Source organism: Macaca nemestrina, chromosome 3 (genome assembly GCF_043159975.1).
Source record: "Macaca nemestrina isolate mMacNem1 chromosome 3, mMacNem.hap1, whole genome shotgun sequence".
Classification (NCBI taxonomy): Eukaryota; Metazoa; Chordata; class Mammalia; order Primates; family Cercopithecidae; genus Macaca; species Macaca nemestrina.
In genome coordinates this window covers 6,418,496-6,693,877 of record NC_092127.1, presented here as the reverse complement: position 1 = coordinate 6,693,877, position 275,382 = coordinate 6,418,496, and the positions used below count along the sequence as shown (strand labels likewise).

The following is a 275,382-nucleotide window of genomic DNA, read 5'->3' as shown; positions in this document are numbered from 1 at the left end:
AGAACCCCGAAAGAGAACATTATGAAAGTCTGGAAGGGTCACACCATTGAAAATGCCATCATCGTTAGGGACAAAGCCATGAAAGCCACCAAGCCCACAACAAGAAATTCCTGCTGAAGAAAACTATGTCCAGATGTTGTGGATGACTTCACAGAATTTACAACAGAGCCAATCAAGGAAATCAAGAAAGAGACTGTGGATATGGAAAGAAAAAAAAAGCTAGAGAGTAAAGGGTTGCAAGATATGCATCTTGGAAAAACAAGATACACACACACACACACACAAATGTGTTTTGGTTTTATTGTTTGTTTGTTTGGTTTTTTGAGATGGAGTCTCACTCTGTCACCCAGGCTGGAGTGCAGTGGCACAGCACGATCTTGGCTCACTGCAACCTTTGCCTCCCAGGTTCAAGCAATGCTCCTGCCTTAGCCTCCAGAGTTGAGATTACAGGCATGCACCACGACGCCCAGCTAATTTTTTTGTATTTTTCATAGAGATGGTGTTTCACCATGTTGGCCAGGCTGGTCTCAAACTCCTGACCTCAAGCAACTCTCCTGCCTTGCCCTTGCAAAGTGGTGGGATTACAAGCATGAGCCACTGCACCTGGCCATAAACACATTTCATATTAATATAAATGGCATATTTTTATTAAAAATAACTATATTTTTAAAACAAGAAAATCAGCAAGAAAGGTGGCATTGTTTTATCTGCAAATCTCTTTAGTGTCTCACTTAACAAAAGGTGGCCCACTTTGGCCTCTCCAAAAGAAGTTTTAAGACACAGGAGAAATTCAGGAGTGAATAGACACCACACTAGAGGAATTAACAGACAACAATGATGGAGGTGAGTGCTTCCGAACCAGCGCCAGACAGCGAGGCAGTGCCAGAAAACAAATTGACGGCCGGGCGCGGTGGCTCACGCCTGTAATCCCAGCACTTTGGGAGGCCGAGGCGGGCGGATCACAAGGTCAGGAGATCGAGACCACGGTGAAACCCCGTCTCTACTAAAAATACAAAAAATTAGCCGGGCGCGGTGGCGGGCGCCTGTAGTCCCAGCTACTCAGGAGGCTGAGGCAGGAGAATGGCGTGAACCCAGGAGGCGGAGCTTGCAGTGAGCCGAGATCGCGCCACTGCACTCCAGCCTGGGCGACAGAGCGAGACTCCGTCTCAAAAAAACAAACAAAACAAAAAAAAAAAAAAAAAAGAAAGAAAACAAATTGACATTAGATTATCTGGCAGAAGGGTTTTGATTATTCAAGACTGCTTTTGACTTCTTTTACAACATAGACCCTTCTATGATATAGGCAATGAAACTAAAACACACGGTGGAAAAATGATTGGTATCATATGCAAATATTTTTAGAGAAATGAAAGAGCAAAAATGTCAGGCAGAAGTTACAACATATTTCCATAAAGTTACACCTAGCGTTCCTGCCTCTCCTGCCTCCTCTTCCACCTCCTCCACCTCTTCCATATCTGCCAACCCTGAGGCAGCAAGACCAACCCCTCCTCTTCCTTCCTCTCAGCCTACGCAATGTAAAAATGACAACAATGAAGACCTTTATGGTGATCAACTTCCACTTAAAGACTAGTAAATATATTATCTTTCAGGTTTAATTAATGTCAATACATAACAGTTATACATATTTATGGGGTACATGTGATATTTTAAAACAAGCAAACAATGTGTAGTAATCAAATCAGGGTAACTAGAATACCTAAAACCTCAAATATTTATCATTTCTTTGTATTAGAAACATAATTCCACTCTTTTTGTCATTTTGAAATATATAATAAATTATTATTAACTATAGTCACCCTATTGTGCTCCCAAGTACTAGGTCTTATTCCTTCTATCTAACTATATTTTTGTATCCATTAATTATTCCCTTTATCTGTCCACCCTTCCCCTCCCTACCAACTACCCTTCCTAGCTTCTGGTAACCATCATTCTCCTCTCTGCTTTCATGAGTTTACTTTCGCTTCCAAACTCCGACATATAAGTAAGAACTTGAGATGTTTGTTTTCTGTGCCTCACTTTTTTTTCACTTGACATTGGTTCCTCTAACTCCATCCATGTTGTTGCAAATGACAGGATTTCATTCTTTTTTGTGACTGAATAATATTCCATTGTGTATATACACCACATTTTCTTTATCCATTCATCCATTAATGGGCACTTAGGCCGATTCCACGTCTTGTCTATTGTGAATAGTGCTGCAATAAACCTGGGAGTACACATATCTCTTCGACGTACTGATCTCCTTTCTTTTGAATATATACCTATCAGTGAGATTGCTAGATCACATGGTCGTTCTATGTTTAGTTTTTTGAGGACCCTCCATACTGTTCTCTGTAGTGGCTGTACTAATTTACACTCCAACCAACAGTGTACAAGTGTTTCCCTCTCTCCACATCCTCTCCAGCATTTATTATTGCCTGTCTTTTGAATAAAAGCTATTTTAACTGGGGTGAGTTACTACCTTATTGTAGTTTTGATTTGCATTTCTCTGATGATTAGCGATATTAGACATTTTTTCATATACCTGTTGGCCTTTTGTATGTCTTCCTTTGAGAAATGTCTAGTCAGATTGATTGCCCATTCTTAACTGGATTACTTGGGGTTTTCCTCCTATAGAGTTGTTTTAGCTTTTTAAATATTCTGGTTAAGAATCCTTTGTCAAGTGTATGGATTCCCTCAAAAGCATCAGCTTTCCCAGAGTGCTCTACAAATGCTATCATTCTCTATGTGTGTCAAGGTGTTCAGAAGGTTGGGAAACTGCCCCATGGTGAGGTGTTAACTCTGATGCACCTCACAGAATCTTAATGGATTTAGGTTTAGGCTTTTGAAAATAAAATCTTGTTTTCTCCTTTTTTTTTTTTGTTCCGCCATGTCACATCCCACCTTTGAAACAATGAGTCAAGCTTGCCACTTGTTCAAAAAAGAAAACTAGAAAGAAAAAAAGGACATAGAGTAGTATCTCTAAAACCATTCCTAAAGTGTGGTCCACGGACCCCCTAAGAGTCTGGAGACTCCTGGAAGGGGTCTGTGAAGTCAAAACTCTTTTCATAATAATATTAAGATGTCATTTGCTCCTTTCACCCTCATTCTTTCCTGAGAGGACAGTGCAATTTTCCAGACACTACATGATGTATTATGATGTAATACATTTACTGTTGACATTCATGTGATAATCCAGCTGCTTTTTGTTAAGTGAGACACTAAAGAGATTTGCAGAGAAAACAATACCACCTTTCTCGCTGATTTTCTTCTTTTAAAAATATAGTTATTTTTAATAAAAATATGCTGTTTATATTAACATGAAATGTGTTTATGGCCAGGTGCAGTGGCTCATGCTTGTAATCCCACCACTTTGGAAGGGCAAGGCAGGAGAGTCTCTTAAGGCCAGGAGTTCGAGACCAGCCTTGGCAACATAGCAAGACCCCCATTTCTACAAAAAAATGTTTTTTAAAAATTAGCCAGGAGGAACAGGAAAACTAAACACGGCAGGTTCTCACTCATAAGTGGGAGTTAACCAATGAGGATACATGGACACAGGGAGGGGAACATCACACATCATGGCCTGTCAGGGGATGCGGGGCAAGGGGAGGGAGAGCATTAGGACAAATACCTAATGCATGCGGAGCTTAAAACCCAGATGACGGGTTGATGGGCAGCAAACCACCATGGCACATGTATACCTATGTAACAAACCTGCACGTTCTGCACGTGTATCCCAGAACTTAAAGTAAAATAATAAATACATAAATGAATAAGAATCCCTCGTCAGGCTGGGTGTGGTGGCTCATGCCTGTAATCCTGGCACTTTGGGAGGCCAAGGAGGGCAGACCACGAGGTCAAGAGATCAAGCCAACATGGTGACATGGTGGCCAACAAGGTGAAACCCTGTCTCTACTAAAAATACAAAAAATTAGCTGGGCGTGGTGGCGCGTGCCTGTAGTCCCAGCTACTTGGGAGGCTGAGGCAGAAGGATTGCTTGAACCTGGGAGGCGGAGGTTGCAGTGAGCTGAGATCATGCCATTGCACTCCAGCCTGGTGACAGAGCGAGACTCCGTCTCAAAAAAAAAAAAAAATAGTGTGTTATATTCAGGATTTTTGCCAAATGGGCAGATCATGGCTGTACTTGTGACCAGTTGGGGCCAAGGACAGTGCGGGGCTGAGAAACGGGTAACTGTTGGATGATGAATATGTTAATTTTTTCCATCCTAGTAACTATTTCACTATATATGTATTTTATGGGTTTTGTTGTTTTGAGACAGAATCCCACTCTGTTGCCTAGGTTGGAGTGCCGACACACAATCTCAGCTCACTGCAAGCTCTACCTCCTGGGTTCGAGGGATTCTCATGCCTCAGCCTGCCGAGTAGCTGGAACTACAGGTGCGCACCACCATGCCCAGCTTATTTTTGTATTTTTTGTAGAGATAGGGTTTCACCATGGCTGATCTCCAACTCCTGGCCCCAAGCGATCCTCCCATGTTGGCCTCCCAAAGTGCTGGGATTACAGGCGTGAGCCACTGTGCCTGGCCTATATATGTATTTTATAACATCATGTTGTATACCTTAAGCATACACAATAAGAAAAAAAAATTTTAGATAGAAGTGTCAGGGTAGCTGTGTGGAAAAATCACCATAGCAAATGTGATGGGATCCCCCTTCCAGTTTCCCACACTCAGTAAAGCAGCCCTGTGCAGACAGAGCTGCTCCTCTGTGCTTTTCACTATTGCTTTGGGCGAGAGAATAGCTATACATGTAGAATTTAGCCATGTATAGTTGTAAAGCCAGCAGGTGTAACCGTGACCAGAGAGAAGGAAAGCTGTGGCAGTTGTCCCAGAGCCACTCCTGGTACCTCCTCCCTCGCTCCCTGCAGAAGTCACCGCTCGCCTGACTTTTGTGGTAGTAATTTGTTTGCTCTTTATCTCCTCCATGCGTGCACTCTAAACAACAGAGAATCACTTTGTCTATTTATGAACTTTTTAAGGAACTTTAAATAAAACCATGATGATTATATCGCTTTGTGATTTGTTTTCTCCTTGGCGTTGGTTCATCCTGGTTGTGAGTAGCTTAATTCATTCATTAGGGTTGCTATATAATAATCGCTCTATGACTATACTATGATTGATTGATTGATTCTATTGTTGCTCTGCCATATTTTATGACAATAACCTCCTCCAAATCCTCTGTATTTACCACTGTGCCTCCCATCCTTTGCACCCCAGGGGTGAACATCTAGCTCTTTACATACTTTGGACATAATATATTGCTTTTGTCTTTGGCACTCAAGAGAATCTACAGTTGTTTATACTTTTCTTGAAATTCTTGGAATGCCAAGAGTTGCTTGATTCGTGATAAATAATATTCTTAAAGTCATTTTTTTTCACCTTCAATCACAGCATTTATCTCAGATAAGACCCACAGTGAGCGGTCAGCAACTTCTTGTGTATGATAATACTGAAGATGCCTGGCTGGTCACCAGAAACACTTCAAAGCAGAGGTTTTTTTGTTTGTTTTGTTTTGTTTTGATTTTGGAGACAGTTTCACTCTTGTTGCTGAGGCTGGAGTGCAATGGTGCGATCTCAGCTCACCGCAACCTCCACCTCCCGAGTTCAAGCCATTCTCCTGCCTCAGCCTCCCGAGTAGCTGGGACTACAGGCATGTGCTACCACGCCCGGCTAATTTTGTATTTTTAGTAGAGACGGGATTTCTCCATGTTGGTCAGGCTGGTCTCTAACTCCTGACCTCAGGTGATCCTCCCACCTCACCTCCCAAAGTGCTGGGATTACAGGTGTGAGCCACCGCACCCTGCCAGCCCACATTTTCTTAATTACTATTTTTTCTTTTTTTTTTTTTTGAGATGGGGTCTCATTCTGACGCCCAGGCTGGAGTGAAGTGGCACGATCTCGGCTCACTGCAGCCTCCACCTCCTGAATTCAAGCAATCCTCCCTCCTCAGCCCCTTGAGCAGTCGGGACCACAGGTGTGTGCCACCATGCCGGGCTAATTTTTGTAATTTTTGTAGAGATAGGGTTTCGCCATGTTGCCCAGGCTGGCCTCAAACTCTTGGCCTCAAGCAATCGGCCCGCCTCAGTCTCCCAAAGTGCTGGGATTGCAAGGGTGAGCCAGTGCGCCCTGCTCACATTTTATCTATCCATCCCTTGATGCTTGGGATGCTTCCACATTTTGGCTACTGTGAACAATGCTGCTATGAACCTTGGTGTACAGATATCTCTTCGAATATCTGCTTTCATTTCTTTTGGATTATATACCCAGAAGTTTAATTGTTGGATCATATGGTAGTTCTATTTTTAATTTTTTGAGGAACTGCCATGTTTTCTACAGTAGCCACACTATTTTACATTCCCATTAACAGGCACAAGGATTTCAATCTCTCCACATATTTGCCAACACTTGTTATTAGCTGTTTGTTGTTTTTTAATAGTGGCCAACCAAATGGATGTGATGTGTATCTCACTGTGGTTTTCATTCACATTTTCTTTTTTCTTTCTTTCTTTTTTGGAGATGAGGTTTTGCTATGTTGCCCAGGCTGGAGTGCAGTAGCTATTCACAGGAGCAATCATAGTGCACTGCAATCTCAAGCTCTGGGCCTCAAGGGATCCTCCTGCCTCAGTCTCCTGAGTAGCTGGGAGTACAGGCTCATGGCAGCATGCCCAGCTTTGATTTGCATTTCCTTAATGATTACTGATGTTGAGCATCTTTTTGTGTGCTTATTGGTGGTTTATATATTTTCTTTGGGGAAATGTCGATTCACTCATTTTTAAAACTGGTTGTTGGCTTTTTGTTGCTGTGTTTTCATTCTTTATATATTCTGGATATGAACCCCTTATCAGACATATGATTTGTAAATAATTCTTCCATCCCATAGGTTGCCTTTTCACTTTGTTACCTATGTCCTTTGATGCACAGAAGTTTTAAATGTTTGATGTAGTTCACCTAGCTAATTTTTGTTTTGTTGTCTGTGCTTTTAGTGTTAATACAAAAACTCATTGCCAAATCCAATGTCATGGAGCTTTTCTCCTATGTTTTATTCTAGGAATTTTATAGTTTTAGGTCTTTTACTTCAGTTTTGAGTTAATTTTTATATACAGTGTAAAGTAAGGGTTCATTTTTTTTTCTTTTTTTGTCATGTCACTATCCAATTTTTCCAATACTATTTGTTGAAGAGATTCTCTTTTCCCCTGGTATTGGCACCTTGTTGAAAAACATCTGACCATATATGGGATGGTTTATTTCTGAGTTCTCTATTCTATTCCATTGGCCTACATGTGTGTCTTTTTACCAGTACCACACTGTTTTGATTATGATAGTTTTGTAGTAGGTTTTGAAATTAGGATGTTTGAGACCTCCAACTTTGTTCTTCTTTTTCACCATTGTTTTGGCTGTTTGGAGGTCCTAAAGATTCTATATGAATTTGAGGGCTATAAGAATGTGACCTGCTTCTTTTTCTCAAATTAAGCTTGTGAGTTTCTCCCAAGTTGCACATTGTGGTAGTTCATTTATTTCCAGAGTCCTATTTATCCAGTCTACTCCTGTTGAACATTTGGGACCTTTCCATTGGGGCTACTAAGAACAGTGCTGCTATATACACCCCTACATATATTTTCTGGCATGATTGTGTAACAGTTTCTCAAGGGTATATCCGTAAGAGTAGAATTTGTATGTTTATCTGCAACTCTATAGAATAATCCCTGACTATTTTCCAAATGGTTACCTGTTTATGGCATGTAAGATTCCATTGCTCCACCTTTTTATGTATTCACCTGCTATGGTTTAAGTGTTCCCTCCAAAGCTCACCTTGAAGTTTAATTGCCATTGTAACAGTGTTGGGAGCTAGAACCTTTAAGAATTGATTAGGTCACAAGGGTGGGGAATGGATTAATGCCATTATCATGGAAGTGGGTTAGTTATGGTGGGAGTTCAGCCCCTTTTCTCCTTGCCTCATATGCTCACTTGCCCTTCTTCCCTTCTGCCATCCTACAATGCATCTGGAAGTCCATCACCAGACATGACCCCTTGAACTTGGACATTCTAGCCTCCAAAACCATGAGACAAATAAATCTCTTTTCTTTAAAAATTACCCAATCTGTGGTATTCTGTTATAGCAGCAGAAAACAGACTAAGGCATCACCAAATTTTGTTTTTATCACAGTAAAAAATATTAGAAGCAACCCAAATAGCTATCAATGTGCAGTTAGCTAAATAAATTATTACAGAGCCATACAGTAGAATAATTTACAGCCATTAAAAGTGACAAGAACAGCTCACCTTTATTATCTAGGCACCAGGCTCTGTTCTAAGTGCTTTCCATATATCATCTAGTTTGACTCTCACAAAGACTCCATGAGGTAAATGTTTATTATTCTGCCCATGTTACAGGTGAAGAAACTGAAACACAAAGACATTAAATTACTTCCTCGGGTGGGGTGTAGTGGCACACGCCTGTAATCTCAGCACTTTGGGAGGCCAAGCGGAGTGTATCATGAGGTCAGGAGTTCGAGACAAGCCTGGCTAGCATGGTGAAGCCCCGTCTCTATTAAAAATACAAAAAATTAGCCAGGCATGGTGGTGCATGCCTGCAGTCCCAGCTACTCGGGAGGCTGAGTCAGGAAAATTGCTTGAACCCAGGAGGCAGAGGCTGCAGTGAGCCAAAATCCCGCCATTGCACTCCAGCCTGGGCGACAGAGCAAGACTCAATCTAAAAAAAAAAAAAAAAAAAAAAAAAAACTTCCTCAATTTCACATAGCTGATAAATAGAACAGCCAGGATTAAAACCAAGCCAAGCTGATTCTGTAGCTATTATTAAATGGTCCAAAATAAAATTTAGAAATGAAATAAAAGTAATCAAGAAAACTAGACAAATCCTGTTAGTCTTAAAGCTATCTAACCTTCATATGAAATTTTGTGATTTTCTTTTTTTTTTTTTTTTTTTTTTTTTTTGAGACGGAGTCTCGCTCTGTCACCCAGGCTGGAGTGCAGTGGCCGGATCTCAGCTCACTGCAAGCTCCGCCTCCCGGGTTCACGCCATTCTCCTGCCTCAGCCTCCGGAGTAGCTGGGACTACAGGCGCCTGCCACCTCGCCCGGCTAAGTTTTTGTATTTTTAGTAGAGACGGGGTTTCACTGTGTTAGCCAGGATGGTCTCGATCTCCTGACCTCGTGATCCGCCCGTCTCGGCCTCCCAAAGTGCTGGGATTACAGGCTTGAGCCACCGCGCCCGGCCGTGATTTTCTTTAGACTGGATTTCAGAAAAAGAAATACAGAATTTTTCCCATGGTCACTCTTCTGAGGCCTAGTCAAAAGGGCTAGGTCATTAGAAGAGCTACTAAAAGTTGAAATATTGCCAGAAATATCTTTATTTCTCATACATGACACATGGCTATTCAAAATCCATTTTGCTTGCAGAATACTCAAAATATATTTATGTATTTTCAATCAACTCCAGGATCTGAGTAGTTTTTAGAATTGTAAAGAGTCAGTTCCTATTTTAGAATGTCTCTCTCTGCCAATGTTCACTCCTCTCACCGTATCACCTCTTCCCCTCAGCTGATAGCCTCACGTCCTGTTTCATACAGACAGGCAGTAATTACCATGTGAAGCCCACCCAAACTTTCTGTCACCAAAGCCAGAAGCCACCCAGATCTGAGGCCAAGCCCTTCTTCTTCCCCTAGAGGGAGTGTCCCTCCTGATAGTGTCCTCCCATGAGCCCTTGACCCCATCTCTGCACGCTGTCTCAGGAAGCTCAGTGCACCAATTATCCCCTGTACTCCTCCTTCTCAATTTGGCCTTTCCCAGAATTATATAATCATGCTCTGGTGGCTCCCACCTTAGCAAACAAACAAGTAAACACAAGCACAAGTATCCAAACAACAAACCAGACATCTGGTCAAGATGGTGCAACGAATTTATGTTTTAAAGCACTCCTCTTCTTAAAACTTAGTCATGAGAGATAAAATATAAAAATAGAAACCAGACTCAAAAAGAAAACAGAACAAAAATCTATATCTCTTTGCACTGGAAAAAGAACAGAACTGCAGAGCAAGGCCAGATGGGCTCCAGCTCCAGAGGAGAACAGTGTGGTTGGGATTGATTCCTGTGTGATAAAGGGGTGAAGCGAGGCTCAATAACAAGGCCAGGACCTGGGGTGGAGCTTCCCTAGTATGTGAAAAGACCTGGCCTTGTGATCTTGCTCTGCCATTTGTCTTGTGATATTTTATTGCCTTTTGAAGCCTGTGATCTCTGTGACCCACTCCCTATTCGTACCCCTTTCCCCTTTTGAAATCCCTAATAAAACCTTGCTGGTTTTGCAGCTCAGAGGGCATCATGGAACCTGTGATGTCACTCCCAGAAGCCCAGCTGTAAAATTTCTCTCTTTGTACTCTTTCTTTCACAGACCGGCCGACACTTAGGGAAAATAGAAAAGAACCTACGTTGAAATATTGGGGGCTGGTTCCCCTGATAAGGGATTACATTTGACATGAGATTTGAGCAGGGACACAAATCCAAACCATATCAGTTAGGCATGGTGTCATGCACCTGTAGTTACAGCTACTTGGGAGGCTGGGGGAGGAGGTTGAGACAGCAGTGATCCATGATTACGCCACTGCATTCCAGCCTGGGCAACATCGTGAGACTCTGTCTCAAAAATAAACAAAAACAAACAAAGAAACAAAAGAAACAGGCCTTCCTCAGAGTGCTTGCAGTGCCCAGCCACCAGCTGGGAGGAGCCTGGGGGAGACATGTGGTAATGGAGATCAGATTGCAGCCACTGGGGCTGTCAGTCATTCCTGCTCCCTGCAGTGAGAGATCTCAAAGGTGCATTTTCATGGTCATTACATCAGACCCCTTGAATATGGAATTCCCAGGTGCATACTGTAAAGCAACTGTTTTTATGTTTTTTGGGGTTTTTTTGAGATGGAGTCTCACTCTGTCACCCAGGCTGGAGTGCAGTGGCATGATCTCGGCTCACTGCAACCTCTGTCTTCTAGGTTCAAGTGATTCTCATGCCTCAATCTCCTGAGTAGCTGAGATTACAGGAGCCCACCATCACACCTGGTTAATTTTTGTATTTTTAGTAGAGACAGGGTTTCATCATGTTGGCCAGGCTGATCTCAAACTCCTGACCTCAAGTAATCCGCCTGCCTCAGCCTCCCAAATTGCTGGGATTACAGGTGTGAGCCACCATGCCCAACTTGTTTTTACATATTAAGAAATAAAGACTATCTTGAAAAATATCTTTGGGAGCCAAGCACTGTGGCTCATGCCTGTAATCCCACCACTTTAGGAGACTGAGGGGAGAGGATTGCTTGAGGCCAGAAGTTTGAGACCAGCCTGGACAACATAACAAGACTCTGTCTCTACAAAAATAAATAAATAAATAAATAAATAAATAAATAAATAAATAAATAAAATTAGCCAGGTACAGTGGCATGTGCCTATAGTCCAGGCTACTTGGGACGCTGAGGTGGGAGGATTGCTTGAGCTCAGGAGGCCGAGGATGCAGTAAACTATGATCTCACCACTGCCTTCCAGTCTGGGCAGCAGAGCAAGACCCTGTCTCAAAAAAGAAAAAAGAAAAGAAAAGAAAATGTCTTTGGGGAATCAGGAACTATAAAATTACACTAACAAACAAATAGAACTTCCAAAAAACAAACAACTCTGTAACTAAAATTAAGTACTCAAATATAGTTTAACAGCAGGCTAGACAGAACTAAAGAGAAAATTGGTGAACTGGATGTTGGTCAGAAGAAATTACATAGAATGTAGCACAAAGGACAAAAAATACAGAAAAGAGGTTAAAAAACATAGACAATAAAATAAGAAGATCTAATATAATTTAGTAAGTGTCCTAAAAAGAGAGTAGAGAAAAATAACTAAAAGATAATATTTGAGATGATAACTAATAACTTACAGGAAAGACAAATCCACAGATTTAAGAAACTCATCAAATCCTAAGAAGGGGAGAAAATCTACATCTAGATACATGCAGTGGAACTAAAACAAAACAAAACAAACAAAAACACTAAATAATACAATTATTTTAAAGATGCAAAGACAAATTTTCAAAGCAGCCAGAGGGGGAAAAACCTAATTACCTTAGAGGGAGTTAAAACAGTCAGACTAAGTGTGATCTAATTCTTTAACAGTCACAGTGGAAACTGGAAGACAAAGAATGACATTTTCAATGTGCTAAGAGAAAACAATTATCAACTTAGTATTATTTCAGGAAGGAAACAAATAAAGACATTTTCAGACAAAGAAGACAAAGAGTTTATGACCAGCAGAACCTCGCTAAAGGGAATTCTAAAGGGCGTATTTTAAAAAAAGAAAAATGATCCCATACAAAGAACCAGAAATGATGAAGGAATGAAGAACACAGGAAGCTCTAAATGTGTCGATAAATCTAATGAACATTGACTGTATAAAACAAAAATAATGATGTCTCTGGGAATTAAAAAATAAATGACAAATGTAATTAGTTTAATCTCTATGGAGGGAAATTTAGCATGACTGTACCTATCAAAATTACAAATGTACATATCCTTTGATTTAGCAATTCCACAAAGAATTGTAGGAATTTATTTGAAGGTTGAGCATTTCTTATAGTAATTAGTCTTCACAATTGTTTTGATTGCAAGCAAGGATACTTCAGATATGTGGGCACTTACTGGAACCAACGAAATTCTTAAGTTGTATAATTCTGCCAAATTCTTTGATAATTCCTGGTTCAATCTGTGTTTACCCCCACTAAATTTATGACTACTTCTGTTTCTAAATGCTTTACAATTGAATCACAATTTAAATGTAATGAGAAGATCATATTTAAAACTCCATGATAAATTATTCTATAAAGTAACACTTTTTTCCTATTACAAACAAAATAGCCTCTAATTTATCTGTTTCTCAACTGCAGAAAATTGTCATGTTGAAGTGGACTGCATTTCGAAAGCTTTTAAGCTGCTCGTGTGAACTCTGAATAAATTTTCCCTAAAAACCATTTTATTAAAAATGATTGTATTCACAAATAATCTTAAGAAAGTTGATTTAACCCACAATGAGTTGAAATGGTCCACACTTGTGATGAAAAATAGTAAAAAGCAACATTTATTATTTCCAGAAAATTAAAAATGGATAAGAACAAGAATAAATATTTTTGTTCAATGTCAGTGCCTCAGGAAAAGTGGGTAAAAGCAATGTAGACACACAATTAGATGAGAAGACAAGAGTCTTCTGTAGAACTCGGGGCCCTTTTTGAGGACTTTACGGGTTCATGGAGAAATCATAAAATGTATTATTTCCCTTTTCCTTGGAAAAAAAAAAAAATCTAAGACCATAACACTTTTACTTTCAAGTTGTGATCAGTGTCATTACTGCTGCACAAACAGAACCCGAGAAAGAAGAAGGGAAATCATCTTAATCATCTTTTTTTTTTTTTTTTTTTTTTTTTGTGAGACAGAGTCTGGCTCTGTTGCCAAGCTGCAGTACATTGGTGTGAGATCTCTGCTCACTGCAGCCTCTGCCTTCCGGGTTCAAGTGATTCTCCTGCCTCAGCCTCCCAAGTAGCTGGAAATACAGGCGCACTCCACCACACCCAGCTAATTTTTGTATTTTTAGTAGAGATGGGGTTTCATCATGTTGGCCAGGATGGTCTCAATCTCTTGACCTCGTGATCCACCTGCCTTGGCCTCCCAAAGTGCTGGAATTACAGGCGTGAGCACTGCAAGCGAGAAATCATCATTTCTAAGGAAGCTCAAGCAGGGGTTGAGAGAGGCAAGGAGGAAGAGGAGGGTTTAAGAGAATATGAGTGCCAACAAAGCAACTGCATGAGACTAAATAAACTGAATTATAAATGGCAAAACACAAAGGAAAAGTAGCTAGAGACAGCTCCGTCCCCTGGGTAAGGATCACAATGCCTGGCCCTAGTGAAAGCTCAATGAAGGTTTACTGAACAGAGCAGAACTGAACTGCCCCCAAGAAAATCGTTTGGGGGTAGGCGTTAGTTACCCACGTTGACCACCAGGTGGCAGTAAGATCTCGTGACCCCTCCATTGTCCCAGGTAAAACCCGGATGGGTTAGAAGCCCATCTACCACCAGGAGATTTTTGTGGATAGATGTTCATCAGTCAAATGTTCATAATTTGGGAAGAATTTATATGACTTTTCTCAAATCAGGTGAAGGATGGCTGAAGGAATCTTACTGATGGAACTTGGGTCCCAAACTCCCTACGTATTTTAACCTGAAGTCATTATTCTTCAAAAATTACCCAAAAAACTACATTGCTACATTCTTTTTTTTTTTTTTTTTTTTTTTTTTTTTTTTTTTTTTTGAGACGGAGTCTCGCTCTGTCCCCCAGGCTGGAGTGCAGTGGCCAGATCTCAGCTCACTGCAAGCTCCGCCTCCCGGGTTCACGCCATTCTCCTGACTCAGCCTCTCGAGTAGCTGGGACTACAGGCGCCCACCACCGCGCCCGGCTAGTTTTCTGTATTTTTTAGTAGAGACGGGGTTTCACCGTGTTAGCCAGGATGGTCTCGATCTCCTGACCTCGTGATCCACCCGTCTCAGCCTCCCAAAGTGCTGGGATTACAGGCTTGAGCCACCGCGCCCGGCCTACATTGCTACATTCTGACCATTAATATCAAGTTAAAACCACATGGAATGTGTGAGCTAGCAATAATCTAGATGACCGACATTCAGAAAGAACTATTGCTACTACTACTATTGTTGCCTTTTGCCTTTTTATAGCTGTGAATTGACCTATTTCCCAAAAATATAATTAGTCCAAGTTTTATTATTCAGCCTTATTCATACATGAATATTCCTCTGAGCATTACTAAAATAAAAATCAAGTAAAACAGATTAAAAACTATATTTAATGGTCCCCAAAGAAACCCTTAAAAAAAATTCTCTCTGCCCATGCTGAAGAATGATACCAAAATAGTTTGGAAGTTTAAAGCAAATAATTAGAAAGTAAAACAAATGTTCTTAGGATATGTTGACAGAGATCTGGCTAAACCTTGAGAAGACAGGAAACTTTAACTGAGAAATACACTTCTCTCCTTTATCTAAGTGCGATTAACTACAATGCTTGCTCTGCAAGGTCGGGATCACTTTTCATGAATTCTTTCTCCCAGTGCGTCTGTAGGGTCAGGCTCCCCACTGCTGAACTCCATAGCTGACAATGGATCCACTGGTACAGTTGTTTCTTTCCTGGATGTGGAAAACCCCAAAATTGTACTCCTCACCCGGATCTCTTTTCTAACTACGCTCAGCACTCTGTCTACTGAACACTTGCAATGGTGAACCTGAGGGTCTGGAAGCCCCCAGGAGGAAAAGTGAGATTCCATTTCATTGTCATTACTGCTAAGGGTTTTCACATAAGAATTCTAACAATTTATGTAAGGATCATTAGCCTCACTGGAAATGCATTTCATTGCAACAGACTTGAGTCTTACATTCTTGACATTTTCCAAGGAGTGGCACTGGGCATTGACCGTCAAAAATGGTAGTACAGAGCCATGGTGATTGTGGAGTTTTAGAAATATGCCTAAGATACATGAGGGATGCATTCCCCCAAACCATTATCCATAGCCCTACAGAGTGATCTGGATAAGATGTGCTGAATATCCATGGAGTTTAAAATAGTATCTATTGGCTGGGGACAGTGGCTTATGTTGAGGTGGGAGGATTGCTTGAGCCCCGGAGCTCAAGTTGCAGTGAGCTATGATTGCCCCATTGCCCACTGCACTCCAGCCTGGGGGACATAATGAGAACCTGTCTCAAAAAAAAAAGGCACTTATTAAAAATCTGAATTCCCCTTTGTTTCATTCACCGTATGGGTTCTACTTTGAAGGGAAGTGTTCTAATCTACAGAGGACAAGGGTAACCTATTAATATTTGCAGAACATAAATGATTACTCTGATTACTATTTGTATGATCACCAATTTACACTGATTCTGCACTAGTCTGATACAGCAGCAGTCAGTGTAAAGTGTACTGGCTGATTTTGTGGAAGCCACAGTTTGTGCAAAATATAACCTCTCAAGCTGAAAGGATGTTTAAAAGATCATGGAAATCATGAATTCCAATGGGACAAATTTGGGGCTTTATTTGTTAAATTAGGCAACAAAGTATCAGTAAGATATTTCAAGAGGAAAATATTATTTGTAATTTAGGGGGAAAAATCACTGAAAAAATGGAGATCTGAAACCAAAGGTAGGGAAAATCATGCGGAAGAAATTGAAAAATATCAGGCAAGAGATGATGAATCCTGGGTCTGTGTAGTGGGGAATGGGAAAAGAGTGAAAAGTGAAGGAAACTGCGGGAAATGAGTTATAGGGCTTAGGGGTAAGAGGTTGATAAGAGAAGGAAACGATGGTTGATTTCATAGCAGGGGTCACTAAGGCAATGACAAAGGAATTAAGGGAGGGAGGAGAAGCAGGAGGAAAAATCTGGATGAAAAGACAATGAGTTTGGTGGGGGGTATATTATCAAGACATCCTGATGATGCCTAGCAGGCATTTGGAGAGTCGGCGTGGATTTCAGAGGAGTAAAACTAGAGCTACAGATCTGGGACTCTTGCGCATAAAGGTGGCAGTTGGATCTATGAAAATGGACCATCAGCTCATCCTCGTGAGGTAATATAGAAAGAAAACGTGTTGAAGAAGAGCCTGGGGAATGTTTACACTCAGGGGAGAGAAAGTGGCGAAGGGAGCCATGGGATGGACTGAGGGTCATCTAGAGGGATGGGGTAATCAGAAAGGTTCAAGGGCAGAGAACTCCAGGTTGGAGCCAGTTGCAAGGACAGAGCTTGCAATCGGGCAGTGTATTCATTTGCAAGGGCTGCCAAAGCAAAGTACCAAGCTATTAACACCACAGGCCAGGGGGCTTACAGAACAGAAATCTATCCTCTCACAACTCTGGAGGCTAGCAGTCCAAGATCAAGGTGTCAGCAGGGTCGGTTTCTTCCGAGGGCCTCTCTCCTTGTAGGTGGCCATCTTCTCCCCATATTTTCATGTGGCCTTTCTTCTGTGTGTCTGTGTCCTGATCTCTACTTGTAAGGACATCAATCATATTGGATTAGGGCCCACCCACATGACTTTGACGTTAATTACCTCTTTTTTTTTTTTTTTTCCAGACAGAGTCTGGCTCTGTTGCCCAGACTGGAGTGCAGTGGCACGATCTCAGCTCACTGCAACCTCCGCCCCTCTAGGTTCAAGCAATTCTCCTGTCTCAGGCTCCCAAGTAGCCAGGATTACAGGTGCCTGCCACCATGCCCAGCCAATTTTTGTATTTTTAGTAGAGACGGGGTTTTGCCATATTGGCGAGGCTGATCTTGGAACTCTTGACCTCAGGAGATCGACCTGCGTCAGCCTCTCAAGTGCTGGGATTACAGGCATGAGCCACGGCACCTGGCCAGTTTGACCTTAATTACCTCTTAAAGGCCCTAAATTCAAAAACACAGTCACTTTTTGAGGTACTGGAGATTAAGCTTTCAATATAAGAATTTGTAGGGGGAGACACAGTTCAGCCCATACCAGGCTGTAAGGTCTGGAAGTTCCCCACTGGCCAACTGAGGGATACACATTATAATGGCAATGGCGAGCCCGTCCTCAGCACATGTTACTTGCTGGGTTCCGTGGAGAGTGCTTCACAGGTATTAGCCCATTTAACATTCAAAAGCACCCTACGAAGTAGGTACTATTATCATCAGCACCTCTTTTTCCAGAGGAGGAAACAGAGGCACCAAGAGACACTTTGCCCAAAATCACAAAGATAATAAGTGGCAGAACCCATGAGCTCGGCTTCTACGCAGTGAATTTCTTTTTTTTTTTTTTTTTTTTGAGACGGAGTCTCGCTCTGTGGCCCAGGCTGGAGTGCAGTGGCACAATCTCAGCTCACTGCAAGCTCCGCCTCCTGGGTTCCAGCCATTCTCTTGCCTCAGCCTCCCGAGTAGCTGGGACTACAGGCGCTCGCCACCTCGCCTGGCTAGTTTTTTGTATTTTTCAGCAGAGACGGGGTTTCACCGTGTTAGCCAGGATGGTCTCGATCTCCTGAGCTCGTCATCCGCCCGTCTCGGCCTCCCAAAGTGCTGGGATTACAGGCTTAAGCCACTGCGCCCAGCCTACGCAGTGAATTTCATTAGCAATTTCTAGTTTGCTCCACCCTCAGCACATACCTGAGAAGTAACGATATTGCTGAATACTCAAAGGAACAGATGCGTTTCCCGTCAGCTGCCACTGACTGCAGGCTCTCTCTAAGGTATAAGGCGAATTCTGCAGGTAGGTGTGACAGCTTGAAGAGAAAGAAAAATAAACAATAACTAATAGGTGGTTAAAGTGTCTCAGATTTAAAAAGCAAAGACAGCAACCCTATTATGACTTCAAATACGTGCGTTTATTTACGTTGTGTTTCTTACGTTTGGGGTTGTGATCCTGGAAAGTACTGTAAAATGCAATGAGAAGGCCAAGTGTGGTGGTTCACCCTTGTAATCCCAACACTTTGGGAGGCCAAGGCAGGAGGATCGCTTGAGCCCAGGAGCTTGAGACAAGCCTAGGGAACATAGCCAGACCGTGTTTTGTAAAAATACAAAAATTAGCAGTGTGTGGTGGCTCGCACCTGTAGTCCCAGCTACCATGGGGGTGGAGGCTGGAGGATCCCTTGAGCACAGGAGTTCAAGGCTGCAGTGAGCTGTGATCATGCCACTGTACTCCTGGGTCTGAGTGAGACCCTGTCTCAAAAGAAAGAAAAAACAATGCAATGAGAAAATATTTAACAATGCATTTATACACTGAAAGTCTTTTTGTTTATTTTTGTTTTGTTTTGGTTTTTGGAGACGGAGTCTCTGTCACCCAGGTTGGAGTGCAGTGGCACTATCTCGGCTCACTGAAACCTCTGCCTCCCGGATTCAAGCTATTCTCCTGCCTCAGCCTCCCTAGTATCTGGGATTACAAGTGCATGCCACCACGCCTGGCCAATTTTGGTATTTTTAGTAGAGACGGGGTTTCACCATGTTGGCCAGGCTGGTCTCGAACTCCTGACCTCAGGTGATCCACCTGCCTCGGCTTCCCAAAGTGCTGGGAATACATGCGTGAGCCACCACGCCTGGTCCACTGAAAGGTTTTTTGACTTGCAATATGTAAAAGCATATTTTAAATTCTAGATTTTCTATTGTTTTGGCTTTATTGGTTTTTAACCACAGATGACTTTGTGAACTCTTTTAACTACAGGTTAGCCTTTAACATGAGAAGAGTGAGGAGACAGAAACACACACAGGTACACACAGAGATGTGCGCGCGCACACACACACACACACAACTTCAAACATGGATACATGGAAAGAAAGAAGTGAGAGGAAAAGAAATAAAAATCGGGTTACTAAAATTAAAATTCGAACAGGACCCTCTGGTGAGAATTCCTGTGAGAAGCTGGGTAGCCTGTCACTTTTATCTAAGAGAGAAGAATTCCCAGGACAATGGCACAAAAGCTGGGAAATGGCTCTAAAATGTCTCAATCTTCACTTCTCAAATCCCTCTCCAGCGTAACTGCGTGGCGCAGGAAGCCACAAAAGCCTGAATGAAACTGCCTGAGGGTGAGAGGGGCTCTTCGGAAAAGACTGAGTGAGGGAGGCCCTCTTGAGCTAGGCCAGTGTACCCCTGCACCCCACCCCTGCAGTACCTGCAGGTGGGTGTTGCTGCCGCCTTCTCTCTCCAAGCTTTGAACCATTCGTCTCTGCTCACTTCCCGTTGGGAGCATCTGATTGGCTGAGTCCAGTTCAGTAGCACATTGGTGAGAGGTGACCACGTGCTCTCAGTGCCTCCTCAGCCTCAGCGTTCACTCTGGCGGGGCTTGAGGATCCATCCCTTCAGCCCGCCACTGCACTGTGGGACCCCCTCTCTGGGCTGGCCGAGGCCGGAGCCGGCTCCCTCTGCTTGCAGGGAGGTGTGGAGGGAGAGGTGTGGGAGGGAACTGGGGCTGTGAGTGGCGCTCACGGACCAGCGTGAGTTCCAGGTGGGCGCGGGCTTGGTGGGCCCCGCACTCGGAGCCGACAGCCAGCGCCGCCACCCGGATAGTGAGGGGCTTAGCACCCGGGCCACCAGCTGCGGAGGGTGCGCAGGGTCCCTAGCACAGCCGGCCCGCCCTCACCAAGTTTGAATTCCCACAGGGCCTCAGCCACCTCCCCGTGGGGCAGGGCTCGGGACCTGCAGCCTGCCATGCCGGAGCCTCCCCCACTGCCTTGAGCTGCCCCAAGGCCCAAGCCTCCCCGACGGGCGCTGCTCCCTGCTCCGGGGCGCCAGGGTCCTTCCGCGGCCCAAGGACTGAGGAGTGCAGGTGCTGGCCAAGGGAGGCCCTGCTGTGGGATCCACTAGGCGAAGCCAGCTGGGCTCCTGAGTCGGGTGGGGACTTCATGAACTTTTATGTCTAGCTGGAGGATTGTATGTGCACTTATCAGCACTCTGTGTCTAGCTAATCTGGTGGAGATTTGGAGAACTTTTACCTCTAGCTAGAGGATTGTAAATACATCAATCAGCACTCTGTCTAGCTCAAGGTTTGTAAACACACCAATCAGCACCCTGGGTCTAGCTCAAGGTTTGTAAATGCACCAATCAGCACTCTGTATGTAGTTAATCCGGTGAGGACTTGGAGAACTTCTACGTCTAGCTAGAGGATTGTAAATGCACCAATCAGCACCCTGTCAAAACGGACCAATTAGCTCTCTGGAAAATGGACCAATCAGCAGGATGTGGGTAGGGCCAGATAAGGGAATAAAAGCAGACTGCCCCAGCCAGCAGTGGTAACGCGCTTCCGTGGTGTGGAGGCTTTGTTCTTTTGCTCTTTGCTGTAAATGTTGGTGCTGCTCACTCTTTGAGTCTGTGCCGCCTTTATGAGCCGTAACAGTCATGGCGAAGCTCTGCAGCTTCACTCCTGAAGCCAGCGAGACCACGAACCCGCCAGGAGGAATGGACAACTGGAACCAACAACTCCGGATGCACTGCCTTAAGAGCTGTGACACTTACCGAGAAGCTCTGCGGCTTCACTCCTGAAGTCAGCGAGACCACGAACCCACCAGAAGGAAGAAACTCTGAACACGTCGGGACATCAGAAGGAACAAACTGCAGACACGCCGTCTTTAAGAACGTAGCACTCACCTCGAGGGTCCTAGGCTTCATTCTTGAAGGCAGTGAGACCAAGAAACCACCAATTCCGGACACATTGGGAGCATCCGATTGGCTGGGCTAAGTTACTACCCGCATCCCCTTTCTAGTTTTCTAGCAGGAGTCATTTCCTTGCCTTCCATCAAGGCTCCGGTGACAGGCGGTACCCAAACTCTAAGTGTTGAGATGTTACTGGAAAAAGGAAGTGCATTACACATTTTAAACATGTATTTTCAGAGACAAACGTTTGAAGGAACAAGATTTATAAATTAGAAACTTTAAAAGTTTCCATTTATTTGGTAAGGTCAAACTGTTTAAAAACACACTTTATTTTTTATTTTTTTGAGACAAAATCTCACTCTTGTAGCCCAGGCTGGAGTGTAGTGGCCTGTTCTCAGCTCACTGCAACCTCCGCCTCCCGGGTTCAAGTGAGTCTCTTGCCTCACCTTCCCGAGTAGCTGGGATTACAGACGCGCGCCGCCACGCCCAGCTAATTTTTGTATTTTTAGTCGAGACGGAGTTTAACCATGTTAGCCAGGCTGGTCTCGAACTCCTGACCTCGGGTGATCCGGCCACCTCGACCTCCCAAAGTGCTGGGATTACAGGCATGAGCCACCAAGCCCGGCCAAAAGCATACTTTTTTTTTTTTTCTTTTTTTGCCATGAAAATGCAAATTTTGTGTTGGAGATAAACAGAAAGAGATGGCAAAGACAGACAAGAAGACGGAGAAGAAGCAGGAGGCGGGAAAGTGAATTAATTCTGACTGTCACCTGATGTCAGACACATTGTCTCAGTGCTCACTGCGATTCTGCCAGGTGGGCGCGTTTGCTCCTATGTAACGCATAAGAAGATGGGAACGCAAAGTAAAATGACTGTGAGGGTCACCCACCTAGTAAGCAGTGCAGCCAGGAATCCCGCAAAGATCTGTCTGACCCCAAAGCCCTGGCTTTTTCCCTAGGCTACTATAGTTTCACTCAGGGCTCCTAAGAAAAGTTGTGGAGCACACATACACTAGAAGAAATACAACCAGAAGAGAAATGAGAAAAAGGAATACAATACACACATTTATACATATCTCCAAATTTATGCCTGGGGATTTTGCTGGCTCCGTGTCATTCAAAGAAAAAGAAGTGAGAAGGGAGGGAATTCTGTAGATTCTGGAATAACAGTTAAGCTCTCTAGCCGCATCTTTCCATGTACCAGGGTTGTGGGATTCAGGGTTCCACCTATTCCTATTCTTCATAGTTCAACAGTTCTTTATACCTGCACGCGAAGGGTCCTGGTTCTGGACACTTGCAGAGACATTCAGGCAGGGGAGTTACTGATTCCCAGTGAAGCCAGGGTAGCAAAGACATTCGCACCCCAGGAAACCTTAAATGGAAGTAAAAGCTCAACTAGCCTGACAGGAGGCCGCTTCACCCCTTTGCAGCTTTGTAAGAAGAGTCTTCCAGCTTGCACCTTGGACTTTTCAAAAGAGTCCAAGAATGTCTTCTGCCAAAAGGAAAAGACCCTGTTGTATCTCTACCACATCTCTTGTCAACACTTTTTTTTTTTAATTTTTTTTTGCATTGAGTAACCAGAGCAAAACGCTGAAGTGAACTTTGTAGCTGTTTCACTAAAAAATCAAACACTGGCCAGATTGTTTAAAAGCTAACAGTGATCAGATGGCTGACTTAACTGCATGTTTGCAAACACACATGTATATTGCCTTGTGTATACTGGCCTACAAAATCATTTTAGTTGGACAATCTTTCTACGGTTCAGTCTGAATCAGTATTAGTGCTGTGGTACATTTGTCTGCCTTCATTGAGTTGAACAGAAATTCACCAAGAGGTTTGGCTAATATGTGGCTCTCGTGTATATGTCTCAGTCAAAAACATCTTAATGTGTGACTTCTCTGGGCGTGGAGCCCAAATTAATTATGGTGCTCAGTCTCTCATATTTATTTAAGTGGATGCTTTATAAATTATTATTCTGCTATTCATAATATAGACTTTAATGGATCTGTATATAAGAATGAAAAAGTATGCAGCTATGCAAATAATAATCACAATGGCAGAAAAATGGTCTTTTCATGCCTATTACAATATAAGAGCCAAAATAGGAGAATTTTCTGGCATTTGTGGCTGGTCAGAGTCCATCTGTTTCATCTGTTATTTGGCTGTCTGAATGGTTGAACTTTATTTCCTCTACATCATACTGAACTTTTAAGAACAAACAAAAAACTTTTATCTGAGGATAGTACACAGATGTGTCGTGTTACGTACTTAAATCGGCATTTATATGCACCTCGTTTTTATATCTGAAATAATTCAGTTAATGTAGTATTTATGATTATCTTTTCTAGAATTTAATCCATGACTCTCACTAGTTCACCTAACATACTACAAAATGTCTTATGCAAAACAGCCACTCAAGAATGCTGGATGTTTGAAAGACATTGTTAGTCCAAATAAACTAGAAAAGCAAGCAAAATTATTTAGAATCAGTACTAGTAAAAGATTTTTATGTGTGTTAAAATTTTTTTCATTACTCTTATTTGTACCAAAAAGTGTAATTTCATGAGGTTTGATTATATAATACAATAAAGATTATTATTACTAAATATACTCTATTTCAGAATAGTCTATATGACATATATTTCTTAACATTCATAGATTACTAGCCACTGTTGCATAAATTGAATTTTTTTTTGAGATGGAGTCTCGCTCTGTCACCCAGGCTGGAGTGCAGTGGCACCATCTCAGCTCACTGCAAACTCCGCCTCCCGGGTTCACGCCATTCTCCTGCCTCAGCCTCCCGAGTAGCTAGGACTACAGGTGCCCACAATCACTCCTGGCTGAATTTTTTGTATTTTTAGTAGAGACGGGGTTTCACCATGTTAGCCAGGATGGTCTTAATCTCCTGACCTGGTGATCAGCCCATCTCAGCCTCCCAAAGTGCTGGGATTACAGGTGTGAGCCACCATGCCCAGCTGCATAAGTTGAATTAAATCAAATTCCTATTAAGTTGGAATCATAGATCTGGAAGAAATCTCAAGATAGCAAATGGTGCAGCCTCCTCCCCTAGTAGTAGACCAACCTACCTGCTATAAAAAATAATGATTGCCTTTGCACATTTCAAGACATTGCCAGGGCCAGGTGAAGTGACTCACACCTGTAATTACAGAGCTTTGGGAGACTGAGGTGGGAGATCATTTGAGGCCAGGAATTTGAGGCAAGAGTAAGCTATGATCATGCCACTGTACTCCAGTGCAAGGGACAGAGTGAGAGCTTGTCTCAAAAACAACGACGACGACAACAACAATAAAACAAAAACAAAAAACAATATCTTTAGAAAGGGATATTTCACATCACTTGATTTCTTGTTCCAGTACAATATTTGATCTTACAGAAAAGCAGTTGTTGCCAGCCGGGCACGGTGCCTCACACCTGTAATTCCAGCACTTGGCCCAGGAGTTCAAGACCAGCTTAAGCAACATAGGGAGACCCCATCTTCTACAAAAAACTCAAAAATTAGCTGGGTGTGGTGGCACATGCCTGTAGTCCTAGCCACTGAAGAGGCTGAGATGGGAGGATCGCTTGAGTCCAGGAGGTTGAGAGTTGAGGTTGCAGTCACCTGAGATCACACCACTGCACTTCAGTGTGAGTGTCAGAGTAAGACCCTGTCAAAAAAAAAAAAAAAAAAAGCCGCTCACAGTGGCTCACGCCTATAATCCCAACACTTTGGGAGGCTGAGGCAGGTGAACAAAATGATGAAACCCTATATCTACTAAAAATACAAAAATTAGCCCGGCACGGTGGTACATACATGTAATCCCAGCTACTCTGGAGGCTGAGGCAGGAGAATCGCTTGAACCTGGGAAGCAGAGGTTGCAGTGAGCCGAGATCGTGCCACTGCACTCCAGCCTGGGTGACAGAGCAAGAGTCTGTCTCAAAAAAAAAAAAAAAAAAAAAAAATTTGTCTTCGGTCTACCTGAGCTATTTTTCTGTTAGTTAAGTCTTTACCTTGGAATATTCTGGATTTATAGAAAAGTTGTAGGATGAACCATTCACATGCACGCTTTCTCCAGTCTTCCCTAATGCTAAAATCTTACGAATCTATAGTACATTTGTCAAAGTAAGAAATTAACATTGATACATTACTGTTTACTAAATTCCACGCTATATTTGGATTTCATCAATGTCTTTTTCTGTTTTAGCATCCAATCCAAATAGCATTTAGTCATCATATCTCCTTAGTCTGCTCTGTTCTGTGACCGTTTCTTAGTCTTTCCTTGTCTTCCATGACTTGTTTTATAGAATGTTCCTCACTCTGGGTTTGTCTAATGTTTTCTGAGGATTAGGCTGGAGTTAGGGATTTGGGGGGAAGCCTGCAGCAGGATGAAATGCCTTTCTCGTCACATCATACCAGGGGTACATGCTACCAACATGACTTATCACTAGCAATATCAACCACATCACTTAGGTAGTGTTTGCCAGACTACTCCACTGTAAAGTTATTATTTTTCCCTACTCTTTTTTTTTTTTTTTTTTGAGATGGAGTTTTGCTCTTGTCACCCAGGCTGGAGTGCAGTGGGCACTATCTCGGCTCACTGCCACCTCCGCCTCCCGGATTCAAGCAGTTCTCCTGCCTCAGCGTCCCGAGTAGCTGGGATTACAGGCGCCCGCCACCATGCCCAGCTAATTTTTGTATTTTTAGTAGAGACAAGGTTTCACCATGTTGGCCAGGCTGGTCTCGAACTCCTGACCTCAGATGATCCACCTGCCTTGGCCTCCCAAAGTGCTGGGATTACAGGCATGAGCCACCGAGCCCAGCTCCTACTCTATTTTTAAAAAACAGGTCACTAACTCCAGCCCACACCCAAGAGGGAAGGGATTAGGCTTTGTTTCATGGAGGGAGAAGTATCTACATGTATCATTTAGAACTATGTGAGGAAGATTTGTCCCTTCTCCCCATTTATTTATTCAGTCATTTATCTAATGCATTTGGACTAATGTACATTTATTTTCTTTTGGGTTATAATCTGTGATGGTTATTATTGAGTGTCAACCTAATTGGACTGAAGGATGCAAAGTATTGATCCTGGGTGTGTCAGTGAGAGTGTTGCCAAAGGAGATTAACATTTGAGTCAGTGGACTAGGAGAGGCAGACCCACCCTCAATCTGGGTGGGCACCATCTAATCAACTGCCAGCACTGGGATAATAAAGCAGGCAAGAGAAGGTGGGAGGACTTGACTGGCTGAGTCTTCCACCCTTCATCTTTTTCCCATGCTGGATGCTTCCCACCCTCAAACATCAGACTCTAAGACTCTTGGACCTACACCAGTGATTTGCCAGGGGCTCTTGGGCCTTCAGCCACAGAATCAAGGCTGCACTGTTGGCTTCTCTACTTTTGAGGTACAAAAGTTATGTTCTGAATCTACCATTCACACATATGTCATTTGAGTGTTATGGCTACTCTGTTTGTATGTAACCAGCCTGCACTATTTTCTTTAAAGTTCATGGCTATTGCACTATTTTCTTTAAAGTTTCATGGCTATTGGTCCATAATTAAGCAAATGCTTCCCTAACAAAGGGAAGTAGAGGGAGAATCCTGAGCTCAAGCGATCTTCCTACTTCAGCTTCCTGAATAGCTGGGACTGTAGGTGTGCACCAACATGCCTAGCTAATTTTTTATTTTTTGTAGAGAAGAGGTCTCACTATGTTGCCCAGGCTGGTCGCAAACTCCTGGGATCCTTCCACCTCAGCCTCCCAAAGTAGTGAGATTACAGATGTGAGCCACTGCACCCAGTCTGGATAATTTATAATGAACGAATATTTGGGGAAAACCAAAATATTGTAGAATGGAAGAGAATATTCAGAGTCAATGAGGGCTGTTTTTTATACATTAAATGTATAAAACTCATTTAATCAAAGGAGTAATGTAGAACTTGCTCAAGAGAAGCTCAAGGTCATTGTTAAACACACAGACGCTCACTCCTTCCCCTGGAGAGTCTGAGGTAATAAATCTGAGCCTGGGAATAATTATTTTATTTTATTTTATTTTATTTTATTTTATAGACATGGGGTCTTGTTTTATTGCCCAAGCTGGGCTTAAACTCCTGACCTCAAGCAATCCTCCTGCCTCAGCCTCCTAAAGTGCTGGGATTACAGGTGTGAGCCACTGTGCCTGGCCATGAATCAGAATTTTATTTTTATTTATTTATTTTGAGTCAGGGTCTGTTTCTGTTGCCCATGCTGGAGTACAGTGGTACAATCACAGCTCACTGCAGCCTCAACCCCTGAGCTCAAGTGATGCTCCCACCTCAGCCTCTCAAATAGCTGGAACCACAGGTGCATGTTCCTACCCCTGGCTAATTTTTGTATTTTTTTTTTAAGAGACAGGGTATCACCCTGTTGCCCAGGCTGGACTTGAGCTCTTGGGCTCAAGTGATTCACCTTTCTCGGCCTCCCAAAGTGCTGGGATTACAGGTGTGAGCCACTGTGCCTGGCCTGAATCAAAATTTTAAACAAGAGTTCCAAGTAATGCTCATCAGGTAAATTCTGAAAAACTGATTTAATCCAGATCCTGATTAATATGAGAAAACTGAGGCCCAGAGGAAAGACATTCTACCCCTCCAGTGTTCATTAAGCATCTACTTCTATAGGGCATTATGGAAGTACAATGGGAATATATCAAAAGGTTTAGGACAATGCATTGCAGTGCATTTCTGGTGTACTGTAAGTTGGTACAATCTTTTGGGCAGACAGGAAATACGTATCAAAATATTAAACATGCTTATCCTTTGATCCAGTAATTCCAGAAGAAAATATTTCTTAGAGTTTTCATTCAGACCACTTGAATCAGAACCACCTAGGGTTCCTGCTGAGGATGTAGATTTCAATGTCTCAGATCAACTGAACTAGAATCTCTGGGAGTGGAACCTGGCATTCTGCATTTTAACAAGTTCATCAAGAAATTCTGGCCGGGTGTGGTGGCTCATCATTGTTATCTCAGCCCTTTGAGAAGTCGAGGTGGGAGAATCCCTTGAGGTCAGGAATTTGAGACAAACCTGGTCAACATAATAACACCCTGCTTTTTTTTAATAAGAAAAATTAGCCAGGCATGGTGGCACATGCTTGTAGTCCCAGCTTCTCTGGAGGCTGAGGCAGGAGGATCACTTGAGCCCAGGAGTTTGAGGATACAGTGAGCAATGATCATGTCACTGCTCTCCAGCCTGGATGATACAGTGAGACCCTGTCTCTAAAAAAAAGAAAAAGAAAAAGAAAAAGAAAAAAGAAAAAGAAACTAAAAGAGAAGCTTATGTTCACTAATTTGTAAGAAATGCTTCCCTAACAAAGGGAAGCAGAGGGAGAGTCCTGAGCTCAAGCAATCTTCCTACTTCAGCTTCCTGAATAGCTGGGACTGTAGGTGTGCACCAACATGCCTAGCTAATTTTTTATTTTTTGTAGAGAAGAGGTCTCACTATGTTGCCCAGGCTGGTCGCAAACTCCTAGGATCCTTCCACCTTGGTCTCCCAAAGTAGTGAGATTACAGATGTGAGCCACTGCACCCAGTCTGGATAACTTATAATGAATGAAAACTTATTTGGCTCATAGTTCTGGAGGCTGGAAAGTCCAAGATTGGAAGGCTGCATCTGATAAGAGCCTTCCTGCTGCATCATCACATGGCAGAATATATGGCATCACAAGGAAGCATGCACAGGAGACAGAGGGAAACTGGGCTTAAATCCCATGATAATTAACCCACCCCCACTATAACGGCATTAATTCATTCATGGAGCAGGGCCCTCATGACCTAATCACTTCTTAAAGGGCCCATCTCTTAGTACCATTGACCTGAGTTTTGGAGGGGACATTTAAACCATAGCACAGGGCAAAAAGAGCTACACAGAGGGGCAGCTGGGCATGGGGTATTAGAGCCCAAGAGGGATCTGAAAAATGTCCACAGGGATGGGGAGTAAGACAAGCAGGGTGAAGATGGTGTCCCCATAGAGGAGTATACCTTATACCTGTGTGGGGTGTCAGAGCCCCAGAAGATAAGGAGATCATGCATGTGAGAGGACAGGGGGCCCTCGTATGGGTCCTAAGAGAGGGTGCCTGGACAAGGGAGTGGCCTGCACAAGGTATGGGAGCCCACTGAGGGTAAGAGGGGGTCGGCCAGGTGTGAGGTGTGGAGGCCTGAGGGGACAAGAGGGGCCTCTCTTTGGGGAGGAGGCAGTGGCAGCTTCAGGAGATTGGCTACGTTCAGGGTGTTGACTAAATACATAAGTATTTTAAAGTTAAGGAGAGTCAGGTGTCTCACTGTTGGAGAAGGGAGTTCTGAATATGGAAAGGAAACTGTATTACTTTGTTTTCATGCTGCTGATAAAGACATACCCAAGACTGCGCAATTTACAAAAGGAAGAGGCCTATTGAACTTACAGTTCCACCTGGCTGGGGGGGCCTCACAATCATGATGAAAGGTGAAAGGCACCTCTCACATGGCAGCAGACAAAGGAAGAGAGTTTATGCAGGGAAACTCTTGTTTTTAAAGCCATCAGATCTTGTGAGACTCATTCACTATCACAAGAATGATACGGAGAAGACCTGCCCCCATAATTCAATCACCTCCCACCAGGCTCCTTCTACAACATGTGGGAATTGTGGGAATTACAGTTCAAGATAAGATTTGGGTGGGGACACAGTCAAACCACATCAGAAACAAAACTAGAATGAATGCTGAGATGTTGGATTTGAATGGAAGGAATTTGGCATGAACTTGTGGCTTTCAATAGGTAGATAGATACTATCTACCTAGACAGTGTCTAAACCCTGTCTACTAAGAGGGTGACACTCCAATAGCAATGAGTTCTCCTGGAAGCCCAGATCTAAATACCTTTTCCCACTAAGGGGAACTCGGGCCCTTGGAGAGATGACCTATTCCAGCTCTGGGAATAGGGAAATCATAAGACGGCCAGAACATCTTCTCATGTCAGAAGACAAGGAAGTGCTCGAAGAATGTGGGAGCCATGTTAAAGGACATAGGAGTCAGCTTGTGGCCAAAGGAGTTCCCACTGGCCACATCTGAGACCATTTGAGCATTATTAAACAGTGATAGTGTAGTTCTGAGGAACTGGGGAGAGAGAGGAATGCAGTTAGTATTGATAGGTATAGAGTTTCAGTTGCGGAAGATGAGAAAGTTCTGGAAATGGATGGTAACGATTGTTGTACAACAATGTGAATGTACTTAATGCCCCTGAATTGTACACTTAAAAATGGTTTAAAAATAATTTTGTTATGCATATTTTATGAGAATTTTTAAAATGATGGCAATAGATGAAAACTCACGGCAATAGATTAAAACACACGAAAAAATAATCCATGAGTCCTGCTGTGGACCAAATTGTGTGCCACAACCCTGCAATTGATATGTTGAAGCCATAACCTCCCAGTGTGGCTGTATTTGAAACAAGGAAGTAATTAAGGGTGAATGAGGTCATACCGGTGGGGCACTGATCTGATAGGATTAGTGTCCTTATGAGATGAGACACCAGAGAGCTTTCTTTTTCTCTCTGTCATGTGAAGGCACAACGAGAAGGTGGCTGTTTAAAAGCCAGGAAATGAGCCCTCACAGGAGCTAAATCTGCCAGCACCTCAGTCTTGGGCTTCCCAGTCTCCAGAACTTCAAGAACATAAATTTCTGTTGTTTAGGCCGCCCAGTCAACAGTATTTTGTTATGTCAGTCCAAGCTGAGACAAGCTCCTAATGATTTTTTTTTTTTTTTTTTTTGAGACGGAATCTCTCTCTGCCGCCCAGGCTGGGGTGCAGTGGCCGGATCTCAGCTCACTGCAAGCTCCGCCTCCCGGGTTCACGCCATTCTCCTGCCTCAGCCTCCCGAGTAGCTGGGACTACAGGCGCCGCCACCTCGCCCAGCTAGTTTTTTTGTATTTTTAAAGTAGAGACGGGGTTTCACCGTGTCAGCCAGGATGGTCTCGATCTCCTGACCTCGTGATCCGCCCGTCTCGGCCTCCCAAAGTGCTAGGATTACAGGCTTGAGCCACCGCGCCCGGCCAAGCTCCTAATGATTTTTTTGTTTTAAGACGGAATCTCACTCTGTCACCCAGGCTGGAGTCTGTGGCATGATCTCAGCTCACTGCAACCTCCACCTGCCGGGTTCAAGTGATTCTCCTGCCTCAGCCTCCCAAGTAGCTCAGATTACAGGCATGTGCCACCACATCCTGCTAATTTTTGTATTTTAGTAAAGATGGGGTTTCTCCATGTTGGCCAGGCTGGCCTCGAACTCCTGACCTCAAGTAATCCACCCACATCGGCCTCCCAAAGTGCTGGGATTATAGGCATGAGCCACCATGCCCAGTGCCTCTAATGATTGAAAAAACAGTAATAATGGCAGGAAGGGATAGGAAAAGTCTCCCCACATAAAGACGCTGGTTCATAAATGTAGAAGAAATCCTGCCGTTTTGGAGCTATCAGTGTAATAATTAATTCAAGCATGGATCTTCAATGGATGTCAAATCCAATGAGTGAAAGCTTTGATGAGGAAGAGGATATTCATAGTTTTACAGTATCATCCCCACAGACAGTTATTAATTACAGAGGGAAAAGATGCCTTTAAAATGGTGTCAGATACACCTGTCAGGTACCACTTAATGATCAAATTTAGTATCACCAATGATGAGACAAAACTGACATTATGTACTTTTTAATGTGATGAAGGGAGAAGTATACAACCTCACCATAAAGTTTTCTTAACAAAAATTTGAACCTGAATCTAATGAGGAAATACTCTAAAACCAAATTGTGGGATATTGGCCTAGATTCTATGTCATTGTCATGAAAGACTTTTTTTAAAGGAGGTGAATGATCAAGATTAAAGGAGACTAAAGAGATATGACAACCAAGCTTAATGTGATGAACTTGACCAGATCCTGTTTTATACAAACAGACAAAAAATAGGCTATAGGGGGTGTCTTGAGGCAATGGAGGAGATTTTAATATGAGCTACATATTAGCCTGTTATCATACTGCTATAAAGAATATATAGCCTGGGTAATTTATAAGGCAAAGAGGTTTAATTGGCTCATGGTTCTGCAGGCTGTATAGGAAGCATGGCTGAGGAGGCCTCAGGAAACTTATTGATTATGGTAGAAGGTGAAGGGGAGGCAGGCATGTCTTACATGGCCAGAACAGAAGAGAGAGAGAAGGGAGGGGTGCCACACACCTTTACACAACCAGATCTCATGACGACAGCTCACTCACTATCACCAGAACAGTACCCAGGGGAAACGCGCCCCCATGATTCAATCACCTCCTACCAGGCCCCAGCTCCAACACTGGGGATTACAATTCAACATCAGATACGGGCGGGGACACAAATCCAAACCATATTCAGCTATATACTAGATAATATTTACCGCATCAGTTTTAATTTCTCAGGTTTGATAATAATATCATGGTTATAGGCCAGGCACGGTGGCTCATGTTTGTAATCCCAGCACTTTGGGAGGCTGAGGTGGACAGATCACCTGAGGTTAGGAGTTTGAGACCAACCTGGCCATTACGGTGAAACCCCAACTCTACTAAAAATACAAAAATTAGCCTGGCATAGTGGCAGGCGCCTGTAATTCCAGCTACTCAGTAGGCTGAGGCAGGAGAATCGCTTGAACCCAGGAGGCAGAGGTTGCAGTGAGCCAAGATTGTGCCATTGCACTCCAGCCTGGGCAACAGAGTAAGACTCCGTCTCAAAAAATAAATAAATAAATAAATAATGATTATATAGGAGAATGGTCTTATTTTCAGGACTGAAGTATTTAGAAGTCAGGTGTCATGATGTCTATAATTTATTTGCAAATTGTTGAACAAAAAAACCTACATCTCCATAGAGAGAAATAAAAGCAACGTGGTAAAATGGCAATCTCTCCTGGTGAACCTGGAACACAGATACATAGGTACTCATTTTATTATTGTTTAAAATTTTCAGCAATTTTCACATTTTTCAAATGAAAAAGTTAGAGTCTAACTCTCTTGGATGTGTCTCGAGAAATACATAGGTCGGATTTCTTATTTTTTATTTATTTATTTAGAGACAGGTCTCACTCTGTCACCCAGGCTGGAGTGCAATGCTGTGACCTTAGCTCACAGTAACCTTGAACTCCTGGGCTCAAGCAATCCTCCAGTCTCAAGTTCCCAGATAGTTGGGACTACAGCTTGTGCCACCATATCTGGCTAATTTTTAAATTTTTTTGTAGGGACGGAGTCTTGCTTTGTTGCCCAGTCTGCTCTCAAACTCCTCATCTCAAGTGATGCTCTTGCCTTGGCCTCCCAAAGTGCTGAAGTTATAGGCGTGAGCCACCGTACCTGGCTCCCTAATTTTAAAATATCAAAATAACAGTATAGGCCAGGTATGGTGGCTCATGCTTGTAATCCCAGCACTTTGGGAGGCTGAAGTGGGCGGATCACTTGAGATGAGTTGTTCGAGACCAGCCTGGCCAACATGGTGAAAACCCGTCTCTACTAAAAATACAAAAATTAGCTGGGCCTGGTGGCATGCGCCTGTAATCTCAGCTACTTGGGAGGCTGAGGCAGGAGAATTGCTTGAACCCAGGAGGTGGAGGTTGCAGTGAGCCGAGATCGCACCACTACACTCCAGCCTGGGTGACAGAGTGAGACTCCATTTCCAAAAAAAAAAGGTTACAGTATTATACCAACAAGATTACAGATTTTTAAAGCCATAAAAACAGCACAATATATGCGAATACCAAATTACTGAATCAGTATTACAATCCAGGAGGGAATGTGCTCTTATTCACCAGTCTCCAGAACCCTGTGTGTAATACGAGCTCAGTATATGTGGAATAGGTGAGTGAGGAATTTGTTTGGTTTTGGGATTTGATGGTTTAAGTAGCTCCTAAAATAGGTAATTTGGATGTTTTATGCAAGAAGAGGTAAGGTGAACAGAAAGATACAAGTGACAAAAACTGGAATGCACAGTGTAGTTCAGGGGAGCCTGGCCCCACTTGTTCCACCCCCCTATCCCCACCCCCCACCACCAACACGGGAAGCCAGTAGAACAGCACTGGAGTTCGGAAACTGAGACTGTTAAGTAACTAGCTAGAGCATTTGTTGTGTGGGCTTATTGTGGTGCCGAATCTGTTACAGTTTTAAGAAGTTCTGGGACAGGATAACAACTTGAAGGATATAGCTTTGTTTTATAGAGTTTTCATAATTGGATCATATTTGTATATATGTCCCAAAATAATCTTGTAAGTAAATAAACAAGAGAACTCTCTTGGTCTATTTTTGCAAGAATACTCTTTAGCGCAGCATTTGCATTTATGTATGAAATGTGCTAATTACAAGTAATATTTTAAACCTATTCGTTAAAGCATGTTTCTCAGGTGTTGGGAATCTTCACACTTCAAGATAAAACTGGAGTATTTCTGTGTGTGTGTGTGTGTGTGTGAGAGAGAGAGAGAAAGAGACAGACAAAGAGAGGGGGAGAAAATGAGGAATACGTACAGAAAAGAATATACAACATACACACAGGGTTTAACAATAGCAAACAGGTAAAGAAATAGAACATTATGAGAATCACCCTCACCATATTCCTCTCCCCAGGTTCAAATCATCTCTCCCTTTATAGGTCAGCACTATCTCGACCTTTATGATAATTACTTATTTTTCTTTATACTTTTCATCCTTACATAGACATCCCTAACCAACATGGTTTGCTTTTATCGGTTTTTGTGAACTTTGTATAAATGAAATTATAGCATACAAATCTTTTCGTTTCTTGCTTTCTTTACCCAGTTGTTTGTACCAATTTGTACAAACCATTGTTTGTTGGTGAGAATTCCCAATGTTCCATGTTCTTGCCAACACTTGAAGTAAGTGTATTATTAAACTGTTTTACTTTTTGCCAATCTAGGGACTATATATGGTATCTTACTGTGGTTTTAATTTGCATTCTACTGGTAACTAATGATGTTGATTACCTTTCCATATATTTATTGACAAAATATACTTCTTTGAACATGTTTTATTACATAGATCTTCTTCTCCTCCATTTAATTGGACTATTCCACAAATCAATTTGGAAGATTATATTGTAGCTAAATTTCTTTTCTTGTTTTACTTTTTTCTTTTATTGAGATGGGATCTTGCTTTGTCGCTCAGGCTGGGGTGTAGTGGTATGATCATGGCTCACTGTAGCCTCAACCTCCCAGGCTCAGGTAATCCTACTGCCTTGGCCTCCGAAGTACCTAGTGCTACAGATGCACACCACCACACCAGCTAATTTTATTTTATCTATCTATCTATCTATTTATTTATTTATTTATTTATTGAGATGGAGTTTTGCTCTTGTTGCCCAGGCTGGAGTAGATGGCATGATCTCGACTCACTGCAACCTCCACCTCCCAGGTTCAAGTGATTCTCCTGACTCAGCCTCCCAAGTAGCTGGGATTACAGGCATGCGCCACCATGCCTAACTAATTTTGAATTTTCAGTAGAGATGGGGTTTCACCATGTTGGCCAGGCTGGTCTCGAACTCCTGACCTAAGGTGATCCACCCACTTTGGCCTCCCAAAGTGCTGAGATTATAGGCATGAGCCACCGCACCCAGCCTGTTTTCTTTTTTGTAGAGACAAGGTCTTGCCGTGTTGCCCAGGCTGGTTTCAAACTCCTGGCCTCAAGCAACCCTCCTGCCTTGGCCTCCCAAAGTGCTGGGAAAATGACAGGCATGAACCTCTGCACCTGTCCTGTAGCTAAATTTCTTAAAGCCACATTTACAGCATTAAGTCAGTATCAGAGAACCAAGAACTGAGGGGGAGAGAGGAGATGAAGTAGGGATAGAGAGATGAACTGACAAATCATAAGTAAAAATAAAAACTTAATGGAAAATTCAGAGAGATGGGAAAGAAGATGTAAAGTTGTTTCTAAAAGATAGGGATGAGGAACACAATCCTTTTTTTTTTCTTTTTTAGACAAGATCTAGCTCCATCTTCCAGGCTCGAGTGCAATCTTGGCTCACTGCAACTTCCACTTCCCGGGCTCAAGCCATCCTCCCACCTCAGCCACCTGAGTAGCTGGGACTACAGGTGTGCACCACCACACCCAGCTAATTTTTGTATTTTTAGTAGAGACGAGGTTTTACCCTCTTGCCCAGACTGGACTTGAACTCGTGAGCTCAAGTGATCCACCCACCTTGGCCTTCCAAAGTGCCGGGATTACAGGCATCAGCCACTGTGCCCGGCCCAATCCTGTCTTTTAAAGAAGATATTTTTCAGACTATAAAGTTGGAACAGGAAAAAAAAAAGATGCAAATTAAAGATGGCAAAAGGAAAACAGAACTTCATATTATTTCGTTACATAAGAAATAATGTAAGCCAGGTGCGGTGGCTCATGCTGTTATCAAAGCACTTTGGGAGGCTGAGACAGGAGGATTGCTTTAGGCAAGAAGTTCGAGACCAGCTTGGGCAACATAGTGAGATCCCCATCTCTATTTTTTATGTAATTAGAAAATAATAATAAAAGAAAAAAATCTACATGAATTAGTCACCCTAAAGCCCTACCCTACAAGAGGTGCCCTCTGAGACCTTCATATGTATAAAAACGTGGTATTTGAGCTTCTGCTTCTTTTCACTAATGAGACAGAGATTTTAAATGTTCACTTTTTTTTTTTTTGGCAACCACAAAATTTGCCCAATGTCGGTATCCTACCCACAGTAAATAAGGTAAAACAGAATCTGTTTGATGTTGCTTATTATTAAATGGGAATGACTTTTTGCCTAAGGTGATGGTGTAATCATTAACTGCAAGGGAAGTGGTTATGGTCATCGAGGATTCTGGTTTGACCCAGCACTGGGAATTTTTTTTTCTTTTTCTTTTTTTTTTTTTTGAGACAGGGTCTCACTCTGTTGCCCAGACTGGAGTGCAGTGGCGCAATCTCGGCTCACGGCAACATCCGCCTCCCAGGTTCAAGTGATTTTCCTGCCTCAGCCTCTCGAATAGCTGGGATTACAGGCACGTGCCACCACACCTGGCTAGTTTTTGTATTTTTAGTCGAGGTGGGGTTTCACTATATTGGCCAAGCTAGTCTCGAATTCCTGACCTCAAATGATCTACCCACCTCGGCCTCCCAAAGTCCTGGGATTACAAGAGTGAGCCACCGCGCCTGGTCCGCACTGGGAATTTTTAAAGATCACATGCTTTTCTTCTTAAGGACTGTCTAGACAATAAAATTTAGAATTGTGGCTTGGGGTTACCTAATCACAATAATTAGAGATACTTGTTTTAACCAGTTCGGTTGCCAAGAAAAAAATGCCACTAGTTTGATTAAGAAATAAATAATGTTCTTTTATTTAGAATTTGAAATGTGTATAATCTCTGATCTCCTTGAAGAAACAAGGGATATTAAAATATTGGAAACCAGTTCATCTTGTCCTACACAGAGCTGATTCACTAGCACAGTGAAGACGCTTTATACACTAACAACTAATTTTCACACACATAACTGAAAATGGAGACCACATTGTCAAAGAAATAAAATTATATCAAATTATGGAAGGCTGAAAATAGGATTATAGATGGCTTACTTAATTCTATTTGACTTGCACTGATGTTTCCCTCCCAAGGTTCACTCCTGTATACTCAGTTCTCTACAGACTTTTAGGTGATAGACATTCAGCCATATATTTGCAGTCCTGACCTTTGCTTCGAGCTTTAGTCCTGACCTTTAACTTTCTGCTGGGTATCTCTAATTTCTAAAGTCAACTGCATCTCACATCCCCCTTTAGACTTCCTCATTTTTTCCAGCTCTTCAACAGTCTAAAACCCTGGAATCACCTCAGATTCCTCCTTCTAGCCTATTTGCCTCTCTCTTCTTAATCTAATCAGTCGCAAATTCTTGCCAAACCATTTCTTTTCATCCCTCATTGCCTTATGTCTAATCCAGACCTTATCTGTCTCATACCTATACTATCACAACAGCCTCCTAACTGGATGGCTCCAGCCAGTCTTGGGCTCTTTCATGCTCGCTTCATCTTTGAACTTTGCACACCCGTTTCTTTTCCCAAACATGCCCCACCATGCTTGTCCATTTTAGCCTCATGTCTATGCTCATCTCTCCCCATCCTTTTTCTTTAATGATTACTTACCTCATGATACTTCTTTGATGGATCTCCTTGATAGCACTAATCCTCTATAAGAACATCCTTCCTTTACTATCTGTGTCCTTCCTTTGACAGGAAGGAAGTGTACAGGAGGCTGTGTTCTTTACATTTTATGATTGGCCCCATCTCCAGAACTGACTGGATTGTCACTCCACTGAACTTAGCCAGCCAAATGTCTTTTTGCACCTTGCTTTTTTCACTTAACATATACTGGAGATCTCTCCTTACCAGCACATATATGTTTATCTAATGCTTTTAAAATGTCTGCTAATTATGGAAAATTCATAATTTATTTAATTAGTCCCTTACTGATGGCTACTGGTGGTTTTTCTGGCTTTATTATCAAACACACTGCAGTGAATATCCTTGCATATTTTGAGCAACTTTAATGTCACAGGAAAATAATTGTACTATCATTGCTGGATTAAAGGTGTGTGTCTGTGTGTGTGTGTTTACCTATAAACACTATTTTTAAGAGCTGAGGTCTCCTTATGTTGCCCAGGCTGGAGTGCAGTGGCTATTCAAAGGCACGATTATAGTGCCTTGAACTCCTGGCAAGTGATCTTCTTGCTTCAGCCTCCTGAGCAGCTGGGACTACAGGCGTGCTTGATATATTTTATTTTTATTTTGCTTTTTTGAGATGGAGTCTTGCTCTGTTGCCCAGGCTGGAGTGCAGTGGCACGATCTCGGCTCACTGCAACCTCCACCTCCCAGGTTCAAGCCATTCACCTGCCTCAGCCTCCGAGTATCTGGGATTACAGGTGCCTGCCACCACACCTGGCTAATTTTTGTATTTTTTAGTAGAGATGGGGTTTTGCCATGTTGGCAAGGCTGGTCTCGAACCCCTGACCTCAGGTGACCCTCCCACCTCAGCCTCCCAAAGTGCTGGGATTACTGGCCTGAACCACCGCGCCCGGCCCACCTGGTAGATTTTAAATTTGTACATAATAGAATTATCTTTTAAAATAATTTTCACTGTCTACTCCCATTTTTGATATTACTAATTTTCCTGCCACTCAAGATTAGGACATTGACAGTGGGAGCTTTGCTTATTGCGGCTTATCTCCACGAATTTAGCGCTGGAGAGAAAACGTAAAGCCAGAAGAAAAGAGCATTTTGAAAGCCACAGAATAGGCTCTTCAGAGGCTAGAACACGGTTCCAGACTAGGGCAATATGGCGTCCTGGCCACCGGATTGCATCATCTTTCTTTGCCAAGGATCATCTGGAGCCCAAACCAAATCTAAATGTGTCCACCTCTAAAATGGGGATAATCTTCATGTTTCTTTTCCTTTTACAGATATAAATGCAATTTCATTGTCTTGACCATTAGGAATTCTCTGAAGGTCTGTTACTACATAAATTGTGTGAACTCCGAACAGCAGAGTTCAAACTTGATCAAAACAAAAAAGGCTAGAGAGTGGCAACTCTCCTTTCCGTCATTTTAACGGCTTTTGCATGACCAAATGTTTCCTGTGCCAATCAGTGGGGAAGCAGCAGCGAACTTGTCTCTTAATTGCTTTAGAGTTCTGTTTGTCTATTTAGCGTTTCTTTTTGAAGTCTGAAGATTTATGGAACAATAAACGTCATTTAATGCTGCGTGCTGTTTTGGATTCCTCACTGGTTTTAGAATTTGGGTAAAACTACTTAGCCGAAAGTTTAACAAATTTGAAATTACAAATACTGTAGAATAGAAAAGTTCACCTCAGTGACATAAAATTACGGCAGCAGCAAAGTTTGTTACTTTTTTCTTTTAAAGTAATAAGATGTAGACATTTTAGTATAACAAATGTTTTCAACTTGTTTGGGAAAAAATAAACTAGGAAGCAAGGTTTAAATAAGAATGGTTTGGTTTGGTTCTGAATGATGTTGTTAGTACACCACAATGCAAGCGCTGGCTATGCATTTGGGCCAATTTAGAGAAGTCCACAGCAATGCACATTCGCTCAGTAGTGTGAGAGATTATTTGTAGGTAGGTCCCATCTTTTTTACAGTATTCAAACATTCAACCTTAAGACCCCATAAGGGCGTCTCATTCCACCGAGAACTAGAGAAGCTTGACTTGTGCGATCACCTCCTTATTCATGGACTGGGGCGGAACACAGATCCGGAGGAGGGGGCTTCTCTGCACCAAGCGCAAAGCCTACCTTCCAGAAGGCTGGCTGCACAAGCGGCCGCCCTAAAGGCGGTCAAAGCGGGCGAATTCGCCGCGATGCCTTCCTTCCCTAACTCCGGCCCACTCTGGTTGCTCCTTCCCAGGTGCTCCAAGCTCTCCAGAGGTTCTGGTGATTTAAAGTTTCCGCGTCACGCCCAGACTGCGCTAAGGGCAAATATCACCCCTTTCCCCTTCTAGGACCCCTCCCGTGAAGTCTGTGCCAACCCTGAGCCTCTTCACCTTCGAGATTGGCCGCAGATACCCCGACGGAATGGCCTGGGGAGCCGAAAGCCGTCCCCAGCCCCGGACAACCACTGCCCAAGCCGCTCAGGCCAGCCTCGCACAGTAGCGCGTCTCCTTCCCGGGACTCCCTCGCCGGCCTGTGAACCCGCAGGCGGAGGCGGAGGTCGGTTCAAACCCTGCGAGAGCCCCTGCCCAGCGCCGAGTCCTGCACACGGTGGAAAGTCCTTTCGCATTAGCGGGCAGGATTAAACGACTTCACACCACGAGGTGCAAGACTGGGCTTCGGGGCCTTCCTCGGTGTTGCTATTTTAAAAGAAGCTGCTCAGTAACCCAGAAGAAGATGACGGGGGACGGTGGTGTAGACCCGGCTGGAGAGGAGTCCAGGGCCTGGGAGGCGCCCCTCAGACTGAGGGGCTGGGGACCCTGAAGCTGGACGTCCAGAACCCGCTAGCGCTGCTCCCGGCATTGTCCCGCCTGGGGCAGGCGTCCGGTCCCTCGGCAGTGCCGGCCAGCACGTAGTAGCTGCTGAATAAATAAATGCCTGTGCAACAGGGAACGTCCCGGCCCACCCGGGCCGGGTCAGGGCCTACGAAGGGCTGACGTCCGGCGCCGCCGTGGGTCCCTCCGGCGTGGCCGCCCACACCTCCTGGCCACGGCGGGGCTGCGGTGGGGGGACATCCTGGGGCGGGCGGCTGGACGGAAGGGACTGGACTTGGGGCGCGTCCACGGCCAACTGCCCCGAACTCAGTAGGGGAGGCCAGGGACCGGGAGCCTCTGGGGCCCCGCGCCTGGAGCGCCCGGACGCGAAGGGGCGGCGGGTGGCTCCGGGCGCGGCGCGGGCGACTCCGGGGCCGGACGGGAGTTCCTCCGCTTTCCGCCGCGCAGCCCGCGGTCTCCGCCGAGGTCACCAAGGGCCAGGCGCCCTGCGGAGGCCCCGCCGTCCCGGACCCACGGACGCGCTCCCGGGGCTTGGCGTTTTCCCACCACCCCGGACCGCCCTTGGGGTGCCGGAGGGGCTCGGGGCACGGCGTGGGGAGCCTTTGTGCCCTCTCCGCTTGTTGAGGTTTTTTCTCCCGAGGAGAGCTCCCCCTCCAACCCTCTCCTCTCGAAAGTTTTGTGGTTTCCCTAAAAGACGAAAGAAGTTGAGAAGGTTGCAGAGACTTTTTTGCAATCTTCCCCGTCCAGAAACACTAAAACCTCTAGGCGTTTGGCCCAGGGGAGCTATCTGGGGTCAAGGGAAGGGAGCGGGCCGCACATTCCTTCGCCCGCCTCCCTCCCACCTGGAGCCGCGGCCCCGCTGGAGCAGTGCACCCGAGCTGGTGCGGCAGCGCCGGCAGCGGCGGGGTTAAGCTCAGGAATGCGGCGGGAGGAATGCGTATGCAGATGAGGCGGGCGGGCGCATGCTAATCGCATGCAAATGAGGGGCCCGCCGCTGCCGAGGCCGCGCCGCAGCTTCCCGGATCCGAGCCCAGACGGCGGCGGCTCCGGCAGCCTGGGCGCCGCGACCCTCGGCGGCCACAGGGGGACGGGGCGGAGGAGGAGGAAGAGGCGGAGGCAGCGGCGGCGAGGGGGAGGAGGGTTCGCTCGCCGGCTCCGACGCAGACATGGTGGACTGATCCCCAGCGGGGCCGCGAACAGCGTTTCCTGAGACACCTCCCGCGCCTGGTTCCGCCGCGCCCCGCGCCCCTCAGCCCCTCGCCGGCGCCCGCGTCGCGGGTTGGCGGCCGGGCCGGGCAGCCGCGTTCCCGCCGCGTCCCGCGCCCGGTCCCTATGGAGGCGCCGTTCGCCGGTGAGGCCGCCGACCATGCCTAGGAGGGCCGGGAGCGGTCAGCTGCCGCTGCCCCGGGGCTGGGAGGAGGCCAGGGACTACGACGGCAAGGTCTTCTACATCGACCACAACACCAGGAGGACCAGCTGGATCGACCCCCGGGACAGGTGGGCGCCGGCCGCGGGGGCGCGGGCCCGTTCGGACGCGGCGGCTGTTGTCCCGGAGACCCGGCCGCGCGGGGGGCGGGGGCGGCGCCGGCCCGCGGTGGTGCCCGGAGAAGTCCCGGGAGGGGTGTGGGGCTGGCTGCTCCGGCGGGGCCGAGGAGCCGCCCGTGCCCGGGGCCCTCCGCCCACCGGCTTCCCGACGCCCCTCCGGGGACCCTGCGACACGCCCCGCCCCGAGGCAAGGCTGGAGTCGCTGCCCCGGGCCGACGCCGCACGCCAGGCTAACGGACCCGAAGGGCCACCTGAGCCCTATTAGGAACTTTCCTAGGCTTCGAGGTGCCCACGTTGAGGCTGCAGGGCACCTTCGGCCTCTGGGCGGCGGGGTGGGCTAGGGCCTCAGTGCCAGGTGGGGAACGAGCCCTCCGGGCCACCTGTGGCATCCCTCAGGCCGTCCTTGGCGCCCGAGCCTGGACTGCGAGCTCTTGGCGGGGGCGCCCAGCCTGGCCGGAGGTCCCGAGCTGGGAAGGGGCTCCCGCCCCACGCCGGGCCCTGCTAGTGGGTGTGGCTGGCTTTGCCCCTCAGAGTTTGGAAACGCGCGTTTGGGGGTTTCACTGTCTGGCGTTAGTCTTCACCTGAAAACTTGAACCGACTCCCAGATCGTGAACAGGCATATTCTGTTTGGAAGGGAGATGTAGTGAAATGAACGTTGGGTATTGAGGAACTCTGACTTGAGCTTCCCCTGGTTTGTTTTTTGTTTTTTAAATTAGTTCAGGAACTGAAAGTTCACAAATATTTCTGTATCCCATATTTCTTTTTACTCTTAAAATTTCTTAGAATTATTGTAAGAATAATAGGTATTCCTAATTATAAATTTGTAAATTATCCATTAAGGAGATATTCCTAATTGTAAATTTAAATAACGTATCACCAGCGATAACTTTGACATTTGGACTTTTGTCATTTCTGAAAATTATAACTTTTTATTGAATGTGGTGTTTGGGCTTTACAACCTTTTTAGGTGCTTCTATTTAACATTTTCCCTTTTCTCAATTTGAAGCTGAAATACCTAACTACTTTATATTCTCAGTTACTTTTGCCTTAAAAATGTTGTTTTTGAAAGCTACTAAAAAGCAATGACAAGAAAGTCATAAATAACATTATAAATGTATGGAACAATCCTTGTTCAATTATCCATGAAGCTATGGGCTTAGGTTTCCCTCCTGAAATGAGAAAAGGCACCTGTGCTGACGTTCGGTCTTGCCCAGCCTGGCTGCCTGTTGCTGGCCTGATGAAAATTGTGACAGGCATCACACCTTCCTTCACAGTCTTTCCAGACATGCTAGTTGTTGTCGTAAACTTCACGCTCCAAGCCAGTTATTTGACTTATGCCATTGCACTTTGAAACTACTTAACAGATAGTAAATGTCAGTGCTGATGGTGTGCACCCAACTGCGGCTTTTAAGGCACCTGTATAAATATTTGACTTTTACAGTTGTGTGGTAATTCTTTCTACTTTCTGATACTTGGAGTTTCAGGTTATTGAAATAGCAATAAATTCTTGAAATATTTAGGCATTCTAGGTTTTCTTCTCCTTCAGTTTACATGTTTTACTGTATTATCTCATTTGTGTTTACCAGAAAGGATTACAAGAATATGTAATGCCTGGGTAAAGTAAATAGAAAGTGGAGTGAAATTATATGACTTGGCGTATCCATATCACTACTTTTTTCACGAGTCAAGCATGTCCTTTATTTTAAACTCTTAATGTATTAGTAATTATTATGAACTATTTTCAGGAAACTGGGTAAACAATTCATTGGACGGGGACAAATAGTTTTGACTAAGATAGCTTTTTATTTTTCCAATTTTCCTTGCAACTGTTAGGTCTTAAATATTTAGAGAGATAAATTTGACGACTTACAAATATTTCTGGATCTCAGAGTTTTAAAAGATATTCTGTGAGATCAGAGTCACCATTATATACTCAGTTTAAATTTAATTATATTTTCTTTTAGGGCAATTAAGTGACTAAATCTTACTAAATAGAGTAAGAGATGATGGGAATGTATATTTGGAGTAACTATTAACTCTTGTCAGTTTTGTTACACACTTACCGAACATATGGAAAGAGAGATGTTACACAGGCCAATAGGAGTGTGTGGATTCTTCTGCAGGATCAACTTACAAATCCTGAAAGAAAAACAACTTGATATACTATGGGTCTGCAGGACTTTTGAACTATTTAAGCCATTTAATTAGAATGGTCACGATGATTTACCTTGCGTATTTTTTATGTTATTCTGTTAAGGAAAAGAATTTTGTGTTTTTGATAGTCTATCAGAATTTGTCGAATATTTCTGATTATACAGATAATTATGCCGATTTAGTAGGGGAGGCTAGGGGATTTTATAAGAACATAATTTCATTCAACAAGTAGTCATGCCAGAATGCTGAAGCATTATTCTAAAATGCTTTTAAGCTTTTGGAGGTAAATGACATCATGCAAACTTTGCTGGGATGTGATCAAAGCTTTTATTGCTCCACCTCTTACTCTTATTGACTAAGTTTACGTGAGTTTCTGAATCCCTCTAAACCTCCATTTTTCAGCTCTAAAATGAGGATAATATCATCTTCTTCATAGGGGTGTTTGTGGGCTCACCATTAGGGCCCAGCCTAATTGTATTAGTGTAGTGTTGACATTCTAGTTTAGGAACTGAGTGACCCTGGAAATAGTAGAAATGTTAGCATGGACAGTATTTACTCAGTGTGTATTGTGTGCTAGCCACTCTGCTAAGCTCTTTTACTGTGATCTCATTTCATTCTCCCATTGGTTCTATGAGGTAGGTACTATTGTCATCTTCCAGTCACAGAGGAGGAAATTGAGTCACAGAGAAGTAGCCCTTGTTAAGTGTGGAACTAGAATTTAAAGCCAGACAGCTCGACTCTACAGCATGTGTCCTTAATCGTTCCTTTAAACTGTCTGGACACTTGGGCATGTTCTCTTTGGGTGGAGTGCACGGGGGGGCAGAACCTTTTTGCCCGCTGTTTATTTTTCAGGCTGATTGACTAGGCTAATCCTGGGGAAATCTCCCTGTTTGTGATTAATTCCTTGTCCCCCTACCCTGCCTGCACGGGCCCACTCCCTGAGTGTTATTTTGTAGGTTTACCTCCTCTTTTTTTTGCTCACCATGGACACCTTTTGACCATACCAGTTGGTGTTTATGGTAGGCCATAGGTCTTGGCCAAATGGCCTGGTGCTTTTTTTTTTTTTTAATTACATTCAACAAAGTAGAAAAAGGTGGGATGGATTGGCTTCATTGCCTTTTGGAGGAGTAGGGAGCTAAAGTGGGCAGGCCTCAGAGATAGGGTGACTTGGCTTTACCAACTCCCAGTAGAATTTTGCTCATCTTCTATCCTTGGATTGAATGTTACCCAGAGATACATGACTTTGTCTAGTTGAACTGAAAGATTTCACACCATACAAAGTGACTTTCCATTAGACGCTCATCTGTGGCTTATGGCTAGGGTCAGATGTTGAGCAACCTGTACCTTCTAATTGAATAGAAATAATCTTGGGGGGTGGGAGGGTGAGAAGGGAGGAAGGGGGTGCCAGCTGGGTATATCATTGAAGTCACAGTTAACTTTTGGCTCTCCACACCGGTTTGAGGCATATGATTAGGATCTGAGGAACTCTGTATTGTCTTTTTTTTTTTTTTTTTGAGACAGAGTTTCGCTCTTGTTGTCCAAGTTGGAGAGCAGTGGCGGGATCTTGGCTTACTGCAGCTCCCGGGTTCAAGCGATTCCCCCTGCCTCAGCCTCCTGAGTAGCTAGGATTACAGGCACCTGCCACCACGCCTGGCTGATTTTTTGTATTTTTAGTAGAAATGGGATTTCACCATGTTGTCCAGGCTGGTCTCGAACTCCTGACCTCAGGTAATCTGCCCGCCTCGGCCTCCCAAAGTGCTGGAATTACAGGCATGAGCCACCGCACCCGGCCTTGTCTTTCTCTTTATTTTCTTTTTCTTTTTTTTTTTTTTTTTTGGTGCAGTGGCGCAATCTCGGGTCACCACGACCTCTGTCTCCTGAGTTCAAGTGATTCTCATGCCTCAGCCTCCCAAGTAGCTGGGATTACAGGCACTCACCACCATACCCAGCAATTTTTTTGTATTTTTAGTAGAGGCAGGGTTTCACCATGTTGGCCAGGATGGTCTCCATCTCCTGACCTTGTGATCCGCCCACCTCGGCCTGCCAAAGTGCTGGGAGTACAGCCGTGAGTCACTGCGCCCAGCCTGGCCTTGTCTTTCTTTCAAAATCTAAGTAATTTCCTTTCTCTTTTTTTTTTTTTTTTTTTTGAGACAGAGTATCTCATTGTTGCCCAGGCTGGAGTGCAGTGGCACGATGTTGGCTCTCTGCAAGCTCTGCCTCCTGGGTTGAAGTGATTCTCCTGCCTCAGTCTCCCGAGTAGGTGGGATTACAGGCACCCGCCACCACGCCCAGCTAATTTTTTGTATATTTTTTAGTAGAGGTGGAGTTTTACCATGTTGGCCAGGCTGACAAACTAAGTAATTTCTATCAACCCACTGCTAGAGTGTAAACTCCTCAAGTCTGTGTTTGCATATTACTGCTTTTTGAATCCTTTATACATGGTAGATGTTAAATAAATGTTGGTTAATTTAGTTAATGAAGACAGTTTGTTGAATTAATGAAAGAATATTAGTTGAGCTACTCTCTTATTTCCAGTTTCTTACTGTTGGGCTTTCAAAAAATAAACCCATTACCACCAACAGAGACAACTGACCTTCCAGGTAGATTTAAAATAATGAGAGAATTGAGCTGCTACATTTTGAGTAATGGTATAAATATGAGAATTACTCATAAGAGCAAAAAAAACCAAAACGAGCCTTGATAGTCTTAATCACAACTGCCATTGTCAGAGACTGCTGGAATTGTTCCTCTCCAGCAGGCTCTGAGTCTGGGTGCCAAGTGGTTACTGTGAATTACTTGAGTGATTATAGTATTTGAAGTGTCTGGAGAGGTTGTTAAAAGAGGATTAAAAAAATCACTCTAGGAAGCGCTAATTTAAACTATGCTGTCTTCCAAAAATTCCAAAAGAAATATTCTTTTTAACACAGTTTGGTATAATGCTTGCTGGAGTGAACAGTACTATAGTTGCTTAGTATATTTGAAGGACTGAGAGTTCTCTAGTGACATTAATAATCCATAGCTTGCAGTGTAATTTTGTTGGAAGACTCCGGACAGTAATTGCTTTTTAAATAAAATAAATATTTTATATATTTTTTGAGACAGAGTTCGCTCTGTTACCTAGGCTAGAGTGCAATGGCACGATCTTGGCTCACTGCAGCCTGTGCCTCCTGAGTTCAAGCGATGCTTCTGCTTCAGCCTCCTGAGTAGCTGGGATTACAGGTGCAAGCCACTCTGCACCCAGCTAATTTTGTATTTTTTAGTAGAGATGCGATGTTACCATGTTGGCCAGGCTGGTCTCGAACTCCTGACCTCAAGTTACCTGCACGCCTCAGACTTCCAAAGTGCTGGCATACTATTATCTTTAAATATGTTATTTGTTTCAAGCTGCAAATCCCTAAGCTTCATCTATGTAGTCAGCCATTGTGATATATGGCCTTCAAGCAAGTTGGTATTTAAATTTAGCCAGAGGAAGCCCAGGTGCACCAGGAAAAGCATGGAAGTTGTCTGCTGGCCCACACTGCCGGGCCCTGCATTGCCTTGTAAATGGCTCTTGCTTACTTATTTTCAGTAATTGTCTATAGGAAAATGAGGTTATCCCTTTGGAGGGGCATGGCCAGCTTCTTCTTGCCGATGTAGGAATTAGCAGGAAACAGTGTCAGCCCTAATACACTGTGAATTCCTTATGATAGGGCTTGAGTATGTGTATATGCCCTGGTTCCTATGAACTTGATTGAAATTGGTTGAACTGATCTTGTGTTAGAATTTTGGACTTGTTTCTTCATACATTTCTGAAACTCCTGTTACTGAAAAAGTGACCGTAGAATAATGTAGAAGAGGAAAGGGATTTCTTTTTTTTTTTTTTTTAGACAGGAGTTTTACTCTTATTGCCTAGGCAGGAGTACAGTGGCATGATTTCGGCTCACTGCAATCTCCGCCTCCTGGGTTCAAGCAATTCTGCTGTCTCAGCCTCCCTAGTAGCTGGGATTATAGGCTCTTGCCACCAGGCCCAGCTAGTTTTTGTGTTTTTAATAGAGACAGGGTTTCACCATGTTGGCCAGGCTGGTCTTGAACTCCTGACCTCAGGTGATCTGCCCACCTCAGCCTCCCAAAATGCTGGGATTACAGGTGTGAGCCACTGCGCCTGGCTGAGGAAAGGGATTTTTAAAGGCACGGTGTGTATATAAGTTGTGAGTTACAAATGAGTTCTCAAAATATAGGTTCACAGTGTTTTCAGTGTCTTCAGTGATTTTTCCCAATTATTTTTATTAGATAAAAAAAAATCCTCAGCATAAAATTAATCATTTTAACCATTTTGAAGACTACACCGGAGTAGTTTTTAGTATATTCATTGTTATGAAGCCATAAACAGTGTATAATTCCTGAACATTTTAATCACCCCCAAAACAAACCACCCCTTACCTATTAAGAACTTACTTCTCATTCATCTCCCATCTCTACAGCCTTTTGCAACAACTGATCTACCTTGTGTCTCTGGATTTGCCTATTCTGGACATTTTATATAAATGGAATAATAAAATTTGTATCCCTTTGTATCTGGCTTCTTTTTTTCTTAGTTTAATTCTTTCAAGGTTCATGTTATAGCATTTATTGTACTACTGTATCCTTTTTCATGACTTAATAATATTCAGTTGTGTGGATATACCATATTTTGTACTTTCATTAGCTGATGTGCATTTGGGATGTTTCTGCTCTTTGGCTATTGTGAATGATCCTGCTCTGAACATCCCTGTACCATTTTTGTATGAATGTGTGTCTTCAGTTCTCTTCAGTATATACATATCTAGAAGTGGAGTTGCTGGGTCGTATGGCAGTTCTATGTTTAATTTTTTGAGGGGACTGCTAGACTGTTTTCCACCATTTTACATTCCCACCAGCAGGGTATGAGTGTGCAAATTCCTCCACATCCTCACCAACACTTCTCTTTCTCTTTTTCTCTCCTGCTCTCCTTCTCTTCCTTTCTGTCTCTCTCTTCTCTTCTCTTTTCTTTTTTTCTTTTATTTGTTTGAGACAGAACCAGTCTCTCTTGCCCAGGCTGGAGTACCGTGGTGATCTTGGCTCACTGCAGCCTCTACCTCCAGGGTTCAACAGATCCTCCCACCTCAGCCTCCTGAGTAGCTGGGATTATAGGCGCAAGCCACCATACCTGGGTAATTTTTGTACTTTTAGTAGAGACAGGGTTGGGCTGGTCTCGAACTTTTGACCTCAAGTGATCTGCCTACCTTGGCCTCCCAAAGTGCTAGGATTACAGGTGTGAGCCACCACACCTGGCCTCACTTCTTTCTTTTTTTAAAAAAAGTTATTCTAGTGGGTGTGAGGTAGGATCTTACTGTGGTGTTCATTTTATATATTTTATATATTATATATTTCCCTCTTCATAGTGTTTTGATAGGCTTAATTTGACCCAAGCCTTCCCCCTTTATTCTAGCCTTTTATAGCTATTGCTATTCTCCCCCACCTTTTTGTTTATATACTCTCAATCTTGATCAATAAAAAGTTAGGTAAGAGAAATTAGAAGTTTTTTTCCGTCTCACATTGCTCTTCCCTTTTCCCCCTATCTGATTGCTTTGAGTGATTATTTAATACTGACATTGTAAATATACATTAATTAACAGTATTTATTGTATCAACCAGCCAGGTACCCTGGACTCTGGGAGATAAAGATGGATAAGATTTGGTCCTAGCTCAGTTTGCCTACAATCTAGTGTGCATAATCATCATTTAAAAAGTGAAAGAAAATTTTGAGTGTTATTTGTTAAATTTCCTCTATATTCCTATAATTCAGCCTAAGGGTACTTTCTTCCTAAACACTCAGAGGGAAAACAGTTGAAGGAATTAAAAGCAATATATTGGCAAAGTATGTATTAATTTTTTTCTTTATTTCAAATGTGGTATATTTTATGAGGCATTGGTATGAGTCACATAATGAATCATATGTGCAGTGTATATACATCAGCTTATTCAAAATGATTTGACATGTAAAGGCTTTTCCTTTTAGCTTGTTACATATGTGAAGAATTAAATTTATTTTTGTCCATCATTGTTTTTTAAAAAAAAGGCAGGAGCAAACCTGACAAGCGCTGCCTCCATCAGGTGATCACGGGGAACATCCAGGGCACTAAGTCCTGCTGATATACCCTTGTGGCGACAGTGGCATTTTATCTTTGTGGTCTTTCTCCCCCAAAACCATAGTAACTCCAGTCTGATCTTGAGAAAAACACCTACTAGATCCCAGTAGAGTGGCATCCTGTGAAATACCTGACCAGTACTCCTCAAAACCGTCAGGGTCCTCACAAACAAAGTCCGAGAAACCCTCATAGCCACGAGGAGCGTAAGGAGACACCAAGACTAAATGTAATGTGTCCCAGGGGTGGAGGAGTCTTGGGCTAGAGAAAGGACATTAGGTGGAAACTAAGGAAATCTGAATAAGGTATGGATTTTAGTTAAAAAATTTTTTTTTTTTTTTTTTTGAGACACAGTCTCACTCTTTCACCCAGGCTGGAGTGCAGTGGTGCGATCTTGGCTCACTGCAGCCTCAGCCTCCGGGGTTCAAGCGATTCTCCTGCCTTAGCCTCCAGAGTAGCTGGGATTACAGGCATGTGCCACCACACCCAGCTAATTTTTGTATTTTTAGGAGTTTCACCATATTGACCAGGCTGGTCTTGAACTCCTGACTTAGTGATCCACCCATCTCAGCCTCCCAAAGTGCTGGGATTGCAGGCGTGAGCCACCACGCCTGGCCGGATTATAGTTAATTTTATTAATGTTAATAGATGTACCATACTAACAGGGAAAAGTAAGTGTGGACTATATATGGCAACTCTCCATACTAATTTTGTCCTTTTTTCTATACATCTAAGACTGTTCTAGAAAAATGAAGTTTATTTTAAAAGACTTCTTAAATATAACACAAAACAAAGTGATTTTCTTTAATGGAAGTATAACCACGTTTGTTTATATGAAAATTCTGCTCTATCGGCCTCATTTTAGCCCTCCAGCTAAGAATGGGTTTTAAATCATGAAAGGTTGTAAACAAACAAACAAAAATAAAGAAGAATATGTGACAGAGACTAAATGTGGTTCACAAAGCCTGGAATGTTTACTTTGGCCCTTTACAGAAAAAGTTTGCCATTGTCTTTAAAAATTTTATAGCAATAGGCTGGGCGTGGTGGCTCACGCCTGTAATCCCAGGAGAGAGGCTGAGGCGGGCGGATCACGAGGTCAGGAGATCGAGACCATCCTGGCTAACACAGTGAAACCTCGTCTCTACTAAAAATACCAAAAATTAGCCGAGTGTGGTGGCGGTTGCCTGTAGTCCCAGCTACTCGGGAGGCTGAGGCAGGAGAATGGCGTGAACCTGGGAGGCGGGGTTTGCAGTGAGCCGAGATGGTGCCACTGCACTCCAGCCTGGGCAACAGAGCAAGACTCCGTCTCTCAAAAAAAAAATGTATAGCAATATTTTAAAAATGTTTCTATAAATATTAACCTTTTATGATAAATTGGCACATTCATTAGTGAGCATTGCACATTCTGTTATGCCAGCAGTCCCCAGCCTTTCAGGTACCAGGGACTGGTTTTGTGGATGACAATTTTTCCACAGAATGGGATAGGGGAGTTACGGGGAATGGTTTCAGGATGAAACTGTTGGATCTCAGATCATCACGCATTGGTTAGATTCTCATAGGAGCACACATCCTGGATCCCTCACATGTGCGGTTCGTTACAGGGTTTACTCTCCTATGACAATCTAATGTCACCACTGATCTGACAGGAGGCAGAGCTCAGGCGGTCATGCTTGCTCACGCCACACACTTGCCGTGCGGTGCAGTTCCTAACAGGCCAGTGTACCAGTCTGTGGCCTGGGGTTGGGAACCCCCGATTTATGCCACAAGGGATTTGGACTCTAGGTGCTGTGTGGGACAAAGGTGAGTCAGACGTGGGTACTGAATTTGAGGAGTTGTCTTGAATCTCATGTTACTTTTTTTTTTTTAAACAACGAAATGCAGCATGTTACTTAGTTTTCCAAACTGGTTCTTTGAAGTAGCTGGACCTAATGGTAGTGGAAATAGGTCTGTTACTCTTAAGGTAAGAAAGATTTCATGGGTCCCTGGTCCAATGTAGCAGCCTGTGGATTCGGAAGACCTCGTGGTTATTTTGATGGAAAGTCAAGAGACATCTTTGGGCACCTGGCTTTGCCATGGCAGGGCCTAAAGTAGAGATTGTTTTTGTGGTGTAGAGACAGCTCAACCCTCGTCACTCAATAAAGTTACCAGATACGAGACGCTGCTATATAATTCTTAAGAAGAATTGTACATAGGACGTGAGAGAAACAGGCAAAATGAGTTTTTGGAAATACCATAGTTGTTTGTTTATACTTGACTGGTAAGTATATAGTATTATGCTTTGGTAGTTAGAAATACTGACTTTCTTGTGGCATATTGATAATATTTATAAAATTACTAGTGATGATCAAGCAAAAAATTATTCCGTATATTGTCCTTACTGTGCAGAGCTGATGCCTGTCACTTTCAAGCGTGTCCTAAAGACTGCTCTGTATAACTAAATTTTTTTTTGCTTTGTCAGTAATTTTTCCTATACTGTTTGCCCTGATGTCAGTAAAGAAATCATGGTTCCAAAATGGAGCCAGCTCAGAAGTCGGGTAATCATGCACTAACAGAGTTATGTACTGGGAGCTGTTTTTTCACTGCTGTAGCTCATGAGGAATTATAGTAGTTCCAACAGAGCATTTGAGTAAAGGTGTACCTTTAATGTACTTTGGTTTCACTAGGAGTGGAGGTAGGAAATTTAATTTTAAAGAAGCATAGACATTGTGTTATGAAAATAGTCATTTTAAGTAAGTGTCCCTGGTATTTTTGTGAAAATGAGTATGTCAAGATCTGGAAGGCAAAGAGGCTTTCCTTTGGTATGAACTTTGCTCCTGCTGCATGTGCAGTGTTGTTTTCTGCTGTGGCCTGGGTTGTATTGGTCACCAGTTCTGAATGTGAACCACGGAAGTAAATGTTGAATTCTAGAGATTGGTGCTACAAACCCCTGATTAAAATTCTGACTTACTAATGGACTGTAGAATACATTACATACTTTATTAACAATTATGCATTTTGTAATTGCATAATTGGTATGAAGTGGCAGTGACAGTCAATGAAGTTAAAATGTGGTAGACAGCTTTGACTGCACAAGATTTGAAGAGCATGCATTTCATTTAGTGTGAAACTTGAATCTACTCTGCAGTTTTCCTTAGCATTATGGTTTTTAATAGAGGTACATTAGAATTCCAGTCTTTTTTTTTTTCTTTGAAACTATGACAGTGAATGAATGTGTGGAATCTACTTTGTACATAGTATCAGTGGGTTATCAGTTTTGTTGACTTACTGGTCTAGGTGTAATTTTGGACTGGTCAGTAATTCTGTCCACATCGTATGTTCTGTTCTTATCTGCTGGTTATCAGTGTTTGAGTTTGATAAAAACAGATCATTTACTTTCTGTTTTTTTTTTTTTTTTTTTTGAGACTGGGTCTGACTCTGTTGCCCAGGCTGCAGCGCAGTGGTGCAATCACGGCTCATTGCAGCCTCAGTCTCCCCGGGCTCAGGTGATCTTCCCACCTCAGCCTCCCGAGTAGCTGGGACTACAGGGCTGCGGCACCACACCTGGCTGAGTTTTTTTGTACTTTTTGTAGAGTCACGGTTTCGCCATGTTGCCCAGGCTGGTCTCCAACTCCTGGTCTTAAACATTTCTCCCATCGTGGCCTCCCAGAGTGCTGGGATTACAGGCGTGAGCCCCCATGCCCGGCCAGATCATTTACTTTCTTCCCTCTTTGCCTCCTTTCCCCCTTTTCTGCTAAATGACATAGCTAATGATATTTCTCATAGGACAGCATGACTATAAACCAGTATTTAACTTGGCAGAATGTTTATAACATCAGTGCCCTGGTTTGCTATTGTAGATCAAAAGACTACAAAACTAACTTGATGGTCTAACTCTACTTTCAGTCCTTTACCCCTAAAGGTATGCCTGTAGAATGTATGGAGATGCATTCTTGAGAGATTTCCTAATGTCTCATGTATAAGGAGCTTGTGTGTGTTTGCATCACTAATGTTTCCATAAAATTGATTCTAAGTTATTTGAGGATAGAGACCTGCTTTGTGTGTGACCCTTCATGCTCTGTGCTTAGATTGCCTGTACCCTTGGGGACACTTAACATGGTGGAGCCCTGTATCCATAGAAATGAAATGTATGCATTTGAAGGACCTTTCCTTCTTCCAGTAACCTCCATAATTTGTCCCCAGCTAACTTTACTGACTTGACCACCTAGTCATTCACTCAGTCACTCATTCGTTCATTCAATCAAATTATTCGTCACACATTTATTGGAAACACTATATGCCTAGCACATATATTTTGGGGACACAGCATTGAATGAAATAGGTAAGATCTCTGTTTTCATGGATTTTATATTCTACTTTGGGGAAGGCAAACAGATTCTAAAGATAGTAGTGAATTTGCTTTGATTAAAATAAACAGGGTGAAGTGATAATAGTGTCAGTGGGAGCTGCTTTGGGTTAGGTGGTCAGGAAAGGCCTTTCTGAGGAACTGGCATTTAGCTGAGCTATGAGGATAAGAAGGAGCCATTCATGTGAAGATCTGGGGGGAAGAGCAGTCTAGGCAGAAGAAAAGGCTAAACAGGAATACTAGCCCTGTGCTTTCCACTATGATACCTTCTAGGAGTATGTGGCTATTTAAATTTAAACTAGTTAAAATTAAGTTAGAAATTTAGTTTCACTGGGCGCAGTGGCTCATGTGTGTAATCCCAGCACTTTGGGAGGCCAAGGCGGGTGGATCACCCGAGGTCAGAAGTTCGAGTCCAGCCTGACCAACATTTAGTAGAGACGAAATCCGTCCCTACTAAAAACACAAAAATTAGCTGGGCCTGGGGTGCATACCTGTAATCTCAGCTACTTGAGAGGTTGAGGCAGTAGAATCACTTGAAGCTGGAAGGCGGAGGTTGCAGTGAGCTGAGATTGTACCACTGCAAATACAGAACATTTCCATCAGCACGGATTGGTGTAGGAGCAGAGGGAGGAGGTCTTATGAAATGAGGCAGAGTAGTATTAGGTTGGTGCAAAAGTAATTGCTTTCAATGGCAAAAACCACAATTACTTTTGCACCAACCTATAGAAAGGGGTCCTATCATGTATGCCTTGTAGACCTTCAAGATTTTAAGATTGTTTTGGGAGCTCTTAGAGAGTTTTAAGTTGAATTGAGGTAAGGTGGGGCCTGTGTGTGTGTGTGTGCGCGCGTGCATGCGTGTGCATGCAACATGATCTTACTCATTTTTGTTTGTAGAGACAGGGCCTCAGCAGGTTGCCAGGCTGGTCTCAAACTCCTGACTTTAAGCAGTCCTCCTCCTGCAGCCTCCCAGAGTGCTGGAATTTACAGGTGTGAGCCACTGTGCCTGGGCTTGCTTTTTGTTTTGTTTTATTTTTAAAGATCTTATTTTAAAAAAGAGATCACTGCTCTATGGAGAAGGAATTACTGTTTTTTTGTTTTGTTTTGTTTAGTGAGATAATCTGGGTGAGAAACAGTCAGAGCTTACACTAGAATGATGGCTTTGGCAGTGGGGAGCAGTGAGTGGATTTGTTTTTACCTAAAAAAACTATGTTTTTTTGGTAAAAGTGAAAGAACTTGCTCATGATGTGGGTACATGAGGCTTGAGGAAAAGAGAGAATAAAAGAGTTACTGTTAGGGAAAGACCGAGGGAGAATGTGGTTGGTTGGTATCCATTTGGATTGCTAATCCAAAGTTCTGTTTCCATTGTATAGGTGTGATAGAGTTTGAATATGTGTCCCCACTATTGTAATTTGTAATTCCTAATTGTTAGAGGTAGGGTCTGGTAGGAGGTAGGGTAGTGAGTGAGTTCTTGCAGTATCTGGTTGTTTAAGTGTACGACACCACCTCCCCCCACTGCCACCCTCTGTCTTGTTCCTGCTCTGGCCATGTGACGTGCCTGCTCCTCTTTTGCCTTCCACCATAATTGTAAGCTTCCTACAGCTCTTCCCAGAAGCTGAGCAGGTGACTGGGACCATGCTTTCTGTATAGCCTGCAGAAGCCATGGGTCCAATTAAACCTCTTTTCCTTATAAATTACCCCATTTCAGGTGTTTCTTTATAGCAATGCAAGAAATACAAGGTGTGAGACCCCTATGAGGACATACAAATAGAGAAATCTAGTAGACACCCAGATATAGAATCTGTTGTTCAGGAGACAGCTCAGAGCTAGAGATACTAAATTTGGTTTATACATAGGTAGTATTTGAAGTTGTGGGATGGGATGAGATTACTGGAAGAGAGGAAAAGGTGAGGTTCCAGGATTGAGCCTTGAGACATGGCAATATTTTTTGTGAAACCTTGTTTCAGCTAAGATGGTTTATTTGTTTTCACTGGAACATATCTTTTTTTTTTCTTCCAACTTTTATTTCAGGTTCACAGAGTACACACGTGGATTTGTTATGGGGGTAAATAGTGTGTTGCGGGGGTTTGGTGTACAAATTATTTCATCACCCGGCTAATAAACATAGAACCCCGTAGGTTGTTTATTTATTTTTGAGACAGAGTCTCACTCTGTTGCCTAGGCTAGAGTGCAGTGGCAAGATCTCTGCTCATTGCAACCTCTGCCTCCCAGGTTCAAGCGATTGTCATGCCTCAGCCTCCTAAGTAGCTGGGAATACAGGCGTGCTCCACCACACTCAGCTAATCCCCATACGTAGTTTTTTGATCCTCACCCTTCTCCTACCTTCTACTCTCAAAAAGACTGTGATGTCTGTTGTTCCCTTTTAGCTTCCATGTGTACTCAATGTTTAGTTCCTACTTACAAGTGAGAGCATGCGGTATTTGGTTTTCTATTCCTGTGTTAATTTGCTTAGGATAATGGCCTCCAGTTCCATCCATGTTGTTGCAGAGATCATGATTTCATTCTTTTTTATGGTGCATAGTATTCCATGGTGTATATGTATCACATTTTCTTTATCCAATCTACACTTGAAGGGCATTTAGGTTGATTCTATGTCTTTGCTATTGTGAATAGTGCTGCAGTGAACATAAATGTGCATGTGTCTTTATGATAGAATGATTTGTATTCCTGTGGGTATATACCCAGTAAAGGGATTGCTGGGTTGGATGGCAGTTCTGTTTTAAGTTCTTTGAGAAATCTCCAAACTGCTTTCCACAGTGGCTGAACTAGTTTACATTCCTACCAGCAGTGTTTAAGCATTCGCTTTCCTCTGTAACCTGGCCAGCATCTTTTGACTTTTTTCTAATAGCCATTTTGACTGGTGTGAGATGGTATCTCCTTGTGGTTTTGATTTGCATTTCTCTAATGATCAGTGATGTCGAGAATTTTTTCATATGCCTTCTTTTGAGAACTGTCTATTCATGTCCATTGCCCATTTTTTATGGGGTTGTTTTTTGCTTGTTGATTTATGTTCCTTATAGATTCTGGATATCAGACCTTTGTCAGATGCAGTTTGCATATATTTTCTCCAATTCTGTAGGTTACTCCGTTGATAGTTTCTTTTACTGTGCAGAAGCTCTTTAGTTTAATTAGGTCCCATTTGTCGGTTTTCATTTTTGTTGCAGTTGCTTTTGGCATCTTTGTCATGAAACCTTTGCCAGGGCCTGCATCCAGAATGGTATTTCCTAGGTTTTCTTCTAGGGTTTTTATAGTTTTAGGTTTTACATTTAGGTCTTTAATCCAGCTCTAGTTGATTTTTGTATATGGTATAGGAAGGGGTCCAGTTTCAGTCTTCTGCATATGGCTAGCCAGTTAACCCAGCACCTTTTATTGAATAGGGAGTGCTCTCCCCATTACTCATTTTTGTCAACTTTGTCAAAGACCAGATGGTGGTAGGTGTGTGACTTTATTTCTTGTTTCTCTGACCTGTTCCATTGGTCTATATGTCTGGTTTTGCACCATTCACTGGAGCATATCTTATACTTTTCACCACTGTGCTGAAGATGATGATGATGACAAGTACCATAAGTTATGTGAAGAGCCCTTCATTTATTTATCTCAAGCTTCATGAGGGCAGGTATTGTGTCTGTCTTGTTCACTATTGTATTCCAATGCTCAGCTTTGTCCTAGCTCTTAGTAACTATTGAATAAAAGAAATTTTGATAGTTACCATTTTTATTTCCATTTTAGGAAACTGAGACTCAAGGGGTTTAAGTGACTTGTCTAAGGGCACAAAGCTGTTAAGTGGTGGTGGAACTCAAGCGTGTCTGTTTGACTTCCAGGCTGTGCATCTAACAAGGTACTGCCTTTGATTACTGCTAGGAAGGGCTTTTGGCCTCCTCCCTGGGTTTGGAAGATATAGCCTCCTTCAGGATTTAGCTGAAGTTTCATCACTTAAAGTTTGCCTTAACAACTTAGCCACACATACATAATCTTCCAGTGCTTAATTCTTAGGCTACCTGTTTTTAGCATCTGTATTAAAACTGCATGTGTACTGTATTTTGACTCCTTGAATTAAGCTATTACTTTTTCAGAACTTACTTTTTATTTTCCCAAACTAGGTTATAGGCTCTGTTAAGTCATGCACAATATTATTTATTAATCCTGCCTTGCAGGATACCTAGTACAATGTCTTGTGGATATTAGTTGCTCAAATAAATCCTAATTTGATTCTGTCATTTCTGCCTTGTTCCAGTGTTTTCAGTTCTTTTAGAGGCTGAGATCTATATGCTGTAAATCCTCTTCATTGCTGTCCTGTCTCTGGTTCTAAAAACGGTTTGATGTTCTACCGCAGCTTCTCCCAATCTAGGCTTCTGTGGAACCATCTCCTTTTCAAATGTGCCACTTACACCACCTGCACTTCTGCATATCCCCTCCCTTTTCGAGACAAGTTGAACTGATCATGAAAGATAGAGAATTTTCAAAGTGATAAAGTGGAGTTCCAGCTCTTCCACATTCTTTTCTATAGTGCTTTTTCATTGATTTAAACCCTGATGGGTATCCGCTATAGTCCAAGAAAGCCTTGATTTTACCACAAACATGTAAATTACAAAACTTTATCTTTTTTTTTTTTTTTTTTAAACAAAGAGACAAGGTCTCGTTTCACTATGTTGCCCAGGTTGGTCTCGAGTTCTTGTGCATAAGGGATCCTCCTGTTTCAGCCTCCCAAAGTGCTGGGATTACAAGTGTGAGCCACCATGCCCAGCCCGCAGACCTTGATTGGGGACTTTTTTTTTTTGAGATGGAGTTTCACTCTGTCGCCCAGGCTGGAGTGCCAGGCTGGAGTGCAATGTTGTGATCTGGGCTCACTGCAACCACTGCTTTGCGGGTTCAAGCAATTCTCCTGCTTCTGCCTCCCAAGTAGCTGGGACTATAGGCTTGTGCCACCATGCTCGGCTAATTTTTGTATTTTTAGTAGAGACAGGGTTTCACCATGTTGGCCAGGCTGGTCTTGAACTGCTGACCTTGTGATCCACCCACCTTGGCCTCCCAAAGTGCTGGGATTACAGAAGTGAGCCACTGCGCCTGGCCGGTTATGGATATATATATTTTTTTTTTTTGAGAGGGAGTCTCGCTCTGTCGCCCAGGCTGGAGTGCAGTGGCCAGATCTCAGCTCACTGCAAGCTCCGCCTCCCGGGTTCACGCCATTCTCCTGCCTCAGCCTTCCCAGTAGCTGGGACCACAGGCGCCGCCACCTCGCCCGGCTAATTTTTTGTGTTTTTAGTAGAGACGGGGTTTCGCCGTGTTAGCCAGGATGGTCTCGATCTCCTGACCTTGTGATCCGCCCGTCTCGGCCTCCCAAAGTGCTGGGATTACAGGCTTGAGCCACCGCGCCCGGCCTTGGATATTTTTTACCTCTACTCTTATAGTCGAGCCTCAGTCTTAGAGGAAAGATAATTTCTTTCAGTCAATGGCCACGTTATAGTTTGCTTTAGACTGCTTAGATTTGGATTCAGGGTGAAGAGCCTTCATAAATAGGAAGTGATAGAAATTCAGAGGGCGTGTGGCATGTTTTTTATGTACTTATGCTGTGAAACTTACCTGGAAGTGTACAAGCAGTCACTAAACTATGGTTAAAGAGGAATCTTTTCATTTATACATTCCTTATCCCTGTTACAGGTTGCTGCACTTTGTTTTTCTGTCTTTACGGTAGCTGGAAATATATTGTATATCTGATTCTGTGTTTTCCTGCGTTTCTACATTTGACTTGGTTTGAGAGCCAAGTTTGTGAATTTTAATTAAATGCCTAGATTATGCATGTGAAAAATCTTTTGTCCTATGTTGCTATGAGCAACAATTGTTAAAATTAACTTTTTTTTCTTTTTTATGAAATGTGGACAAATATATGAATCTTAACAGATTTTTAAAAAGTCATCATTTAGCATTGTGAGTGTTCTGCCTATAAAATAAATTGTTACTATGACCATAATTATCATGGTGAAGGGAGGAATGCAGTAGAAGTGAATAATCATCAGACACATTGACAAAACATTCCTAAAATACTATTCAAATGAGGAAAGACATTATGGGGCTGCAGCCGAGTAGCCAAGCGTTGAGTCCTTTTAGCCAGTTGTCTGACCGGGTTTACTATTGTGACGAAAAAGAAGCTGTGTGTAGTGGTTTGCATAGAAGGGCCATGATTTATCTGAAATATCTCAACTTTTTTTTTTTTTTTTTTTTAAATCCTGTCTCTCATCCTCCCCTGACACCACTTTACCTCATTCTTAAAGACTCCTTTTGTCCTGAGGGTGTTTCATTGCTTTCCTCCGTACTCCAGTCTAAATTTTACTGACTCCTAGTGATTGCTTAGACTTGCTATTTGATTCTGTTGTGTGATTTTTGATTATACTCCTTTGTGCTATTTAAACTAGCAGTGTTTACCTAAATTAGTGGTGGTAGTGAAGGACACAGGTTGGCTCATTTGAATGAAAATCAAGAGCATTGCCCTGGCCCTGCCGCTGAGACAGGTTTCCATGAATTCCCTCTCCAGAAGGGCACTAGGAATTTGGCTGGACTGCGGAAGCCACTTCCCCAGTTAAAGGCATGGAGTCTGGGAACGGCTTAGTTTAAGGATATATAGTGATAATGTAATTAATTCTCCCACTGAGAATATGGGACGAAGTAAAGAGATGCCCTTTGTCCTCTTCCTGCATTCTCGCCTCTTCTTCAGCTCACTATTGAGAATGAACCCTGAAGCACTTATCCTTTACACACTTAGCAAGAAGAAACCATGACTTGCTTCTTAAGGTTTTGGAAGAACCTGCTGGGTGCCTCACTTCAAGAGGGCGTATAAAGCCCCTCCTCATACTTGCTTCTCTGTGTAACCATGCATATTGCCTATGCATGTTGGAAAACAGCGACTTTTTTTAAAAAAATAAAAGTTTTAATTTTAAAAACTTAAATTGACCTTTTTGGTTTTTGTTTTTGTTAAGATGTCAGTTTTGAAAACACAGGTATAAGTTAGGATATTAATTCCAAAAGATTTTGAATTATGGGTGGGAACTTAAAATGAGCACATAGTATATTTGAGATGGACGTTCATTTAACCTATTGACGAAAGGCTTTTATGTGTAAATCATGGAAGACCTTGTCTCTTACGCACTCCATTCCTTTTCTTCCCGTGGTTTTCAGTTCTTCTGGCAGCCTCAGCCTTTAACCCCCGAGTTCTGTACTCTGGTGCACATCCATAGTGACAGTTATATGATTGTTAAACAGTTCATTCACTTAAATGTATTTGTTGTTGGGTTTTTTAAAAAGCCACAATGGAAATGGAAATCATTTAAACAACTGGTTTCATCAAGATATCAGAAGGGATATCCTAGCTGTAGATATGAAAAATTAACCTTTACAAGTATAGAAAGGATGTTTTGCTACTTTATGATTAAGTTAATAATTTAGGAAAGCTGGTATCCTTTTTGGCCTTGTAGAGGAAAACGAGGAATCAGTTGGAAAACTAGTTATTTAAAAATTTTCAATGTGAACTGCCTGAAAGGGAGTGTATATAAATTTTATTGAAAAACACCTTTATTTATGTTAATTAAATCATGGCATATAGAATGAAATATTGTGAATTGATAACAAAGAAAGATGTATTAGTGCTCAAATACAAAGATCTCCACTATGATTATGTTTGTGTTAAAACGCATGTACACAGATTGATGCTGACATTTATGAACTGGAACCATTTTGAACAAGGCATCTTTATTAGTGGCTGCTTCTGGGGAGTAAGACTGTGGACTAGGAGAACAACTTGGAGCTTATGGAGTTACTTTTTGGTTCACTTGAAATGATTTTGTGTGTACTATACTGTTTTAGAACTTTAATTTAAATGAAAATTCCCTTTATAGAGAAGAAAATGTTCAAATATTCACATTTGTAACTGCAGAGAAAATAGAAACATTTGTTAAAATCATGATACTCCCTAAATTTCTGTTAATATTTAATATTATTTAATTTTACCTTTAATTTTGGGGAAATTCTCTTAAGTTTTGGTGTAAGTTGGATGTGACCAATGAAATACACGTATTTAATTAATGTTGGGTCTTCGCTTTGTGGCCCAGGCTGGAGTGCAGTGGTGCGATCTTGGCTGACTGCAGCCTCCTGGGCTCAGGCAGTTCTCCTGCATTGGCCTCCCAAAGTGCTAGGCTCACAGGCATGAGCCACCATGCCCAGCCAGAACACATTTTAAAAAGTAACATTGTGGCCAGGAGGGGTGGCTCACGCCTGTGATCCCAGCACTTTGAGAGGCCGGCAGATGGCTCGAGCCCAGGAGTTTGAGAACAGCCTGGGCAACATGTCGAGACCTTGTCTCTACAAAATTAGCCAGGCATGGTGGTGTGCACCTGTAGTCCAGCTACTTGGGAGGCTGAGGTGGGAGGGTCACTTGACTGTGGGAAGTCAAGGCTGCAGTAAGCTATGATGGTGATCCTGCCACTGCACTCCATCCTGGGCAACAGATAGAGACCGTCTAAAAAAAAAAGTGACATTGTGGAGGAAAATAGTTAAATTGTTGACGTGTAATTTTCTGTGATGATTGTTGTGCTAAGAGAGTTTGGGTATTCTTTATCTGAAATGCTTGGGGCCAGAAGTGTTTCAGATTTTGGATTTTTTTTTTTAAATTTTGGAATATTTGCATTATATACTTCCCAGTTGAGCATCCCTAAACCAAAAATCCAAAATTCATAATGCTCCAGTGAGCAATTTCCTTTGAGTGTTATGTCGGCTTTCAGAAGTTTCAGATTTTGGAGTATTTTGGATTTTGGATTTTCAAATTAGGGATACTCAACCTAATAGAGGTGGGTCAGAGGTGTATACATTTATAGTTTTGATAGATTGTTTCAAATTGCTCTTCATGGAGGTTGTACCAATGTATATTCCCAGTAACCCATGAATTTGTGCCTGTTCCCCACACCTTTGTCAAGCATTATATTTCAAAATAGTTTATATTTTTTACATTTAAGAGAAATGCAAATTATAACTACAATGAAATAGCATTTTTCACCTATTATGAGTGAGGTTGAATGGTTTTTCACTTATTAAGAGGCATGTTTTTTCTGTGAACTAGATTTCATATTCTTTACTCTTTATTTTTGTTGGAAAATTGCTATTTTCTTACTGATTTATACATGTTATTTATGTATTAGGCAAATAATAAAATCAGTGGGGCAAGAATGGATTATTTAATAAATAGTGCTGGTACAATAGGCCATCTATTAATATATTAAAAATAAAATTCAGATCCCTATGCCTTCCCACACACAAAAATTGTACATCGATTTATGCCTAAAATCAACAAAGAGAAACATTTTAAGCTATTAGAAAATTATAGGTGGATGGATATCTGTATTTCATAGTAGTGGACTACAGTAAAATTAAAACTCTGACGTGACAAAAGGCATACATTAAAGACAAAAGGGGAAATGTTTGCATATAATCAATAAAAAGTTAGTATCCTGAATGACTAAAGATCTGTATTTTATTTTTATTTTTATTTTTTTGTGACAGAGTCTCACTCTGTTGCCCAGGCTGGAGTGCAGGTATGATCTCAGCTCACTGCAGCCTCCACCTCCCAGACTCAATCGATTCTTGTGCCTCAGCCTCCTGAGTAGCTGGGATACAGGCATGCACCACCAACCCTGGCTAATTTTGTGTTTTTAATAGTGATGGGGTTTCACCATGTTGGCCAGGCTGGTCTTGAACTCCTGGCCTCAAGTGATTCACCCACCTCGGCCCCGCAAAGTGCTGGGATTACAGGTGTGAGCCACCGTGCCTGGCCAAGATCTGTATTTTAATAAGTAAATGAGAAAGAAGAAAATGGGGTAAAAGTAGCAACCAGTTCTCAGAAGAGAACAGAATGATCAATGAATATATGGAAAGATCTCAATTTCATTAGAGGTAATAGAAATGCAGAGTAAAACTGCAATGAAATACCATTTCATTTCCATGAAATTTACCAAAATTAATTAAGCCTAACAACATCAGGTATGGAGAGGATGTAGGGAAATGGGAACTTTCATCATTGTCAATAGGAGTGTGAGTTGATATTACTACTAAGGAAGCTGTTGGCACAATGTATGTCAGGTTAAACATTTGCATCCTGTTCAGCTCAGGATTCCATTTGTATATCCTAGAGAAACTCTTGCATGTGTGTTCAAGTAAGTTCCATTGTAGCTTAATTTGTAAAAGCAAAAAATTTTGAACAATACAAATGTCTGTCAGTGGGAGATTGTATTAAACGATTTTTATGGTTTAATTATAGAGTGCTATACAGCTGTTAAAATAAATTAACTAGAATCTTGCTACAAATACCAACATAGACAAATCTCAGTGATGGTGTTTAGAGAAACACAGCAAGTTTCAGGTGTGTGTGTGTGTGTGTGTGTGTGTGTGTTTCATGTAAAATTTAAAACCCCACAAAACTAAGGTATATAGCATTTATGGATACATACATAGGTGGTCAAGATTTTAAAACAGGAATGCTCTACCCCAGCAGCAGGAGAGTGATTGTCTCTGGGGAAGGAAGAGTGTGGGGAGGTCTATCCTGAAAGATATCTCCAGTTCTTTATTTTTTAAATCCGAAGGCAAATGTAGCATAATATCATTTCTTAAATCTTGGTGTTATAGACAAATATGTTTATTTGCCTTCATATTTTTTGACATATATTAAATATACATTTTGAATTTTCCACATGCCTTTTCACTATATATAGTTTGTGCTTTATACTATTAATATGATGAATTTTATTAATGAATTTAAATTTAAAAGGTTTCCTAATTTTGATATGAAGCTGGATTCTATTTTTTTTTTTTTTTAGGATTTTTACATTAATATTTTTGAGAGTAGTCTAGTTTTATTTTCCTCCTCTTTTGATGCCTTATTTACCAGATTTTGGTTGTAATGTTATGCTGACTTCCTAACAAAATTTGGAACTTTCATTCTTCTCCATGTTTTGGAACAATTTAAGTATCACTGGAATTAAATATGTTCCTTGCAGTTTGGTAGAATTCACATTTATAGATTATGAGATCTTGTACTTTTTCTGGGAGGGGGGTGGTTCTTGTAGATAGCCATATGGATACCCAAACAGTTACCTGTTAGTTATCTATTTGGTAGCAGATAACTGTTTCGGTATCTATATAGCTGATTTTCTCATCTTCAGGGGTCAGTTTGGTATTTACATTTCCTGGAAAAAAATCTTCGGTGTTTTCAAATTTTATTAGACAAGATAATCCTTTCATGTTCTTTTCTTTTCTACTGTAACTGCAATCGTTTTCCTGTTCTCATTTATAACTTTGTGTATTTGTGTATTTGTGCTTTTTTCTTTTTTTTTTTTTTTTTTTTCCTTTCTCTAGTTTAGGTTACCTAACTTCTCAGTTATTTGGGTATTTTTTTCTTAAAGTAACCAGCTCTTGGACTTATTGATACAAATGACTTTTTTTCTAATTCGGTACTTTATGCTTTTGTCTTTATTTTTTCCTTCTGCTTTGTTTTTCTTTTTTTCTTTTTTTTGTTTTTTGTTTTACTGAGATTACAGCCGTGAGCCACCATGCCCAGCCTGCAGATCTTTTTTTTTGAGACGGAGTCTTGCTCTGTTGCCCAGGCTGGAGTGCAGTGGCATGATCTTGGCTCACTGCAACCTCCGCCTCCCGGATTCAAGCAATTCTCCAACCTCAGCCTCCCAAGTAGCTGAGATTACAGGTACCCACCACCACGCCTGGCTAATTTTTTGTATTCTTAGTAGAGGTGGGGTTTCACCATGTTGGCCAGGCTGGTCTTGAACTCTTGACCTCGTGATCTCCTGCTATGTTGTGATTTCGTTATCTTGTACTTATCAGTTTTGAATTATTTATTCAGAGCTTATAATCTATGGTAGCTCAAACTCCTCCACAAAAACATGGAAATGATTAGACACACTACATTTTTCTGATGGAATGTGTAGCCAAAGAAATTGTCCCAAAAGCAGGAAGCATTCCCAGTTTTCACCACTGCCAGGGTGTTTGGAGGGGACCCAGGGGTATGAAGGCTGCTTGTAATGTGTGAGACTGATGTAGGGATAACGGCTGGAGTTACAGGCTTTCCTTCAGGGCTCCTTCATGCCCACAGTGCCTCAGGGATGGAAGCTGTTGTATCAAATAAGGCCTGTTTCCCGGAGTGAAGATGCAGGTGCATCCTCGGTTTTTACGGGTTCAATTTGCAAGTTAACTCAGTTCAAGGGTACCATGAAATATGCTTTCAGGTACTGTGTTCAAATTACCTGACACATATTTCTAGCTATATATAGGTGCTCCCTGACATCTGTTCTGTTTTGGTATTGTAGCTATCATTGCTTATAGCTTATAGTTATTGTAATACTTTAAGTAAATTCTTTATCATTTATAAAAATGAATGTTAAAAAATTTTCAAAAATGCTATTTGTAGCAAAAAACATGAGGACTCCTTTGCTTCAATTAAATGCTTGTTTGATTTAAGCCAGTTGTCTCTGTGTTCCGTTGTGAAAGAAAATGAAAAAGATTTAGTTTGGTATTGCATTGTGTAATACTGGGTCTAAAGTTTTATAATATTGTCTAATCTTCTTGCTCCTGCCAGCCCCCATATAACATTAAGCCCTTTGAAAACTTTTCATACTCAACTTAGTATGCTTTTTTAGGAACTGTTTTAATATCAAAGTAGAAAACTCCGTACAGTCTTTGAGTTTACTTGAGTCTGTAGGTGTTTTATTTATCTTCAGTGTTCCAGAAGAATTCATGCTCATTCCCATGTTCCTCTCTCCATGTTAGAAGGGAGAAAACATCACTTATTCCCAGCTGCACGGCACTGAAGGCCTCTAGGACTGTTTAATGAACACACACAGTTGGTGAAATGAGAAGGACTGGCCTTGTTCATGTCCACGGCTAGACTAGGGTGAGGCGAGGCATCTCACTAAGGAAAGGCCCGGGGTACAGAATTTAAGGGGGCACTTACTCTGCCATGCATGTAGATGCAAGGTCAGCATGGCATAACTCTTAGAACAAGTGCCCCTTAATGTTGTGCCTTAGGACCCTGGCTTGCCTCAGCCTGGTCCTGGCCTGGTTCAGTTCCTCCATGTGTCCACTCTTTCCTCCTTCTGCAGACTCTCTCTTAGCCTGTTTATTCTCAAAGTAACTAGGAAACCACTGTATTGTTCATTCGGGTATTGAGATAAATTTTGTCCACTGCTGACAGAACTGGGTGAGAACAAGTTATTATTATGGATTGTTTGAGAGGTAATGTCAGTGCTTCTCTCGCTGGATTGCATATTTTAAGACAGTCTTGCTACTGAGAGCTTGTTCCTAAAGCCAGTCCTCTGGGATCCTATTATGGCAGAGAAGGTTATCAGATGCAATGACATCCTGGTTCTCCACTCAGCAGGCATCGTGGGGCTTCTCAAATATCTAGTATTTGCCCCCAAATATGACTTGGGTGATAGATATGTATTCTTTCTATCCACTATTGTCATTTTTGTGGCAAATAACACTAGGGGGTTCTTAGGAATAGGACTGTTGTAGATTAAGTGGCAGCAGAGTTTCCTTAGCACTTTCCAAAACCTACATATTTTACTTTCAGGTCAAAGGATAGATTAGTTTTTACATCAAACCTAGTAGAGTGAATATGAAGAAGAAGAACTGTGATTTGGAGAGTCTTCTATGGACTATGTATGCACACACACTGGTTTATTTTATTTTATTTATTTATTTTTTTGAGACAGGGTCTTGCTCTGTCACCTAGACTGGAATCATAGCTCACTGCACCCTCTACCTCCTGGCTCAAGTGATCTTTCTGCCTCAGCCTCCTGAGTAACTGGGACTACAGGTGCAAGCCACCATGCCCAGCTATTTTTTTTTTTTTTAAGAGATAGAGTCTCACTGTGTTGCCCAGACTGGTCTCAAACTCCTGGGCTCAAGCAATCCTCCTGCCTCAGCCTCCCAAAGTGCTGGGTTTATAAGCATAAGCCACCATGCCTAGCTAGGAAAGAGACCTTTTGATGAAGAAAGGGTCAAAGTCATGAGAATTACAAATGTCACTGGAAAGCAGAATTGGTTTGCAAAGGAAAGGTGAAGAGTTTGACCTTGAGCATGTTAAATAATAAGGTAATATATTTCTGATGATTCAAATATTAAACGTATAAAATGATTCCTTAAAGAAAGCAAGAAGAAAAATAGATGAATAATCTTCAAACAGAGAAGGCCTTTCTAGGCATTTTATAAAACCCAGAAGCATAAAATACTGGGAAATTTAATAAAAATTCATGTTCATGCCACAACACAGATGGACCTCAAGGACATTATACTAAGTGAAATAAGCCAGACAGAGAAAGAAAAATATTGCATGATCTCACTTATATGTGGAATCTTTAAAAACAAAAAGTCAAATATATATATATGGAAATTGAAACAGTGGTTATCAGGGATGGGCTAGGGGCTAGCAGATGGGGAGATGTAGGTTCAAGGATACAAAGTAGAAGATATGGAGGATGGGCATGTCTAGAGACCTAACTACAACATGAGGACTACAGTTAATTGTAGTGCGTTGTATTTGGGATTTTTGCTAAATGAGTAGATTGTAGCTGCTCTTGCCCCCACCAAAAAGGGGGGATAACTATGTGAGGTGATAGATGTGTTCATATGCTTCACCATAGTGACCATTTTACTATCTATACGTTATATACCTTAAATGTATACAATTTTTTAAATTCAAAACATGAAACTATAAACACCCATAAAATCTAAATTGAAAACATATATATATATAAAAAACACATTACAAAGGGCCAACTGTCCCAATTATTTAAGAGCTTTTTACGGATTATAAGAGGCATCCAATTTAAATATAAGAGATATTTTCCAAGGAAACTATGAGAACAATCCAATCTAATAAAGAAATGTACATTATACTAAGTGAAATTAGTATAAGATCTTGGGTCTAGGAGTTCAAGACCAACCTGGGCAACATAGTGAGGCCCCTGTCTCTGGGGGGAAAAAAAAAAAAGAGGCCAGGTGCTGTGGCTCACACCTGTAATCCCAGCACTTTGGGAGGCCGAGGCGGGCGGATCACGAGGTTAGGAGTTCGAGACCAGCCTGGCCAATATGGTGAAACCCTGTCTCTACTAAAAATACAAAAATTAGCTGAGTGTGGTGGCGCTTGCATGTAGTGCCAGCTACTCAGGAGGCTGAGGCAGAAGAATTGCTTGAACTCGGGAGGCGGAGGTTGCAGTGAGCCAAGACCATACCACTGCACTGTAGCCTTGGTGACAGAGCGAGACTGTCTCAAAGAAAAAAAAGAAGAAGAAGAAAATTCACTAGGCATGGTGGTGCATGCCTGTAGTCCCAGCTGCTCAGGAGTCTGAGGTGGGGAGGATTGCTTGAGCCTAGCAAGTGGAGGTGGCAGTGAGTTGTGATTGTGCCTGCATACCAGCCTGGGCAACAGAGCAAGATCCTGTCTTAAAAAAAAATCAAAATGTCTCTTTTTGTGGCTCTTCTATAAGACATCCTCCTTGTTCTTCACCTTAATCGTTTACTTTCTACTTGTGTTTTGATTGTGTCTTCCAACCCCTTAAAAATGGGTGTTTTTCAGAATTCTGGGTAGGGGGGCCATTTATCTTGCTACTGTTGTATAATCAGGGCCAGCACAATGCTTGACACATGTGAGAAGCTGTATTTATTGAATGAATGGATGAATGTACCTCTGTTCTTGTCTTCCAACTGTTTTCAGGATTTTCCACATTGGTATTCAGAGGTTGCCTCCAAAATAATGTGTCCCAGAACGATCTCATGCAATAGATGTAGTGTATCTGAACCAAGGTATTTATAGCATTATTATGAAGAACATAGTGAAATATAGCCTTTTAGTTAGGCATACTAGTAATTGAGTGATTTATTATATAAGTACTGTATTGCCTGGTGGACATATAAAGGGAAAGGACTTAAAAGTTTTAATTGATTATTTGGCTCAACATAAGCAAAGAGTGTGACCTGATTTTTGAAAATGCTAAGGTGATTTCATATGATCAGAAGAATAAGTTTTTTTTACTTGACACTATACCTGAAATATTGCGTTTGGTTTAGGGATAGCAGTTACTTGGAGTTCGTTTACAACTAACGGCTTAATGAATGGTGAAGGGACTGGAAATTATGTCGCAAGAGGAATGATTGGTGGAAAGGTGAATACTTAGCCTGAAGAAGATAATTTTTGGGGGGGAAGGGCATCTCTTATGACTGGATGATGATGTAATTTATTGTTCAAACCAGGGCTCTTTGAGACTGAAGGTCAGCACTGTCTGTATTTATCCTGGGATGATGGGCATGGATTAGGACAGTCTTAGCAAATGGAAACATGGTTACCTACTTATCTTCAAATATTTCAAGGTCTGTCTTGTGGAAGAAAGATCAGACCTCATTTATGGGAGATTTAGGACCAGCGGACACAACTATAAGAAGACCTGCATCTTTTTCCTTAGAACAAGCCATAATCCAGTTCTTCAGTTGTTGAAGAATGGAAGGGCTGCCTTACAAAGTGGTATGTTTCTCATCACTATTGATGCCAAGAATCCGTATAGTTGTTCTAAGTCTTGATAATGTACAGGTTAGATGAATCGATTTGTACCAATCCATCAAATGTTTGAGTATTTTATTCTTTTCAGGTACGATGCAGATGTCCATGTACTTATTACATTTAGTTTAATCATTTGGATACTTCTGGCTTTTTACTAGGGAAAGTTAGAATCCATGTCTTTGATGGCTTTTGTGATAGCTCTACGTCTGCAGTCATTTGATCACTTACACCAGCTGCACGACTCGTCCATTTTATCTTACCGCACAGCTCCCTCTTTTCTGTTCAGCAGAGTGCAGGGCTGTTGTATTTTCTGTCTCTGGCTTTTTTCTTCACTTTCGGCATCTGCCCTTCTTTTGCCTGGAAATGTAAGTGTATGCTCTTATTTGGTGTAACACTCTTCTTTATTCCTATCTTTTTTTTTTTTTTTTTGAGATGGAGTCTCGCTCTGTCACCCAGGCTGGAGTGTAATGGTGCGATCTCGGCTCACTGCAAGTTCCGCCTCCCAGGTTCACGCCATTCTCCCGCCTCAGCCTCCTGAGTAGCTGGGACCACAGGCGCCGCCACCACACCCGGCTAATTTTTTTTTTTTTTTGTAGAGATGGGGTTTCACCATGTTAGCCAGGATGGTCTTGATCTCCTGACCTCATGATCCACCCGCCTTGGCCTCCCAAAGTGCTGGGATTACAGGCGTGAGCCACCGCGCCTGGCCATTCATAAGTATCTTTAAAATTAAAAAAAAAAAAAAAATTATGTGTGGCTGGGTTTTTATGTGAAACAAAAGGTGTTTATTTTGATCTTCATGGCAGAGTAGTTAAAGGGATGCAAACTTTGGATCTGTTCAGTTTGTACTGTGAGTGCTGTGGTCTTTCCTTGGCTTCCACAGGGCACTGATTATGTACTTGATTCTTTGGTAGCTTATTTAGTCCTTAACAGCAACTCTAAGAGGTAGACGTGACTATTTCCATTTTTTAAAGAGGGTTAGAAAGGTTAAATAATCTGTCTGAGGTGACCTAGCCGGGAGGTATGTAAGCTGGATGTGAGCCCAGTTTCTTCATTTGTCCACGTATTTCTTCGTTCAGCCACTGTCTGAGTGCTTGCATTGTGCCAGGCCTCATGCCAGGTCCTGTCTGCTTCTCTGGATTCGTACATAACGAGTCACCTTCTTCTTTCTCTGCAAATACTCTAGTCACATTGGGCATTGTCCTTTACCTCCTGAAAAAAGACTCAAAATGTACTATTTAAATGTTAAATCTCATCCGAAAAGTACTTTCACAGCAACATTTAGACTAGTGTTTGATCAAATATCCAAGTACTGTGTCCTAGCCAGTTTGACACATAAAGTGAACTGTCACTGCAATCAAGACAGTATGGTATTTGTGAAAGTTAGATATAGATCAGTGAAACATAATAAAAAATCCGGAGATGGACCCACACAATTATGGACATTTGATTTTCGAGAAAGCTCAAATGCTGTTTAGTGAAGAAGGGTTACTCTTTTTAACAAATGGTATTGGACATCTATATGCAGAAAACAAACCCCCATGTAAACTTCACATCTTATTTGGAAATTAACTCAAAGCTGATCATAGGTATCAATGTAAAATATAAAATTATAATTTTATAAATTTTATAATTTTATAAATTTTAGAAAATACATCAGAAAAAATCTTCATGACTTTCTATTGGGCAAAGAGTTCTTAGACATGACACTAAAGCATGATTCATGAAAGGAAAAATGGTAATTGAGACTTCGTCAAAATTAAATACTTTTGTGAATGATGCTGCTAAGAAAACGAGGTTGAGCATATTTTTGTATGTTTATAGGCCATTTGTTTCCCTTTTCTTTGAAATTCCTGGATGGGGTTTTTGTTTTTTCTTGTTTGTTCATCTTCTTATTGGTTTGTTAATGTTTTATTGATTCTTACAAGTTCCTTAAGTATTTAGGAAGCAAATCTTTGTGAGTTCTTTGTGCTGCAAATATCTTCCCCTACTTTATTGCTTGTTTTTAAACTGTCTTTGTGGAGATTTGGATGAATGGCAGTTCCAAAGTTAATATAGTCAGATTTGTCCATCTTCTTTCTCATTTGTGCTTGTGCGTTTTGTTTCTTGTGCATCCTGAGATCATGATGTCTCATACTACATTATCTTTGCCAAGCTTTAGAGATTTGCCTTTTATATTTGGGGTCTTCAGATCTCTAGGATTTGATTTGTGAGTATGGGTTATAGGTTGAGACCAATTTCATTTTTTTTTCTCCTGTATGTCTGACTTGTCGTCACAGCTCTGTGTGTGGAAAAGTCCAGCCTTTCCCACTGAGCAGCCGTGATGCCTCTTCCACACCAGTTTCTTCTAGAAATCAAGTCCCCAAGTTTGTGTGGGCCTATTTTTGTGTTGCAGTTCAGTTCCTTTAGTTCTTTTATTCATTCCTTTTGCCAATATCACGTTGTCTTCAATATTATAGTTTTATAATATTGATAACAAATCTTGATATTTGGTAGGGAAAGTCTCCCAGATTATTTATGTGAAGACAGTGATATCATTTACAAATAATGACACTCTTGTTCTTCCTTGCTTATCCTTAATCCTTTTATTTCGTTTTCCTGCCATTCAGTACTAGCTCAGACTCACAATACAGTGTTGAATTGAAGTAGTAATAATGAGCATCTTTGTCTGGTTCTAAATCCTACAGGGAGTACTTTCAATGTAAATAGATATTTTGTAGACACCCATTACCAGGTTAAGGAAGTTCCCTTCTGTTCCTAGCTTGCTAAGAGGTTTTTGTCTTTAATACACGGGTGTTGAATTTTATAAAAATATTTTCTGCTACTTTTTAGGTAATCAAATGATTTTTTTTTTCTGTGAATAGCACAAGTTTATTTATTTATTTATTTATTTTTATTTTTATTTTTTCTGAGACGGAGTCTCGCTCTGTCGCCCAGCCCAGGCTGGAGTGCAGTGGCGCGATCTCGGCTCACTGCAAGCTCCGCCTCCCGGGTTCACGCCATTCTCCTGCCTCAGCCTCCCGAGTAGCTGGGACTACAGGCGCCCACAACCGCGCCCGGCTAATTTTTTTGTAATTTTTAGTAGAGACGGGGTTTCACCGTGGTCTCGATCTCCTGACCTTGTGATCCGCCCGCCTCGGCCTCCCAAAGTGCTGGGATTACAGGCGTGAGCCACCGCGCCCGGCCCACAAGTTTATTTTAAATACATTAATTTATATTCTCACGTCAAGCCAACTTTACATTCCTGGAATTAACCAAAATTGGTCATGAGTGGTTGTTATTATTATTGCACTTGCTAGGATTTGACTTATCAATGCTTTATTATTAGCCCCCGTTCCCAAATTTAAAATGCATCCCTATTTCAGGGATATTAAGTTTTCTTTTCTTTCTTTTTCCCTTCCCTTCACTTACCCCTTCCCTTCTTTTCCCTTCCCTTTTTTCCTTTTCTTTTCCCTTCCCTTTTTTCCTTTTCTTTCTCCTTCCCTCTTCCCTCTCCTCTTTTTCCTTCCCTTTTTTTCTTTTCTTCCTTTTTTTTTTTTTTTGCAACCAGGTCTCGCTCTGTTGCCCACACTGGAGCTAGAGCACAGTGTTGTGATCCTAGCTTACTACAACCTTGAACTCCTGGGCTCAAGCCATTGTCCAGTCTCCACCTCCCAAGTGGCTGGGACTATGAGAATACCCCTTGGCCTGCCTGTTTTCTTTCTTCAAATGGCTAATGATAATTGTAGGATGCCATAGATTAAGATGTATTCTGGGTTTAGAGATTTAAAAATGTATGCCATAATGCCAGTTAAGTGTTCTGATTTTTTTTTTGTTTTATATCTATGTTCTCAGGTGAGCTTGGTTTACAATTTTATTTTCTCATGTTTTTCTTTTTCTTTTTCTTTTCGTTTTTTTTTTTGAGATGGAGACTTGCCCTGTCGCCCAGGCTGGAGTGCAATGGCACGATAACTCACTGCAACCTCTGTCTTCCAGGTTCAAACGATTCTCCTGCCTCAGCCTCCCGAGTAACTAGGATTACAGGCGCCCACTACCATGCCCAGCTAATTTTTGTATTTTTAGTAGAGACAGGGTTTCACCATGTTGGCTAGGCTGGTCTTGAACTCCTGACCTCATGATCTGCACACCTTGGCCTCCCAAAGTGCTAGGATTACAGGCGTGAGTCCCCATGCCCGACCTTCTCATGTTTTTCTTGTTAAGTTTTGGCATTAAGATTATGTACCATGATGAAATGAATTGAGAAACGTGCCCACATTTTCTAGACTCTGGAATTGTTGGTGTAATATTTATTTCTTGACTGGTTGAACAAGCCCATAAAAGCATATGGGTGTGGCATTTAACTAGTGATAGTTTCTTTATTGCTTACAAAACTATTCAGGTTTTCTATTTCTTCTTGATTCTGTTTTTTTTTTCAGTTTCATTGTTTAAAGGATTTTGTTCATTTCATCCATATGTCCAAATTTGTTAGCATAAAGTAACTCGTAATAAATTAATATATGATTAATCTATACAACATCTATTGTCTCTCTCTTGCTTTTTTTTGGCAATTCTTTTTGTTTGCTTTTGTTAGATGTTAGTTTTATTATCCTTTCAAAGAACTAAGTTTTGACACTGACATTGTTCATCTTTTTTATAGTTTGCTTTCTGTTTCATTATTTTCTGTGCCTATTATTAATATTTCTGTACTTCTACTTCGGGTTGATTTTACTGTTTCTTTTTTTGAACCTCTTAAAAGGGATGCTTAGCATCATAGATGTTGGTCTTTTTTCTTTAAAAGTTATGCTTATTAGATAATAAACCTAAGTACATTGTGTTTTACTTGAATCTCATATGTTTTTATATGTGGCGTTTTATTATTTAGTTTTACAAAGTTTGTAATTGTTCATTTTCTTTTACCCCTAACTATTTAGAAGTACCATTCTGGCTTTACAGACAACTGTTCTATATGTATGCATCAGATCACACTTGTTAATTTTATTGCTCAGGTGTTTTATCTTGTTGCCTCTTGTCTGTTTCGTCTCTCTCACTGTGAATTTTAGTTTGTGAATTTTTTCATGTAATTCTCATGATTTTTGTTTTGTATGATAATTTGATATTAGGTACTTGCAAACTGAGAACTATTACATCTTCTTGCTGAATTGTCCCTTTTATTGTTATGTAATAACCTTTATTTCTAAAATGCTTTTGCCTTAGAATCTATTGTTTCTATTATTAATATAAGTACACTAACTTTTAGTAATTTCCTTATTTTCGTTGTTTAGATGTGTCTTTTGAACATGATATATTTACATTTAAAAAAATCTAGTCTAATATGATCTTTATTTATTTATTTTTTTAATTCAAGACAGAGTCTCACTCTGTTGCCCAGGCTAGAGTGCAGTGGCGCGATCTTGGCTCACTGCAGCCTCCACCTCCTGGGTTCAAGCGATTCTCCTGCCTCAGCCTCCCAAGTAGCTGGGACTATAGGTGTATGTCACCACGCCCGGCTAATTTTTTTGTATTTTTAGTTGAGATGGGGTTTTACCATGTTGGCCAGGCTCGAACTCCTGACCTCAAGTGATCCACCCACCTCGACCTCCCAAAGTGCTGGGATTACAGGAGAGAGCCACCCCATCCGGCTGATCTTTATTTTTTAACTGGACGACTTAGTTTACGTTTATTATAATTATTACTATGTTCATATATATTTCTACTGTGTCATTTTATACTTTTTGTTTCCCCTGCCTTTTCTTCCTATTTAGTTGATTGATTAATTTTTCTCTCTACGAGCTTAGAAGTTTGCTGCTGCTTCTTCTTTTTTTTTTTTTTTTTGGTGGTTACCCTAGAAATGATGAGGTTCATATTTACCTTTTTCTGATTCTATTAATAATTGGTATCTTTATCCTCCTTTAGGACAAGTCTAGAACATTGTAGTACTTAAAGTATCCTTTCCCAACTTATATGCTACTTTTGTTCAGTATTTTAATTGTATATGTATATAGATACACATGTAGAAAGAGTACATGAGAGAGGACAAAAGAGCATTAATGTTTTATATAGTGTGTGTGTGTTTAAGTCACTTCCGTACCACTTTCTTGTTCTTCATACCTTCTTGCAACTCAAACCTACCAGCTGGGATCACCTTCTTTCCCTAATGCATACATTTTCGAGTGTCTTTTGTCAAAGATCTGCTGGTTGCACATTCAATTTTTCTTGGAAAATGTCTTCATTTCATTATCATTTTTGACAGATTTTTTGCTAAATATTGAGTTATATAGGCTGACAGTTATTTTCTCACAGTACACTGTTGATATAATTCCACTGCCTTCAGGCTTTTATTTTTGGTTTTGTAAAATCAGCTAACAGTATGTTATTCCTTTAAATGAGTTTTCTGTTCTCTTTTCTTCCCTTCCCCTTTTATTTTTTGAGACCAGGTCTCGCTCCGTTTAAAACATTTTCTTGTTATCTGTGGTGTTCCTCAGTTTCTGCTTGATGTGTGTAGGTATAGGTATAGATTGCTTTTTATTGATCCTTCTTGAGATCCACTAGACCTCTTGGATCTGTAGATAGGTGTTCTTTTTATGAATTCTGGAAAGGCTTTACACAGTATCTCTTTACATATTGCCTCTCTCCCATTCTCTCTCTTCTTTTTGGAGCTCTATTTAGAAAAATGTTACTTACTCTATGGTCTCTACCTCTTTCATATTTTTCATTTCTTTGGCTTTTGGGGCTTCCTTTTGGATAGTTACTTCAGTTGCAACTTTCAGTTCCCAAATTCTGTCTTTGATTGTGTCTAATCTGCTGTGAAACTTCTTATTTGAAGTTTTAATTTTATGTTATTTTTGGGAGATCTCATTGGTTCATTTTCATTTTCAAATCTGGTCATTCTTTATTCATTTTTAAGACTCTCCTGAAAACATAGTACATGCTCATTTTATAGTCTGTGCTTGGTAATTCTTACACAGTCATGCTTTGCTTAACGATGGGGATACGTTCTGAGAAATGTGTTATTAGGCAGTTTCATCACTGGGTGAACATCATAGAGTGAGCTTATCCAACCGCGTGTTGCCCAGGACAGCTCTGAATGCAGCCCAACACGAATTCGTAAACTATCTTAAAACATTATGAAAGTTTTTTACAAAAATTGTTAAAGCTCATCAGCTGTTGTTAGTGTATTTTATGTGTGATCCAAGATGGTTCTTCTTCCAGTGTGGCCCAGGGAAACCAAAAGATTGGACACCGCTGTCATAGAGTGTACTTATACAAACCTAGATGTTATAGCCTATTAGGGCTATACCTAAAACCTAGGCCATGTGGTAGAGCCTATTCCTCCTAGGTTACAAATCTGTACAGCATGTGATTGTACTGAATACTGTAGGAGTTGTAACACAATGGTAAGTATTGTGTATCCGCATATCTAAACGTAGAAAAAGTGCTGTATAGGGCCCTTAACATGAATGGAGCTTGCAGGATTTCCAGGAAGTTGCACTGGGTGAGTCAGTGAGTGAGTGGTGAGTGAATGTGAAGGCCTTTAACATTACTATACACTACTGTACACTTTGTAAACACTGCACACTTAGGCTGCATTACATTTATTAACAATTTTTTCTTCAATAATTAATGTTAACTTACTGTAACATTTTGACTTTAAAACTTTAAATTTTTTGAACTTTTTGACTTTTTTTAATGACACTTAGCCTAAAACACAAACACATTGTTCACCTGTTCAAAAATATTTTTTCTTTGTGTCCTTGTTCTATAAGCTTTTTTTGTTTAAAAATGTTTAATTTTTTTTATTTTTAAACTTTTTTGTTAACAGCTAAAACAAACACACACATTAGCCTAGGCCCGCATAAGGTCAGGACCATCAAGATATCCCTAGGTGATAGGCATTTCTCAGCTTCTTTATATATATATATATATTTTTTTTTTTTTTGAGACAGGGTCTCACTGTTGCCCAGGCTGGAGTGCAGTGGCATGATCTTGGCTCACTGTGACCTCGACCTCTCCAGTTCAAACAATCCTACCACTTCAGGCTCCTAAATAGCTGGGACTATGGATGTGCACCACCATACCTGATTAATTTTTGTATTTTTTGTAGGGACAAGATTTTGCCATGTTGCCCAGGCTTGTTTTGAACTCCTGGACTCAAGCAATCTGCCTGCCTTGGCCTCCCAAAATGCTGGGTTTACAGGCGTGAGCCACTGTTCCCGGCCTATAGTCATTATGCGGTACATGACTGCTTGACTTTTCGTTGTTGCTGTCTGATAATGCAGACTTGTTTCTTTTGATTCTTGTTTTTGCTACCTTTGTTTCCTGGTATGTTTAGTGATTTTTGACTGTGAGCTGAGTTACTTATTTTTAATAGAACTTTGTATGTATTAATCGTTTGAGGCCTGGCGAAAGATAGATTTTTTCAGAAAGGATTTATATTTACTTTTTCTAGGTGCTGAGGGGCTGTGCCAGTCTGGAATCACCTAAATTCCTATCTTTGCTTCGTTTTAGCCACCACACAGGGTAAAATTGGGCTGTAAAACCTATCTGGAAGTTGTATTGATTTTATGAATTCTTGGGGGAGGTAGGCTCCACCCTCCCCCTATAACCTTTGTGCCAGAGTTTCAGACAGGCTCTTTTTTTGCAGTTTCCTAGGGTTCTGGGATGGACGTGAGTATTAATTTACCATCATAAGAGCATCTAGTCTCTTTGGCATCTGAACATAATGGTAGGGTTTTGTTTAGTTTCCTCACTTTGGTCAACTCTGAGTGCGGTTGTAGATCCTAATTAAGAAAACTCATGCTTAGCTCAGGGGTTCGGGCATTGTGGTCTGCAGACCAAGTCTGGCCTGGTGTTTTCTTTTTGTAAATAAAGTTTTAATGGAACACAACAACATCCATTCTTTTATGTGTTATCTACGGCTGCTTTTGTACTTCAGTGGCAGAGTTAAGTGGTTTCAGCAGGAGACTGTATGGTCCGCAAAGCTGAACCTATTTATTGTTTGGTCCTTTATATAAAAGTTTGCTGACTCCTGCACTAACTCACTAACCTGATAGACACCCTGTCTAATTAGGGGAAAGTCTCCTTTAGGGCCCCATTTCCTTTTCTGGTTACTGCTTGCTTTCAGTTCCTGGCCTGAACATTCTTTATTTTCTTGCTAGCTCATGGACAAAGGCAAGTGTTTTTTTTTTTTTTTTTTTTTTTAAGTAACACATTTAGTTGTCTTAAGCAGGATTGTTGGTCTGGCATCTAGTCCTTCATGTGGCTGGAAATAGTCTCTACATATGTATTTTTATAACACGGCCCCAGTGATTTCTTGTCAGACTTGGGATGCACTACAGGTAACAGCTGGATAGATGAGTTTGCAGAGAATGATATCACATGTACTTTGTGCCTTGAATTCTGGTCAAACTTGCAGAAGATGTGGGAATTGGAAGAGTGGCAGTTGACTGTAGTGGAGGTTTGTATCAGTAACATACTACTGATTCTGTCTCTTAGCAGCCAAGAAATTTAGGAGGGACCAGCTGCTTTGTAACCCCAGACTGCAGGATCACAGTGGTAACTCTTCTGCTTCCTTTAATCAAGGTTCAGTTGGGAGTCAGGAGGTAGAAGCTGGAAATCCAGCCATTGTTCCCATTTGGATGGGGTCAGCAGAATGAGAATACTTCCTTGGTGATCTCATCTAGTCATAGGTTTAAATTCTACCTCTGTATGCTCAGAAATCTCCAGTTTACATTGCTGGCCTAAACTTCAGGCTCTATGATGGCCTAATTGACAGGTCTACTTTGAGGTCTGGTAGACCCCTCATCCAAAACATGTCCAAAAATGAACTCCCCATCTGTCCCCTGCATTTGGCTCTTTCTTTTCCATCTCAGTAAATGTCAACAGCGTTCCACCAGTAGATCAGGCCAAAAACCTTAAAGTCACCGCTCTGTACTTCTTTCTTTCCTCTTGCCATTTGCCAAGGTCCGTGAGCAACCACAAAGAACAGAGCCCTCTGTTGACACATGATGGATATGATAGTGTGAGTGAGAAATAAACTTTGTTGTTTGAGATCTTAAACTTGTTTGTGGTCCTAGAATAACCAGGCCTGTCCTAACTGATACAGTTTATTATTCTGTAAGCACACACACATATACATTCACCCCTGCCCCTCTACCCCCCTCATCTGCAACCACAAAATGTTAGTTCTGAGAGCAGGGAATTGTTTTCTGCTTTTGTTTTTGTTTTAAATTGAGACAGAGTCTCATTCTGTCACCCAGGCTGGAGTGCAGTGGTGTGATCTTGGCTCACTGCAACCTCCATCTCCCGGGTTCAAGCGATTCTCCTGCTTCAGCCTCCCGAGTGGGTGGGATTACAGGTGCACACCACGACGCCCCGCCAATTTTTGTATTTTTATTAGAGACAGGGTTTCACCATGTTGGTCAAACTGGTCTCAGACTTCTGACCTCAGGTGATCCGCCTGCCTCCGCCTTCCAAAGTCCTGGGATTATAGGCATGAGCCACTGCGCCCAGCCTGGGAATTTGTTTTGTTTACTGCTGCATCCCTGGTATATATAGTTGCTCAATAAATACTTGTAAATGAATGAATGAATGTGTACTGTGTTGTAGGGATTGAGAACTGTTCAGGAATGTACAGTGGGGAGGAAGATAGATGTTTAACAAATATGACTCTAAAACAGTGAGTACACTGTGAACTGTGACCTTGGTCCAACGTATATCTGAATCATGTGGGCTGCTGATTAAAAGCGGAGATTCCTGTTGTGGTGCCCTGCCCAAGACCTACTAAGTCAGGATTTCTAGATGTGGGGCCTGGAAATCTTCCTTTTCAAGCAGTTTTTGGCAATGATTCTTTCATACACAAGATTTGAGACCCCTGCTTCAAGGGGAGAGTGGTCTGGTGCTGCCAATAGATAAAGACAAAGCAGATTTGCCCTTGTGTTGTTAATGGGAAGATACTGACTCATGCGGGAGTATAAACTATTAGAACTTTTCAATACTTTAAAGACTATATTGGGTTTAACAAGTATTTTTTTACTATGTATAAAGAAGCGTTGTTTTTAATAAGCAGAATTACAGTTTTACTGCTAGATAAAATTATTAATAAGACCTTACAAGAACAGCATGGAAAAGGGAAAATACATTTTACTTTCTTGACTTGTGCCCACTCTTTACTAGTAATTTTATAGTTTTTATAATAAAAGCCACGGCCTTTACTGAATTTTCACTCTAGGCCAGACACTGAATTTAAGAGCATAGGCTCTAGAGTCAGACTGCCTGATTTCAAATTTTTACCTCTCTGCTTAATAGCTGTGTAACCTCTCTGTGCCTCAGTTTCCTGAAATGAGGGTACTAATCATGCCCACTGCATAGTATTGTTTTGGGAGTAAAATTGGATAATTGTGCTCCGAAGAAAAGTAGCACAGGGTGAGACAGATCCGTGGGCAACCACAGGGGAGTGCTGAATAGGCAGAGGAATGAGTTGAAGGATTTCAAGGCTGTTAAGGAGCGTCTGATTTCTATTCTCCATGTATCAGTCAGCTCAGGCTGCCATAACAAAATACCATTGACTGAATGGCTTAAATAACAGAAGCTGATGTTTTCCCAGTTCTGAAGTCCAAGGTCAAGGGTCAGCAGATGAGGTTTGGGTGAGGGCCCTCCTCCTGGCCTGCAGAGACTGCCTTCCTGCTGTGTCCCCACATGGCCTTTCTTACTATGTGTGTGCTTGGGAAGGGGAGAGCGTCAGTTCTCTCTCGTCTCTTTTTATAAGGACACCAATTCTATGGGATCAAAGCCCTGCTCTTATGACCTCATTTATCCTTAAATACCTCCTAAAGACGCTGTCTCCAAATATAGTCACATTGGAATTAGGCTTCAACATATACATTTGTGGGAACATAACTCAGCCCACAGCACCCTACTACCACCCCAGGAGGCAAATATGTAGCATTCTCTAAGCCTAGATGGTTTCTCTACTATCTTCTAATGAGTGTCAGTTAAAATTGTTACCAAGTGGCTAGATTCACCTTCGTATCACCAAAAGACTTATTTCAAAGTATTTGGCATTTCTTTAGGTGCTGGTGTGTTGCTAAAATAAGGTACAAACACCCTGGGAGTAGGTCTTTCTGTATACTGAGAAGTGTATCATTACGTAGATTCATAGTTCTGATATCTTTATGAATTATATGTGACAGCTTTATGTTATTTTACATTTCTAACTAAATAGATATTATCTAATAGTCATTTAACAAGTGTCTATTTGTCCTACTATATGCTAGTCACTGCTTATAGCCTTGAATACTACAGCAAAAAGCTTAGCAGAGACAAGGCTCTGCCTTCATGGCATATAGACTATAGCAGGGGACACGTGTTAGTAAGTAACAAATAAATACATAGCTCAATGTCTATGTGCTGTGAAGAAAACACAGAAAGGTATGGGAATTGTTGAGGAAAGCAGTTTGGTGGGTTGGAGTGCTCTTTTAGAAAAGTGATAGGAAAGCATGGGCATTCATCAGGGAAATATTTGAGAAAAGAACCTTTTCTGGACAGAGGGATGAAATACCAAACACAGAGGCCCCTACTTGGGATATTCTTGACAAGTAGTATAAGGGTGACACCCCTTGGTTCTGGGATTTTATTGCCTGGAAATGTTCAATATTGCTGTTATTAATGTGAATAAGGTCCAGATTTAGCTGCAATACAAATTTTTCTGTCCCAAATATGCTTTTTTGTTTGAGACTAAGTTGTTACAGGTATTAGGTCACCACACCTCCCCGTTTAAAATCAAGACAACTGTTAAATTTATGAGTCAGTTTTCAGTTTATGCACTCTAATAGAGTAATGTGTTGCTGAGTTTTCAACCCACGTACAGTACTCTTAATGGAAAGAAGGTTGACCCTGACAAAGAGAGTGTGTGTAGGTCCTTCCAAAAAGAACATTTCTTTGTAATCTTTTCATTTTCTTCTAAAGCTTCATGTCAATTTTGTATTCTTTTAGAGAATATATTTGTGTCTATTTTAATATTGGAATAATGTTTTAAATGGTGGTTTGGGGAGCTGTGCCATGTCTGTCTTGTGGATTTGAATACCCTTGCCCCGAGGCACACTCCTGGCTTGCACCAGTATGAGAAGCCCTGGACTAGAGCCATGTGGTGTATGTTCTGGCTTACATTCAGCAGCAGGCTAATGTTACCCAAGGGCATTAGGGTGTGGGCTGGGTGGTTTTACTGTTCAGTATCCTGTAAAGCAAAACACAAATGTTCAACTTCCTTCCATAAATTATATATAAAATAAAAACCACAAAAATGCTGTTTTCTTCCCAGAATGTACAATATAAAGTGAAGCATGAGAAAATCCAATCTCCTGTCAGGAATGAACAGTGAAATTCATCATCCTGTCACTGTCAGAAGAGAATCACCAGATAGAAGGTGTAGCAACAAGCATTGTCCCCACACCATGTTTATTTGGCTTTGGAATTCATGATGAGACACTCATTTTTGCAGGCTAATTTTCTTTTTAAATTATGTTTTATTGAAATAACATTAAAATTAACTTAGCAGTTTCTGCATATTTATCAATATTGGGTGTAGGTGACTCAAGCATGGCCTTGGGTCAGAAGAAAGCCAAACTCTTTGACATTTTGCCAGAAAAAAACTATCAGTGATGGCATAGTTGTGGCCCCTACACTCCTGACTTGCGCTGCAGTCATGGCATCTGCTTTCTCATAGTCCTTCTCAACAGCCTTCTCCAGGAAGTCATTACTAATTGATGAGAACTGCCTAGAGATGAAAGTCATTTGTCAGCTCTCTCCTGTTAAGTATAGATGAACCCTGTTTGGATAATTAGAAATGTGCTATAAAGTAGTGAACTCTGATGTTCATTTTTAAAGTTTCATGTGTTCTTAATAATATACCAGCATTTTTTTGGCTGGGCCTGGTGACTCATGCCTGTAATCCCAGTACTTTGGGAGGCTAAGGAGGGTGGATTGCTTGAGCTCACGAGTTCAAATCCAGCCTGGGCAATATGGCAAACCCCGTGTCTATAATAAATACGAAAATTTAGCTGGGCATGAGGTGGGAGGATTGCTTGAGCTCAGGAAGCAGAGGTTGCAGTGAGCCGAGATTGTGCCACTGCACTGCAGCCTGGGCAACAGAGACAGACCCGGTCTCACCTCCTCCCTGCAAAAAACATACACGCAAACATTTTAAGGCAAGAATTATGTTAAGTTTTACTTCTAGAATATTAAGTAAAATATATTTAAAGCTTTTACTAAAATTGAAGGTGGGATGTATTTTGACTTAAGTGATGACTTAATTTAAGTTTGGCTTGATGTTCCTAGAATCAGCTCTTTTCTAACAGAAAGGCCAAGCTACTAGTGAATATGAAATTAAGATGACGGATACCGAGAAATAAAGAAGGAAATCGTAATAAACTCTTCTGAGTATCTTCTTCAGGTATATGTATTTCAGAAGCCTGTTTAAATGGGAATAGTTGATACGTCGCTTGCACATCTTCAGAACTTCTGAATGATTTGTGTCTCCCATTTGAATTACCTAGTATTTGAAAAACAACGAAGTTAGTTTCTTTTAAATGGTGAGTTGATTTTATTAGTTTTTCATTAGTCTGAATCAGGGAGCTTTTCCTTTGCTGTTGGTTGTATCTGTGTTGAAAGGAAGTGGTTGCAGAGATAATGTAAGATTATAGTTTGGTGAAATGTGACCATTTGACTTGAATAAATAATAATTGCTTACTCTGAAACTTTAGTGTCCTATTTTGGAATTTCAATTGCAGGTTGAAAAAAATTACAGATTTAGAGACTATAGTGCTAAGAGATTAGTACTAAAATATACTATGGTGAAGAAAACTGCTTGGCATTTTATAATTGTGGAGCACTGCTAAATCATTCTTTTGAAGATTAAAATTAATATTTGAAAGTAATAATTAAGTCCATGGCTGCCAGGACTAATTGAAATTTTTGTAGCGAGAAAATATATGATCCCAAATGTCATTACTTTTTCGCAATATGTCTTACTAATAAGAGGTTCTGGGTTCAGTAGTTTTCATACTAATTGTTTATAACAGACAAGATTTGTTTAATGATGTGTATGGTATACAGAATGTTGTTCATTGTAAATACATGTTGCATTCTAATTAGAAGATAATGTTGTAAGCAAACATTATTACTTCTAACTAGGGAAAAAGTGTCATGGCAACATCTAGGGCATTCTTGAATGCACTGTGCTTTTCTTGCTTTTCTTAGTCCTTGTTAGATTTGGTTTTGTTTAGCTGTGGAAATCTGACAAAAATCACACCCTAAGGAAGCATAGCCATAGGTGAGATGCTGTGCTCGTAGAATTCCCCGTGCTGCTTTAGAGTGGTTTGATACCCTGTAGTTAGAGAGAAGGTGTTATCAGTTTAGCAGCTGCAGCTGCAACCATGGCTCGTGGTTGAGACTGTGGTTTTCATCTTGGCCCTGTGGATTATGGACTTTGTAGCCCTGTGGCAAGTTTCTTTGCCTCTCTCCCTCATAGGGTTGTTAAAGAGGTTAAATGTGTGTCATTTGTAACATTTAGAATAACAACTGCCTCATAGTAAGTGAATATAAATGGCATTTAAAAAGAAAATTCCTGGCGATATTTATTTTCAAGCTATTTGAAAATATATTTAGAATTATTTTTTCTTTTATTGTTGAAAAGATGATAGAGCAGCAGTATTAAAGAAGAGTTTAGGCTGGGCGCGGTGGCTCAAGCCTGTAATCCTAGCACTTTGGGAGGCCGAGACGGGCGGATCACGAGGTCAGGAGATGGAGACCATCCTGGCTAACACGGTGAAACCCCGTCTCTACTAAAAATACAAAAAAACTAGCCGGGCGAGGTGGCGGGCGCCTGTAGTCCCAGCTACTCGGGAGGCTGAGGCAGGAGAATGGCCTAAACCCAGGAGGCGGAGCTTACAGTGAGCTGAGATCCGGCCACTGCACTCCAGCCTGGGCGACAGAGCAAGACTCTGTCTCAAAAAAAAAAAAAAATCCATATTGTCAATATTTTAAAATAATTTTTGTTTGCTTAATACCTTGTAATTTCAATTTACCTGCATGTGTATTTTATATAACTGAAATCATAATTGTATAGCAAGCTTGCTGGGAATGGGTTGGGCATAGTGGTCACAATATAGCCACATGGGAGAGGGCAGGGCGGTCTTTCCGCAGAAAGAGAGGAGGACTGCTAAGCAGCTGGAGCAACTTCTTCAGGAAGTTGAATGCATAAGGAAGAAGAACTATTTTCCCCCTTGCAAAACTGACAGGCATAAAAACATCAGTATAGAAGCACTCCTGCATAGCAGTAATGAGACTGTAAATTGAATATTTCCAGAGCCAGTAGCAGAGAAACAGAACAGTTGTTTGATCTGAACTTAACTAAAAGGATAATCTCAGATTGATGTTTTTATGTCTCATTAAATATTCTTCTGTAACCCTAGTTTCCCGGTGTAGTTTATGGGGCATGCCTGCCTTCATCTCTTATCCTTGTTTGAGACCATTACTGTGACATCACTATCAGAGATACTGCAATTCCCTAAGTTTTGAAGTTTGTTGATTAATGTGTCTCCTTGAAGGATTTATTATGATGCATGTAGAATAGACTCTTTAGTTGGGTATCTCATATTGATGGTAGGAAGGTCTGAGTAACAGCTTTTGCTTACCCTGGCTCCACCATTGGAGAAGTTGAGGTGACTTATGTTTTGGAGGCAGTTGCAACAATTCATTGCCAGAATGGTGGTCCCAGTCCTCTCTTCCTCCAGGTCTGAGGGCTCATGCCGAGTGGGGTTCTGATGGAACTGGTGAGCATGTGTTAGTAGAGGCCAGCCGCTTGGGGTCAAACAAATTGGACCATGATTTCATTTTCATCGTTGGCTTTAGGTGTTGGTAGAACTGGACTTTGAGAGGGCACTATTTCAGAGGAAAAAAGGAAGGAGGAATATGGATCGCCAGGACCTGAAGATCAGTTTCTCTCTCTATAGCTGAGGGCAGTAGGGGGTGGACTCAATTATGGTAAACAGAACTGCTAGTTTTTTTTTGTTTTTTTTTTTTTTGAGACGGAGTCTCGCTGTGTCGCCCAGGCTGGAGTGCAGTGGCCGGATCTCAGCTCACTGCAAGCTCTGCCTCCCGGGTTTTTACGCCATTCTCCTGCCTCAGCCTCCCGAGTAGCCGGGACTACAGGCGCCTGCCACCTCGCCCGGCTAGTTTTTTTTTTGTATTTTTTAGTAGAGACGGGGTTTCACCGTGTTAGCCAGGATGGTCTCGAACTCCTGACCTCGTGATCCGCCCGTCTCGGCCTCCCAAAGTGCTGGGATTACAGGCTTGAGCCACCGCGCCCGGCCAAAACTGCTAGTTTTTTAAAACCTTTCTTATTTGACCTGTTGGAAAAGCTTTGACAATGAGATGTATGGAATTCAGAGTTTTGGGGAGTTCTTTCATGCCCTAGGTACCATAGGTTTGCAGAGTGATGGTTGGAGCTTCCTTTTCTGGGACAGGATGGGGAAGGATCACAGGAATTGAGTATCCACAGGCTGGCCTGCTTATGTGCACAGTGTACAGCCTGGGTGGACACTAAGCCCTTTAGATGTCTGTCTGTATGACAGGGTGGGGCTGGGGCTGGGGAATGTGACAATGACCACGTTGTCAGCAGGAAAAGACTCTGCCAGGAAGGGTAGAAACCAGCTGTGGTCTGAGAAATGAGCCAGTGAAGCCAAAAGTTGAATCTGCACAGCTGGGCAATTGAAGGATCCAGAGTGACCAACAGAGAAGGAGACAGGTAAGCAAGGATCAGAAAATGGGATCCTTAGTTAATCTTGGGAGAGTACTGCATAGATCCATTTTGTTTTTCTAGGTCAGTGGCTCTCCAACTTTAATGTCCTCAAGAAACACTTGGAAAGCTTGTTAAAATAGTTTCCTATACTCATCCTCAGAGATTCTGATTTATTGGGTTGAGCTGAGGCCCAAGCCGTGAATTTGCAGTTCCAACAAGCTCACAGGTGATGTCAATGCTGCTGGTCCTTGGACCACAATTCTGTGTTTACACTGTATCACAGGCAAACTTTTCTTCTCCAGTCTCAACTTTTCTGAAAAGAGAAGGAAATAGGAACTTTTGAGTTCTTGTTCTACCCCAGATGCTTTTATATATATGTATAGCATCGTTTACTCCTCACAAACATAAAAGTCATACTATCTCTATTTTCTGTGAGGCTGTGGAGGCTCAGAGAAGCTAAGTAATTTGCCCAAAGCTACACAGCTAGTCTGTGTTATGACTGGTTTTTTGAGTTAATGCCAAATCCTTATTGTAACTCTTAGATTGTTTTCTCTACAAGTCGCTGCACAACAGGGCGAAGCTTCAGGCAGCGGAGGGAGCCTTCCCTTCAGTCGTGGGTGAGAAGCACTCAGATCACTCTGTTGTTATTGTAGATTTCTACATTCACCAGCATCTACATGACAGTTATACCAAGTGAATTTCAGAGATCTGTCATTGGTAAAACCCCTTCAACTTTTTGCTTAAAAATGTCATAAAAGAGAATATTGAAAAATAATGAAATTTTAAAAGCTTAGGATCAAGCTGAAATGTTACAGAACTTTCTGGCATTTTTCATTTAGGATTTCAGTTTTAAATTTGTTATGAGAGATTTTGAGTGATGTTAAAACAAAGGATTGTCTGCATTATTTAAGTTCTGTGTTTTGAAATGCCATAAAGACAAAACATAAAAGCATATCAAGGCAGATAGAAGAACAATAAGGTAAAACATGTTTTTCTCTGGTAAGGGATGTATTTGCACATGCTAACATCCTTCGTTCTGTTTCATTGTTCAAACTGAATGGGAACAGCCCTTATAAAATAAATACTTAGAGCAATTGTACTGAATAATCCTTTTGTTTTGAGTAGTTAAAAAAAAGCAGGTTATAAGAAATCTTAGAACTCGGTGAAATTACAGCTCTGCTGTTAAATGATCTCACTAAAGCCACCCTTAAACTCTAGGTTACCTCTTGAGTACAAAAGATATATGTAGTGTGTGAGACTGTGGCTCTCTCACAGTACTTTAGGAACGCACGTTTTCCCCTTCATATAAAAATACCTGACTTGGCAAAACTGAGTTTTTTTGGGATATAAAGTACTAATGAAAATACTGCTAAAAAAAACTATCCAAGTTTTCATCTGGTGATGATATTATTCCTTATTTATATCATTGCTGATGAATAGTGAATTTTAATAAACTAGGCCTAGGAAGCCTGTTTAACCTTATTTAAATTAGATGTGAATCTTAGATTTTAACTAAGTAAATGTATTTATTCTACTACTTGTATGTCTTCTCCCCATTTTAATATTATGTAAAGAACATTGAGATCCATCTCTGATTTTCTTGTTAAGCTAGCTTAATGTTTACTGAATTCTATGAATATGTTCCCCACTGCCTTCCCTGTTTCTCTGCTTAAATCAGAAATGGCTTTCCTCCTATCTAAAGGTGGCACTATATAAATGACATAAATAGGCTCAGGATTCCAGAAAATGATTGTATGTCTTTGCTTCTTTCTGTGTATCTTTGCCATAGCTCTCAGCACATAAGGTAATGATCTATGTTCCTATGCAACTTCTGTTCCCAAATTTGAGCTCCTTGCAGCAAGAACTTCCTTATTCAACTAGGAATTTCTAGAAGAAACTGCCTCTTTCCTGTGCCAGGGTGTTCCGAATGAGTTAGAAAAAGCATTTAGTGTAGATGAGCAATTAGGAATGGACCCAGCCGGGCACAGTAGCTCATGCCTGTAATCCTGAGGCGGGAGGATCGGTTTAGGCCAGAATTTTGACTTTTTAAAGTATCAAATCCTATTTTTTTTTGTTTTTAATTGGAGTAGTGGTAGTAGGGAAGGGCCTTATTTACCGATGTTCAAAGTGTCTCAGTACATACTTAGTCAGCTTAATGGATAATCCGGAATTTCCTTTAGAATCTCACTCATCTTATTTAAGTCTTTTTTATTGTAAAAAAATAAAACATAGAAATCCACAGGATACAAAGTACTATGGCTTTAATGAATTGTCATAAAGAGAATACCCTCCTAACACCAACCAGAACACTAGAACTTTGCCAGCCACCCCAGAAGCCTTTTACAGTCCCCTTCTCATAAAAGTAATTATGCTGACCTTTATGGTAATCATTTCCTTGCTTTTTTTTTTTTTTTAGGAATACATGCTTGGGTGACAAAATGACAAATACCATAGGTTGTTGTTTCTTTTCAAAAACAAATCTTTGGCTGGGCACGGTGGCTCATGCCTGTAATCCCAGCACTTTGGGAGGCTGAGGCGGGCAGATCACCTGAGGTCAGAAGTTCGAGACCAGCCTGACCAACATGGAGAAACTCCATCTCTACAGAAAATACAAAATTAGCTGGGTGTGGCACATGCCTGTAATCCCAGCTACTCAGGAGGCTGAGGCAGGAGAATTGCTTGAACCTGGGAGGCGGAGGTTGCAGTGAGCCAAGATTGCACCATTGCACTCTAGCCTGGGCAACAAGAGCGAAACTCCATCTCAAAAAAAAAAAAAAAAAAAAAAAAAAAAAAAAAAAAAAAAATCTTTAAGTCTTTTTTTAATCCATAGCTTCTCTTGTTTTTTGGCTGATAGAATCCCCATTGTGCAAATTCGTATTTTTTGTAAATTGATAGTGGATCTAGAGATTTGCTCACATTCAGAATATATGTATACGAACATTTTGAAAGCACACAGTGTCTGAGATGTTAGCAGCCGCTGATATCTACTGTCTAGATCCATGAATTAATATGGGGTTGCAAAACAATGATCTCATTCAGTCATTTCTTTTTCATTTGTTAGCTCAGATATTTCTTTAAACTGGGATTTCTCTTCGTCTGCTTCTTTGTTACCCAGTAGTACAGGGCACCCAGAAGGCTTCTGGGATGCTGGGATTTACTAGCTATGGGGTTCTCCTGGGACGTCTTTGAGGTTGAGAAACTGAACATACCTAGAAAGGACCATTTGATAGGCGTAGGTCCAGTGACAGTGTTTTGGTTCTTAGGTAGGACAGGGAGTGAGAGGTCCTGGCCTGCAAGCCTGTTGCCCTCATTGAGTACTTCAGAAGAATGGACTCTGTACCTCCCCAGTGAAGCTGCCCATGTTTTTGGATCTATTCCTGTTTGTTAAGAGACTTAAAACCTTATTTTGCTATATGAAACTACTAAGTATCATCTGGTCCTGTCGCTTGCCATCAGTAGTTTAGGTGAAGAGATTTCCATCTTACAGAGAGTTCAGGTCATCAGAGGCCAAGTTCGTAGATTTTAATCTCAAAATCAAAGTCTGAGTTAGATTTCCATGTTAAGCAGAGTTCACGGTCGTCACAGAAGCCAAGTTCATCAATTTTAATCTCAAAATCAGAGTTTTACATTGTACATTGATGTCATTATATAGTATTAGGTTTTTTTTTTAAAAAAAAAGATTTTAAGTCTAAACGTTTTTTATTATTATACTTTAAGTTCTAGGGTACATGTGCACAGCATGCAGGTTTGTGTGCTATGTTGGTGTGCTGCACCCACTAACTTGTCATTTGCATTAGGTATTTCTCCTAATGCTATCCCTCCACCACCCCCCCACCCCACGACAGGCCCCGGTGTGTGATGTTCCCTGCCCTGTCTCCAAATATTCTCATTGTTCAGTTCCCACCTATGAGTGAGAACATGTGGTGTTTGGTTTTCTGTCCTTGCGATAGTTTGCTCAGAATGATGGTTTCCAGCTTCATCCGTGTCGCTACAAAGGACATGAACTCATCCTTTTTTATGGCTGCATAGTATTTCATGGTGTATATGTGCCACATTTTCTTAATCCAGTCTGTCGTTGATGGACATTTGGGTTGGTTCCAGGTCTTTACTATTGTGAATAGTGCCGCAATAAACATACTTGTGTATGTGTCTTTATGGTAGCATGATTTATAATTCTTTGGGCATATACCCAGTAATGGTATTTCTAGTTCTAGATCCTTGAGGAATCGCTGCACTGTCTTCCACAATGGTTGAACTAATTTACACTCCCACCAACAGTGTAAAAGTGTTCCTATTTCTCCACATCCTCTCCACCACCTGTTGTTTCCTGACTTTTTAATGATCGCCATTCTAACTGCTGTGAGATGATATCTCATTGTGGTTTTGATTTGTATTTCTCTGATGAACAGTGATGATGAGCATTTTTTTCATGTGTCTGTTGGCTGCATAAATGTCTTCTTTTGAGAAGTGTCTGTTTATATCCTTTGCCCACTTTTTGATGGGGTTGATTTTTTCTTGTAAATTTGTTTCAGTTCTTTGTAGATTCTGGATATTAGCCCTTTGCCAAATGGATAGATTGCAAAAATTTTCTCCCATTCTGTAGGTTGCTTTTTCACTCTGATGGTAGTTTCTTTTGCTATGCAGAAGCTCTTTAGTTTAATTAGATCCCATTTGTCTTTTTTGGCTTTTGTTGCCATTGCTTTTGGTGTTTTAGACATGAAGTCCTTGCCCATGTCTATGTCCTGAATGGTATTGCCTAGGTTTTCTTCTAGGATTTTTATGGTTTTAGGTCTAATATTCAAGTCTTTAATCCATCTTGAATTAATTTTTGTATAAGGTGTAAGGAAGGGATCCAGTTTCAGCTTTCTACATATGGCTAGCCAGTTTTCCCAGCACCATTTATTAAATAGGGAATCCTTTCCCCATTTCTTGTTTTTGTTGGGCTTGTCAAAGATCAGATGGTTGTAGATGTGTGGTGTTACTTCTGAGGCCTCTGTTCTGTTGTCCTGGTGTATGTATCTGTCTTGGTACCAGTACCATGCTGAAAAACTAAACAATTTTAAAAATTAAATTTTAGAGTAAACATTTTATATAAGCCTCCATATACATTGGAATCTAGAATTGGGATTTGTTAACCTCAGAGTTTCATAACCGAAAGTGGGTATGGAGAAACATTGCTTATCTCTTGGATTCTGGAAAGTATCAGTGTAGTGTGGACTTACAGATGCACAGAGACAATGTATCTGTCCTTGTTTCTCATAAGAAAGAAAAGGATTTAACATTTATTAAGTTCTTCCTTTGGGTCTGGTGTTCTATGTATATTTAAAAAATATATAGCGCGCCATGGTGGTTCACGCCTGTAATCCCAGCACTTTGGGAGGCTGAGGAGGGATGGATGCTTGAGCTCAGGGGTTTGAGACCAGCCTGGGTAACATAGTGAGACCTGTCTCTACAAAAAAAAAAAAGTTAGCTTGGCCTGATGGTGTGCGCTTGTACTTCCAGCTACTTGGGAGGCAGAGGTGGGAGGATCACTTGAACCCAGGAGGCGGAGGTTGCAGTGAGCCGAGATCGTGCCACTGCACTCCAGCCTGGGCAACAGTGCAAGACCCTGCCTCTTAAAAAAAAAAAAAAAAGTGAAGAAGTAAAACTTAAAAAAAAAAAAAAAAAGCACATACGTGTGTGCACATGTACATGTAGTTTTGCTCTCAAGAGTTGGGGTCTTGGCCAGACGTGGTGGCTCACGCCTGTAATCCCAGCACTTCGAGAGGCCAAGGCGGCAGATCACCTGAGTCAGGAGTTCAAGACCAGCCTGGCCAACATGGTGAAACCCTGTCTCTACTAAAAATACAAAAAATTAGCCAGGTGTGGTGGCGGGTGCCTGTAATCCCAGCTACTTGGGAGACTGAGGCAAGAGAATCGCTTGAACCCAGGAGGCAGGAGAATTGCTTGAACCCAGGAGGCAGAGGTTGCTGTGAGCCGTAATTGTGCCACTGCACTCCAGCCTGAGTGACAGAACGAGACTCTGTCTCAAAAAAAAAAAAAAAAATAAATAGATAAGAGTTGGGTTCTTGCTCTGTCACCTTGGCTGGAGTACAGTGGTGTGAACACAACTTACTGCAGCCCCGAATCCCTGGGCTCAAGTGATCCTCCTGCCTCAGCCTCTGTAGTAGCTGAGATTATAGGTACATCACACTACACCCAGCTAACTAAAAACATATATGTAGTTTTTGTAGAGACAGAGTTTCTTTATGTTGCCTCAGCTGGTCTTGAACTCCTGGCCTCAAGCTATCCTCTTGCCTCTGCTTTCCAAAGTGCTGGCATTACAGGTGTGAGCCACTGCACATGGTCTTATATGTTTTTATTTTTAGGACTTTCAGGCTGTTGATGTTATTTATACCCATTTAATAACTGAGTGAACCAAAGCTCAAAGAGGTTAAATACCTTATCTGTGATTACAGAACAGGAGATTCAAGTAGGGCTTCAAAGCCTGGACTTAGTCCTCTTTGCTTCACTGCCTCTCAGGTGAAGGAATGTGAAGACTGTGTCACATACCAGATACATTTGGTAATCTGGCTAAAATGTTATAAATATTTAATTTGTGTTTACTTCATTTTGGTTTAAAAAGCCACTATAATTCATACGTGTAACTAAAATAGTTAAACATTTAAAATATGTGCCATTTAAAAAATATTGTTATTAAAGAAAAATATTCATACCGTACTAATGTGTTATTTTAACTAACAATTGAAATGTCAGTTTTTAGTAATTATTATTGCCCTGGAAGTAGTCTTTTTCTGTTTGTTTGTTTGTTTTGGTAAGACATGGTTTTTCTCTGTCACCCAGGTTGGAGTGCAGTGGCGCAATCACGGCTCACTGCAGTCTTGATCTCCTGGGCTCAAGTGATCTGTCCACCTCAGGCTCCTGGGTAACTGGGACCACAGGTGTGCGCCATCATGCCCAGCTAATTTTGTATTTTTTATAGAGATGGGGTTTCACCATGTTCCCCAGGCTTGTCTTAAACTCCTGAGCTCAAGCAGTCACCCACCTCAGCCTCCCAAAGTGCTGGGATTACAGGCATGAACCACTGTGCCTGGCCCAAATAGTCATGATTAGTGGACTTGCTCTTTTAACAATGAATTGCTAGCTTTAAAAAGCAAACAAACAAACAAACAAACAAAAATCCCCAAATTTAATTCATCATTTAGTTCCTTTTAAATTAGGCTGCATTTAAGAAACTGCAATTAAAATATTATACTTCTGGGTTAATTTTTAGAATGCATAACTTTTTTGATCTTTTTAAGCACATTTGTATTTTTGTAGTCGTTGAGTTCATTGTGGACTCTGGAGACAAACAGACTGCCTGCATTGGAATCCTGGCTCTGCCTTTCACTGGCTGTGTGATTTCAGGCAAGTTACTTAATCTCTCTGGGCCTCAGTTTCCTTATCTGTACAGTAGGGGTTATAGAAGGACCTTAGTCAAAGGCTTATTATGAGGATCCAGTGATACCTGCTCAAAATGTGTTACTGTGATCACCTTGACTTGTGAAAACTGTATTTGGGTTATGTGCCACTCCTGAAGGTCATGGTCCCCAGGGAATATCTCGTAATGACCCTGAAGTCCTTGTCCTGAATGAGGAGGGAAGGGTCAGGCACAACCTTGTGATTTCCTGGTGTTGGATTTCTGCGTTCACCAGCAGGATCTACATTTCTATAACCAAATGGCTACATCTTGCATAGAGACTCTACCACTGTGTCTGAAGATGTGGCAACATTTCACAAATTTGGATTTATCTCATTATAAATTTTAATAATTTGAACTGGATTAAGATGAAGCTCTTCTTCTGTCTATGGTAGCATTATTTGCTAATGTTCACCCTCTTGCAGCCATCCCCCACATTCCCCTACCTGCAGTTGTGGAGCCTAGGAGAATAGCAGATACGTCGTATAGCCAGTGACAGTATGCTGCAAGCACAATGCCCGTCTGTGGGTTGGACTCAGAACTGCTCTGCTGCCTAACCTGGACTCTGGCCCCTCTCTCAGACCACAGATATCAATCCTTCAGTGCTGGTTTTGCTTTCATGCTTCTTTAAGCACTAAATTCCTTGGACACTGCCTCGTTCTCGCAGCTATTCTGTCCCGTTGTATTGTAGAATAAGCACATGCTAGCGCACCTACAAAGCAGGAGCAATAAAAACAATGAGAGGAAGGAGGGACATTGTGGGCGCAAGTTAGATAATTGACATTCAAACATGAAGGAAAAAGTTAGAAAAGTTAGAACTTGGTAGGGCGGCCTTACTACTTATTTATTTGCATCTAGTTCTAATGACTTCATCTTCTGAGGAGAGAGAGAGAGAGTTGAGGTGGTGAGGACAGGCTTCTTGCAGTCAGCTGGCCTCACCTTTGGCTTTGAGGATTGGCAGGCAAAGTGCTAGGGGTCAGCAGAGACGTGGTGGCCAGTTTTGGCAGAAGGGAGATGAGAGAAGAAGTTTGGAAAAGAAGCTGAAGACTAAATGATAGGATGTCTTGGATATTGAGAGTAAGAAACTTGAACCTGATGCTTTATGTTATAAATATCTTTTGAAGGGTTTTGCTAAAGGAGTGTGACGTGGAAGGGGTATTTTAGAATGAAGAATCTGGAAGAGTATTGCTGGAGAGGTTGAAAGGCAGCGTGACTGGAGGGAGGAGATGAATTTGGACAATACTATAATGGTATGGGGTGAAAATGGTGCGTGTGTAGAGTGCTGGTATTGGAATGAGATTGTGTTAAGAGTCACTCCATTATTCTCCCTGTTAGCAGTTGGTTGGACTACATGTACTTTAAAGTCATAAGATGTACTTTAAGAAAATGTTGTATACAGTAATGCTGACTTTTCACTTAGTCCTTTTCTGTATGTGAGTGCCTTATGCTAATAGAGAATCCACTCAGAGTCATTGAGCCAAGACCCCCTGTAAGAAGAAGTGGTAGTACCTTTTTCCTGTTCTATCTGTCAAAGTTGGTGTTTTAAATCGGGATTTTTCAGTCTATATTATGGAGCCTGATTACTTTACAAGTTTATAATATTTTTAAAGTTTTCTGAATTGAGATTTTAAGATGATGTCACTTGTGATTTTCCAATTCCATTGTATTGTTTTTTTTTCTTTTTCTTTCTTATTTTTGTTTTTTGAGATGGAATCTTGCTTTGCTGTCCAGGTTGGAGTGCAGTGGCGCGATCTCGGCCCACTGCAACCTCCACTTCCCAGGTTCAAGCTCTTCTCCTGCCTCAGCCTCTTGAGTAGCTGGGATTACAGGTGTCAGCTACCACACCCGTCTAATTTTTATATTTTTAGTAGAGATGGGTTTTGCCATGTTGGCCAGGTTGGCCTCGAACTCCTGACCTCAGGTGATCCACCCACCTCGGCCTCCCAAAGTGTTGGGATTATAGGCGTGAGCCACTGCGCCTGGCCCTTTGTTCTTTTTTTTTTTTTTTTTTTTGAGACGTAGTCCCACTCTGTCGCTCAGGCTGTAGTGCAGTGGTGTGATCTCGACTGCAGCCTCCTCCTCCTGGGTTCAAGGGATTCTCCTGCCTCAGCCTCCCAAGTAGCTGGGATTACAGGTGTGCGCCACCAGGCCTGGCTAGTTTTTGTATTTTTAGTAGAGATGAGGTTTCACCATGTTGGCTAGGCTGTTCTCGAACTCCTGACCTTAGGGTATCCGCCCGCCTTGGCCTCCCAAACTGCTGGGATTACAGGCGTGAGCCACCGCGCCCAGCACCTTTGTTCTTTATTCTCCCGTCTACTCTGCAGTGGCCTCACTGTTCTCAGTGAATGAATTAAAGACTTGACCAGAAAGTACACATTGGAAGGCTAAGTACAATTTATCTTTTGCTCTTTTTTCTTATTTGGAAATAATTTCATACTTACAGTATAGTTGCAAAAAGAGGGCAAAGAATTCTCATTTACCCTTTACCCAGATTCTTCAAATGTTAATATTTTACCATGTTGACATTGTCATTCTCTCTCCCGCCCTCTTTCCTTCCCGCCCTTTATACACACACACACACATATCTTCCCTTATACTCATTAATTTTTGTTCTGAACCGTGTTAGAGTAAATTGCAGATATGATACCCTTCACCTCAAAACAATGACATTCACTTACGTGATCACACTATAATGATCTATATATTTATTCAAATTGGGCAAGATTGTCCCCTACTGTCCTTTATAGGACCTTCTTTCCCCTGGTCTACATCCAATTCAGGCTTACCTGTTTTATGTAGTTGTGATGTCTTTTTGTTACCCTTTAATCTGGATGATTTTCTCAGTGTTTGTTTTTCATAAATTTGACATTTTTGAAGAACACAGATCATTTATTTGGTTCCTTAGTTCGTGTTTGTCTGATATTTAAACATTAGATCCAGGTCATGCATTTTTGGGAGATGGACCCTGGATGTGATTTTGTGTCCTTCCCGACATACCGTGTCAGGGGGCACGTGATGACGTCTCTTGGTTCCATTCCCCGTGGTGCTAACTTTGATCTGTTGAGGGATGTCTGCCAGGTTTCTGGCAGTGTCCTCTAGTGGTTGCTTTACTGGATGCTTTACAGAAATGGGAAGGGGAAAGGACTTGTGTGTCACTCAATTTTTATTTATTTATTTATTTATTTATTTATTTTGAGATGGAGTCTCGCTCTGTCGCCCAGGCTGGAGTGCGGTGGCGCGATCTAGGTTCACTGCAAGCTCCGCCTCCCGGGTTCACGCCATTCTCCTGCCTCAGCCTCCTGAGTAGCTGGGACTACAGTCGTCCGCCACCATGCCTGGCTAATTTTTTGTGTTTTTAGTAAAGACGGGGTTTCACCGTGTTAGCCAGGATGGTCTGGATCTCCTGACCTTGTGATCCACCCGCGTCTGCCTCTCTAAGTGCTGGGTTGACAGGAGTGAGCCACCGCACCCGGCTGTGTCACTTAAATTTTTTTTTTCCACTGTCTTCTGAATTTCCCCTTTTCTTCTTTTTTCTTTACCATGCAGTTTTCAAAGAAGGTCTCCTTTTCTGACTACTTTGTTTTCTCCCAAACAGTTGCCTTTCCAAGGGACTGTCTCCTAGAGTCCCAAGGTGTATTTTTAAGTTCCTTTTCTGTAGTATGCAGTGATGCACCTTCCCCCCTTTCCTCCATCTCACCTTAGTATTTTCACATTTAGATGGACTTTGTCTTTTAGAGAGTGATTTTAGATCAATCTTAGGACCACATGTAACACCCCCTTATTTCTTCCCCTTCCATTTTTCTCTGTATACTCTTGTTCCTGTTAGGGCTTATAGCAGAAACTTGAGATATACAGTCAGTTCTGTTATAATGCAGCATATGCATTCTTGAAAATCATTGTGCTATGCAAAATTGCACAATAAAAACCATAGCACTTATGGGAAAAATGAGGTTTGGGGTGTGTATTAGTTTGTAGGGCTGCCATAACAAAGTAGCACTGACTGGGTGGCTTAGACAACAGAAATGTATCTTGTCACAGTTCTGGAGGCTGGAAGTCTGAGACCAGGGTGTCAGCAGGGTTGGTTTCTTCTGAGACCTCTCTCCTGGGCTTGCAGATGCTGTCTCCTCCTTGTGTCTTCACATGGTCTTTCCTCTCTGTGAGTCCCCGTGTCCTGATCTCCTTTTCCTACAGGAATGCCAGTCAATCTGGATTAGGCCTACCTATATCATCTCATTTGACCTTAATTATGTCTTTAAGGGCCCTATTTCCAAACACAGTTAAACCTCAGGTTATCATGTTGGGGGTTAGGACTTGTGCATGAATTTTGGGGTACACAAGTCAGCTCATAACAAGTCACAACACTCAAAGCATCAATGACACGTTAAAAAAAATACAGAAACCTAGTAAAAACTGTAGTACCATTTTACCCATGTTAAATCATTAGAAATACATTAACATTCCAGTAAACATGGCACTCTACCTTGGAAAAGATGGGAAGTTTGCTTGTGGGAGTGGGCATAGGAAGGAGACTGTAGCATGTGATTTATTTTGAAATGATGCAGGCAGGTTTATCTTATGTCAGATGGAAAGTTAGCACTAGATGGATGGGTGTGGCTCACAATGCCTGTGGCAAGCCAAGGTGGCTGGCAGATGCTCCAGGTATGCCGTGTGCATGTGCCTGTGTGTGTTTTGTGTATTATTCCTGCCAGCTTGGTTCTGCTGGCTGCAGTTTTCTGCATTCACCTAGTATCTCAGCAGATGAAAATACCCACAAAGAAATGCAAAATTCTCATTATTAAATTGTTAAAATTGTTCTCTAATATATTAATCACATTTGAACACCAAATTTTGTGTTTTTAAAACAGATATTACAGCAGAACTGATAGTAGTTCACTAGAATTTGGTGTTCACTTTTTTACTTACAGGTAATTTGAAATTACCTTTGTTTTCTGACTAGGCATGGATTTATGTAGTTCCACTTGTTCTTGCTTTTTAAAATTGTCTTTATATTTTTGGAGAAGGTGTTGGGAGATTTGACTTTGCACAGCTGCCATTACTGCTGCTACTCAAATTCTTCTCTCAGAATTTCTTTCTTGCTTATTTATTTATTTATTTATTTATTTGTTTGTTTGAGACAGGGTCTCACTCTGTCATCCAGTGTGGAGTACAGTGGCGAGATTTTGGCTCACTGCAGACTCTACTTCCCGAGCTCAGGTGATCCTCCCACCTCAGGCTTTGAGTAGCTGGAACTACAGGCATGCGCCACAACACCTGGGTAATTTTTTGTATTTTCAGTAGAGACCAGTTTTCATCATGTTGCCCAGCCTTGTCTTGAACTCCTGGCTCAGGTGATCCGTCTGCCTCAGCTTCCCAAAGTGCTGGGATTACAGGCATGAGACACTGCACCTGACTGAACTTATCTTTTTAAAAAAATTTTTGATCACAACACATTAATTTTATGGAGTAATGTATTTCAAAGCAAAAATTTATAACTCCTTTTGCTCCTGTCGTATGCCTTATTTGTATAATGAATTTGTCCATGTTTGATCACAGTGTAGGGATCTACTTTTCCCTAAAGTTTCATTATTTCAATAAAAATTAAAAATCTTTAGCTCAAATTGGCCTAAACTAATTTTTGAGCAGGTATTGGAATGAAATAAGGCATTCCTCACTTTGCCTGATTCTGATGTGCACATATGTCAGTTATGATGGTTTACTTAAATGACACCAGTCCCTCAGCAACATGATTGAAATTTCACCTTCCACAGTTTATTAACTGCATACAGTACAAACTTTGCTTTTGGCCCTTCAGTCCACAAATCCTGCATAAGTAACAAATGTGCATCATGATCAGTGACACATCTCATTTCTTTTTCGACTCTATCAGTAATTTGTCACCGTTCATCTGTTATTCAGTTCATACACAGACAGCAAAGTATGCAGTTGTATTGCCTCTTTGCATCACCTACTGATAAGCCCACGTAACATTTTATAAGAATGAATAGTTGAAAGACGAATTGGCCAACAAAGATGAAAGTGCAGCAAAGAAATGAAAGGTGATAAATGCTGAAAGTGAAATTGGAAGTGATCAGAAGATTTGAAAATATGGATATCAAAGCAAATATGGGATGAGAGGTAGGCCTGCATGAAGCAGTGGTATGAACCATATTGCATCAGTCGTACGAATATCAAAAACTGTAAAATCACGTACTATGTTTTAGTTTAAATTTTACCAGGAATAGAAAGCTGCTTATGTCTAAAATGGAGTATTACTTTTACTTTGGATTGAAGCCTGTATAAAAAAAAATCCCAACCAGTTTGGTTAGCATTAAGGTCAAAGTATTAAAGTTAGTTGCCACATTGAAGGAAAATAGTAATTACACTGAGATTGAGGAAATTCTACCAGTAAAGACTAGCTTCATCATTCAGAAGTTGGCGTGAATTGATTAATCTGTTAGGTGAAGCTGTAGCACAGAGAAAGATGCTGGTGGGAAATTTGCATCCAAATTCCAAGGATTATTTACGGCGGGTGATGATAACGATCCTCAAATAGTTAATATTGATGAGGTTAGCTGTAAGGCAACTCCATCAGGAGCTTGTGCCACAGAAGATGTAAGATCGAGAAGCAGCTTTAAAGAGTTAAAGATAGAGCAGCTCTTTTATTAGGAGACGACACAAAAGGTAACTTTAAAATAAAACCTATGCTTATCTGTCTGAGAATCCTAGAGCATTAGAAAAAAACCCTTAATCATGAAGCAGGCATCTCAGCCGTCACTGGCACGCACATAAAAGATCCTGGGCTGCCATTGCTCCAAGACTTGTTTCAGCTGTTTTTGTCCAGAGGTTGGCAAAATAATTTTAACTTTTAGAGCACAACTACTGCCGTTAGATAATGCTGCGAGTCACCCCAGTTCTCTTGAGTACTTGAAAGAAAATGCGAAAATTTGCATTTTACTACAATCAGAAACTTCATTAATCCAGCCGGTGAACCAAGGAGTTATTTGGGCTTTTGAGTCCTATTATCTTAGATGGAGTTTCAGACAGATTATTGATGCTACAAGTAGAGATTATGCATTTCTGTAGCTGAATTTTGGAAGAAATATGACATAAAGCATGCATTAGAAAACAGTTAAGCATCATAGCAGGAAGTAACAGTGAGTAATGTGTGTGCAGTATGGCAATACATTTACCACACTGTGCAGATAACCTTGCAGAATTCGAATTGAACATAGAGTTACAGAAGAAACAGAGTCACACGCTGCATAAGGACATTTTAGTCAGGACGGACTGCATATACAACAGTGGTCCCATAATGTTAGAATACCATATTTTTACATACCTTTTCTATGTTTAGATACACAAATACCATTGTGTTACAGTTGCCTGCGGTATTCTATACAGTATCATGCCGTACATGTTTGCAGGCTAGGAGCAAAAGGCCTTACCATATGACCTAGGTGTGTAGTAGGCTACACCTCTAGGTTTGTGTAAGTGCACTCTATCAGGTCCGCACAGTGAAATCACCTAACCACACATTTCTCAAAATGTATCTCTGTCATTAAGCAACACATTAAGTGTAGTTGACTTTGTGAATGTTCCACCATTTGAAAGACTTCAGATATGTACTCATAGGAACTTAGTGAGGGCAAATTTTTCAGCATAAATGAGGAAGGATGGAGATGTCTCAGGGGAAGTGATGCTACCAAATGTCTTCACTTTCAAAGAGATAATACATGACATTGAAAGTACAAAGAATAAAATTGTTAATAGTGAATCCAAACTTAGGAAGGAGTACTGCAACTTGTTAAGATATAGAAAAGATACTTGCTCTGTATTGTAAGTTATACAACAAAGAAGGCAAACCCTGTTCAAACTACCCCTAATTAGTTTTTTACAAAGAAATAAACCCTAATTCTCAATGTTTCTAATGTTTTAAATTGCAACGTACCAAATACTATTTTTACTATATTTTTCATTTGCCTATACACTTATAGAGAATTTTAAATGTTTTGATAAAAATTCTCAAAGGTCATAGAATAATTATACTCTTTTCTCATAATTATTAAAATTACTTTGCATGAGTTCATCTTGCAAGGTAATTTTTATGGTGCAGCACTACCACGCAAAGCAAGGACTGCCCTTCCAAAAAATAAATGCTCTTTGCCTCTTCCTGCCATCACTTTCCTTCAGCAAACATCACCAGCGTTTTATTGTCTTTATTGAACTCTTCCTAGACTCTTAGTAGTATTCCCTATTAACAATGAAGTCTACCTTTTACTCTGTGGCACCTTGTACTCCAGCTGCTCCCTAACTGACATTTCTTCATCTTCCCTCTTTTCTGATCTGCATCTTGACAGCTGTTTTTTTGCAGGAATTTTAGGTTGTCTGACTCACAAGAAATTACCATTATAGTATCATTCAACCGTTCTTCTCACCCCATTCCTTCTTCCCACAGAGGCCCCTTTTCCCCTTCCAGCATCGTCATCATCATTTCCCCCTTGTCTGGTTAATCTAGGTTAGTGGTTATGTGGTTATTCTAGAGCGTGTACTTAGGGTCTCATCCACGATCCCAAGGCCCTATCTTGATAGGGCTTTACCTTTTGTAATGTATTCATCTTTCTTTTGTGTTCCAAGAAGCATCTTTATTTCCTGGTGTTCCATTTTTGTTCTTGTCTCTGGTGCCTTGGTGAGATGAGATGACTTCAAAGGAAGGAACCCTTTTATATGAGTGCCTAGTTGTAAAAAGCTTTGAGATAAAACAGCGATTTCCATTAGGGACAAAAAGAGGGTAGAGCAAAGCTATAAGACTTTCTTCAGTGAACCCATAAAGGGGAAAAACTGGAACTATTAAAGAGTGGCAACAGGAAAAGGAAAGCAGGCAGACCCATTCATGTGGCCCCAGAGAGATTAGAAAATAAGTGTTGTGGGAGATGTGTAGTACTTAAAGTGTGCCAAGGTGATGTTGACTGCCAGTAGCTCCTCACCCTTTCTAGTCCGCACCCCACACTGCCAGCTCATCCCTGCCCTCAGCTACCAGAATAGCCATCCATCAGTGGAATGCAGCTGGAAGCTGAGAAATCTGTTCTTTCACCACTAGAAGAGAAGCCCAGAGCCCATAGCCACAGGGGATAGTAAGAACAGAACAACAAATCAGTCCAGTAAACAAACTGGTCACGTGATAGGGAGGATGCAGAGAACTTTATTTAGATAAGCTGTGAGGTTAAGACTTCTGTGGTCTGGTTTGGGGGCATCACCAAATGAATAACCTGAGTGCAAAACAGCTGACTACCAATGAGTGTTTGGGGCATAACCTCAGTGTAATTTAGGATCCGTCTTTATTTCCTTTATGTTTCATTTTGGTTGTTTGACTTGACCTACGTTACAGGTCATTGCTAAATTACTTTGAAGTACCCTTTGTCTTGATTGTGTTATTGTATGTGGATGGTGCTCAAAATTATTAAATTTAATTTAGAAGTTTCAATTTTGTGAAGAGATGGTGGTATTTTCTAGGTCATAATACAAAAGCGATTTGTGATCTAACTATTGGGTGCCTTAAATTGTATAACATAATTATAGATAGAATTGAATCATCAAATAAGGTGGCAAGATTAATGGGAGTGGCTAGCTTTAATGTTCCAGGTTATATTAATTTTAGATAAAATGAAATTAGTATTCCTATGGACAATTGAGTCAAGTTCTTGAATTACTTTATTCATTTGGGATTGACTCAATTTAACAAAATGGTACTATTAAGAGTTTTTGAGGATAATGAGAAAATGGAACTGAAATTAAAATTCTCTCTTGCACTTTGGACAAAATAATTTCTGTGAGCAGCAGTTAAGAAGGTCCATGTAAGAGATTTGCCTTCTGCTCTGATTTCATTTAAGAAGTTTGCACGATCTTAAGCTCCCTGATATTTTACTTGGAAAATGTTATGACTTAACGTAGGTCAGTGTCCCCTGCATTATGTGATTTGGTGTGCGCATATGTGTGTATATATATATATATATTTTTTTTTTTTTTTTAAAGTAGTGGCACAGAAAAGAGATTAAGAATTGATCTTCAAAAGGCAGAGAAAGTTAGAACTAAGGAAATCCTACCTTTTTAAAAAAAAGCTAAAAATAATTTGGGAAGCTCTTTAGACAGTTTACACTATTAAAGGAAAACTTTGTGATGTGAATGGCTTTGAAACCAGCAGCAGCGAAGTAAGTCCTTTCTTGTGGGTATGGGTCCTGGAATGAATTGGGTTCAGGCCTACTTGACTCACCTGTTATGAGGATGCTCCTTGTGGAGCCAGGCCTTGTGGGTATTTGTGGGCAGTGCTTGACTTCTGAGGACATGGGCACATGTTTTCAAGAGGCCAGGCAAAATATAGTTGGCTGGGTGCCAATTCCATGTGGCAGCCTCCAGTTAAGTGACATCCACATTCTGGTTACCATAAGGTAACTAGACCAATGGTATACTGTAGAAAAGGCACATTTTAGGCATTTAGTAAACTAGAGGTAGTGATAACTAATAATAACTAAGAGTAATAAGTACTGCTGCAGAGGTACTAATAACTAATAGTAAATGTTAGACTCATTTAAGAGCTGGATTAACAATCATTACCTCTAGCATAACACAAACATTCTGGTTTGAGAGTAGGACAGGGAGTAGGGGGTTGGAGAGGGTAGACGAGGTACAAGGGCCTCTTCTGACTTGGAGTGTCAGGGACACATTCATGTCAGGGCTTTGGAAGGGCCTCTTGACTGGGGTTTGGTGTGTGGAGAATGGAGAGCTGAGTTGGGAAGCCTTTTCTTTCCTCCTAAATTCCACCCTGATAACAACAGAAAAGCATCTTTGGCCTCTAGGACATGAAAATATTTGAGCATTAAGGGTCAGGTGCTAGGCTTGAGAAGCTATTTAAGCCAGGCTAAATACAACTTTAGTGGAGATGTGCTGAGAAATAGGTACACTGTTTCTTTTAGTAACTAGTGTTTAATTTTTAGAGAACACAGCAGGCCTTTTGAAGGCAGTTTAAGGAATGGGTGTGGAAGGGGGTGTGGGGGAAGGAAATCTCAGCAGAATGCTTTTAGATATTTCCTGTTATATAAATGCTACATACTTCTCATGCCTTCAGACTCATAGCAAATAGGACTGAAACCCATTGAGGCTTAGATTTAATTACTGTTACAAAGAATGTAGAAACTATATAGGTAATCAAAGAACCTTTAAGACTGTCACCAAATGCAACTTTTTCTTTTTCATCTAAATCTTATATTGTGGAATTTGAATGTGGTGTGATGAAATACACTTGGACAAAAAATCAGAGTGTTTGATTTTTTAAAAATGGTTTTGTTTAGTTCATAAGATTTTCTGTTGTAGTAAGAGTCTGTCTTCAGGTAGACATTCCAGATGACAAAGTGTCTCGTTTATGGAATCCCCAAAATAACTCGATACGTTTATCTAGCTGTATTTTAATGTGTGCTTGTGATGAAGAGTGCTACACTGATATAATACTTTTAGTATCTACATGTAATTTAATAAATTGAGATCTTACGTTAGTAATGAGAACTTAAAAATTAAATCTTTCTACTTCTAATTTTGTCCTACTTTCTTTTTTTCTCTCATTTGTGTTCCTCTCTCCCCCAGATATAGCCAGCTTTATCTGTACTAGTGGCTGAAAGACACAGCTAATGAAAGCTTTTTTTTTTCTCTGCTTTGATTTCAGAGAAATTGATAGAATTGGGTAAGGCATTTGAGGCATTTGTCCACTGTAGCCTGTGGCATTCATGGATGAGAATAGCCATTGAACTTGTAATGTTTTCTTTATATGCGTGCCATATCTGTCAGGTTCATTGCAGTGCTCCTATGTGGGCAGAATGTCTCGATTCCAGAACTGGCTGTCACTTGGCTGCTCATTCTGGACGGGGCCTCTCGCTTTTGGGAACCATAGTGTTTTGTAAAGTGGAGCCTCATTATATCTATCTCACGGGATTTTTTTACATATAAAGGAGTTGGAATACATGAGTGAAGCAGGCCTGAGTTCATGTATATTTGAAACATGCTTCAGCAGGACCATGAGAAGTCTTTCTTAGTTGGTGAACAATCGTGAGTCATTTACTCATTTGTTTTTAAAATTAATTCAACCAGTATTTGTTGAGTATGTACGATGTCTGTTGCTCTGTGTACTCTGAAGTATACAAAGATCAGTGATTACAGCCCTGGATCCTCAGGTGTCTAGAGTATATAACTAGAAGGTAGTCAATATCATAAGAAAGGTACGATCGAATGCTTTGGGATCCAGGGTCGTCAAAATCTTGTCAGATAAAGAGGTGATCTCTCAGCTCTGTGTCCTGAGAACGAAAGCTCTTCTAAGTTGAAACAACGCTTTTCCTGAACGATCTCCTCACAAATCAGAAGCACACAGTTCTGTAGATCTTGCACCAGAGCTTAGACATGTAGTTGTTACCAAGGCACCGAGTGGTTGGGCAATATGGTTTCTGTCCCAGCCTGTATGACATCATATATGGATTTGTCATTTGCACCACGGAAGTTTCACATCAGGACAAACCACCGTGGTTTGTGAACATGGGACATCTCTAAGGAAGACAGAACTTTCATATGGCCACGGAGTGTGTTTCTTCTCTGTGTGAACTCGGGTGTTGATTTGTAAAAGGCACGTGCTGATTCGAGGAAACCTAATTTTATATACTGGAGTTAGACATACCTAGGAAATAATTCATCCATTAGACATTTGTTGAGAACCTACTGTATGCTACACATTGTGGGGATAATGATGACTCAAGCTAGTTAGGGAGAATAAAGCCTTTTATACACATAGTTTGAATACACGCAGAAATGGTAAGTGAGAAGAGATACACGTGAAAAGTGTGGCAGAGATTTACGGGAGAGAGGGATTATTTCTGATAGATGTGCATTTGAGTTGGGCTTTGCCTGGAGCTATCATATCTCCCAGTCTGCTTGCGTCAGCCCCAGTTTGCTCTGGATGTCCTAATGTCCCATCCAATTAACATCTTTCTGGTCAAAATTATTCCAGTTTGTGTGATAAATTATATGGATGGTCCCCGTAGCTTTGATAATCAGGTAAGACTTGGCTTAGTGGAGATAGAGAACAGTCTAGGTAAAGATAAATGGCATAAACAAAAAACATGGGTGATGGAACACTTTGGTGCACTTAGAAAAAACATGTTTAGTTTGACTGTAGCTTTGGGAACAGGAAAGGGAATCACTGGAAATGAGGGTTGGGAGGTGAGTTGAGGTCAAATTTTGAGTATCCTGAATGCCAGACTAGATACCTTGATTTTATGTAGCTGGCAATGGAAACCTGTGATTTTTTTTTTTTTTTTTTTTTGAGACGGTGTCTCACTTTGTGGCACGATCTCAGCTCATGGTAGCCTCTGCCTCCTGGGTTCAAGCAATTCTCCTGCCTCAGCCTCCTGAGTAGCTGGGACTACAGGCATGTGCCACCATGCCCAGCTAATTTTTTTGTACTTTTAGTAGAGACAGGGTTTCTCCATGTTGGCCAGGATAGTCTCAATCTCTCAACCTCGTGATCCATCTACCTCGGCCTCCCAAAGTGCTGGGATTACAGGCATGAGCCACCGTGCCCGGCTGACTTTTTTTTTTTTTTTTTTTAAGATTTAGAAAGATCCTTGTATCTACTTCCAGATATACGAAAGGGCTCTTTTGGATAACAGGGATTTAAAACAAAATTCTTAGGACCCATTGCCAATTAAGGATCATTTAGGTATTTTTCTAAATTAGTGGGAAAATAAGATATAAATTACTACAGTGTACCGTGAAATGTCACAAAACCTAAAAAAATCATTAAGTTTTAGAGCATGAATTGACTTTGGATCTTTGACTCAACATTATCATTTTATAGAAGAAACTTGGCAATCAGACAGATTGTTAAATGTCAAAACTCTCCCAGCAAGCTATTCGTAGAGATGGGGTTAGAACCTAGATGCTCTGATTTCTTGTGCAGTGGGTATTTAACTTTACTATAGAGCTTTATTTTGGAGACTCCATTATTTACTTTTGTTGGGGTCACATCAATGTCTGTGTCTTGACTTAGTTGTGATGGAACTAATCATTCCATCCCTGGGTGTCATTGCCTTTGTGTGCACTGGCTGTGGCAGAAATTGTTAAGGATAAAAATGAAAAAATGAAGACAACAGATGCCATTCTCATTCAGTGAAGTAAGATTTTAAATTATGGCATGTGAATACAAGAGTTTAAAAACTGTCTTTAAATATGAAATGTCATTTTATGGCATATAGTATTATAATTTTTTTTTTTTTTTGAGACAGAGTTTCACTCTTGTTGCCCAGGCTAGAGTGCAATGGCATAATCTCGGGTCACTGCAACCTCCGCCTCCCGGGTTCAAGCAGTTCTTCTGGCTCAGCCTTCTGAGTAGCTGGGATTTCAGGCATGCGCCACCACGCCCGGCTAATTTTGTATTTTTAGTAGAGATGGGGTTTCTCTATGTTGGTCAGGCTGGTCTTGAACTCCCGACCTCGATGGTCGGGATGCCCGCCTGGGCCTCCTAAAGTGCTGAGATTACAGGTATGAGCCACCTCGCCCAGCCTCTAAAATTTATATGTGCATATTTAAAAAACATTCAGAAGTTATAAAATCAACAGAATTGATCAGTTAGGTATAAACTTACAAATCATTGGCACATGAAACTTTTAATTTTACTTAATCATTATTGATGCTCCTTGAAATTTTATGTGTTGCTATAAAGCTGTTAAAAGTTGAGGAAGGACTGACAGGTATGCTTCATGTGTTTTTTACACATTTATCTAAGACTGGAAAACCTGCTAGAAGAATTCTAAAAGAGCTGTAACACGGACTCAAAGCTTTTAGAAGAATTTTTTTTTTTTTTTTTTTTTCGTAGAGGTGGTGTCTCACTATGTTGCCAGACTATTCTTGAACTCCTGGCCTCAAGTGATTCTCCTGCCATGGCCTCCTAAAGTCCTGGGATTACATGTGTGAGCCACTGCACCTGGCCATGTTTTTCTTAATCATTATATTTTTAGGTGGCCATCAGAGAGACCCTGTAAAAAATATGATTTTGGTATGACCATGGTATACCTAAATAATAGGATGAATATCTTCATGCATATAAGCCTAATTTGTTTATATAATATAGTATTTATGTTAAAGGAAGCAAGTAATTTTAGAGATTTAAGACTGTGCATAAAGAAGCATTAAATAAAGTGCTACAAGTTCCTCTCAAACCAGTGAATTACTAAATTTCTAATAATTATATTATCAAATAAGTATTCATGTAAAATTATGTTTTCATTGCAGGAACACTTTTGAAAACTGGATTTCTAGCTTACTTTAATATAAACAATCAGGTAGACATTTACCTAAGTAGAGAAGCTGCTATAAATCAATACTTTCTCATGGATACTAATTTGAGCTTCGAAAGAACAGTATAATTCAAAGGATGCTTTTATTTGGAAAGTAGGTTTTCAAGTTACTTGAAGGATAGTTGGTTTGTTGGGAAAAGTGAACAGAAAGCTATAGCAGAAATAATGCTGAGATGATTAGTATTCCAGATGCTTATTAACTTAAAAAGGCACAAGCATTAGATAACAGTTTCTGGGCCCTTTGCCGGAGATCGATTTCCACTGTAGAAAATAGTGGGTCAGGCTTGACCCATTATCTGTCTGAAAACAGATTCAGGAGGCAGACACCTAGAGTCATAGTGGGGAGTCCAGCTAACCAGTTCAGCCTCACAGAGGCTCAAAGTGTATAAACTAAAACATTCCATAGCCTTGCATGAACATGCTCTTCAGACACCTGACGACAGTTTCAGGGGCTTCCTTGGACAAACTTTCCAGCTCTCAAGTCCTGGAGTCAGTCATTAGGATGCCTGTGGGGTACGTGGACAGTGGGTGGGGTAAAGAGAAGTGCACTTTTGAGGAGAGCAGGTTTGGGAACATGTATTGCAAAAGGGTTGGCACAGAGAGAGGTAAAAGTCCTGAAGGTGAAACCTGGGAAGCCTGGGATGCTGAGATGCACTTTTGTGACATGATTCTGCATTTCTATTGATTTTCGTACTATTTATCGAGAGCATGGTAGAAATAACAGGGAATAGAAATAAATGGTCATCATGTTGTGATTTGTTTATGTATTTTTTTTTAAAGTGACAGGGTCTCGCTCTGCCAGCCAGACTGGAGTGCAGTAGCACGGTCATAGCTTACTGTAACTTTGAACTTCTCAAATGATCCTTCTGCCTCAGCCTCCTGAGTAGCTGGGACTACACCAGCTAATTAATTTTTTTTTTCCAATAGAGACAGAGTCTTGCTATATTTCCTAGGCTGCTCTTGAACTCTTGGCCTCAAGTAATCCTCTCTCAGTCTCCTATTATGACATTTAGAAAAAGTAATTTCTTCAAATCAATTTGGTTTTCCACTTTGTAAAATGAAGAGAGAAGGCTGGGTGCGGTGGCTGACGCCTGTAATCCCAGCACTTTGGGAGGCCGAGGCGGGCAGATCACAAGGTCAGGAGATCGAGACCATCCTGGCTAACACGGTGAGACCCCGTCTCTACTAAAATACAAAGAAATTAGCTGGGCGTGGTGACGGGCGCTTGTCATCCCAGCTACTGGGGAGGCTGAGGCAGGAGAATGGTGTGAACCCAGGAGGCGGAGCTTGCAGTGAGCCAGGATCACGCCACTGCACTCCAACCTGGGCGACAGAGCGAGACTCCGTCTCAAAAAAAGAAAAAATGAAGAGAGAAGGTAACTGATGAGAGCTTACAGTGACATCCATTATTTCAGATGCAACCATAAGGAAGCTTTTCTAATCAACGGCCTTCATTTCTTCTTTGTACTGTTTACAGGGTTCTTAACACGAACTGCCTTAGGTTATAAACATTTCTGCATGTGCCTTATCTTTCTAATTAGACTCAATCTTTCCAATTAGCCTCATGGAGAGCAGGGTCAAGGGTTAAAAAATAAAAGTGAAAACATTTATGGTGTGATTTAACTCTGTATAGAATACTTTTCATATATATTATTTGGTGTGTTTTAACAATATATTGACTGGGATTTCCAAATGAAAGCTAGAAGAACAAGGTATAATATTTATGTTTCAAAATTTGATTTAAGATTCACTAGAGTTTAGTTATACTAAAAGTCTATATTGGTAATATCTTCATATTTTTATATTGTGTATTTTGGAGTACTGAAAAATATACTTTACATAATCTCTGAGCAAATGTAACTAAAATTTTAAGAGATTTCTTTAGCGGTAAATTTGAAATCAGCAAATAAACATGGTAGGGAAAGTTTTCTGACTTTTAAAATTAAAATTGGAAACTTAGTGGAAGATTTTAAAACTTTACGTTAATCAAAGTTGTGTCTGTAAATGATTAACAAACACTCAACTAGGTTCCCAAAGCAAAGACAGGCGTCCTGTGACCCACTACTCTCCTCCACACTTGACTGACTCTCTCTAGAGTCAACCACATTTACGTATTTAAAAGTTTCTTTTGGTATTTGCTGCTGTGTTTTTAAATAACTTTATCTACCTTGACTTTTCAGCTTTGGATTTTGAGAACTGACTTCCCGCCCTGGTTGAGGACTCAGCTTTCTTACTGTTGCCTTCCTCATGTACACGCGCTTCCCTCCCCTCATCCTCTTGGTGTTTTCTGTCACCTTGTAAAGAAATCAGTAGTCTATGTTTACATTTTTATGACTATGTAAATATTATTCATGGATGACCTATCTGGTGTACTATGATTGCATTTCCTTTTGTTTTCTCTGTAGTTAATAATCATCTCTTTTTTCCATTGGCTTACTTCTCTATATTCCTATTACCAATTTGCGGCCAGAATTATAAATCTCCTTTCAGTACATTCCAACACGCTATGTATTCTATTGGTTTGGAACCTCCTGCACCTTCTGTTCTGAATCTCCAGTTTGTCCTGGTTAATCACTGTAACTGCTGCAGACTGTCATCCCATGGCCTCCTTTACTGTCATCTTGCAGGTTTCATTTGTCATTTTCCTGTGTTGAGTGCTCATTTTCTGGCGTCGTGTCTTCCAGTTTTCTCGGTTTATTCTCTGTTTTGGTGGAGCTGCATTGGAAAGGGAGCATAGATTTGCTGAGGCTTTGCATCTGCACAAATGCCATTATTCTCTCATATGTGATTAATATTTTAGCTAGGGATGTAATTCCAGGTTGGAAGTAATTTGGAGTAAAAATTTGATGGTACTGCTTTACTGACTTGTAGCTTCCAATGTTGTGTTTTAGAAGTCTGATGCTTTTTTTTTTTTTTTTTTTTGGTTATTTGTTTGTTCCCTCATTGTGACCTGATTCCTCTCTGAAGATTTTAGGTTTTGTTTTTGCCCCTACGTTCTAAAATTTCACAGCGTTGGCGTTGATGTAGGCCTTTTGTAACCATTGTGCTAGGTGGGTCATATATGATCAAGAAACCAGTGTCATTCAGATTCAGTTTAGGGAAATTTTCTTGCACTAGTACTTTGATAATATTTTTCTCTTTGTATTTACTACATTCTCTCTCTCTGGAACTCATGCAAGTCACCTATTAGACCTCCTAGATTGGTTGTTCACTTTCCCTGTCTTTTCCCTTCTTACTCTTTGGGAAATTTTTTAAACTTGATCTTTTAATTTGTCAGTAGATCGTTTCTGCCATCATATTGTTCATTTCCAGGAATTTTAAAATTCTTTCCTCCAAATATTTATGTATGTATTTATTTACCTCCTCTCCCCTCCTCTCCTCCCCTCCCCTCCTCATCTCACAGGGTGCTCTGTCACCCAGGCTGGAGTGCAGTGGTGCAGTCACAGCTCACTGCAGCCCTGACCTCCCAGGCTCAAGTGATCCTCCCACCTCATCCTCCTGAGTAGCTGGGACCACAAGCATGCACCACCATGCCTGCCTAATTTTTAAATTTCTTTGTTTTTGTGGAGGTGGGGTCTTGTTATGTTGCCCAGGCTGGTCTCAAACTCTCAGGCTTAAGTGATCTTCCTGACTTGGCCTCCCAAAGTGTTGGGATTGTACACATGAGCCACCGTGCTTGGCCATATATTTCTATTTTGATGGTAACCTGTTCTGTCTCTCTGAAGATGCTAATTGAAGTTTTCTTCAATATCTCTGAAGAAATGAATTCTTCAGTTTTATTTTTTCAGTGTTGTTTTAGTTTCTGCTTTCATTTTGGGGGACTAGTATTCTTAGCTTTTGCATTTGAGATAAGTAATACCAACCATTCTGGTTCTTCACTCCTTCCAGACACAGGAGACAGGATTAACTTCCCTGCCTCCTTGTGACTTGTTTTGGCCAGTGGATTGCAAACAGAAGTGATGTGCACATCTCCCCTACTTGGGTGATTGATGCTTGTGTCGAGATTGGAGATGCCACAAGCACCCAAGATGCAGTCTGGAATGCTCCACACTGAGGGGGCCACACTGAGCTGCCCGGGGATTCATCCAGAGCCACTTTGGACTTGGCTTGAATGGGAAGTAAACGTTTATTTTTTTTAACCACTGAGACTTTGGTATTGTTTTTTATTGCAGCGTTATCTAGCCTGTCCTGACTGAGACAGCTCTCAGTCATATTTAAGAATGAGGCACAAAAAGCTGTTTGGAAGCTCTCTACTAGTGGGTGGGGTAGTCATGTGGCAGTGATCTGGCTCAGCGTTTCCATTAAGGCACTCCCAGATGTTAATGTCAGTGGCTCTTTTCTCTTGGTCTGGTTAGTTTTCCCAGGAAAACCCTCCAATTCTCCCGCCTGACATATGTAAGCCCAGCTCCTGGGCTCTGCAAACTGAGTAATGGAAGTAGGGCTTGGGACGCTTGCTGTTCAGTGTGTGCACACTCTCTTACGCTCCCTCTTTTTAATAAGATACTCCTTTCAGCAGTCCCAGCCACCTGGAAGTCCACAGCCCATCTGATTCAGTCTTTCTAGAGAATAAACCTTCTGTTTCTGCGCAAGTTGGGCAAAGGCAGGCGGGGGGTCTGACTGCTTCTTAACAGACTGCTGGCGAGACCTCCATGGTCAGGAAGTCTTTGGTGCTGGAATTCCTGAGCCATTTCAGACTTTGGCAGTATGAATTGATCTGCTGCTGGGCTTTCTCTGTTACTAACCTAGGCTTTCTGTTTTTCACATCTGCTGAATCACTTACCACACTGCAGTTTGCTCCCCACTGTCCCAAATTTTGTTGTTCTCATCCACTGACTTTCCCATTGTCCTTTTGTGTTTATGCCTTTTTAAAAATCCCCTTTCTGCTATTTTCTAGAGGGAATGTAGGTAAGCACATATATTAAATCTACGTAGTGTTTACTGGAAGTTCTTTAATAATGAATTTTATCCTCCCCAATTTTTATTTTGAAAATTTTTAAACATAAGAAAAAATGAAAACAGTAGAATGGACACCATTGTATATATTCTGCTCTTAGATCTGACAATTAACTTTTTGCCAATTTTATCTCCTTTTCCTCTTCCTCCTCCTCCTCCTCCTCCTCCTTCTCCTCCTCCTCCTCCTCCTCTCTCTCTCTCTTTTGCTCTCTTTCTCTCTCTCTGTAATATTCTACAAGTATATATGGTATATGTAAGATAAATATATCTATGTCTATATTTTCTCTCTTGCTGTAACATTTGAAGGTAAGGTACAGATATTATGACCCTTCACTTCTAAATAGTTCGGCATACATTTCCCCATATATATGGTATATGTAAGGTAAATATTATTTATGTCTATATTTTCTCTCTTAGTGTAACATTTGACAGTAAGGTACAGACAGCTATTATGACCCTTCACTCCTAAATAGTTCAGCATACATTGCCCAGGAACAAAAATATTCTCTTATAGGACTATAATTATCGTACCTGTGAAAATTTAAAAAAATGGTTCCATAACATCATCTAACATCTATCATATCTAACATCATCTAACATCTAGCATAAATTGTGTAGTTTCAAAATTTCTTATTTATTTATTTATTTATCTTTTTGTTTTTGTTTTTGAAACAGTGTCTTTGTTGCCCAGACTGGAGTGCAGTGGTGTGATCTTGGCTCACTGTAGCCATGATCTCTTGGGCTCAGGTGATCCTCCCACCTCAGCCTCCCAAGTAGCTGGAATCACAGGCACACACCACCACCCCCGGTTAATTTTTTGTATTTTTTGTAGAGATGGGGTTTTGTCGTGTTGTCCAGGCTGATGCCAAACTCCTGAGCTCAAATGATCTGCCTGTGTCAGCCTCCCAAAGTGCTGGGTTTACAGGTGTGAGCCACCATGCCTGGCCTCAAAAATTCTTTTGTAACTTTTTTTCCCTTAAAAATTGTGATCCCATTGTGGTAAACATGCTGCAACTGGTTCTCTTTTAGACTAGAACAATTCCTCAAAGCATCGTTTTTTGTACTTGATTTTTTGCTTTTAATTAATCTTGAACAGAACTAGCACCCATAGAAAAGGATAAATAAAGATGAGTCCCTGATAAGGAGATGTTTGTGAAAGCACTGGGAAACAGCACATTTTATTTTTTTAATGGTTTGTTTTTCTAACCCAGGTGCTACTAAGCTAAAACTTAGCCAAGCAATGCTTTGCACATTCAGTTAAAATAAAGAAGCAGTATTTGTCTTCACTGTGATGAGGAACTATATTTAGAGTTTTCCCAGCCCACCCCGCTTCACCTTGCATACTTTGCCAGCATTCAACCTCATGACTTATGTTTGCTTCAAATTGAATTTGAGTCTAAGCTCAAAGGGCATGCGTTTTTGTTTATGACTAAGGGCCGATCTCTGAAGTTAGTATAGTTATCAAACATTCCTCACATTCCATATGTCTGATTTTTAGTGCTTGGAGGATCTGGTGCTATGCCAGAGGAACATAGAGGCTAGAGAGCACACGGAAATACCACCGAAGAAAGTCTCCGTGGAAGCTATCAAAATTCAATCATATGTTTAAATAGCAAAGCAAATAGTAGGTATGGGATTGATTTGTGGCATGTTAGTACCATTCTTTAGGCTGCTTAGGAACATTTCTTAGTTTTCTGTTGATTCTTGAAATTCCAGCCCTGGAACTTAAAAAATTCTGTGATTCTTTCAGTTTGTCTTTTAATTGTACTCAGGGACAGGATGAGGAGTTTTTTTTATTTTTTATTTTTATTTATTTTTTTGAGATGCAGTCTCACTCTGTCGCCAGGCTAGAGTGCAGTGGCGCAATCTTGGCTCACTGCAACCTCCACCTCCCAGGATCAAGCGATTCTCCTGCCTCAGCCTCCTGAGTAGCTGGGATTACAGGCGCCAGCCACCATGCCTGGCTTATTTTTGTAGTTTTAGTAGAGATGGGGTTTCGCCATGTTGGCCAGACTGGTCTTGAACTCCTGACCTCAGGTGATCCACCCACCTCGGTTCACCAAAGTGCTGGGATTACAGCCGTGAGCCACCAGGCCCAGCCCTTTTATTTTTATTTTTGTACTTTTTAATTTTTTTGAACCACTCAGACTTCATCCTTTCCTTCTTACTCTCACAGGGGAAGAGAAGAATGATCATCAGTGGCAAATGGCAGCTGCAGCCAAGCAACACCAGCCTCAGACTCAGGGCAGAACGCCGTGCCCTCCTCGTGGAGGAGTTTTTCAATGCTGCAAAACAAATACTTGCAAAAGCTAAGCATGACTTAGTGTATGGTCGAAGGGGTCACCATTGCAGATGTAGTGGTCACCAGAAGATAGGTTCATTGAACACGTGATGAATGAGCAGCAGTCGCTGTTCTAGCCACTAAGGACTACAGTGGTGGACAAAATAAGTCATGGGGAGGTAGGAAGGAGGACTAGAGCAATAAAGGAGATAAATTCAGACATGGTAATAGCATTAAAGAGATAAACTGTATGACATGATAGATAGTGAGTACTTTAGATAGACTCATGCATTGGTCAGCTCTGCTGGGGTAATAAGCAACCTATAAGTATGTGACTTCCACAAGTGTCTCCTTCTAGCTCGTATTATGTTGTCAACTAGAGAATAAAGAGAAATAATCATGTAAGTCAAAAATCTCAAGGCTGAGGATCATGAATGCTCTGTGAAATCGTTTGGTCACTAAAAATGTGTTTAGAAAAAAATTCAAATTGGTCTTGGTGAAATATATGCATAACACAAAAGAGTCAGATTATGACAATAAAAATAGAACCTTTGTAAATTTAATAGAAAACAATTTAATACAAAGAAATCAAAGAAAGAAATTGTAGGACCTTTGGTCAGAAGCTCCTTTGGTGTTTAACAAGGTTCAAGAGTAAATAAGGATGTTTCCTCTTCTTAATAAAGACATTATATATAAAAAAGTGAACATTTTGTAGAAACAGACTGTAATAAAAACTTGAATCTAAGTTTAAAATGCCTTAGATGATGTTAGGAAAAAAAAAGAGTAACATTTATGAACATGGGCATACATTTTTTGGATGTCTGTAAATAGTCATCTTTGAATTGTTAAGCATGCTTTCTGGTATGTGCTTTTTCTCTGGCCTGAGAAGTTACAGGGGCACCGAGACTGACTGACTGACTCATTTACCTTCCTAATGCTTTTTTGGGAAGCAGTTAGACTTGGTTTAATTGTCCAGTAATCTGGCCAGATGCCTCCATGATCTTCACATTCTGGAAGGCCCGTGCTTAACTGAATTTCTTCTTCACTTTAGGACCCTGGAGGGTAACTCCATTTAGGTCAATTATGTAGAGATCCCTTAGTTAAAGACTGGGCCCTACTAACAGCATCACTATAGCATTAGGACATTTGTTCAGTTAAATCCCACAGAGCCTCAATGTTCATGTGGCCAAACTAACATACTTTCTTCTTGCATTTATCCAGGCAAGATTAAGAGTTGAGATATACTGAAGTAACACCAACTTCACATTATGAACATTTTGAAATTTATTGTGAAATTCATTTATTTTGTCTCTAAATGTAACAATAGCTGTAGACTACCAAAAAAGTTAAAATCAGGGCCAGGCATAGTGGCTGATGCCTGTAATTTCAACTCTTTGGGATGCCGATGTGGGAGGATCACTTGAGCCCAGGAGTTTGAGACCAGCCTGGGCAACACAGTGAGACCCTGTTTCTAAAAAAAAAAAAAAAATTTTTTTTTAAATTAGCCCAGCATAGTGGCACATACCTGTAATTCCTAGCTTACTCTTGAAGCTGAGGCAGGAGGATCACTTGAGCCCAGGAGTTCGAGGCTGCAGCAAGCTATGATTATGCCACTGCACTCCAACCTGGGCAGTAGATCAAGACCCTAAAGTCCCTGAAGTCTTCCTGTGCTGCCCAGAATCTCTTTAAAAAAAAAAAAAAGGTAAAAATCAGAGGTTGGAACTGAAGCACCAGATACTTCCCCACAAGCTATTAAGGCTGAGTTAGTTCTTATAACTCTCCCCGGACAGCAGCTGTGCCAGGGCGCTTGCTGCATGGAAGCTAGGACTCCGTCTGATCTAGCTGAACCCTCCCTTTGGAAGCAGCAGGCTTCAGGGCACATAACCGAGAACAACAGGTGAAGGCTAAGGCACCATGGCCCGAAGTCCCCTTAATGCAGGAGCTGCAGAGCAGGCGGTGCTTTCCAAGGGTAACTTTATGAATCTGTGTCTGAGTAAAATACTTGTCAGTATCTAAGTTAGGGCTCATTCAAGGATATTCAATACAGTGTTGTTTTGGATACAATTAAAATGGCTATCATCAGTACCAGACTATACTGGAAAGGCTAAACTGTGTTCTAAGCTTATTATAAAAGATGCTCCCGTGAGAGAAAATAAAATTTAAAAAAATAAACTTACTGTAAGAAATGAGGTAGCAACAGGAAAAGTCTCATAAATTATGTTGCTGAATGAGAAGAATGAACTTCAGAACGATGTGCACAGTATATTATATTTTCTAGGCTGTATGTAGAGAAGGGCCTGCAAGAACACATACTGCCCCAGTGGTCATGGATACTTCTGAAGAGAGGAGTGTGAGAACTGGAATGAGAGCTGGTGCTCAAAGAGACGTAGCATTATCCACAATAGTTTAATATTTTACAAGCAGGGCATATTCATGTATTTTTTAAACTAAAATCTTGTATTGAAAGTAAGATTTTTTTAAATACTTTATATTCTAGGGTACATGTGCACAACGTGCAGGTTTGTTACATATATATACATGTGCCATGTTGGTGTGCTGCACCCATTAACTCATCATTTACATTAGGTATATCTCCTAATGCTATCCCTCCCCCCACCCCACAAGAGACCCCGGTGTGTGATGTTTGCCTTCCTGTGTCCAGGTGATCCCATTGTTCAATTCCCACCTATGAGTGAGAACATGTGGTGTTTGGTTTTCTGTTCTTGCGATAGTTTGCTCAGAATGATGGTTTCCAGCTGCATCCATGTCCCTACAAAGGACACAAAGTCATCCTTTTTTATGGCTGCATAGTATTCCATGGTGTATATGTGCCACATTTTCTTAATCCAGTCTGCCGCTGATGGACATTTGGGTTGATTCCAAGTCTTTGCTATTGTGAATAGTGCCGTAATAAACATACGTGTGCATGTGTCTTTATAGCAGCATGGTTTATAATCCTTTGGGTATATACCCAGTAATGGGATGGCTGGGTCATATGGTACTTCTAGTTCTAGATCCTTGAGGAATCGCCATACTGTTTTCCATAATGGTTGAACTAGTTTACAGTCCCACCAACAGTGTAAAAGTGTTCCTATTTCTCCACATCCTCTCCAGCACCTGTTGTTTCCTGACTTTTTAATGATTGCCATTCTAACTGGTGTGAGATGGTATCTCATTGTGGTTTTGATTTGCATTTCTCTGATGGCCAGTGATGATGAGCATTTTTTCATGTGTCTGTTGGCTGTATGTATGCCTTCTTTTGAGAAGTGTCTGTTTATATGCTTTGCCCACTTTTTGATGGGGTTGTTTTTTTCTTGTAAATTTGTTTGAGTTCTTTGTAGGTTCTGGATATTAGCCCTTTGTCAGATGAGTAGACCACAAAAATTTTCTCCCATTCTGTAAGTTGCCTGTTCACTCTGATGGTAGTTTCTTTTGCTATGCAGAAGCTCTTTAGTTTAATTAGATCCCATTTGTCAATTTTGGCTTTTGTTGCCATGGCTTTTGGTGTTTTAGACATGAAGTCCTTGCCCATGCCTATGTCCTGAATGGTATTGCCTAGGGTTTCTTCTAGGGTTTTTATGGTTTTAGGTCTAACATTTAAGTGTCTAATCCATCTTGAATTAATTTTTGTATAAGGTGTAAGGAAGGGATCCAGCTTCAGCTTTCTACTTATGGCTAGCCATTTTTCCCAGCACCATATGTTAAATAGGAAATCCTTTCCTCATTTCTTGTTTTTGTCAGGTTTGTCAAAGATCAGAGGGTTGTGGATGTGTGTTATTATATCTGAGGGCTCTGTTCTGTTCCATTGGTCTATATCTCTGTTTTGGTACCAGTACCATGCTCTTTTGGTCACTGTTGCCTTGTAGTATACTTTGAAGTCAGGTAGCGTGGTGCCTCCAGCTTTGTTCTTTTGGCTTAGGATTGTCCTGGCAATGCAGGCTCTTTTTTGGTTCCATATGAACTTTAAAGTAGTTTTTTCCAATTCTGTGAAGAAACTCATTGGTAGCTTAATGGGGATGGCATTGAATCTATAAATTACCTTGAGCAGTATGGCCATTTTCACGATATTGATTTTTCCTATCCATGAGCATGGAATGTTCTTCCATTTGTTTGTGTCCTCTTTTATTTCATTGAGCTATGGTTTGTAGTTCTCCTTGAAAAGGTCCTTCACATCCCTTGTAAGTTGGATTCCTAGGTATTTTATTCTCTTTGAAGCAATTGTGAATGGGAGTTTATTCATTATTTGGCTCTCTGTTTTTCTCTTATTGGTGTATAAGAATGCTTGTGATTTTTGCACATTGATTTTGAATCCTCCCTAACTCATTTTATGAGGCGAACATCATCCTGATACCAAAGCCTGGCAGAGACACAACAAAAAGAGAATTTTAGACCAATATCCCTGATGAACATCGATGCAAAAATCCTCAATAAAATACTGGCAAACCAAATCCAGCAGCACATCAAAAAGCTTATCCACCATGATCAAGTGGGCTTCATCCCTGGGATGCAAGTCTGGTTCAACATACAAAAATCAATAAATGTAATCTAGCATATAAGCAGAACCAAAGAGAAAAACCACATGATTATCTCAATAGATGCAGAAAAGGCCTTTGGCAAAATTCAACAGCCCTTCATGCTAAAAACTCTCAATAAATTCGGTATTGATGGAACGTATCTCAAAATAGTAAGAGTTATTTATGACAAACCCACAGCCAATATCATACTGAATGGGCAAAAACTGGAAGCTTTCCCCTTGAAAACTGGCACAAGACAGGGATGCCCTCTCTCACCACTCCTATTCAACATAGTGTTGGAAGTTCTGGCCAGGGCAATCAGGCAAGAGAAGGAAATAAAGGGTATTCAATTAGGAAAAGAGGAAGTCAAATTGTCCCTGTTTGCAGATGACATGATTGTATATTTAGAAAACCCCATCGTCTCAGCCCAAAATCTCCTTAAGCTGATAAGTAACTTCAGCAAAAGTAAGATTTTAAAAACTATTTTCAAAAGACCACCAGCTGCTGTGTGGAGAATGGGTTATAGAGGGATGAGAGTGGAAATGTAATAACTAGTTAGGAAGTTAATCCGGGCAAGAGAAGCTAATAGGTTGGATTAGAGAGGTGGCAGTGGAGAAAAATGTTGTAAATGAGTCTGTGTTCTGGAGGGTGAACCTGCAGGATGTTGATGGAGAGGGAGGCATCAAGGATGACCTCCTCCCGGGTCGTGATGTGAGCATCTGGGTTGATGATGGTACCATTTTCCAAACTGAGGTAATTTGGGGGAGGAATGGGACTGGGGAAGTGGTCGTGAGGGGGAAGTTAAGAGTTGTTTTTTATGAGTTGTTTGATATGGCCATTAGAGACATTGCTGTAGAATGATCAGGGAGATGCTCTCTGATAAATCTGGACCTCTAAGGGAATGTCTGTCTGGAAATCACTCACTCACGGTTTTCTCTAACAAACATTGAACGCTATGTACCATGTATGTGCTTGGCATGCAGAGATGAAAAAACCACTAGGAACCCAGTGAACTGAACAGAGAAGTCAACTAACAAATGTAATCAGTGTGAACTATTTGAATAGGAAAATACTTCCAAAGCTTAACAGTGTCACTAAATAGTGACAGCTTTGGGAACGTGATGTCTTCCCCAAGAAGATGATGTTTGAATTAATTTTTAAGGACATTGAATCTTAGAAGAAGACAATTGTTTAAGTGTAAAACTGTAAAAGGGGCAGGATGGTGGAAAAGTGGAGGGAGAGAAGATGTTCCAGGTGGCGGGAACTGCACGTATAAAAGATATTTTTGCTACCTGTATATCAGGCCTACTGGCTTCTTCTTGACCTCTCCTGGGCTTCTTTTGGTAGATTTTTTAGTAGTTGGTGTCACAGGCATCTGCAACGCAGATGTCCTGCCTCTGAACTGTGAATTAGTACTTCTACGCTTTGCCGTCTTCTCTCATGATTTCCTTGTACTCATGAGGAAATGTAACAACATGTTGTTGGTACTAGCTGACATTTCTTTCTTCTTAGATGTTTAATACTTGTAGAATACTGTGCCTGTAACTCATGCCAACTATGTTCTGAAACCTGGCCAGTCCCACCAAGCTTGAAGTCTATTTATTTATTTATTTTGCCTCTCAAAAGCTAGACTGGGACGCAAACATTTATAGCAACATCATTCATAGTAGCTAGAAGTGGAAACAATCCATATATCTATCTGTAAACTGGTAAATGGATAAACAAAATGTGGTATCTGTGCAGTGGAATACCATTCAGCAATAAAAAGAATGAATTCTTAATGCATGCTATATAATAACATTGTATATCTTGAAAACATTTTGCCAAATGATAGAAGCTAGACACGGGAAACCACAAATTGTATGATGTTATGTGCAATTCCAGAAAGGGCAAATCTGTAGGGACAGGAAGTAGATGAGTGGCTGCCGGGGGCTGGGACAGGGAGATTTCCCACAACTTGAAAAGACTTACATGAACTACATAGTCTACAAATGTTGAAAAATATTAAGAAAAACCTATGGCACGAATGCATAAAATATATGTAGATACTAGACTGTTTTATTGTGTACTGCCGTAAAATATACATACCATTATAAGACATTAAAATTTATCAGACCTTATGCACACATTACACACTGTACATGATGTCATTTGCAGTTGAGAGAAATGTAAACAAATGTGAAGAGGCAGTGTTAAATCATAACTGCATATAATTAACTATAGTATATACAATACTACTGTAATGATTGCATAGCCACCTTCTGTTGTTGTGGTGAGCTCAAATGTTGGGAGCATCTGCTTAAAGTGCCCTGTGATGCTAATCATCTCTGTGTGAGCAGTTCCTCTCTCTGGTAAATTGCATATCACAGTAAAAAGTGATTTCTCACAGTTCTCAAGTATTTTCATTGTATTTAGTGCAGTCCCACAAACCTTGAGTACACCATGGGACCCATACAAAGTGCCACTTGTGAAGGTGGAAGTGCTCCCAAGAAGTGGAAAAAGTAATGACCTTACAAGAAAACACTGAATTGCTTGATATCTACGGTAGATTGAGGACTGCAGCTTAGGTTTCCAGCATTTCAGATGGACGATTCATGGTGTATAAACAGATAACCTAAACTTAAAACATCAATAAATACAGTACTGTAAATGTATTTCTTTTTCTTTATGGTTTTCTTAACGACTTTTTCTTTTCTGCAGCTTAATTTATTGTAAGGATACAGTATAGAATACAGTGTACAAAATATGTTACTTGACTATTTCTGTATTGGTGAGGCTTCTGGTCAACAGTAGGTAATTAGTAATTAAGTTTAGGGGGAGTCAAAAGTTATATGAGAATTTTCAACTGTGCAAGGAGTTGGCATCTCTAACTCCTGCATTGTTCATAAGTCAACTGTACATAAGTTTATACATGGTCTGAAAAAATACCAAAGTATTGGAATATATGTCACTCTACAGGAAAGTGAAGCAAGGACTTTAATAACAGTTTGTTTTGTTATTTTCTGTATTCTTCGCAATGAGAATCTAATAACGTATAAAATGTGTATTTTTAAGTCAACATTGAAAATTATAGTATATGTAGAGTTTATTTAGTTTGATAACAAAATATGTATATTTTATACATAGTATTATATCTACATGTGTATATATTTATTTAAAAAACATAGCCTAGAGTGAAACACATCATATTGTTAACTGGGATTACTCCTATGTAGAGAGGTTATGGAGATTTTTTAAAGTCCTCTCAGTTTCTTAAGTTTTGATAAAAGTAGTATAGGTATATTTTAATCATTTAACCTCTTCAAAAGGGAAGTTGTGACCCTTCAGAAAGGTGTGTGCCATGTGTCATTTCTTTGTTGTCCTGACTGGAGCTCATTCTCCAGACTGAATACTCAAACCTCTTCTAGTCTTCGTCCACGAGCAATTATTGTCCACCATGAAATTTACTGGCTGTGTGTTGAACTACAGGTAGGGAATTGAGGCAGCCTTGGTGGATTTCTGTTATTTGTTTGGACGATAATCCTTTTTAAGTTCTCTGCCTCTCTCAAACACTCCTACCTTCTTTGCTGGCATAGCCACTTAAAATTTCAGACTATTTTTCAAAACCAGATAATCTGACAAGCAAACATTACTTGGCACTTAGGAGAGAAAAAGAGATTCAGGTTAAAGTGTTTGTTTGACCACTTTGTTTTCTTCCATGGCATAAAAATACTTTAAAAACTTGCTGAATTATTGAAACATGTGAGATAAATTCTGTTATGTCTTTGTCACTTAAGTCTGTTTTCTGTTGAGATATTCATTGTGATACATAATGTAATGATAACAAAAATAAATCACAAGACCAAATATTTTGATGCAGCATTGAAAGATTTTCTTGTGTCTTGTTCTGTTGTCAGGAAACATATGTATCAACTAACACCTTAATACCAGCCTTCATATTGTTATTTGAATAAATGCACATACTATCACTTCTGTGTAAATAGAACATTTTTGAAAGAATAAATTACAATCCTTTCATGATACAGTGGACGTTTTCTTTCTGCCTGCCTTCCTACTCTTCTTCCATTCAGTCAACATTTATCATGTGTCGACTGTGTATGAGATAAGCATTAGGCATTCTGCTAGAGAGCGAGAAGAAGGCAGGCTCCCTGCCTTTGAGAAGCTCAGAGTTTAGGCTAGAGACTGAGTCTGAGTGTAGTAACATGCCTTAGGTGGCAGCTGATCCCTGTGGATGTGGGACAAGATTCTTGCAACACAATCAAGAATAGTATTTCTAGGTTAAATGGAATTAACATTTTTAAAAATTTAAATATTTTTATTCCAAGTTCTGGGGTACATGTGCGGTAATGTCCAGGTTTGTCACATAGGTAAGTGTGTGCCATGATGGCTTGCTGCACCTGTCACCTCATCACCTAGGTATTAAGCACAGCAGGCATTAGCTGTTTTCCCTAACGGTCTCCCTTCCCCCACCCGGAATCAACATTTTAATGGTTTTTTAACACTGCCAAATTGTTTCTTAAAAGGACTGTATCGAGTTACAAAGTCACCAGCAATGACTGAAAGTAGCTGATGCCCCACATCCTCACCAGAGTGAGTTTCATCACTAAGACAAAGCAAAACAGCCGGAAGCCGTGACTCATACCTATAATCTCCACACTTTGGGAGGCCAACGAGGGCAGATCACTTGAGCTCAGGAGTTTGAGACCATCCTGGGCATCAGACCTCATATCTACAAAGGAGAAAAAAGATATTTAGCCAAACGTGTTGGTGTGTACCCATAGTTTCAGCTCCTTGGGAGGCTGAGGTGTTAGAATGGCTTCAACCTGGGAGGTTGAGGCTGTAGTGAGCTGAGCCATGATCACCCCACTGCACTCCAGCCTGGGTGTCAGTGAGACCCTGTTTCAAAAAAAAAAAAAAGACATAAACTTAATATTTTAATAGGCTTAAATTTTAGCCTCATTGTTTTATTGTATTTGGCATTTGTTTTTATTATTGGTGATGTTTAACATTTTCCCATGTGTTTTACTATCTTTTGTGAAAATATTCACTTAAAGTCTTGGCATTATTACATACTTGCTACTCCTTTTGAAAATCAACTTACTGAAGTGAAATTCACCTAATGTAAATTAACCATTTAAAATGATCAATTCAATGGCATTAAGTACATTCACAATGTTGTGCAACCAACCCCTATATGTAGTTTCAGAACATTTTCATCACTCCTCCAAGGTACCCACTAAACAGTTTCTATTTGCCCCTTTCCTTGTCACCTGTCAACCACTAACCTACTTTCTGTTTGTATGCATTTGTGAACTATTTCATATAGTGGAATCATACAATATGTGATGTTTTGTTCCTGGCTTCTTTCACTTAGCGTAATGTTTTGGAGGTTCATCCATATTGTAGCGTATGTAAGTACTTCAGTCCTTTTTGTGACTGAATAATATTCCATTTCGTGTATATACCACAATTGTTTATCCATTCACCTGTCGATGGGAATTTGGGCTCTTTCCAGCTTTTGGCTGTTATGAATAATGCTGCTGTGCTGTTAAAATGCACACACGTATTTATTCGAGTACCTGTTTCCACTTCCTTTAGAAGTAGACCTAGAAGTCGTAGTGTGGGATCATATGGTAATTCCATTTTAACTTTTTGAGGAATTGCTAAACCATTTTCTACAGAGGCTGCACCATTTTATGTTCCCACCCACAATGTACAGGGTTCCCGTTTCTCCACATCCTTGTCAATACTCATGTCTTGTGTCTGTGTTTTTTTGATGATAGCCATCATAGTGGGTGTGAACTGGTGCTTCACTGTGGTTTTGATCTGCATTTCCGTAATAACTAATGATGTTGAGTACTGTTACTATTTGTATGTAAGTGAGAAAATGAAGGAAAAAGAAAGCCTTGCTCTTGAAGTTATTTTCAAATTAGTTAAGTATCCTTTGAAGAAAGGAAATGTTTACTGAAAATTAAATGAAGTGTCCTACTATTCCGAATAGGAGGGCTGTTAAGCCATTAATTCTGTTTAAATATTTCATCGTTTTCATAACAGAGATACTTGTAAAGCCTCCAGGTTTGTTTTTAACTTGAGCTTGTTTTCCATTTTTCTGTCACCTGGTTGGATTAGGGATCCAACCTGATTTATGCCTTTTAAACAGTAGCACTCAAGGTGAACTTCTGGTCCCTGAAGTTTACCAATCAGTATTACCTCAGAACTTAGAGATGTAAATCCTCAGGTCCTTCCCAAATCTACTGAGTTGGAAACTTTGAGGGCGACCCCAACAGTCTGTGTTTTCATACGCCTTTCAGTTGAGTCAGATCCGATGCACGAGTAGGTTTCAGAACCACTACTGTAAACCAACATTCTCAGGTTGATTCTGTGATAAACAGCTCTTGTGGGAGGTGTAATCCACAAAGTTGGTCTCATTAGCACCAACTTTTTTTAGCTTAAGTAGTCAGACAATGTGAACAATTAACTTGGAATATGTTATAACCTCCTATTTAAGAAAGCATAAAGCATACAGTTCTACCTAGAAATTGCAATTCTGTTTACAAATCATGTGAAAAAGAGGAAAGTATTTTTCAAAAGTGACTTTTGATCTTTGGCCAAATACTGAAGTAATTTAAGAGGCATATACCCATGATGTATATTTTTCCTGTTATTTGTAATTTTTCAATTTTTTGGCCCTGCTTTTCATGAGCTATGTTTCCTTTTATTTGTGACTAGACTTTATTTTTTACTTATTCAGAGCCAACATTGTGAAGGTTTTTAGTGTGAAGGCCTATGCAGCAGAGCTTGCAACCACCACTGCCCTATAGTACAAATGTTGACTGGAGGGAGACGTGTGTGTGACCCAAACACATGCTTGTTTGAAGAGGAGTGTTTATTTTTTTTCTCTGCACAGGCTATTCAAATGGAAAAAGTATATCTACTTTGCAGAGTTTTATGAGGATTTAACTCACATATTTATGTATATTAGAGCATGTGTGGTACATGATAAGCTTTCAGTAAGTGTTTTATATTGTTAGTATAATTGCTATATGTAAAATTTGACCTTTTCTTTAACATAGAATATTGTAAGCATTGAAGCTTTTGCAAATACCATATCTGGATCCCAAAACCCAACAGCCTGAGCCATGTGCTTTTTCAAAGGCAAATCACCCACAAATACTGTCTTTCAAGAGTGTATTCATGAAGTAACTGTAGGATTAAGTGTTAGGTGGCAGAAGGGAAATTCTATGATGGGGCCTCCTAAAGTCCTCCTGTTTACAGCCTCTCGGTTAGGATGAGGGGATGGTTAGGAATGGTTAGTAAGTGAATGTCAAAAGAAGAGTCAGAAAGTTTGAGGAAAAGTTTTTTAGGGTAGGGGGGATTGAATATATTTATAGACTGGAGGAGAAAAAATTAACCATATGAGAAGAGAGAAATATCAGATAATAAGAGATGGAATGAGATTGCAGAGTGGAGAGGAGTGGCTGGGGTAAGGGCAGGAGCCTGGCAGGCTAGCCTGGAGAGGGGATGTGAAACATGTAGAGAGGAGTGGGGTGTGTGGGTCTGGGGAAGCAGACCTGGGAGACAACACAGTTGTGTTCAGATATTTGAAAGTCTGTCATGTGGAGGAGGTATCAAACTAGTTCTCCTTGGTACCAGGCGATGCATGCCAGCTATAGGATGACCAGACCTAGGACCAATAGAGGGGAGAATGTCTGAGGACCCAAGCAGGTGCAGACATGATGTGAACTAATCTGAAGAAATGATCCTGTTTAGGCTACCTCGTTATGTTTCCTGCCAGCTCTGTAGCACTGGGTGAATCAGTTAAATCTTGGAGCAACAGTCTCCTTCCTAACCCGTTGCACCAGGCTAAGGGCCTTCCTGGCCAAGTCCTAGTGTGACAAATTAGTTATCTGCTTGGCTGTCCTTACCTTGGCTCCCCAGGGCAAGGACCAAGTCCTTTCCTTGTTATATCCCCCCACTGCACACAGACAGGATCTAAAACGCAGGACTCTGTGACACATATTTTATGTTTCACATAAAACACAAAATTCTGGATGTGTCACATACAGAATTAAGTCTGTAAAAAATGGGAATAGGGGCTGGGCGCAGTGGTTCACGTCTGTAATCTCAGCACTTTGGGAGGCCAAGGCAGGTGGATTACCTGAGGTCAGGAGTTTGAGACCAGCCTGGCCAACATGGTGAAACCCTGTCTCTGCTAAAAATACAAAAATTAGCTGGGCATGGTGGCGTGTGCCTGTAGTCCCAGCTATTCAGGAGGCTGAGCAGGAGAATTGCTTAAACCTGGGAGGCAGAGGTTGCAGTGAGCCGAGATTGTGCCACTGCACTCTAGCCTGGGTGACAGAACAAGACTCTGTCTCAAAATAATAGTAATAATAATAGGCCCGGTGCGGTAGCTCACACCTGTAATCCCAGCACTTTGGGAGGCCAAGGTGGGCAGATCACCTGAGGTCGGGAGTTTGAGACCAGCCTGACCAACATGGAGAAACCCCGTCTCTACTAAAAATACAAAAAAATTAGCTGGGCGTGGTAGTGCATACCCAGAATCTTAGCTACCTGGGAGACTGAGGCAGGAGAATCACTTGAACCTGGGAGGCAGAGGTTGCAGTGAGCCAAGATCGTGCCATTGCACTCCAGCCTGGGCAACAAGAGTGAAACTCTGTCTCAAAAAATAAATAAATAAATAAATATTTAAAAAATGAGACTAGAAATACCCATTTTGAAGAATTGTTGTTAGGGCTAAATGAGATAACGTATGAAACAACCTTGCATAAATCTTGGAACATAATAGACAACTAATAAAATTTCTTTCCTTTCTGACAAAATTAATAGGTCACAAAATGATCTTCAAAATATTGGGTAAGTGTTCTAATAAACAATAATATAAGTCGCCAGACACCTAAAAGGGCTCATGGCAGGAAGAATAGGGGAGTGAGGCTAGACTGGAGCCTCCAGATGTTGCCCAGTCTATTTTTTTGTCTTTAGGTAAAGTGATTTTAGGAAGAGGTGATTCTCCCCATTGTGACTTGTTCTTTCGTTTTGTTTTTGAGACAGTCTCGCTCTGTCACCCAGGCTGGAGTGCAGTGGTGTAATCTTGGCTCACTGCAACCTCCACCTCCCGGGTTCAAGTGGTTACCCTGCCTCAGCCTCCCGAGTAGCTGGGATTACAGATGCCCACCACCATGCCTGGTTAATTTTTGTAATTTTAGTAGCGATGGGTTTTCACCATGTTGACCAGGCTGGTCTTGGACTCCTGACCTCAAGTGAACTGCCTGTCTTGGTATCCCAAAATGCTGGGATTACAGGTATTAGCCACTGCACCTGGCCCATTGTGACCTGTTCTAATATCTGTTTATTTTCTAGAAATTCTATGTAATATGACTTCTTTCTTTTTTTGTTTTTGTTTTTGAGATGAAGTCTCGCTCTTGTCCCCAGGCTGGAGTGCAATAGCCCGATTTTGGCTCACTGCAACCTCCACCTCCTGGGTTCAAGCGATTCTTCTGCCTCAGCCTCCTGAGTAGCTGGGATTACAGGCGTGTGCCACCACGCCTGGCTAATTTTTGTATTTTTAGTAGAGACGCGGTTTCACCAAGTTGGCCAGGCTGGTCTCGAACTCCCGACCTCAGGTGATCCGCCCACCTTGGCCTCCCAAAGTGCTGGGATTACAGGCGTGAGCCACCGCGCCTGGCCTTCTAATATGACTTCTTTCTAATAATTTAAGCTACTTTCCTCACACACAGGGAACTAATCTCATTATTATCTTCCGAAGTAGTTTGTATAATTTTTCCTAAAAGCTATTTTTTTCTTGTTGCCTCTATCCACTATTTTCTACTATTCTCCTTTGTCTGTTTCTTTGTGTTGCTAGTTTCCCTATCTAGTGATAGATAGAAGTTGTTGGCCAGGCGCTGTGGCTCACGCCTGTAATCCCAGCACTTTGGGAGGCTGAGGGAGGTGGATTGCCTGAGGTCAGGAGTTTGAGACCAGTCAGGCCAACATGGTGAAACCCTGTATCCACTAAAAATACAAAAAAATTAGCCAGGCATGGTGGCGGGCACCTGTAATCCCAGCTACTGGAGAGGCTGAGGTAGGGGAATTGCTTGAACCAGGGAGATGGAGGTTGCCATGAGCCAGAGATCACGCTACTGCACTCCGGCCTGGTTGACAGAGCGAGACTCAGTCTCAAAAAAAAAAAAAAAGAACAAAAAAGTTATTTTGAGGGAACTAATTGACATCATTTATAAATGAAGATTCTTTTAGGACTGTGGAAAGATTTCTAGTGCTTTATCCTTGCTTTAAAATTCAAGTTGTGAAACACATCTTACTTCCTCTCTGTTCTCTTAGAGCACTTCAGTAATGTTCCTGTGAGCAGATTCTGTAGTAATCATAAGCAGTTGACAGTATGAGCTCTGCTTTGTGTTAGCTAAACAATGAGAACAGATGCTACAAAGTAAAAATAACTGTTAAGACCTTTAATGTTTGTGCTAAACTATACATATGGGATGCTCTGAATGGTGGCAAGAGTTTTAGTAACCTGAAATGTTTTTTTCAAGTGCTTATTCATTTAGTGCAATTAGTACAAACTCAGTTTTTTTTGGAGTTGTGCTTGTACTCACACGGTATTCACCATCATGTAATTTTGAAGTAAACAGATACATCACTGTATGGCATCTCATGTCATAGGACACGTATTTGAGTTGACAATAAATATTAAATGAGTGTGAAAGAATGATATAATGCCAGCAAGGAGAGGAAATACCATGCAGAGTTAAATTTTGCATATAAACATTGGCAAAGTGCTGCAGTAAATTACCGTTTTCTTCATAATATGAAATTCCTTTGCACAGTGCAAAGGAAGACCTTTTTAAGCAAACAGTAATCTCTGGAATTCAGCATAAAGACTCTAGTTAATTTCAGGATTTTGTTGTTGTTGCTTGTTGTTGCTTTGCAGGGAACCAACCAAAAACAAACTCCATCCATTTTTACTTAAAGAAAGCTTGAATGTGTAAGAAATTCCTTGTGTACAACAAGAAGAAGAAATTTAAAAGTTAATTAACATTTCAGTTCACTGTATTTGTTTTAATTTATATTGTTTGTAATTTTGGAATACATCTGTTAGTTCTTTTTGCTTTGTGTTAAACTTCTTAGTACATCATAGTAATATTTTCTTTTTATCAGGATAGCACCATAATTGGGTGCTTAATTTGTTTGGAACCTGATAATGTTGTCTATTTATATTTTATAATTTGCATAAGAATTCAATCCTAAAATTTTAATATTTGCAAATATCTATGTAATGCTTTTACTTATTGATAGAGTGCAGAGAAAATATATATGTTTATCCATATATAGAAAATAAAGTATTAAATTGATATTTGAGGGAACTCTGCAAAGAGATTTTTATATTCAAAATTTTAGGAATGGAATCTTCTGAATTTTTCAGAGTTCACGATTACATGTATACCTACAGATGTAATTGTAGTCTCAGAACAGTGACAATTAAATGCTTATCTGCTAACCAGTTAGTGGAACAAACTGGATTATTTCCAAATGTAATCAAGTTACTATTAACTTGCAATCATAGCACATGCTCTCAAGCTTTTATAACTTCTTATTCTTAAAGTAATAAGTATATTCCTGCCGTACTCATGCTTAAGCACATAGAATTGGTGCCTGGGCAATGCTGGTCTAATATTTCTCTTTTGTCACTTAAACTTACCATTCTCATGTTTCCTCCTTCTTCATTTCTTTAGGATGCATGTGCCTTTTAGACAGCATTGATAGTGGAGTTAGTGAAAGAGAATCATCAAACAATGATACAGAGGGTGACCTGGCACAGGAGCTCTATCTAGTTGCTTTATTGAGGTCGTCAAAGAGACCATGTATGTAGACAAGGAGGTATATAGGGTATAGGGATTTTTGATATGGTATCTCACTCTTTGTCAAAAGAAAAATCAGTTTTCTGGGACAGTTTTGATATAAGACAGAATTTGAGCACAATTCTAAGAATAAATTGTTTTGCATTTGAACTCAGATTGAGTTCAAATATACTCCATGTTTACAAAGTGAATATGGCAAGTTGCCACATTTGGGCATATTGCTTAACATGTTTGAGATTCATTTTACTCATCTAACGTATATTGAAGCTTACCATTTCTCGGGTGTTATACTGTTTAGTTCTCATCTAAGCTTAATCTTTCCTCCTATTCCCTTAAAAAAATACGTTAGGAAACTAGGGCTTTTAAGGCTAATAACTTGCTCTAGGTTGTATAGTGAGTAAGTGGCAGAATAAAGATTTGAGCCCAGATCTCTTTGATACCAAATTTCAAGCTTTTGACTTCTAAGCCCGTGGTTCCCACACTTTAGTGTGGAGCAGAAGTACCTGGAAAGCATACATTGCTGGGACCTAGAGTTTCTGATTCTACAATAGGGCTCAAGAATTTGTATTTCTATTATTTTTTAAAAATCATTTTAGTTTTTTTTAGAGACTGGGTCTTGCTCTGTTGCCCAAGCTGGAATTCAGTGGTGTGATCACGGCTCACTGCAGCCTTGAACTCCTGGGCTCAAGTGATGCTCCCACCTTGGCTTCCCAGAGTATGGAGATTACAAGCATGAGCCACCATTCCTGGCTAATTTTTTATTTTTTGTAGAGACAGGGTCTCACTGTGTTGCCCAGGCTGGTCTTGAACTCCTGGTCTCACCCATCCTCCTGCCTCAGCCTCCCATAGTGTTAAATTACAAGTGTGAACCATGGTGCCCAACTAGAATTTGTGTTTGTAACAAGGTCCCAGATGTTGATGCTGCTGGTTCTGGGAACTATATTCTGAGAACCATAGTTCTATGCTGTGCTGCCTGACTTGATTCCTCTGAGGGATAAATGAGAGAGTTCACATGTGCTTGTGTTAATAATCTGACACTTTGACTACTTATAACGTCCTGGATGCTCTTCCAAGTTAATTCCTTTTTATTCTGAGTTTAATTTTAGGAGCTAGTTAAATTGCAGGGAGAGTATGTGAGGGTGTAATCATCACTTAAAAGAGAAGGAAACTGAGGTAGGAAGAGGTGCCCAGTAAGTGGTCTCACAGTGAGTCAGTGGTAGAACGGGTTACCCTCATTATTGCTTCTGTCTGCTGAGCTGATTTGGAAGGCCAGTGTCTTCTTTGGAGCTATCTCTAGAAGGAGAGATTTCATGCTATAGGAAGGTTGAGAGGAAAATAGATCCTTCCTTCCTATTGCTGTTTTGTGTCCTTGGATGACTATTGCAGAGTAGGCCTGGAAAAAAAGAATTTTCCTCCTTTTATATCATTCTTCAGCATTCTGAAGGGTGGATGATGTACTTTGTTATTCTGATGAATGATATAATTCTGAAAATGACCTATATTTCAGTTGAACGTGAGATCTTTGATAGTCGTTAGCATGGATAAAAGGGATTCCAGGAGGTTTTGTATGTAAGAACCATGCTAGTGGTGCCAGTGTGTTAAGTTAGAAAATGTGTTGACTGATGGTGACCACACTCCAGCAAGGCATCTGTGGTGTTAACCTGCCCATGGCTGCTCCAGTAGCCAGGGAAAATCTCAAAAGCAAAATGCAAGAGAGTGAGAAAAAAAATGTATTGTAATTAAGTCAAACCTGTACTCTGCTTAGGAAACTGTGTAGTTTCTTCATTCGTTTTAAAGAGAAAAACTCCTACAGAGAAAGTGTCTTAAAGAAAAAATGGTCTTGAGAGAGTATAAAGCAATTTCAAAAGGTGAGATCACATTGATATATGAATGAATACTTTATGTATTTGGTTTGGTTCAAAATTTTGTTGAGTGACTGTTATGTACAAGATACTTATAAAAAAAATTGTCCTTCCTCTCAAGGAGAACTTATAGTAGACTTCACAGTTGAGTGTTTAGTTAATTTATATATGAACATCCAGTCTGAAATTGATGTAACCTGATGCGGATCTTGTCTCAAAACTACTGATAGTATTTTCATGATACCAGTATTTGAATCCTGGGATACATTTTTCTTTTTAATGGGGTATCTGTTTCACTGCAGAGCTAGAGCTAGATCCCAGGCTTCCTCACTCTCAGCTTGGCGTTCTCCCTGATTTAGGATGTCTTTATTTATTTATTGTATAGATTTATCTCCAAATACTAGATTTATCTCCAAATATAAAGCAGTGAACTTTCAAAAGGTTACTGTGACTTGTCCTACTTTTTTGGATATACACATCTGTATTTTATCCTTGTTTTTTTTTTTTTTTTCTTCAAGATTTTAAATGCAACCTAGACACTTGTGGTTAGGGTGCTGAATTTTGACATATGCGGTTTGACGGAAAGAATCACTGGTGTGTCTGTTCTGGTTTGTTGTAGGTTAACGAAGCCCTTGTCATTTGCTGATTGTGTTGGGGATGAGCTGCCGTGGGGATGGGAAGCAGGGTTTGACCCTCAGATTGGTGTCTACTACATCGATCACATCAACAGTAAGTTTTCCTTTTTGATAAAAGCAAATATATCAGAAAAGTAATCCCCCAAAACCTACAGGCGCACAAAAGGATAAACATGTTACAAAGTGAATTTCCAAAACCCCATTTTCTTAGTGACTAACATTTAACTGAAATGCCTCTCTTGGTATTTGGGGCATGTACATAGAGTTGTCCTTATGGGGACGGAAAGGGAGAAAGGGTGTGCCTGCCTGCCTGCCTGCCTGCCTACCTGCCTACCTGCCTGCCTACCTGCCTACCTGCCTGCCTCCTGCCTGCCTGCCTGCCTGCCTGCCTACCTGCCTGCCTGCCTGCCTGCCTGCCTGCCTACCTGCCTGCCTGCCTACCTGCCTACCTGCCTGCCTGCCTGCCTGCCTGCCTGCCTGCCTGCCTGCCTGCCTGCCTACCTGCTGGGGAGCGAGGATTCTCCTCCAGCACAGGTCTGGGAGCCTGTGGGGATCAGAGCCACTGGGCTCCTCTTTCCATGGCCACTGCACCTTCTGACAGGGCTCCTCCTTTCCGTGTGCTTTTTGCCACAGAAAGACTTGGGCCTTGGCACAGTGTGGTTTGTAGGCTGAGACTGGGGAGGGATTGGCCCTCATCAGTGGCTCTGGAAGACATAGCATAGCTGGGAAAGGTCCTGAACCTCTTCCTTTTTTCTGTTTCCTGATTTCTGTGTCGTTGGAAGGGAAAAACCTCTCATTTTAACAGCTTTTAAATCTCTCACATCTCTGACATGGTAAGTCTAGCGCAAAGGATACCATGACCGTGAATGACTTTCAAAAACACATACTTTGAAATATTTTTATATATTAGTATATGTTTGTGTGCGTGTTTATATGAATATCTAGCTCTCTATCTACTCCTTTAAAAATTTATTCAGATGGTAGCATACAATACTCATTCATTTTGCTTATTCACTTAAAAATAATTATTTTATTTTTATAGATTTTGGGGAATACATAATGAATTTATTCCTCATTGTCTTCTTTCTTTGAGTTCTATTCTTATATTTAAAATTTGTATATGCAGTACTCTGTAGTATCTTTAGGAACAGTATCACTGTAGCAAAGTGTTTCATTTGATACTCACTCATTAGTGATGGCTTGCAGCTGCCCTTGTGTAGGTAGATGATATGTTTCTCAAGGGGCCAAAAAAGCCTGTATTGTTAGCTGCGAGGCACCATCTTCCAGGCGGGTGAGGTGGAGGGCGGAAAGGAGCATAAGCACTCTGAAGTCTGGTGAGCACATACGGTTAGTGATCTGTTTCAGTAGAACACCTGTCATACACAGTTTGGGAACCAGCTTTCATGTATACTGTACATTATTAGTTCAACACAAATACAAATAATAGTTTCTACAAGTTGTTGCCTCAACCTCTTTTATATGACCAGAAGAAGTGTGACTTTTTTGTAGATACTCTTTCTCTCTCCCTGAAAGTTTCTAAAAGTTCTATGTAGAATTAGTGATTGTGTTTTTAAGTTAGCTTTTAATTTTGTGTTTTCTAATAAATGTTTATTGATATACTGTATTAGTATATACCAGGTTTATTGTGTATCAGTCACTGATAACCAACTGTCATCTGTAAGGGTGAAATGAACTAATTTTGGTAAAATTAAGTTCATTTTAAGCACTGTGTGTCACCCTTATGTCATTGCAAATAAACAAGACAGTGAAATATCTGAAATGTATTAACTATTTAACTCTCACTTTTATGCTTATTTTAGATGAATAATTGTGTAGCTTTCTTTCCTTAAAGTAGTATTTGAGAAACCAGAAACCAACCTCGCCATCGTAGGTCAACAAAAATAAGCTCTCTTGGTACCATAATGAGAAAAGGAATCCTCTCAGCCTCCTTCTCAACACCTACAAACTCTTTGATACCTAAACCCACCTTCAGGGCTTCCTCCTCTTTCTCAGTGAAAGAGACGTTCCTCTGGATACCTCCACCCCTACAGATACCTCTTAATAACTTTCCTATTCCATCCTTCTCTCCTGTTTGGTGTCTTTATTAGTTATTTCCTGATTTTAAAATGTTCTCCTACCATTTCTATTAATAAATGATTCTTTTGTCTTAATATATAAACACTGGAAACTCTCAAAACGAAACCAGAACTGCAAAAGAAATACAAACAGATGGCATTAAACTCCCTCTCCTCACCCTCTCAAAACCGTCCTTCAACCAGAATCCATCGCCATCTGTGGTTGCCTCCTCTTCCCTTCACAGCCAGACTTGCTGAAAGCTGTAGTCTGCAAGAACTCCACTTCCTCCGTTGTTCTCCATCATCTCGTTGAACCTGTTCTTGCTGAGGGCACCTGAGACCCCATGATGTAGTTTGGATATTCGTCCCATCTAAATCTCATGTTGAAATGTAATCTCCAGTGCTGGAGATAGGGCCTGACCAGAGGTGACTGGATCATGGGAGTGGATTTCTCATGATGGTTTAGCGCCATCCCCTTGGTGCTGTCTTTGCTGTAATGAGTTCTCACAAGATCTGGCTGTTTGAGGTGTGAAGCCTCTTCCACTTGCTCTCTTGCTTCCTCTCTCACCACATAATGTACCAGCTCCCACTTTGCCTTCCGCCATGAGTAAAAGCTCCCTGAGGCCTCCCCAGGAGCCCAGCAGATGCTGAGGCTGTGCTTGTACATCCTGCAGAACCGTGAGGCAATTAAACCTCTTTTCTTTTCTTTTCTTTTCTTTTTTTTCTTTATAAATGCCTCAGTCTCGGGTATTCCTTTATAACAAGGCAAGAAGGGTCTAATATACCCCACAAACTGTCAAATTCAAACAAGACTGTAGTCTCGTCTCTGTGACTTGTCACCGTGAGTTATTCCCTCCTGCTCTCTCCTCTTTGGATTTTGTGACATACTGTTCACATATCTGACCGCACCTGCCCAGCTTTCTTTTGCCTGTTTCTTCTTCACTGGGGCCTGCTGTCAGGATTTCTGCAACAGTCTTCTGCTGTGTGCATGCCGCAGACCTCCTTGGGTGATGACTTCAGTTACTTCCTTCAGGCTGCTGGCCGCCACATCTGTCTAAGTCTTTCTCAGAGTCCAGATGCATATGTTCTTTCCTTGCTAGAAGGCTCTTCCCAGTCTGCTTGCTTCGGCCTCTCCTTTTTCATCTCCTGCCCTGCCTGGCACTGGAGACCTCTAGGAGTACCCTGTGTCTCCTGGGCTGGCCGCCTTTCTTTGCATCTGTGGAGTTGAGCCTGAGCACTCTCTGCGCAGCCCCTAGGCCCTCCTTTTGACTGAAGGCCACATCCTTCTAGGGGCGGTCTGCTCAGGTACCACTGCTTCCCATAGGCCTTCTCTGATACCCACCCCTCCGCCTCACAGGTCTCCGTCCCATTCTGGTCAAATGCCCCATCCAGATACTTCTGGAGGACCAAGTGCATAGGAATTTTTTTAAAAGGGTTGTCATATTGCATTTATACTATTTTTTGTATGTTTTCCTCACTAAATTGTGAGGAACAAAAGTGACTGTATCTTTTGTTTTCATCGCTGGGCAACTAGTATAATGATAAACACTTAAAAGGTTAAAAAGAAAAGCTTTATTGCTTAACTCAGCAATCAAAAGCTTTCTGTTCTTATTTAAAGGAATTAAAGTACATTTCAAGTATAAATTATGTGTTGAAAAACACCATTTTGAATATTTTAAAACTTCACTATTAGAATATAAAATTTTAAGTCTGCTATTTTGCTTTAATGGTAATGGTATTCTAGCTGTCTGGTGTACCCAAATTACCAACAGCAAACAGCTCACCCACTGAAAACGATCTGGTCCATTGTCTCATTAATCTTCAAGACATTCCTGTGAAGTAGTTTAGGAAGCAAACGGTATTATCTTCTCAAACAGCTGTTCCACACATATGTTGTGTTCTGACATTGTATAGTTTCAGCATAATTTTCTCATTATTTAAAGAAAAAATTAAATAAGGAATGTTTGGCTGTTTAACACGTTTCTAACAAACACTATTGAATATTTAGAAGTAGAAGATTTGACCTTGACAGTAAAAGTTATTTTAGGCCGTAAGTGTTTTATGATCACATTCACCTTTCGGTGGGTATGTGTGGAGTGGGGGTATAGATATCAACGAGGGATGTTTGTAACTAACTGGAAGGGAAATGAGGAGGTATGGTTTGTAAGGTTTTGATATTATTAATACAACCAGAAGTAAATCACTTTTTGGTAGAGTCTGAGTTGTACTATAGCTATTTTTTCTTTCTTTTAGTAATTGAGGTTTCATTTACATACACAAAAATGCACAGATTTTGAGCATGTATTTTGGGTGGACTTTGACGTATGTATAATCCTTTGTAACTTGCCCCCGCATCAAGGTACAAACTTCTTCAGTCACTCTAGTAAGTTCTGTCCTGCCCCTTTCCAGTCAGCCCTCCCTACTGCTTCAGACATTGTTCTGATTTCTATCACCATAGCTTAATTTTGTCTGTTCTGGAACTTCATATAAAAGGATTTGTTCAGTTTTGGGAATAGATCCTTTCAACATGTTTTGCAGTTTGCATCTGTAGTCCCACCTACTTGGGAGGCAGTTTACACCTGTGGTCGCACCTACTTGGGAGGCAGTTTACACCTGTGGTCGCACCTGCTTGGGAGGCTGAGGTAGGCAGATTGCTGGAGCCTAGGAGTTCAAGGCTGCAATGCGCTATGATCACACCACTGCACTCCAGCCTGGTTGACAGAGTGAGACCCTGTCTCAAAAACAAACAAACAAACAAACAAACGAAAATAATGGTGTATAGGAGAAAAGTAAAAATATAGATAAATGAAAAGAAGAAAAATTATGTTCATACAACCCAGAGTTAACTAAATATTCTAAATCTTTTGATGTGTATCCTTCCAGACTTGATACATGCATGCACATATACACAGTTTTTTAAAATTTATTTTTGTTTTATTTTTGGGGGGTAGAGATGGCATCTCTCTGTGTTGCCCAGACTGGCCTTAAATCTGACCACAAGGAATGCCCCTGCCTCATACACAGCTTTAAATGTATTTTACCTCTCAAATGGGATTATATTATATATACTGTTTTATAAACTTTTTCATTTAATGTATAATTTTCATCAAAAATTTTTTTCTCCATCATATCAATTGATAATAGAACCTCACATTTCTGTCAGATGATTTTCGTAGAATATAGTGAAGATTCTTTGAAGCTGAGCATGGTGGCTCTTGCTTGTAGTCCCAGCTACTCAGGAGGGTGAGGTGGGAAGATCACTGGAGCCTAAGAGTTCAAGAGCAGTCCTGGTAACGTGCAAGACCTCATCGCTTTAAAAAAAAAAAAGGATCCTTTTGTGCACTTGCATAAAACCCTTCTGTGGCACATTATTGCTTACAAAATGAGTTTCATATTCATTCACTGGACATTCAAGACATCACAGGCTAGTCCTTCTTGGAGTATTGGTAAAGAAATGAGAGCATACAGTGAAATAAGGAAAGGACCACCAGCATGCTAGGAGAATGTGGGGAAGCATGAAGAAGCAGCCTTTCATCCTAAAGAGTGTGGCCGTGGCTACTTGGAGAAAGTGCTTTAAGCTGACACCCAAGAGATGACTGAGTTAACCAGGCTGGAGGAAAAGGGGGTGGGGAAGAAGGAGGACGGCAAGTAGATTCCAAGGTCTCAAGAGGCTAGAGAAAGCAAGACTTGAGGAAAGACATGCAGGAAATTCAGTGCAGCTGAAGGCTGGTGTGACTGGGGTAACCGGGGGTTTTGGCTGGGGCAGGGAACGGGCCAGGTTCTTTTGTCAGGAATCTTTCAAAGCCCTCTTTACTGCCTGTTCCATGGAACTGGACTCTTTTTCAGCCAGAAGAAACCCATTTGTCTCTAAACTGCCATGGCACTTAGCCATTCTCCACTCGAGGCACTAATCGTGTTCTACATATATGTATGTCACTATTTCTACGTTTTGCAAGTTTCTTGGAAGGAGGGTTGATGCCTGAATATCTTATTTTCCCTGTAGTATATGGTCAATAATTGTCTGTAGGAATTAATGAACAAATAGTAAATACAGCAGATACTTTATAAAAAGGAAGATAAGGAAAGTTACTTATATTCATTTGATTTATTCTTCCTGAGCACAGTAGGAAGAATATAAATATCCTTTATAGACAAAAATAATCTTCTTTGAAGAATCTAACATTATCTTCCATGATAAGCTCTTGTAACTCACATGTGTTCTCTACCTATAAAGTTTCACATCTATAAAACTGATGGAATGTGAATTCCTTGAGGTACAGGGCATTTTAACAGTATTATATATTGCTTCTTTGATATAGTAGAAAACAGCAAATTATATTGTAATGCCATGAGCTCCCAAGGCCACTAGGTCTTAATAAAAAATACCACATTTGTATAATATACTTGAGTATTTACATTTAAAAAATAATCTTCACAAATCTGTTCTGCAAATACAGTGATGGAGATGAAGCACAATCCTGCTTTATGAAGCCTTCTTCTAAGGTGCCTTGGGAACCGTCTTTTGCAGTTCATATTTGAATTGTGCAATATTTCGGAGATGAGAATGCTTCCCACTGACCCTCTTGTAATGTGTGGTGTTTAAACCAGTCTCCCGGAGTGTTTTTCCTGACCTGTCCAAGACAAATGCTGAAGTTTATTATCGTCTTCATTATTGCACTTTATTCACTGAAGTGTCAGTCAGTGTTTTGTGGCATTTTAGCCAATGACAAATATTTTATTGAAATATACTGTGTCCCCAACATGGGGGAAATATGATTGGCTGAAACCTCAAAAGATTGAAAGAGAACTGAGAGTACATATCTTATAATTATTATAACTTGAGAACTTTTCAGATTTTTAACATACATTTTTAATTTTTATTATCTCTTTATTTCATTAGTTTATTAATTATGTATCGCATCATCACAAATTCTCCCAAAACTTACTGGTTTAAAATAATATTTATTATCTCATGGCTTCTGTGGGCCATGAATCTAGGCAAGACTTAGCTGGATCCTCCAGCTCAGGGTCTCTGTGGTGGTTTGCAATCAAGGTGTCAGCCAGGCTGCAGTCATCTCACGGCTGCCTGGAGAAAGATTTGCTTCCAAGCCACTCGTACGGTTATTGGCAGGATTCACTTCCTTGTTGGCTGCTGGCCACAGGCCTCCCTCGTTCCATGCCACGTGGGCCTCTCCACAGGACAGCTCACAGCGGGGCAGCTTGCTTTGTTAGAGTCAAAAAGCCAAGAAAAATCAGGGAGAGAGAGAGTGAGCAAGACAACAGCACGGTCTTTTGTAACCTCATCTCAGAAGTAATGTCTTGTCACTTATTTTATGTTCTGTTCATTAGAAGCAAGTCATCAGATCTATCCCATACTCAAGAGGCATAAATTACTAGGAGATGAGGATTATTGGGAGTCATCTACAGTTCTGAAAACTTTTCAAGACCATACATTTATGTTTGTTAGAGGATGAGTTCTATACTTTGAGGCAGGTTAAGAAGTTTTATTACAGTTCTCAAGGGAAGGGGGCATAGTACACCATTCCGGGCCATATGGTGGAGAAGTGCTTGGGTTGGTTGGGAGGCAGAAGGAGCAGAGGAGAAATCATGGCCCAGAGCCTGTATTGTGGTTTCCTTGGGAAGGAATGAGTGAGACAGGGTACGCAAGTCTGAACAAGTTTAGGATTGGCTAGATTGAATAATTTCGGCAGACTCTGGGTTATGGGAATGGTCTCTAGTTGTCCAGCATCTTCCCCTGGAGGGTGATGTAGGGCAGGGGAAATACTGGTTTGGTGTGTGAGTTAGATAAAAGAGGAGGTTAGGGATATGGGCTTTGGACTGTTGGTTTACATATGAAGGATGGGCTCATGGGAGTCATTTGCTATCTTAAGAATTAAGTCAGCCCTGGGAGGGGCAGTCTCTTCCCAGACAGCAAGGCCCCTGAGACATCAAAGCATCACAAAACATATAAAATTTTTTAAAAAATGATCAATACGCCATCCACTGACAAATGGAAAGTGCAACACTGTGTGTCATACTAAGAAACTTTGAGAAGCAATATTTTGTTGATTGTTTTTCAGTCTCATCTGCTGATCTGCCCCTGACATCTTGTATAAATACGTATGTGGTGGAGTGTGCAAATTCCACTAAGGGAAGAGGAAGCAGAGTGGATATAATTTTATAATTTATTAAGTTACAAGACTCCTTTTTCCCCAGTGTTGCTGCCACGTGCACAGATTGAGGGGAGGTGTTGAGCATATGTATATATAATTCATTTGTTACAGCTGACTCTATCCCATTTTCATCAGCTAGTTCAAGCCAGGGTAGGTTAACATGGGTGCAGAGTGATCTGTGGAGCCTTAGTTCTAGACACAGATGCTCTCTGGAGTCAAGGCTGGGGTAAGCAATGTGACTTTATAATTTCTTTGCTTTTGCAGTCTGAGTATCAGAGACAGTGTTATAGCTTACTAGCATTAAAGGCTTTTTGTATTTTGCAGTATCTCATTTAATCCTCCAAACAGCCCCCTGAATTAGCTCCATTTTGTAAAGGAGGAAATTGAACCCTGGAGAGGTTTAAGAACCTGCTCAAGGTCACACAATTTGTAAATGACACACCTGGATTTGAACCCAGTTAGACTGAATATAGAGTTTATGATCTTAGCTTCTGGGATATTACATCTCAGTTCTTTTTTCCAGTATTCATATTCTTAAAACTTCCTCAGGACTCAAATGATTCATGTGCTTTTTTTTTTTTTTTAACCTTACTTCATTACGACCTGAGTCTCAGTATTCTCAATGTACATTCCAATGTGGAGTCATTTTAATTATTCGGGTATTAGGAGGAAGGAAGAATTATCCCTCCTTTTCCTGTTTAGTTTTTCACAATCCATGTACCTCAGCCTTTCTGCCACCCAGGTTAATGCTACCGTATCATTTTCTTTTTTTCTTCTTCCTCCTGCACCTCGGTACCTCCTCATCTCCTTTCAGTAATAAATGCCGAGGTTCTTGTTGGAGCACTTCCCTTTTGTATGTTCCGTAGTCCTTCTGTATCCATACCTTTCGTTTCCAGTGTGGTCTGGGCTGACTGATGTACACTCTCTACACCCCTGGGAAAGGGGTTGTAGAACTCTGAGTGGGCTGTGGAAGTATTTTCAGGTATGATATGACATCAAGGGCTTAAAATCTAAGAGTACTGTTAGTAATGGTGCACAAAAATGATTTTATTGAGGCAATTAGGCTGTGCCTTAATCTAATTTTATGTTTTACAATAACCAGAGCAGCTTATTTATTCAGTTCTCTAGTAGAATCTTAGAAAACGATTGCTAGAACTTGCTGTTACATTTCTCTGTTAATGACAGGTTTATTTTCCTTTTTTATTTTCAAGAGTGAATCTTCCTGTTATTTCTCCCCTGCCTTGCCCATACATACAATGTTACTAAGAGCCGTCACAGGAGGATATGAGAAGTACAGTCCAAGACCAAACTTCTTTCATTTCCATTTGCATAGATTATACAAGGGTACGTTGGGTTGAGTTCTCTCAGAAGCAAGCCCTAAGCCAAGAATTTAAGTGAACGTGGTTTATGAAGGAAATCCCGGGATAAACCATTAAGGAAATGAGGAAAGAAAGAAAGTGAGGGAAAAAAACAAGTGAAGGTTTTATTTCTGTGAAGTCTCTGACTCCACTTGATTGTGGTGACTCCAAAGTACAACTTCTACCTCAGAGTTTGCTCTACCTGGGAGTTCTTTCTGTCTTCTTCACTAGTCAGTCATTGGCTGCAGGTGAGTTAGTGAAGTGCTCTAGAGCAGTCAGACATCCATCAACAGCAAAGAGTAGACCATGGCAGAAAGACCCGAGAATACCAGGATAGGACACCAACAGTGTCCACTACAAAGGCTACATCAGAAAATATTCGTCCATATTTCACCCTCTGTGTACATCCAAGAGACGTGAGAGTAAGAGAGGTAAAATATTTCTCCTAGAGTCTCACATCTGACTAGTTCGATATGGAATCCACACGGCCTTACTCCCTAACCAGTGCTCTTTTCAACAGCTGATAGTGGCAAAGGATTTTTATTGATGTTCTGATAGCATCCGTTTGTCTGCCTATAGCATCCCTTTCTCCTTTATAACTGAGGTATTATTATACCTCAGTTCTCTTTAACATTCATCAGTCATCATCATTCATTCATTTGAACCTTGTAAAGCATATTTAATAATAAACTGTAAATCAGCTTTGTTATTATATACAAATACATAAATTGCATCTATTTTCACTATACAGTTCATGAGTTTTTGACAAGTGTACACCATGTAACCATCACAATAATCAAGATAGAGAACATTTCCATCTGCTCAAAAAGAGCTTTCTTCTTGCTCTGTTGTAACAAGTACTTCTCAGTACTGCTGGGCCCAGGCAACCACTTTCTGTCATTGGATTAGCTTTACATTTGCCCACATTTCATATAAATGGAATCATACAGCATGTGCTCTTTTGTGTCTGGCGTCTTTTCACTCAGCTTGTGCTTAAGAGTCTTATATATTGCTGTTGAGTATTTTGTTTCATTTTGTTGCTGAGTAGTAGTTTATTGTATGGATATACTACAATTTGCTTAGCCATTAGCTGTAATAGTTTTGTCTCTTATGAATAAAGCTGTTAATGAGCATTTGTTTAGAGGTCTTTTTGTATATACATATTTTTGGATCTCTTGGGTAAATAACAAGTTGTAGGATTGCTGGGTTGCATGGTAATTGCTAAGTTCTTCTCCAAAGTGATTGCCCCTTTTTAGATTCCCAGTGGCAATGAATGAGAATTCCAGTTGCCCCACATCCTCTTCAACACTTGACATGGTCAGTTTTCAAATTCTAGCCGTTTTATATAGTGAGCAGTGGTATCCCATTATCGTTTTGACTTGTATTTCCCTGATGATTGGTGATGTTGAGTCTCCTTTCATCTGCTTACTGACTGTTTGCACAATAGTCAGTAGATGTGTGGGTTTATTTTTGGACTCTATTCTGTTGTAACATAACTGTTTTATCTAGATTATGCTTATTCCATCATTTCTACATTTCCAGATCTGTTTCTATTGACTGATTTTCCTCCTGATTATGGACCATATTTTTGTGCTTTTTGTTATGTTTAGTAACATTATAGTGGATGCTAGACATTATAAAGTTGGTTTTGTTGTTGTTGGTTTCATTGAGTGCTAGGTTTTGTGCCTTTTAGGGAGATTTGTACTTTTTTTCTTCTGACTGGCAGTTAAGTTACTTGCTGACCAGTTTGGTCCTTTAGGTTAGGTTCAGAGTAGCCTTTACTCTATGTCTTATTTAGCTCTGTTGTTAAGGTGTAACTTTGCTGTGGTCTCCACTGGATTCCCTAGATGTTCACTGTGTCCTTTCTCCTCTGGCTGGTCATACTTGGAAACTGTCACAGCCCTGTGTGAGCTCAGGGAATTATCTGCCTATAGCACCCCAGTTGTCCTTTGCCTGGCGTTGTGCACGTCCCCCTTGTGCATCTTAGCATTCACCCACAGACTTCTTGTAACCCCTGTGCAAATTTCTGGAACTTCTCCAGTCTCTGGAACTTCTGTGCTTTGCTTTACAAATTCCACCTCTCATGGCTTCCATGAAGTCTGCTTGCCTGTCGCTTCAATTCAGCAGTGCCTCCTTTCTCTGCTTCAGTTACCCCTCTTTGCACTGCTGTCCAAAAAGTGCTTTCAGATAGAAATGTAGGATAATCATGGGATTCATTTCCCTTCTTTCAGAGATCACAATTCATACTACCTGTTGTCCAACATCTGAAAACCGTTGTTCATATATTTTCTCTTCTAGTTATTTACTGTGGCCCTGTTATTCCACCATGGCCTTCTTTGTGTTTTGCTTTGTTTTTTAAAAATCTCTATTAATCTTTTGTGTATCAAGCTTCATGTGTTTTCTGTATTAAAGCCATACTTCTGTTTGTCCCAAATTATCCCCTGTTTGTGTTTGCTGTTGTTGGGAGTGGGATCCACTTAGATACAATGTCCTGCTAGAGACAAGATCGTAAGTCACAATACCATAGTTTTTACGCCTTTGAACTATTCTATTTTATTTTAACACATTGTATTACTGAATACAACATACAGAAAAGTGCACAGACTGAAATAACAAAGTTTATCAAATATTTTAGAAGTGAACTATGTAATTTCGATGGGTGAAAGAAATAGAACATCAGTATCCAGGAAGCCTCTTTTATTTACTCTGTCCCATTCTCAGCCCCTTCCTCTACTGGCACATGGCCACTTTCCTTTCTTTCACAGCAGAGGGATCCAATACATGTCTGCAGACACAGGGGGATGTCTCTTAACCATCCTGCACTAACCATCACCAAAACTATCCATTCTCTTGTATACATCATGGTACCCCAATGCTGGACACCAGTACACTCCAACTCCTTGGCCCAACGTGTGGTCAAGAAATATGTCAGTTTTTAAATATGAGAACATAAAGTGTTTGTGGTAATCTGATTCTTTTGTTTTTGTTTTTCTTCACATTTTGTGGCTCCTACTGTGGCTTCACCACACAGTAAAGAATGTGTTTGGAGTTTATAAACTGAGCATAAGCTGCCGTGGAAGACAGAGGATAAGGGCTGACCTGCAGATGAGGTGGCCGGGGCACCTTCTGGAGGAGGCAGCGTGTGAATGCTGTTGCAGAGCACTGGTTCTTGGGCTCGGCTGCTCACTGGAATCACCTGAGCAGCTTTCAAATCTGTAGTGCTTGGGTTCCACCCACAGAAACTCTAACTGGTCTGGGTTTTTTTTTAAAAAAGTCTCTGGTTGATTGTAGTTTGCAGAAGTGCAGAAGCAAGAACCAGGGCCTTAGGCTAGAGCATCCTGTGTAAACAGGACCAGGGTTTTGTTTGTTTGTTTATTTTTAAATTTCAGATCCACTGCGGACTCACTGATATTTTTGTAAACTACAAGAAAAAGTGAATTACTGAAAAAGTGAAAATGTATATACACAAAGAAATGCAAAATGTTTATCAACAGATAAACAATAACTGACTAAAATCGCTATAATGATTACAAAATGTTTTCTGTCTATTTCTGTCCTTACTGTTGTGGACATGAAACTGCGTTCATGGACTGGTATTGGTCTGCAGAGTAGACCAGCTTTGATTAGAGCTGATGCAGAGAGCAGTGTGGCTAGAGTCCCATATTAGGTGAATGAAGGTAGGTTGGGTCCAGATTATGCGGGACCTTGAGTGCTGGAATGAATAGCTTAGCTTTTATTCTGTAGGCACTGGGGAGCCACAGAATTCTTGAAAGGAATGATCTGATTGACAACATCGTATGTGGTAGACTTATAGTGAGAATACATTGTTGATGAGAACCTGAAAGAGGAAGGAAATTGATGGGACTGGGTAAAATAAAACTATAAAATTTCTGGAGAAGTCACTCCAGCACAGCTAAATAAACTCCTTAGAGGATACAAGAACTTAAGCTAGCCTACTCCCTAAAGTTTAAACAATCCGGAAAACAAAGTTAAATTCTAAAAAATACCCTCCACCTAATGTTTTCAGAAACCACACAGATAGAAGATCCAAGAAAACAATGGAGGGGGGAACAGGAGAAGATGCTCAAGGACTACCTCTCTGTGGCGCAGGATGCCCTCCGGACACAGAAGGAGCTGTACCATGTGAAGGAACAGAGGCTGGCGCTGGCCCTGGATGAATACGTGCGATTAAATGATGCCTATAAGGAAAAGTCAAGTTCTCGCACAAGCTGTAAGTACAGTGTGTCTATTCAGACTTTAGAAGTGGAGACCGAATTGTAGATAACAGAAGACCACTTACATTTCTATGGAGTTTAATTTTGAGTCCTTTTCCCTCCTAAGCAGGAAGAGTCTCTCAAAACCGTGAGAGGTGAAGGCACACCCCGGATTTTCTCACCCCCACTCCAGATAAAATAATCCCCGTTTGGGGGTTGTGCATGCCTTCTGTTTCTGTACCTGCCTGTGTCAGGTTGCCTTTTATGCATTTACGAGTTAATTTTTACCTTTTCAGAACAATGCAAGTAATTTGGCCCTGTTTGCTACTTTTGTACAATATTTTTAGTGGGGAGGAACTGCAACTATTACCTACAGTGTAATTTCTGTTGACCATCTGAGTTGATTTACCGCTCCCTCATCTCACAGATTGATTATTTGGAGCTGACTTTGTTTAAAGAAGCAGCTGTGATGAGCTCAGAAGTTCTGCTTAAATTATAAATTCCTTGATAATGCAAAACTCTGAAGTACTGCTGCAGTATAGTCCTCTAAGGACGTAGTGTGTATGAAATCCAGAAGAAAATTAAGCTCCAAGGTCTTAATGATGTTTCTCTTTACAGAGTTTAAAAATATGGTAGAGGTTTGAAGATTACTTTTTATATTTAGGTGTCTGATAAATGACAATAAAGGAATTATAAAAAGAAAGCAAGTATTCACAGAAGCACATAAATCTTGTTTTTAGCTTCAGTAAATTGTTTTTTTCCCCGTGTACAGCTTCGAGAAATTATAAGCTGAGAACTAGTTATGTAACTTGTAAATAATTAGTTTTTCTTTTTTCTCTATAAAAGTATTCTCAGGATCTTCATCCAGTACTAAATATGATCCCGATATTTTAAAAGCTGAGATCTCCACTACAAGATTAAGGGTAAGAGGTTTAAATTGTGGTTCTGTGTTGACCCATATGCATAGAGTCTGAAGGCTGTGGAAGGGGCTCCAGCGGTCAGCTCTCACCCCGTGTGCTGTGGGAAACTCCGCTCACCCCCGATGAGTGGCCCTTCCGCCTTGATGTGAACAAGTTCAGAGCGTGGAATAGTCTTTATTATTGAGACAGTGCGTTCCATTATTGCGCAGGTTTTTGTTTGTTTGTTTGTTTGTTTTGTGAGATGAAGTCTCACTCTGTCCCCCAGGCTGGCTCACCGCAGTCTCCGCCTCCTGGGTTCAAGTGATTCTCCTGCCTCAGCCTCCCGAGTAGCTGGGATTACAGGCGTGTGCCACCATGCACAACTAATTTTAATATTTTTAGTACAGATGGGGTTTCACCATATTGGCCAAGCTGGTCATACTGGTCTTGAACTCCTGACCGCAAGTGATCTGCCCGTCTTGGCCTCCCAAAGTGCTGGAATTATAGGCGTGAGTCACTGTGCCTGGCCTATTGGGCAGTTTTATTGTTAGCAGTTAGAATATTGAATCAAAATTTGAGTCTTGTAACGTGCTTTCCCTCATTGAGCTGAGTTTTGTCCTTCAGAGTTAAGCCAAGCTGCTCTTTTGTCGGACAACCCAATATTTCAGGATGCCCACAACTGAAGTCAGACTTTACGAGGTCCTCGTAATGCCTCATGGAAAGGTGTTTCCTGAATCTTGGCCTGAATCTTTTTAACTAAACTGATGTTAAGGCCAGAGCTTGTTTATCCTTGATTTTTGGAATATTAAAGTCTGTTCACCAAGTAAATAAACTCATGTAACCAATACCCAGGTCCTGAACTGGGTAATTACCATGATTTCTCCTCATTATTTCCCTTCTCCCTAAAGGTGGTACTATGGCCTCATGAGCACTGAGGGTTAATTTTTCACCTGCTTTGAACTTCCTAAGACTGGATAGCGTATGTATTAATTTGATGGCTTGCCTTGCTCAATAGCATTTCAAGATCCACATTCATTTTTATTGCTATATAGTGTTCCACTTTTGTGTACATACCATAAATTCTTTATCTCATGTAATATTGATGTAAATTAAAGTTTATTTCAATTTCTGATTATTAAAAATTATGCCTTAATGTACATGTCTATTGTACATGCATTATATGTGGAACACTTCTATGTTGACTCTTGAAAAGAAGATCAAATATACAGAGATAGAGAATAGAACAGTGGTTACCGTGGACTTGGGGGTGGGGCGGAGGTGAGGGGAGATGAAATGGCGAGATGTGGTTCAAAGGATAAAAGGTGCAGATACGTAGGATGAACAAGTCTAGAGATGTAATGTACAACATGAGGACTCTAGGGAATAACATTGTATTGTATTAGGGATTCTTGTTAAATAAATAAGTAGATTTTGTGACAAAAAATGGTAATTGTGTGAGTTGCTAGATATGCTAATTTGCTTCACTGTAGTAATCATTTCACTATCTCCATGTATCCCATAACATCATGTTGTAAGCCTCAAATATACACAATAAAATTTATTTTAAAAAATACAACCATGGCTCACTTAACAATGGGCATACATTGTGAGAAGTGCATTGTTAGACAATTCCCTTGTCCTGTGTACATCACAGAGTATACTAATGCAAGCCCATGTGATAGGGCTACTACACCTCTAGGCTATATGCTATAGCCTGTTGCTTCTAGGCTACAAACCCGTACCGTATGATACTATACTGAGTACTGTAAGTACATATTGTAAGTACATTCAGTACCTAGAATTATAACACACGGTGGTAAGTATTTGTGTATCTAAACTTATCCAACGGTGGAAAAGGCAGTGCGAGACATACCGTCTTATATGCAGGGAAATGTGAACTGTGGCACCCGACCGTACATAGCTCAGCGGATACTGCCGAATGGTTTCAGCCCTTCTTGCCTTCTCAGGTCTGCACTGAGTCTCTGCGTTACTTTATGCACAGGCTTTTGCCTCCATCTCACAAGTTTTGAATTTTATATTTCCATTGTTATTCAGATCAAAATATTTTCTAACTTCCTTTATGATTTCTCATATGAGTGCATTGCTTCATTTTCAAACAATTGGAGCTTTTCTTTTATTGTTGACTTCAACTTAAATACACTATATTTTTCAGTTCAAAAACTTACATTTGAAGCTGGGTGCAATGGCTCACACCTGTAATCCCAGCACTTTGGGATCCCAAGGTGGGAGGATTGCTTGAGGCCCAGGTGTTCAAGACCAGCCTGGGCATCATAACGAGACATAATCTCTATTAAAAATAAAAAAAAAAGTTTTAATCTCAGAATTTCTATTTGATTATTTTTCAGTTGTTTTTAGTTACTTGCCCAAATTCTGCACATTAATATGTAATTTTTGAACACTTCATCATCCCAGAGAGGATTTAGTTTTGTTTCTTCTAGGTAGTCAGGCCAGGGGCAGGTAATTTTAATATAATCATAATTTGAGCTGACTGCAGCCTGGGCTTTAATCCTTCTCTAAGGGCGGGCCTATTTCCAGTTTCCCTTTTCTTTTAGGGCAAAGCTCTTCAGAATCCCAGTTGAACTCCTGAGGTGTTTTAGCAGGGCCCCTTCTGTTGGATAGAGGCTGAACTTCGCGTCTCTTCCCTGTGCCTGAGCTCTGTGGGGCTGCCAGCCCTTCTCTGTGTCTCAGGTGCTCAGTCACTGCATACTCCCAGCCTTTCCCTTTCCTGTTGTGTGGGCAAATACCTCAAAAGCAGAAACAGTGCCATGTTTGGATTATGACAATGAGCTTCCCTTATCTTTTGGTTGGTTGGTTATTTATTTATTTATTTATTTATTTATTTATTTTGACGGAGTCTTGCTCTGTTTCCCAGGCTGGAGTGCAGTGGTGCCATCTCAGCTGACTGCAACCTCTGCCTCCCAGGTTCAGGGGATTCTCCCGCCTCAGCCTTCTGAGTAGCTGGGACTACAGGTGCCCGCCACCACGCCTGGCTAATTTTTTCTATTTTCAGTAGAGATGGGGTTTTGCCATGTTGGCCGGGCTAGTTTCGAACACCTGACCTCGTGATCCGCCCGCCTCGGCCTCCCAAAGTGCTGGGATTACAGGCGTGAGACACCACACCCGGCTTCTTTTGGATCTTTAACATAAGTTCTTGCTGTCTTAGTTCTCGAGTGTCCTCAAATAGATTTTTTCTCATAATTTTTCTATTTCTTATTAGAAAAAGAGTATGAAAAAGGTTTTTCAAACAAGCTTACTGGAAGCAAAACCTCTCTTTAGTTTGGATTTCTTGATTTATGAAGTCATCATTCTATGTCACTGTACAATAAATACCGCTCCAGGGTGTCCTGGACCCTTTGTCAGTCCATCCGTAATTCTCTGTTCATGCAATGGTTTGTCAAATGTCTTGGTACTGTATCTCTGTACCGTGTCTATGTGTTTGTTTCTGTGATCTACTAGGCTAGATACCTTATCTTAAAAAAAAGGAAATGAAGACATTTCTGTCAAAACTTACTCTCAATAAACTCCAATACTCGAGCTGTGCACTTCTCAGCAAGTTATTATTACTTCCCTCTGAAATTTTCATCCTTTTCGTAGTTCTTATCTTTGCAAGACATATTGTAAATGGAACAACCACAATAAGCTGTTAATCTGTACACTCAGATCCTCTAAGAAATACGCAAACTGAGGGAGGGATTTAGAAACAGAAACATATTAGGATATCTCATGAAACCAACCATTTAGAAGGAAATGGAGCCCCATCCCAGTCAGGGGTAGCACAGGAAATCCCAAGTGGTCACCTTCCCCAGAATTGTCCTCTGATGTAGCAGAATCTCTTAGATTAAGCCTCTTCTATGCCAGGTTTAGTTCGCTCTTAATATCAGAGGCCTATATTATATATAACATATAATATTTATCACTTTGTGACCACAAAGATGAGTCAGAGAGAGACGCCCTCTTCAAGAAGGTGCTTCCCTCACAAAAAGAAGACAAGATATTCACAAGTAACTATAATTAAAGATCAGAAACGACACTGGCTTCATCCCTTTCATTAGTCCCCAGGTGCTTAACACTTCCTGGCAGTGTGAATGCCTTTTTAGAAATGCCGCCATAGCAGATTGGTCCGTGTGGACTGTGTTGCTGTTGTGATGTTTTGAGCTGTGTTTGAACACTTTGGCACAGATGATGCACTCTTTGGTATCTGTGTCTATTTTGACCGGGTAACACTTTAGGAATGGCCCAGCCATTCAGAAGTGGATGGGTAACTTGGCAGAGTCTGTTAGGTTTTGATAATCTGACCCTTCTTGGTTTGCATACTCTGTTAAAATCCTTTCCACAAATTAATGCCATAGGAGTAGTAACTCTTGAATAAATTAACTCATCGCTTTGGTGTCTTGGAGTACTTGTCTGCATTTTTGGTCACAATAACAATTTTTAAAGCATAGCCAAACACTAGTTTTATGCTTTAATGTTTTGTTGCAACAATATTAGCAGGTGTACCTCAGTTGTTTTACTGAAGTAGTACTAGTAGGTCAAGTATTTGGGAGTCATGTATTTAGAAGCACCTGTCTAAAATATGCTTCATGTTATATTATGGACATAGATATTGATTACCATTGGGCTTGTTTCCTCTTTGGTCAAATGGGTTAACAGTACTTCCTGATACCTTATTTTTATTTGTGAAAATGGTAAAATGAATGAATTAGTGCATTTTATTAAGATACTCGTAACTTTTAAAGCTGGTGTTTAATTGCTTGAGAAAATCTCAATAGCTATTTTTCAGTAGCTATTTTTTTAAGGAAGAAGAATATAAACGTTTTTACTGCAAAATTTATTATTTATTTATAATAGATCTTAGGCCATAGTCACCTTGGGTTAAAATATAAACTCTCTCATGCAAATGAAACTTTAAATTCAATTGCCGTTATTAAAATAACACAATACCGAAGTTTACAAATAAGTGAAAATTTTGTGGAGAAAGTTTTTGGCTAATTTTTGTGAAATTTTCACCATTGTTAAACCTAAACGAAGTGTTAGAAATGTAAAAGAAAGTCTTTAGAAATACAAATGTATTTGAGAAGTGTATTGAGTACCTATTGCATGTGCTTTAATACAACTTTTCATTTTGTGAGAGTGAAGAACAAAGACCCCTTTGGTTAAACTATTTACACACCATTCCAAACACATAGCTGGCTAGGGGGCACTGTTATTAATAACAGTATACTATCTTTTGTTCTCAAGTATGTACTGCTCACACATTGTTAATATAGACCCACTTTGAATTCGTTTTAGCAGTGGTGATGAACTTAGAAAAGCCATCCACAGTCTTAGCTATTTGTAATCTTGGAGACAGATTTAAAAGAATGACAGTCAGATTTAAAGTTCAGTTTGTAACTAGGAGTAAAGTAATTGACTAATGTGCACATCAAAATATGATACTTTAGCCAATTATCTAACAGAGCAAAAATAATATCAGTATTTTTCAAATAAAAAGAAATATACCGGCCGGGTGCAGTGGCTCACGCCTGTAATCCCAGCACTTTGGGAGGCCTAGGTGGGCGGATCACCCGAGGTCAGGAGTTCGAGAGCAGCCTGACCAACATGGAGTAACCCCATATCTACTAAAAATACAAAATTAACCAGGCGTGGTGGTGCATGCCTGTAATCCCAGCTATTGGGGAGGCTGAGGCAGGAGAATTGCTTGAACCCGGGAGGCAGAGGTTGCAGTGAGCCAAGATTGCACCACTGCACTCCAGCCTGGGCAACAAGAGCAAATCTCCATCTCAAAAAAAAAAAAAAAGAAAAGAAAAAAAAGCCTTTGGAGAATGTAAATTGCTACAAATATTCTCTCTTGACTAGACATGAGAGATATCCTTATTCTTATACTACGTTTACAATTTAGCTTACATTTCAAGTTCTTTCAGCTGTGACTTAACTTTCTTTTAAGGTGTTGAAAGAGAATGATGCTAACTTGCAACACCAAACTGTAGATAAGGTTATTCTTAGGATGTTTGGAAATGAATTTGTATTGTACAGTAGCTCCCCCTTATTCATAGGGCATATGGCCCAGGCCTCCCAGTGGATACCTGAAGCCCTGGATAGCACTGAACCCATTGTACACTGTTTTCTCCTATACAGCCATACCTGTGATAAAGTTTAACTTATGAATTAGGCATAGAAGATTAACAACAATGACTAATAATAAAATTGAACAGTCATTGCATTATACTTTAATACAAGTTATATGGACGTGGTCTCTCTCTCTCTCAAAATATCTTATTGTATCATAGTCATCTATTTTTGGACCACAGTTGACTGCAGGCAACCTAAACTGCAGAAAGTGAAACTGTGGATAAGGGAGGACCATTGTAGTTAGTGTTGGGTTAGAAAATAGCGCAACAGTCAGTGAATTTTGAGTGAAATTAGGAATGAGATGTCTTGACTTACATTCGCTAAAAAAAAAAAAAAAGCAAGACAGAAAATGAGAGATTCTCTTTAATGTAAGAACTGGTGTTATCTAATACGACATGGTAGTAACTTGAAATAATTAAAATGTATAGCACAGTAGTGTCTTTTTTCAAAAGCATACTCAGAATTTGAATAGAGTGAATCTTAATACTTAATCACATTTATTGATTTTCTAATGTTTTATTTCTCTTGCTATCTCTGTATGAGTTTGGTCTCCTTTTCTAGCTTTGAAGGGTATGAAACTGCAGGCTAAATATGTATTTTAAAAAAGGAATCATTTATTGGCACTATGTTGTTGAGGAGGAGATATTTAGTTTCTCTTCACCTAGATAAGTCACCATGTCAATCTCTACACATCCTAATTCTTAAATACTCTTATATCCATAATGCTTGTGGCATTTTACAATATTAAAAGCAATTAACTTTTCCTGCTAGAGAATATATAATCTGAGCAAACAGGATTGACAGGAAAATAATCACTCATAAATGATCTATTTTAAATGATTCTATAAAGCCTACAAAGCTCATTTGCTCATATTTTGAAGGTCATAGGAGCTAAGCTTTGTGGAATGGTATGAGATAAAGATATAATGAATGCATTCAAACCAACACTTCCTTATATTTTGGTACTTTTCTTTGACATGTACACAATAAATACATTGACCTAACATGTTCACATTGAATTTTGAATCAACCTCCTGACGCCATGACAGTGAAGCAGTGAGAGTATGAAATAGCTATTTATTCTACATATGTTTTGCGATCTTTAGCGTCCTTGGGTGCACATTTATTTCTAGAGCTGAGGGTGGTAGACATAATACTCTGAGCTTCTACTTAATGAAGGCATCAGAATTTTAGCTCCTTCAAGATGTAAGGGAATAATTCGAGACTCATCAATTGGATGACAGTTTTAGATGTGTCTTTAGAGAGAAGGTGATATTGGTGAAATAGGCTCAACAAGAAGACATTTTGCCTAAAATTCAGGCTGTCAAAATCGTGTGAATATATTTTAAAAGATCCAGCTTACTTGTTGCCCATGAAAGATTAACTACTACAAGAATTGCCCTCTAACAGCAGGTAATTAGAGAACTGGACAAAATCTAGGAAACAGCTGTTTTCAGACTTCAGGTAACAGTAGAAGACTGTAATTCTTAACTGAAAGGAAACAGATGAAGTGAGCCCTGGGATTGCACTGTTCGCAGTATGAGGAGAAAGACCCAAACATAGTCTAGTGGCGTGCATGAGTTGATGAGACAGAAGAGAAAAGTTCATTGGCGGAGAAGTGACTAGAATATAGAGAAAATACCAGAGAGGAGGGAGCTACAGAGACAGAAGGGAGCAAGAGCAGGCAAGTGCCAGTCTAGAGATTTCTAGTAGGGTCTCCTCAAATCTTTGACTTGAATACTGATTGAGTATCCATGGTACAAATACCATAAGACTGGAGAAAGAAAGTGATAGGACAAACAGTTCTCGGAGCTCACATAGGGCTGGGAATAGTTTGTGTTTCCGTCAACCAGCATAGAGACATAGAGCCTTGAAAAGAAACATCAGAAGAGTAATGCCATAGTAGTGGGACCAAATTAGTCTGAGGCTAAGGCTGCATTGGACTTATTCTAACAAAAATTGAAAGCAAACATTGAAAGGATCAAATTGATTTAAAATAATTTATTTGTGTGCTAGAACAAAGTCCAGGATCCTTCAAGATAATACGATAAAATCCAGCACCAAGAATGTAAAATTCACAATGGCCAGTATCTAGTCACAATTTTTCTTTTTTTTTCTTTTTTTTTTTTGAGACGGAGTCTCGCTCTGTTACCCAGGCTGGAGTGCAGTGGCCGGATCTCAGCTCACTGCAAGGTCCGCCTCCCGGGTTCACGCCATTCTCCGGCCTCAGCCTCCCGAGTAGCTGGAACTACAGGCACCGCCACCTCGCCCGGCTAGTTTTTTGTATTTTTTAGTAGAGACGGGGTTTCACCATGTTAGCCAGGATGGTCTCGATTTCCTGACCTCGTGATCCACCCATCTTGGCCTCCCAAAGTGCTGGGATTACAGGCGTGAGCCACCGCGCCCGGCCCCTCTAGTCAGAATTTTTCACGTGTGTTGGGAATGAGGGTAGTGTGGAGGGGCAAAAGAGAGTTTACCAAGAGGGCATCAGGAAGCCTTCGAGAGTGTTAGATATATTCTAGAAGTGTATTGACAGTTAAATGTGTATATACACGTGTCAACACTTATCAAAGTATGTACTTTAAACATAAGCACTTTATTGTATGCTAGTTATACATCAATAAAGCTGTTAAAAATGATCAGGTATGCAAAGAAGCAAGAAAATATGATCCACAACAAAAAGAAGAAATGACAGGTACAATTTAATTAGCAGACAAACATGTTAAAACATGTTATACATATGCTCAAGAATGTAAAGGAAAATGTGAAAATGGGGAGAAAAAATATATTAAAAAACAAAATGGAACTTCTATAGATTAAAAATACAATATCAGAAATAAAATAACTGTATGAGAGTAACAGCTGATTATGTATTACCAAATAAAAGATCAGTGAAGTTAAAGACACAGGAATAGAAACTACCCAAAATGAATTACACAGAGAAAACAAAGTCTGGTAAAAATTTAACAGCATATCTGTATCCTGTGGTTCAGTATCAAATAGTTTGACATGTGTAATTAAAGTCTCCTAGAAACAGCAGCAAAGGAAATCACAAAAATTATTTGCAGAAACTGAAATTATTAATCCATCAATATAGGAAATTCAACAAACCCAAGGCAGAATAAAAAAAAAAAGATCATACCAAAGCACGTCATAATCATCTTGCCAGAAATCAATGATAAAGAGAAATTCTTAAAAGTAGCCATAGAAAAAGACATAATGTACAGTGGAATAAAGACAAGAATTACAACAGACTCCTCATCAGAAATAATACAAACTACAAGACAATGGAATGATATTTCAAGAGTACCAATACTAAAAGAAAAACTGTCAACCTAGATTTCTATACCTCGTGAAAATGTCTTTTAAATTGAAGGCAAAACAACCAGTATAAAAATGGGCAAGAGACTTCAATAGACATTTCTCCAAAAGATATACAAATGGCCAGCCAATAAGCGTATGAAGAGATGATAAACATCACTAGTCACGAGGGAGATTCAAATCAAAATTACAATGAGATATCACTGCACACCTACTAGGAAAGCTATTACTTAAAAACAAAACTGACTAACACAGGTTGGACATTGATATACAAGTATCTGTTTGAGTCACTGCTTTCAGTGCTTTGGGGTATATATCCAGAAGTGGAATTGTTCGATCACAAGGTAATTCTAAATTTAACTTTTTGATATATGTCTATATAGATTTTGATACATACCTTCTAATCTAGGAGGAGATTTGTTAAAAAGAATTGGCTCACACAATTATGGAAACTGGCAAGTCCAGATTTGCAGTGTGGACTGACGAACTGGAGGCACAGGAGAGCCAGTACAGTTCCAGTCCAAAGACCAGCAGCCTGGAGACCCAGGAAAGCTGATGAAGGGGATGAAGTCTGAAGACTGGCAGGCAGAGACCCAGGAAAGCTTGCGGTGCAGATGAAGTCCAAAGGCAGTCTGTTGAATTCCTGGTTTAGAGAGGTCAGTTTTTTTATTCTGATCAGGACTTTAACTGATTAGATGAGGTATACTCACATTATGGAGGGCAGTCTGTATACTCAGAGTTCACCAGTTTAAAAATCTTATCCAAAAATATCCTCCAGATTGACACATGAAATTAACTATTACATGCCTACAACCTATATGTCTATCACAGGTGAATGTCAGCAAAATATGGCATATACGTATAATGCAATATTATTAAGCTTTAAAATGCAACGTAATTCTGATACATGCTACAACATGGATGAACCTTGAAAACGTTATGCTAAGTGAAATAAAGTCAGACACAAAAGAACAAATATGATTCATCTTATATAAGGTACCTAGAATAAGCAATTTCATAGACACAGAAAATAGAATAGTGGTTACCAGGGGCTGAGGAAGAAGAGAAAGGGGAGTTACTGTTTAATAGGTACAGAGTTTCAGTAAGACAATGAAAAAGTTCAGGAAATGACCAGTGATGATGGTTGCACTTAATACCACGGAATTGTATACTTAAATGGTAAATCTTACTTGTATATTTTACCACAAAATTAAAGAATAAAATAATTTTTCAGACAAACAAGAGAACTGATTGCCTGCAGAACTGGAATATATTAGATGTTAAAGGTAATCTCTTCAAGCAGAGGGAAAATGATACCACATGGAACTTTGGAACTAAATAAAATAATGAAAAATGTTAGAGATCTTACATATTCAAATACAAGACTTTTTAAATAATTTGAAGCCTCTTTAAATAAAAATGCCTAAACAAAGATAATAAAATATGTTGTGAGGCTTATAAAATATTTAAAAGCAAAATATAAGACAAAATATCACAAAGAATAGGGGAGAATGGAAGGATGCTGTCTAAGGCACTTTGACTATTCATAAAGTAGTGACTTTTATTGGCAGTAGGCTGCATATTTTATACACTAGAGCAAACTTTTTCTGTAAAGATCCAAATAGTAAATATTTTAGATGTTGCAGGTATAGTAAGCAGAATTCTAAATATTTTCCAGTCCTCCAAGATGTTCACCTCCCCCACCTTTCCTAGTATACATGACTTTCATAATTTCCAGGCTGAATATGATTCATTATTTAATATGGCAGAGTTAAAGATAGAGAAATTATCCTGGGGGGCAGAGAAATTATTCTGGGGGATTGGAGGTAACACAAGCCCTTTAAAGACAGAGTTTCTCTGGCTGGTTGTCGAGGAGGACATTAGATGTCAAAGCATAAGAGGGTTTAAATGTACCATTGCTGGATTACAGAGGGAGAGGCCAACATGGGAAGAAACTGAGAGTGACCTTGGCTGATAGCCAGCAAGGAATTCAAGTCTCAGTCCTAGAGCCACAAGGAACTGAATGTTGCCAACAGTGAGAATGAAGTTAGGAGTGCGTTTTTCTACAAAGCCTCAGATGACAACTCAGCCTGGCTAACACCCTGATTGCAGCTTTGTGATAATTTGACCAGAGAACCCAGAGAACCTAGTGAGCTATTAAATAGCTGTAATTAATTTTAAGCTGCTAATTCTGTGTTAATTTGTCCTGCAGCATCAGTAAACTCATATAGCAGACCATGTGTGGTCTCTGGTGCAGATTTTTGCTCTTTTTTTTCTACTTTTCTTGGATAATAGTTAAAAATTTGCAAACCTTTATTAACTTGTGGGCCATAAAACAAAAACAAAAAACAGGCCACAAGATGAGCTGTCATTTGCTGATTCCTGCCCTAGAGTATCCACTTAAAAAAAAAAAAAAAAAAAAAAAGAGGTATCACTTTTAAGCCAATAAGGGAGATAAAATGGAATCATTAGAAAAAATTTAGTTAACCCAAAAGAAGGCAAGAATAGAGGAAGAAAATACGACAATAAGAAAGCTAATATACTAAGTGTATTAATAAATGGCCTAAATGCTCCAGTTAAAAGGCAGAGATTATTAGAATGGTTAAAACGAGACCCAATTTCATGATGGCTGCAACAGACCTGCTTTAAATATAAAGGCCTAGATAGGTTAATTAAAATATTAAAGATGATATATCATGAAAATACAAATCCAAAGAATGTTGCAGTTGTCATATTAATATCAAACTAAACTTCAGAACAAGGACTATTACTAGAGATTTTATAATTTTAAATGGATCAGTTCGTCAAAGGACATAAGAATCTTAAAGATGTATGCTCATACTAACAGAGCTTCAAATACCGGGAATAAAGGCCAATACAACTGCAAGGTGAAGGACAAATCTCTAATTATAGTTGGACATGATAGAATATGTAGCCAGATAATCAGCAATGCTGTCAAAAGATGTAAGCAATACCGTAGACCAACTTGATCCAATTAACATTTATAAAATAGAACATACCATTTAAAAACAGCAGAAGGGCACATGGAACATCACAAAGGTAATCCTTACCGTAGAATATGAAAAGAAGTCTCAGTACATTTAAGGGGACTCAAATTCATGCAGAGTGTAACTATAGTGGAATCAAACTAGACAACATAAACAGAAATATATCTGGAAAAATTGTCAAATACTTGAAAAATATTAGCATACTTCTCAATAATTCATTGGCCAAGGAAGAAAGCACATGAGGAACATTTAAAAATATTTTGAACTAAACAAAAGGGAAAATACACTGTATAAACATTTGTTGGGTATAGCCACAGCAGTGTAACGGGAAGCCATTAGGAAGTGGAAGTCTCATACGTTGCTATGGGAATGCAAAATGGTACAACCTTTTTGGGAAGCAGGTTACTGATTTCTTACAAAGTTAAACATATATTTAACATACTAGCAATCCCACTTACAGGTATTTACCCAATATAAATGAAAGCATATACCCACACAAAGACTTTAGTGTAAATATTTATGAGAGCTTTATGCTTGTTAGCCTAAACTGGGAACCAGCCTAAATGTCCATTAATAGATAAATGGATAAACAAATTGTGACATATCCATAAGATGTAATTTAAAAGGAACAAGTTACTGATACAACATGGATGAATTTCAAAAACAGTGAAAGTTTAGTGCTTGCTAGGGGCCAGGTAGGAATAGACTATAAAGAGGCATGAGGAAATATTTTGGTGGTTGTCCTAGCGGTACATGATTATATGTACTTGTCTGAACTCATCATATTGTACATTTAACATTTGTGCTGTTTATTATAAATTGGGTAAAATACCATTTTTTATGTGGGAGGAAAAGATTCAGATGAATAATTATTGGAACTAATAAGGTAAGTGGAATCTATATGTATTATATATATGTAAAATCTTTTAACATATCTATGATAGCCATTCATAATATATAAAATCACATTCACATTAGCAAACCCAAATCATAAAATATCTAGAATTAACTTTTATCAAGAAATACAGTGGCCCTATCTAGAGAAAATTGTAAAACATTTTTGAGGGATATAAATGAAAATTTTAACAAATGAAAGACAGATATTTTAAAAAATAGAAACAATATAAGAATGCAATATCAAAATCCTAATTTGGGAGTGTAGGAGGGGGAACAGGCTAGAAATTTTCAGAATATCATCTGGACATGTTACTAGAGCAAATTTACCCTACATTTAAAAATATATTTATGTGTCCAGGCATGGTGGCTCACACATGTAATCCTAGCACTTTGGGAGGCTGAGGCGGGCAGATCACTTGAGGCCAGGAGTTCGAGACCAGACTGGCCAATGTGGTGAAAACCCATCTCTACTATTAATAAGAATACAAAAATTAGCCACATGTGGTGGTGCACACCTGTAGTCCCAGCTACTCGGGAGGCTGAGGCACGAGAATCGCTTGAACCTGGGAGGTGGAGGGTGCAGTGAGCCAAGATTGTGCCACTGTACTCCAGCCTGGGTAACAGAGTGAGATGCTGTCTCAAAAAATAAAATAATAATAAAAGTATAGTTATGTGCCAAATAAATGACACTGCAGTCAATGACCAAACCACATACATATGATGGTAGTCCTATGAGATTATAATGCCATGTTTTTACTGTACCTTTTCTATCTTTAGCTATGTTTAGATATACAAATGCTTACAATTATGTTATAGTTGCCTGTGTTTTTCAGTACAGTAGCATGCTGTGCAGGTTTGTAGCCTAGGACAATAGGCTATGCCAAATGGCCTAGGTGTGTAGCAGGCTATGCTATCTGGTTCTGTGTAAGTGTACTCTGTGATGTTCACATGATAGCAGAATTGCCCAACATCCTATTTCTAAGAATGTAACCTGATGAAGTGACACATGACTATACTTTATGATGGGAAATACTAAGCAGTATATATCAGTAGAGAGAATAGTATAATTTTCTCCCATATTTCCATCACATCTCATCCGTTTTATCTTTTACTTTCACCCTACGCTCTGAATTATTTTGATGACAATTTGAAATAGTGTATCATTCACCTGTAAACATTTCAGCATATATTTTTAAAGCTAAGAAGAAAGTACAATGCCATTATTATTTTTGAAAAGTTAACTAGAATTCTTTACTGCTGTCCTATTTTTGAAAAGTTAACTCTAATTCTTTATTGCTGTCCAAATGCCTTGTCAATATTTATGTTTCTCATTTGTTTTTCTATTGGCTTGTTTGAATCAGGGTCTAAATATAGTCTATATATTGCAGTTGGTAAATAAACCTCTGAAGTCTAATTTTGTTTTTTATTTATTGCCTTTTTTTGAGATGGAGTCTCACTTTGTCTTGCCCAGGAGTCTTGCCCAGGCTGAAGTGCAGTGCTGCAATCTCCACTTACTGCAGCGTCTGCCTTCTGGGTTCAGGTGGTTCTCCTGCCAGCTGGGACTATAGGCAGCTGCCACCATGCCTGGCTAATTTTTGTGTTTTTAGTAGAGACGGGGTTTCGCCATGTTGGCCAGACTAGTGTCGAACTCCTGACCTCAGGCGATCCGCCCACCCGGCCTCCCAAAGTGCTGGGATCACAGGTGTGAGCCGCTGCACCCAGCTGAGGTCTAATTTTAATCACCCTCTTTTCTTTGTAACTTAAAAAAAAAAAAAAAGTAGGTCATTTGTAGAATTCCCCACTGTCTGATTTTTGTGTCTTACATGCCCATGGTGTACTTGAACAAATTCCTTTGTTCCTATAATTGGTGTAAATTATTAATTAGATGTAGAGGATTATGAGATCTAGTTTTTTGGGGGCAGAGACATTCATCATGGGTTGTGCTGTATATATCCATCAGGAAGTGCATGTCTCTTTTTTTTTATAGTAGTAGCAACTTATGATTGTCTAGATTGATTATTTCATTAGGGATTGCAAAAATATTATAGTTTAAGTATACCATTCCTTATTTATTTATTTGTTGGAATGCCTCTATAAAGAGAAACTTTCCCCTGCATCACCACTTCTGTTTGTTGTTTACTGATCCTCAGCTCATATTGGAAAGATAGATGAAATGATAAGCTATGCCCTATCTCTGTCTAGCACCTGCCAGAGATAGCCAACAGAGTTGAGGTTTTTGTTTAGGTTTTTGTTTTTTTTTGAGACGAGTCTCACTCTGTCACCCAGGCTGGAGTGCACTGGTGCCATCTCAGCTCACCGCAACCCCCACCTCCTGGGCTCAAGCGATTCTTGTGCCTCAGCCTCCGGAGTACTGAGATTACAGGCATGTGTCACCACACCCAGCTAATTTTTGTATGTTTAGTAGAGATGGGATCTCACCATATTGACCAGGCTGGTCTCAAACTCCTGACCTCAAGTGATCTGCCCGCCTCCGCCTCTCAAAGTGCTGGGATTGCAGGCGTGAGCCACTGCACCTGGCCTGTTTGTTTAGGTTTTAAAGTATCAATTTGTGCTCACAGATTTAAACATAACTGATATGTTTTAGGTCATTGTAATTATTATGCTTATTGATCCACAAATTTTCCTGTCTTGGGATATAGGAACCTCTTTGTATTGACTCCTCATACCTTTGATCCTAGTATTCTGAAAGTTTTCTTTTACTCTGGCCTGAAAAGATGTTTTTGACTTTTTTTGCACTAGACCTGGAATCAGACATTATTGAAGAAACTCTGATTCTTTTTGTAAGATGTTGTATTTGCAGACCACACGCTATATGCATGAGTGTTTATTGCAACTGAATTGGCAGTTGTGTGTAAGTTCTTGTCTTACTATATTTAAAATACATACATTACCAGTAATCACAACAGTGTGATAGTGACACAAAAATAGGAAGATCGATGGAACTGAACATCCACAAATAGGCAGAAACATCTTGTTGAATTTAAAATATAATAAAAGTAGCATTTTTAAATGATTAGAATAAAACTGGATTATTCAGTGAATGTGTAAGGATATCTCTTTGCCCATGTTAAAAGACATTAAATAAAGGTGAAAAGAAAATAAAGGTGAGTCTGTACCTTACTTTTTGTATCGAAATAATTCCAGATGGACCAGTGATTTAAATGTGAAAAGTCCAATCATGGACTCATTTAAATTAGTCACAAAACATGTAAAGAAAAGATTGAGAAAACAATGGGGAGTAGCAGACAAAGCCAACCTGATGGTGAGACATTTTAAAAATCAAATGCAATAACTAACAGGATGAGAAGCCTTTAGTCATTCATTCATTAAGCAGTTATTTATTTAGTGCTTCATATATGCCAGACACTGTTTTACACAAATGATGTAGCAGAGAACAGATACATTTCAGCCACTATTCTAGGCAGTGAGGTATAGCATAAACAAACAAAAGTAACTGCTCTCATGGAGCTTATGCCGTATTGGGGTGGGGAGATTTGAACAACTAAGTTAATAAGCTTGGTCTAATGGTTGTGTGTGGAGCCCACCAAATAATGAATGCAGATTTCTTTCCATTACTCATGAAAATTAACCACATGCTAGTCATAAAGCTGCCCTTAAAAAATTAATACAATGGATTATGATCATACTGAGCATACTGTCCAGCCTAGATGCCAGCTAAGTTAGAAGTCAATAACAAAAAGCCAAAAAATGCAGAACTCTTCTGTGAAACTTTTTTTTTTTTTTTGATACAGGGTCTTGACTCTGTCATTCAGGCTGAGTGCAGTGGCGGAATCACAGCTCGCTGCAGCCTCAGCCTCCCAGAGTCAGACGATCCTCCCGCCTCAGCCTCCCAAGTAACTGAGACCACAGGTGGTATACTACCATGCCTGGCTAATTTTTATATTTTATGTAGAGACAGGATTTTGCCATGTTGCCCAGGTTGGTCTCAAACTCCAGGGCTCAAGCAACCCACCTGCCTTGGCCTACAGGAAACTTTTACACATACTATTTTCAGTATAATCTATGGGTTAACAAAATTAAATAGAAATATAGGAATAGTTAGAATTGAGTGGTCATAAAAATACGTATACATTTTGTAGGCTACAACTAAAGCAGTTTTTAGTAGGGAATTTATATAGGCTTAAATAAAGAAGAATATTAACAATAACTAAGCTTTGCATTAAAAAACTTAAGGAACAGACTAAACTGAAAGAAAGGAGAAATAAAGACAATAATTAATGAAAATTTTAAAATTGGTACAATAGAATAGCTCTGCAATATTTAAAAGCTGGAAAACAAACAAACACACCAAATCAGGCTTTGTCAGGTTTTCACAAGAAGAGAGAAAGCACCAAAAAGCCAACATTAGGGGACTTTTTTTCTCCAACCATTCAGTGGACAATATGTCCACACTGTATGTCTCCTTCTAGTGATAACTAAAAATTGTGATTGTAATATAAATGAAGATAAATAAAAGTCTGGATAAGGTAGAAAGAAGGATATTGTAGAGACTGTACACCAGGCTCAGAACTCAGAATAGTAAGTAGGACACTAAAGCTGGCTTTGCCCTGAGGAAATTTGATAAGCTAGGTGAATTTTCCCTTCTATTGTGTCCCTTTCCTGGTGTTATGGTGACAGACCCCAGCTGCATAAAGTGGGGACTCACACAGACACAAAACCTTCAGTGTAAGAATACTAGAATTCAACCAGCCAAACCACCCTAGCATACCTCCCACCACCACCACTGCTGCTTGTTGAAGACAGCAAGAAAGGTTGCCTATCTAGAGCAACAATGCTAGGTAGATAAAGGAGAGAAAAAAAACCACTGGGACCATTGGATTTATCACCAGCAGATACCCCTGAATTCACACTTACCTGGATGGTCTGAAAAAGCCCAAGCTAAACACTTAGCTGTGACAGTTGAAGCGGTGACAAGACGGTTGTGCTTCCAGTCACTTGCAGATGCACGTCTTCTCCAGAGTAATGCACCTTCAACTAGTGCCTTCAGTAGGAAAGTATGAACACATAGCCCAAATCACAGATGTACAGAGAACAAAGAACTGGCAGGAAAAAAGCAGACAATAGAATTTGATCTTGAGATGCTTCAGATTTTTGAGAAGTTAGAGAAAATAGGAAATATCCATGTGTAACATGTTTTTAAGAAATAAAAGAGATTGAAAATATAAGTAGGGAAGATACCATGAAAATGATCAAGAAAATACGGAAACAAACTAAGTAGAACTTCTACAAATTAATCATTTAATGAATTAAAAATCAAAGCTGGTGGGGGATTATTTGCAAAGGTCCAAAATTAGCAAGCAATAGCTTATTTTTTCATACCAATCGTGTTGTTTTTATACCTTCAGTGTTCTATGAGAAAATAACCATTAATCAGTATTTTATACCCAGCAAAACATCTTTCATGCATATGGGTGAAATAAAGACATTTTCAGACAAAATTTGAGAGTAATGTATGGCATCAGTTGTTCACTATATTACTAAAGAAAGCAGGAAAGGAGAGAAAATAAAAAATACAGGGCAAATGAGTCTAATGTAAGATAATAATGTAAATCTCGGTGTATCAATAATTAGAATTAAGTGTAATTGGATTAAATGCTCTAGTTAAAAAGACAACGGTTAAAAGACTGGGTTTGGAAAGAAATCTACCGATATGATACTTAAAGAGACACCTAAAAACAAAGATACAGAAAAGTTAAAAGGATGGGAAGAAAAAGATATACCAATCAATTCCTAATCAGAAAAAAGCTGGTATACACAAATAAGTAAATGAAGCTTTGTTAATGTCAGAAGTGATAGATTTTATGGCAAAATGCTTTACTGAAAAAAAAAAGACCATTGAATCTGTAATATGTCCGTTAAAATGTGGGCCCCAAAATATGTAAAGCAAAAATTGGCAGAAAATCCACAATCATAGTGAGAGATTTCAATATAACTTTTGGTATTTGATAGATTAAGCAGATTAAAAAATTAGTAACAGTATGGAATAGGTAAATACACGTGATTGATAAACTTTAATTAATGTATACAACATGGATCTTATGCTGTATTCGGGTGGGGAAAAATGGGGAGCAAAAATATTTTTCAAGCACATTTAGCACATTCATGAAAACTGGCCACATTTGGGCCATTAGACTTGTTTCAGTATATTTAAAAGTATTGGTCAGACCACATTCTCTGACTGTAGTGAACCTGTTAGAAATTCATTAAAAAATAACAACAAAGCTGTTTCCCACCTTTCGGAAGAGCTGAAATCCAAAAGACGAACAATATGAAGCATTATTAAGGATGTGGAGCAGCTGGAACTCTTTACTGCTGGTGGGAAACTGGCCTTCCCTAATAAAGCTGAACGTGTGCACACCTGTTGCCACGCAGCCCCACCCTGGAACAGAGTGGTTGTAGTGTGTAGCCTCGGTCTGGAATTAGCCTAGGTCTGGAAGTATGTGTCTGTAGCGGACTGGATGAACGCTTTGGGTATGGTCGTGCGGTAGAACCTCATCTAGCAGTGCGGATCAGTGTACACAACTGCATGCAACAGCACAGTGTTGAGTGGGTGAAGCTAGACAAAAGAGTACACACTGTATGAGTCCACTTATATTAAGTTCAGAAAAGACAAAACTATTTACAGGCCTAAATGTTGAGATAATGGTTACTTTTAGGGAAAAGGGAAGGTTTAGTAATTTGGAGGGGCACAAGAATGGCTTCTAGGATTCTGATAATGTGTTGTTTCTTCAACTGTTGGCCTTTCCCTGGGTGTTTCTACTTCGAGGACACTCATTGAGTTGCTATGCCTAGAGTTTTTTTATTTTCAGTTTCTGTGTTGTACTTCTAGGGAACTTTTAAGCTAAATAATTTGGAAGTCTAGAGTAATACACTTCTAAATAATGGGTCAAACATATATGTATATTCTTTGCTAAAATTAGTGAGTGAAACTTTGAAAAAGAGGATAGTTGCATCGCTTCAAAGTGTCTCCCCTCAAATTTGTATTATTTGACTCTGGTGGTTTGAACATGTCTGCTAGTTTGGTACCTCTTTCTTCTTGAATTTGGGCTGGCTCCAGTGAGTACCTCCTGACAAATAGAGTATGGAAAGGAAAAACAGCTGATTTTTACTATAGAAACCTGGCAGCTCCTACTGTAACCAACTGATTAATGTTTCCATCACCAAGGATAAGTCATGTGGAGAGCGTATACTCTCATACATCATTGGGAGAGAAGGGCGTGTCACCTCTGTGGTATTCTTTTCCAGCATCCATCATCTCAGTCTAATTATGAGAGAGTATCAGGCAAACCCAAATTGGAGTACACTTTATAGAACATCTGACTAGTGCTCTTCAGAAATGAATAGGTCATTAAAGACAAGAAAGTGAGGAACTGTCACAGACTGGGGGCAACTAAGGAGACTTAACTGCTGAATAAAGTGGTTTTCTGTTGGGTTTTTGTTGTTCTTGTTGTTTTTAGACAGAGTCTCGCTCTTTCGCCCAGGCTGGAGTGCAGCGGCTCAGTCCGACTCACTGTAACCTCCACCTGCTGGGCTCAAGCAGTCCTCCCACCTCAGCTTCCTGAGAAGCTGAGACTACAGGTGCGCTCCATCACAACCTGGTAAATTGCGTATTTTTTGTAGAGATGGGGTTTTGCCGCATTGCCTAAGCCAATCTCTAAGCCCTGAACAACCACTGTTTCTTGTCTTTCCCGATGTGCCTGTTACAAACATTTCATATAAATGGCGTCTATACTGTGTGATCATTTGTGATTGGCTTCTTTCACTTAGCATATGTTTTCAAGGTTCGTTCATGTTGTAGCATGTATTAGAACTTCATTCCTTGTATTGCCAAATAATATTCCACTATATGAATACACTTTTATTTTATTTTATTTTTATTTTATTATTTTTTAGACAGAGTTTCTCTGTGTCGCCCAGGCTGGAGTGCAGTGGCGTGATCTTGGCTCACTGCACCCTCTGCCTCCCAGGTTCAAGTGAATTCTCCTGCCCCAGCTTCCTGAATAGCTGGGATTACAGGTGCATGCCACCACGCCCAGCTAATTTTTGTATTTTTAGTGAAGATGGGGTTTTGCCATGTTGGTCAGGCTGGTCTCAAACTCCTGACCTCAAGCAGTCCCCCTCCTTGGCCTCCGAAAGTGCCGGGATTGTAGGCATGATCCACTGTACCCAGCCATATTTTATTTATCCAGTCATCAGTTGGCAGATATTTGGGTTTTTGCCACTTTTTGTCTATTATGGATAATGCTGCTGTGAACCTACATGTACAAGTGTTTGTATGGACATAGGTTTCCATTTCTCTTGAGTATATGCCTTGAAGCAGAATTGTTGGGTCATGTGGTAATTTACCGGTTCTTTTTTTTTTCTTTTTAAACTTTTTTATTTGAGAGAAGTCTCACTCTTGTCCCCTAGGTTTGAGTGCAATGACTTGATCTCAGCTCACTGCTACCTCTGCCTTCTGGGTTCAGACGATTCTCCTGCCTCTGCCTCCCAAGTAGTTGGGATTAAGGCGCCTGCCACCACGCCCGGCTAATTTTTGTATTTTTTAGTAGGGACGGGGTTTCACCATGTTGGCTGGGCTGGTCTCGAACTCCTGACCTCAGGTGATCCACCGACCTCGGCCTCCCAAAGTGCTGGGATTACAGGTGTGAGCAACCGCGCCCGGCCTTACTGGTTTAATTATTTGTGGAAATCTAGCATTGACCTTCTATATATTAATATTTATCTGTTATTTGTATCTTGAGATAGTATTTTCATAAATGTTTTATGTAATTTTTCTCATTGGCTTTTGTTTTATTTCCTTTTTATTGTTGTTAAACAAAAGATTTTTTAAAAATATGTTGTGTTTAGCCATGTTGTTTCTGATGACAAATTCCATTTATTAGCCGTCATACATGGTTCCTTTTTATTGTTGTTAAAAGATTTTTTAAAAATACATTGTGTTTAGCCATCTTGTTTCTGACGACAAATTCCATTTATTAGCCGTCATACATGGTTCCAGCAGCATCTGGGAGTCTGCTTTCCTCTACGCTTTATGAAAGTCAAACACTGTTTTATTCTGAATTCTTTGACTGTCTCTCTGGAGTTGGCTTCTTATTTTCTTTGAAGGTGACTTCAGAGATGAGGTAGGTGATGAGGATTTTCAGTAAAGGTGGAAGTGGTAGTCAGGAGAAGGATTTCCAGAAGGAGCAAGTTGACAGTTGCCCTTTCTTGGCTTGCTTAAGGAGCTCCCTGCAAGACAATGGAGAAAATGGTGAAAAGGGAAGGTAGTCATTAGTAAAATACCATTTTGCTCGTTAGAGCTTTAATGTTGCAAGATTCACTTTTAGGGCAAACTTTTGAAACCTGTCTGTCTTGTGATCTTTCTAAGGTCTATAGGTTTCCAGAGTTTACTTTTCCTTCATTGCCATCTTCTTTCCCCTTCTTTTAAAATAAAACCTATGACTCTAGGATTATAAGAAGCGGTAGGAAACTCTGTGATTTTCAGTTATACTTATCACGTTTAATCACAGTATCTTCCTGGTTTTCAGAAATAACTGAAATCAATGTAAAATATCAGTTGCTTTAGCGTAGTCAGTGTAGACAGTGGGAAATGTGCAGAAACCGTGGGCTCTTGCTTCCAATTTAGTACTCTGGGTTGTGAGATTTGGCTCCTTAGGAATAAAAGTAGGTGGTTAGCTACAGCTGTAGTTAAGTTCAGTAATGTGAGAGAAAACACAGACTCTGGGGATTGTGGACTTTTCATGTCTTCATTTCCAGTGGGATACAGGAATAATGAAGTTTCTAAGGCAGAATAAGGGTCACAGTTTTTATTTAGGTCATTTTGCTTCAATTCTAGTTTCTTTTTACATGTATTATGCCATTAATAACAAAACTTTTTAAATTGTATTTTTAGAAGTTGTCCTGGGTTCTAGATAGACTGTGATAGCAGTGTAACCTTTAGCAGGTTACTTACCTTTCCTCTGTAGGTTCCAGGTTCTTTACCAATAAAATGAGAATGAAGACTGTATCTAGTAGAGTAGTTGGCGGATTGAAAATGGGTATTTTTATTTAGCACAGTGATTGGAATACATTAAAAGCACTTAGAAATGTAGCTCTCATTATTGCTTCCTAGCTGAGTCTACATTGTGCTAAGCTTGTAGGTCAGCATTAGCTTAATCTTCTAGTTACCATCTAAGGACATTAGTTTTCACATTCTGTGTTCTACATGTGAGGCTGCATTAGAGAACAGGAGAGTGAAAACAGTGATCCTCCAGTAGCTAGAATGATGCCAAGTGGTTCAAAAGAAGAAAGGTTGTTGTTGAACTACTAATTAACACTATACCGATAAAACCAAAACAACCAGAAATAATGTCTACTTGGAAATACTCATTTGACTTATGGGAGCAAACTTTTTGATAGTTCATAAAATGCCATCTCGGTATTTGGGAGCTAAGAATCATTCTGGTTGTCCATTAAGAAGACTCCCCAGTGTAATAAAAACAGTAGCATATAGCCAACTTTAGGTAAACTAAATAATGTGGGGAACAAAGAAAGCACAGGTTAGCTTCCTATGTGATTGTCACCCAACATAGAATAAAACTTCACTCATATCACCTAAACAGAGGAGAGTCCAAGTGTGTCAGGTCAACGTTTTTTGAATTTCAATTTTTATTGTAGTAATAACACTTAACATGAGATCTGCCCTCTTAACAGAATTTTTAAGTGTATACTATATTCAACTATAAAAACAATGTTGCACCGCAGAGTTCTAGACTAATTTTCATGTTGCATAACTGAAACTTTATTTCCTGTAGCAACTCTGCCTTTTCTGTACACTTCATCACCTGGCAACCACCATTTTGCTGCTGCTTCTATGAGCCTGTTTTAGATACTTTACATAAGTGGAATCATACAGTATTTGTCCCTCTGTGACTTGCTTATTTCACTTGCCATAATGTCCTCAAGGTTCATTCATATTGTCACATATTGCAGACTTTCCTTCTTTTTAAAGGCTGAATAATATTCCATTGTGTATACACACTATGTTTTTTTAATCCATTCATCTGTCAGTGGACTTTTAGATTATTTCTGTATCTTAGCTATTGTGAATCATGCTGCAGCGAACATGGGGGTACTAATAGCTCTTCAAGATAAAGAATGTCTTAAATAATTTTTAAAAAAATTTAAATTGGCCTATCATCATAATCCAAATGATTTTTTGTATAATATTTACCTCATGCAATCCAATGATTTTAAGACTTCTATTTTTTGTCAATAAGATACAGTAATTGTTTTAATTCATTATTTCTAAATGGGTTCAATATCACCATTGTTTTAATCGAATGTTTTCACTTGATTTTTATATATGGAGAGAGATAGGGGTCTAGTTTCATTCTTCTGCATGTGGATATTTAGTTTTCCCAGCACCGTTTACTGAAGGGACTGTCCTTTCCCCAATATGTGTTCTTGACACCATTGTCAAAAATGAGTTCACTGTAAATTTGTGGATTTGTTTCCTGGTTCTCTATATCTGTGTGTCTGTTTTTATGACAGTTGTGTGCTGTTTTGGTTACTATGCCTCTGTTGTATAATTTGGAAAAAAGAAAAACTTCAGCCGAATTAAATTTAAAGGAGTTTAATTGAGCAATGAACGATTTGTGACTCGGACAGCCCCCAGATTCACAGCAGACTCACAGAGACTCCGGGAGTGCCTTGTGGTCAGAACAAATGTAAAGACAAAAAACGTACAGTGACGTACAGGAATTGGAAGTGAGGTACAGCAACAGTGAGACTGGTTACAGCTTGGCATTTGCCTTATTTGAACACAGTTTGAACATTCAGCAGTCTGTGAGGGGTTGAAGTATGGCCACTGGGATTGGCCAACACTCAGTTATTGTTACAGGTATATACTGTTAGGTTTTCAATTTTGTCTGGCTATTAAGCTAAGTTACAGTTCATCCACGAGATCTCAATTATAGAAGTATGAAGTCCTTCTCAGGCCATATTTGGTTTGCTTTAACAATTTGAAGTCAGGTAATGTGATTCTCTCAGTTTTGTTGTTTTTGCTCAGGATATCTTGGGTCTTTTTTGGTTCTATATAAATCTTAGGATTGTTTTTTCTGTATCTATGAAAGGATTTTGATATTTTGATGAGGATTGCATTGAATCTGTAGATTACTTGGGGTGGTATGGACATTTTAATAATATTGATTCATCCAATCCATGAACATGGTCTATCTTACCTTTGTGTGTCCTCTTCCATTTCTTTAATCAATGTTTTATAGCAGGGTTGTTCAATCTTTTGGCTTCCCTGGGCCACAGTGAAAGAATAAGAATTGTTTTGGGCTACACGTAAAATACACTAACATTAACAACAGCTGATAAGCTAAAAAATAAAAAATAAGAAAAGCAAATATCTTCATAATATTTTAAGAAAGTTTACGAACTTGGGCTGCATTCAGAGCTATCGTGGGTTGGGCAAGCTTGTTTTATAGTTTTCATTGTAGAAATCTTTCACTTCTTTGGTTAAGTTAATTCCTAGGTATTTTGTTTTATTTGTTGCTGTTGTAACAAACTGTATTTTCAAAGGTAAAGACAGGTTTTAGCTCAGATATATAAGTGCTATCAATTTTTGGACTGATTTTTTTTTTCCCCAAAAGATAAAAGTGTTGCTGTCTTTTTGGCAAAAAGCGCTTGAGAATGCTGTCCTAAATAGAAATACATGTAGAATGAGCTACTGATTGCTGTGGTTATTTTGATATGATATAGTTTAATATTAAAACTGAAATGTTTTTGTGATATACTGTGAATGAGCTCATTGCTGTTAATTCACATTACAACACCTTTAAAATCCAGTTCAGGTAGCCTTCTCAAGGAGTTCCACCCTCATCCCCAAGCCATAAATAATCCTTTCTTCCTTTGAGTTCCAGTAGCACTGTTTATAACTCTTTATAGTTATAAATTGGGCCTTGAAACATAATTATTGTATTTCTTTTCCCTAATATAAGTACATAAGGGCACAAACTGATAAACCTTCAGGTAAACTCAACAGATACGTTATTGAATATCTGCTTTGTCCAAAGCAGTGTGCCTAAAGGTATGCAAACATGAGTATTCCACTGCTCCTGTCTTTGTCATGGTGTTCCTCATAGTGCCTGGTCTCTCTCTTGACACTGTTCTCCTGTATTCTAGGATGCCCTTTTTTTCCCCCTTACATCTCTTGCCACTACTTCACAGTGTATTTTGTCTCTCCCTCTAGTAGATATGTGAATAATGGAGATGCCCAAGGCTTGCTCTTGAACGCTCTTCTCTTTTCAATACACACCCCCTTTAGGTAATCTTGTTTATTCTTATGCACCTAAAATATCATCTTTATGCCAATGACTATAAATTATCTATCTCTAGTCCAGACACTTTTGAACATCAAGTCTACATATTCTAGTTACCATTGAAGTCTCCTGGGCATCACAGAAATAAATATCTTAAAGAAAATCCTTCCTCTTTTCTTCCACATTTTGTCCTGCTCTCCAGGAAAGCACCTTCATTCACCCAGCTGTCAAGCCAAAATCCTGATGTGATTTTGGTCACATGCTCTCCCCTACCCTCCACGTTGAGTCCATCACCAAGTCCTGTTGATTCTCCCTCTGAAGTATCTTCCTCCTCTGGCTCTTGCCCACATGCCAGCCCACAGTGCTGGCATGATGGACCCTTGCGGCACTTCTGGTCAGTCCCCACAGCGTTGTCACAGTGACTATTTAAAATCATAAAGCAAGTCATGCTTTAATCTCCTTGATTCTCGTTGTTCTTAGAGTAAGATTGAGAAATTCTCAATGTGGCATCTATGTATCAGTCCTTTTCCAGTTCCATCTTTTGCCACCCCCACTCTCTGTAATCCAGCCACGTGGCATTCTTTAAATTCCAGAGGTTGACTGAATACCCCCTCACCCCACTGTCCCTTTAGGGTTTTGCACAAGCTCTTCCTGTTGAGGACCCCTTCTACCAAGTGAGTCCCCACTAACCCTCTCAATTGAAACATTGTTTCTTCAGACAGTCTCCACCCAAGCCCTCAGACTAAATGAGGTTCTGTTCTCTTGGCATATCTAAGTATCCTGAACGTAGAGCACCTTTTGTAATTACTAAGATTTCTTTTGTTGGCTGATTATTTGCTCAATATATGGCTGCTCCATTGTCTGTAAGATCCTTGAGGGCAGGGATCATGTCTGTTTTGTTCACACTCAGGCCCGGCACCAGACACATAGTAAAGAGTCAATACCTTTTTGTGGAATGAGTAAAATAAATCAACATAAAAGTTCAAAAGCACACTAAAATATTGCACAACAGAATGTGTTTAAAACTTAAGGCTCTGGCTGGGCACGGTGGCTCACGTCTGTAATCCCAGCACTTTGAGAGGCCGAAGCAGGTGGATCGCTTGAGCCCTGGAGTTCAAGACCAGCCTGGGCAACATGGTCAAACCCCGTCTCTACTAAAAACACAAAAACTAGCCAGGCGTTGTGGCAGGCGCATGTAATCCCAGCTACTCTGGAGGCTGAGGCACGAGAATTGCTTGAACCTGGGAGGCAGAAGTTGCAGTGAGCCGAGATCGCACCACTGCACTCCAGCCTGGGCGACAGAGCGAGACTCTGTCTCAAAAAAACAAACAAACAACAACAACAACAAAAAACTTAAGGCTCTAACTTAATACATGGAAGTAAGTTTCTAGCCCTCGTGTGAAGATCTTTATTAGTTTGTGACTAAACCAGGCATGTGCTGCTTTTGTGATCTGTCAAATTTTAGAATTGTTATTACCAAAGTATGTATTTGACAACAGGAAAAATATATTTTATCAGTTTGACAACAGATATTTATTGATCATCTGCTGTTTGCTTGGCATGGTTGTAGATCTCAGGATACAGCTGGGGGATTGCAGCTTACTTTCCCATGGAGGACAGACAGTGTACATGGAGAATTTCAGCTCCTGAAAAATACTCTGGTCTAAATAAAAGAGTCGCGGCAGGGACAGGGAGCTAGAGAAGTCCTATTTGAAAAGGTAACATTTCAGCTAGCATTGGAGGGACAGGGAGTCAACTGCTGGAGATCTGGGGAGAGCTTTCCAGGCAGAGGGAACTGCCGGGACATCCGAAGAATAGGGAGGTGGGCAGTGACGCTTGTCACAGTGAGAAGGAAAAACACACACTTTTATAGAGATGCCATGACTTGGAGTTCTTATTCTGCCCATTTTGGCTGGAGACAATGATGATGTCCAGCTCATAAGAATGTTGCTAAGCAAGGTAAGAAGGTAAATAGTAGTAATAATACACATCACTGATAGTTTTAAACATTATTCATATGCCTTCCACAGAATTTATGTGAAGGAGAAACTGGTAAAGTAAATGTTACTTTAACTAATGGCTTTGTTTATGTGTTTAATCGTTTACTAATTTATTATCTTTTAAAACAATAGGCTATGTGGCTAATTATTTGCAAACATTTATATTTGTGTTGATTTCTCTTTAAAGGTTAAAAAGCTAAAGAGAGAACTCTCACAGATGAAGCAAGAACTGCTCTATAAAGAACAAGGCTTTGAAACATTGCAGCAGTGAGTATGAAAATACTGAATCAACTGTAGAGTAAGCTTCCTAACTAATATTAAAACAAAGAAAATAGAAGTACAGATTACATAAGAGCTTTTTCAGAGAAACATAAAGTAAAAAGTTCAGAGCTCTACACCAAAAGAAAACCAAGCAATCAACTAACAGATACAAACTTGGGAAAGATCTATACACTTGAAAAGCTCCAAAGTTTTTATTAATCACTGGAGATCCAAAGAAACCAAAGTGAAAAGCCTTTGTCTTACCTTGATCTCCTGGACCCTTGCTGGCCTCCTCTAAGATTGTGGTACCGAGCTAAGAGACTAGGCACAAGAAATTCCTCTCCACATTCGGCTGGGCTGGCTCTACTTGACCCCTATGTGAGCCTGCAGCTGCCCTGGGCCCTCGGGTGGAGGCCTGTCTGTCTCTCTCTGTCAGCCCCAGGGATGACCTGGAGTCTAACCCTGACAGATGGCAGGGGAGTAAGAGCAAGTCAGGATTATCAGCAAAGGACCGGGAGTGCGTGCCTCACTTCCTGCCTTCCTCTACCTTTCCCGTTTGCTACTGAAGTCAGCTGGGCCATTAGCAGAGCCCTAAGCTGGGCCAGGTTAAGTGGAAATGGAGGTGACAGAGGGTCACAGGATCAGGATATCCCTTCCCCATTCCTGGCCCCTGAAAGCCACTGTTCTCCCTGCTGCTGAGGCCCAGCCTGTCCAAACCGTGACAGGCACACCTGAGACTTTCCAATCCTGCAGACTCTACTCCACAGGGTCTCTCATGGGAGAGAAACAGTCCGTGGTTTTCACAGCCACATGACCACATAGCGGAGGTTCAACTTCCCTCCTGCTTGGTGTCTCCAAGTGTGGTGCAGTATTTCTAGGGATGTCCCCGGTCAGTTTCCTGTTCAGGCAGGTTTCATGTTCTTCCCAGCATCTCCCTTGGTAGCACCTCAGGAATGCCAAGCTGGTCTCAGGTGCTACCTCTTTGGAAAGTACCCAGCTGTGTTCCTTTTGCCTGTGGAATCTTACTTTGCCTTCTGCTCTTCGGAAATTTGGGATGCTCCAAGCAGCGAGGGGTGACCCCCTTTAAAGATCCTGTGTGTCACTGGCCAGACAAACAAACTGGTTGTTCTTGTTTGGGTGACTAGTCATGTCTTGGGATACCCGGGCGCTGCTCTTGACCACCAGTCAGACGTATGACTAATTTCACACGTGCTGTTATCGCTCAGACTCCTTTTTTCCTGCTCACCACATATAATCATGACCCTGATATTCCTTCAGATGCTCCCATCCCAGTGGTTCTCAAACCTGACTGCATATTAGAATAATCTGGAGAGTGCTTAGAAAAATAATGTTTCTAGTCTCTATATCAGGTATATTTTATGAGATCCCAAGTGCTTCTAAAGTCCAGCCATGTTGTAAGAACCTCAGCTGGTTGCAGAGCTCCCCAAAAAACCGAGCAGAACTCGAATGACATAAGTGCGTTATTTAGTAATTGTTTATCAACATAAAGCAGGGCTTTGTGGTGGGGGTGGGGAGAAAAAACAGACTTTGAAGAGTGCCATGAAGTGTTTAGCCGTATGTTCCACATTCTTAAGGCACATGAAATGATAACTCGCATCACCATTTGGGATTAAAGGTTAGCCAAACTTGCTGTCTTTGTTGTATTGATGTAACAATGCTGTATTGTTTCAAAGCAGTTTGCTTGCAAGCAATTTTTATAGGAATCTAAGGCATGTTTAAGAATCTGTCAATAACATTCCACAAGAAAACAATAGACATTTGTTGTAGAAATTCAGACATTCTCCTGCAATGATTCTAATCCCTTGAACCAAGAGTGGAAAGATATGGTGTCTAAGAGACCTCTCCTGTGTACCTTTACTATAGACCAAATGAAGCTGTTTTTATTCCAGTGTTCACCACCATACCACTAAAATGCTGAATGAGCAACAATCAAACCCAGCAGCCGGACTTTTTAAGAAACCACATTCTTGATACTATAAAGGGATTTATATTTGTGGCTATGACAGAAAATATATTTCAGGAAAAGATTTCAATAGAATCTTATTGTAGGCTTTTGTAGCTTTTATTTACAATAGAATGGAATATATTTGTTGAATCTGGAATTATAATGTAATTTAAAGTTGAGCTTTCATTTTACTTGGTACAATAGTTTTATGCTGGAGAGACAAATATGGCATTATTCTCTACGTTATGCATTTCAGTTTGTGGGCCCAGATTTGACTTTGGCGTAAGCAGCGGTGTAGTGTATGTGTCAGTGGATACCAGGAAGATGCCTGTTTCCATTTTGCATTCAGAATTGGAAAATAGACTAGTGATGAAACAGCAAGTCACAGGCATATACAGATTCTGTGAAAATTTGGTTCTCAGGGTATACACTTTCCAGAGAAGGAATGCAAATGAACATCTTTTCTCTCTCAGAAGAGACTAATATATTGAGTGAAAATGAGTTATAGGGCACACTCAAGTCAAGAACTTCCAAAAGAAATTTTAAGAAAAAAAAATGGCACTTCTCATATTAAGAACAAAAAGCATGATACTTTAAGTCAGCAAATGATGCTTCTATTTTGGTTAATTTTATGGCAAGTTAGTGTCAAAAGAGAAAAAGTGGGAAAAGAAAAGTAGAGGAGAAAAACAAGAAACAGTGAAATAAAGGAAAAAGGCAGCACGTAAAGTAGAGAAGTTCAAAGGAGGCAAAAGGAAATGAGCAAAAAGCGTTCCACGATGAAAGCTGAGCCGTGTTCTTCATATTTAGTATTCTGTTGAGCAGTGGACAGCCAAGAGATTTTCATGTGGTCAAAGCTCTATAAAATTTAAATTAGCGGTCTTGAACCAGTCCTGCTTTTATTTTTTAAATGTTAAGGTTTATTTCTGAAAACAGCTTACCTGCTTTTATTTTCACATGATAAAGTTTATATTTATTTCTGAATCAAAGATTTGTTTTATCATTAAATTCTGAAGACTTTACGCTAACAGGAAGAAATTGAGTTTTAGAAGTTCACTTTGACGCAATTTCAGATACCCCTATTACTACCTATTTTATGAAATCCCACATTTTAGTTTTTATTTTTAGTTAAGAAGTGCTACATTTGAAAATGCCAAAATGCTATATTTGGAAATATCATTTGTTTTAATAAGCGATTTCCTCAGCTAAGTTGGTGGATATAATACTTAAGAGAGTCAGAAATTCCATTGATAAACCTCTTCCCAAATGAATAGAATTAGCTGATATTCAAAGTACTTCACTAGTCCCATCAGATATTCTAAATGTGTTAGTCATAAGGGCCCCAGTTCTGAATCTGTCATTTTAGGATAGTTCCCCTACTAGCTAAGTGTCTGTGCAATTTGGAGTATAAATTTGCATCAACTTTCTCCCTTGGCTTCTTCATTTGGAAGAAGTGTCTAGGGGATCTTTAGGGGCCCTTCCCATTCTGAACATTGTGTGTCTGTGTGTGTGTGTGCGTGTGCATGTGCACGCACACGTGCATGTGTTTAATCTGTGATTTGATTGGTTGTACTTTATTATTAGATGATCTTATGATCAAGTTTATTTTATTTTCTTAGGTTCTTAAGTCTTTAATTGCTTGTTGAGCAGCATAAGGTAGTGACTAAAACAGTACTTGGGGAAATACGTTATCTACAAACTGCACTTGTTTGAGTGGATTTGGAAGAGTGATTAAGATGACATTGCTTTATCTTTTTCGGATTATACCTTTCATATTGCAAATAAGTATTAATTATTAAATGTTTTAAACCAAATGAGCTCAGAGTCTGTTTTCTCTGATTCAGTAGGTGTTGTTTCTCTGGAGACTCTGGATAAGACCAAAACTATGTCTAAGAATGTGTATAGAGTTGTTGGCTAGGGCAGAGGCATAGCCATATGTCCCACAAGGAGAACTCGTGCTGAATTCATAGTGAATCCCAGACAGCACAGGTCGCTGGGGAAGACCAGGAGAGTGATCATGAAGAGTACATGAAACTATTTTTTAAAAAAGAATTAGGTAATTTTATTAGGCCCTTCAAACACAAAGAATTAGGTTACATGAAATCCTCCAGCCTAAAGTGACAATGTAAACTGTAAGGACACTTGGTAAGCAGCTCTGCAGGGATAATAAATTAGCTCATTGAAGAGCTGTTTATTCAATATGAGTTGAGAAATGGCTACTGCCCTTCTGCCGTTTTCCTAAGTTTGAACTCATCCAGCAAGTCAAGCAATTTTATCTTGACTCATAACTTTCATAAAAGCAGAATAAATACTATATATTTTATATATATATATAGAGAGAGAGAAATAAGAAACTAACCACACAATCCAAACATTATAGGATACTCACTAATATAAATAATAATTTGTGTATTAACCATTTATTAAAGGCCTCACAAGCTGCAGGCCCTGTGCCAGGTTTTGCACAGACATTACAGCAAAACATTATGTAAAAGTAGGTGGCAGTTTACTTGCCTCTGTGTTCTTCTGCTAAAGCATTTGCCCATGTCTTTTACCTTTCTTGGGTGAAGATCAGAATCAGCACTTGATAAGATTTGGGTTCGGCCAGCAGTGGGATCATTCAAACAGGTTGAAGGCAAAAAGACATGCATTTATTTGAACCTGAAAGTGATTAGAAATGGACTGGGTTTGAAGTGAGGGATGGGAGAAATCTTAGCCGCCTGTGATTAAAAGAGAAAGGAGGGGCCGAGGAGTGCGGATCACAAGATCAGGAGTTCAAGCCTGGCCAACACGGTGAAACCCGATCATTGTCAAAAATACAAAAATTAGCCGGGCATCATGGCAGGCACCTATAATCTAGCTACTTGGGAGGCTGAGGCAGGAGAATTACTTGAACCCAGGAGGCGTAGGTTGCAGTGAGCCAAGATCGCACACTTGCACTCCTGCCTGGGCGACAGAACAAGACTTCATCTCAAAAAAAAAAAAAAAAAAAAAAGAGAAATGAGGAGTAACCGCCTGAAAAGATGATTGCTGGTATATGAGAGTCAGAAGTGAAATAATCATCCAACTTAGACAATTCCGAAACCAATTCCTACTGTCTGTTTAACTTATATGCGATCATTCTTTGATACTTTTTCTTTCTTTTTCTCTTTTCACAGAATTGATAAAAAAATGTCTGGAGGCCAGAGCGGGTATGAACTTAGTGAAGCCAAAGCCATTCTAACAGAACTAAAATCTATCAGAAAAGCCATTAGCTCAGGAGAAAAAGAAAAACAAGATCTGATGCAGGTACATTGTAAAACATTTTGTTAAGCCAAACTTCTACCTTCTGAGGCCCCCAGAAATTCTTACTGGGGCAGAAGTGCTCCCTGAGAGTCTGGGGGACCCCTTCCACCCCAGCCGCATTTGTGCAGAATGGGCCCTGCGGAGATGGTTGCAGTCACAAAGGTAGCCTGCTGCCTTGGAGCAGAGCAGAGTGATTCCAAGTGACTGTACACTTTGTTGTAAACAGCCTTTGGATGGCCTTTGAGATAGTGGGTGGCGGGGCCTGGAGCTCATGTAAGGAGATTAACATCTTGGTGCACCCTGAAACTCACTGAAAACTTCCTGTGGGACCCCAATAAGCAGAATTCTCAGCCCAGGATACACAAGGGATATGTCATTTGCCATCAGTAAGTAGAAGGCTTGCCTTTTGGGGATGAGACTATGTAAGGAGCTTAGAAAAGTTTTCCGACCCAGTTGATTCTGGGGTGCCAGCTGAGAGGTGGGGAGTGCTGACCCAGCTGGGGGATGCCTATACAGTTACCCTCGGAAAGCTGCGCATGGCCGTAGATCCCCTGACTAAACCCGTTCACTTCTCAGCCTGTGGGTCTTCACTCCCAGTGATCCAGCAGCATGTGTAGAAAAAACAAAATAGCCATTAAGTGATCAGTATTCTGAATATCTATACTTATCAAATACAAGGGTGTCTCTCTTCCTCTCCTTCCGTCCATCCCGTAATTATCACAAACACTAAGAATTCTTATTTCATATATTTGGAGTTCTTACTTAGCTGAGGAATAATTCAGTCCGCATCTTTGTGAAAATGTTAGAGTCACTGATGATGTTTACATTCTCAATAGAACATCTACATTTAAATACCATAGTTAACTACTTGATGTTGGTTTTCAAAATATGAGTTGAATATAGATAAATATTCTTGGATCCATATAATTTTGCATTACTTGCAAGAAGAAATCTAATAGAAAAGACAACAATAATAACAGCAAATACTTATAAATACTGACTTTGTGCCAGGCATTCTTCTAACTGCCTTGCATATAAGTAATTCCCTTGATCCTCACAACAGCCACTAAAGGTAGGCACTATTATTATTCTCAGCTTACAGACGAGGAAGTTACAGCACAGAAAAATTAAAGTTTCTTTAAAGTCATACAGCTGGTAAGTAGCAAGACTGTGGTTTAAGCCCAGGCAGGCTGGGTTAATGTGGTTTTACCATATGTATAACACGTGCAGGACTTCGCTGGTGTGTATTTTGGTTTTGTTCTGCAATTGTCTTGCTGATTAAGTCAGTAATTCCAGAAATGCATGTCATAGGTCCTTTAAAAAAAAAAAGTTAATAGAACTGGAGCAAATTTACATTGGAACCTTCTAATTCAACAATTTTAGGTCATCTTTCATTTTTCCTATAAACTTTGGATTCATCTGCAGGCCCGATTAAATTAAAAGATTAGATTCCTTTTTAGTTACTAAAGTACATAGAATAATTAATTAGTAGATGCAGAGATTGACAATAGAGTTAGAAGGGACTTTCGATATCTTCTGTGACTTTCAAACCTCTTTGACCACAGTAAGAAATAGATTTTACATCAAAACCCGGTAACACACAATTGTGTGTATCTATAGATAAACAGGTGTGCATGCGTGTGCACACACACACATATACACTCAAAATGAATTTCACAGAAATATGCATACTCTTAATGCTGGTGATGTACTCCGATTTTATTTTCTAGTATCTTCTATTTCTTTAAAAAAAAAATACTAGTAACAACCTGCTAAATTGATTGAATGTATTGCCATCACAGATAAGTTTGAAGAACACTGACTTTTTTTCACTGTATAGATGGAAAAATAGAAAAGACTTGCACAAGGTCACTCAAAGGTTTTTTTTGTTCTTTTCTATATTATTTGATGTGACCATTTATGTTTTATCCTCTCATATATATATATATATATAGAGAGAGAGAGAGAGTATTAATATCCCTTTGAAAGAAAATAGAGAAAGGTAAAAAATTCCTGATCTCTGATATTTCTAATTCCTCCTAATCATGAAAATTTTAAATATCAGGATTAAATACAGGTTCTTTTGTTGATAATAATCATTTCTTATCATTTTATTAGTATTACTGTAGGGTTTCCATTTTACTGTTTTAAGTGATTCAGATTAGTCTTTCCTTTTCAATACTTTCACTTGTTCATATCCTCCCTCTAAAGTAAACACAGTATATTAAACCTGAGTGCCCACAGCAGGCACATTTGCTTTTGATTATTCTCTTTACCAAGCCAAACATGTCACCACAGGCAGTGCCATGCAGTAGACACACAGATGGGCTTGTTTGATGCCTGTGCCATTCATTAGCAACTTCTGAGCCTCAGTTTCCTAATCCCTAACATTGATGTGAGCTAAATAATCTCTTGGGTCCTGTCCAGATGTACAATGGCATAATTGAAGAGGTCTCCAAAGTAGGAAATTCTCTTACTGTATCTAAAATGAGAGATCGCATTATAGATACTGCGTTTCCAGAATTTCAGTTGCATAAAGTGAGTGGGTTCCTATTGAAATAGAGGCAACTTCTTAATGAAATTTTTAAAAATAAGACATGCATGTATTTTAAAGATACCATTCATAGGAAAATGCTATCTTGGGAAAGATAAGACAACTGGTTTAACACGATCTCGCTTCTGAAGTCACGTATGTAGGTGCAAAATTATATCCTACTATTATTTTTTCAATTATATAAAGTGGTAAGTACCTACTAAATAAAGTAGTTTTTTTTTTCCATTGAGATTATCTCTTTCCTTTCAATTTCACCTGGTAGGGAAGGTTTGCTCTCTTAATTTATGAAAAACTTTGTGTTTTCTGAACAGAGTCTTGCTAAGCTGCAGGAGCGGTTTCATTTGGATCAGAACATTGGCAGATCTGAGCCAGATTTGAGATCTAGTCCTGTGAGCTCTCATTTATCTCTCTCCAGACAGACCCTTGATGCCGGGTCACAAACAAGCATTTCCGGAGATGTAAGTTATCTGTATTGAAGAGTTGGCCCAGTGTTGTCCTTGATGGGCCTTACTTGCAATATGGATGGTGAACTGGAACCAGAAGTATATGTGACTTGGATTCTGGCTGTGTGCATTCAGTGTTTCATTCTCATAAGATTAGTTTTAAAAATCATAGCCTCATCTTTTCTATCTAGGTGCCAAGCGTGTCAGGATTTGTCCATATGAATAGCTTTGTTCAAACTTTCTCATGCTATATTCCTTTAAAGACACATTGAAAGGCTAGAGGCATGTGAGAATTTCACTTTTTCCTATTACGTTTAGAGTCTTGGAAATTTAGGTTCTTTCAAATAAACATTACGCCAATGAGAAACAGAAAAACATGCCTTTTAAGACTAATAAGAAAACTTGTTTTTGTAAATCTTAATTGATTATATTAAAATGTTTAATCTGTGATTTATATCTGCCATTTAAATATTTAATGTGGCTTGGCTATTGTTAACTATTTTACCTTCTCCATTTTGGGATGCCATTAGCAAGTATTTACTTCTCAATACATTCCTATTTATTTTCATATTCTTTTATGCTGCTTTGAAATATGTGCTGTGAAAGTAAAACAGAAATCAACAGTAGGGCTTACCTATTTGAAAATTAATTTTTGAACTTAGTTTATATTTTGTACAGTTGAAAGCTAAATGCTAGAAATTAGGTTCATAAAGGCAAAGAAATTAGTTCCAGTTCATAAATTTTATTGACCTGTACACCCTTCATAAACTCTAAGATACCAGACACATTTACCTTGGTATTTACAATATCAGGATATTTTTTATCTTGAATTTAACATGTAGAGAAAATAATGTTAGAGTCTTTGAAAAACAGATCAGCTTGAATTGAAAGAAATGTTTTGCCCCTACTGAGACAATGAAATAAGTGTCTTTTTAAATTGGTGTTTCCCAATTTCAGTACCATCTTCTTTAACTTTTCAATTACACATACTTCCTAGAAACAAAAGCAATTTACTTCATTCATTAGCAGAGTTAATTGACTTTTTTCCTTTTTTCCACTAGATTGGAGTGAGAAGTAGATCAAATTTAGCTGAAAAGGTCAGGCTAAGCCTACAGTATGAAGAAGCCAAAAGAAGGTAATGACAGAGAAGCTGTTTTGTGCATGGCTCAAACATTTCCTTTTCCAGAATTAATCTTTACTCCTGCGGTGACATCTGCTGGGCACTCCCCATACATTCTTACCAAGGCCACCCTTGGGTTTTTAGTGTGTAAGGGCTGCTTCCTCTCTGGTCTACCTTTTCTTCCCCCGGCTCTCCCCACCACCAAAGGCTAAAGAACAGGGAGAATTAATGAGAAGTGTGGAAATGAAATTGCCCCCTTCTCTTCTGAGAAAAAAGAAGCTTTGAGTTGGTACAATACTTAACTCTCAATTAAAAGTGAGACGATTGGTTGCTTTGATGGAAATATGATACAGTGGTTCAGGTATAGGACTAAATAGCTGTTGAGGAGTTCTAAGGCGAGTAAGTATGTTCCTTCGATTTGAAGGGAAGTCTTACTGCTAATGTCCTTGAAGGCGCTGAGGTGTCAGTTCCAATGGATTTACTTTAGGGAAAAGGAAGAGAGATTATTTCTCTCTTTTATGTCATAAACTTTTCTTAATCCCTGTGCTATCTTTTTCTTACTTTGTGATTCTGCTGGAGTGAGACATAAGAAACTTCCATCTCAAAAAAAAAACAAAAACAAAAAAAGAGACTTCACCATCCTTATCTAGTAGATAGACTCAAATATTTTTTATAATATAGAACTCATTATTATGAGGGAAAGGATTATACTGATGCATTTGATTTCATTATTTTCCTCATAAAAGCTTTAAAATGCTATTGGGTTATTATTTAGGAGGACATTGGGAAAAACTGCATTGTCATCCTGCAAGAAACAGGAATTTATCATGTTTCTCCCCATGATCATGAAAAGCTCAGCTGAGAACCAGATATTGAAGTATATTCCTTATTATTGGTGATGATTTAAAAGCAATTAGCCGTAGTCCGTAGAAGTTATCTGGCTTTAACAAAGTAAAATAAATACACTATTCACCTCTATGTAACCTGTATTCTTAATATTACTTGGTTCCTCATTTCCTGAAAGAAAGCTAAACTTCATTCCACAAATTATTAACCATGTGAACCTGAACAAGTCACTTAGTCAATCTGAACAGCAATTTACTCAGCTAATTTTAATGCCTTTAAATTTTCTCTGGCAGATTCTAAATTTCTTCAGGTTAGGAAAAATGTTTAGGCTTTATTATCCCCTTCTCAGTGCCCAGATTAGTGCCTTCCCTTCAATAAGTATTGAGGATCAACTGGTTTTGTGGCCCAGTGATGTGCCAGCTTTTGGTAGATAGTGCCAGTGGTCCTCTTGTTGTATGTCCACCTGGGCTGGGCTGTGGACAAATCCATCATTTAGGTCTGCTTTTCTGAAAGAGAATGGCCATTACTCAGAAGCAGTCTTGGAGAAGTGGGCCTTATGCCCCTGCATTCTTTCGGGCTTGACTCTGCTTCCCATGGATCAACTTCAGCTTTCACCCCTCCTTTGACTTCTAAGTTAATTTTATCTGGAGCTCACATCGCATTTCTCTTCCTAGGTGCTTCCAGAAGTCTTCTTCATATTCTGCTCCCCAAATTTGGCACATCCCTTCTAAAATAAAATGTAAGACCTGCCTAATGTCTGATCACACAAATAATAAACAGGCGGCTCTTTTTCCTGTATTCTGTTGTTGTTCTTGGTTCCGTTGGTTAATTCAATCACATCAAAACTTCAGACATTGGTTTTTCCCCACTTGGTTGCATTGCCATGCCATTTAGGGTTTTGTTTTAAAGTTACTAGTGATGCTGATGAGAAGGTGAATCTCAAGCGCTTATGCATATGTTGAAAATGCTTTTTCCTCTTCAATTCTGAATAAGTAAAGAGGCAGGCTGTGTTTCTCTGAAATCTGTTTTCCCCTCCAGCCCTTGTTTTATGTGCTTAATGAAGCTAATAATATCATGCTTATTTAGCATTTTGATGATTAATTTTCTAGTATGTTGAGACAGTTGTTTATGGGTTTGTGGTTAAAGCTGAAGAATAGCTGATGTTACATCTATCATAAGTGCAGACAGTGGGAGAAAAATCAGAAGTACACTGCATACCCAGTGCCAGTAAGATGGCAATTTTATTTTTAATTAGAACAAGAAACTCATGACACAAAGGTATGGATCTACTTCCATCTTTGCTCTTGATTATGTTTTTCATTCACCTTTTCTCTTGCCTTCTACAAATTCTCCCATGAAAATGGGAAAAAATTATTTTTCTATTTTTCATATTCTGGCATGTACTATAACAATATCCAAAGTAATCATCCAACATTTTTCTGTACAAACATAAATTCCATGTGCAAACATCAGTGGAGTTCATAGTTCACTGAGCTCTTGTCCTTATGGTCAAAAGAACCATGTCCTGATTGTCTTCACCGTGCCACGTAGCAAGTTATTTGACTCGGGTGGTTAGGACATTTGTACTGAGTCAGGAGTAATGTTGACTCTACCAAGTGTGATGAAGCTCTCGACATAAGAGAAATCTGGGGTCAGGCAAAATTATGGAACCAGTGAGGTTTGCCTTTGGTGCATTTCCTCCTCCTTCTCCTGTGCCTGTCCGTATCACTTCAGCACCTGTTGTTGCTCCAGTGGTGTCACACCAGCTGCTTGTACTAGTGAAGGTCCACCGTATGCTGCCTGCAAATAGCTGTGTACAGAGGAACCACAGGGCTAGCACAATAATGTATAAAGTGTCGGTGCAATGACTGCTCAGTAAATGGCTTGTACACCAGCCGGGGCGCTGATGGGGAGGAGACTCACGTGCAACTTAAGGAGAACGTGAACGGGAGAAGGCCAAGCCCTGCCCCTTCTTTTTGGCGATGGGGAGCCTTGATGGATCAACCCCTGACTCTCTCTCCCAGGGCTTTGCTCCCTCCGATGGGGGAGCCTTGATGGATCAACCCCTGACTCCCAGAGTCTTGCTCTGTCACCCAGGCAGGAGTGCAATGGCACAGTTATGGCTCACTGCAGCCTCAAACTCCTGGGCTCAAGTGATCTCACTTTAGCCTCCCGAGGAGCTGGGACCACAGGCACACACATCACCACACCTGGCTAATTTTTAAAATTTAAAAAATACTTTTGGTAGAGACAGGGTCTTGCTATGTTGCCCAGGCTGGTCTTGAACTCCTGGCCTCCCATGATCCTCCTGCTTGTTGGATTATGGGCATGAGCCACTGCACCGGCCCAACTGCTTTCATACCAGTTGGCCACACCACTGCTCTCTTTGATGCCCTCTCCTTCCCTGACTTACTAATGCCCTAGTCTCTGTCCAGCCTGGCCTGGGGTTCCCATTTTACTAGCGGACAGCATCTAAACACATTGGAATAAAATGTATAGTGATGGCATCTCAGATATCATTCACCTCAGTTTTTTTAAAGGGAACCCCCCCACCCCAGTCTTCTTTCCTGTCACCTACACAGGCAGTCACATATCAGGGCTGGCCTCTCTTGTGGCCCCCAGAGCACTCACCTTTTGAAGCCTCCGTGTACTTGGCCTTCACGCTTTTGTCAGATAACTGGGTGTGCTCACTCACATTTTAAAGATGGGGGAAAGAAGTGGGTGACAGCTGAGTGTGGAGTCAGGCCCAGAGACTGGCGTGCAAGGCTGCTGCTCCCACTCCGGCCTCTCACCAGTAGACCACACCCCTTTCTGGTAAGGTCAAGTTAGGAAAATCTGGACAGCGTGTCAAACCCAAATTTGGCTTAGGCTGTGTTTACCTTTCTCAGGAGTTTTAAGTATGTGCATACCTCTTTTATCTTTTTTTTTCAGTATGGCCAACTTAAAAATTGAACTGTCAAAATTGGACAGTGAGGCCTGGCCTGGGGCACTGGATATTGAGAAGGAAAAACTGATGCTGATTAATGAAAAAGAAGAACTTTTGAAAGAGCTTCAGTTCGTCACCCCACAGAAACGTACCCAAGATGAACTGGAACGCTTAGAAGCCGAAAGGCAGCGGCTGGAGGAAGAGTTGCTGTCGGTGAGGGGGGCACCAAGCAGAGCTCTCGCCGAGAGGTTTGTTTTCCTTCGGGAAATACGGCAGCTTAACTCTTGTGGGAGTGGCTTAACTGGATACTCTTTTCCCTGGGTTTGGAAATCTCAACTGCATCTGTTCTTAGCGGACTGAGAAACAGCACAAATGGACTTTCTGTAGAGCAGTAAAGCGCGCCATCCTAATGCCCCACAGGATAAGTTCTGTGTTTGTTAGGAACGTGCAAAACCTGTGACAGATGTTGAATAACTAAGGAATGCTTACATGAAACCAGGAATGTACATCATTGATGAAGTCTGATAACAATAGCTATAAACTATTGCACTCTGATAAGAAAAATTATCTAGACTGTTAGAGCCACTGAAGCATCCTCTTCTGGGTTTTATTACTCACAAGAATGCAAAAGTTTATTGCTATTCATTTCACAAGGAAAAGACAGCTTCCTCCCTGTGACATCCTAACAGGTCACAACGTACTCACTTGCATTTTGTTCGTCAGCTGCAGCCCTCCTGTGAAGCAGGTGAAACTGTAAAGGAAAATACCGTAGGCAATTGTCCCATCTTTCTGTGGGAAGGTGTGAGTTGATTATTTCATCTTAAAAAATCCAGTTCTGTAAACAGATAAGCTGGAATGTTAAGTGAGGGGACCTCTGTGTGTCGGTTTGACATGAACGCATCTGCCTAGGAGCCTGTGGCCAGGCCTTGATGGCAGAAAGGGTTGGATGCCTGTTGCAGGACAGACCAGAGAGCCCTTGAGAACCACTGCATATACATCCTTTAGGCCAGCCAGTAAAGAGCAGTGCCTGTTTCAGAGTAATGGGAACGAAATTCACATTGATATAATTTCAAGTGACCTGGAAGTAAGTTTAAAACACCTGGTCATAATCCAGTTGCTTAAAAAAAAAAATTACTGGCTTCCTGCCTTCTAATTCCTTGTCCTCAATAAATGTTTAGGATTGCATGTCTACATAGTATCAAAACATTTGAAAAGCAGGGGGAGGGAGAGAGGAAAAAGTCTCTGACACTCCCAGTTAGGTGTTAGCATGGGGACTCACCCATCCCAAGGTTAACCATTTTAGTGGAGTTGACTTCTGTGGGTTAAAATGTTGATCAAGGTAACACGCAACCTCAGTGTCGTAGCTGTAGGGAACATGAAAACGTATCAAAAGGAAAAGCCTCTGAACTATAATCTTCTACCCTCTTAATAATTCTCATCTTTGCCTCCATTTCCCCTTCTTTTCTTCCCTTCTTGTTCTGGCTTTTCTGTCTAATTTTGCTGACTGAAGGGTCAGCCTAAGGGAAGTATCAGCCAGGCCAGCAAAGCAAGGCCCCATCTGACAAAGACCAAAAGGAACAAAAGGAGTAAGAAGGCAAGGAGAATTAATTTGGTTTGTTGTTGTTGTTTTTCTGACTTACCCTGATATGTCTAAATTTGTATACCTAAAGTTTCTAGCTACTGATTTTCGGTAGCTATGATGAAACGGGTAGCCTTTATGTGGCCCGTTTATAAAAGCAATGATGTTTCATACTACTACATAGCACTTAATAAAATTGTACATAATCATACCTGTCTAATGTGCCACGTCCATCTCAGCTGTTCTACTTTGTAGTAGGTGAATCTAGGAAGGACTTACAAACAGATTTGTTCTGGCAGAGAAAGAGAGCATATTTGTTTGTCTCAATCAGCTTTTATTGAAGTGGTGTCTTGCTTGCCTTTTTTATTAGGAGTAGAGCTTCCAAAAAAGCCTAATGATATAGCGTTAAAAAATAACAGTTTGTTCCTAAGAACCTAAACTTTGACTTTTTCCTAAGTACCATTTGCACACACACAGTAGCTCAAAATTCCAGCAGAAATAGGAGGCTTTTTCCTTTTTTATTTATTTATTTATTTATTAACGAAAAGCCCAAACCTCACCAGAGACAGTAGGCTTGAACTCATTAGGAAGAGGAGCTAGAAGATACTTATACAAAAAATTGTCTATTTAGCGAGATCTCTTTAGTGAGACACTGGGTTTGTGTCATCTGGGGAGTAAGTGGCTTGGCCCTGTCTCCCATGACTGGATGTTGGCAGGAAGGGAAACATGGAATTTATATATGCAGTATGTTGACTTTCTGAGTTACCTGGAAGAGCCAGGTCGTTTATTATTCCAAATAAGTGGATGCTAGTTTCCTTATCAGAGTCTACGGCCAAAGGCGAATCCTCATACTTACTTTGCCATCGAAGGTTGCAGGACTCAGACATTCTCGCCTGATCAACTTAAAACTTTCTAACTCCTATCCTGGGATGCCCAAAGTGACTCAGTATTTCACGTGTCCAGAAGAGCAGAACCTACCGCCATTGGGAACACTGAATCCTTCTTTCCCAAATAGATACAACCTCATCTGGCTTTGGGTTTTGTTGTTGCTGTTCATGGTTTTGCTTTCTATTCCCCCATGCTCTGGCATTTTTCTTATGGCTTCACCCTTTCGTGTCTTCCTACTGTGTGTGGGCTTCTGCTCTGCTCACTGCTGCTGTTGCACTGACTCCAGGAGTTTAAGAGGGAGGAGAATGCCCCTGCCAGCAGTGTCTCCTCGTGTCAAAGCAGGGTTGGCCAGAGCTGCTTTTAGGAAGTAGGATTTGCTGGGTGAAACTCAGTTTCTTCATAGAACAGATTGTGTGCCACCAACCCCAAATCCTTCCTTTTCTTCTTGGCACCTACATGACTGTCAAAGAAAGCTACCTGCCGTATCCTCCAACATTTTCCTGTTTTCCACTTATATTTGGGGTTCCCCATTATTTCAGGGGTGACCTCTGGCAAGATTCTGAGTCATTTCTGAACGTTGGTCTCTGAAGGAGCTAGATTCACATGAATTTTCAGTCTCTGAGTGATCCTACAGCCCCCGGACCGGCTCTGTTCCTGCCCCTGCAGGGCTGCAGTGTCGCCCACTGGGCCTGATGGCAGCGACCGTGCTCGCCACCTGGTGGTGGGAAAGAGGTGCTCATGGTGGAGGATCGCTAGGCCAAAAGAGAAATTGCTCACAAATGAAAAAAACCATGCAGGGAAGGTGTTTCTATGCATCTTTCATATTCTTTCCGCGCAGTTATTTAAATTCCTTAAACTCTGTGCTTTTCTATAGCTGGTAAGATCTTAACATTGCTCCTTGTTTTCTCACAAATGTTGGGGATTTGCCTTGTAATTGCCAAGACGTTTTAATTGTTTCTTAATTATTTGAATGATTTTGCCACTGCTTCTGAAAAATTTTTTAAAGCAAGTAGGTGGGGACATGAGTGTCATTTAGTTTTGAATGGAAAAGGGACTTCCTGTTTCTACAGATGACATGACATTTTCCCTAGGTGCAGACTTCTGAGTTCAGGAGAAGCCAGGCTGTGCTTCCCTCCTGCAGGGCACTCAGGGCAGAGACGGGCAGGTGTGAAGGCCCATACTTCACAAAGGGCAGCTTGAAAGGGGATGTGGAACAGCTGGGCCAGGGGGAGGAATCTTTTAAGGGCCAAGTAGAGGAAACCCTTTCTCATCCAGCAGACCAACAGGCAGGAGTTGGAGAAGAACTCAGAGAGACAGGTATGCACCCTTTTGAGAGGGCTGATGTCTGCAGTTTCTTCTAACCCCTGGTTATGGGGAAGGTGGGGAGGGCGTTTCACATGCAATACACCTGGATTCTGAGGAAGACTTCGGGCTGTCACTAGGAGAGGCTTTGATGATAACATCAGAGACAAACTGCGGCCCACTAGGAGGGTTTCTGGGCCTCTCCCCAGTGCCTTCCTCATGCTTATCCCGGGGAAGGTTTCATCTCAGCACCAGCAAGAACGGAGGGACTGGCCAGTGCACCCTGCACTGCAGGGAGAAAGGGCTGGTGTCTGCCTTCTGGGATTGTAGGAGCCAAGTGGGAAATATGAACAAGAACACAAAGACAGGCACCTGTAGTTCAAAGCAGACATTAAAGGGCTGAAAGAGCAGCTGCTGAGCATCACCTGGAGAAGGCTGAGGACGCTCCCTAGTGATGGGGGAGGGGCAGCACTGAAAGTGCTGGGTCAGGGTCACATTCTGACGTCATCCTGGTGCCCCCTGAAAGCACTAGGAAAAGGCTTCATTTTAATAAAAGCAATATTGAGTGTTAAAACTTACTTCCAAAGTGTTTCTCTTGTTTCAGAAGACATGGATTTTAGTAGAGTTTGGGGCTTTCTTCAGACCTTTGTGCACCTTTTAATTCAGTTAGTCTACTTCATATTACTTTTTTCCTTGTTGAGTTTTTATTTATATTTGAAAGATTTTTTAAATGACTGCTGCTTTTAAAAATACACCTTTGAAAGCCATGAATTAAGAATTTATCACGCTTTTGAAGTATTAAAGAAAATGGCAAGAATTACTTTTTTAGTGTAACATACAATGGAATAGCGGTGTTGACACATCAAAGGGATAGATACCTATAAACAAAATATGGGCATGTTTCCTTACTGCCAGAAACATATATCACATTTCAAAGAGATTCGAAATTAAGGAAATTTTATTTTTCTCCAAAGAAAAGTGGCTAATTTCTATATCACCACTTTGCAGGGCATGCGGAGGCTTTAAACAAGTCAGATTTGTTTTTCTTCTCTGTCGAGTACTTTCCCATACATCTCTTTAACAGCCTTACCAGGGAGACACAGGGGAATTATAGTCACCGTTTTACAGATTAGAAAAGGAAGACCCTTGATTCAGTGACTTACCCAAGGATAGGCAGCTAGTAAGCTGCAAATCAAGATGAGAAACCCAGATGCCCTTTTCCTGAGTTCCATTCTGCTGCTCACTACTCTGAACTAGTGTATTTCAATGATGTCTAAAGACCTTCATATGACATAGGCTATCCTTACACAGACTCTTAGTTGCATAAATCCCTGGGTACGTAGTATATTCTAAAATGACTTACTATTCAAGTATACAGTTCTATAATGCTGTATTCTAATTTAAAAAAAAAAACTTTTGCAGCTGAGTGTGGGTGAAATTTTATGATAATCTGACACAGATAATGAGATGTGCTATGGGTTGGAAGGGAAATCACTTTTAGCTCATCCTCTTCCTTAAATAGTTGAGCCCAAATTAGCCCACAGTGGTAATGTGGACTAAAATTGTTTCTTAATTGCTGAAATTCTTATCAAATTAGGGTTGGGAATGTTATCGCCAAATATTATGTTGGAACAAGCGTTACTAAATTCGGTATTTAGGGTGACCTTTACTATTGCTGTGAAATGTTTTAGGAAAGGGTTCCCAAGTCACAGATCTGTGTCAGGATTCTTAGTCTTTGTTTAGTTTTTTTGTTTTCATGGTTGTTTCCTCCTCAATCTTCTTCCCCAACTCAAAGGACCATGTTATTTACCCATTTAAAAAGATTCTAGACTACCAGCAATTTTAAATTCTCAGTGACATTGGTGATTGGGCATGACGCTCTCTCCCCATTCTTCAGCTTGGCTGTGTGCAGCTCTGCCTCCGACACTCCTTGCTGAGTGTCCTGTTTTCTGTCTGTGGAGCCCATTCACATTTTCCCCTTGTGATCTGTAATGCTTGTACAATAAGAATCTTTCTTTTCTTTCAGTTTTCATATTTTGTTACAATCATTTGAAAATAATTTTTTTCTTCCTAGATTGAGATTGGAAGAGAAAAGAAAAGAGCTGTTACAGAAACTTGAAGAAACTACTAGATTAACTACTTATTTGCATTCACAACTTAAAAGGTGAGCTTATCAGATTTCTGAGGGGAAAACTTTGAATACATTCAGGCATATTCTTGTTCATCTCTGATTACTTTTCACTTTATTTCCAACTACTTAAAAGTAAATAAAATCATTATACTAGTACAGTTAATATTTGAGTGATCAGATTTAAAGTCACATTTTCTTTTTCATGAACCCAGTGTCATATTTGGAATACATTTGAAATATGTTATAGAAAGAAGATATGTTTTAGCTGTCAATACACTTAGGAAAATAACACATTTTTCCCATTGCCCCATTTTTTAAAAAGGGAAAACGGGGGAGTTTTGCCTTCAAATAGCCATAGATTTCCTTATATTGATGAAAAAAAAATTCACTCCTCACATTCACACACAAAGAGGAAAGATGAGCGAAACCAAGGGTCTTTTGTGTGACTTCTTTCTTTTTATTAGCTTGCCTTCTTTTCTCTAAAAATAAAAAGCTTTTTTTTAAAAAAAAAAATAAAAATCTACATTAATGTTTTTGCCCTGTTTCTCTTTTTTCTTTCAAAATTTTTTAATCACAAAGTGGCTTCTAGATGTCTGTGCAAATAAACTTATCAGCAAGTATTTGATTCTTTTTATTTTTGCAAAAGGAGGATAATGTTTAATACTACTACTAGCTACTTAAAGAGTATTTGGAGAGCAAGGCTGAAAAGGTTAGTGAAGAAGCATAGACATGGTATACAGTTATGTGCCACATGATGACTGTTTGTCAAGGACAGACTGCATATATGATGGTGGTCCCATAAGATTATAATACTGTATTTTTACCGTGCTTTTTCTAGTTTAGCTATGTTTAGACACACAAATACTACCATTGTGTTATAATTGCCTACAGTATTCAGAACAGCAACTACTGTGCATGTTCATAGCCTGGGAGCAATAGGCTACGCCCTATAGCTTGGGTGTGCAGTGGGCTGTACCGTCTAGGTTTGTGTAAGTACACTCTGTGATGTTTGCACACACAGCCTGGAATCAATAGGCTACACCCTATAGGTTGGGTGTGCAATGGGCTGTACCATCTAGGTTTGTGTAAGTACACTCTGTGATGTTTGCACACACAGCCTGGGAGCAATAGGCTACACCCTATAGCTTGAGTGTGCAGTGGGCTGTACCATCTAGGTTTGTGTAAGTACACTCTGTGATGTTTGCACACACAGCCTGGAATCAATAGGCTACACCATATAGCTTGGGTGTACAGTGGGCTGTACCGTCTCGGTTTGTGTAAGTACACTCTGTGATGTTTGCACACACAGCCTGGAATCAATAGGCTACACCCTACAGCTTGGGTGTGCAGTGGGCTGTACCATCTCGGTTTGTGTAAGTACACTCTGTGATGTTTGCACACACAGCCTGGAATCAATAGGCTACACCATATAGCTTGGGTGTGCAGTAGGCTGTACCGTCTAGGTTTGCGTAAGTACACTCTGTGATGTTTGCACAGTGATGAAATCACCTAACATGCATTTCTCAGAACTCGACCTGGTTGTTAACTGACACGTGGCCGTGATAGGGATTTCCTCTGTCCCTGGCCATTGATTCCATTCTTAACAGGTTTCTGCCCTCTGCAGATCTGAAGGAGCCAGTAGGGATTGTGATAGGTTTTCCATTTTGTAGCAGATTTTATGGTGTGTGCTTTTCATCTTTCAGCCTCTCTGCCAGCACCCTGTCCGTGTCATCTGGGAGCAGCCTGGGTTCCCTGGCATCAAGTCGGGGCTCTCTGAACACCTCCAGCAGAGGGTCACTCAACTCCCTCAGTTCCACTGAACTCTATTACAGCAGTCAAAGTGATCAGATAGATGTGGATTATCAGTATAAACTGGACTTCCTTCTGCAAGAGAAAAGCGGTTACATTCCTTCCGGACCCATTACCACCATCCATGAAAACGAGGTGGTCAAGTCCCCCAGCCAGCCTGGCCAGAGTGGACTCTGTGGGGTGGCAGCTGCAGCAACAGGCCACACTCCTCCGCTGGCTGAGGCCCCCAAGTCTGTGGCCTCCCTGTCCTCGAGGTCCTCCCTTTCCTCCTTGTCTCCTCCAGGCTCTCCCTTGGTTTTGGAAGGCACGTTTCCCTTGTCTTCTCATGATGCCTCTCTCCATCAGTTCTCTGCTGACTTTGAAGACTGTGAATTGAGTAGCCATTTTGCAGATATCGGCCTTGTCGAAAATCAGATTTTGCTGGATTCTGATTCAGGAGGAGCCTCCCGGTCTCTTTCAGAGGATAAAGACCTTAATGAATGTGCTGGTGAGCCATTATATGAAGGAACTGCAGGTAAATGCAGCCCTTTGCTTTCATGTATTCCCTCTTGGTGATTTTAAGGAGGATGATTGGAGGGTTATTTTTCCATATAAACAAAAGGGTATGATTCCCCTTCTCTTTCTTTTGAGTAATTGTTTTGGCTTCATTTAAGAAGGAGTTTTTACTTATATACCTAGGTATTTTTCATTATCAAATAAAAATCACCTTCCCTATTTAATAGACTTAATCATTTAGTACCTGTTCAGTTGTCCAGAGACACTCTGTGTGTGGTAGCTGACGAGGAACGTATTTTGTGAACCCATTTCATATTTCCAAATAGATTCCGGTTCTGAAATAGCAAGGCAAAGAGGATTGTCTTTTAAAAGTTGGCCTAAAACAGATTAAAACCAAGGCAATTAACATACTAGCTAATTAGTACCAAGGTTCAGTGTTTAGATTGTTGAGGGAATTCTATATAAATACAGTTTTTGTTTCAAGCCAGACTCTCCTTTTCTGGCAAAAGTTAATTTGGAGCAGCAGGTTGCAGTGTATGGTATTACCATGCCACCTTCTGGCCAGGTGAACTGTTGCAGCCCCGGGAAGAGATTACTAGAGATTGGAGTTCTTAGGCCTGCATTTGTATTCAAAAAGACAGAAACAGGAAAAATATAATGTTTTGTTTGTTTGTTTTCCTTTGCAAGGCAGGAACTTTGAATATGTTAGATGTGATTGTAAAGAGCACAAGATGGTACTCTTGTTGGCAGATGATCACTGTTGGTCTGAGGAGGAGGATCTGTTCCAGAGCTAGCTTGAGACAGAATGTGAAATAAAAGCCCCCGTGCTAGTCTAGAGGAGTCCTGTTCATAGCTACATGTTTTACTGACGAAAGAGGGCAGGGCTCTTTAGAAGTGCTCTTTTCCTGTTCCTAGAAGCATTTTTATTTGTATGTATGGTCCTAAGAATTCTAAGTAATCGATTGGCCAATTCAGATGTGTAAAGACATTGACAAATCCACCGTGTTTCTGTGGTTTCAAATACTGAAGACCCAAGTGCTGTGCCCTGCCAGTGGCCTGGGGCAGAGGGAGGGCCCATGAGACATCTGTGTGGTTTGTGCGCCCCCTCCTGGGCAGATGTCAAAGCTACAAGTAACAGGTTATAGAAATAACCACAAAGAAAATAACCAGGGGAATGGTGCATACGTAATGGCCCCAAAGAAACAGAAAGCCGTGTGGGGCCTTCACCACTGCTTCTGGGAAGGAGTATGTTGTGTGTGTGTGTGTGTGTGTGTGTGTGTGTGTGTGTGTGTGTGTGTGTGTGTGTTAGGGGGTGCATACCACTTCTGGAACCAGCCAAGCCTCCACTCACACTTTAGTCACCAACATGTTTGGGTAAGCACACTACCTAGTCTCTCAGGATTGTGGTTCCTTATCTGCAAAATGGGGTTGCTACAGTAATCCTTGTGTCAGGCTGAAGGATTAATGCGGTGATACATGTGAAGCACCTAACCATGTCTGGCACTCAGCACACAGTTCATGATAATTATTAGTACTCTGTGACAGTGATGATGATAAGTAATAAACTCTGGCTAAACACAATTCTTACCATAAACTATGGAAAGCTATGAGAAGAAGAAAGAGAAGAAAGTGAAATGTTCTCTGTGCCAGTGTTCCATCCTGTGCTTTGAACTTACATCTCTTGACCCTTCAAGCTAGTTTTGCTCTTCCTGTATTTGGAGTGGTATCTACTGACCACTTCTAATGTTCAGTCAGTTTGGAGGGGCAGTAAGTGAGGCTGGATGCTGGAGAAGAGGGGAGAGAGTGATGAGGGAAAAAGTTGCCTAAAGTCTGTCACCCACCCAGTAATCCTGAGGTCTGGGAGTCCTGTCTTGCAAATGTCTCTGGTTGGCCCATGCCTTTTTCCTGACACTTGGGTCTTGCTGTGTCTGAAAAGTTTGTGGCTGGAGACAGGTATCTCTGAATCTTTTGTGAAACAGTTTTTAACTTTTTAAATGCATATATTAGAAAACTGCTGTTAAAAAGTTACCCTAAGAGAAAATACATCCAAGAACTTTGATTGCAGATAATATTCAGTTGCATGTCCAAAAACAAGTGACAGCATGCATTTAACCATAAAGACTAATTCTCACAAATTAGCTGGGCATGATGGTGGATACCTGTGGTCCCAGGAGGCTGAGGCAGGAGGATGTCAAGGCTGCAACAAGCTGAGATTGCACCACTGCACTCCAGCCTAGGCGACAGGAGTGAGACCTTGTCTCAAAAAAAAAGAAAGATGAATTATCTTCAGGTTACCAGCACTTTTTTTCAGGGGACATCTGCCCTGCATGTGGGGGTGGTGGCTCCCTATCAGGGACGTTTGTCATCTCCCTCAGTGCTCTAGAGGCTTAGGCAGGTAAAGTCAAGTCCCTTTTATGTAAACTTTGCTCTCCAGTGCCAATCCCTGCTGCATGACACCAACCACGTTGGGATAACTACGAAGGCCTTCCACAGTCAGTCACTGTCATTGTCAAAGTCAATTTCAGGCTGCTATGGTTATTCCTGGGGGTAATCAATAAATCATGTCATCACCTTCACCCCTCACAAAGGGGGGTGGGCAGAGAGAAGGCACTTCATCATCAAGGAAAAAGCATTCCCACTGCCAGAAATAAAAGGGAAAATGCAGCAATCAATCCTGTAATCTGAAGCCTTAAAACTTAAACATCTTAACAAGATGTAAAGTCACGACTCAGAAGGGGGCCGAAATGCATACCAATACAGATCCCTGCGCTCTCTCTCGCTCACTAGAGGATGAAAGAGCACCACAGGCTTGCAGCTCATTACAGTACAGAGCACAGCCTTAAATGAATGCTCCTTGCTCACTGCAGGATGCTGGTGTATGAATATGAGTTAAGATAAAAGTTAAGTGACCATTGGTGCTAAAGATTCAGTAGCACAAAACGTTTTTTCATGGTGTTGGCTGGTGAGGAGTTCCTGTAAGTCAAAGACATTTTTTCTTAATTTCTGTTAGAATAGTAGCACAGGAGATGTAGAATATGGCATGTGGAGAGAAGGGGAGAGCAAAGGAGGTGGAAACTTATCCATTGAGTAGCTAGAAGCTCTCTGTGATAGAAATGTCACCTTGAGGGACATAGATCATTTCCTATTCCTGAATATATGAAAACTACAGTGAATGCTTGAAAGAAAGAGACTAAGGACCAATGAGAATTTGTGTAATTCATCCCTTCCCTTAAAATATTTCAGGACGAAGAAAAACCATATTCTCTTCCAAGTAATGACTGAAATAACTGGCGTCCCAGGAATCTTATAAGTCATAGTGCCTTGAATTGTTTGCATCTGTAGATTTGAATATTAATATCCTTGACTCCCAGAAGGATATCTTATTTTGGATTGCTCATGACCAAACTGTATGTATTTAATGCTTAACTTTTCCACATAAGACATTCTGATTAGAGCTCTCACCCTCCCCTCCATAGATGTGGAAAAATCATTACCAAAAAGAAGAGTGATCCACTTGCTTGGGGAGAAAACCACTTGTGTGTCGGCTGCTGTATCTGATGAGTCTGTGGCTGGAGACAGTGGGGTCTATGAAGCTTTTGTGAAACAGTAAGGATTCAGTAGGGGTGCTTGTAGCTCCAGCAAATCTCCTTCGCCGTGGGTGTGGGTTATATGCTGTAAATGGACTGCTACCATTAGTCCACTCTTTGGCTTAGTAAGGACTTTAGCCATTAAAGAAGTGATGTGGCTGAAAATTTCAGTATATCAAAAATGACTTAGCCATGGAAATGATAAACAGATTGGTGTACCCAGAGGCAGATGACACTCTTTAAAATTTAAAAACCTTGATTTTAATGGGAATATTGGAAGAATTCACCAGACTCTGTTTGGCACATGAAGCTTCTCATGTGTATTTCTGAAAGCCTGGAATGTCTCTAGGGTGTGGTATATTTCTAGTAATAAGGAAAGTAGTCATCAGAGAGGCTTTGCCCTAAAGCCCAGAGGCGAATTCTTCTTGAAAAGAGCCTCTAAAACAGTAAGCTTTCACTGGGATCCGTTCCACTGGGAGGGCATAGGAGTGCTGTTAATTCGGATTTTCATTCAGAACGCTAAGTGGCAAACTGTAACCATAACAATTAGTAACCCCATTAATTAACTGTTCATCTACTCCCTGTCCATATAGGCCTAGTGAAATTGAAGATGTCACATACAGTGAAGAGGACGTAGCCATTGTGGAGGCCGCCCAGGTTCAGATAGGACTCAGGTAAGGAACGTGTGTGGGAAAGGAGCAGTTCTGACATCTGTGCGGGGCAAGCGGCCTGTGGTGATTCCTGACTTCATTTAGCCTCTCTTTTGACAGACACAATGCAAAAAGTTCAAGTTTCATGGTGATTATAGCACAGCTCCGAAACCTTCATGCCTTCTTGATACCTCATACTTCAAAAGTGTAAGTAAAATCAGTGAAGATCAAATTGAGGAACTTAAAAATTTCCATGTAAGAGAATTTTACACTGTAATCATGCAGTTCATCAAAATGAAGATATGGAAAAGACATAACGGGGCAGATCATGTCTGAATGAATGGCAGACAAAGATAAAAAGGAAACTGTGAGGAAGACTTATTGAGTTTTAATTCTTATTCAACTGATTCTTTTTAACAGTAGAAGCCAAGACTTTTAATCTTTTTTTTGCAACCAGAAATACTATTTTATGCTGTTTTGGAATTTGATTGAAATAGGAGTAAAACTTTTGTTATTGTGTAATTGTTACTACTGTTGTTTAAGGAATTTTCTAATCTTTTACATTAAAATGTAGTGATTAAATTTAATGTATCAGTACAACATGGCCAGTCAAACATTTTGTCATGCTACATGTACGTTTTCATCATCAAGCATTTACTTCCCTGTGACCAGTGAGTTCTTAAGTTATTTCATTTCATCAAACCAAGAATCCCAACAAATTGATGACATAATTCTACACAGTCCATTGCTTAGAGACTGTTTCCTGACAGATAAGCCTAAAAATCTTATGACAGATAAGTCTGGAAGTCTTAGACGCCACCATTAACATTTTCTGACATCAGAGTTTCAGGGACTCTGAAGGGCTCATGGCTGGACAGTACCAGGAAGAATCCAGATTTCGACTTAGCACGTCAGACATAGAATCCAGAATATACATGTCCACTCTGCATTGAAACTTCCTGTAAGAAGTGGATTTTAATAATATTTTGAATATGCATTGTAAGGCTTTGGAAATTTAAAAAGAGCTGTTGAGGGATGATCCCCAAGACTCTATACCCAGCCAGGTGAATGTTTTCCTTAATGATAGAGTATATTCCTTAGTGATAGGACTTTTAATAGAATAAATTTAAGAGTCCTTCATGTTTCTCCTACAGAGTTACTTGTAAATTCACCTCCTAACATTCCAATAATCATCAGAAAGAAGAAACTGGATCTAAGAGAAAAAGAACTAGGTAGAGATTATGTACTCAACAACAGAAGAATAGAGATAGTGGATTTCTTTCTTTTTTTTTTGTAAAGATGGGGTCTCACTGGGTTGCCCAGGCTGGTCTTGAACTCCTTGGGCTCTCCCATTTTGGCCTCCCAAAGTGCTGGGATTACGGGTGTGAGCCACCGAGCCCAGGTGAGATAGTAGATTTTAATGTGTTGACAAGCATCAAAATTGGAGGTAGGATAGGATTCTAGGAAGAGAGTTGAGCTTAGAGAACTTCCTGAATCAAGGCGTGGGCTGTCCACATCATTAGTGAGATCAGTGAGGAGAGCAGGCATCACGTAGAAGTGCCTAGATCAACACAGACAGCCTGCTTCCTAGGCCTGAGATGAAAAACACCAGTCAGCAGTGTCCAAGAAGACTGGCTTGATATAATCTGTGACTTCTCCCTACCGGTAAATAACTTGTGATGTTGGAGCATGCCATTGATGGCCTTTTAGTAAAGCAGATCACGGAGAAGACAAGTCTACCAGAGATTGAAACAATAAACAGTGAGAAACAATGCACAACTTCAGGAGAAAACTACAGAACACCCCAAGAACACACACCTGTAAACTCACCGTAAGGGTACACCTACAATATGCTCTACTTCAACTAAACCAATCACAGTCATTCTCACTTACCTCATAGGATATCACCAAGTCCCTTCTGGAGGCATGGTGATACCTGTGTGGTGTAGGACCAGTGAAATACTCAGCCCAGCCAACGAGCAGACATTTGCTCTTCGGCTCCCCAGCTGGTGTGCAGGCACGCGTTTAGTTGGTGCGAACCTTCCTGACACGTATAGCAATCTTTCCTTAAACCCATATGTAAAAGCCTTGGCGTAAATAATGACACTGCTAAACATGACAGCTAGTATGAGATAGTCTTAAAATTGTTCTTTTTTTCCCCAACTTCAAAAGTTAATTTTTTGATTATTAATTGTGACAGACAGAGTTTATGCTTCCTCTGGCTGACAACAGCCACGGTATTTTTGTGAGTCGCTTGCTGGACTCCAGGTTGTAGAGATATGCCCCCCCCACACACGCCCACCCCCACAACAGAATGAGAGAGAGCATACCCTTGCCTTCTTTCCCTTGTATATTTGGCTCTTAACTGTGTAAAATCTCACTTTTAAAATGTGGAAACATTTTTAAATCACTTAAGTGGTTAGGCCGCTGGTACGGAAGGCTTCGCTGGTGTGATGGCTGGAGAAACAGAAGATCCCTTCCCTCCATTGCCACTCTAATACACTCCTTCTTTATTACTTTTCCACGAAAGCAGAGGAAAGATTTTCTTCTGCTGAATCTTCAGCCTCCCAGGGACAGTGAGCTGTGTCTTATTAAGGCTCTTTAATCAACAGCAGTGGGCCTCAGGCCCACTAGGTCTTCAATGTGGAATCTCCATAATTAGTATTGATATGAAATACAAAATAATATGACATTACTCAGTTCTGCATTTGAATTACAGTTTTTCTAATGGAGAAAGACATGTTTTAGAATACAGATTAGACAAGCCTGGAAATGGTGGTGGAGGGATAGACTTAGCGGTATTCTCTTTCTGGGATTTAAAGGAAGTTACCTCACGCTGTTTCTAAGAATTGTGGGTCCTCATATAATGTGTGCTCAGAAAAGTCACTTTAAAGTAGTATTAGAAGTTATTGTTTTTCTGTAACTCTTCCTCTGAATTTTGCAAGGCAAGAGACTCTTTTAAAACAGTTTGTCGTATCTCAGACTTTGGAGATGCTAGACAGTGATATTTTTGAACTGTTATTTCATCTGTTTTAAATTTTCTTAACAATATGCTACTTAGCCTTTCTTTTTCTCTAGTAGGATAATGTATTCCATTCCTGGGAAGTGATCATCAGCATCTCTTGTTTAATACTCAGGATGAGGATTCTGTGGGATAAAGTCACCAGTATCTACTTAGTGTGTTCCTACCTTCCCAGGCTCAGAAATAACTTATTTTGGAATTGGCTGTACATGGGGCAGGTGGGACGTTAAATTCGTCTGCCCTGTGGATTTTCTTCCTCTTCACTTTCCTATCATGTGCCTTTGCTGCAGTCTCGTGGTGAGTGGAGGCTGGGCCGTTGCATGCTCAGGGGCGTAGTCAGCTTGGGTGGGTTCAGAACAGAGCATCTATGCAGCTGAGCACGGACCCGTGATAGCAGCAACACTTTAGATTGATCATGAACTCCATGATCCCTCATTTTCTTGCTTTGCAGATAATTTCAAATGATAGCTGTGAATCTGGTAAAATTAAAGTACCTATGAAATCCGTTTTATTCTTGTTCTTTGCAGATATTTTAGGGTTGCCGTTCTTCCTTCCTCAACTGATGTCAGCTGTCTGTTTCGCACAAAAGTTCATCCGCCCACAGAATCCATTTTATTCAATGATGTGTTCAGAGTCGCCATTTCCCAAACAGCTTTACAACAGAAGACACTGAGAGTAGATCTTTGCTCTGTCAGTCAACACCGAAGGGAAGAATGCCTGGTAGGATTCTTCATAATTCCCATTATCAAATAACATTTACGATTGGATGGTCTGAGAATATATTTTGTAGTTGCTATTTTGCCAGCCCTAGGAATCACTACAGACCTGCCCAACATCTTGGGAAACATCTAGTGTTTTTTCATTTTTTTCTGAAATAGTGGTTTCTGTTTATTCTCTTATTCCAGACCTTTAAAAACTGCTTATAAATTGTGATTTTCTATAAAAGCTGCTTTCTATTTCTAGCTTTTAACCACAGAAGAACTTTACTTTTGTGACAGCTATCACTCATGGAGTGTGCTTACCACTCCCAGTGCCAGTGTCAAGCTTTGTGTGAGTGCTGTGTGTATATTATCTCATTTAATCCTCATGACAACCCGATGAAAGATTGGTTATGAAATGGATGATTATCCCCTATTTTCAGATAAGGAGCTGTTTGAGAGGTAATATATTTTACGGTCACACAACTATAAACGATAAAGCCAGATATCAAAATGACATCCCCACATAATTCACTGTTACAAATTAAAATTCAGCAAGACCACTGAATACTATATAGTACCCTTATTCACCTCACTCTCCCCCACCACAGTATTGGAGCTTTTGGGAAGATGTGGTGTTACTGTTTAGAGCAATACGATATTTAAATGCTACAGCAGAAGACTTCACACTTAACTAATTGTGAGTTTAACACGCTGCTGTGCATAATAACCAGAAAACCATTACGTCCCAGTAAAGTTACATAAGCGTTCAAATGCAGGCATCTGGAGATGTGCCCATGTGTTCAGAAAACCATTACATCCCAGTAAAGTTACATAAGTGTTCAAATGCAGGCATCTAGAGACGTGCCCATGTGTTCAGAAAACAATGTGAGTCTCCAGTTGAGCTTTTCTCTGCAGTCCAGTGGGAAGCACAGAAACACACATGTTTCATGATGAACAAAGTTTAAGAGGAGTAGGTTTCTTCTTAATTTTTCTTCTTGTTTTCTTGAGAAAAATGTCTGATAATATTATCTGACAATGAAGTTAGAAAGAAGCAAAGATAACAGACTTGTTAGGCTATCAGAAAGGCTTTAGTATCATAGATGTCATATTTAGTATAATAGATGTCAGAGGCTCCAACAAAGTTCATAAACGTGTTAATTGATAGCCTTAAAGAAGAGTGTAATTTAATTTAGATTTTGTCTCTGTGTGATTTGGTGGAATATGAAAGCCTTTATCCTTTACTTTTTTTGTCATTCTACTGACTTATGTATCTAGAGAAAACTGTTGCTATCTGATGTCTTATTCAAGAACCAAAGTAGAGTTTTTATTTTTTTTTCAGTGGATAATGGGTTGTTGGTGAGTAATAATCAAGTCACCTTTACAGCATATTATAAGAAGTACTATGAGGCCGGGCGCGGTGGGTCATGCCTGTAATCCTGGCACTTTCAGAGGCTGAGGCAGGCAGATCACCTGAGGTCAGGAGTTCGAGACCAGCCTGGCCAACATGGTGAAACCCTGTCTGTACTAAAAATAAAAAAATTAGCTGGGTGTCGTGGCATGCGCCTGTAATCCCAGCTACTCAGGAGGCTGAGGGAGGAGAATCGCTTGAACCCAGGAGGTGGAGGTTGCAGTGAGCTGAGATCGCATCACTGCACTCCAGCCTGGGAGGCAGAGCAAGACTGTATCTCAAAAATAATAATAATAATTTCACATTTACATAAAGGGCATGCTTAGTCATTAGGTCTTTGCAAAATGGTATCTCACAAACTAATCCCAGGATTAACTTTTAGGTGGGGGGTTATTATTTAGTCACAGCTGAAAATATAACATATCCCCATGTTTTAAAAAATCCAGCAATGCTTTATGTCAGGAGAATTGCATTTTTTTTTACCCTAAAACAAGCTCATTCAATAATCTTTATCAGAACAAATACTAACTTAAACATTTTATTTTCTCTCCTCTTTATTTTTTTTCTTTGTTTTCTTTCACTTACATAGGCTGGAACTCAGATCAGCCTGGCAGATTTACCATTTTCCAGTGAGGTTTTCACTCTATGGTATAACTTGCTTCCTTCCAAGCAAATGCCTTGCAAAAAGAATGAAGAAAATGAGGACTCTGTATTTCAACCAAACCAGCCGTTAGGAGATTCTATAGACTTGGTGAGTCAAAATTAGAGAATAATACGAAAGTAATGTGAAATACATACATAATATGAAAGTAATATGAAATATGGAATGCTACGAGACCAGTGGAAAAAAACATGCTTTTATCACTTTCACTATCCTTCCTTTTCTCCTTTCACAACTTTGTTTTTCCCAGCTTCCTATAAAAAAGGAAAGTTAATTTCCAGCTTTGGCTTTGTTTCAAATATGGTTTGTAAAAGGAGCACTCTTTTCTGCTCACACTTCCTTATAAAAATAAACTTTGACATAGAGGCTTCACTGGTTTTAAGTGATCATGGAAAAAACCTTTTAATTTAAATATATACTTTCCATGCATCGTGTTCACATTGTTTGATTCCACTGTCAGGTTATACATTTGGCACTTTTATATTTTGCAAATTTGAAATTATTAAGCCAAAACAGTGTGTTAGCTTTTCATTTGTAACATCAATAGCCATAAATATTTTCTATTAAATACTTTTGTAAGGACCAGACATGGTGGCTCAGGCCTGTAATCCCAGCACTTTGGGAGGCTGAGACAGGTGAATTGCTCAGGAGTTCAAGACCAGCATGGGCAACATGGCGAGATCCCGTCTCTACAAAAATAACAAAAAAATTAGCTGGGTGCAGTGGTGCACGCCTGAAGTCCTAGCTCCTGGGGAAGGTGAGGTGGGTGGATCGATTGACCCTCGGAAGTTGAAGCTGGAGTGAGCCATGATCACGCCACTGTACTCCAGCCTGGAAGACAGAAAGAGACCCTGTCTCAAAAAAATGGGGGGTGGGTTGTAGCGAGCAACCATACTTCAATACAGTACTTCAAAAAAACTTACAAAGGGTCCTTTTGTGAGGCCGTTCATCACGAATTTGGCATTTGTGGATATTGTTACTGAATTCAAGTTTATTTTAGATTATGAGGAAGGCATTTCCTAAGCAAAAGTCAGATAATTAAACAACAGTGTTTTATTGATCATCTACTGTGTGTGAGACACTATAGTAGGCACTGTAGTGGGGGTGAAAGGGAAACAAACATCATGGTACATCTTAGATCACATGCCCAGGCTTGTGGTAGACACTAAACAACGCATACAAGATGGCGAAATGGAGTTTTTATCCTTAAGAATGCTTTTATAATGGTCACACTTTATGTAAGTTCTTAAAAATAGCTTTATTACAATATAATTCATATGTCATACATTTCACCCATTTAAAGTGTGACAGTTTATCCATTTGAAGCACCCAATTCAGTGGTTTTTAGGATATTCACAGAGTTGTGCATGCAACCAACATTACAGTCTAATATTAGAACATTGACATCATCACCAAAGAAGCCCTGTGTGCATGAGCAGAGACTCCCAGTTCTCCCTAACCTCTTTCCCCCAAGGCAACCACTAATCTCTGCTACAAGGCAACCACTAATCCCTGTCTCTGAATTTGCTTCTTCTGGACATTTCATGTAAATGGAATAATACAATATTTGTTCTCTTGTGTCATCTTTCACTTAGCATAATATTTTCAAGGTACCTCCATGGTGTTGCAGTATTAGTATTTTATTCCTTTTTATTCACACATAATATTTTATTGTGGATGTACCACATTTTATCTGTCCATCAGCTGATGGGCATTTGGGTTGTTTCCACTTTTTGGCTATTATGAAAAATGCAGCTATGAACACTTGTATACAAGTGTTTTTGTGGACCTATGTTTTCATTTCTCCTGGGTATGTACATGTGAGTAGAATTGTTGGGTTGTATAGTCACTCTGTGTATAATATTTTGAGGAATGGCCAAACTGCTCCTAGGTGTTGGCACCATTTTGCATTCCCACTAGCAGTGTATGAGGTTTCCACTTTCTCCCTTGCCATGTGTTATCTGTCTTTCTGATTCTGGCCATTCTTGTGGGTGTGAAGTGGTGTTTTACTGTGGCTTTGATTGACATTTCCCTAATGACTAATGATGGTGAGCATCATAGGCTTATTGGCCATTAGTATATCTTTTTTCTTTTGAGAAATGTCTCTTCAGAATCTTTGTCTATTTTTAAAAGGTATTGTTTATTTATTTATTTTTAATTTATTGTTATTTTCTTTTGAGATGGAGTTTTGTTCTTATCGCCCAGGCTGGAGTACAATGGCACAATCTCGGCTAACCACAACCACCCCCTCCCAGGTTCAAGTTATTCTCCTTCCTCAGCCTCCCGAGTAGCTGGGATTAGCTGGGATTACAGGCATGCACCACCATGCCCAGCTAATTTTGTATTTTTAGTAGAGATAGGGTTTCTCTATGTTGGTCAGGCTGGTCTTGAACTCCCGACCTCAGGTGATCTGCCCACCTCGCCTCCCAAAGTGCTGGGATTACAGACGTGAGCCACCACGTCCAGTCTGTTTATCTTTTTATTATTGAGTTATAAGAGTTCCTTACCTATTCTTGATACAAACCCCTTATCAGATAAATGATTTGCAGATATTTTCTCTCATTCTGTGGATTGTCTTCTCACTTTGTTGATGGTTTTATTTACGGCACAAAAGTTTTTAATTTTCCTAAAAGTCCAGTTTATCAATTTTTTAAAAATCCTTGTACTTTTGGTATCATAACTAAGACTGCTTTGCCTAAACTAATACCACAAAGATTTACCCCTGGGTCTTTTTCTAAGAGTTTTAAAGTCCTCTATTTAGGTCTCTGATTCATTTGAGTCGTTAATGTGGATCCAGTTTCATCTTTTTGTATGTGGATATGCAGTTGTCGCAGCACCATTTATTGCAAAAACTGTTCTTTCCCCTTGAATTATCTTGGCACCCTTGTTGAAAATCAAGTGTGAGGGTTTATATTTCTGGACTCTCAATCCTGTTCATTAATCCGTATGTCTGTACTTAAGCTAGTACCACACTTCCTTGATTACTATAGCTTTGTAGTCATTTTGAGATCAGGAAGTGTGGATCTTCCAACTTTGTTTTTCTTTTTAAAGATTATTTTGGCTATTCAGAGTCCCTTGCATTTCCATAAGAGTTTTAGTATCAATTTACTAATTTTTGCAAAAAAAGATAGCCAGGATTTTCATAGGGGTAGAATTGGACCTGTAGGTCAGTTTGGAAGATACTGTCATCATAACAGTTCTAAGTCTTCTGATCCATGAACATAGGATATATTTCCATTTATTTAGGTCTTTAATTTCTTTCAATAATATTTCATAGTTTTCAGAGTCAAAGTTTGCATTTCTTTCATTTTTCTTTTTTCTTTTTATGTCAGATGGGTAATGTGCTGATGTCCTAATGAGATTTGAAGGAGGCATATGTCACACATGAGCATGAAAACCTAATCATCACACTTAGGAACTACAAAATGATCAGTGTGCGACTTCTTTTGTTAAATTTATTTCTAAGTATTTTATTCTTTCTGATGCTACTGTGAATGGAACCAGGCTTTTAAAAGTTTTGTTCATCATGGCCCCATACAACAGCATAAAAAAGATCTATACATGACCAAGTGAGATTTGTCCTAGGAATGCAAGGTTGGTTTAACACTTGAAAATCAATAAATTATATCAGATATTTCATCATGTAAATGTTTTAATCATTTAAAACAAAGTTTGAGGACCCACTGAAAGAGTGTGATGTTTCAGTACATGTATTCATTATGTAATGATCAAATCAGGGTAAATTAACAAATCCATCACCTGAAACTTTTATCATTTCTTTGTGATGAGACCATTCAAAATCCTTTCTTGTAGCTGTTTTGAAGTATATAATACAATGTTGTTAATTACAGTCACCTTACTGGACATTAGAACAGCAGAACTTATTCTGCCTCTCTAAATGTAACTTGATGTTCCCGTTGAATAACCTTTCCCTTTTCCTCCTCACCCTCCCTACTCTCCCCAGCCACTGTGGAACTGTTTTCTCAGTTGCATTTTTAATTGTTGCACAGTTGATTTTATTTGTCTTGTATCCTGCAACCTTACTGAACTCATTTATTAATTCTAATAGTTTTTTTAGTGGATTCCATTAGATTTTCTATAAGATCATATTGTTTGCAAATAGAGGTGATTTTACTTCTTCCTTTCCAGTCATATGCCTTTTATTTCTTTTCTTCTCTCTCTCTCTTTTTTTTTTTTTTTTTTTTTGCCTATTTGCCCTGCCTAGAACTTCCCAAACAATATTGAAAGAAGTAGTAAGAGCAGACATCCTTGTCTTGGTCCTGATCTTAGTGGAAAAGCTTTCAGCCTTTCACCATTAAGTATGAATTTGGCCATGGCTTTTTCATAGATGTCCTTTATCAGAATGAGGAAAAGATCTTCTTTTCCAAGTTTGTTGACTGCTTTTCATCATTAAAGGCTGTTGGATTTGTAAAATGCCTTTGTTGCATCTCTTGAGATGGTCATGTGGTTTTTGTTCTTTATTCAATTGATATAATGTATTAATTGATTTTCAAGTGGTAAACCAACCCTGCATTCCTAGGATAAATCTCACTTGGTCATAGTGTAGATCCTTTGTATGTTGTTTGACTCAGGTTGCTAATATTCCATTGAGGATTTTTGTGTCTGTATTCATAGTTTTCTTGTGATAGCTTTGGTTTTTATCAGGCTAATTCTGGCGTCATAGTATGAATTAGAAAGCATTCTACCTTTTGGAAGAGTTTGAGAATAATTTGTATTAATTCTTCTGTAAATGTTTCATAGAATTCACAGGTGAAGCCATCCAGTCCTGTACTTTTTTGTGTGTGTAAGTTTTTGTTTACAAATTCTATCTCTGTACTTCAGTCTATTTAGACGTGTAAGTATTGCTTTTTGAGTCTGTTATTAGGTAAAGTAAATTTAGCATTTACCTTTAGCATTGCATTGCATCTTTCTGTTCAACTGAACCTTTTATCATTATGAAGTGTTCCTTTTTATCTCTAGCAATACCTCTTGTTTTAAAATCTACTTTGTCTGGTGTTAGTAAAGCTACATATCAGCCTTCTTGGGTTAGTGTTTGCATGGTTGATCTTTTTTCATCCTTTTACTTTCAACCTTTCTGAAATACTGTATTTAAAGTATTCTACTTATAAGCAATATGTAGTTGGTTTTGATTTATTATCCAGTCTTAAAATCTTCATCTTTTAATTGAAATATTTAGCTCACTTACTTTTAATGCTATTATTGATATATTTGGGTTTGATCCTATTATCTTCCTATTTGTTTTCTTTTAATTCCATCTTTATTCTTTTTCTTTCCTTGTTTTGAATTAATTATTTTTAAATTTTCATTTTTCCGTCTACTAGATCTACAGTCTTTTATTTTTTGCAGTTTCTCTGGAGATTATAGCATGAGTTCTTAACTTATTAAAAACTACCATAAATCAATTCCTTTACTTTTTCCCAGACAATGCAAAGATTTTCAAAGACTTTAACTCCATTTTATACCCTTTCCTCCTTCTCTGCTATTATTGTCATATATTTTGAATCTCACAAGATATTATTATTGTTTCATTGACAATTAGTATTCATTCAGATTTCCTCACATTTTTACCTTTTGTTATATTTTATTTCCTTCTGCATTATTGTGCTTTCATTTGAGACATTTTGCTTCTGCTCAAAGAATTCCCTTTAATATTTCTTTTACTATAGACCTGTTAGTATCTATTTCAACTTCATTTGTGAAGGATGGTTTTTTTGCTGCATATTCAGAATTCTAGGTCTGCAGTTATTTCTTTGAACATGTTAAAAATATCATTTTATTGTCATCTAGCTTCCATTGATTCCGTGGAGCTTTTGGAGGATGACTTAATGGTTGGGTCATATAGCATTATTTCTTTTACTGCTTGTAAGATTCTCCAGCAGTTTCACTCTGATATGCTAATGTGATTTTCTTTTTGTTTATACCACTGAAATTCTTTATCATTTCATTCAATTTTTTGAGCATATTATTCATAAAAACTTAAATGTTTTTCTCAGTGCCTGTAGTGTATGGATCATCTGTGGGTCTGCCTTATTTGGCTATCGTTTCTCTTGACTTTCACTCTTTAGGTCCTGATGAAATACTGGATATTACGTATGAGGATAACTGACTGATATCTTCCTCCAGAGAGGATTTTATATTCTTCTGAAAGGCAAATGACAATATGGGTAGCTTACCTGAATTATGTGGGGACCTGAATTCCAGTTTTGCTCTCCATAAGACTGTATGGCACAATGGAAATATCTGCTTACTATTTTAGCCTGATAGCAGCTGTTTTTTTGCTTTGTTTCTCAGCTTCTTGCTCTGCATATAGGCAGCTTAAGAATGGCCAATGCCATGACAGGAATATCATGCAGAATATTGAGCTCACTTTACAGTTCATTTTCTCTAACCTCTTGTGAGTTGACTGCCTTGGTAGTCCTGAACTCAATTTTAGTCTTCCCATCCTACTGACGTTGTCACTGTTCTAGGCAGCCACAGTCTGTTTAGCCTGTGTACCTCACCACTAGAATTGACAAATACCCTAAGGGAAAAGAGTGACAATGGCTCACCTTATTATATTTCTGTTCTGCCTGGGATCTTGGCCCTCTAGTCCTGATTGCCTTTGTTGCTCTTCATTGCTTTAAAACAGCTGAGAGGTTTTGCTTGTTTGGAGTTCTATTTTATTCAGCTTTCATATTTGTTTTCAGCAGGAGAGTTGAATCTTCTTTACAGATAGTAGTGTAAATTCCCCTCTGATGAGTTTTTAAATCATTTCTTCAAGGATATGATGTTAATTGCCATATGCTTTCCATTCTCCAGGATGCAGTGTCAGCCTTACTTGCAAGAACATCAGCTGAGTTGTTAGCTGTGGAACAAGAATTAGCACAAGAAGAAGAAGAAGAAGAAGAAGAAGAAGAATCAGGACAAGAAGAGCAAAGGGGTCCAGATGGAGACTGGTTAAACAGTTATTTCCTTTTGCTATTGGGAACTCAAAGATGATGTGTTTACACATCTTACAATGAAACCTTTGTAGGCTCATGGTTTATTCCAGAATTATGGAATGCACTGCACCTTCAGGAAGCTATGCTAGGAAAAGTCTGTCCTTGGTCATTAGAGAGTTAAGGAAGTAACGGCAAGATTGTGGGCAAAGTTAAAACATTAGCCAGATTCTTTGTTCTTGTTTCGAGTAATTTTAAAACACTATTTTCTGAGCTTTTTTTTTTTTTTAAGTCTAAACTTGATTTTGATAGATATGATAGCTTATTGTAGAGTTATAATTTTAAAAGTGACTCTATTTTTCTTTTAACTACCTGTAAGTACCATTTAGGCTCTAGGAGGACAAAGCAGGTATTTAAAAAACAACTTCTGAGTACTCATTTCTCTGTTTGTTACCACTCTTACCTTCTTTTTCTGTGTCCTTCCCTTTATCCATACCCAATCCTTTAAAAAGGGGGGCAGAGAGGGAAGTTATTACAGTTTTTGTCCAGGTTCATATATATATAAAGAGCTATCCTTCCTGGATTGTACTGTTTTCTCTTAAAACAAATTTGAGTGAATATTTCACTCATTAAATATATATGTAAAATCGTTTGAGTTAATTTTTGATATATAGTTTAGACTGTTATGTTCAGTTGAACTACTGTTAACACATGTGCGTATACATATATAGCATGCATTTGTATGTGTGTATATAGAAAACTTTTTAGAAACTTAAGAGTGACAAGGTATATCATAAATAATGCAGTCATGGACATTTGGAAGGAATAGCTTTCTACTGTGATGTAAAAAGATATAGATATACTTTGTCTTTATCAAAAGTCCTTCATAGTGAATAAAAGTCACAGCTCTGCAAAACAAATAAATATGAAAATATGAGAGTGATTATAAGGTTCATTATAGTATCTTTAAATAGTAATTCTCATATATGTAAAATACAATTTGTTTCACACATATTTCCAAACAGTACACTTACTATGTAAACAAAGAAATTTATAACTCATAGTAGTCATTAATGGTTCCCCTTATGTTCACTTCATGGCTAGACATTTATTAACTAGTCTGTGCCAGTTTATCGTTATGTCACCAGACAAATTAAAGCTGAACATTTAGTTATCAATGGAAAGAATGTTTGCGTTCGGAGAACATGAAACTCAACAGAGTATGAGATGTTCTAAACCATCCTAGTACTCCTGCTTTATATATTCCATATAAGCGGTATTTATCTTCTGGAGCACCACTTACACCACTTAAAATGCCACTTCAGCCCGTGCCAGGGCTTTTGTTAAAAATGAGTCTTCTGCTAGTTTAGAAGAAAAACTTCCTTAACATAGGATTCTCCCTGCTAGACCGTGAGCACACTCAATAAAATGAGTATTTAAAATCCTTACTTATTTATTCACTCTTAGCTGAGAGTGACTCCATTCTATTATATGATTAATTGTACAATAAATGAACAACGAATACCAAGTTATTTTGTAGTGAGTGTCAATATTTTTAAATGCTAACAAACATTAAACTCTATATGTAATTTTCAGAATATGTCTATTTTAATATCTAGAAATTAGGTTAAATTTCATGAGTTTAACTTTTTAATACCACATTATGGTGATTTTGCTACAGGTTACTAGAGGGTGAAGTGAGGATTTTATTTTTTATGAGACATTTAGTTAAAAACCCCAGCCAAAGAAATGGCTTGGCTCATTATATGTGAGTCTGTTCGTTTCCCAGATAACAACTTAGCATGCCCAGGCTGCGTGTTCATGGAGCATGCCTGCCTACCAAAAGTGCGTTTTTTTTGGTTTTGTTTTACCATAGGCTAACAATGCTGAGAGAGGCCTCTAACGAAATTGTGGCTGAAAAAGAGGCTGAAGTTAAATTGCCAGAGGACAGTAACTGTACAGAAGATTTAAGTTCATGCCCTAGTGTGCCTGAGGTGAACGAAGACAGGAACAGGAAAGAAAACAACTGTGCCAAAGACCTCAGAAGTCAGCCACCTACTGGAACACCAACACTGGTGACTATTCCACTGTTCCGTCTTAAAGCTGATGCCTCACAGGCGCCATGTGGACTAGGGAGATGCGTGCCTGTCTCCTTAGGTGTAAGTTCCGTGTCAGGATTTTGTGCCGAAAGCTGATCGTGAAAGGCGTGTGTGGGAACAGGCTCTGAGAAGCATCATAAATGCTTTAAAGTTTTAAAATGGGCCCAAAATATTCTCCACTTATATTTGGAGAATATATAAGAAGAGAAATAGTTCTAGCTACTTTAAATCTCTATAAATACTCTGTGAATATTAAAAGTATTTTCTGAATTCCTTGGATAATAACAGGGTGTCTTGTGTCAAGTTCCGTATATGTAGCAAGCTTTATTTCCATTTCAAACATGAAGTAAACATTTAAAGTTCATTTTGGTTAGGCGATGCCCTGATTGGAAAGGTGACAGGTGACTTAGTTTAGGCACAAGTGCCAGCCAAGTTATTAAACAGGTAACTTTGCTAGTTAAGTGAGAGATGTATTGAGACTCTCAATCCCATATGGGGAAAATATTTTCAAGCTTTGAGGATGCCCCCACACTGGGGATATTAGTAATAGAGTTTAGAAAATTATAATTTTGTATTCCTGAGAAAATAATATTATGCCCTAAGAACTTCCTTTCTCAAAGGAGCAAACTTTCATCAAGAGGCAGGTTTGGAATCAAATTATACCTATAAGATAAAAAACAGACATCTGCCTGTGCCTACTGAGTTTGTATTTTGAGAAACTTCCATTTTTACTTAAGTTTTGTTTTTGTTCCATTTCTAAAGATCCAGTAAAAATACAACTCAGCTTCACAACAATTATGTTTATACATGTATAATTGCATATTCTATTTAAACCTACAAGTTGGTGGTATATTTCATTTTCTTATATTTAATTATCTTTATCATTTATTTGGAAAACAGTGTAATCAGAAAGTTGAATAAAGTTTAATGATGATATATACCCAAATAGGATTCTTTATAAAATCATTTTAAATCTAAACCTTCATTCTAATGTTCGACCTTGTGGAGGCAGCACCTCTATTTATGGTGCTTGTTGGACAGATACCACGGTGCCTGCCGTGCAGAACTTCCCAAGAACTCACACTGCCCGCTGTGCAGAACTTCCTAAGAACTTAGCAGAAAGCCACTCTTGGTAGAAAACTGAAGAGAAATTCTCCCCAGAAGTACTTCAGAAGTACTATAGTCTGTAATGCAAAGCCTTTCTCTTAGGAGTGGCCATAGTGCTCCATGAGTCTCTGTTGTAACATTAGATATTTTTTCTTTCTTAGAAGAAAGGAGCATAATGTTTACACATCTTTCAGCTCCTGACAAGCTGTTAACTTCTCTTATAGGTTGACAAAGAGACAAACACTGATGAAGCCGCTAATGACAATATGGCAGTTCGCCCCAAAGAGCGCAGCAGCCTGAGCTCTAGACAGCATCCCTTTGTGAGGAGCAGCGTGATAGTGCGCTCACAGACCTTTTCTCCCGGAGAGCGGAGCCAGTACATCTGCAGGGTAAGGTGGCGGCGCTCGCGGCGAGGCTCTGGGACTGCAGCTTCTTCCCTGCTGGTAGGGAATGGCCTGCAAAGGAGAAGACTGTGCACTGGGAGTCTTCACATGACAACTACAAATGCTAGAAATGCTATAAAATAGATGTAGAATATCACATGCTTATGTTCCTTTTCAGTTTGTTTGTTTTGCCGTCAAATTTAATGTCTCCTTGGTTGCAATGTGATTTATTTGGCAAGTAAGCAAAGTTTAAGGATCGGAGTGCCAAGTATTCATACGTTATTTGGACTTCAGTCTGTATTTAGAAACATAAAGTGGTTTTTTGAGATATATGTGGTCTGTATATTTCTATTCTATATCTTGTGTCCTTCAAACCATGTTAGTCTTGTTGAACTGAGAATTGTGAATTGCATTTTAGAGCAAAAATCCTCTTTTAATAATGCTTATAAACACTGATCACATCCATAGTTCTGTGAAGAAAATTATGAGATTTGTATCAATTTGCCAAATTCTGCTTCTAGAAGTATTTCTGATTTATCTAGTAAGACAGACATAATATTATAAACTGGGTTAGAAATCCTTTTTAAATTCTAAATTTATTCATTCAGTTCAACACGTTTTTATTAAGCACCTGCTTTTAAGCACTTTCCTAGATACTTGGGATTCATTTAGAAACAAGAGACTCAGAGCCCTGCCATTGTAGAGTTTACGTTCCTGTGAATCGAGCCAGACCACAAGCAGTAAATATGATGAACAAGCTGTGAAGTATCTTGGAAGGGGATCAATGCTATGGACAACAGTAGTGCAGGGGGTTGGGGGTAATACGCAGGATTCAGAGCAGGCTGCATTTCAGTAAAGATTTGAAGCAGAGGAGACAGTGGGCATGGGCTATCTGGGCTGAGAGCATTCTAGATAGCACAGACTGTCTCAACTCTGACCTTGAGCTCAGTGCTTTGTGCAGACCTTTCTTTAAAGAAACAAATACCATGTATTAGCTAAAAATACAAAGGATAATTTTATTTAAAAAAATATATAAGTAGCTTAAACATATGATTTTTGATAGCCACTACCAAAAGGCAGCTATTTAAATTATTTCCAGGCATGGTGGCTCATGACTGTAATCCCAACACTTTGGGAGCCTGAGGGGAGCGAATCACCTGAGGTCAGAAGTTCGAGACCAGCCTGGCCAACATGGTGAAACCCCATCCCTACTAAAAATACAAAAATTAGCTGGGCATGGTGGCATGCGCCTGTAATCCCAGTTACTAGGGAGGCTGAGGCAGGAGAATTGTGTGAACCTGGGTGGCAGAGGTTACAGTGAGCCGAGATCATGCCACTGCACTCCAGCCTGGGTGACAGAGTGAGACTCTGTCTCAAAAAAAAAATACATAAATAAATAATTTAAGAAAATGAAGTTATTTAACGAAACAGAACAGGAAAAACTTATTTGAGGGGATTGTCTTAAAAAAATAAACTCTTAACTATCGCTACCTGCTTTACTTGGTAAACGTTTCAATCCCAAACTTCTGCTTGCACTCTGTTTGATATGCAGTGATTTTTTTTTAAAATCTTTTGTTGCCAGTTAAATCGGAGTGACAGTGACAGTTCAACCCTGGCTAAAAAATCCCTGTTCGTGAGAAACTCCACCGAACGCCGCAGTTTGAGGGTCAAAAGGGTATGTATTCCCTCAGTCACATCCCACTGTCCCTGGACCAGTCCAGAATTGTGACTTGTGCAGCACAAACTCCAGAACTACGAAATGAATGTCAGTGCTCCATGCACTTGGCCTACTGAATGCAGCCACTGGGATATGCAGAGACGCAGACGCCATGGCTGCTGTGGAGACGGGGGGTTGTGAGGGCATTTATTCATCATTGGTGTGGAACCTGTGATGGTTAAGACTGGAAATGCAGTTTCAGTATCTCTGGAAAAGGGGCCTGCTGAGCCTGCAGGGGTATCAGACGATGGTAGAACACATTTCTGATGATGCTGCATACCATGTCCAGGTCTTGAGCGGTTGTGGGAAGGGGTGTAAGACCTGGTACCTTTTCTGAAGGACACACACGCTGGTAAAGGAGGAACACACAGTTTTTGTTACTTGCTTAAACAGATATCTTTAGAAAGTTCACACTAATGTGGGTGGGCAGCTCAGGTGGCATTTTCCTGGAGGTCATGAGTCTCTGCATGAGCTTTAAGGATAAGTCTAAGAGAATAAGTGAATTAACAGGTTGGACTGTTCAGGTAGTTCAGAAATGCCTGTTTACTTGCCAACAGCTGAAATACTAAAGGAAAATATTTGTTTACTGTGATCATTTTGGCTTAAAATGTGTGGTTTGGTGAGTACAGACCACCACATGTGCTGAGCTCTGTCGATGGCGAAGAGCTCGCACCCTCAGGAGTCCATGGTCTAGAGGAGGACGCAGCACACACAGGACTGTCACAGCTGTGCCGGGTACGATAGGGAATGAGCCCATCTAATTGAGAGAGTCAGAAAGACTCAGTTGGCCAGGGGTGGGGGGTCTCGACACTTGAATAAAATTTCAAGAAGAAAATGGTAGCTTTGGGGCTGGGTGGGGGTGTGATGGATACTGGGTGCTGTGAGTAGGTGGCATAAAATGATACTGGAGCAGGGACACACAGGACATGAGGATCGTCAGGTTCTGCTAACAGCTTTGGCACTGTGGATAGGAGGATCAGGCATGAAGGCGGGGAGGATAAATCAGAAGCATTGTCATCACCAGGGCCACTCTGGTCTCATGCCGCCATGTGCAGAGTGAGAGATGCCTGGCCAGGCAGCAGTGGGTGCCCCTGGTTTAACTTCCTGGTTACTTGAAAGGTGTAAAAGCATATTTCATTTTTCTAGAGGCAGATGAGATGTGCTGGCATTTATTCAGCAGTCATGATTTTCAGGAAATTCTGAGATGTCGATTTTTCAGATTACCAAACTTTATGCTTTAAAAGCACCCAAATTTTTATCATCTTGTGTGAAAAGTCTTCTCAACTCCTTTCTAAGTCACTTGCCTTCTTAAGCAGCACATACTCTCAGGGATAGTTTCACTCTTCAGATAAATATTAACCAAAAGTGTTTATGAATCAAGGAGCTGAGAAACGGTTGGGTTACTGATAAACTTAGTGATCAGGACTACTTGACACAGACAAAGGTTAATCCTGAAGCGTGTGTAGAAGATGGTTTTAAATGGTTTTTAAAAGTAGACAGATATGGTTTGATAGGAACAAGTGAGGAATGGTATTCTGCTTTAAGAATTACAGCATGAGCAAGGTATAGAGGTGTATGAGGACAAAAGTATCTGCAAAGATGAGTAAAAGATTCGCCTGAATAGAAGGGCAAAGCGCCAAGTGTGTGAGTGATGAGGTTAGAGGGGTACCCACCGGCAGTGGTGTGCTGCACCCTCCTCATGCTGGCTCACGAGAGTCAGTTGTGCTCGTCTCTTGCCAGTTAAATCGGAGTGACAGTGACACATCACAGTCATAGCTTGAAAATGGTGATGGTAGGAGTATTTGCCACATAGAAACTGGCAAACCCTGCAAATCAGTGCTTTCTTCTCTCCTAGAGCCAGTTATTAAACATTTACCAGCAGACTCTTGTATATGGAGTCCTTAGGCTCTGTGTGCATGACAGCTAGGAAAGATTTCTGATTCTGAACAGTGAGTAATACAGTCAAAGATGATGTGTGTCTAGATGATTCTTACTGAGTAATGCATTTGTAGAGAGGAGAGGGTAGAGGTTGAATAAAGGGAACCTAAAAATAAGAATGTTACACAAGACCATGCAATATGTACTGGATGTGGAGGAAGAACAGGAGGACACAGTAAGAGTGATTCTGACTTGGGCTAAGGCTCTGAAATCAGAATAGGGACAGACAGGCCCCTCCCTTCCGCCTGGCATGAGCACTACCATTATTCCAGATCTTCAAACTAAAGTACTTGTCAAATTTGAGTCCCTCCTCACTCATATCAAATAGTAACAGTTCTTACTAGCAATCACTTATTTTGCATTCTGTCTGCCAGTAATCTAGGCAAGAAATACCCCCTTGTTCCCCTCTGCTGGTGCAGTCTCACCTCTCACCCAGCCCTGTTTAAAATCTCTTCCTCAAGTGAATGGGCCCTGACCCTGAGTGATCCATCCTCTTCCCTGACTCCCTGTGCACTCCTGCGCTCACTCACAGCTTCCTCTCGCTTACGGTCTCATGGCATTCTGCAGTCGAAGTCTTCAAGGGCAGAGATTGTGTCTTCTCTTCCTAGTACTTTGCCTGCACAGCCCCAGCAGACGTTTATTCATATATGTTCAATAATTATTGCTTGATGAATGGGTTAAGATTGCCCCTGGGAAGAGCCATGGTGATTCAGTGGTGAAAGTAAGTAGCACACAATGGGAAATCAAGGAAGGCAACTCAATTTAAGCATTCTGATTAGGGAGTCAAAACCTAGCAACATTGTCCAGCTATATTCAGGCCGACTGTCATGGATATGATAAGAGTTATATGTCCTGAAATGGAGGAAACAGAAGTGTCTTGCAATGTATTTATTTATTACACGAGGCAGGCTTCATGTAATCAATTGGTCAGGCTAAGTAAGCCAGGCTGTACTATGGTAACAACTTTAAAAATCTCTGCGGTATAAAACAATAAAGGTTTATTTCTTGCCCAGCTACTGGTTCACTGCAGGTTGGCAGGAGGCCCTGCCCCGTGTTGCTCTCACCCAGGGCCCATGCTGATGGAGCCTCCCTCTGTGGTTCTTTGCTCTCCCTCCAGCAGGGGACAGAAATGCGCACCTCTCACACTGGCCTTGACAGGCTTCTGCCGGAAGTAAGGCACGTCTCTGCAACTCACCTGCCATGGGCCAGAGCAAGTTGCTCCTGCCCCTTAGGCCCTGGCTTCTAGGGCGCAAGGAAGCACCATCCATCATGCACCAGGAAGGAGGGAAAGCGGGTAACCACTGCCTGTATAACCAGGGTGTTCATCATTCTGTTTCTAACTATCCAGACGGTTTGCCAGTCAGTCCTTAGAAGAACAGCACAAGAATGCCCAGTACGGACATCTCTAGACTTAGAACTGGACCTTCAGGCATCTCTGACCCGGCAGAGCCGCCTCAATGATGAGCTGCAGGCACTGAGGGACTTGCGTCAGAAGCTGGAGGAACTGAAAGCTCAGGGAGAGACTGACCTTCCACCAGGCGTGCTGGAGGACGAGAGGTTCCAGAAGCTTCTGAAGCAAGCGGAGAAGCAGGTACACAGCTCAGGGTCTGTCATCTCGGAGGGGCTTACATCTTTTTTAAAGCATGCCACGTAGAAGGTACCCAACTTACGCTTCTTTTTTGCGCGTAAGTCTTTGGATGTTTTACTACAGCTTGGAACACATTTGGAACACATTTTTCCCACTGCTATAGGCCCTTTTCTTTTTTTTCCCAAACTGAAAATGTTGAAGGAACAAGGAAGCTGGGAAAGTGGGTGTGACAGCAGGGGATGGGTGTGGCCAGTAAGAGTGAGGGCGTGGCCAAGGGGGAAGTGGGAAGTAGTCATAATTTCTCCTCCAGATTTTTCTCAATCTCAACGTAAGACTTGGCAAATAAATACAGTATAACTTTTGGCATAAGTGAGACATTTTGTTTGGATTTTCTATGGATGTCTTTTTAAGGTTCATTAACCACATCAGTTGTGAAATACATTGCTAATTTTAATGCTACTAAATTTTCACTTTCATTCTTATCTTAAAGAAAAATTACACTTTGTTTATTGACATTCTCCCTTACTTTTCACCCTACAAATAGCTATACCAAAAAAAGATGAAATCACTTATTACAAAATAGAGTATTTTTGGCCGGGTGCAGTGGCTCACGCCTGTAATCCCAGCACTTTGGGAGGCTGAGGCGGGTGGATCATGAGGTTAGTTCAAGACCATCCTGGCCACGATGCTGAAACCTAGTCTCTACTAAAAATACAAAAAAATTAGCTGGGCGTGGGCACACACCTGTAATCCCAGCTATTCAGGAGGCTGAGACAGAGAATTTCTTAAACCTGGGAGGCAGAGGGTGCAGTGAGCTGAGATCACACCACTGCACTTCAGCCTGGGCGACAGAGTGAGACTCCGTCTCAAAAAAACAACAAAAAAAACACAAGAGTGTTTTTAAAGAAACTATTTCCATTATTTTGACACCTAAATATAACTGAAATTTTCAAGAATCTGCATACATATGAAATTGATTGACTTTCTCGAGAGTAGAATTTATATTTTGGTTTAAAAGTGTGTATTCATATCCATATGTAGTAGCAAATAGAATTTTCCATATAGCTGAAATACTAGTATTACAAATGTCAAAACGTTTTCTTTCAGTCCCTTTGGATGGGAATATAAAATAGATTAGACACTTCCTGAAACTAACAGAAAATGTTATCTATGACATAAACTGCTATTTTTGACCCAGAGTTGTTATTTGATCATGTCGTGTATAGTACTATCAGGAAAGTTTGAATCGTTCAGCTGACTGGAGCTACTGATCCTAGATGGAACTCAGAAACTAAATGAATGAATTTCAAGAATCAAACTGACACCAGTAATCTTTAAAGAAACTTTAAGCAACAAAACGTATTTCATATCTGTATCTTATCCCACCTGATAGAAGGAAACCTTCACATTCAGTAGGACTTCAGTGTTTGCTTAATGTGAAGTTCAATGGTAGGCCTTACATTTGCCACAGCAGTGGATACCGGATAATTAGACACTGCCCTGGTTTCATAAAGGAGATGAGCCAGACACTCCAGGTCCATGAGAGCAGTGCTTCCTGGAGAGGTCATGAGAGGTTTCATGGAGGAGGTGGCACTTGAACTGGCTTTTAAAGTGGGAAGTGGAGCTTCATAGGGGTGAGAGGCCCAGGACTGTCCATTAATAAAGGTCCAGATGGGCTCCAGACAGTGGAGGGCTGTGGGCAGGAGCCTGCAGGAGAGTAGAGTCACAGCATGTGGAAGGTAGTCTTATGAAATAGAAGATTGAATTTTAAGCAGAAATGACCTGCGCTTATGTTTGTAACCTCAGTAACCATCATTTTTACTCTCGAGTTTTTAACTCAACATTAGCAGTAATTTCAAACTCTTGGTTGACTTTGACCCACTTTAATGTCATGGAGAAGCATCACAGTCTTTGACTCTTTTGAGTCAGAGCCTTCAAAAGCTGAATTGGAGTTTGACAACTATAGATGCAAACAGAACTTTGTGTCTTTGGTTGGTTGGTCGTTTCTAGTGTGTCATGATATGAAATTCTCAATCTCCAGGTATCAATAATTACTAAAACTATGGGACTTAAGTTTTTTACTTAGTATCATCATGCACAGGTTCATCCATAAATTGCTTGTTACCGTATATCATTTTTCTTGACTTATCTAATCTCCATTACATAGAGAGAAGCTCAGTAGAGCAAAAAACAGAAGGAAAAACAGACAAAGCTCTGGCAAAATTAATGAAGAGAATATACAAATAAAGAATATTATAAAAGTAATGAGGGACAGAACTACAGGTAATTGTGAGATTTAAAAAATAATTACAGCTGAGGTGGGAGAATCACTTGACCCCAGGAGTTGGAGACCAGCCTGGGCAATATAGGGAGACCTTGCCTCTACAAAAAAAGTTAAAAAAAAAAATTCACTAGGCATGGTAGCATGCACCAATTACTTGGTCCCAATTACTTGGAAGGCTGAGGTGGGAGGATCACTTTAGCCCAGGAGGTAGAGGCTGCAGTGAGTTGTCATTGCACCACTGCATTCCAGCCTAGATGACAGGGTGATACCCTATCAATCAGTTATGAAAAATGAAAAAATAAATGCATACACACACACACACACACACACACACACGTACTCCCGGTGCTTTGGGAGACCAGAGTGGGAGGACAGCTTGAGGCCAAGAGTTTGAAACCAGCCTGAGTGACATAACAAGATCCCATGGGGGAAAAAAAAGTTAAGTTAGCTGAGCATGGTGGCACATACCTATATAGTCTTGGCTATTCTGGTGACTGAGGCAAGAGGATCACCAGAGGTTTGAGGTTGAAGTGAGCTGTGATCACCCCACTGAACTTTAGCCTGAGTGACAGGAAAAAATAATTGAATATTATCAAAAGTATATGCCTACAATTTGGACATACGTCTAGGAAAATATACTAGAATGGATGTTTGGAAAGAATAAAAAGGATGGAAAATCCTATAGCTCTTTTAAAAAAGTAGAAGTAGTGATTAAAAATCTATCCACAAAGAAAATATAAGTTCTGGATGCTTTATAAGCAAATTCCACCACACTTTCAAAGAAGAAATTATCTCAATTTTATACAAACTCTATCAGGCACTAGAAAAAGAGGGAACACTTCCACAACTAATTTTATGTAATCAACATCCCTAAAGCCAACACTAGACAAAGATACTATCAAAAGGAAAATCACAGGCCAGGCCAGTTTCATTTATGAATGTAGATGCCAGAATCCTGACTAAAAAATGTTAGTAAATAGAATCTAACACTGTATTAAAAAGATAATACATGTTGACCATGTTGAATTGTACAAAAGTTTTCTTTGGTTTGGTTTGGTTTGGTTTTTTGAGACGGTGTTTTGCTCTGTTACCGAGGCTGGAGTGCAGTGGCATGGTCTTGGCTCACTGCAACCTCTGCCTCCCGGGTTCAAGCGATTCTCCTGCCTCAGCTTCCCAAGTAGCTGGGGCTACAGGTGCGCACCACCACACTAAGCTAATTTTTGTAGTTTTAATAGAGACAGGATTTTGCCATGTTGGCCAGGCCGGTCTCAAACTCCTGACCTCAGGTGATCCACCCGTGTCAGCTTCCCAAAGTGCTGGGATTACAGGCATAAGTCACTGCGCCTGGCAGGTTTTTTAATATTGGAAAACAATGAATTAAAAAAATATATGTTGACCCTGTCAAAATGTCTAAGAATATTTTTAATGCTAGGAAATTTATTTATATAATTCATTACTTTAACAGATTAAGGAGAAAAATCATTTGGCCAACTCAGTAGATTCAGAAAAATATTAAGAAAAGTCAGTGTTCCTTCATGTTTAAAAATCCCGGTAAGTTAGAGACAGGAACTTCCTCAACTTGATAAAGAATAACTTAAAGTAAATATGATCATAAATAGATAAACATTAGAATCATTTTCTTTAAAATCAAACACAAGGCATTCACTATCCTTCTGTTCAACATTGTGTTAGGAGTTCCTAAACAGTGCCATAAGGCAAGAAAAAAAGTAGAAGTGAAAAGATTGGAAAGAAATAAAGCTGCCATTATTTACAGGTGACATTGCATACATTAAAAATTTGTAAGTTATTACAAATAGTAGGAGTTTAGCAAGATGGGTGAGTAGAATGATATCCAAAAGTCTGTTGCATTTCTTTACACCAACCAGAAACACCTAGAACATTTAATTAAGATAATTACAACAGTATCAAAGAATATCAAATATCAATAAATTTAACAAAAATAAACAGTACAGTATAAAGAAAATTACAAAACCTACTGAGAATTAATGTAAAAGCAAATTCATGGAGAATTTATTACATCCATGTAGAGCAGGGGTCAGTAAGCTTTTCCTATATTACATATTATATCAAATTATACTACAATATAATGTAACTGTATTATAACTAAATATTAACAATGTTAAATATTCTGGGTTCTCTGGGCCATATGGTCCCTGTTGCCGCTATTCAGCTCTGCCATAGATAAAATGTAATTAAATGATGTATTTGCGTTCCAATAAAACTTTATTTACAAAAAGAGGCGGCAGGCCGTAGTGTGCCAATTGCTGATACAGAGGAAGAATTAACACTGTGGAGACGGCCAGTTCTTCCTAAAATGTGCCACAGAGTCAATGTAATGCCAAGCAGAATACGCACATGGTTCTTCATGGATACTGATGCAGTTAATGAAAACGTAAAGGTCAAAGAATAGCCAAGGTATTTTGGAAAAGAATAACAAGGAGAGGGACTTGCCCTACGAATTTATTAAACTGCTAAAATAGCAGGAATTTGTGGAGGAATTAAGAGATTGGTCATGGCATGAATACAGAGCTCAGAAGCAGACACGTCTGTATGGAGCGTTGCTGTGTGATGAGGATGGTATCTGTGTGGAGCACTGATGTGTGATACATAAGTAATAGGGGAACCGTGCAGTTTCTAGAGTGTTCTCTGGAAAGACAGTGTGGCAGTAGTGTAACTGACCATGGCTAGAGCCAGAGGCTCCTTCCCAGTCCCCAGCGCCAGACATTTTCTCATGAGATAAAGTGAGAGAGACTCTGGCAGATCCAAAGAGTAAGTCTAATACTGATTGAAAAAGAAGATTAAGACCTTCTTAAAGTAAAAGTATCATAAATATATTTTCCTGAGTGGTTTTTTTTTTTTTTAATTGTGTTTCATTGTAGAATTCTGCTAAGATTCTTACTGTTGTTGAGGGATGATTCAAGGTTTGGGGACTGATAGGGTGACCTTTGTTTTCCTTCTACACTAAAGAAATCTTTGCATTTGCTCTAAGTAAAGTAGATATAAAGTAGAAGGAGTCTGGAACCCAACAACCCAAGGAAATCATCAGGGCAGACACGTTGCTCAGAGTCTCTGAAAATTGGCAGTCAAGTCAGAGTTGATATTTGAGGCACACATGTTCATTTTAATGATTTGTCCCTGAATGAGCCAGTCAAAAATGTGTGTTTGTTTCCAACTGGAAAAAAAATTAAGAAGGAGTTCCTTGGGAAACTTGAGCAGACATATTTTCTGTAAAAGCACAAACACACCTCCTAATGCAAATCCTTCCTCTCCAACTCCTATGCTGCCTTCGACCTAGAGTGTCAACTCCCCAGGGAAGCAGTGAGGCTACTTTTGCTTCTTTGGTATTACAGTGCCTTAGTAGATGTTCCATCCAACCTTGGCAGAAGTCTCCTTTGCCTCATTCAAGCTGCTCATCTTGTTGACCAGCCGTGATTTTAGCCCTCTTTGAGTTTTGCTTGCCTCCTGCTCACCACTAGCATAGAGGATTTCACCCTGGGGCTTAGTGGTGAATAGAACAATACAGCCTGAAAACGTGATGAGAATCTGACTGGTGCACACTGTTTGTGGCCTTAGCGTAGCTTGGCCATGTGAGGGCCTCTGCCTTGTCCTCAGAGAGCCCTTGGTCCAGTTGTGCCTTGGTGACGCTGGGACCAAGTTTCAGGAATATCAGGGTCTATGGATATTATCAGATCAAATCAGTATCTCTTAGAGACCTTATATACAACACAGTTTTGAAATCAACCCTCAACGCTTTTGACAGACTGTTCTGAAACAGTTTTCTGCTGTTTTTGTTCCCACCATCTCATACGATGTTCACAGCCGTGATCTAGGAAAAGAATGACAGTGCGAGGGGAAAAGTGCCCAATTCATTCTTCCTGGGGTGCCGAGATCCCTGACACCCCTTGTCTGTTTGTTTTCGTCCCTATCATACCGACCTATCATTCTGTTCTCAGTGACAGAAATAATGATAGGAATGTGAGGCATGCTTCTCAGACACATTATAAAGTTGAACTAAATTACCTTGTAAATGACCTCTTTGGGAGCTGTCATCTCTCTCATTCAGTGCAACCATGTGTGTGACACGGGTGGTATTTTTCACTTTCATCTCCTAATTGTCAGCATTTAATTATTCCTATTGCAGGGCATCGCCTAAAAATGATGCTGGCTAACATACCTGACGGGTGCCGTCCCTTCCTGTGCCTGCCTCAGAGCCAGTGTCTTCATAAAGGTGCTGCCATCGCTGTGTGAGGGTTTTGATTCTTTAACATGTCAACACAACCCAACATACTTGAGTACAAAGCCGGGTGGAGTTGGCCTTGCCAGTAGAGGTAACATTAATGCCACATTGGATGTATTTTGCTCACAAAACAGGCCTTCTGTTACCCACGTGGCAGTACTCTCTTAGATGGTGTGAAAACTGGTCGCTGGGCTCAGAACAACCCAGGGTTAATCTGAAGATCATGGGACTGTTCAATTTGGATCAAGAGTGCAAACATTTGAGAGAGCCAGGATCTCCTTTGTTTTGCCCAGTGAAGGATACAAGCAGGCCTTGTTCCAGTGGGAAACTGTCTGAAAAAGAATGACACTTTAGAACTCTCCTTTGTAAAATAGTGCTTTATTTTATATTAGTTTACAGTTGTTTAATCACTAAATGATACCTGTGCATAATTCTGGCCTCATAATACGTTTCTGATGATGATTAAAATCATCTTCACATAGGTTGCATTGATGATTTTGCTTAGAAATTATTCTTTAGGCCGGGCGTGGAGGCTCACGCCTGTAATCCCAGCCCTTTGGGAGGCCGAGGCAGGTGAATCAGGAGATCGAGACCATCCTAGCTAACACGGTGAAACCCCCTCTCTACTAAAAACACAAAAAAATTAGCCGAGCATGGTGGCGGGCGCCTGTAGTCCCAGCTACTCGGGAAGCTGAGGCAGGAGAATGGCATGAACCCAGGAGGCGGAGCTTGCAGCGAGCCGAGATTGCGCCACTGCACTCCAGCCTCGGTGACAGAGCAAGACTCTGTCTCAAAAAAAAAAAAAAAAAAAAAAAGGAATTATTTCTTAATAGAAGAGTCTTTTTGAGACAGGTCCTCTCTCTGTTACCCAGGCTGGAGTGCAGTAGTGTGACCACAGCCCACTACAGCCTCGACCTCCCAGGTTCAAGCAGTCCTTCCACCTCAGTGGTTGGGACTACAGGCACACATCACCACACTCAGCTAATTTTTTTTGTTTTTTGTTTTTTTTGTAGAAACCAGGTTTCACTGTATTGCCCAGGCTGGTCTCGAACTCCTGGGCTCAAGCAAGCCTCCCTCCATGGCCTCCCAAAGTGCTGGGATTGCAGGTGTGAGCCACCATAGCTAGCCTAGAGGATTTCTGATCTTTATTATCTGATGAACCAGCACTTAGTTGGTTTTAAAATTAGTTTGCATACCAGGATAATGAGGGAAAAGAAGATCCTAAGGATCTTTCTCTTATGATCATGGTAGAGCCTGAGATAAACACTTTTTTTTTTGACTTGGAGGTTCACTCTTGTCATCCGGGGTGAAGTGCAGTGGCACAATCTCAGCTCACTGCAACCTCCACCTCCCAGGTTCAAGCAATTTTTCCACGTCAGCCTCCCAAGTAGCTGGGACTACAGGTGCGCACCACCACTCCCAGCTAATTTTGTATTTTTAGAAGAGATGGAGTTTCACTATGTTGGCCAGGCTGGTCTTGAACTCCTCACCTCAGGTGATCTGCCTACCTTGGCCTCCCAAAGTGCTGGGATTATAGGTGTGAGCCATCGCGCCCGGCCTGGGATAAACACTTCTGTTCTACTGCTTCACCAAGAGGGTGCAGCCCGGGGAGCTGAAGAGAGACAACGGAGGAGATGGCTGCTAGTGTGCTGCCTGCTTGCTCCCTTGGGACCAGCACCCACAGGCCATGCTAACCACATCTCACAGTCATCCCTCAGAGGAGAAATGAGGAAGAATCGTTCTACCCATGTGCACATATGACTGCCAGACAATCTCATGGCACACGTTGGCTTCAACAGAAAAGCCATGGCAGGGACCAGAGAAAGGACATAAGGGGAGACACTAGTTGTACCCTCCTGAAGTCCACCAGACCCCTCAGAGAGTTGATGACTGCAAGGGCATTGGGAAAGGTCAAGAGGATTTGAGCTGACATGTTAGAGGTCTCTTATTCAGAATGAGAATGTGAATGAGAATGTGTTTTCTAGTTCTTGTCAAGAAAATTTCAGCTTAACAAAACGTGAAGATACATCTAAAAAATTAAGGGCTAGTAAAAGCTGACAGTCTTAATAATTGTATTCAGCTTTCTCCATGCCATTGCTATTGTTTTTCTAGATCACTACTGTGAACATCTTGGGGATGCCATTAACAGTTCAGTATAAAACTCCTTTGTCAGAGGAGTTGAACCTCATATACAAAATGCTGTCTTTTTATACACATGATAGGGCCAAAGCTCTTTAGCTAGCCTGATGTTACCCAGGGAAAGAGCCATTGGTATATACCTGAGGTCCCTGTTTAGGGTCCAAGTGAAAAGAGACTGTAACAGCAAGGCCAGGAGACCGATGAGTGCTTGTGGCGACAGAGTCAGATCTTCTTGGATGCTGTTGTGGCTTTGCTTTCTCATTACCCTTCCCCGTTGCTTTCCTTTACAACTCCTTTCTTCTTCCCAACAAAAAATAGGTAAATGAAAACAAACCAGCCTTATAAAAATATGCATACCTGTGGCTTATGTTTTTCCCATGCACTAATAGGATTTTATGTACTTACATATGAATTAAGAGGATCGAAGTGGATAGCCACCAGGATCCCTTCTAGTGACAGAATTTTGTGATCTATTTGAAATCAAGCCTAATGTGCTTTCAGTATAAATAGGGATTCAGAGAGATTTGTGGAAATTGAAGTCCGCATGGCCTAAGGGAACTAAACCTTGAGGGTACATGCGGCACTTTGATAATTCTGAAGTCCCGGGTGAAATGTGATTCCTGGAAGCTTTTTCGTATCAGGATACTCAGAGTGCAGTCTTACACAGGTTATGCAGAGCGGATTTTTTATCACACTGGAAGAAACTATGCTGTCTTAGTCCATTTTGTGCTGTTATAACAAAATGCCACAGACTGGGTAATTTATAAAGAACATAAATTTATTTCTCACAGTTCGGGAGGCTGGAAAGTCCAAGATCCAGAGGCTGCAGCTGGCAAGGGCCTTCTTGCTGTGGTATCCCATGGTGGAGGGCAGGAGGCAGGAGAGAGATCCCACTCCCAAAAAAGCCCTTTGATTGGGGCATTAAACCCACACATGAGGGCGGAGCCCTCAGGCCTGCTCACCTCTCAAAGGTGCCACCTTTCAATACCGTTACAATGGCAATTGAATTTCAGCATGAGTTTTGGAGAGACAAACATTCAACCCGTAGCGGATGCCAAGCCCGCTGCCCCTCCATTTTTGCTTCCTTCTACTACTGGCAGTTTCACATCAAGCAACAGTGAAAAAAGCTCACAAAACAAGGTGCATTTATCCTGCTTTCAAAATGATTTGATTCTCCCTAGTGCAGAGGGTTTTTATCGTTATTTTTACCAACTCTGTGGATATAAACTGTTTGAGTTGTGTACCTTTCTCACCACTGAAATTTGCAAAAACCAGTTTTGTGAAAATACAAACTTTCCATTGTGTGCCTTTCATTATAGCCACAGAAACTCATGATAACCATTGACTTCCCTCACCTGCTTCCTCCTCACTTCCACAGCCATTTGTTAACATACACATGGGTACACCAGCACCTGCACACACACACACACACACACACACTAACTCTGCCACGCTCACACATTGCCCTTTCATCTCCATCATTTCCCTGTGGTATTGGGGATTTGTGAGGTTTTCAGCAAGATGACCATAAAGTGCCTAACGATGAGCAACGAGTCTGCCAGTTGCCATAAAAAATATGGCTCCTAGAAAAGCAGTGAATCAAAGCCAGCAGCAGATCCTGGATCTGCCTCCCTTGTCAGCGAAAACTGTCAGGTCTCAGGGTCACACTCCATAACCTTCCTCCTTTGTGATCCAAAGTCTGTTTTGTAGTTCAGAATAAAAAACAGAATCTTATTTAGTATCCTCGTGTATTGTAAAACCCCCTTAGGAAGCAGAGCAAGAAGCTCAGGACTGTAAATTAAGACCAGATGGTGCTTTCTATTCCATTAGGCTTCTTAACACAACTATGAATAAGTCACTGGACCTCTCTGCAGGTTGGGCTCCCATCATGTAAACTGGAGGTGAATCACCCCTTCTGGAGTCCGCAGCGTACGAAGTGGCTCCCAGGCCTCGTGAGCCAGGCGTCTTATCGTGACTCCTTGGGGTGAGGGGCAGAGCATGCCGAGAGAGGACTGGGCTTCTTCCAGAGGAGCCTCATGGTCCTTACAAAGCAGGAATTTCTTTCTTTCTTTTTTTTTTTTCCCCATAGAGTGTTTCCCTGTCAAAATGCCAAAATTCTGGTGCTAGACTGCAGAACTGCTAGACTTTTTGTAAAGCTTAAAATAATGCAAATGTTAACACTCTTAAAAGTTAGATCTGTTTTAAAAATTATGCCAAATATATTAATACACTGCATTCAACAAAATCTTAATGATTACAGTAAAGTATTCAGCAATGAGATTTAACTGCCTACATAATGTGGTATTGATCATTAGCAGCTGATAATCATTCTATATGTTTTGCCACCTAATTTTTGGAGAAGGATATAGGTATAGATACAGATATAAATATAAAAACATAGAGACAAATACAGTCTTCAGTAAAGTATATTTTTATTCAGCAGGGAAGGAAATATCTTCCTATGTTGCCTGGTCAGCTTTATTTTTTTGTAAGACAAAGGCAAGTTTCAAAGTAATTTTGTAGTCACCATAGAAATGCTGGAAGTTGAAAATGTCAGCAGCCATTACACTACTTAGAGGGACTGCCAAGAGAGTTCTCTGCAAGGGGTAGGATAGACCTCTGCATTCCATTCACGTGGAAGGTGGCAAAGACGGAACAGGAGCCTGTGAGCCTGTCCTATTTCCTATCGGATAAAATCACTTCTAGGTAAGAAAAGTAGGTTAGATTTTCTTACCTTACCTATGCATGATTCAGTTCCTTCCCTGTCTTTTCCTGATATGTCTCTTGTTAAATCAGTCAACAGATGTCTGTTTTAAGAGTGATTTTTTTTCTTATGGTATTTCACAAAGAATTTGAATAGCAGCAAAATTTTTAGTCTATTTACTAATTTAGTAATTTGATATACCATAGCAAGGTAGAAGTCATTTCTCAGTGTGTACTAAGTCAACAGTTCCTTATCTGGGACCTAATGAAAAATTACCCATTTAATAAAGATAGGACTTCACAAAGTAACTATCACATTTGTCACCCTTGTATTTGAATCACATAAATTCACAAGCTCCAACTGGCAACTAAATTATCTCATCAATTACAAAGTAATCAAGAGACAACTGTTACTTAACAAATATAGGCTGCTTTTATAGACAAAATCTTTCAAAACAGGGTGAGGAAATGGGGGGGCAGTAAAAAAATACCTGGAAAAAGACACTGTGTGATGGAAAAAAATCAAAACTTATTGCAGTAGATGATTATTAGCAAAGTACTAAGGATGCCCCATTGTGGGTTATTTAGCTTTCCATAAAGTAGTTTCAGTATAATTTACTCTTTATAAGTATTTGCTGAATAAAGAGTTTTTGTAAAATCTCATCTTTCCTCAAAGTGCCACAGTATTTTTATTTGCAAATTTAAAGTGAGTTTAGGATATTTTTGCTTTGAGAATATTTTAATTTTTTTTAAATGTTTAAGTAACACATGGTTATTAAAACAAATTCAGGTGATGCAGAACTATATAAAGCAGAAACTAGAAGTCCTTCTTGGAGTTGTACTTCCCAGAGGTTACCACTGTTGACAATTTGGTGTATGTCCTTCCAGCTATTTTTTATGCAATGTGTGTGCGTTAGTGTTATTTGAAAGAGTTATACAAAAATGGGGTCATAAAGATAGATTGTTCTGAAATTTGCTTCTTTCCCTCACTTAATTCGAATAGTATGTGATGAATAGCTTTCCATATTAGTAAATGTTACTGTAACTCATTATTTTAATACATTCATTTGTATAGCTATATCGCAGTTATTTAATTATTCTAATAACAATTTCCCAAATGTTCTATTATAAACAATGTGGAAACACACACTTTTATGCATATTTTTTGCACCTTTCTGGTCACACTCGTATTCCTAAAGCATAAATTCTTAGTAAGAGAATTGCTGATAGTATCAGTTTGGCTGTGAAACATAGTCAAAGATCTTGTCTTTGTCGTGTTTCTTAAGCCCAAAGACCTTGTTTGATTTCCTGGCCTTAAAGGTGTCTGAAACATGGATGCACGTGGGATGACAAGGTCCTTAATTGCCCTTTTTGCCAGCACCAGTCTTATTTCCTTCTGTTGTTTCTAACTGCTTAGGTTATAACGGAAGCAGTTGGCTTTTCAAGTCTGGAAGGATCCCAATTATGGGGCTGTCCATCAACTTAGATTGCAGGCGCGGGCTGCCCACCACCTTTAGACCTCTACCTAACTGTTTTCTCTTCCGCCTCTGTATGTCAGCTGCATAGTTCTGGCCTGAGTTGGTGTCGATCTCTCTGTCTCTGTCAGGCACAGCAAGAGGCGGCTTCTCAAATCACTGCTGGTTCGCTTGTTTCCCCAACATCCCCGGTGAGAACTGGGAGGGAAAGTCAACAGAAAAGTTACCATGTATTCACACCAGAGATTTTGCTTAGAATATGCCTTCTCCTAAAGCAGCTTTCCAAAACATTGACAGAAGTCAACTCACTTATTTATAAGGCCTCACTGTCCCTCAAGACACAAATCAACTAAATTAAATTAGATTTGTTTATCTGTCAGATAGCAGCTGGGTGCAGTGGCTCAGGCCTGTAATCCCAGCACTGTGGGAGGCTGAGGCAGGCAGATCACTTGAGGTCAGGAGTTCAAGACCAGCCTGGCCAACATGGTGAAACCCCATTTCTACTAAAGATATAAAACTTAGCTGGGCATGGTGGCAGGCGCCTGTAGTCCTAGCTATTCTGGAGACAGAGGCAGGAGAATTGCTTGAGCCCAGGAGGTGGGGAGGTTGCAGTGAGCTGAGATCTTGCCATTGCACTCCAGCCTGGGTGACAGAGCGAGATTCCCTCTCAAAAAACAAAAACAAACAAACAAAAAAAAGGATTTGTGTATCTGTCAGATGGAGATAACAACTGTTTTTAAGTATGTATTGGCAAGACTGATTTAAGACGAGACCACTCCCCCTCGTTAAGTGTATATGTATTATATAATGAAGTCTCCAGCCATTTGATTTAATTAATTCCTTTTGTAAGACAACGTTGCAAGTGACTTCTGCAAATATAGGCAGTTGTCAGAAATAAACTACTGGTTCAAAAATTGTATTGAGCACTTGAGCCTTTATGAATTATGTTAAACAGGCACATCCTTTGCCCTCCTGAAGCTTTTGGGCCCAGTATAAACATCTCAGCCACCAAGGCAAACCTTGAGCCATATCCTAAGTGAAAAACTAGGCAAGCTCTTAGCTTACCTGCAAGAGGGAGTCAGTGCCTTGGGTGAAGGACAGCAAATGGGGAACAGAGTCATCGTGGCCCCTTTACCCCATGATGACAGTCCTCACTGTGAATTACATAACTTTCTAATATGAATGTAGGAGGAGTAACAAGTCACACATTCATATTTAAGCCTTATTTTCTATTTCACAGTTTGTTTACATAGCTAAAGAATTGTCTTTTTAATACTTACTCATAAATAAACGTAAGTTTGGATTTTATATCAGGGAAGCTTTATTCAGTATTTTACAATATTAGGTGTTTTTAAAACTCAAAGTACAAATTAACACTAGTTTTTCCCTGATAATGGAGTAATATAAACAGTTACATGAATATACTGATGTAGGCTTATTGTGGAGAGTTTTTTAAACTATGTAATACATGCCTGCATTTATTTATCTCCAAATCTAATATAGCCACATGTTCACTTACCAAGATTTTTAAATGTCAAATCCCACTTGAATGAACACTGCAGCCTAGAAATAATTTAAATAGGTAATTGTAGAGGGTTCGTTAAGATAATTAAGCTGTGGCTACTAAGTGGAATGTTATGAAATCATTAAAAGTTACAGGCTTCTGGTTTCTGGTCCAACATATAAGCAGTTTGAAGTCTTCAATCTAACAGCAAGTAAAAAATTGAACAAAATGAAAAATCAATTCTTCTTAGATCAGTCAGAGAGGTGAGGTCATAGGGCAAACTACTATCCCCAAAATTGGAGAGACAGGCAAGCAGAACGAAGAATCACAACTTACTGGAGCAAGAATCTATGAGCAGTGACCTCTGCAGGAACCAATACTGGGGTAAGAAAACCTAAACTGTAATGAACATACTGCTGGAGGCTCACTACAGAGAAGTCTGAGAGTTAAAAACTGCAGGAGTACCCAGTCATGAGAAGTCGGGGGCTCTCCACGCTTGTGTTAGTTTTACTTCCAGGAGCTTGACTGGGTCCTCACAATGGATGTCGAAGAAAAGTCTTCTCCTGATTCTGGCAGAGGAAGGAAAAAGTAGCCAATTGAAACATACAAAAGCATTCTGTTCTTCTTAGCGAGGCCTGTCCTCAGGAGAAACTGTGTTCTCAGATAAAGGAAATACTCAACTCTAGCCCCCTCTAGTCTTCCATGTGGAAGAAGGGGAATACCCAACTCCAGCCCATCCTAGATACTCTGTTCCACCTTAGGAGGGGAAAGACTGAGAAGCACTTGTGAAGCTCATAGCCCCGGAGCACAGGCCTACTCAAAGACTGAAACCTGTTCACAGAGCTATAGAACACTTTCCTTCTTTACCCCCATCTTACCACCACAACACTAAAGGCTGTGTACCAGAATTTCTTTCACCTAGTATATTACGCCTGGGTTTGAACTGAAAATTACAAGGCATACTAACAGGCAAAAAACAGTTTAAAGAGGCAAAACAAGCATCAGAACCAGACTCACATATGGCAGGGATGCTGGACTTATCAGACCAGGAATCTAAAATAACTGTGATTAATATGCTAAGGGCTGTAAGGGAAAAAGTAGGCAATATGCAAGAACAGATGGACATCATAAGGAGAGAGATGGAAATTCTAAGCAAGAATCAAAAAGAAGTTCTAGAGATCAAAAACACTAACAGACATGAAAAATAACTTTGATGGGCTCACTAGTAGACTGGACATGACTAAAGAAAGAATATCTGAACTCTTGAGGATATGTCAATAGAAACTTCCAAAACTGCATAGCAAAGAAAAAAGAGACTGGATAAAAAAGAAGGAACAGAACATCCGAGAACTGTGGGATAACTACAGAAGATGTAGCATGTGTGTAATAGGAATACCAGAAGAAAGAGAAGGGAACAGAAGAAATATTGGAAGGAATAATGACTGAGACTTTCTCCGAATTAATGTCAAACATTAAACGACAGAGCCAGAAAGCTCATAAAACACCGAGCAAAATAAATATAGACACACAGAGAACATTACACCTAAGCATATCCAAACTGCAGAAAATTAAAAGATTTAAAAATTTTGAAAGAAGCCAGAGGGGAAAAAACTTCCTTATAGAAGAACAAAGGTGAGTATTATATCTGACTTTTCCTGAGAAATCATTGTACAAGCAAGAAGAGAGTGGGATGCAATAATTTAAATTGTTAAGAGGAAAAAGAAATCAACCTAGAATTCTGTACCCAAACACAAAATTATTCTTCAAAAGTGAAGGAGAAACAAATATTTTTTCAGACAAGCAAAAATTAAGGACATTTGTGCTCAGTAGACCTGCCTAGCAAGAAATGTTAAAAGTTCTTCAGAGAAAAGGAAAATGATATGTTAGCAACATGAATCTATATAAACAAAGGAAGAGTATTGAAAAGGAATAAATTAAGGTAAAATAAGATTTTTTTCTTATTCTTAATCACATAAATAATTTGTTCTGAGTAATAGCAACAGTGTAAGTTACATACACTTATGTGTGTGTATGTTTATGTATAAGTGAAATGAGTGGCAGCAATGATGCAAGGGAAAAGAGGGAAGAATGAGGGATATTTTGTTATTATAAGGACCTTGTACTACTCATGAAATGGTATAATGTTATTTGGAAGTAGATTTGGATAGTATAATACAAACTCCAGAGCAACCACTAGAAAAAGTAAGAGAGAAATATAAATGACATGCTAAGAAAGAAGAGAAAATTGACATTATATAAAGTCCTCAATTAAAACCACAAAAGGCAGTGAAAGAGTAGAAGACAAACATAGGAACAAACAACAAGGGCAGCAAATAGAAAACAGTAAAAAATATGGTAGATATTATTCCAGCTATTTCATTAGTCACTGTAAACATCAGTGGTCTGAATACACCAATTAAAAAACAGTTTGTCAGAGTTGATCAAAAAAGAACCAACCGTATTTTGCATACAGGAAGCCCACTTTAAACATAAAACACATATAGACTGAAAGTAGACAATGCTAATACTAATCAAAAGTGGGAGTAGCTATATTCATTTCAGATGGAGCAGACTTCAGAGCAAGAAAAGTTATCCAGTTTAAAAAAAAAAGAGCATGACATAATGAATAATAAAGAGATTAATTATCCAAGAAGGGATAACAATTTGTTTTTGTTTGTTTGTTTTGGAGATGGAGTCTCGCTCTGTCACCCAGGCTCCCAGGTGCAAGTGATTCTCCTACCTCAACCTTCTGAGTAGCTGGGATTATAGGCGCCCGCCACCACACGCAGTTAATTTTTGTATTTTAGTAGAGACGGGGTTTCGCCATGTTGGCTAGGCTGGTCTCAATCTCCTGACCTCTGATGATCCGCCTACCTCGGCCTCCCAAAGTGCTGGGATTACAGGCATGAGCCACTGTGCCCGACCAGGATAACAATTCTTAAATATCTGTGTGACTAACAGCACAAAATATATGAGGCAAAAAAAAAAAAAATACAAAGAGAAGTGAATGAATTCATTATTATCATCTGTCAGAAATAAACAGACCCAGCAGGCAGAAAATCAGTAGACATAGTTGAACTCAATAGCACTATTACTTAACTGGATATAATTGACATCTATAGACTACTCATTTAATGACAACAGATGACACACTCTTCTTAAGCTCACTTGGAACATTCACCAAGATATAGACCACAGTCCAGGCCGTAAGATATATATTTATACTGTCTGCTTTTACCACAGTGGAATTAAACTAGAAATCAATAACAAAAGTAGCTGGAAAATTCCAAAATACTTGGAGATTAAACAGCATACTTCTAAATAACAAGTGGGTCAAAGAAGAAACCTTAAGAACAATTAAAAGATATTTTGAACCAAATGAAAAAACAATCAAAATTTGTAGGATTTTGGAGGACAGCCAGTGAGTCTGTGGACACTGCCCCAGAAGCAGGAACTATAGCATCCTCTTCTCTTGCACTTCTCATTACAACCAGTAAAGTCTGTTCCTATCATAAGAAAAAAAAATCTGGGGGATGCAGCAAACACAGTGCTTAGCAAGAAATTTATAGCATTGAATGCATATACTAGAAAAAAGGAAAGAACTAAAATCAATCAACTAAGTTTGCATCTTAGGAAACTAGAAAAAAAAGAGCAAACTAAGGATAAGAAAAGAAATCATAACCATTAGAACAGAAATGAATGGAATTAGAAACAGGAAGTCAGTAAGCTGTGTCTTTCAAATTATCAATAAAATTGGTAGACTGGGCTGAGCACAGTGGCTCACACCTGTAATCCCAGCACTTTGGGAGGCCGAGGCCGGGTGGATCACGAGGTCAGGAGTTCGAGGCCAGCCTGGCCAATATGGTGAAACCCCATCTCTACTAAAAATACAAAAATTAGCCAGGTGTGGTGGCATGCACTTGTAGTCCCAGCTACTTGGGAGGCTGAGGCAGGAGAATTACTGGAACCCAGGAGGGGGAGGTTGTGGTGAGCCAAGATCATGCCACTGCACTCCAGCCCTGGGTGACAGAGCGAGACTCCATCTCAAAAAAAAAAAAAAAAAAAAATTGGTAAACTGCTAACCAGGGTAAGGAAAAACGGAGAAGACACAAATTATATTACATCAGAAATGAAAAAGGAGACATCACTACAGGTCCTGTGAACATTAAAAGCATAATAAAGAAATACTGTGAACAACTCTATGCTCTCAACTCTGATAACCAAGATGAAATGGATCAATTCCTTGAAAGATAGTCTGCCAGGAAATAGTCTGAATGGACCTATCTATATTATAGAAATGGAATCAATAATAGCCTTCCCAAATAGAAAGCACCAGGCATAGATGGATTTACTAGTAGATTCTACCCAATTTTTTTTTTTTTTTTTTTTTTTTGAGACAGAGTCTTGCACTGTCGCCCAGGGTTGAGTGCAGTGGCATGATTTCAGCTCACTGCAACCTCCGCCTCCCAGGTTCAAGAGATTCTTATGCCTCAGCCTCCAAAGTAGCTGGAATTACAGGTGCCCACCACTACACCTAGCTAATTTTTGTATTTTTAGTAGAGACGGGGTTTCACCACATTGGCCAGGGTGGTCTCAAACGCGTGACCTCAGGTAGTCTGCCCACCTCGGCCTCCCAAAGTGCTGGGATTACAGGCATGAGCCACAGTGCCTGGCCTCTACCAAACATTTAAGGAAACAACTTTATCAATTCTCTGCAATCTCTTTTGGAGAACAGAAGCAAAGAGAATACTTCTCAGCTTATTCTGTGAGGCCAGCATTATCCTAATACCAAAACCAGGCAAAGACAAGGAAACTACAGACCCATACCTCTTGTGAATATAGATGCAGAAATCTTTAGCAAAATATTAGCAGATCATATCCAACTATATAGAAAAAGAATTATATACCATAACCAAGGGAGATTTATCCCAGGTGCGCAAGGCTGATTTAACATTCAAAATCAATTGTTGTAATCACATCAACACCTGCTCATACTAAAAATAACTCCCAGCAAACTAGAAATAGAAGAGACCTTAAAGAACATGTAGAAAACTCTACAACTAACATCATGCTTAATGCTGAAAAACTAGAAGCTTTCCTGCTAAGATTAGGAACAGGGTAAAAATGTCCCCCTCACATCATCTTTTCTGTATCACACTAGAAATCTCAGCTAATGCGATAAGAAAAGAAAAAAAAAAGGCATACCGCTTGGGAAGGAAGTCAAAATTGTCTTTGTTTGTCTTTGTTTACACATAAGATGGTTGTCCGTGTAGATAACCTGAGAGATTTGACCAAAAACAAAACAAACAGAAACAACTCTTGGAACTAATAAGTGATTATAACAGGGTTGTAGGATACAAGGTTACTATACAAAAGTTAATCACTTTTTTATATACCAGCAATGCACTAGTGGAATTTGAAGTTAAAAACAATGCTATTTACATTAGTATCCAAAAAGTGAAATACTTGTAAATCTTAACAAAATATGTATAAGATCTATAGAGGAAAACTACATAATTATGATGAAAGAAAATTTAAAAGAAACTAAATAAATGAGACAATATTCCATGTTTATAGGAAGACTCAATATTGTCAAGATGTTGGTACTTCCCAAATCAATCTATAGATTTAATACAATCCCACTCAAAATCCCATCAAGTTATTATGTAATAGTCAAACTGATTCTAAAGTTTATATGGAGAGGCAAAAGACCCAGTATTGAAGGAGAAGAATGAAGTTGGAGGACTGACACTACCTGACTTCAAGACTCTGTAAAGCTATGGTAATCAAAGCAGTGTGGTATTAGTGAAAAAACAGACAAATCAAAATAGAGAGCCTAGAAATAGATCGACTCTCTTCAGTGTGCAGTCATCGTTCAACATCCATAGTGGGGATTGGTTCCAGGACTCCCCATGGACACAGATGCTCAAGTCCCTTATATAATATGATATAGTATTGGCATATAACCCACATCCTCCCATATACTTTAAATCATTTCCAGATAACTTATAATACCTATTATAATTTAAATACTATGTAAATAATTGTTATACTGTATTTAATGACAGTAGTAATACAGTATAATGTAGTAATAATAATGTCATTAATGGAATAATAAGGAAAAACAATGTCAGTACAGATGCAACCATCCACTTTTTCCCAAATATTTTTTAATTCATGATTGGTTGAATCCATGGATGTGGAACCCACAGATACAGAGGGCTGACTATATTCAACTGACCTTTGACAGAGGAGCAAAGAAAATAAATCCAAAAAAGATCCTCTTTTCAACAAATGATGCTGGAACAACTGGATATCTATTCACATGCAAAAAAACATGAATCTGGATATAGACCCTTCTACACCCTTCACAAATATTAACTCAAAATGATCACAGACCTAAATGTCGAATGTAAACTATAAAACTCCTAGAAGTTACCCTAGGAGAAAATCTAGATGACCTTGGGTATGGCAATGACTTTTCATATACAACACAACATCAGAGGCGTGATCCATGAAAGAAATAACTGATAAGCTGGACTTTGTTATAATTTAAAACTTCTCTGTGAAAGACACTGTCAAGAAAAAGAGAAAACAAGCCACACATTGGGAGAAATATTTGTAAAAGTTATATCTGATAAAGGACTGTTACCTAAGTTACAAAAAACTCTTAAAACTCAACAATACAAAACAAACACCCAGTTTAAAAATCAGCAAAAGACCTGAACAGACACCTCACCAAAGCAGATAACAAATAAACACGTGAAAAGATATTTAACATCATATATCAATAAGAAATTGCAGAGTAAAACAACAATGAGATACCTCTATACACCTGTTAGAGTGGCCAAAATCCAAAACACAGACAACACCAAATGCTGACAAGGATGTGGAGCAACAGGAACTCTCAGTCATTGCTGATAGAAATGCAAAATCATACAGGCACTTTCGAAGACAGTTGTAGATTTCTTATAAAATTAAGCAGATTCTTACATACTATTCAGCAGTTGTGCTCCTTGGTATGAGTTGAAAACTTACGTCCACATGAAAACGTTTGCATGAATATTTACAGCAGCCTTATTCATAATAGCCAAAACTTGAAAGCAGTCAAGATGTCCTTCAGTAGGTGAATGGTTAAATAAACTAGTATATTCAGACAATGGAATACTCTTCAGCACTAAAGAGAAATGAGCTATCTATCAAGCCATGAAAAAGACATGGAGGAAACTTAAATGCATAACACCAAGAGGAAGGAATAGGCAGAGCACAGGGGAATTTTAAAGCAATGAAACTCCTCTGTATGATATTATAATGGTGGGTACCTGTCGTTACACTTTTGCCAAAACCCATTGAATGTACACCACCAAGAGCAAAGCTTTATATAAACTATGGATTTGAGGTGATAATGAAGTGTCAATATGAGTTCACTGATTGTAACAGATGTACCAGGCTGGCAGAGGATGCTGATAGTGGGAGAGGTTGTACATGAGTAGGGGCAGGGAGTAAATGAGAACTCTACTTTCCAACCCATTTTGCTATGAACCTAAAACTGCTCTAATAAATAGACTGTGTTTTTTAATGTTATGTGAGGAAGGTTTAACCTGAGAAAATACAATATGTTGTTGATTTTTAATAATTATTAAACAGTTTCTGTTCTTTGCTGTTGTTTTTCTCTGCCACTGGTCTTCACTTGTTTTTCTCTTTGTTTTGGTTTTTGAAACAGGGTCTTGCTCTGTCATGAAGGCTGTAGTGCAGTGGTAGATCATAGCTCACTGCAGCCTCAAACTCCCAGGCTCAAGTGACCCTTTCACCTCAGGCTCTTGAGTAGTTGGGACCACAGGCACATGCTATCGCGCCTAGTTAATTTTCTTTTTTCATAGAGACAGTGTCTCCCTATGTTGTCCAGGCTGGTCTCAAACTCCTGGCCTTAAGCAATCTTCCCACCTTGGCCTCCCAGCCTGGACTTCACCTGTTTTGTTCACAACTATAACCCTGCCACCTAGTACAGAACCTGGCATATTGTTTAAAAAAAAAAAAAAAAAAGCAACAGTGATAGCTTCATTCTGAAATAGTATATTCAGTGATGTGTTGGGTACTGCTGTAAGTACTTTACATGTGTATGTACTCATTTAAACTTCACAACTTTGAAGTAAGTACTTATTCCCAGTTTACAAATGGAAAAACTAAGACACCAGGAGGTCAAGCAACTTGCCCAGATTTACATCGCTAGTAAGTGGTATAAATGAAATTTGACCCCAAGCCATATATCTGAGTGTTTGCTCTTCACCCACTTATACCACCTTTCCTTAAAAGGCAGTCCACAAATATTTGTTGACTGGGTGAATGAATGAGTGAATGGATATGAGTGAAAGAATGAAACGAAAAGGCAACTTTTAATATAATATCATTGGTACATTTTTATTTTAAAACATGTTCATGCACAGTACCCAAATGTTCATTATTACTAACAGATTATACATTGTAGTAAAGTCATACAGTGGAGTATTATACAGCTGTGGGGAAAGTGAGTTACAACTACAGATAACAGTGTGTATGATTCTCGTGAGCATAATGTTGAGCAAGAGAAGCCAGACCCTAAAGAGTATCTGTTTACTGTTCCTCTATACCAAGGACAGAAGAGGCGCGTTAGAAGTCGGAATGCTGGGAACCCTGGGCAGAGCTGGAAGGGCACCAAGGGGGGCTTCTTGGAAACAGGAGTGTCCTCTCCTTCATCCGGTGCCGGTGACATGGGTGTGTTCAATTTGTAAAAGTTATTTGAGCTATACACGTATATGTGCACATTTTTTGATTGGTAAATTCTACTTTAATAAACAGCTTTTTAAATGGCTAAGTTAGAAAAAAGGGTCAAAAAGATAAATAAGATGTTGAAAGTGTATTTGCCCAAAACATTCTTTAACTGTAGGTATTTTTTGGAAAACGTGCTATGAGTAATTTTCTGTTTCATTTTTAAGAGTTCTTAGGTTTTTCAGATGTAATAAAATTGTCACATATTACCTGTGTAATTCGATTTCTAAAATGTGATTGAAATGAACTTACCCCAAAATCCACATATGCTCCCACTCAGCATGAGCTGGTCACGTGGGTGTTGGCCCCTGACGCGTGATGTAAAGGACACCAGCCCACTGACTGTCTTGCTTGCCCTCCTGACTTTAGTCACAATCTTTCAAGCCTCATAGGTTGTCTCCAGGGATTTCTAATCAGTGTTTTGTGTTTCTCTTACATTTTTATTCCCTTTTCCAGGCCGAACAGTCCAAAGAAGAGCAGAAGCAAGGTTTGAATGCAGAGAAGTTGATGAGGCAAGTCTCCAAGGACGTGTGTCGGCTCCGGGAGCAGAGCCAGAAGGTGCCTCGGCAGGTGCAGTCCTTCAGGTGAATAGCCCCATCCAGGACAGCTTTTGGGTTGCCCTCATGTGGTCTGATCGTGTAGGAATTCACCTCAGTGCAGTGAAAGTTAATACTAGGATCTGAGACAGAAATCCTGTGTTCCCTGCCTTGAATATGTAATTTCCCATTTGCACCTGAGGTGATAAATGTGACTGGCAGAGTTAAAGGCTGATGAGAGCCTAACTCCCCTCAAGAACCCAGGGTGTCCCCAGCTCTTAGTAGCTGTTGGCACATCTCATTGGACTTTTCCGACCCAGGATACAAAGGTACAGAAAACTCAGACATCTTTGGGGTTTTGTTCCCTCATTTCACAGACATTCCTTGGGCAGCCCCAGAAACCTTGCACCTTGTCAGGCCCTGAGATGCGGAGGCTAAGAACATGTGTGTTCTGCTCTTCTTGGGGGCTCTAGGCTGTAGTGGGGACAGGCAGGTAACCAGGTCATTGCAGTGCGTGTGGAAAGAGCTCACTAAAGGTATGGGTAGGGACCTGTGAGAGATGTGGGAGGAGCCTCAATCCGTATGGGGCAGGTGCTGGGGCTGCGGGCACCAGCGGAGGAGATTATAAGAGAACCCATCATGGAAGGATGGCTGCAAGCTCCTTAGGCACCTAGGGGTGGCAGTTTTGAGTGGGACATTGAGGCAGGAAGAACAGCACGGACAGAGGCACAGACCTTAGAAGTCAGTGCCAAGCTCTGGCGCATGGGGAGTTGCCCGCTGGTGAGCCTGTCTGGGAGAACTGGGCTTAGACTGCACAGGCCTCGGAAGCTGTGCACAAGACGCTTCCGCTGGCGGTTTCCGATCGGGCAGCCAGCAGGGCTCTCCATGCACAAAACCAAATGATGGGAATGGCTTCTATGTGGGGCAGATATCAGGCATTGTGGAGAGTGGGCTGGGGAGAAACGGGTAAGGGTGGCCTGTGAGGTTCATGGGAGGTTCATGGGGGGCAGTGGCTGTCCTATGGTGCCAGCGCTTGAGATGGAGAACGCTGGGGAGCAGGGGTGTGGGGAGGATGCTGACCTCTGCCATGGCACACCAGGCAATGCCAGCAGGCCAGCAAGGTAACCATGACCAGCAGACAAGGGAAAATAAAAATCTAAAGCCAGGGTTAGGGGCCAGGATGGAGATTAAAAAATGAGAGTGCTCATCTTCAATGCACTGGTCTCATCAGTGGAAATGGACCAGACATCCCAGAAAATGTGAGGTGACTGGGAAAGGAGGCCTGGTGGGCACCAGTCACTGAAGGGCTCACCCCAAAAGAGATACTAGAAGGAATGGCTGGAGAGGTCAGAGGAGAACCAGGAGCCTGGGGCTGGAGGATGGGGAGAGGAGATTGATGGAGAGAACTGCAAAGTGCACCCGGGATCCCTGGTGAGCACAGCAGATGTTTTCAGCCCCGTCGGAGGGAGCTCAGCAGAAAGGTTTGCTCCTGCTGGGTTTTTATTGGGTTTTGGTTGAGGTTTTGTATAGACGAGTCTTTGGAAAGCGTTTAGGTGTAAAGGGGAGAAGCCTGGAAGAAGCGAGTGTTTTTGAAGTGTGGGGAAGCTAGGTCGCGTGGTGGAGCAGGGACAGCTTTGGCACGCTGTCTAGTGCCAGGCGGGAGGGCAGGGCCACGCACCATGTGGCAGCAGCAGTGTGCCTTAGTGGGCTCACAGCTCCTTCATTTTTATGCAGCATCTTGTAGTGGAGAGGTTTTTCCGCCCTCTTTTCTGCTAAATAATCACATTTGTGACTTTCGGGGAGTGCCACTCCTTGGGTTTTAGAACTGCAGGTGAGGGGAGTCCATCCATGCCCCTGTTGCTGTGGTCACTTAGAGAGTAAGCAGCATTGCCTGGCATGGAAAGTCACACAACTAGCAGTTGTTGCTGAAGCCCGAAGCAAAGAATCCATGAACATTCCCAGCTTCCCTTAAGATACGAAGCCATTATATCACCAGGCAAGTGATGAGAATGATGAGATGGACAGGGTGAGACAGGCCGCGCTGGAGGCGTGGGATTTGTGCGGCTGCCGGTGCCTGGCCTGGGGTGGTGAGATGGGCAGCGGTGGGGCCTGGGGCGTTCTGCCCGGCACCACCCCAGCTGCTTATTTCACCTGGAATCAGGAGCCTGATGGTCCCTGGCCTTCTAATTTTTCAAGAGAAGTTAGAAATCAACAATTTTATATGAAATATCTCAAATGCAGGCACTGGCAACTAGTGCGGGTATTTTTAAACACCCCAGTTACCAGCTGCGCCTTACGGCCTCTGCTGACATCACGCCCACACTCGGGGCGATTTTCGTTCTCATTTTCCTCTTATGGAAGTGAAGAAATGTAAAGGACGCTGCTCGCAGCAGTAGCTCGCTCCAGTGTCCTGTGTTTCCACTCCTCCTCTTCTCTGTCCTTCCTTAGTCTTCAGAACATCCTCACCACGGCTCTGGTTTCTAGCCTGCGCCTCCTCCCCCATCTGGACTGTTCTTTCACAAAGGAGGGCCAGTGCTTGATTCTTCAGCTACCAGTGTGCCCCTTGCATGTCGTGTGCCCTCAAGAAATACGCGCTGACGGCATGAATGTACAGTGTGAAGTTCTGTAGGAAAATAGACGTACTGTTTGTCTTTTTTTTTTAAGTCCTCTCCTCACCTGAAAACCACTCTGCCCTGTCTCAGCCTCTCTGCTGCTTCGGGGCCAGGGCAGTTCCTGCCTTTCAGAGAGTGAGTTCTTCCTTCTCCTTTCATTGGAGTCGTGGCGTCACTCATCAGGTTGTCCCTGCCTCAGCACGGTATCGATTTTAAAGACTTTTCCTGGTATTATGTACTGTTCTGTGAGGTTACTGAGAAGTTTCCACGTAGGATTTTGGGCCTTTTGAGTCTTCCACTGCCTAGTTTGGAAGCACCCATCCTAGACCAGACGCCTACTAGTTTAAAACCTGTCTTCTGTTGGAAGTTCCCTGAAGGGAGCTTACTGGCGTGGTCTATAGGTGACTTCCGTGAGCCAGAGCTGCTGTTCTCCTTGACGCCCTCCCTTTAGCAGGCAGAGACTCTCCTGATTGTAAATGGACGGAGTTCTGCTTAAGGAAAAGAGCTTCTGCCTGTGCCTGTAGAGACATCACTGCCGCTGCAGGTCCTGGGGACTGTTTTAATCGTCCCAGAGTATTTTTAGCGTCATATTTAAGTCAATTTATTTCTCACCCCAACTCTAGGGAGAAGATTGCCTACTTCACCAGAGCAAAGATAAGCATCCCGTCCCTGCCAGCTGACGATGTGTGATTACATGGTTTAAGAAATCATTTTGTCATCTGTTCACCTTTTTAGGGAGGGTAAAAGACTAAGATTTGTTTTTTTGTTTTGGTGTTTGGTTGTTTTTGGTAACATAACTGTCAACTCTTGAAGAACTTTTATTTCACGTCAGATTTTCAACATTTTAATTTGTAAAGTATCTTGAGTGTAATTTTTATGTGCTTAAACAAGAAAAAATCAGATAAGAAAAATGGGATAATCTGGTACACAAATGTTGCCCAGAATGTGCGCATTGCCAGTGGGCTTTATTTTGTAAACATGGAATGGAGGCAGTACTACCCCACGTGTGTACTGTTGAGCCGACTGTTGAGAGACAACTTGGTTCAGCAGGTGGTCTTGCTTCTCCTTTGTGTTTCTGTGAGTAGGCCGTGCCGATGGCAGCACCGCCACGTGGTATCTGTGCGCTGGCGAGGAGAGTGTGAGCAGTCGCTGGGGTGCAGCGTTCCAAAGTCCACCCAAAATGGATGCTGCGTTCATGGCCATCACCTGTGCAGCAACACCTGGTTTCCTTAAAACGATTTCCTTTTTGTCCTTTTATATTTTTCTAAAGAAAACAAAAATATAAACTACCAAGTTATCTTAAGAATAAGAATACAAAGGAGCACTGCTCTTGGCTACACTAAAGATCTTGGGATTCATGACACTGAGGGCAAGGAGAAGAAAGAACACCAGCCATGTAGAGATACAAATAAGCTCATCAAATGAGCAGCTGGTTTCTCTCACTCAGCCTGAATTTGCAGAAGTGTTCAAATGTGAGTTTCTGGCTTGCACCAGTGTTTTGCCCTAAATCTAAGGATGGTGCCAAGTGGTGGCCCTGTGTTCTAAGGACAGAGAAAGCTGGAGGTGTGGAGAGAAACGCATCGGCACTCATTTGGTATAACCAAGAAGAGGGGAAAAGATGTCTTGATAGAATGAAAGTTGCCAAAAACAAACGAGTTTATCAAGAGATTTCTAACATTTAGTAGAAATTGCTTCATAGCTCTCATTTTTAGGGGATTCTATCTATAATTTATGGTAAATAGTTCGGAGGCAAAGGGAAGAATGTGCCAGGGGGGATTATTAATTTGAAGTATAAGCTAAATTGTTTATGAAATGACTTTTGGATGAACAAGTTTAGAGAGAGAAACTGACTAATGCGTCCTCCAGTTTAGAATTTCACCTTACCCAACCCAGGCACGTCTTAAAAACCATATCCTCAGTGCAGCTCTGCCAGCATCAAGCTTTTAAAATATATAATATTTAGACCATTTAAACCATACTTATTACTCAGAAACAATTTGGGGTTAGCCATCTAATATGGCAAATAAAATAGATTTTTTTAAAGATATCCAAAATTGTCTTAAAGGAACCCCTTAAAGAACAAAAAAGTTGTGTTCCTAAGTTAGAATGCTCACTAGCAAGAATTTTTATTTTCTTGAAAGCAATTGTATATATTTTAGAAAGTTCATGTTATTGGAATCGAAGTTCAAATTAAGCAACTTCTGAGCCTAGAACTTTATTTTTTCCTAAATGTCCCACCACTTAACATACAAATTTCTCTGAAGACATAACTGGACATGGCAGACACTACTTTGAACAAAAACCAGCCTAGTGAATTGACTGAGTACAGTCCTTTAAGACTGCCCAGTTCATTCTATTAGATGACTAAGGAAAACTAGAAAAAGAATACAGTTCACCCTTGTCGAGGTCCAGTGTGAAAGACAGAAGTTTATTTAACGTGGAGGTAAATGAAGGTGAGCTGTTTTCAGCGTCTTAGTTTGACCATGAAGATGTCTATAGAATTATGTGTAGTTGTTCTGTACGATTTTATTTTCTTCATTTATTTATTTACAGTCTTATTTATGTTCTGTTTAATATATAGTTTGATTCTGGCCATTTTAAATATTTGACACAGAAGAGACTATATTGGAATATTTACAGCTTTATAAGTCTTTCATCAGATTAGCTGTTGACTTTTTGTAATACAAAAAGTTTCAGACAAGTATTAAAGAATAAAATCTGTCTCAGGCTGGTAGTTAGCAGTTGTGACCAAGATGCTTTTGGTTGTTGTATTTCACAAAATTTCCTCATTTCTAACATGAGAGATGAACTTATTTTAATATAATCCTTTTTCTACACTTTAAAAGTCAGCAATAGTGTTATGTATTTATAGGCAGCTTTTAATAATCTTGTCATATTTGTACTAACCCAAATGATTCACAGTGACAAAACATTTTAATAACTTGATCACAAAACCATATGGACAAATACGAATTTTAATATTATAAATACTATTTTTAAAAGGTAGAATTTATTCGCACAGGGTAAAAAGAATGTAATATTTAGTTCTCAAGTTTGAATTATCATTATATTATTACAATTTTGTATATCAGAATCTTAAGTGTTACAGGTACAAAAAGGATATTGCTAGCCAAATGAACAAAGTTTAGCTAAATCTCTGTAGCATGCAAATCAAATAAATTAAAATTTTTTGCTATTGCTTTATCTATATTGTATTAAATATCAAAAGCTCAGGACTGAACTTAATATTTAATCAGGTTAAATTCTGAACATGTTTCTGTTTTAATTTGTCTTGTTTGTAAACGTATGCAAATACATCACATAGATTAACTTTGGTTTCTGCACTTTCCATGTGTTTGTGGGTGGAAAAAAATTCAGTCGGTTTTTAAAAAAACAAAAACAAAAAACAAAGCTACATATTGCCTAATAGTCTATTTCCGTGTAGTTTATTGTTCAGTTTATTTCCCTGATTGGCACAAACACACGAGTTTCCTGGAACCATGTACCAAGCAAATACAAAATATTTCACGAAGAAATCCCCAAGCCAGCAGTTTGTGATGAATAGTTCTTGTTGGAACTATATGTATTGCTGATAAAAAAGGACGAAGTCTTTTCATTGTGCAAATAAAATGAAGGGCTCCAGAGTATGTGCTCTGTGGTCGTTCCGCCTGGGCTGGCAGCGTGCTCCACGGAGAGACAGTCATCCCAGGAGGTTCTCTACACACACACCAGTCCTGCCCTGCCCTGCCCTGCCCCCCACAGACTGCTCAGTGCCAGGGAAGCCAGAAACGCTGCCCATGAAATACAGAGCACAGGATGCAGAAGCACGTTTGTGTGCCAGAGCCTACTTGAATCATCCAAAACACAAGATCACCCTCCTGCTTCTGACATAGTTTAGAAGGCATGACTGAATGTGGCTGCCTTTTGAGAAAAGGTTCCATAGAGACACAGGTCTCTGATTCAGGAGATGATGTGTCTATGCCTTTCACCTCTAAAGCTTTTAAAGAGCTAATCATTATTTTATATAATAAGACGTCATGCATTTTAAGTAAATATGCAGCTCAGGCTTATTATACTAGGTTATCTTAAACACCTGAAAGAAGTCAATGATCTGCCAGATGATTCCGCTCCATATGAATAACACCTTCAAAGACACATACAGATTAACGTTTTATTTACCACTTCTATGCAATCACTGTTTTAAAATTGAGAACACTCATCCACAGTAATGGGTGTCATTACTATTAAGTCTTGATTGGTTTTGATCTCAGAGTAGAAGATAAAAATAGTTTACCAGTCTTGGAAAGAAACTATAGTTTAATAGCCACAGGAAAAAATGCATTTTCGAAAATCAGAAGCACAGTGAGATGACTAGAGCAGGACCTCCTACCAAATCCAGTGTTGAGCAAGCGTCTCCTGAGCAGCAGACGCTTGTCCTTTCTGGCTTAGTTTTTCAGGTTGGTGTTTCTTGTCTCCAGTTGATGATGATCTTGCATTTGCGCCACTGCATGGTGGCCCGAAGCTAGGAGAGCGTGGCTGGAACAGGCTGCACAGTTGAGCAGACACCCTCCCAGTAGAAGAGAAAGTCCAGCAAACCAGCCCAGAAAGAGGGCCTCCCCAAACTCCCACCTGGGGACAAAGCCTGGGACGTTCTCATCCCAGAACTCCTGAACCGTCTTGTGGGCAACCCAAGAGACAGGAACCAGGGCTGTGATTCCCGAGGCCCAGGACAGAACTCCTCCCAGGATCAGCAGTCGCCTCTTGAGATCTCTCTGACCCTCTCCAATTCTCAAACAGTCCAGGCCAAACCCAGAGACCAGCAGGCCCAGAAACCCCAGCCCGTTTGATAAAAACATGAAGATCCTGGAGAACCTGAGTTCAGCAGGCAAAGCCAGGAAGGAGTCAAAGTCCTTGCATTGCATTCCCACTTCCTCTTGGGTGACGCAGGTTTGCCAGAGTCCCATGGTCCAGTTTTCCATTTCATTTAAGTCCAGGTTGAGGTTCTTCCAGTGTGGCAGGTAGTTTGTAAGACAGGATAAAACCCATCCCAGCAAAGATAATGAAACTCCAGCTAGTTGAGCCACAGTTCTAAATACTAAAGCCATTATAATGTCCTGAGAGCTTTAACCAAACAAACTCCTGTCCTTCGGTTGCTGTGAAAAGAAGTGTGACACTTGTGTTATAACTTATGAAGCTCAGAAATATTTCTTCATTGTGTATATAGGAGGATTCTTGCCAGAGTTGCTATTGTTTGATTCCACGTTGAATGGGTTTCAGAAAAGGATAGGGAAATAATGCTGCAAACCAGTAATGCCAAGGTGTGGCCAAGATTGTGTTTGTGTCCTGTGGGCTGGATTTTGCAGAAAGCAGTTTGTCACTGAAATATAATTAAGTGATAATAATCCTCCTTTCGTTGTTAAGGTTAAAATGGCTTTCATGTTATTCCCAACCTTTCTAACAAAGAATTAAGTCTGAATGCAAAATGTTTAACTGATGGTTTTGGTTCAGCACCTCCTGCTTTGTATCTCACTAATTGCACCTGTCAGATTTTCATCTCTTATAGTTCTCACATTTCAAATGTGCATGTTATGGTAATACTGAGTGTTACTTTTAAAAAATAGGTTCAAGAAAAGTATTTCTTAACCAAATAAATCAATCTTATCAGAAATATCTCTACACCTTAACTCGGGCCTGTGTTTCAGAAATTCCTCAGGCTACATATACCACACAGCATTTGAAGCAATACCAAACTACATATCTAGTTTATTTAACTGCATGCCTTTCTGTCAGATTTACGCTTGTGTGCATAAACACTTTTTTCTTATATATACTTTCTAAGTCGAGGAAAGAGTTCAGCATTAGGACTCTGCAGGTTGGAGTCAGCATTTCTGTTTATTCACCACTAAAGTATATATCCCCATGTTAGTGATTTTTCATTGAACAAAGGAAAGTTTTTATTCAAATGACCTGACAATATCTGGATATTAAGAAAAATGTCTTTGGAATTGTTTTTCTTTTTTTAATACGAAGGTTTCGAGGGAAAGGACGAGAGAAGAGATTGGCCAGTATTTTAAATCTGAGAGTATCACGAGGTACTGAAAACTCTTCAGCCTCATAAAATCTTGTCGCACTGAGTGCCTGGTAATACCCTAAACACAAACCACTTCTGTTCAAAGAAGAAAAAAGTCGTTGCTGTGGAAATAACACTTTGGGGTTGGCTTAGCATGTGGCTTTGCTAAAGTAGAACACTTAAAATTTTCAGATTGTTAGTTTTTTTCTTTAGGAAACAGAAACTAATGATCATTTCTAACTACCAACAACAACAACAACAACAAAAGCTTTCTAATACAAAATTTACACATTAAAGCTTGAAACTGACTATACTGGACAGCCACCACATTAATTTCAATAACCAGATCAGTGAAGCTTGTTTCACTTCTACCTATATAATGCTTACCATAATCATTTTCTTTTAGATGAAATATTTTTCCTTCATTATTCTCTAGATTTTAGAGGGAAGTGGGTCTGCCTACTGTAGAGAAATAGTTACTGAATGAGAAAACGTGAGCATCACAGATTTAGCTACAAAACAAAGAGATCTTTGTCATCACGGTTGATACAGGATACATCTCTGGCCTCGTCGGAGTCTTACACTTGAGGATCTGCCGTCCCGTCTTCCAGGTAGGAACACTGAGTTTGTATTTGCGCCACTGCATAGTGGCCCGAAGCTAGGAGAGCGTGGCTGGAACAGGCTGCACAGTTGAGCAGACACCCTCCCAGTAGAAGAGAAAGTCCAGCAAACCAGCCCAGAAAGAGGGCCTCCCCAAACTCCCACCTGGGAACAAAGTCTGGGACGTTCTCATCCCAGAACTCCTGAACCGTCTTGTGGGCAACCCAAGAGACAGGAACCAGGGCTGTGATTCCCGAGGCCCAGGACAGAACTCCTCCCAGGATCAGCAGTCGCCTCTTGAGATCTCTCTGACCCTCTCCAATTCTCAAACAGTCCAGGCCAAACCCAGAGACCAGCAGGCCCAGAAACCCCAGCCCGTTTGATAGAAACATGAAGATCCTGGAGACCCTGAGTTCAGCAGGCAAAGCCAGGAAGGAGTCAAAGTCCTTGCATTGCATTCCCACTTCCTCTTGGGTGACGCAGGTTTGCCAGAGTCCCATGGTCCAGTTTTCCATTTCATTTAAGTCCAGGTTGAGGTTCTTCCAGTGTGGCAGGTAGTTTGTAAGACAGGATAAAACCCATCCCAGGAAAGATAGTAAAAGCCCAACAGATTGCATCACTATTCTAAAGATTAAAGCCATTTCAACAAGTCTTAGGACTTTGCCACCCCTATAGGATCTGCTGTCTTTTGTGGTTGACGGTAATGTGACGATCTTGGTTCTATGCTGCCTGGAATATAAGCTGTGGTCATTAACTCTTTGGGCACTCTGAAATGCGTTTTTGTTCTTCTTGAATATAATGTTTCATGTAAAGGACGAAGGACTCTCTTAAAACTATGAGTTAGGCTTTCTGATAAGGAAGTTACCTTCCAATTTGGTAAAATTATATCCCCAATGCCTGATGATTATAAGTCTAAGGATGAACAAAGAAGGCTCTATGACCCCTCACCCTAAAATACAACAGAAATCTTTGTGCTTCAATATGGATTAATTAGATTTTAAGTGGTGATAAAAGGCCAGCTCTTTCTACAACAGGACTTCATTGTAAGAGCTGAATCTGAGATTTCAGGGATGCAAAACAAGGCCTTGTAAAGAAAGGTAGACTGTTTCCTATAATCTCTATTCTTCTCAGACTTCCTTAACCTACACAAGAGCCTGGCCCACATCCTCGAGTGTGGCAAGAGCTCAGTGGGACTTGGCAGGAAGGTTCCTCAGATTCCTTTGAAAAGTAGAGGCTGGCTTATGGGACTGATTAAAATGAAAAGGACTGAGGCTGATGGCGGGGGGTACTGGGTGAGGAAGGGAACGTCCCGGGAAGTTCCAGCATTCACTCTGTGGTTTTCTCCATCCTCGTTAAGGACTTGGAGGTAAAGCGTGATGTCTCAGTGTCCAGGGAGGTGTTTTTGTCCAGAGCTGAGCTGTCCCCTTGTCATTTCAGCAGCCTACGCAGAGCAACACCAGGCTTCAAGATTCCTGCCAGCCCCCAGACAAAAGTCTCTGGTACAAGCACAATAGCTACAATGGAGCTAAACTTTGAGGCTTCATCTTGTTTGTTTTTTTGGCTGAGGCCACACCTTGAGAGCATACTTCTGCAGAGGGTGACCCCTCAGAGGACACAGGGCCAGCCTCACAGGCCAGGACAAGAGGTCACCTGCCCCACATTCCCAGGGCTGCACCGTCTCCTCTCTGCATGGCCCCTGGGCATCCCGCACCCGCTCAGAGGAGATGAAATCAGATGGGCCCACAGGACATACAGGTTCCTAACGGTGGAGCCACTCCCCTGATGGGTTCTAACCTGGAGAAATAGAACCACTGCCCGTCATGTTGAACAGTGGAGTGTAGCCCAGGATCAGAGATGGTCTTTTATGGTGTCTCTAAATAGGAGATCGGAGAGACAGAACCTGGATCCCGAGGTATCCAAATTATTTTGGATAAGATTGCATAAGATTTAGATTTGAGGTGTTACTTTCTTCAGCTTTTCCCATCATCTTAAGTTTAAAAAGAAAAAACTATGCCACCAGATGAACTCTTCCTTCATTTTTACAAATTTTCCGAATTCCTGAGGCTATATTGGTGCCCACCATCCTGAAATAAGTCATTTCAGGACACATAGAGATACCCGGATCCAGAGGGCCGGAGACCTGTCTGGGCCTCATCACCAGTGCACAGGATATGGCAAGCTTGAGCTCTCTTGCAGGAGGCAGTCAGGGTGATGAAGGCCTGGGGAGCAGGTGTGAAAGATCATAGGGAGATGATTCTTAATATCACAGTGAAACGCTTTTTAAAAACCTAATGGAATCCCTGCTACAGGCGTCTAAGCCAAAGGTTATCACCTGCCAGGGTTATCACGGAGGGGATTTCTGCTGTGGTGGGCATTGGACCTGCATAACCTCTGAGCACCCTCCCAATTCATTTATTCTTCCAGCATTAAAAAATATGTTGTGGGCCAGACACGGTGGCTCACGCCGGTAATCCCAACACTTTTGGAGGCCGAGGCCGGCGGAACACGAGGTCAGGAGTTTGAGACCAGCCTGACCAACATAGTGAAACCCCGTTTCTACTAAAAATACAAAAATTAGCCAGGCATGGTGGCGCGTGCCTGTAGTCCCAGCTGCTGAGGAGGCTGAAGCAGGAGAATCGCTTGAACCGGGAGGCAGAGGTTGCCGTGAGCTGAGACATGCCACTGCCCTCCAGCCTGGGCAACAGAGGGAGACTGTTTAAAAAAAAAAAAAAAGGTGTGAGCCCCTCCTGCTGAGCAGGCACTGAGTGCTGGACAGTATGGATGCGACCCCTCCCCGGTCCCTATGGGGCTCACATTGGTACAAAGAGGCCATCAGGAAACAAGATAACTCAAAGAAGTCAAAGGAGCTGGGATATGAGTGTTCCAGGCAGAGACACGCAGCTGCAACAGCCCTGAGGCAGGAGTCTGCTTGGGCAGGAGCAGAAAGCATGAAGGTAGTCTGGATGGGGCTCCGGGAGGACTCCCACCCCCACATTTCAGTGCCTGAGTCAGCTGCTTCGGTTGCTCACAGAGTGCAGGTGCGGTGAAATTGGGCCAGCAGACATAATTACCACCACCTTGTTCAGGGTGTGGAGGGCTACATTGTCTCTGTTTGAAACTGTTCGTCTAAAGTATGGAGGTTTACACACATAGCTCAGAAACAGAGCTGGAGAAGTCAGCCAACTGAAGACTGAAGCTTAGGGTGAACACCATCCTAGTTTGCCCAGGATTGTCAGGATTTCAGCCCTGAAAGTCACACATCCTGAGAAATGCTTGGTCCGGGGCAAGGGTTGATAAACATCCCATAATAAGCCATCCCAAAACTTAGGTACTTAAAACAACAATCATATTTCTACTCTTTTTTTTTTTTTTTTTTTTTTTTTTTTTGAGATGGAGTCTTGCTCTGTCACCCAGGCTGGAGTGCAGTGGCGTGATCTCAGCTCGCTGCAACCTCCACCTTCCCGGTTAAAGAAATTCTCCTGCCTCAGCCTCCCGAGTAGCTGGAATTACAGGTACACACCATCACACCTGGTTAATTTTTGTATTTTTGGTAGAGACGGGAGTTCACCATGTTGTCCAGGCTGGTCTCAAACTCCTGACCTCAGGTGATCCAGCTGCCTCAGCCTCCCAAAGTGCTGGGATTACAGGCATGAGCCACTGTGCCCAGCTGGCAATTTCTATGTATTTTGCTCATGAATGTGCCGCTTGGGACTCAGCAGGGACCACTTGTCTCTGCTCCAGGCGGCATCAGCTCAACTGGGGGCTGGAGGGTCCCTTTCCACGGTGGGTCACCCACATGGCGGCTGCCAGCAGAGAGCTCAGCTTCTGTCGTCATATAGGGCACAAAAAACACACAGACAAGGCCACCTCAAGCCAAATTGTAGCCAGATTGCTGCTGTAAGCAGCCTCACCTCATCGGCTGGCAACAGGAACCGTGGACCCTGGGTCCTGCAAGAGACGATTGAGGAAGGTTGAAGGCAGAGGCCCGAGAGGTCCAGCAAAAGCTTTGGATTCGAAGTCAGTGGAGAAGCCCAATCTTCCATTGTCAAAATGACCCTTTAAAAATCCCTTAAGCATGAGAGATCAATACACATCTCTCCCCAGGCCCAGCTCGCTGGGGTCTTCTCTGGCAATGGGCCAGGTTACTCCGGGTCCACAGTTTGAGCACAAAATGAAGAAGTCGGCTTGGTTTGGGATCTTGCAGGAAGATTATCTGCTGAATCTGAAGGCCACAGAATCCAGAGAGGAGGGCACTGGGAACACCGGGACACCACAGGCTTCCCCGCCTCCCCTCCGCAGCACCGAGCAGTGCTGCCAGGAAGAGCCGCCCTTCCTCCGAGCCGGCGCCGGCCTCCCTGGCACTCTGATAAATAGGTGAAGATGAGGGGTTCCTTTATCTGATTAAAAGAAAATCTATGGGTTATTTTTTCTTGATTTTTCTTTCTTTCTTTCTTTTTTCTTGGAGATAAGAGTTTTGCTCTTGTTGCCCAGGCTGCAGTGCAGATCTCGGCTCACCGCAACCTCTGCCTCTGGGGTTCAAGCGATTCTCATGCCTCGGCCTCCCGTTTTCTTAATATTTCTTTCCCTACTAAATAGTAATTCACGCTATTAATACTATTGACCTTATTATTAAGGACAAGACAACGCTGTTACCCTCACAACGCCTACAGCACAATACCTTGTATCTACTATGTGTTCAACAAATATTTGTCTAATACATTGATTAGAAGGATCCTTCTAAATGATAATAAAGTAAATACAGAACGTCACACTATAGATGTCATTCCCATTGCCAGTACCCTTTCATCATGGTGACAAAATCAGCTGTCCTGGAGCATCTGAGCATGAGGAGTGGGAGAGGAAATATTGCTGAAGCCTCACGAGTTGGCGAACAAGAGCATCCCCTTCCAGAATGACATCTCTTAGGTGCGGGGAAAAGACTAGAAGGCTAAAGGCCCCCCAAAATATTCACCAGGTGCTAGAAATGGATGCTTTTTCTTTTCCTTGTTTTGATTATTTTTATTTTCTAAATGTTCTACAAAGACTGTGCAGGACCCTGATAAGAAAAAAAAAAAAAAAAAAAAAACGATGTAAAAGAAAAAAAGATGATCTGCTGGACAAAACTAACTTTCTTTTGTCAGATCATAATAATAGGTAACAATTATCTAGAGCCTTCTACATACCAGGCACTGTTCTGAGACTTTAACATGGATTATCTCATTGAATCCTCACAATCATACAATGGGGGTAGATACTAGGTGCATCACTATTTTACAGACGATAGGGCTAAGCACAGTGGGGCAAGTCATGGGGTCATTTACAGAGCCATGAAGGCAGCACCTCAGTTCCTTTACCAGTGATATGGTTTGGCTGTGTCCCCACTCGGATCTCATCTTGAATTCCCACGTGTTGTGGGAGGGGCCTGGTGGGAGGTACTGAATCATGGGGGCAGATCTTTCCCATGCTGTTCTCGTGATAGTTAACAAGTCTCACGAGATCCTATGGTTCTATAAGTGGGAGTTTCCCTGCACAGGCTCTCACTCTCTTTGCCTGCTGCCATCCATGTAAGATGTGACTTGCTTCTCCTTGCCTTCTGCCATGATTGTGAGGCTTCCCCAGCCACATGGAACTGTAAGTCCATTAAGCCCCTTTCTTTTGTAAATTGCTCAGTCTGAGGTATGTCATTATCAGTAGCATGAAAGTGGACTAATACCCCAGAGCACAGAGGTACCTGGGCCTGGACCTCTAAGTCTATACTGTACAGTGTTGTTCCAAGCAGAGCTTCTGCATGGAAACCACCTGAGGAGCTTATCCAGCTCGACTTTCGGGTTCCCCCCTCCCCTGCCTGCAGTGTGCTGCTAAATGTTTAACAGCGACTCTCAGGTTGGTAGCCCTGGATTACAGCCTCTACCAATTTCCATGATGGAAATACTCTCACCGTGGCCAATTCCAGGCTACCAGTGTGGAATCACTGAGTATGCAGTGAGTTAGGAAGAGATAATACAGTCATATAATGGTGACTATAGCAATGGGGACACATGCTGAGAAATGGGTCATTAGGGAATTTTTGTCATTGTGCAAACATCACAGAGTGGACTTACACAAACCTAGATGCTCTAGCCTCCTCCCCCCGAGGCTGTATGGTATGGCCTATCGCTCCTAGGCTGCAAACCTATACAGCGGATTACTATACTGAGGACTGCAGGCAGTCATAACACAATAGGGATTTGCATATCTAAACATAGAAAAGATGCAGTGGAGGCCAGTTGTGGTGGCTCACACCTGTAATCCCAGCACTTTGGGAGGCCGAGGTGGGCGGATCACCTGAGGTCAGAAGTTCAAGATCAGCCTGGCCAACATGGTGAGACCCCATCTCCACTAAAAATACAAAAATTTTAGCCATGCATGGTGGTGTATGCCTGTAATCTCAGCTACTAGGGAGGCTGAGGCAGGAGAATCACTTGAACCTGAGAGGCAGAGGTTGCAATGAGCTGAGATTGCACCACTACACTCCAACCTGGGTGACAGAGCCAGACTCTTGTCTCAAAAAATAAAAGAAAAAAAAAGAAAAAAGATGCAGTGGAAATGCAGTATTAAAATCTTACTGCACTGCCATATACACAGTCTGCCGTTGACTGAAACATCAATATATTACGTGAGGCTATCTAGATACAATAGTTGTAGGTAACCTCAAGAACATAGATAATAGCAAAATAATGAGGAAGGGATATGTTTGGAGTGTTCATTTGCTTGTCATATCATTTATAAGTTTATATAATTCAATTTTCAGTGATGGCTGTGTTTAACAACCAACTCCCAGAATTCCTGAAAAGTTGACAGCCTCTGGAGGCCGTGTGAGACAGGTCCTGCAAATCCCCGTGACAAGCAGAGACACTGCACATCCCGGGGAGGGTCCCGGGAGCTGGGGGCAGGATTCTGCAGGTCAGCAAGCCCCTCCAGCACTTCTCTCACACGCTGAGGCTTGTGAGTTTGAGAACTGGACCATCTGGCTTTGCTGCCTGGAGCACAGGTCTGAGACCCCTCGGAATCCTCAGCCAAGCCCAGCCACACCGCAGATGCCCAGCCACACCGCTGATGCCCAGCCACACCGCTGATGCCCAGCCACACCGCTGATGCCCAGGCACACTGCAGATACCCAGCCACACCGCTGATGCCCAGCCACACTGCAGATGCCCAGTCACACCGCAGATGCCCAGCCACACCGCTGATGCCCAGTGCCCAGGCACACCGCTGATGCCCAGCCACACCACTGATGCCCAGCCACACTGCTGATACCCAGCCACACTGCAGATGCCCAGGCACACCACTGATGCCCAGCCACACTGCTGATGCCCAGCCACACTGCTGATGCCCAGGCACACTGCTGATGCCCAGTGCCCAGGCACACCGCTGATGCCCAGGCACACCGCTGATGCCCAGCCACACTGCTGATGCCCAGCCACACCACTGATGCCCAGGCACACCGCTGATGCCCAGTGCCCAGGCACACTGCTGATGCCCAGCCACACCGCTGATACCCAGCCACACTGCAGATGCCCAGCCACACCGCTGATGTGCAGTCACACCGCTGATGCCCAGCGCCCAGGCACACCACTGATGCCCAGCCACACTGCAGATGCCCAGCCACACCGCTGATGCGTAGCCACACTGCTGATGCCCAGCGCCCAGGCACACCGCTGATGTGCAGCCACACCACTGATGCCCAAGCACACCGCAGATGCCCAGCCACACCGCTGATGCCCAGGCACACCACTGATGCCCAGCCTTCAGGCCATGGAGGAGGCAGAAGAGCAAGCTGGTCTGGATTTTGCCAACCCACCTCCGGTGGTGCCTACCTCTTGATTTTTGCTGTTTCACTCAAGTGACTTGTCTGAAATATAGAGTGGTCCCTTATGTCTTTCTGTTCCAATCCTCCAAACACTACCAGCTTGGCCTACAGACATTTAGGATGTGGTGGTTAAAAATATATATTGCTTTTAGATTTATGGCACTTACCAGTTACTTGAATTGATGTATTTAATTTTGTCATTACCAGCCAATCTATTAGTTGAATGCTCCTGAAGCTTTCATCAAAGCATTTGGGGAAAGAAAAAAGAATTTAAAAAAAGTCCAAGTTCTTGCCCATTGGAGGAAAAAAAAAAAAAACCAACCAGAGACTCTAAGGAAAAAATATATAAACAAGTATAAACTCGTACTTATCTGGAAACTGGGACTTTAAACTTGCAGGCAGTAGTGGCTTCCTACATCAGAGGATCTTTAGGGAACCACCAGCAGAAAGTTCCTCCCCGTGGCCTGACACGTTTTGCCCAGGACATTCAGGGGTGAGTGGAATGGAAGAAGGTGGTGGAAGGGGTTCCGCCCAGCAGACCATCGCCAGGACAGATCTGGAGGGGTGTGTGCAGACCCCTGCAGAAGGCCCCATTGCTGCTGCCCAATAGCTCCCAGTCCAGAGGGTGGGGGTCTGAAGACATAGGCAGGATGTGTTGCCTCCACATAATTACTCTGCTGTGAGTGACTCCGGGGTGCCCTCAGTCCGATTCAGGTGACGGCATTTAAGAGAGGAAGGAGGGGAACCCTAGTCAATATTCACTTGATCTCTGCCTGTGTGTACACTGGCAAGGAGGAATGTGTGGATTTCCAGGAGCAGGAAACAAACCCTTTTCATAGCTGAGTGGGTGGAGGTGGAGTGTTTCTGAAAGCCTAGTTATCTCATGTCTCTGTCTTCTGAGGCCCTAACTGAGATTTTATGCCAAACTGTCAAGGTACTAATGCCTAAGAAATAACAGGAGACATCGGCTCTCGGTAGTGAAGGGAACATCCTGTCATGCAACAACCAAGGGACAGAGGCCAGGATAACGCATCTCAGTCTGTTCTGTGCTACTATAATGGAATACTTACGACTAGGTAATTTACCGGAAATGTATTTGGCATGATCCTTTTGTAGTTTGTGAGCATGATGATTGGGTGTTCACACGCATGCGTGAGATGTGCCACCCTCAAACCTTGTTACAATGTCAGCACATTAACCGTCTGATCTGAAGAAAAAAAGAAAGAAAAAGAAATGTATTTGGCTCACAGTTCTGGAGGCTGGCAAGTCCAAGAGCATGGCATTGGCTTCTGGTGAGGGCCTCAGTGCTGCATCATGCCATGGCTCAAGGCAGAAGGGCAAGAAAGGATGAGAGTGAGGGGGCAAAAGGGACCCAAACTCACTTTTTTAACCACCCACTCTCACGCTCACTCACTCCCAAGACAAAAGCATTAAGTCCTCCCTGAGTACAGAGCCCTTTTGACCTAATACCTCTTATAAGGCCCCACCTCTAAACACTGAGGATTATGTTTCCAACATATGAACTTTAGGGGACACATTCAAACCGTAGCAAAAGCATAATAATAATAACCAGTATTTATTAAGCACTTACTGCTTGCTAGGCATTAGGTTAAGAGCTTTAACTGTGTTATCGTATTCTCACAAGAACTGTCTGATATAGACACCATCTTTATCTCCGTTTAACAGATAAGGAATCTGAGGCTTAAGTAAACCAATTAGTTTGCCAAACAATAGTTCAAAGAATGAAGCCTGTCTCACACCAAAGTCCACCCCTTAATCTTTTATGCCATAAAGAGTGATCTGAGACCATTGTCATGGTTGCCTCTCCATTTTGTCCTGAAGCTTTGCTTGCTAAAGTTGGCACTCACTTGGCAAGCACTGTGCCTCCTCCTCGGGCCAGAGTCAGAACCCTGAATCCATCTGCCAGCAGTGGGGGCCGAAGCCATGGGAAGCACATGCTGGCTTTGTGACTGTAAAGTTAGAAACTGCTACCACAGAGGGGCTTTACAGGGAAGGCTGTGGGAACTGTCCGAGCCAGGGACTCCGTCTCCACCCACTGCACAAATAGAAATGAAAAGACCTCTATCTTGGGATTAACTGGGTTCTTTTCTTTGTAAATCCTTTCTAAATATTAATCTAAGCTCCCAACACTCATGGCTAATGTTTCCTTTAAGTTTCCAGTTAACACATGGGAAAATCATTGCAAATCAGTGACAGCCTTGGCACCTACTCTTGAAGAGGTGGGTCTCTGAGACTCACGGAACCCTAGAGGCAGCCAACACCTCAGGCATCACAGTGCCTTCATTTTCTAGTGAGCTGAGGATCAGTGTCAAGACTCTGACCCGGCCTCCGGACTCAGATTCCAGGGCTCCTTCCCCTCGGCTGCGCTGCTGGGTTTTAGCAGGAATCCACAGCCCCAGCTGGTGCCCCAGCCATCAGAATATCTGCCCTTTTCTCCAGGAGAGAGACTGAACTCCATGCAAACATTAGCCAAACACCAGCCACGTCCTGGAAGGCATGCTGAGAGCTGGCAGAGAGGGGAAGGTGTAAGATGGAAACGCCTGGCCCTGGGTAGATATAGCAGGAGCACAGGCAGGGCCATGGGTGGGTCCAATCAGGGGACCACCGCAGGGAGCCCTGGACTTCATGAACAGGACTCTGGTCCTGCTTCCGAGAATGACCTTAAAGAAACATCAACCTGAAGACTTTGGGACCATCCCAGGCCCAGCCAGGAGTAGAGACATGAGGACTTTCTGGGCACAAAAGTTAAAACTTGAACTTGCACCATTGCCTGAGTCAGCTTTGCTGTGTGCCTTTCTACCTGGAGCACTGATGTTGCACAACTCCATGGAGCAGCATTTACATAGAACGCAGTGTCAATCCCGTCACTTTCGTTCTTTCTCTTTAAACAGAAAGACCAACTGTAGAAAAGCTAAGGTGTTGGCCACGCATTCCACAAGCGTTTGTTGGGCATCTAGTGCCAGCCTCGGGGCCAGGCCCTGGGTACACAGTTAACAAAGCAGTCGTGGTCCCTGCCTTCATGGAGCTTGAGGTGTAATCGAGTTTGGCAGAAAATACATATTCAATGCCTAAATGAAACCAACTATGGGAAAGACATCAATTGAACACCCATAAGCATCCATGCCTTGGGCTTCCGGGACCTGCAGCCCCCAGCCTGGCCGAGTCACTACCCTCAGACACTCGACAGGGAGAACTGGGAAAATCCCTCCTGAGCTGGGAAAGGGAAAACTCTGCTTCGGTCAGACCAGCCCCCTGAACCTCAAGGAGCTCAGGTCACATGCTTACAGACCTTTCCAGAACAGTGAACCTTCCTGGGAACCCATCTAAGCAGCTGACCGCGTCCCAGAGGCTTTAGTGCTGCCTGGAGCTCTGGAGGATGTGAAGTTACAACTCGAAGCAGCACAGGATGTCCGGCACCAGCACGGCTAAGTCTGGGGTGTGGGAGGGGCTGTGGAGGGGAGGCCTGCCTTGGGTCCCCCACTGACACACACCTGCTGCTGGCAGGCTCCCGTGTGCCACAAACGCAGGAGCTCTTTGCTCTCTCAACAGGTTATTCCATTCAGGTTTTTTGAAAACGGTGCACTGACCGCGTCTCAAGGAGGTTTCTCTCTTAAATTCCTCTGCAAAGGAAATTATGGGATTGCCGTGAGACTTTGTGTCATGGCCTTCTCTTTCATAAAATCCTTGTTGTCGGCCGGGTGCGGTGGCTCACGCCTGTAATCCCAGCACTTTGGGAGGCCAAGGCGGGCGATCACGAGGTCAGGAGATCGAGACCATCCTGGCTTACACGGTGAAACCCCGTCTCTATTAAAAATATACAAAAAAACTAGCTGGGCGTGGTGGTGGGCACCTGTAGTCCCAGGTACTCAGGAGGCTGAGGCAGGAGAATGGCGTGAACTTGGGAGGCGGAGCTTGCAGTGAGCTGAGATCGCGCCACTGCACTCCAGCCTGGGAGACAGCGAGACTCTGTCTCAAAAAAATATATGTGTATATGTATCTCCTTGTTGTCTGTAATACTCCTGTTTCCAGTTCAGAGGCTGCTCCCAAAGTCAACAGATTTCCCCACCCAACTGCAGAGCCCACAGGTGAAACTCCTTCAAAGGGGACACTATTTTACCCAGTCGAGGTAAAAGGGCCTTTGAAAGTCCAAATGGTCTTATTTCAGAATTATTACATGGATTTCTCCCCCAAGAGGATGAAACTTTCCCATAAATTAAAGATGAATTTAATGCAAATGGAAGAGCTTGGGCTCTGAGATTGGAAAGACCAGGGTTCACATTCTGACTCCGCTCCTTAAACCTATGTGGCCTCAGGCAACTTGACTTCTCTGAGCCTGTCGCCTCGTCTGTAAAATAGTGATAGTCACTGTGCCAGCATTCACATGGTGAGATTGGGCATAGCACTGGAAAGTCTCTCAATGCATAGTAGGCTCTCAATAAATGAGAGTTGCTATTTTTATTTTGTATTTGGTTTTTCAAACCCATCTTCAGAGGCAGCTGTGAAAGTGCGTTTCATCTGTGGGTGGGTGGTTTGTTGTGGTCCACCGGCTGAAACAGATGCCCTTTTCCAGTCTTTATACAACTGGATACTTCTAAAATTGTTTTTTGTGCCATGGAAAGGTCTTGCCTGCCCATGGATCCCACTCTTCCTCCTCCTCCTCCATGATCAAGTGCTTGGTGCTTCTCTCTCTGGGCCGCTCCCTCCCATGCTGTGTCATCCATGGCGTTTGTGCTGAGGTCTCACTTTCCTTCAGACTGAGAGGATCAGATACCCTGGTCAGCGACCGTGGTTCCGGCCCACCTGCTCGACCTGGGGCTGCGGCTGGGAGGCTGGATCCAGAGGCAGTGTTTCTTGCCAAATTTCCCTCAGATCCTGCTATGGGAGAAGAGCTGTGGGTATTATCAGCACAAAGATTCCCACCAACCTT

The 275,382-nt window shown here is 40.7% G+C and overlaps 3 protein-coding genes, 1 long non-coding RNA gene, 2 other non-coding genes and 1 pseudogene across 7 annotated transcripts; 2 read left to right on the top strand and 5 right to left on the bottom strand.

Moving 5' to 3' along the window:
• Positions 1–16,135: 16,135 nt before the first annotated feature.
• On the bottom strand, positions 16,136–18,458 carry LOC139362142 (uncharacterized). The gene is made up of 3 exons (XR_011620471.1): positions 18,448–18,458; positions 18,208–18,323; positions 16,136–17,079 (listed from the first exon to the last, which is right to left on the bottom strand). It is a non-coding gene; the product is annotated as an uncharacterized lncRNA (long non-coding RNA).
• A 23,774-nt stretch (positions 18,459–42,232) lies between these two features.
• On the top strand, positions 42,233–259,344 carry LOC105466603 (WW and C2 domain containing 2). Of its 2 annotated transcripts, none has more exons than XM_011715663.3 (23): positions 42,233–42,689; positions 138,739–138,848; positions 152,388–152,591; positions 153,421–153,497; positions 182,386–182,465; positions 187,581–187,710; positions 190,573–190,719; positions 191,766–191,839; positions 195,602–195,844; positions 201,440–201,529; positions 203,200–203,819; positions 207,277–207,406; positions 207,981–208,061; positions 208,158–208,244; positions 211,587–211,779; positions 213,758–213,919; positions 220,649–220,785; positions 222,644–222,926; positions 224,198–224,362; positions 225,939–226,031; positions 229,360–229,602; positions 253,224–253,351; positions 256,539–256,623. In XM_011715663.3, the coding sequence occupies exons 1-23, from the start codon at positions 42,559–42,561 to the stop codon at positions 256,603–256,605; spliced, it is 3,675 nt and encodes a 1,224-aa protein (XP_011713965.2). In that variant the 5' UTR covers positions 42,233–42,558; the 3' UTR covers positions 256,606–256,623. The 2 variants fall into 2 exon arrangements, with proteins under 2 accessions (XP_011713965.2, XP_011713966.2); XM_011715664.3 differs by having other exon boundaries at positions 42,234–42,689; positions 222,644–222,842; positions 256,539–259,344.
• LOC112424059 (small nucleolar RNA U3) lies at positions 119,710–119,894 on the bottom strand (annotated as a pseudogene).
• Positions 217,156–217,259, bottom strand: LOC112424052 (small nucleolar RNA U13). The gene has a single exon (XR_003014701.1). It is a non-coding gene; the product is annotated as a small nucleolar RNA U13 (small nucleolar RNA).
• On the bottom strand, positions 259,317–261,389 carry LOC112424017 (claudin-22). Its single transcript, XM_071092789.1, has one exon. It carries the CDS (start codon positions 261,018–261,020, stop codon positions 260,361–260,363), a length of 660 nt encoding a protein of 219 aa, XP_070948890.1. The 5' UTR covers positions 261,021–261,389; the 3' UTR covers positions 259,317–260,360.
• A 1,174-nt stretch (positions 261,390–262,563) lies between these two features.
• Positions 262,564–263,586, bottom strand: LOC105466604 (claudin 24). Its single transcript, XM_071092788.1, has one exon. It carries the CDS (start codon positions 263,224–263,226, stop codon positions 262,564–262,566), a length of 663 nt encoding a protein of 220 aa, XP_070948889.1. The 5' UTR covers positions 263,227–263,586.
• Positions 263,587–271,538: 7,952 nt separating this feature from the next.
• On the top strand, positions 271,539–271,642 carry LOC112424051 (small nucleolar RNA U13). The gene has a single exon (XR_003014699.1). It is a non-coding gene; the product is annotated as a small nucleolar RNA U13 (small nucleolar RNA).
• Positions 271,643–275,382: the final 3,740 nt, after the last annotated feature.

Coding starts and splice junctions, on each gene's coding strand:
- LOC105466603 (XM_011715663.3), top strand. CDS start 42,559: ATGCCTAGGAGGGCCGGGAGCGGTCAGCTGCCGCTGCCCCGGGGCTGG. Junction 207,407..207,980: donor TATGAAGCTTTTGTGAAACA/GTAAGGATTCAG, acceptor CTGTCCATATAG/GCCTAGTGAAATTGAAGATG. Junction 224,363..225,938: donor GGAGCCAGTACATCTGCAGG/GTAAGGTGGCGG, acceptor TTTTGTTGCCAG/TTAAATCGGAGTGACAGTGA.
- LOC112424017 (XM_071092789.1), bottom strand. CDS start 261,020: ATGGCTTTAGTATTTAGAACTGTGGCTCAACTAGCTGGAGTTTCATTA.
- LOC105466604 (XM_071092788.1), bottom strand. CDS start 263,226: ATGGCTTTAATCTTTAGAATAGTGATGCAATCTGTTGGGCTTTTACTA.